The sequence below is a fragment of the Uloborus diversus genome, chromosome 5, assembly GCF_026930045.1.
Source record: "Uloborus diversus isolate 005 chromosome 5, Udiv.v.3.1, whole genome shotgun sequence".
NCBI lineage: Eukaryota > Metazoa > Arthropoda > Arachnida > Araneae > Uloboridae > Uloborus > Uloborus diversus.
The window spans coordinates 104,784,570-105,072,927 of NC_072735.1; the positions used below are offsets into that span (position 1 = coordinate 104,784,570).

Consider the following 288,358-nt stretch of genomic DNA (forward strand, 5'->3'; position numbering starts at 1 on the left):
TTTTCAACATCCCATCGTCAATCAGACAACGGTATCGCAGGGTGTCTTGTTACTTTGTTTACTTCCACAGTTCTCGCTGAATTCACTATGGATAAACATTACAAGCGAATTGGAATGTATGCGATGTCACGCTTTAGTCAATGGCTTTTGTCAAGTAATTCAGCTCGAAATGACTCAACGATTGCGTGTTTTTTGTGCAACATGCAAAAAGGTGAAAATTTCCTCTAAAAATTTGTCAGCATAAAAAAAAGGATTGGTGATTGCTTTGGGCAAAAGTGTTTCGGTCGCATTTCAATTTTAAGGTATTGTGCAGTGATCACCGCAATATTTCTATTAATTGTTTAGATATTTTGAACTTTTTTTTTTCGCTCATTTCTTTTTATGTTGAAGAAATGAAGTTGTTTGTTTAGTTGAATGTTTTAAAACTGAGATGCTGAATAGGCATTTAACAACAGCTGAGTGCTATCACAATTCCTCACTAAAATTTGGATGTAAAAATTTTAGTTGACTGAAAAGAATAGAAATAGATTTACATTTAAAATATTTTTTCAGTTAAATTGAATAGTTTAAGGACAATAAAAAGGAAAAAAATAGGAAAAAAAATCCTGTCATTCACTTTGTTTCAAACGGAAGTAAAAATATTTTTTTGTTACCTGAAATGTCTTTTAAAAGATAGATGCTATGAATCTGCAGCTTATGTTTGATTTTTTGAGTGATGATTTTCTTATACGATGTCACACATGTATCCGTTGTTATCCAAGAAAAAGTTAGTTTTTAAAAGTAGCTATATACAAAGAAATATATATGAATAATTTGATGCTATTTCAATGTGCTTCATATTAGTTTCCAAATATAATTTACTGTTAAAATTCTTTAAAAGAAACTTAAAAAATGGTTGTTCTTCTAGAAACTATTTTTTCTTTTCAGTTTACTCTTACAATATTCTTAAAAAATACTTTACACAATATTAAAAATGACTCCTTATAAAAAAAACTATACATGTTGAGGATATTTTATCTTTTTATGGCTGGTATTTGTTATTTTATGACTTGAGTCTTCTTTTCCGTAATTAGTTAACAAATCGTCAGCTTCTTGCAATTGCTTTGGTTCTTGTGACACATCCTCGTTTGTAGTATCCAGCAGTAACTGAAGAAAATCCTTTCGAGTCTAAAATATATATGTATATAAAAAAGGTTCAGCAAAATGTATGTAAAAGATAACTTTTCATTACAATATTTTTTTCGTGTTTATACTGCACTAAAAAAGGTTCAGATAAAATTTACATTTATGATAATTTAATTTCTGCTGTGACAAAATTGAAGAAAAGACAATAACCCATCTCTATAAAAAAATGTCTTGAATGAACTTGGGGAAATCTGTCAGTCTGGTAGTCTCTAATCTCACATTAAACTTACCAGTAAACTATATAAAATGAACATATATTTTTTTTTAATCGTATTCGAGAAATTATTTGCGAAGACGATGAATGGTATGTGTTGTTGAATTTTCAAAGCTTTCCTTCAGTTTTAAGTTAAAAAATAATAATAATATTAAGTTTATAGAGGGTTTTTGTTTTATTTTATTTTATTTTATTTATTTATTTTTTATTTATTTTTTTTGTACTCGGAAGTTATCAATTAGAAGAACTTGATTCATAGAAATTTTACAAAACGCGTTTTCTTCTCATTATAATACATGGACCAGAATACGCTGACTTCACCTCATTAAAACAAGTAAAAAATACAGTGGTAGTAAAAAGAATTGCATCACCCGCGCCGCAAAGGAGAGGAATATCATCCCGACTGCATTCAACACACATTCAAGCATCCTGTATCCCAGACGATTTTGGGATGTATTTCTGATCAAGGAATTGGTGGGTTTCACTTTATGCAAGGAACAGTAAACACTCAGGTGTATATTGACATTTTGGAGGAGAAATTGCTTCCTACTATCCGGGATCACTTTATTTCAGTTCCAAAAGTCATTTTCCAGGATGATTCTGCTTCGTGCCATAGGCCGGACTGGTAAGTAACAATTTAAAAACCTTTATCCTGCCATTAGACTTAAATTGACATGGGGATAAGTATTTTTTTTTCTCTAAACTCACACGCAGGTTCAGAAATGGAAAAATGAGCATGGGGTCAGCAGCCTGCCTTGGCCCGGAAACAGCCCCGATCTGCGTAAACAATTATCACATTCCTGCTGTTAAATGTTTATTTCATAAGTTTTGCAAAATTTCACATACATTCATCTTTAATCGATCGACCAAAACTTCTCACATAATCCCATTGTTAAGAAAATGAGAGGGTGATGCAATTTTTTTTACCAGCACTGTACTATATTTGTCATTAAAGCTTTAACACGAAAAATGCTGCAAAAAAATATACACTTAAAAAATGAAACTTGGGAACGAAAATTTGAAAAATTTTGCATACGTTTTGAATGGATTCTCTTTTTTTTATTCACAAAAACTTAAGGTATTAAAAATATTTTAAATGATGTTTTATTCATATGGAGGTTGGTTAGAGGCTAGTGTTTTCAACGAATATTACTCATTAAAAAAAATACATTTGTACATATTATTATTTTTGACGGAAAGTAAGCGTTATTCAATGTTTCATTTTCTACCATTTATATTTTAAACGCACTACTGCTTAGCAAGATCATATTAAGAAGGAAATTTAAATCCTTTCAACGTTTAAAACGTGCATCTTATTTGACGGAAACAACTCCAAAGAAGATGCAATGAAATAGTGTTAATGTACTAGTAATACTTTAGTTTTGGTTATTTAGCGGTAAAATGGATGTTTACATTTTAAGTTTTTAATTTTTAAAAACATAAACATAAACAATGCTGAACAAGTTGTTATCTAAACAAAGAATATTATATTAATGCTCAGAATATATTTTCAGCTTTAAATGTTTACCTTGTGTAAAACTTGAAAAACTTTGGAATATTTTTTAAGTAATGAAAAGAAAGGGAGATAACAACTGTGTATATACTTTATTCAGAAGTATAGTAATAAATAAATAACTAAATAAATTTTAAAAAATAAAAATATAATGAATAAATTAAAAAAAAACGTGAATGAAATTTAAATCATTCAGCAATTACTAAAACCCTCTAAAATGAGAAGAAATATTTTTTGATGCAAAGGTTATGAAAAGAAAAATAAACTTTTCATATACGTACTGACGAAGTTTTGTAAAAAACTTCATAAAAAGAGAAACTTTGACAAGTTATCGAAAGTAATTTCATTTAAATTGTTTAAAAAATAATATAATAAGTATATTTATTTTAACTAATGACAATATTTTATAATAATTTTTGAAGAAAAAAATAATATTTAAAAAAAAAATTACGTTACGGGCTTTTAAACTAAGAATATGATTCTTATAATAAAAACTATTTAAGGTTCATTTACTAAGCAAGAACAGAGACAGGCTAAATTAAAGACACATAAGTCCATGAATATTTAGATTTATATGTTTGAATGACTTGTTTAAATAATTTGAATACCGTTTAAATTGTTCTATGATAATGAGTATCATACTAGTGAATAAAATATTAGTATACATTTAAACAAACATATTTATAATTTATATTTCTTTAAACTATTCACGTAAAATTATATTCGATACGAATAAAGTAACGATTGCAGTATGCAAACCATAAAGTGTTAAACTTTATTTGTCAATTATTAAAGTAAAAACATATTTCTAAATTCAAAGATTCAAAAAAAAAAAAGAAAATTAATTTGAATTTTGACGTCTTGAATTCAAATTATGTTTTTCGCAATCACGAGTGTGTGTGTATGTAGGCGTGTGTGTTTGTGTGTGGGGAGTATGTGTGTAGGGGTATGTGTATGTGTGTGTAGGCATGTGTGTTTGTGTTTGTGTGCTGGCATAAGTGTGTAAGTGTGTGGGTAGTTGTGTGTATGAATGTGTGTGTGGGGGGAGTATGTGTATGTGTGTGTAGGCGTATGTGTCTGTGTCATGAATGTGTGGGTAGTTGTGTGTATGTTTTTGTGTGTGTGTATGTGTAGGTGTCTGTATGTATGCGTGTGTTTGTGTGTGTATGTGTTTGTGTATGTGTGTAGGTGTATGTGTGTGTGGTTGTGTATGTATGCGCGTGTGTGTAGGACATGGATGCAACCTGGAGACAGCTTTCGCTATAGGAGCAGCATCGTGAGGAGCCGGTCGACGGTGACAGGGTGCGGAGGGTGGCGGTGGGAAAATAAAATGATAGGACGCCAAAAACAGTCAAATGAAAGCAATAAGCAATCGTGATTGCTCAAAAAAAGAAAGAAAAATATTACGTGACCTGTCTTTTTACGTTCTTCTATTATGTGAAGTATAATGTTTTTGAAGAAATAAATCTCGTCCAAAGGAGCAGAAATTATTCCCAGAAACTTTAGTAATTTCGGAAACATAACTGTAATAGATCACATTGTTTGAAATACTTAGCATCATTGTACGTTTTTTATGTTTCTCATAAAAAGTTTGCATAAAAATTCCGTAATTGTTTGGTTGAGAGTGTTTTGACTTGTTGCTGAGTTTTAAAAGTTAAATTCAAAGTTCGGTAATTTTTTTAAATATTATTTATGTAATTATACTTCTTCCCGCTCCCTTTTTTGGCTTTATAAATATATTATGTTTTTAAAATTGTGTTCTTTAAATTCGGTATTTTAATACTAGATTTTTACTTTTTTGTGTACAATAGTAAAAAAAAATATTCAACAGTTAGGTGCAATTGTTACGTTTATCATCCATGACACCCTTTTCTAAATAAATTAAATATACCACAATGCCGAGAATATAAGGAAGAAACTCATTTAGTTATTTCTACCGTTTAAGACCATGATCAGTATGTTGATCCTTTAGAAATAACCTTTTAGTCTGGATAGCGATAATAATCCATATTTTTTATTTCTGCAGCAGAATACAACATTATCAGAACTTATAACTGGGTTTTATAAAATCAGGTTTCGTAGTAAAAATTTCCCAGAAAACCAGTTAGTGAATTTTTGTCAGTAAAATTTCAAATTTCTTTTTAAGTTTTGTTAAAGCTTATAGAACGTACGGAGAGGGTTTATTTTTATTTTAATTACTTCTAAAATCTGTATCATGCTTAAAACCTGCTTTTAACCCAAAGTTTAATAAAATTCTTACACAAGTATTTTCTTGCTCAAGCATAATGTGGAAATTAAAACAAAGAAAAAATTTCTCTGAATAAGTGAATAAAGGAAGTTTCGGGAAAGAAAAGGATTTTTACAAAAAGTTGGGTACAGAAATGGGCTTTTTTCTGGGAAATAATTTTAGTCATTTAATTTTTTATCAATTTAATTTCCGAATTAAAGCGAAAAATACCTTGTTTTAAATTTTTATCTCATTTTAAGTTTCAGTTAACAATTTTAACATAGCATAAAACTATATTCTAAGCTAGAATACTCTTGTTCCAACCATTTTAAATACATAATTTTAAAGCACCGTTATAAGTACCTCCGTTAAAACACAAACTCGTGGAGAAAAGAACTTAAAGTTTAGCCATAAAGCCGATTATTTTCAACCAGAGCAGAAATAAAGTAGACACGACATATTGCAGACATTGAAAGAGGGTCGAGGGATTAAATCTTGTAAAAAAGATACAAAAGAAAGCCATAAGTCGTAAAAAGGGAAAAAGAAAAAGACGAGAACAAATTAAGAATACAGAAATATATTAGAACTGAAATTAAACAAAAACTTTTTGATGCAAAAGATAAATCATTTTTTGAACATTGATGTAAAATATAGAAAAGGAGATGTAGTGAATTACTGCAAGTGTTCACTGCAAATGCCTGAATAAAATTGTGTTCAATGAAATATTTGCATAAGTTTCTACCATTAAAGATATGTGGATTTTGAGGTTATTATTTGTTTTTAAAATGCGATCCCCATTTTATGTTTTAAAAAATGGTTTTAATGTGCTTGCTATATTACTTTTCTAGTATTATATAAGTGATACAAATATTTTTGCTAGCGATATAACTTATGTCATCATGAGTCTATATAGCAATAACACGTTTCTTGTAAAGATAAAAACGACAACTACTAGAAAACTGGAAATTGGAAGTGTAAAACTCATTAACGAAAAAAAGATACAGTTGTGAGAAGAATTAATTGAGTTTTCAATATTTTTAAATAGTTTGTTTGGTTTTTTTTAGCGAAGTTAACAGTATATAAATTGAACCATAAGCACATTTTATGAAGTTGGAGGAGAGGATTTTAAGTATTTTGCAGTTGTTTAACATTTTCAAAGGCATGAAATTGATGCTTATTGTAAAGGGGCACTAAGGAAGTTATCATCGCAGTCCCTGACATAGAAAACTATAAAAATCACACATAAAATATTTTGCTTCGTGCTAGGCGTTATTCAACTTACCCTTACTTGATCTATATGGCTTTATAGTAAGTTTATTCCGGGACATCTCTACACTTGGGAAAAACTCGACATGCTTAAGAAAATCATTTGAAAACCCATCATTTTTAATCAAAGCAAAAAAAAAAAAAGTATAAATAAATTAATAAAAAACAGTAATTTAAGAAAAAAAAAACAAATATTAAAAGCCTGTCAGATTGGTTGCTCAAATTTTATAAAGCTAGAAGTTCAGATTGACGTAACTACGCGGCGAATCTAAACTTCTATAGGGGTATAAAACTCTTTAATAAAAATCCCATCCAACTTGACAGCCACTTAGAAATTAGATGGGATTTTTATCAATCGTCTCTAGATTCTTGTAGAAGTAGAAGAAACCCAGGGCTATATACTAAAAGGTGGGGTGAGGAGGAAAAAAATCACTTGGAAATCGCCAAAAATAAGCCTTTACTGCAGTAATTAGCATATCGAGATTTCCCGCTGTTAATGGAGCAGTGGACATTTGGTTTTTAGCCTACTTTCCTAGTAAAAGTCAGAAATAGAAGAAAAAAGCATGAAAGAAGGCTTAATGCATCTTAAAAATATCGCGAAAAACAAACAAAAAAAAGTCAAAAGTAAACAAAATAATTAAATAAATATCAAAAAATTAAAAATTGGAAAGTAGGATATTGAGATAGGGGAAAATGTCGGTCTGTCTGTTTGCCGGTTCCCCCCCCCCCCCAAATAACTTTTGAGTAAATAGTCCGATTCAAACAATTTTTTTTTGTTCGAAAGATCTCGCCGATTTCACCTCATTCCTATATTTAACTTTTTTATTTGAACTGTTTTTTGTTCAATTTTGAACAGTTCAAAAAAATTTAACATTAGCGCCTACGAGGAAATTCAAGGCAGTTCCGAACTTAGAGGCGAATTTGCTTCAAACAAACTTTGTAGGAAAAAGCTTTTGATGAAAAACTTGTATATAAAATAGTTTTTTGATTTGAACAATTTTCTGTTCAATTTTGAACAGTTCAAATCCATTGACATTAGCGCCTACGGGGAAACTGAAAATCAATGTAGATTCCGTACTTGAAGACGGATTTACTTCAAACAAATTTCGTTGGAAATAGCTCTTGACTACCAACTCCCGATTCCGACTCCGAGAATTTTCGGGCACCTGACTCTGACTCCGACTCCTGTGCCCGACAACTAGTTGGACTCCGAGTTCTTAGCTTTGGCAAAAATTTATATACGAAGAAAAAATGACTGACTCCGATTCTTGGATATTCGACTCCGACTCCGACTCCTTTATCCCAAAATGAGATTAACTTTGACTCCGACTTCGCAGCTATGGTTTTACCTGTGAAATAATTATGTTTGATATGCCTTGTTTTTATTTTCACTCTAAATTTAGGTACTCAGTTTTCGGCGGATAGTTTTGAAGTAATTTATGTTTCTACATAAAAATATGCGCTGACATTTTTTTTTTTTTTTTGACGATGAAAATTATTTCTTTAAGTCGACATTTTATTGCTTTTATTTATTTTGGTAAGTGTATTAGTTCATTTAAAAAATGGCAGCAGGGGAAAAAGAAACGATTTTTTTAAATATGATGTATTTATTTTAATAAGTTTATTAATTTTAATTATTATTTTTTTCGTTTTGAAAGCTGTTAAAGATTCTTTTTTAACGGAAAAAAGTGTATTAGCTGCTTTGTTTAAAAGGTGCTGCTATTTTATTTGTTCGTTTATTTAATTATTTATTTTTTTACGTATCTAGTTTTTTAGATGAGTGAGCCATATTTTATTCATAGAAATCAGCTTAAAATATTAAAAAAATATGTCTGAAACAATTTGCGATTTTAGCTATTTTTGAGAATATTGATCAGGTACTAGAAAGTAGATATGGGTATACAGAAAAATAGGCTCGTTTAGTCCTAGGCGGAACTTCTTGCTAAGTATACAGTTGTATTTATTGCTTTTATGGTTACTGATCTTTTCTCCTTAAAGTCTCGAAATGTACATAAATAACTCCATTGTTAAACTTAATTTTTACATAAAAAACCTTGCGTGTAACCATGAACCTCCAGCTAAAAACCTTGCTGAATAATTGTCTCGCTATAGAAATAAACGAACTGTTTGTGTAATTGTGGAAATCAATTTTCCTTGAAAAAGCAGTGCTAGTAATGACATCCATGGTAAAAGCCTCAAAAATCCTGGAAAAGAAAACATCTACTAATGTTCGTATAAAACATACTTAAAGCTAAGATATTATATTTTGTTCAATTAGCATACTTATAATGCATATTTTTTGGCAAAAAAGGAATAAACGAAAAAAAAAAATATGTCAGATATAGAATGCCAAAATTTCATTAATCTCATGTTAATTTTTCGTTGTAATAATGACTTATCATTTTAATTTGAACATATAGGTGCCGTTTTAAGTAAAAAATAATATACTAATGTGTTAATAAACGTAGCTCATTTCCCGTATACAGCATCGAGTTTTTAACTTTCTTCTATTTCTTTGCTCTTTCTTCTTACTGCAAAGTGGCTTGGATTCCAAAACATTTCAAAACGCCCATTTTAACAGAAGATACGTGTAAGTAAATTATGTAGCTTTTCTGTGAAGCAAAATTTTTTATTAGTATGCAAACAATGATATTCCCTTCGATTAACGGATACAAATTATGTTTAATAAGTTCTGAAACGATAGGGTTGTTTCCTACCGTCAAAAGTACTACTTTTAGTCACTAAAATCGGTAGAAAAAGCAAAAAAAGTACAGTGCTGGTAAAAAAAAAAAAAATTGCATCCCCCTCGCATTTTCACAACAATGGGATTATGTGAGAAGTTTTGGTCAACCGATTAACGATGAATGTATGTAAAATTCTGCAAAACTTATGAAATAAGCATTTAACAGCAAGAATCCGGTAATTGTTTACGTAGATCGGGGCTGTTCAAGCGTCAAAGGCAAACTGCTGACCCCATGCTCATTTTCCCATATCTGAACCTGCGTGAGTTTAGAGAAAAAAAAAACTTAACCCGATGTCAATTTAAGGCTAAAGGCAGGACAAAGGTTTTTAAATTGTTACTTACCAGTTTTTCCCTGTGACACGGAGCAGAATCATCCTGGAAAATGACGTTTGGAACTGAAGTAAAGTGATACCGGATAGTAGGAAGCAATTTCTCCTCCAAAATGCCAATATACACCTGAGTGTTTACTGTTCCTTGCACAAAGTGAAACCCACCAGCTCCTTGATCAGAAATACATCCCCCATGGATGCTTGACTATGTGTTGAATGCAGTCGGGATGATATTCTTCTCTTTTGCGGCGCGGGATGCAATTTTTTTTGACCACCACTGTAACATGGAGGCAGAAAAAACTATTATTTTCCCAACAGTTTTTTTTTAATTTAATTTTTTAAAATGTCCGATTTTGGAAATAAGGCGTGGTCTTCATGACGGCACACGTGATGTACTTTGGCACGCTACTCAACCACGTTGCCTGGTTATGATAATTTGCGTTGTGCGTTAATGACATCAGTGAATGCCATTTCGTCGCTTCTGATGTCATGTGCTGAAGTGTAAAAAATGAATTTCAATATGCGCTCTGATTAAAATAATTGTTAAAAAATATTAAACTTTGTCAAATCAAGTAAAAAGGGTTAAACCCTATGTTGTTAAGCATGCTCTTTCAGAAAAAAATCCGTTTAAAATTTCTGAAATAACCCCATTAATGTTTCTTATCAATGGATTTTTCTTCAGCTAAAAAATGGATTGAATTGAAAAAAAAATTCATATAATTATAAATTTTTAAAGCAAAAGGGTGAAACAAATGCTCCAGGAGGAAAACAGTTTCAAAGTACTTAACCAAAAGCAAGTAATTTAAAGCAGAATCTAAAAATTTGGATTCTTTACTCTTGTAAAAATGAATTTCCGATGTCCCCGATTGAGTGTCATGGAAGTTTCGTCTGACGATTAGTCAAATTTGGAGACATGATTACAATATTGCAATTTTTAAATGCTTGAAGATCCTTTTTCATAAAATGTACGTCTGTTCACATACCAATATTTTATCATTCGGTAAAATTTTAAGTGTTATTTGGCAATCAGAGAACTTTGGAACAAAATGTTTGATTCGGGGCTTCCCTGGTTTTTCATAAGATTTCGCTTACGACTATTTTCAAAACGAATATATCAGTCTTGACAAATTTCTTAATGATAAGAGTTTGTTTACAGCATTTCTTTAAATCTGCACAAAACGATACAAAACTTCTCTTAAAACTTAATATGAAGCTTAAAAAATAGGAGCAGCGTAAAATATGGGTACTATTTTTTTTTTTTTTTTTAGTTTTTATTACTCTTTTTGATATAACAATTTTTACATCTTCAAATATTTTTCGAATTACATTTTTATTCATGATCAACATTTTTTGAGCCTGCAAAATATATTGCAAAGATACTGCGAAAGCACTTATTTTTGCGAAAATTTATGCATCGTGAAATATTTTCTGCAGGTAGATTTTTCACTTTCCTTTAAAATTCGCAAAATTTTCTGCTCACAAAATCCTCGATATCTTTCTTTTCGCAAAAAATAATTAATTTTGCTATAGGTGTGGATTTGTGACAAAACCGGTAATACGTGCCAATATTGGTGATACGTTATTCGTATCTAGGGTTGCTTGAAGAAAAGTTAGGAAAATAGTCAAGTTGTTTCGAGAAATTTAATGTATAAACAAATCTGTAATCAACATCATATTCATATGTAGCTCAAATGATTTTCATGAATCAAAATCCTCATAAAAATAATAGCGAATTCATTGATCGAGTAACTTCAGCAACATTGAAACTCGCAATATAGCATGATAATCTGATAATATTTTTTGGTAATGTTTGACGCGCAGAGAAATGCTTTATCTTGTCAGGGACGAACTATATCCGGTAACGTAACCGGTTTACTGGTGATACTAATTTCTAAGAGAATAAAGGAACGAAAAAGAGGCCAATAAGTAAAGCTATCTACTGGAGTTTAGGGTTAATCCACTGAAGTTTAGGGTTGAAATTTCAGTTGCTTTATTCAAAACTAGAAGCAATTTTTACGCGTCATACCTTGACGGTCGATTTTTTAGTATGTTACGAATTGTGAAACAATTTTCAAACTTACCTTTAAAAAATAGTTAGTTAGAAAATCATTCCATTTTTTCAAATTCCAGCCCAAAGGGAAGCACTATCACAGTTCAACTCTTTCCCCAATCGTGTGGATTAGATTCCAAAAAAACATTGTTCTTCCACTGGTTAACAAGTGTTCTCTTTCTATGCTATTTGCAGATTTTAAAGCAAAATCCTGTACAAAATTTTCCTTGTGTTTATCCTACATTTTCTAAAACCATCGAATTTTTTTCCTACTTTTTTTCAAACTAGATTCATTTAATGGTTCGTTCCTTTAGTCTATTTATTTCATCCATTTAGGAAAGAAGTAGTAAAACTGAATCTAAGGTGCCATGCCTCGAAACATCACGCATTCTGTCCTGCATATGACATCTCTATGTGTTTTATTTGAAAACATATACTAAACAAATTTTTTGGAACAGTTTTTTTTTTTATTATTGACAAACATATTATAAACGCATGTAGGGTAGTGACGACCTCTTAAGAGAAAATATGGATAGCTTGTCTAATTCAAAAAAAACAAACAATACTTTTTTAACGAACTACAAAGGCAAAGCATAAGAAACAGTTTTCAATCAACAAATTTTCATTGAATGTTTTGTAATCATTTTAATTTTTTTTATTTACTTACACCATTGAAATAGGGTAATGCGACAAACTGTGTTGTAACTGTGCTCAAAATTTGGATATATCATTTAAGAAAGACAAAAATCCGATTCATACATAGTTTTGGGGGATGTTTTCATGCTTTTACATATACGTGTGTGACCACAACATAAGGCTTAATGACACTAATTTCCATATTACTGAGGTAGGAAAATCATTTTTTGTTATAGCTTCCGAATTCTCCGCAAGAGCAACAGAGCTTGAAATTAAAATAAATTATAAGAGTTTTCATGAATTATTGAAATAATTTTTTTTATTATCATATTTATTTTTAAACAATTGAGCAATTTTCAAAGGTAATTGAGCTGGACCACTTTGTCAGGTGGTCTATTTGTGAAAACACCTAACGGTCCAATGATAACAACTGCGTCATTTTAAATATTCTTATAAGTGTGACGAATCATGATGAAACATGAAGTATGGGGAATTATACTTGAAAAGGCTTTCTTTTAAGTCAATGATCACGTTTAATTGATCAGTGATATTCAATGCATGTTATAAAAAATTTCAATTATTAGTAAGATAATGTTAGAAATCTTTTATGATCGATTAACAATATAATGAAATAATTTTAGCTATTTGACGACTCTGCAGTAGACTGTTTTCAGACAACGGAAGGTATCAAAACTGATTCCGCGTCTGCACAAACTCTGGTACGTGAAATATCTTCGCGATCTAGTCATGGGACCGGTTGATTGACCGCAACCTTCCCCTAATGTCAATAATAACACGCCCCAATCGAAGTGAAAAATTTTGTAAAATAGCCAAATTCCTTAATTTTCACAGCAAGTATTAACTATATTTAAAGTTTAAAACAAATGTTAAACAGTAGAAACAGCTGAAGTACAGACTGGATTCGACTGGCTTCGGCAACACTATTATTTTTTTTTTTATAATATAGAAAGAAATTACAATAATGAAGGTTGATTAGCTATTTGGTGATAAAAACTTTAATTATTGCGTAAAATATATGAATGATTATGTGATATCATTTGCAACTATAAAGGCTGTTCACTCTGCAGAAGCAATAAAGTTTGTCAATATTTTAGACAACTAAAAAAAATGGAAGTAATTTCTAATACAAAGTTGAAAATTTTTTGTGTGCAAATTCAGTGGTTTCCTTGAAATCTGGTTTGAGACGCTTGGAGTCATAATTAGTTTCTTTATTTGCTACACCTATCTCTATTTTTTATTCGACAGAAATTGCAGCATCAAAACTGTTTACTCCACTAGTTTTGGTACTGCTTCACAATTGCCCACCAAATTCTAATGCTTTTACTTGGGGAAATCTTTCATTTATTTCGTTTGAAATAAAATATCCTTAAAGGCCATCAAATTATGTAATGGATGGTTCGTTGATGTATACCTTGCCATTATGTATTTTGAAAGTTAAACGTAGTTGTACAAATATCTAAAAATTCCATTTCTTTCGAATCAAATGAATGTAACTGAAAAACAAAAATTATTAATAACTTTTCGCTATTCACCTGGCGTAATCAAAAGCAGTACATAAAAAATCTAATTTTATTTGCTTCATGTCCACTTAAAGTAGTATAATACTAACTAACTGCAGCGGTGATTTGTAGTCGTCTGTTGTCTCTCGTAAAACAATTTGATTCTTGGCGAATTTACTCACTTTTTATGTCTTTACGAATACTGTTTGTAACACATTTATCTTTAATGCAGGCAGTATGTTAAAACGAGTCTACAATTAGTTCATGTTCCACCTCCCACCGTGAAACATATGTACAAACGGGTAATTTAAATCAATGTTTCAGTGTGTGTTTCCATGCTTTGTTTTCTTTGGTTTATTTTATCATGAAATCTTACTTCTGTTTACTTCCTTTTACGAAGTAAAGGAAGTAATGTATTCGCAAAAAAAATTTCACTCAAAAATCGGCCTTAATTTCCATTTTGCTCGCCCCCGTATGAATGTTGAGTTTTTTTTTGTTTTTTTTCAACAAGACCATACTTTGATATATGCCTAAACTTATAGGCACCCGAAATATCCATTTTGACGATCCCGAATTAATTACAACGAGTTTTCTCGTGACGTCCGTATGTACGTATATATATGTGCGTATGTGCGCATGTACGTATGTATATCACATAACTTAAAAACTGTATGTCCTAGAAAGTTGAAATTTGGTACGTACACTCCTAGTGGGGTCTAATTGTGCAAATCTCCTTTTCGTTGCATTAAGATGTTCGAAAGTGAGTCTTTTGCTCCTTTTTTGGGGGAAATCATTCTTAATTTCAATGCAAAATCAAGTGGTGTTATAATTTGGCAAACACATGGCAAAACATCACCAAACTTTTGGTCGCCAAGTTTTTCGTCAACTTGGCGACAAATTTGGCATTATTTTAAAAATTTAAATCTGGTTTTATTTTGGCCACTATTGGTGATATTTAGAGAGTTAACAATTGAATCACGTTAAAATGTTCAACATTGGGAAAATTAATCTGTATAAAACGTTTTTTTAATTCAGTTCGTAACAAACTTTTGATAAAAATATTGATATTGAAAGTGTTTCTTTGCTTACTCCAAGGTACTATTATCATTGTATTGGCGTAAAAGGAAGTTACGTGAATCTTACATCAGCTCGATTCTACTAAATTTGAAGAAAATTAGTTTTTAAAACATTGCCCATCTCTGGAGCACCATTTAAAACTATAAGACTGACCCAAATACTTTCTGGCGCAGTTTTGGAGCAACTGTAAAAAACTAATAGGGAGAGGTCTTACAAAAACTTAAGATGAAAAATAAGGACCACCCAAATAATCATAATATCCTTTTGTCAGTCTGTAAAAATTGGGCCTGTGAAAAGGACTTTTATTTAAATCGTAGTACGTGCCTAGAGCTTTAAGGGAAAACTCAAATTTTCACTTGAAATGAACACTCAATTACGCTTTACTTTTTTTTTGTTATTTTTCCTTTCTCATTTTTCCTTTAAATTATTGTTTTTCGCATACAATCCGCAGATAAATGACATTAATATTTAGATACAGATAATTTTTGATTATTACAGCGTAAGTTAAAGAGATAATGTAAATATGTTTTCCAAATAAATACGGCGTTTCATTTTTCCTTTCTTCAGGTAAGAAATTATCTTCGTACAGTTGCCAATGATAATGGCTTTGAGCAATTAACTCTTCAGTTGCCTTTAGTGTAGATTACGTATTTTTAGGTAATTTCATATCAAAAGTTTTCTTTTGCATTTGAAGAAGTAAACAAAATAGAATGCTACTGCCAGCAGATAAGAATACGTCCTTATAGAGTTGAAATTCCTTTAAAAAAAAACCATTGTTACCGTCTGGGAGTAGATTATTTAAACGATCTGAATTACGAGTGTAAAGTTAAAGCGGGGGAGATGGGGGGGGGGTCATAAAATTGAAACTAAATAAATCACTGTACTGATAAATGTTCTAAATGTTTGAAAAGAAAATAGAGGTAATAATTCTATTGCCAATCAAACGTAATGAACTGTACTAAACCACTTTGGATATCATTATTTTGCAGGGAAATCAATAAGATTGTAATCGATGCAGAAAATGTTACCTGGATATGTAAGGAGAAATATTTGATGTTCACAATGATTGCAAGAAAAGCTGCTCGTAGAAATACAATACGTTACTGGAGCCTTAATGTTTGCAGACAAAGCTGCTGCAATTACTAATCATGTCGATATTCCCATCGTTTATACTCATCATAAAGGCCATATTCATAACCTTCGAAAATGTTACATGAAGTAGAGATTTGACATCAAAATTGAGAAATCAAAACTTATATGCTATTCAAAAATAAAATGTAACAAAATAGGTGTTAATTTCTGATTCAGAATTTCAAATGGAACCATATTTACAAGTAAACCATAATCCCTTCAATGTCATTTATTTGGTGACTAAATACCATAATATACTGGATCACAAACTTAAATTCAATCAACACATGACAAATACGTTACATAAAAAAGTACTTGCAGATTTGTAGAAAAAAAATACCTTTAAATATCCAGTATAACAAATTGAACATTGATAGAACCTTTTATATGATTTTACTTAAATTTCATGTTTGTGTTCTAAGTCAAAAATTAACAATTTTGAGGCACTTTATTATTATTTTTTTAATTTGTAAATATTTAAAATTGCTTTTTTTATTTTTTAAATTTAGATTAAGTAAAGAAACGTGATTGTACTTAAGAAAAAGACAACGATTCCTTTTCTTTTTCGCTGTCACAATTTCCTACCAGTAATGTAACAATCAACCCCAGTCGCAGGGTAAAAATTACATCGATCTTTTCCCAGGAATAATTTGTCCATGTATTTCCAAATAGATTGGTACCTAATGTTATTTTCAAACAAAAATTGAATAATTACTTATTCAAACAAACGAACTTAAATCAATCAGTTTTACAAAACGGCATGGCATTTTTTTTAAATAAATGACAGAACCAGCCCTCCAGTCTACCTTAATTAGAAGGTTTGTTATGGAAGGGTTCTTGAAAAATAAAATCAATATTATATCGAACAATTTTGGAGAACAACATCGCATTTAGTTTTAATAACTACATCTGTTTCTGATTTCAAATTTCAAGTCATCAAATTAAGGGATCGTAACCGTCAAATAATTGAGAGTCCATTGTTCGCGTTACATGGGGTTTTAAAAGAATGTTTGAAGTAAAATTAATATTAGTTGATTTTTCTTCCAACACTGATCCACAACATGGCAGCAGAGTGTTCATCAGGATAATTGTTTTTAAAGAGGCTAAATACACGGAAATATTACATTTTCCTGTGACTGTAGTGTAGTACTTTTCGATGACCATAGTGGCTTGATCGATAAGGCGTCGTACTCGTAACTGGAGGGTCTTGTGTTCAATTCAAGCCGGTCGGAGATCTTTTGTGATCTTAATGGCGACTGGAGAGCTTTAAATATGTCCGTGGTCAAAACGTCTCCCAAGTTTTGATTCCAAATAAATATTTATGGGGGTGCTAGATCAGGAGTTGCTCAGCTCCTGGTCTGGGTTGAAAATTAGAGCTATCTTCAGGATCCCATTCAACCGGCTAAACCACGAATAGTGGTAGATGCGGGGAACAATGGACTGTCGTATAGTGAATGTGCTTTTCATATATTAATGCTCACAAATCTCCCGTTTAGTATATTTCAGTTAATTGAAGCCTTAACAACTGTCTTCTAAATCTTATTGTAAAGGATAGTAATGACATATTGTAAAAATTATACGTTTTCCACATTAATAAATTAATTTCAATATTTTTACCCATGAAGTTCCATCTGTAAAAATATCTGCTTTGATAACTAAATTAATTTCGTTCTTCTAGATTTTCTTCATCTCTGCGTAACATTTTTATCTGATGAAGCGGTATGCTTTTTTTTCTAGTTTGAATTAATTTATTCTTGTTACTGAAAGAAAATTGTAGAGATTTTGATGGCATGTTTTATGGTATTGTTTTATTTTATTATTACTGATTAGTCATATTTATACACTTTAGGTCACTTTCGTTTAAAAATTGGACAACCGCTATCTCCATAATAAATGCATCTGGTTTCTTTTCCAACGATCGAAATTGTAAAGCACTAAAAAAAGTTAACACATACACATTTACAGTTACAGAAACAAATTCCTTCATTTTGAATACAGAAACCACAAGTGCAAGAGAATAAAGAATTGAGTTTTGACTTTCAAATATTATTTTAAAATACATGGAAATCTACAGAAAAATATATTTAATTTCCATGCCAAGCAATACATAATGAAAGACATTTTTGTGTAGGTAGATTTAATCTGTGGCATTCCGTGTTTGCATTGATTAAATAATGTATAATGATCATGGAAAGAAAGATTTAGTATGAATTCGTTCCCATCATTACTGAATTCATTATATTTCATCCATCGTTAGCTTCTTAAAAGAACTAATGGCATTTTCAAGAACACTGCATCTATTAAGATAATTTTTTTACATATACCGAACAATTGTGATGAAAATATTAGTTATTTATAAATAAATTATTTATCTTTAGATGTATAAAATGTTAATATTGTAAAGAAGAAACATATTCGCGTACATTAAAAGGCAATAATGTCGTTAATATTATGCAAAAAGTATATTCAAAAAAAAATGTGAACATTATAAATTCAGAACATAGTTTCTGAATAGTCTTTATTTATTTTAATCCAAAACGGAAAAATGTTTCGGCCATTTATAATTTATTAAATTCTCCGCTACTTAACATACCAAATAAAAAGGCGCATATTTTGATTATGCTTGAAATCTTTACCTCTGCCTTTTTTGGTCCATTATTTAAGATTTTTATGGTACGCATTGAGACATTTTAGGTCATTTTCAGATTTTTTTTTTTTTACTGTAAGTTTTGAGAGGTTAGTTTTAAAACTTTTTTTGCTTTTCTTTTGAGACTTTTTAATACCAAATGAATTTTTCAGTTTATTTGCGCTTCACATTTTACCGGTCTTTAAAAATATCCCTCATAAAAATGTGACGGAACATACTCACAGAGTTAAGCGAAACCTTAAAATAAGCGAGCTTTCCAAACATTGAGAAAAAATGTGCCTGCTCTTAACAGGATAATCTTTGACTTAAAAGTAGAAAAAAATAGTTCGAAAACAAATAAACCGTATGAAAAAGATATTACTGTGTTGAATTTTAACTAATTTTCTTTTATTCTTCATTTCTAAAAAAAAAAGCTATTTAACATGTCTTTAAAATTTAAGGACTAATTTTAGAAGTCGAATGTTTTTTATGATGATTTGTTCAATAATCAGGGAGCAATTTAATAGTTATTTCTTGCTGCTTGTAATGAATTTGATTGTATTTCAAAGGATTATTTTAATTATTTTCTAAAGCAGAAAAAAATATGCTCGTTATCAAAAACATCTGTATATTATTTGCTTAATCTAATGATTTTTATGTTTTTTTTTTTTTTTTGGTAAAAAAAAAGCAATTCTTATCATATAACCATATAATAAAAAATACAGTAAGATTATACAAAGTTACTTAGTTAAAGGTAACTTATTTTGAAAATTCCCAAATAAATGGGTGTTTTTATTTCTGATGGAGCTTCTATTTGTTTTATTTGAGTTTTATGCAGAATTAATGTGATCCCCGATATGGCATCCAGACTCTCATGTGCCACCATTAAGGCGTAGATGTCAATGGCTCAATGAATTTTGACCACACAGTTTTCCACCAGATGGGGCCCCGGGGCTATCTCTTTGATGTGAAACTGCATTAGGGATTTTAACTTTGAGGAGTATGTTTAATACCAAACGAATTCACAAAGAATGTTTTACATGTCGCACAATCATTCGAAATAGACATAGACTCAGAAAAAAAGGCGTCAACACTTTATACAGGGTGACAAGAAATAACTTAGACGCACACAATACACCATAACTTAAATGCCAATAAAACTATTACGACCAAACTTTAATATAAATATGAATACATAATTTCGTGTAATATATTTACAAATTTTTAAAGTGGCTATCTTTTGGATTAATACAGAGCTTTATACGTGTCACAAAATTGTCGACTCTGGGCCGCAACTCACTTACTGATAGTTTATCCGATGCTCTGCATTATCATTTCTTTTGGGATGCCAAAGTTTTATAAGGGTTTATCACACACCTATGTTTCCACCATGGGTCAAACAGAATAATCTATTGGGTCAAACATGGGGAATACGGTGATCTTTCTTGAGCTCCAATGAAGTCCGGAAAAAATGTCTTGCACCAATCTTGATTGCTTTTAGCTCTGTGTACAGGTGTGGAATCCTGTTGAAAGGTCCATCTTTTGTTTCCAATGAACTTTTAAGACAACATCTTCCAAAATGAATTTGCGACATGTTTCTTGACTAATTTTATCCCCTGATCAACAAATACAAGTGATATTTTTCCTCCAGCACATATTACACCCTAAACCATTAGATTGGTGTCGTTGACGCCGTTAGAACAGTGCAAGAAGGTCCTGGAGACAATATTGTGGGGTAAATTTCATAAAACTTAAGGCATCTCTAAAAAAATCCTTATGCAAGGGATGAGATAAACAAGACTGCCACTGAGTTATGGTCCCAAAAATAGTCATTTTAGTAGCTTTTTAAATGAAAAATAATCTGCAAAATAGTCGTCAAACAAGGAAAATAGTTCAAAAAATCAGTAATCCAACGTCATTAAGCACAAAAATTGCAAAACAATTGCAGACACGTGTTTCGGTGTTACAAGGAACACCTTTTTCAATGGAAAGAGGTGTGAGCTTCTGGATGAAAAGTCATCCGAGAAAAGTCATCCGAGTCCACCTTTTCTCGGATGACTTTTCATCCAGAAGCTCACACCTCTTTGCATTGAAAAAGGTGTTCCTTGTAACACCGAAACACGTGCCTGCAATTTTTTGCAATTTTTGTGCTTAATGACGTTGGATTACTGATTTTTTGAATCTTCAGCACAAAGGTATTTATTCGTTAAGGAAAATAGTATTTAAAATAGTCTTCTATTATTTTTTAAATAGTATTAATACTAAATTATGCCACATATACTTTGAGGAATAGACATATCTCAGCTGCATGATATGTGAGCGTGATCTCTCAGACAAACGGAGCTTTCTCCAGTTGCACACAAATGGTGTTCCCTACATGATTTCCTACCAATCTTTTTTCAGTGATAATATTGTAAAAGTTGTGCATTAGAGATATTTATAAAATAATGAGAACATTACAACAAGTAATTACTTTTTTGAACTGTCTCAAAACATAATAGTTCGAAAAAAAAGTAACATTTTTGTTCTTTCAAGTAAGGTGAGTTGGGGGAAGTGCAGTCCTTAAATTGTACAGTTCGAATTTATTAAGGCCTAGACATTACAAGACTTGATACAATTTTTTTAATTTTTATTTCGTATGTTACCTGTTTTAGTGTGTTTCCCGAGACATGAGCCTGTTAAAATCATTGCAAGTAAAAAAGTTGAAAAAAATATTTTAAACTATTGTGCTCTAGGGCCGCACTTTCTCAATAAAAGTGGGACAAGAGCATCACCGGTTTGAATTTTTTTTTCAAACCTTTTGAGAAAATAAGGTGCAAGTGCAATCAATAGAGTATTTTTTCCTGATTAAAAACGATTTTTTTATTTTAATTTTCACCTATTCTTTGGGAAGTTATTAAATTTTTCCTAACGAAACCTGTCAATGTAAAATGAAGAACGTTCAAAAAACAATGGATTATTAAACAAAATTCTGAAGTTTTTATTTTAGATTAAATAAGGAACATGAAATATAACTTTTATTATGCTAATAAACTTAAAAAAACAAAAACAAAACTTGCATATCAAGGAATAATCTTTAAAACTTGAATATCAACGAACTTATAAAATATCAACTTAATAATACAAAAGGTAACTATACAACTGACAAAAGGTAACATGTCTTTGGCGAACTTGAACATATTTTTTTGTATAAGTGCACTTAGTATAGTAATTAACAATTTAATTTGTATTATATTCTGAAAACGTTACTTGGAATATCAATTTTCCTCTACGATCTGAAGAGAGATTTGGAAGGATTGATACAATGTCATCGTCTTGGATCTCGCTAACGTCGTCTCTTGAAAGATAACTAAACACAGTGCTATAATTTCCAGCCGTTTTTAACTTTAAAAATTTAATTTCAGAGTAATTATCATCATTTATATCAGTAATTTGTCCTACAAAATGTTTAGTCATCTTTTTTGTAGAAAATCTCACGAGAACCCAGTCGCCTACCTTTCTCTCCGTTGGATGCCTTCCCCACTGAATGATATCTTCTTGCTGTTTTTGCTCTGTGGCAATCATTTCTTCGACTGTCATTTCATCATGTGAATCTTCCCTTAAACTCATATTTTCATTATCGTCACTTTCTTCCTCCTCAAATAATTTCGGAAGGATTACAAATTAATTACATTGCTTCATTAAATCGTTGCGAACAAATTATATCTGTCATAAAATAACATTGCCAGATTAATGGGAAAGTGCAGCCCCAAAAAAATGCAAAGCAGCACTTGACCCTTTTTTTCAGACCGCACTTTCCCAGTCGTATAATTTTCTGGGCAAGTGCAGCCCTAAAATTAATTGATTTGAAAGTAAAAAATAATAAATCTCAGCTTTAAAAATACGAAAAGTAGACACGAAATAGTTGTACTTACGTTTTGGAAGCACGAAAAAGTGAGAACAACAACAGAAGAAACGATGATTTTTCGAACCATAACAACATGGCACTGTAGTGGGAATGAGAAAAGTTAGGAAACGAGGGAGGGCGTAGAATTACCATTCAAGTAGCGCGATCAAACGCACGCAGTGCAAAGTAATAACGTTTACCAAGCTACCCAGATGGTAGCAGCCTTGAAGATATTCCTGGTTTCTGATTATTAACCTAAGCCGCATTTGCCCCAAGACCGCACTTACCCCAACTGACCTTACTAATTAGCCACTTTTCTGTCTTAAATGAAGTAACTTTTCGTCCCTACTACACTGTATACTCATAAAACAAAGCAAAATTTTTACCAATTTTCACTATATTATATGATGGATAACCCAACATAAAACAAAGCAAAATTTTTACCAATTTTCACTATATTATATGATGGATAACCCAATAGTCTGTTAAGAAACCATCTGCTGTCTACCATATGGCCCCATGGAAAGGAAAGTGACACAGTTCAAAAACACTGCATTGGAGAAAATCAAGGTTTTACGCATTAGTATTTTTAAGTAATTGAGTCTCCAATATTACAATATACGCAAAAGAATTATAATTTGATGTTTACTGGTTACATGAAATACACCGCCAGCTCAGTCATTTCCAGCAAACGGATGGAAATGACTGAGCTGGCGGTGTATTTCATGTATTTCTGCTTTAGCCCTGGCTAATGGGCGGTAATTTACTGAATATACCATGCCTTGCCATCAATTTTCGAGTTAAACCGAACCATTGCTTCGGTCACTCGGCAGGTCTGTGCTTATTCTACATTAGCTACCAGTTTGTTTGGCCCTCTTGGCTTCCATAAGAGGTTTTCCATCTCCAGCTCAGTCACTTTCCTATGCCGGGCTGATGAGTGCTAATAAGCACGAAACTGCAGTCCTCTGCTGGAAATGACTGAGCTGGCGGTGTATTTCATGTATTTCTGCTTTAGCCCTGGCTAATGGGCGGTAATTTACTGAATATACCATGCCTTGCCATCAATTTTCGAGTTAAACCGAACCATTGCTTCGGTCACTCGGCAGGTCTGTGCTTATTCTACATTAGCTACCAGTTTGTTTGGCCCTCTTGGCTTCCATAAAAGGTTTTCCATCTCCAGCTCAGTCACTTTCCTATGCCGGGCTGATGAGTGCTAATAAGCACGAAACTGCAGTCCTCTGCTGGAAATGACTGAGCTGGCGGTGTATTTCATGTATTTCTGCTTTAGCCCTGGCTAATGGGCGGTAATTTACTGAATATACCATGCCTTGCCATCAATTTTCGAGTTGAACCGAACCATTGCTTCGGTCACTCGGCTGGTCTGTGCTTATTCTACATTAGCTACCAGTTTGTTTGGCCCTCTTGGCTTCCATAAGAGGTTTTCCATCTCCAGCTCAGTCACTTTCCTATGCCGGGCTGATGAGTGCTAATAAGCACGAAACTGCAGTCCTCTGCTGGAAATGACTGAGCTGGCGGTGTATTTCATGTATTTCTGCTTTAGCCCTGGCTAATGGGCGGTAATTTACTGAATATACCATGCCTTGCCATCAATTTTCGAGTTGAACCGAACCATTGCTTCGGTCACTCGGCTGGTCTGTGCTTATTCTACATTAGCTACCAGTTTGTTTGGCCCTCTTGGCTTCCATAAGAGGTTTTCCATCTCGAGCTCAGTCACTTTCCTATGCCGGGCTGATGAGTGCTAATAAGCACGAAACTGCAGTCCTCTGCTGGAAATGACTGAGGTGGCGGTGTATTTCATGTATTTCTGCTTTAGCCCTGGCTGATGGGCGGTAATTTCCTGAGTTTACTGGTTAGTTTGTGTTATTTAAATTAGTAATGCATACTTAGAGTTTAAAAGTATATATTCTATTTTATAAAAATTTAATGATGTATCGTTCTTACGTCACCACGCACCAGTTGCGTAAGCTAATTTTGAGTGAATTTTGTGGCAAGGAAAGATCATTTAATTTAAATCATTTTACAATTTTTGCAAATTTTGAGTTGTGTCACTTTCCTTGCCTGTTTGCGATACGTCAATTGCAGTTAAACACTTTTCTGTTTCAAAGTCTTGCTAACACACAATAGCTATTTTTATTTTTAGGTACAACAGACTTTTAAATTAAAAAAAGTATCTAAACACTGTTATTAAATTCACAATCACTTGCGCATATAAAGCACTCAAAAGCTCTTATTTACATATATACACATTAAAGTTTATTTACATTTACAGTAAAATCAAAAAAATGAAAAAAAAAAAAAAACCCTCAACAATATATCGTCGCCTCAGAGCAACATTAAGACATCTAATCCCAGCAATGTAACTAAGATATCCTACTTTTGCTCTGAGGCGACGATATGTTTATTAAATAATACAAGGGCTAAGATAAGCATCCACATAATTGTAATGGTTATTAATACCGCATATGGTTGAAAAAATGCAACAAGTCATCGCCAAAACCTTTCATAGTTAATAAAGTTAAAATGCATTTACAAACGTGAAGCAAATAATAGATTGCATAAGTAAGTGTTAATAATGCTCGCTGCAGTATTTTATATGGCACATAAAGCTTTTAACTCACAAAAAAAATGCTTAACTCAATTAAATTTACTATTACTGTTGAAGATAAAACAATCGTTAGCTTTTATAAAATTAAAATAATATTAATAACGATAAAACGGAGTACTCTATGTTTGTTAAATAACATTGTCCGACTATTGTAGCTGCAGAGAACAACAAGCAGAGCACAGAAAGTTCCATCCAGAACTAACAGAGCCTACTTTCCCGTGTACAACTTCGACTTTCTAGTATCTGATCAAAATTCTCAAAATTAGCTAAAATCGCAAATTATTTATATCATATTAAAAAAAAATATTTTAAGCTGATTTCTCGAAATAAAATATGCCTCGCTCATCTAAAGAATTAGATGCGTGAAAAATAAATAAAGGAACAAATAAAGTAGCAGCACCTTTTAAACAAAACAGCAAATACATTTTATTCCATGAAAAAAATCATTAAAATCTTTCAAAAAGAAAATAATAATAAATTGATAACCTCATTACAATAAATACATCACATCAAAAAAAAAAAATTTTTTTTTTTTTTTGCTTTTCCCCTGTTGCCAAAAAATAATTTAAAAAATAATTTAATGTAATTTAAAAATAAATAAAAACAATAAAATGTTAACTTAAAGAACCAAATTTCATTTTTTGAAAAAAAATCGTCTGAAAAAAAGCATATCTTTAAGTAGAAACATAAAGGACTCTGAATTTTTTTGCCAAAAACTGAATATATAAATTAAAACTTTAGAGTGAAAAAAAAAATAATAATAAAAATAATTATTTCACAGTAAAATCCATGGCTGCGGAGTCGAAGTCAATCTTATTTTGGGACAAAAGTGTCCGATTCGGGAGCCGAATGTATTTAATTCACTCGAAGGTAGAATTGGTCATTTCCCTTAAAGTCCGCAACTCTGCCAAAGTTTGCGGAGTCGTCGTCAGACTTATTTTGAGATCAAGGAGTCGGAGTCGGAGTCGAATTTCCAAGAGTCAGAGTCAGTCATTTTTTTCCGTGTACTTTCGCCAAAGCTACGAAGTCAGATTCGAAGTCGAGGAGTCGGACTAATTGTCGGGCACAGGAGTCGGAGTCGGAGTCAGGTGCTCGAAAATTTTCGGAATCGGAGTCGGGAGTTTGTCGTCAAGAGATATTTCCAACAAAATTTGTTTGAAGTAAATCTGCCTTCAAGGGGGGAATGTACATTGACTTTCAGTTTTTCTAGAGACATTAATATTAAGGGATTTGAACAGTTCAAAAACGGAAAAATAGTTCAAATCCCCTTTTTGAGTTGAACGGAAAATTGTTTAAATCAAAAAGATATTTTATACACAAATTTTTCATTAAAAGCTTTTTCCTATAAAGTTTGTTAGACGCAAATTCACCTCTAAGAACTGTCTTGAATTTCCCCGTAGGGGCTAATGATAAGTTTTTTTGAACTGTTCAAAATTGAACGAAAAATATTTAAAATTAAAAAGTGAAATGTTGGAATGAGGTGTCCTCGCCAAGATCTTTCGAACAAAAAAAAAAAAAGTTCGAATCGGACTATTTACTCAAAAGTTTTTAGGGGAGAAGGACAGACCGACAGTTCGACGGACATTTTTCCCCATCCTCAATACCCTACTTTCCAATTTTTAATGTTTCGATATTTATTTAATTGTGTATTTTATTTTTGACTTTTTTTTTCTTTTTTTGATTTTTACGATATTTTGAAGATGTATTAAGTCTTTCATGCTTTTTTCTTCTTTCTATGACTTTTATGGGAAAGTAGGCTAAAAAAAAGGACTTTTACTTACTCTTGGCAATAAATAAGGCCGAGTTAGCCCATTTGGCGGCTTTTCGCGTAATTTAGAGACCCTGAGTGAGCTCAAAATTAATAAAGTTCGGCCAATGATACTTAAAGCTGGAGCTTTTTTTTACACCCCTCGTATTTTTTTTACATTTTAGTCGCATTAGACAAAATTGTAGCAATTTTTTACAAAATAGACGTTTTGGCTTAATTTAGGTTGAAATAGTCGTCATCTGCAGTTCTTCAAAATAATCACAATAGTCGCTTTTTTCGTCTGCAGTGGCAGACCCAGAACCGAAAATTTTGTAACACGCTTAAAGCTCTGTATTAATCATAAAGGTAGAGACAGTGAAAATTTGTAAATATACTAGACGAAACAATGTATCCATATTTATTTTGAGGTTTGGTCGTAATATTTTCATTAGCATTAAAGTTGTGGTGTATTGTGCGTATCTAAGATATCTCTTGTCACCATGTACATACGCGTAAGTATAGCAAAGTAACTATAATAAACATGATGTTGATAAATAGTAAATTATGAACAACTTGCAACATATCTTTTGAGGCTCAAAAAGATCATTTTTTAACGGAAGAAGTTTGGCTTTGATAAATTACTATCCACGAGTTCCCACTGAGTCATTCCACGTCAACCGACCTAATTTTTCAAATCGTCCCCATTCGACCATCTCCGATTTGGATAAAATTTTATAGAGGAGTAGAGATGCCTTTGAAACTAATCTATGCAAATTATCAGCTTCCTAGATCCAAATTCTGAGGATCTAGGATCCTCCCTCAAACATTTTTACAATAGAATCACGCAGTACGAGCTTTTGAATTATTTTTCTTCAGATTTTATGACAACCTAAAATCCAGGAAAAAATGTTCCCATCGCGCTTTTTCACAAGTTCATGCGCATGCTACACAAAATCTAACGAGCTCAAATTCACAAAAATGCTTGAATATACTGACGGTCAAACATACTTTAAGCGCCTAAAATTTCAGGCTTCCAGTGTAATAAAATTTCCTGTAAACTTGGTGTAAACATGGCAATCTGGCACAAAAAACTAATCCGCCATCTTGGATCACATTTTTCGAAGATCCTAGATCCTCAAGATTTGGATCTAGAAGGCTAAAAATTTGCATAGATTAGTTTCAAAGGCATCTCTACGCCTCTATAAAATTTCATTCAAATCGGAGATGGTCGAGTGGAGAACCGTAGGTCACTTGACATGGAATGACTCCACTCCGTTTTTTTTTTTTTTTTTTTTTGCATTGAATAAAAGATTCTTTTAAACCCAAAAACATGTATCGACAATCAGTTATTAATATGCACTTTTTTAGCGTTGTGCTTCCTGCTATCATATTTTATTTGATCTTTTCAGTAAGAAATAACATTCTATGCAGAACTATAATTTTACAGATGATAATAAACTGTCCCTCAATGATGAATTCCTTATTTTTTAAACATGATATAAATATTGTTTTAAAACTGTTTTAATATTACAGCAAGTGAAGAAATAGAATGTTACTTTTCCTTGCACCTAACGTCTCTTACTCGTATAGGTGCTTTACTTTTAAAGCGTTAAACCAGGGGTCTCCTGCTTTTTTAGTCAAGGGCCACAATGTAAATTTTGAAAATGAGACATGCCAATATTTCAATAATATTTCAGTTTAGCTGGTTTAGTTAGCTTTAGCCCCCGCCCATCCTCCCTTCTGTAGTCAAAATGCATCCAAGATGGGGTTTTTTTTTTAGCTTCCCGTTGGACGAACAAAATCTGCTCGCGCACCATAGGTTGAAGTTCACTGATCTAAGCAATTTTTTTTCTATTTAAACTTTATTTGACCAACATTATTTTTAATTAGTTGCAATTGAATCAATTTTTAATCAAAATCGAGGCAGGATGAATGCATTTAATTTAATAAGTCGTTTTCTAGACGTGTCATTATAAAATAGTTCGTAATGGAGATGACAGGCCTTACGTTAATTAACACTTCGCGTTAACCGAAATAGATATTCTTGCATATTATTGAATAAAACTATCTAATTTCATATTGCAAATACTATAGAAGCTTCAGCTTCAGCTTCTGCAAATTTGGGTATACCCATTTCGTAAATTGTCATTGATAAGTTTAACTTCTTTTTAGATTTTCTTGACATCACCATAGTTGCATTGTTTATTAATTAATTATTTTAACTGACTACTATTATTGGATTTATTTAACACTGTTAGTGCCTTTAAAAGTTAAATAACCTCTGCCGTATGCTGAAATGAGATGGACTTTATATTAAATAGACATCCCGAGTAGAACAAAATACATTTATTTCAGCGTTTAAATACAATACAACGATTTGAAATACAATATTTTGAATGAGGAAAAAGTTACACCGCACAGCTTTGTCCTGCTATAAATTGACGACTAATAAAACTTACCTGATATAATTGACAGGTAAGTTTTTTGTTCCCTTTGCCACCAACACCTAGTCATGTGGAAACTAGCAACTTAAAATGAGATTTATTGGATGTATAAATAAAAAAAGATACATTTTTTATGTGCTTGATCCAAATTTATCAATTTAAAACTTATGATACGTACTGGACCTTCAATTGTGTTCTTTTTAATAATATTGTTAGTTAATCAGAACAACTAATCTCAAACACATTTTACACAGGTCTTGTTTCTTTTTTTATTTTTTCAATGTACTTTTGAACTAATATGTAGTTACACATTAGGATGTCCTCATTACCTTATTAAAATCCCAAAAATTATTTTAAGAAATAAAGCCACATATGAAATAGATGAAGAAGAAAGAATGCGTACATTGTATTCACACTCAGCAACAAGACCTTCAGCGCGTCAGACGCAATTGCTCTAGTTCCCGGTGAATTTCAGAGCCCAAGTCATAACCATATGGACTATCCCCGAAGCTATGTAACGTGTATCTGTGTTTTATACCATGTTTTATATTCAATGTTCATAAGATTTATTATCGATCGATACTTTGAATTCTTCAGTGGATCCCCAGCTTATGTCGGAATTGAGAGAAATGAGTGTGTAGACCTCAAAGGAAGTACATAACCAAGAACAACCTCTAACAGCCACCATCACAGACGTGAATACTGTTGCCAAGCGAAGGATTTGCAACAAGGCAGCAGTCCCCGATCTTCACTGCTCAAGAAACCTCTCTTTCAGGGGCAGATCCAGAAATTTTTGTAAGGGGGGTCAAGTTTCAATGAAAATCGTTAATCATCCTACGTAAAAAAGTAGCAGTTAATCAGGGTTGCCCATCATTCCATGCATGAGAACGTACCGCCTCATATGCTACGGAATACCTCCCCCCATGTCAAAACCCATTCAAATTACCTCCCCTCCCCCAACTTTTCAATGCCACAGCCTGAGCCATGGATCATATTCCCTCAAATTTTCATCAAAAGTCACATTTCTTTCAGCAGATATGCTGGTCATGTTACCGTAAGCTTTGATTATGTGAGATTACATCTATAACTAGTAGGAAAAAGCACACATGACACGCACAACATGTGGTTTGAGGGGGAGGAGAACTGGAAAAAAAGAACCTGGGAAAAAAGTTATGCTCATTAGTAAAATTTGTGCTTTTGAAAATGAACAAAGAAATCAAAATAGCAATACCCCAGTAGACAAATACAGTCAATTCTTTGAATTATGACGCACTAAAAATAACTTCCTTACAGAACCGAGCAAAAAAAATGTTGATATTGATTCCATGTATTATTTTTTCGGATCTAAATAATTGAAGTTTAATAATAATCAAAATGAAATTCTTCTCACAGGGGGGGGGGGGGTCAGCAGACCCTTTGACCCTCCCTTAATCCGCCCTTCTTCTCTTCCACAATAGCTAGGCTACGTACTGGACATTTCAAGGACATGAAGAAATTACCAACTAATATTAAATCCTATCCCATTACTGTCCCCATTCACAAGTAACCCCATATCATGTTTTTAAATTCCCCAGGCTATTATTTGCTCCCTCCTCTAAATTCGATCACTACCAATAGAAATTCTTTACAACCATCAGGCTCCAGTATTAGCAAATCTTGTCATCAAGACTTTAGACAGCATATTTGTTGTTTTGAAGTGCTTATAGATTCCTCAAATGGTAAGCAATGAGATTTTACTTACATTTTTACATAACATTTACCCAAGTAAAGGTAAAAACATGTTTCAATAAGGCCCCAAGGAACAATGCCGTACCTTATAATTTTTAAAGAAAATTTATTTATCTACTTTTTAATGAAAAACTATACTGCGAAACAATTATTTCATACTACATCAAAAAATGCCTTCTTTACTAATAATAAAGCTGTAAGTCTCTCTGTCTGTCTGCATATCTGGATCACTGTGACGCGCATAGCGCCTAGACTGTTTGGCCGATTTTAATAAAATTTGGCACAAGTTAGTTTGCAGCATGGGGGGTGTGCACCTCGAAGCGATTTTTCGAAAATTCAATTTTGTTCTTTTTCTATTCCAATTTCAAGAACATTTTACCGAGCAAATTACCACAACGTGGAATAGTAAATTACCAAATTATCATAACGTGGAACCGTAACATGGGCAAGCAAATGAACATAGATAATTGGAGAGAAATTCATCAGCCATTATTTGTAAATATAAAAAGAACCAAATGGCTTTTTAATCTTCTATTACGGGCAAAGCCGTGCGGGTACCACTAGTTGAATTTAAAGCTTTATGCGTATGCCGTAGCATAATGTACAGACATTTGTAAGCTCTTTTTTCGGTTGTGATTAGCTCAATGATTGAAGACCTATAACATATACACAAGCACGCGTAACCTCGAAATTGCAGCTGAACATTTTAACTAGATTTGATGCCATCTTTTCTAATTTCCAACTTTAACATAATGTCCTTAGGCTGCAACATAAACTGTGAGGCAAGAAATTCCATAGGAACCTGTAACGAAAAGTACAGTTAAGGAATTGACATTTCAGAACTAAATATTCAAGAAAATCGTGTTAATTGCTATTGATTGGTTTTTTTTTATTCATCTTATTGTTTTTCTGAGCAAACCAGATTGGTATTATAGTCATCACTATTGATGCTTCTTTCTTTCTTTTTTTTAAAATCATTTTGTCATTCTACCGAGTCATACGATCAATTGGTTCAGGTGGAGAACTGTCCAGAAGTAAGGAAGTAGTGCTATCTTGGCTTGATTCAAGTTGAATTCGTTTTGTTATTAATAAATAACATGATCCACTGTTTCGTACGGTTATTCACATAGTTGCAGTTATTTTATTAAGAATATAAAAACGTTCTTTTTAGTATTTCTAGTAGTAATAGTCTAATTTATACATTTTTTTATATTATTTTTATTTTAAGTCATCAACATTCTTTTATGAAGTGCAGGGCATTTTTGAATTTTAATTAATAAGTTGTCTCCAAGGTTTAAATCTTCAGGTCAATTAACATTTCATCATTTTGTAAGGGTTTGCAACAGCAAATTTTAAAAGCGGAAAATGTTTCCAGTTTATGTGTGCATTTTTCTGTTTTTATGTGCAGATTGTTTTTTTCTTTTTTGAGGGAGAATATTAATTCTCACTTGTAAAACTGTTTTGCACTCCTGCTTAAAGAGAAACTATATAACTTTCTGACCACGAATTGTATGGGAAGGCAAACATCCGGTTTACAGGCGGAAACGGACGGATCTATTAGTTTTCAGGGATGCCAGATTTTGCTGATGCATGTCAACCTTTGAATTAAGCAGAGTTATATTCAAATTTGTGTAACACGCGCATCAAAATTTTACTTTTATCCCTCACTCAGATATGCATCAGAAAGCGTCTTAACTGGACGCTTTCCAATTCCATACAATCCGTTGTCAAACAGTAGATGCGTTACTTTTTTTTTACGACTGCATCAGCATTCTTCACAACTGTTAAGTTTTATGATACAAACAATACAAAAAATAATATATTTGGCAGTGTAAATATAGAAGATTTAGTTTCATCGCGCAAGCGAGTCATGCATTCCTACTCTGACATAAATGTGCTTTGGGGGAAACGTCCACAAGTGGGAGGCTCCCGCACGAACTATTTCCATGGAGGTGATCTGGCATATTTTAGCTCGTTTCCTACCCTACACTTTTGAACTCTAGCCCCTGTTTTACAACACGGACAGTGTTTTTTTGCTGCAATAATCTTGAAGCTTCATTTAACCGCTTTAAATAAAATACATTGCTACAGGAAAGAATTATATAACTTAAACAAAGAACATTTCGTAATAGAGCTTATTAAAAAACCTAAACACGAATTTCGTATAAACAGCATTCATGATTTTACAACAATAGCTCTGTATTTTTTTAATCGTGTATCCCGTCATTTACTCTTTCCTCCTTGAAAAAAGGGAATGGAGCTTTATTCAATTAAAATCTCATGAAATTATCTTTTAACTAAGAATCTTGAATTCATTTGAAATCAAACCGGTATTTTTGATATGATACTAGTAGATTCCTTACAAAGCGGGACATAGCTTAGAGCCTTTTTTTTTTTTTTTGAAACTGTATGGGTTCTGACATAAGAAAGGAAGGAAGGAATACCTGGAAACTAAATGTTTTTAATTGATACTAGTAGCACAGCTTTAAGAAAACTCTCCCCCCTACAAAATCATAAAACCATCAGTTTTAAGTTAGTGCAACAGTTTTTAAATGTAGCAACTAATCTGGGACCAAACTTTCGAACAAAGTACAGCAACTAATCCTGAACGGAGGAAGTATGGAAATTCTCAGAATGTTTTTGCTCATCTTGAAAGGATCGTTGAGAAAATCTTATACAGAGTGGTCAGAAAATAGCCGTGTATATTCAAAATCATTAGCCAAACGAATCTTCGGTTCGCTTGATATTTATCATGCGTTAATACATGAAGAATGTTATGAAATGTAAAAGTTACTGATCAGGAGATTAAAAAGAAAATTAAAGCAATTATTAAAATAGTAGAAAAATATTAAAACATTTGAAGGGCTACAGGGAAGAACGATCAAAGTCCATTTTTAGTAGAGAAATATTAAAACATTTGAAGGGCTACAGGGAAGAAAGATCAAAGTCCATTTTTCTAAAAACCTCTGGTTAACCAATGAGAACACGTAGATTATTACAGGTAGTATTTAAGAGAAATATTATTCAGGCAAGTATTATCTTAGTGAGTGAGTTTTAACAGGGAAGAACGAGGCTAACTCGGAAAAGATTAAAGTTTCCAAGCTTTAAAACGCACTGAGGAGAATTTGTGCAGTATGGGCTACCATATCATTCTTCTCCGTGACCCTTCATTTAAATATTCAACCAATAATTCTTACACACAGAAAAAACACAGGAAAAACTTTTTACGCATTTTAGTATGGTTTGCGATTGAAGATTTGCGATTGAAGATAACTTATATAGATGGGAGAGGGGTGTTCTCCTGCAGGGGGGTTTGGTTGTTGTTGGTGTGGTAATGCCACATATTCCTATCTTGCATCGGGATGCCGTTATCCACATTTTCCGACGAACGGAGCCCGCACTCTTATTGTTCTCATCCCATTGCCCACGAGGCTCCGCTGTCCCCTCGACCTAATTCGGCTGGGGGTGCGTTTGTCGCGCTCCCTCTTGTTTTTTCCGGTTCCCGGCCCTTCTAGTTGCTTCGCGATCTTTCTGGAAAGTTCGCGGTGCGGATACGACTTCCGGTTTCCGAACTTGCAACGCCGTTTTTGGACCTTGAGCGGCAGTTGGTCATTGGAGTGTGTGCGCGAGGCTGATCTGCGTTCCTCTCTTCCTCGGATACTTCTATGGATTACCATGAAGGCCATTAATATATGTGAGCTCTTTTGATTATGTTTTCTGCATTGGCAAACTGGATCTATATGTAAATGTGCTGTATGAAGGTTCTTTATTATTAAATGTTCACGGCCTATGCGAACCTGGTCTGTTTTACCCCCAATTTAACACCTCCACAGTTGGCTACATTCACGAAGTGGTTTGGCTAGTTTCCTGAATTTTCACATAGCACTTTTGTTCCGGACCACTCTGTATATATCTACAGTTTAAGTTATTTCACTCTTGATTTCATACAGTACAGCAATATACTTACTCTTGTCTGGGCACACCTTTTGAATCGGAAATTACTGAGCAAGAACGCAAGGCAAACTTTGATCTGCATTAGAACAAACCTCATGCCAATACAGTTCCGTGGTCCAAATCCGAATGGCATGTAAATTAATTGGTCTCTTTTAGCTCGCTCTTCTGGAGAAAAGCTACGAAAAAATTTTTAAATTCTAATTATCACTCTTGCAAATTTATTTTCTAAATAACATAACTAAGAGTTTTCTCAGGTTAGTCTGTTAGTAAATTATTGTTTGATAATTAGCTATTTTTGAGTTTTAACATACTCTGATGCACACATACATATGGGAAGCAAAGAAAAATGTGGCATCGATTATTATTATCAGTGTTTTCTTGAATGTGAATGATATGGACTTCTTTTTGTAAACATTTGAAGTATTTTTAGTGCTGTTGCGTTGAAAAAAATTCTTAAATAACTAGAAGCATTAATTGAAACACAATACATGTAGAAAATAATGATCATAAGGGCCATTCCTTGAAAAAAAGCGACCTTCTTGTCCACATGTGAGAACTGAGATGTTTAATTAGGACTGATAACTTTAAATGATAATGAAAAAAAACTTGTTGTGTCAGAAATCACAAACATGTTAGTGACTTCTGAGAAAATTTGTTTTTTGTTAAAAACTTTTTAAAACTACTATTTTTATTGAGATATATTAGCTTTTACGTGCGTGACAAAATGGCTGCTTTTCCGTAAATTCGCCCATATGTTTGAAGTTTAAAAATAGTTATAATATAACGTAAAACATTTAATTATTTTGGAATTTAATTTCTTTAAAATGTAACGTTAAATACTGTGCAATATGCTTAAAAAATATTTTATGGTCCGAAATATTTTTTTGAGCAAAAAATATTTATTATCTTTTTACCGATTCGGGTCGAACTTCTCTGGATCTGGGTAATGATTCGGATCATTGTGGATCGCAAAGACTGGAATAGACACCAGCATGCCTTTTGGAATCTTTATTCCTTTGTATCCTAGATCATAATCTTCATCCGCTACCCTTTCTATTCTATAAAAAATAATAATAAAGAAACAGGGATAAGTAAAAACTTTATTTAAAATATTGCAGTTGCAAAACAAGAAGTGCCCTACAGAACTAAAGGACAATTTACTGTATCTCAAGTACGATTTCCAACTTAAACTAAATCATTTTCTAAAATCAAAAGTAAAATTAAGCTTTTATGCAAAATTAAAAGTTATTCATAGGTGTAAAAGCAAACTGAAATTCATGCTTTCAAACTTTTGAGGTATTCATAGAGTCTTTGAATAAAATATAACTCTTTCCCCAAATACTATTTTACAAAATTGCCGAGTTAAATTTAATTATTTTCAACTGCTTCGAACTTAGGGTTCGTAAGTGCTAAGAAACAACAATATTTTCAAGGAAAACTATGCACAACTTTCTTCGCAGGAGCATTTTCGTGCAGGAGCAACCTGATAAGAAGTAACTGGAAATTCTGTGCCTCCAAAAAAAAAAAAAAAAAAACTTTCTTATTTGGTAACTTTAGCTGACGGTTTGGAGAATTTGGAGATAGTGATGTCATATTTTTAAAGTCTTTTTCTTATAATAATGCCTAATATCAACTCTAATTCGAATGGCGCAGTGCTGTAAAGTCAAAAAAAAAATTGAGGAACTCAGCATTGGGTTTGGTGGAACTTACCGAAAACTCGTCATGGACGCACTATACAAGTAAAGAAAACAAAAGAGTGACTGCGCTGTATCATAGTAATAATAATAATAATTGACTTAGATAACTTGAAATCCGGAAAACTTTTTATCGAAGTGTCTCATTTTAAGTTTTTTTTTTTTACTTTAAACATTAATAAATAAAAATAATGAACCATGCGGTAATTATAATTAACGGTTTGCGTGAAAATATATATATATATATATATATATATATATATATATATATTTATATATATATATATATATATATATATATATATATATATATATATATATATATATATATATATATATATATATATATATATATATATATATATATATATATATATATATATATATATATATATATATATATATATATATATATATATATATATATATATATATATATATATATATATATATATATATATATATATATATATATATATATATGTACATATTAGGACATCCAATTTTTTGAAACTAAAATTTTACTGATGAAATGGTAAATAAAAATTAAAATATCATACCTCACAGCAGGTGGATATAATCGTAAAGTCTCTGAGATCACATTGTCCAAATATTTCATACTTTGAATAGCTTCGTAATTTAGTTTTCCCTGAAATTTAAAAGCAATGAATTAAAAAAAAATCGAAGTACATCTTACGACACGGAGTGATGAATGAAAACTGTAGCATAAAACTACTAAATCAAAATAACTACTAAATTAAAATTATTTCGTTACTATCTTGTTTAAAAAGAAATTAAAAGATTAAAAAAAAAAACTTACACCTTCACATTTTAAAACTTCATCTATTTCAGCAATCAACTTTTCCTGGATGTCTGGATTGAGAGCCAAAAGATAGAATGCAAATGAAAGAGTGGACGCTGTGGCATCGAATCCAGCAACGAAGAAAGCCACACATTGAGCTACAACTTCAATATTTGAAAGTTCTAAAAGGAACACAAAAGATATTTTGAAAAGCATTCATTACACTATCTGGCGAACATTAATAAACAACTATGATGACGATTGCTGCTATAACCATTTGTTGTTAAAGGTGTCATCACTGTAAATATCTCCAATTTTATTCTTTTCTGAATCTAGAAATACTGACTTAACACCTAAAAATATACAAATAAATCCTTGAAAAAAATATTTTATGAAAATGGACATTAAAATTTAATATCTTTAAAGAAATCACTACACTGTATATGACTACATTGTTAATGTTTTACAATAAAAAAAATCATTCAACGTTTTTTAAAGAAATCTTCATTATTTAAATATAGAAATAGAAATTTACTGAACGAGTGTTTTTTCCCGTAAGATTGAGTTTTTAACACTTCTAATATGTTTCGACTTTCTTCCTTTTTCTGCGTAAGTATTAAATTACTTCAAACTTAACATTTCAATAGATTAATTAAATAATTATTGACGGAAAAATGTACTTCATTTTTATTGAAAAAAATACATCCAGCTATTGTTTTTATTGCTGGTTAGAGATATGTTTAGCAAAACTTATAGTGAAAATTTTATACCATATTAGGCCTTTAAATTATTTTTCCCTCTTGTCTTAGGCAGAAAAGCATGATATAAAGAAAGTTACTGTTATACATGCTAATACTGGTTGACATAATTGAGCAGAATGAATGATCTAGAAAAAGTTTCAAACATTAGCTGGTAAATATTAAACTGAAAAGCAACGAAAGAAAGAAATATGTTTTGCCAAATTATTTACAGAGAAAATCAATGTTACATTTTAGGTAGTCTCTCGATTATAATCATCTTAAAAGTGCAGACAAACGATTTTAATGTAAAAAGAAAACATACTCAATGATAATGAGATAATACACAAATAGCGTTTTCAACTGAAATTGTAGTGCAAATAAAACTGAAAAAAAAAAAAAAACAACACTGCAAATTTATATAATTTTTTTCACTGCTATTCCTGATACAAATAGAAAATAATTATTAAATAAAAACGAAAAACCCGACTGCGTAAAAAGTAAAAAAAAAAAAAAAAAAAAAACTAAAAAGAAAAAGATATAAGCCCAGTAGTTTAGAATTTTATCAAGCATTACTAAATAACTACTCCAATAAAGTAGTTTTGTAATCGATACACGCATAAGACAAATCTTAAATTCAAAAGCAGAATCAACAGTCGGGGTCCATTCCTTTTTGACCAGTCAAGGAACCCTGTAAAATTCGAATGGGCCCCGACTGTTGATCTTTCTATTCTGCTTTTTTTTTTGGTCTAATGTGTGTATCGAATGTAAAACTATTTCAATAGTGTAGTTATTCAGTAGTACTTAATAAAATTCAAAGCTACTGGGCTTACATTTTTCTTTTTCTTTTTTTCTTTCTTTCTTTTTTTTGGTTTTTACGCAGTCGGGTTTTTTGTTTCTATTTAATAATATTTTTTTTTTTATTTTACGCTCTTTAGTTAATTTTCATTGACTTAGTTATTATGATCATAAGGCAGCAAATGTCGCATTCTTGTCATTTTATTGAGAAAGTTTATATCGTGAGGATTATTAAGTAACTAGTGGTGGTCTAAACTACTGATTATTAATCCCTCTAGGGAACTTACTCGGCTTAAAGCAACCTATGCTTTACCTGTAGCAAAAATGCACGAACTTAAGTCAACCACAGTTATATTAACAGCCCGGAAAAGTCGTCAGACAAATCTTTCCCCCAGAACTAAAAAAGCCCGTAAAGAGAGTACACGTCGCAAAAGTCAGTCCGCTGAATCACCACAAAAATAAATGCAACATGTTAGAGTTGAAAATCGAATTAGTAGATTTAGTAAACAAAATATTCTGGCAGTGGAAACGCTAGGTACTTGCATTTGTCGCACGCTGTGTAGCACGCAGGTAGCGTGAGACTTGTTCCCGAACCAACAGTATGGTGACTGGTTGCTGATATAGTGAATTTTGATTGCTGTCATGTGTTTAAGGACACTCCCAAGGTAAAGACAAATCGATTGACGTAAGATTTATCAAAAGCCAAGAGGTTTAGCCTGTACAACGCCACATTGGAACATACATACATACATAGACTCATAAATACATTACCTTCCTTTGCGTCGCGTACGCGCAGTCGGGTAAGAATAAACACATTGTTTTAAATAAGGCATAGTTTGTCACAATAATCAGGACTTTACTTTAAGACAAATCAACTATTCCATTTTACAGAAATTAAAAAGAAGTATAGGGTCTGGTGGGGGAAAGTGGTCAATGGGGTAAAGTGGTCATACGTCAAATAAATGGCTATAGCTTGGAAATAAATGTTCGAATGAATGTGAAAATTTTATTTTAGAGTAAGGCAGTTAGAAACTACATTTTGAATACAAAATTTTACAACTGGCAAAATTTTATTCGGTAAAAAAAAATATTTTGCGTGAACATGAAAAATTTTAAAATCTAAACACCTATTTTAACATTCTTGGGAAATTTTGTTTGTTAGAATTAGGAACAGATTGACTGTACAGGAAGCTTCCTACATGTCTCAAGAACTCTTACTCATTAGCAGTTAGCTGAATCTATTTTAGATAATTTTTTAGAACAATTTAAGTAAGATGGGGTAAAGTGGTCATAATATTAGGCTTAACGAATATTGTTCTTCTAATGTCACTTAATCTTAGTATAAGGCAGATACAAATTAAATATTAATTTCACTTAATATGTATTGTTTTTACAGTAAACGGGGTTAAATATACGAGTATATGCATACGCATATACTCGTGTAGACATGTATATAGACGTATTCACATAAATGCACCAATAAATACGTATATGGGTATCTGCAAGTACTTTTAATCTATACAGATATACATTCGACTATACACGTATATACTCACTTATACTCATATATATATATATATATATATATATATATATATATATATATATATATATATATACACACAAATACAATTTTACACAACATTTTAGGACTTAAGAAAGTTTTAAAGCGATTGATGAAATTTGCGGCCTTTAGCTGTAATACATGCGTCGCATTCACAGATCCCTCTCTGTTGCAATAACGAGACTTTTGAAAAACTTTCATCAGCCGCTGCGCCTTTGTTGCGATGCGTGTATTAGAGCTACTACAGACCGTAACTTTCAACAACTGCTCTAAATATTTCTTAAAAACTAAAATGTTAGGTAAAATCATCTTTGTGCAACAAATTTCTGCCTTGCTTTGCATCCATCAGTTTCTGTCTTTGTGTGCATATAGCGCGTCAGTGATTATAACTTTCTTATGATTCTTTGCTTCTTATCCTCCCCTCTCACACCCCTTTGATTTTTGCCCAAGAGCTTAGATTCACTCTGTAGGCCGACATGTATATAAGCGTATATTATCGTGTATACATACATGTACTGGTGTATACATGTAAATGTACGTATATACGTCTATACAGGTATATAATCGTGTTTACACGCATACATGCATATATACTCGTGCTTCCATATTATATATACGCGAGTAGACATGTACAAAGACGCACTGGATGTATCCACGAATTAACTCGTGTATACTCGTATATGTATGTATGTACACTTATATGCGTATATACGTCTACTATACACATATATACTCAAGTATGCACGTATTTTCTCGAGATACAAGTGTATACGTGCATATGATGTTCGTTTATACGCGTATATACTCGTATATACACGTGACACGTACATATACGAGACACGTATATACATGTGACACGTATGTACTCATGTAGACACGTATACACTCCTGTAGGTAATCACGTATACATGCTTATATACTCGTATATACACGTATATACTTGAGTAGGCACGTGCATGCATGTATCTGATGTATACATGTATCTACTCATATAGGAACGTGTTTACTCGTGTATAACACGACACGTATATATTCGTGTATACACGCATGTACTCGTGAATATACTTGTAGCTATAAAAACAACTGAAATATACAAGTATTACGGTTCTTTATAATGGTTTTGCATCTATTTTTAACTATGACCACTTTACCCCATGCTATGACCACTTTCCCCCACCCCATGGGGTAAAGTGGTCATAAAAACATAGGGAAAAGAAAGTTCTATAAAAATACTAAAATCAATATTTTTCTTCCTAAAATTCACTGTACCGTGTTCTTTAATAATGCAATGTAAATTAACAACAAAAAAAGTTGAAGTGTTTAAAGAATTTGTTGCATTTATTATCCACCTAAGTTGAAAACCTACGATTTTATGACCACTTTACCCCACCAGACCCTACTTTATATTTCTTGGTTGTAATAGTAAAATCTCGCATCCGGCAATGAATTGACTCAACTTAAAATTTGGGAAACATGTACTAACTATTGATTATAAATCTATACTTAATGCTCTTTCTTGCCGTAAAACTCGCACCAAACTGGCTTACATAGTTGATGGATGGTGACGAAGAATCGATATAAACAATAGTGGAGTATCATAAAAATTTTATAATTTAGAAAAAATAACTTTAAACATGCTTTATTAATTTAGATAACAAAAACAAAAATTAATTAGAAAACAGCGCTGCATAATTGTTTGCTTGTATTCTAATATTTGAGACAAAATTGCTTAAAACTAGTATTGGGTGAAACCTTGATTTTCGCCAAAAATGTTTTCCTGAGTTGTATCCGTGCCAATTTCCTTGTCGAAATGCAATACTTATGATAAAATTTCTACTCAAAGTCGTGGGAATATGATGTCTCCCTGTTCACACAGATTTGTAAATTTTAGTACATACATTCATCAAATAAAATAATGAAATGAAACATACACACACACACAAGCTAATATTTGTCATGAAAGCTTTCTTAACACGTCTTTTTTTTTTTTTCTTTTTCATTTTGCAACTGCTATAGAATATACAGGGTGTAACAGTACAACGTTTACAGACTTTCAGGACAGATTGAGTACACCTTGACGATAGGAAATCATATGGCAATGTATGTCGGAAACGCTTTCCTGACGCGATAGTGACGACACAAAGTACAAGAAAGACATGGCACAAATAAGAGGAAAAGACATGTTTGATATTTCTAATACAGCAAAAATGCTGGTAAGTTTTTGTCTGGTTCTCACGATAGACGTCGTTCCGTAAACTGAAGTATCAAATGACGGTGCATGCGCACACACTGTTTTTTGTTGCCGTACTCGCTTTTACGTTCGATCATTAATGCGCCGGAGATGTGAGGCATGCATCACAGCTCAGGGTCGTAATTTCGATCACCTACTTTGATGAGGATCGTTGGCTCCTTTATGTTCTTTATTCTTAGTTTTTTGCTCTACTAAAGATAATAAACATGTTTTCTTCTCTTGTTCGTGTCTTGTCGTTTTGGTGATTTGTGTCGTCGCTACCGCGCCAGGAAAGCGTTTCCGACCATGCATTGCTATCTGATTTCCCATCATCTAGACCTACTTTATCTGCCCTAAAAGTCTGTAAACGCTGTATTGTTACATCATGTATACTTAATTCAATTTAATACCACCGTTATTGCACGTTTTGGAATTTTGATTTTATATCTGTATTGCAGTGTTTACATGAAAGCTAGGTTGAATTTCAAAGATCATATCAGCAAATACGCTGTAATATTAAAGCTCATTACTTGTGGATGCAATTAAATTCAAAGTCTAACAAATTAAGTGTAAATCCTCTATAAAATCAAGAATTAAAAATTTGCACTAAGACGGAATTGAACAGGATATGCGATATGATAACAAATTGTAACCAATGATCGTAATTTGAATGCAATTTTAATAGGGTTTTTAGTTTTTCTTTGAAAACGCATAATAGTTCAATAATTTGGCAAGAAACTTTCTTTTTCTTTAACCATTTACATACCTTTTTTGTTTGATGTCTTTAATACATTTTCATTAAACTCGCCTTTTCCATAATTTGCAGTTAAATCATCAGAAGTTTCTTGACTTTCCTGATCTTGTACTTCTTTCGCAGTATCCAGAAGTAATTGAAGGAAATCATTCCGAACCTACATTTTTGATAGGTTACAAAATTAAATTATTTTTGCCTACTATAGCGAATAAAAAAACTTGATTTAAGAGTATAAATTAACATGGAAATTTTTATAAAATATTTCTAAAAATTGTAATAAAATTATAGCTAAAATGATTAGAATCAAAAAGCTGATTAGATTCAACAGTATAAAATATAGTTTATTTTAATATTTTGATTACCTTTCCAGTCCTATTACGTTCTTCTATTATTTGAAGAGTCATATCTCTAAAAAAATGCACTTGGGTCAAACTAAAAGCACTTATACCAAGAAATTGATGAATCTTAGGAAACATAACTGTAAGGGAAGAAAGAAAACATACATTTTAAAGACCCATTTCAAAATAAAATTGGCAAGCATAAGAAATTCGTAAATTCCAGAAAATTTCAAAGCTTGAAATGAGTACTTGCAATGAACCTAATCATTAGTACATTAGAGTTTAAAAAAAATCTATTCCGTGTTGAATTTTTTTATTGAAAGGTTAAAAAGGGTTGGTTTGGGTAAGTGGAACCCTTTTTTTAGAGCTGTTTGTTAAGAGAGACGTATTTAAAAGTTTTAATACAAAAACAATAACCTATTGACTTATTACCTTAGAATTAAATAATAAGCAAAAGCTCATAGTTATTTTCTAAAAAGACACTTTAAATACTTTTAACTATTAATGCTTTTTCTTTTTTTTTAATCAGATAGCTGTCCCAAATTTCAAAAAGAAGTGGTAAGTGTGTAAGTGTTCTCAGGGTCGTGCACAGGGGGGAAAAGGGACACCTGTTGACTCGGACCCGAACGTGAAGGGGGCCAATATTTTTAAATCTAGAGGTGAATTATAGGGGTAAACAATATGGAGGGGGACCCGGGAAAGTCATTTGTGACGCACCCCTAAATTTCTGTGCACGCCCCTGAGATGGCCACCAAGTGGGTATTTCAAAAGTGATAATTTTTTAACGAATCGAGATTCAAACGTGAGCGGGAGAAATGCAAACCTCTTTATATAAAAAATCTCTTTATATAAAACACAAAATATTCATAAATGTCTCTTCTGTAAGTTTAACTCAAAAAGCTGTCGTCAGCAAAGCTCGAAATGCATTTTTTTTCAGATTTTTTAATAACTAGTGATACCAGCACGGCTTTGCCCGTAGTAGAAAATGAAAAAGTTATTTGGTTTGCCTGTATATTTATAAATAACGGATGATGAATTTCTCGCCAATTTGCTATGTTGCCGCCAATTTGCTATGCTTGTCCATGTTACGGTTCCACGTTATGATCATTTGGAAATTTACTCACCCATGTTGTGATAATTTGCTCAGTGAAAAGTTCTTAAAATTGGAATAGAAAAAGAACAAAATCGAATTTTCGAAAAATCGCTTCGAGGTGCACACCCCCATGCTATAAACTAATTCTGTGCCAAATTTTACGAAAATCGACCGAATGGTCTATCTATGCGCGTCACAGAGATCCTGACAGACAGAGCTCATGACAGACAGAGAGACTTTTAGCTTTATTATTAGTAACTAGTGGTACCCGCACGGATTTGCCCGTAATAGAAAAATTAAAAAGTCTTTTGGTTCGCTTGTATATTTACAAATAATGTATGGTGAATTTTCTCGCATATTGGCTTGTACGCATGTTACGTTTCCACGTTATGATAATTTCATATCTCGCCAATTGGCTTGTGCCCATGTTACGGTTCCACGTTACGATAATTTCGTAATTTACTCGTCCATCTTATGATAATTTTGTTCTTAAAATTGGAATATAAAAAAAACACAAAATAAGCAAAAAATAAATAAATAAAGTGGAGCCAGGAAAACTTTTGTTTTTCAAAAAGTTATTTTTTATTAAATTTGTTAAATGTCCGAGTTTGGAAATAAGGCGTGGTTTTATGACGTTACAAGTGATGTACTTTGGCGCGCTACTCCATTGCCGCGCTAATTGTTTACGCTTTGCTGTCAACCGCGTTTCCAAGTTATGATAATTTGCGATATGCGCAAATGGCATAATAGTCCAGTCAATAGATACATTTTACCTTGCAAAAAATGGGGTCAAAGATTTTATTTTTTTAATTTGTACATATTGGTGCCGACATGGAAAAACCAAGTTATCCAACACGAAAGACCCCGGGAGAACTTTTGGGGGCCGAAAAACCACAAAAATTTATGACTTTTTTTGTTTTTTCCAAAATATCTCCGAAATGGTTCAACTTAGAAAAAAGTTTTAAATGTAAAGTTTAAAGAACATAAAATTTCCTACAACTTTTGTATTTACAACTTTTTTGTAGCACAAATAACAAGCTTGCTATAGCTCTTTGAAAATAGACAGTTTTCCTCCACTCCGAAAAAAAAAAGGTTTCACACTGAAAGCAAGGCGTCATAATTATTAGAACTTCAATAGAAACTTTAGTTTCAGAGAGTTTATCGACAGTTAGAGTAGTTTGAGTTTCTTTCTCACCTCCCCCCCCCCCTCGCGCTGGACACAGTAGCAATTCTGGCTGACAGATTAGTTCCCACTAGACTCCAAAAACAAACGATGTATTATGAAACTGAAATACATATATACGCATTCATTTAAAGCTCATACGACGATGCAATAATAATTTTAAAAAAACCTACCCCACTGCTCACGAACTAATTTTTCTGATCTGACAGAGGTAGTCTTCATCAGACTCCAATAATAGATGATATATTGTTATTTGTAACTGGATTACACAATATATACATTCATTTGAGGGATATAATTCGTACATTCTAATCTAATTATTGCAAACAAAGATGCGATTTTTAAATATTAATGTGAAGGAATGAATATTAGGCAGCTAATAAGCAAACAATCAACACAGTCATGCATCCTATGCTCTGATACAATAATAATAATAAACCCTCCCCCACCGCTCACGAACTAATATTTCTAGTCTGACAGAGGTAGTCTTCAGTCAGACTCCAATAACATATGATTTATATTGCAGTTTGTAATTAAATTACATAATCTTCTCATTCATTTAAAGCACATAATTCGTACCATCTATTCTATTACAAGCGAAAATGCAATATTCGAATATAAATGTGAATGAATAAATATTAGGGTGATAATAAGCAAACAATAGACATAAAAATGAATAAATAAAGGTACAATAGTAATACGTAATGAACACTTTGAAAAAATTCTGCAGAAACTGACTTTTTGAGGCATGAAAAACCCAAAAGAATTACCTTACAAAATGAAAATCCAACTGTAGAAGATTAATACATACATCTAAATTACAGAGAGATTCATTCGACCTTAAAGCAAATAGAGAAATAATAACAAAATACGCTGTTTATCTTCTTCGAAGCCGTTTTGAAGGTTCAGGTTCTCCCAGTTCAGAATCTGTAGGGGGTAGAAAAAAGCTTTGGTCCTTTAATTGTTCATCTCCTTGTTGCGGTCAAAAGCTCCTGGAACAAATTATCTTCTTCAGCAGTCTCATCCAAAGATGAAATTTCTGCAACATTTTCACAATTTGTGCCACTGCAGTGTTTGCACGTGCTGGAGCATTTTAAACCTGCCTTGTGACAAGAACAGGCTCCAGTACAATTTTTCTTGCAGGTACAAGGTACAATCTTCAAAAGATTCTGAGTAACTGAATCTCTTTTCGTGTCAACATGCATTAGACCTTGCGTTCTGCGTTCCCAACCCCATTTCTCTGGATCAATTATGTTGCCCAACCAACTTTGAATTTGGTGGTAGAACCGATATGAGTGATAACGTCCAGCATCCCCCCCTCCCCGCACGTTGGAGGTAGCCCTGCAAGATTTATCTTAGCCCTGTATACTAGTTTTATAAAAAGATTAAATTGCAAAGTATCCAAAGATAGGTTCAAATACTTTACGTCACCTGTGTATAATATTTGCAAAATGTTTTCTCCAGCTGCAGCTAAGGAAGGCATCATGATGACAGATTGGGTCCATAAATACTTCAATAGCTTCCTTAATTTCAGGAGGTTTTTTTTTTTTTTTTGACTATTTTGTACAACTTAATTTTGCCTTGGCCAAAGATTGCCGAAGTCGTATCACACTCACTAGACGCATGGATGAAAAGAATATTGCTGGGGTCAAACTTAAAAGATTTAGTGGGGAAAAAACAAATCACAAGCATTCCCTCTTCCAGGTTTTAAAAAGAACAAGTTGCTGAAAGGCTGTCCTAAAGCTGTCATCAGTCCTCTCGCTCACTATAACAACCTTTTCAATTTCTTTTGCCTTTGAAAAAGCAGTAAGTGAGTGAGTCGGCATCATCTTGAGTCTGCCTGACTTCAATGCCACACTCTTCGAAATATGTCTCAAGAAGTAGAATAAGACAATTCTTTTTGTTATAATTTGCCAGAAATCTTTCTTAAGGAATTTAGTTAACATGTTAGGTTCAACCATTACTTCAAGGGAAGAGATTGATTGCTCATTGATATAGCATTTGTGACAGGCAGTGTGAATTGTCACTTCTTTTAAGAACTTCAAAAAACGCTGATGTTCTTCATTTTGCCGTTTTGCGCTGCATCTTTGAAGATTTTCTGTTCCCTTCTCCTTCACAATCTTTATTTCGCATTCATGCAAACTGATTTCGCAAATAATAATGATAATAATAATAAAAAAAAACACCTTGGTCAGGCGTAATCATTTCTAGGAAAAAATTGTAATTCAGAACACACAAATTGATAAAACATACTCTCGCTCAAACCCTGAAGTGACCAACATGAGTAGCTATTGAGTCGATTCATCTCATTTGGAGAAAAAAAAAGGGGGGGGGGGATGGAATGGGGGTGTTTTGTTTAAATTAAAGGGAACAGGGCATTTACCCTCAGCTGTGAAAGACAAATGATTTCCAAGGTCAGACTGCCGGCGTTTCTCCTTTTTTCTCCGTTATCCGATGCGCTTTCACGCACTTCGCTGAAGGGGTTCAGAAAAAGTGTGACTTTCAAGAAGCTGTAACTCGCTTGCTTTTCATGCTACAAAAATGTTGTAATGACAAAAGTTGAAGGAAATTTAATCCTCTTTAACATTTGCATTGGACGTTTTTTTGTAATTTTAACCATTTTTGAGATATTTTGAAAATACTACAAAAAGTCACAAATTTTTGGGGGTTTTCGGCCCCCAAAAGTTCTCCCGAGGTCTTTCGTGTTGGATAACTTGGTTTTTTCATATTGGCACTAGTATACACAAATTTAAAAAATAAAATCTTTGACCCCATTTTTTGTAAGGCAAGCCCGTTTTTTTCTACCTATTGACTGACTATAAGTGAATGGCATTTCATCGCTTTTAATGCCAGGCGCAGAAGCGTAAAAGTTAATTTTCAATCTGCGCACCGATTAAAATAAGTGTTAAAAATATTAATATTTATCAAATTATTTAAAAAGTGGTTAAAACCCATGTTTTAACCATGCTCTTAGAAAAAAAAAATACTTTTAAAATTTTGGAAACGACCCCATTACCGAAATATACCCTTTTATCCATTTATTTTGACATTAACAGACAAAAAGCGAAATTGGAATAAATTATTACGGTATTGTGTGTACATATAAAAACTGTATGTTTCCAGATGTGCAGTAAACATGAGTTAGAGTAGAAAAAAACTGTTGCAAATAGTTAAATTCATACAAGTTTTCGCATATATTCATTTATGAATATGGTCGAATTTTGACCACTGGGCGAACACTAGTAACTTATTTATTTCCATCTATAAAAACCTACGAACCTTGATCACAGAGGTTGCTTCGGGTTGCCATAATGAAATGTCTGACTGACTAGAATTATAATTGCACCACTTATCCAATTGGCAATTTCATTTTTCGGTAAAATATGTGTAGTAAACTATTTCCTTCTGCTTTTTTGAAAGCAAAAAGCCGAAAACCTTTCTTCCAAAAATAATACATACTGAAGTATATGATTTTGAATAACTGCGATAAGATCAACAATTCTTCCAAATCACTATTTACTTTCTACACTGTAAAAAAACTGTAAATTTTGAAGAAGTTATCCGTATTTTTTACAGAAAAAAACTGTTCGTAATAAAATACAGGATTTCTCTGTTTTTTTGAATCTGTAACCGGTTATACTTTGTTTTTCTTCGAATCTTCGAAATTTCGCCCGCGTGTTTGGATTTTCGTTCTCGTGCTCGAGTTTTTGATCTTATATTTATTTAAAGCGAGTAAGTCTTAAATCGTTTGCAACTTCCATTTCATTGCATTCTAATCAATATTTTATTATTATGTTTTTTTGTCATCTGTTACAGAGGCATATTCGGAAATTTACCTTTGTATACATGTATTTCGTAGTAGTATAGTAAATATTGAAATGGATTTATGAAAGTATAGTTTCATTTTTAATCTTCATAAAATAATAAATCAGCTTGAATAAATAATAAAAATACGGAAGATTTCTGTAAAATAAACGGAAGAAAACTGGCGTCCTGGCTGACAGTTTTTTTCTGTAAATTTTACGGATTTTTTTTACAGTGTATAGTAATGATGTCGATTCAATCAAATCTCCCTTAGACATCGAAGTTTCTAAAATAAATTTATAGACGATCTTTTGTGACGTTAAGGGGGGAGAGATTCGGCGGCCCTCCTCCGGTAATTTTCAAATTTGACGTCGTAAAGACGTGATAGTTATACCATCTGAGATAATACAAACTTCAAGAAGAAATGGGTTTCGGGCCTTATCTCCGGCATTTTTTTAAGTTAAAGTTTCAATTTTAGACGACTTTCGATGATAATAGGAAGAAAGGGGTTTTTAATTGATTCTCTCTGAGTTTTGTCGAGGTTGAAATCCTAAAAACGCAATTTTAGATTAGCTTTGAACGTCAGGAACGAAAATAGGTTTCGGAGCTCCTCCAATTCGCTACATATGTATATTTTATTTGTTTTAAAAAGGAATTATGTGGATTCCATCCCCTACATGTGTGAATTAGATGCGTAGTAAGAGGTAAGATAAAATCAATCACCCCTTCTTGAAAAAATTTCTAAGTACTCCTTGCCAATATAACTGCTTCTACATGCAGCTGAGGGCTTTCTTGTCATTCGTTTTCTTCCTTAGTCAGCACAATTTTAAAATAAATAGAAAAAAATCAGAAAAACTAAAGTTTAGGTTTCTGGTAAAAGAAAAAATATCAAGGAGTTGAAGCTTCTAGGAAATACGCTTGATATAAACCGTCTGAAGGATTATCCTGATTAATGATAAAATATATTTTTAACAATCATAAATGTGCACTTAAATTACATCAATAACTTATTTTCTGACTTAAAAATACAAAGGTTTGTTGTTTATTTGCAGATTCTTAATTTGATCCACCGATCCGATATAGAAAAAAAAAAAAAACAGTCAATAAAGGAAAATATATCATTTTGTATTCTTCTCCTTACACCCTGTCAAAAAGATCGTCACAATGTCGCAAGTAAATGCAGTTTTGTAATCCCAAATTAAATAGTGTATTGTAATGTGGCAATTCATAAATCAGTTTGCAACTCTTTGTAATGTTTAACAAGGTAGATATACTTCAATCAAGATTTTAGAACTTTAAACTGTAAACCACGTTGTACCACATTTCGAATAATAATGAAGGTGCATCATCATAGCTTGTTGACCTAAAGCTTCGCTTTTCCATCAGTAAAGTGTGACTCAGAGTTAGATGCTGTTTTTTTTTTTAGCCCCGGGTCCAGTTTGGGCAGTGATCCTACATAAGCGGTCTTCCTCGAAGCTCGTTTAGTTATGAACAAAGTTCTTGCTAACGGTCTAGTTATTTCACTAAGTAAAGGTCACCATTTTTTGGACTCTTTTGTTCGCTTAGAAAGTAACTCGTACGCAAAATGTTATTTAAAAGAGTTCCGAAAAAAAAAAAAAAAGAATCAGACATAGCATACAAACATAAATTACGCTTTCAATTTATCGAATCAAAAAGTTATTGAACTTTACTGTAAGCTATGAATCTCCAGCTGAATACGTTCTTGAATAAATCTCTTCCTGCCGCTACAAACTTGTTTTTTGGATCATTAATCGAGTCAATTTTTGTAGAAAATGCAGAACTCGCAATGACGTCCATCGTGAAAGCTTCAAAATATCTGCAAAAAAACGTAAATTCACTTACTTAATATTACTGTACAGTACAATATGAAATGTGTTTTTTTCTCCTAAAAAATCAACAACACAAAACATTTTTTACAAAAAAATTGAGAAATTCATTCATAAATGTCTCTTCTGTAAGTTTAACTCAAAAAGCTGTCGTCAGTAAAGCTCGAAATGCAATTTTTTTCAGATTTATTAATAACTAGTGGTACCCGCACGGCTTTGCCCGTAGTAGAAAATGAAAAAGCCATTTGGTTTGCCTGTATATTTACAAATAACGGATGATGAATTTCTCGCCAATTTGCTATGCTTGTCCATGTTACGGTTCCACGTTATGATCATTTGGAAATTTACTCGCCCATGTTGTGATAATTTGCTCAGTGAAAAGTTCTTAAAATTGGAATAGAAAAAGAACAAAATCGAATTTTCGAAAAATCGCTTCGAGGTGCACACCCCCAAGCTATAAACTAATTCTGTGCCAAATTTTACGAAAATCGACCAAATGGTCTATTTATGCGCGTCACAGAGATCCTGACAGACAGAGCTCATGACAGACAGAGAGACTTTCAGCTTTATTATTAGTAACTAGTGGTACCCGCACGGATTTGCCCGTAAGAGAAAAATTTCTCCTTTATTTAATGCTCTGAATAAAGTTACTGTTTGAGAGTGAACAAAAATAATGAAGGTTTTTTTTTTCTCCACAAGCATCTATCTGCAACATCAAATTAAGCATGTTTCAACCTTAAGTGAAACATTGATCTATTTTCAAAAGACTAACCTTGTATGGAAGTTAGCATAGAGGTTAAAAATTTATTTCTTGAAAATAAAACTGATAATTAGTAATTAAAATACGAATTGCAAACAAAAATATAGCAACATGAAGTTTTATCCTGCACAGTTTGTGCAACAGGGTTGCCACAGAAGTTCAAGAATGAAATTCCCTGACATTTCCAGGTTTTGCAGTCGATTTTACAAATAATTCCAGGATAATTAATGTCAACTTACGTTATTTAATATCAACACAATATAATTTTTACTGTAAATAAACATACTTTACACTGTAAAAAAATTCCGAAACGTTACTGGTTATTTCCGTGGAACGTTTCGGGAGTTTAGAGGTTTTCACCTGTTTCCCCGCAAAATCAAGTATCTTCGCAAAATCGTTTCCGGAATTGCTTAAAGATGCATGAATGCAGACTTTTAACTGGTGTGAAATTTTCTTTTGCTACCAGTTTAAAGATTGACTGAACGTGTTTATTAAGTGTATCGGCTTCAATTTGATTATGGCTCGTCCAGATCGACTAAACTCACCATGGGAGCAAATAAGTCACTTGATAGCTGCAGGCACGCAATATGCTTGGTTCTTGCGTGTAATTTTCGCGTAGCTTTGGCCATGGTTGCTGTAATGCTTCTGGAGCTTTCTTGGGAAATTAGGAAGGTTAAAATCAAATACATAAAACCTGTTTCATTTTTCTCGAAGTTTCATGACTGGCTTTAACAGGGAGATTTCCCAATATTTCAGAAAGGTTACTGACTTTTATCGGAAAATGTTCCCGGTTTTTGTAAGATATGTTACTGGTTGAAATTGGGCGCATCAGCTGCCCATTATTTTCCAGCAACGTTTCTGAATCGTTTTTACAGTGTATTAACCAAATAATGCTTTAAAACATTATCGACAATTGTTATCAAAATTTGGGTTAAGTTAAGATAAACTTAACATTTAATTACAAATGCTTTGAAAGACCAGATATTTCGAATTAATACTTTTATTTTTATATATCTGCAATTGTGTTGTGAAAAAATTTGTTTCCCTTTCAATGCAAACACTTTATTTTGCTTAAAACTTTCTGTTAGCACTTTTTTTTACGCTTTTTCTTACTAAGCAACTTTTTCCCATTGCAAGATATTTGCTAGGGACTATTCTAGCATAACTGAGCTTAGTGTAAGAAGTCTCATTTGATTTAAGTCTCCTTCCATCCTTGCAGCGTGAATAACAGCATTCTGTCAGTCCATAATGCTACAAGACTTTTCTTTCAAATTTTTGCCCAACATGCCCTCTTTTATACTACACTCTCAACAAATGGAGTGACATCTTTTAAAACAACATTGATGTTTATAAAAAAAGTTCAAAATTAAAACACCAATGTTTTAACAAGATAGATGTTTCCAAAACATCGACATCACCACTATTCTTGTTAACATGTGAAAAAATTTTCAGCATTGTGATAAAGGAATAAAATCGTAACATCTTTCTTTGGCAAGCAAGGATCCATTAAATCATAGTTCATTCTGTTTCAAAAATAAAAATATATGCTAATTATTCTTTGCAATAATGATTCAACTTAAAATGTATATTCTACATAAGAATGTAGAAAATTACTACACTAATTTTCTAAAATGGACTTTAATTTTTATTTAAAAAAAGGTGTTTTTTTTTTTTTTTTTCAAAATCCATAACTTTAAAAGCAAATGAATTACTAAAAATTTGAACACTCTTTTTTTTTTTTACAATTTGGTATTTTTACAAAAAATGTGTTGTTAACTCAATACAGTTAAAGTTACTCTAGGATTAATTAAAATAACTTCCAACCATTGAAATTGAAAATATGAAGGATGCATAAGGACTGAAATCTCAAACATACTAAGCAATTTTCGGCAAAATCACTTTTAATGTTGGCATGTTTCCTAAAGAACAAGTTTTAATCTATAAAAGCTAAAATTTTGAGATTTTAAATTTTTATGATCATTCATTTCATGAAAAAGAAAGAAAAAAACTAGAATGAAGGCTATTAAAATACTAGTAAGACCACACTGCACTTTGCAGAAAATACTAGTAATTTCCAGCTAAGCATGGCTTGATTATAATTTTTTTTCAAAAGAGGTACAATAAACCATACAAATCAGAGCTTCATAATTTTTTTATTCAGCCTTATTACATTTAATACTTAAAAATGAGCTTGAATTTTCTTCCTCTCAACTATAAGGAAAATTCGCTTATCTGGAATGCGACATATACCACATTTACACATTTTTACGCAACAGTTTCACCTATCAGATGCAAAAATTGAGAAGGAATTCCCTGACATTTCCAGAAATTTCAATAATTTGCGACTTTTCCAGACAGTTTCCTGACCATTTTGGGTGATTTTCATTTTCCCTGACAATTCCAGGTTTTCTATATTTTCCGGGTGCGTGGCAACCCTGTGCAAGTGCAAAAATGAATGAGAACTGAGACGTGATAAGAAAGTAAATATTCAGCAGAAATTACACAAAGTGCACTATTTTGTCAATTGCGAAAGAAATCACTTTTATTGTGTTCACATTTTTATAGTAATCTAATGCATTGTTTGCATATATATTAAATGATATTTATTTTCTTCCCCGTGCATAAAAGTATTTTCTCATTTTATGTAATGAAAATCATATAAGCACATGCAAAAAATAAATAAATAAACCCTAAACATTAATATTAAGATTCTTTCTAACATGTAAAAACACTCTTTGACCTGAAATATATATATATATATATATATATATATATATATATATATATATATATATATATATATATATATGCAAAACAAAATCGTTTGTACGATGTGCTTTTAAAATGATGCAGTAAAGAAGAACACGATTAGTCATTTTGAAATAATGACAGCATCTTGGAACATTTTTTTTGCGAGACAGAAGTGTAAGTCCTGTAAAGTGACAGGAAAAAAGCACATATTTTTTTTCTCTTAAAAACGCTGATTCTGTATAAAAATTCGGTAATGCGAATCATGGAGTTCTAGAAATCACATTACTCTGAATCATCAAAATTAGTATTCAGAGCCTCGCGTTATAGGAAACTGTTTCCAGATTAGTCGTAGTGATAATCTATTTATTAAGCATAACTTAATTAAGAAAGGAGACAACGCAATAAAAGAAAAGAAATCAATTGATATAATAAATAAGAAGTTGACTGCTCATTATTATGAAAATCAAACCATATAATAAACAGTCCGTTTCTAATCTAGTTATATTCATAATTATGATAGCATATCAAAATAAGACAATTAAAAGGTATGTTTGAAATAAACTTACGTTTTTAAGTTTATAGGCTCACCGGATTCTGCGTACTTCATAAAATTATTCACACACACTTGGGAGCATTCTTTAAAAATGCTCATCATCTATGACAAGAAAAAGAATGTATAAGCTTAGTTTTAAACTAGTTCAGTAAGTCGTTCTTCAACTGGAAAAATATATATTCTAAATGTGATAGTTCACTAAAATATTCCAATTAGGAACAGCAAAGACCATTTACAGGATATATATATATACTTAAAAGCATTCATTACTATTCATTTCAACATTTACTGAGAGAACTTGAACTTAAAAGGAATGAGAATACATTGATTATAGGAGTTGTGTAATAATACCAAAAATTTAAACGGATTGTACAACTTAATGCTCGAAATACATAGGGTAAAGTCACTAGTATCGGACAAGGATCCAATAACAGACAATCATAAGTTTGAATTTTAATAATAACCCTTTTAAGCGGGTAAAACTGTTGTTGATGAAGTCCACGAATACAGAAAAAGCCATCTAGTGCTATCAGAGTGAATTCCATGAGCGAGTTGGTGTTTACAAGGCGGTGGTGGAACGTTGCGAACAACTAAGACGAGGTCAGCTGGCGTTTCTGGTCATTTTGAATTTAATAAGGCTTAAATTCTAAAAATAAAGAACTTTTGAACATTTTGAAGAGAAAAAATGAATTTCGGTCCATTACTTATCCTTTTCTCATCCTGTCTGTCACTGGGTATGGGTATCATCAGATGAGAGTTTGATCTCCATCTGATTTTTTGTGTCTGGTAGAGGAGAGTCGGACTTTTTTTCGAAATTTAGTATATAAAAATAGAATTAACCAGTTCAGAGGACCCAGAAGTTGCCAAACATTGGATGAGATGTAGTTGCGCAGGAGAAAGACAGTTTAAAAAATAACATGAAAACATAAAAAACTCAGAAAATTTAACTAACATGAGAGCGATGTCTTAAGCGTATCTGTGACTGATACTGTTACCCTAAATAAGTAGAGGGTATTATGGATAAGTCCAGAAACATGGAGCACCTAGGTTTCAGTTGTAGTTGATACTGCTTTTACTTTTAGACATTAATGGATAACACGAAGTACGTTACATTAAGCTACAATATAAAGTGTTTTCTGATTTTTGCGAGTTTCAGCATTTAATTTTCCACACTATTTCAATCCTTTTTAACTACTACACATCTTAATGTACTTAATTTAGTACACATGTAAGTTGAACACCAAAAGCATTATATGTATATATATATATATACAGTGGTGGACAAAATTATAGACTCAATTTTTTTTTCTTTTGTTTCAATTATAACATGACTCAGTTTAAATTATTTTCATTGAAGTGAATATGAATAGTTGAAGAAATAGTTCTAAAATTAGTACATCTTATCAATTAAATTAAAAAATTCATGAAATTAGAAACTTTGCAAATTTAATATTTTATCATTACGTGAAACCTGGATAAAAGTATAAACTCAAAGGTAAAAAATCCAGGATTACGAGAAAGTTTCGTTCGAAAATGTTAATTTGACGCCATAGAATGAATAAATGTTGCCATCAGTGATTTCTAAAAGTTTTATTTTTGGAAATTAATGAGAAACATATAAATGCACCGCTGGACAACATTAAAAACTCATTTTTTTTCCATTTTTTCAATCATAATTTAACTCAGTTATTTTTTTTTTGTTCCAGTTAAGATACATAACTGACTTAATAGTCCTAAACTCAGTATAACTCATAAAATTTATAAAATAAATAATTTAATTAAAACAATTCTTAACTTTAATATATTCATAACACATAAAGCGTGCACAAAAGTATTAACTCAAAAGTAAGAAACTCTGAAGTTTGGTAGAATTTGATTCAAATACTTAATAATTTAATATCCAAAAATGAACCAATGCTGAATTACAAAATTACAAACTTACGATACTGCGTAAACGCAATTATAAGCTGACAAAAAAAAAAAAGAGTTTAATTAAGTTACATTTGCAATTACTTTAGCAAAACAAAGCAGAGATTTATGAAAATGTAATTTTGCTATTAACATGGACAAATTGAAAAAAAAAATCAATATTTGAAATGTTTTAAAAATTAACACTGCATTAAATCTAGCCATCAGTGTAAACTACTAACTTTTAAAAACGATTTTGGCCACCATTTTTCTGAGTTACCTCGAATATACGGCTAGGCATAGATTTCACAAGAGTTTCCAACAGCTGCAGTGTCATATGGTTCCATGCTGAAAGTATTGCCCTTTTTAATTCCTCTGTGGTTTGGTAGTGGTGACCATCATGATAAACTTGGCGAACCATGGTCCCCCAAAGATTTTGAATCGGAATAGGATCCGGACTACGAGCTGGTCATTTGATAACTGATACCCCAGCGCTTGAACCATTCTTTTGTACATTTCGCAGTGTGTACACTCGCGTTATCTTACTAAATTAACCAGTTACCTACAGGAATCAGATGAGCAAAAGGTAAGAGATGATCTTCCAGTATTAATTGGTAATCTTCAGCGTTCTGTCTTCCATTGAGAAACGCCAATCCTGCTTTACCATGCTGAGAGAAACCAGCCCAAACTATTATAGAATCTAAATCAAAGTTTCGGCTAAATATGTGTTGTTCTTTTTTTCTAATGTCATGCCAATAGTATCTTAAGCCATCTGGATCATCCAAGTTGAATTTTTTTCATCGGAGCAAACAACTGAATTCCACATTTTTTCCCAAGACATATGTCGCTGTGCAAATTGAAATCTTTCAGTAATATGCCGAATCTCCAGCTTTGGCTGTGATTCATTTTTCTCCATTTCATATCATCAGCTTCTTGTAGAACTATTCTAACTGTCCTAGAGCTCACCTTGAGTTTTAAAGTCTTCAGGATTTTGCTGGAAGAAGCTCCAGTGTTTGATGCTGTGCGTAAAATATATCTTCAATCTCTCTCAGTTTCGAATGCCTTCCCATCCTTTTTCTTTTTCCATAACTTGGGGGATACTTCAGTACATTTTTTACTGCCCCTTAGGAGCATTTAACTACATTGTCAATTTGGCGCTGGGTTTTACCAGCATCTCTGTAGGCCACAATTTTTCCTACTTGTTGCTCTGTAAGTTTTAAACCTTGAGGCATTTCAAAATTCTAAAAATAAAATTCTACCAAAGTTCAGAATTTCTTACTTTTGAGTCGATACTTTCGTCCAGGTTTCATGTGTTTTTCGCAACTTCAGAGCTCGAATACGCTACCTTGCGATGATTAACAATACTAAAGAAAAAGGTAAAACATTCCGTTACACGTGTTTTCTTTGGAGAAAAGTACAGGCTTCAGAGAGTTTATGGTGTAATGTAATTTCAGAGGAATCGAAAAGAAAATTTCCCACACGCACGATGAAATATTACTGTCATTCATTAAGCTTCAAAACAAGTTATAAGTTACGGCATCTGTTTGTTTAACCTTTTTCATCCGCCATTAGACAGTGGCTGCAGCGCCCCTATTGTTTATTGGAGTTGCGAATTAAGATATTAAAGTTGAGAATTTTTTTAATTAAATTATTTATTTTATGAAGTTTATGAGTTATATTGAATTTAGGACTATTTAGTCAGTTATTTATCTTTACTGGAAAAAAAATTAACCGAGTTAAATTATGACTGAAAAAATGGAGAAAAAAAAATTGAGTTTATAATTTTGTCCAGCGGTGCATTTATATGTTTCTCATTAATTTCCAAAAACAAAACTTTTAGCAATCATTGATGGCAACATTTATTCATTCTATGGCGTTAAATTAACATTTTCGAACGAAACTTTCTCGTAATCCTGGATTTTTTACCTTTGAGTTTATACTTTTGTCCAGGTTTCACGTAATGATAAAATATTAAATTTGCAAAGTTTCTAATTTCATAAATTTCTTAATTTAATTGATACGATGTACTAATTTTAGAACTATTTCTTCAACTATTCATATTCACTTCAATGAAAATGATTTAAACTGAGTCATGTTATAATTGAAACAAAAGAAAAAAAACTTGAGTCTATAATTCTGTCCACCACTGTATATATATATATATATATATATATATATATATATATATATATATATATATATATATATATATATATATATATATATATATATATATATATATATATATATATATATATATATATATATATATATATATATATATATATATATATATATATATATATATATATATATATATATATATATATATATATATATATATATAGAATAGTTTTTCACGAAGGCGTGTCAAGCATCAAGGCACACTAGGTTATCCTTTATATTTGATGTAAGCCCTGTTCTTTCAAGAGTTCTGTTGCGATTGTCCCGTGTACATGCATTTCTACAAGTTTTTCCCACACGTACAATATCTCCTCTAAAAACACATAAGTCAAATAAAACAGGAAAGTTTCATCTACTTCTACACTAAACTACTTCCCATATTAAACGGAGTTCAGAGATCAAACGCATGAAAAGACAAAAAAAAAAAAAAAGAAACCAGAAGTTTCAAACCAACAAAAGAAAACTAGGAAGTCAAAGTTTTTTGGTGGTTTGTATAATTTATTCAATATTCGCCGACGATTTCCTATTACGCTTTACTTGCAACATTTTTTTTACAATAATGTTTTAATAACAATACAATAAGTCGGTTTTTTTCTTATTTTTTTACCAGTGGAAAATCACAACAATTAGTTGTAGTATGTACACTTACTGATTTGGGAATTTTTTATTCGTAAACCAATAATTTTTTTTCTTTTCAGAAATGTAAATAGTGTTCCATAATACTCTCTCGTCGTGATAACATTTCAATGTTCCGTATATTACAGCTTTTGAGAAAATGATAGATATTAACCAGTGACTGCCAATGATTTTAAGTATGTTTTCTGTTATGGATTGTATAGATTTTTAATTTTTAACACGTGCTTAGATTTAAAATAAAAAAGTGTTTTAACTTAAAAAGTATCAGATAAACGAACACCAGATTAACTGTTTTCTAATTTCGCATATATAACAGTGCATATCATGCATTGTATATTACAATTTATAGCATGCAAAGCAATTGCGAAGTTATATCATTTAAAGCATATTCTGCATACATAATCATAACAGTTAAAAATATTTTAGCATATTTGTTAATGGCACAAAGCAATCATCAAAATAAACAGATAAATTTGTAAAAATAATGATAATTAAGACCAAATATAACTTAAAAACGTAAGAAACAACTATTTTATTAAGCGAATCATATTTTACTTTAATTTTTATTGCACACCCAAAAACAAAAGGTGACATGGACTACCAGAAATTAAACACATATCTAAGGATATTAAAGTGTTTTGCCTAAAACCCTCGAATTTGATTAAAATATCTTTTTAATTCTATTAATAAAAATTATCGCACTTTTTTAATTGATTAGAAGATGATATATTTCATTCTTGAAATTAAAGAAAATATTGCCGAAGTTATACACGAATGATACTGTTATCATTCCGTGTAAGTTTTTTAGGATACAATCCTTGCCAATATTACTGCTTCTAAATTGACAAATTTACGATGCACTAATCAATATATTATTATAAAATCACGACCTGAGCTGAAAAAAGCGTACGGACTAAACTAGTTCATCCAAATACAATATTGTGTTCTAACCACTAAATTCTAAATTACACCAAGTTTAATAGCAATAAAAATAATGACGCATAGTTTTGGTCTGCATAATTTTAAATAATGTCTATCGAAATTTTGCCCCTATATTCCACGCACATACCAGGCAAAAAAAAAAACATCATTAATTTTGTACGTATATAGTTCAAAAATTAAATTTTGGAATACAAAGAAAATAGCAATACTGAAACGGACCAGTAAGGAGAAACAAAAGCAACGCATGGCAACAGAAAGTTTTTGTGTATTTATAAGTATATAAGGAAGTATAATACCCTCTTCAATCTTCCTGTGGTGAACGTTGGAGTAATGATTGAACGAATTCGTTTCCAATCTTCGCCTTTTACTATTGACACATTTTTGTCCATAACTGGTTCTCCAGTCTCAAAAGTCTGAAATGAAAAAGAAAAAAATATTTCTTTGTTGAAAAAAAAAAGCATTAAAAACCTGTAAAGTTGACCACCTTTGTAAGTTGACCACCTGTCTATATTGACCGCTTTTGTCAGGAACGGAATTAGTCCTATCTTATATAATGAAGGAAAACCTATGTAACTTGACCACCTCTCTATCTTGACCACCTGTCTATCTTGACCACTAATGAACACCAAGTTTGGTTTGGAGTAGTGTAAAAAACCCTTTGTAAGTTGACCAGTTGGTTTATTTTTTGAAATTTTATTCAGCAAATTATTTTTTTATAGCTTTCCAAGAATATTTTTGATGCCAGACCAGCATTTTACCAACTAAATGAAACAGCAGCATAACTAAATCTCCTTTTGAGTTTAACCACATGGGAAAACTACTAAGAACCCTTTTATTCTCCAAACTTGTTTTTCTTTTGTTGTTAAGCAAAAATTTGTAATTTTTGATTAGCTATAAATTTTTAGGAACTATTAATATAAAATGAGTAACTTTTCATAAACAATAAGACTTTTTTTTTTTGATCAATTTACTGAAATTTTAAATTTGCATGACACATTATACGTCATTCTGGGAAAATAATCTCTAAAAATATTTGAATAATATCTTAAATTATTGTTTCAAAGTAATGCTAAACAATGAAAGTGAGTTGAACAGAAAGAGTAGGTGTCAATTAGTCAAGAAATGAATACATGGTGCAAGAATTACAAAAAAAAAATCATTACCCCCTTTATAAGTTGACCACCTGTCTAAGTTGACCACCAAAGTACTGCACCGCAAGTGGTCATCTTACACAGGTTCACTGTACTAAGAACACAACAGGTTAAAAAAATATTATGGTGAAAACGGTCCTATTCTGATAACAAAAGGGACTTAGTTGTTTACAAGCCTTTTTTTTTATCATTCATTCTTTTCTTTTAATTGGGCGTTTGCAAGCTCAAACATAATTTCCCAAGAATGGTAAACCAGGGCACTTTGGTGCAAACTACAGAAAATTATTTTATAATGAGCATCTGGAGTTTTCAAAAATTTCAACAATATGATTGAAGAGTGTTTTCAAATGTTGCAATGCGTTGCATCATTTTGGAAAAAAAATTCTATACTTAAATCAGTAACATGTAGATTTTGAAATGAAAATTATCGTACCAAAGTTCCCTACAATGAGGCACGACGGTGAGGGTGCACCTCTAATTCTAACATTTCTCCATTGTTAGTATTGAATCCAAAACGCGTTTCTAAAAACATCACGAAAATTCATTTTTGCTGAAACTGCCGCTTACCTGCACAACAACAGTATAATTCTTTAAAATTTGTTTAAGAAATTGTTCATGGTTCACAGCTAACTTTATCATATTTTAGCTAATAATACCATGATTCATTTAAAAAGCGAGGTATTACTTTCAAAAATCATGAACATTAAAAGAAGAAGCTCTTTGTTAATAATAGAGAACTAAACTCATCAGCAGTTTAGTTCCAAGAAGTACCGCACACATGGAAAAAGATTTCATTTACATTTGCCTGGAGTTCCTTTTTATTCCAAGTTATACCACTAAATTCTATATCGTGTTCATGCTGCCATTCCTACAGTGCTGGCCAAATTAATAGACTAAGACTGTTTTAAAAGCAAATTCTTTATTGATTACATAACTATAGACACATTAACGAACAGTGAAATAATTGTCAAATATTTAGTATGCAATCCCTTGTTCTTGATGAGCATTTTAAGTCTTTTTGGCATAATTTCGCAAGGTTTACACCATTTCTTAATTCGTTTCGAAAAAGAGGTAAAAAATTGTTTATACTCCCTATTATATATATACTCACATACACATACTCAATAATTACCTAAAACTAACTTTAAATATAACAGAACACATTAATAAAAAGAACTAGTGAACTGTTTAAGTTGATTGAAGTTATGTTTCTGGTAAGAAGATAAACAAAGAGCATAAACAAAGCAGACAGTGCTGCCACCTGCAAACATTAAATTATGCTAAAATAACGTAATAATCAGTGTTCAGTATGTACTGTACTTTAACAGTAAAATAAATAGTACAAATAGTGTCCAAAAAACAAAAAAAATCTTTAGTCTAATAATTTGGCCAGCACTGTACATCTTCACACTTTATAGCTTAGAATATTTGATTTTATTAATGATTTTACATGAGATTTTTATTTTAAATAGTACTTGTGATATCTTGTTTGATTTATTTTCTCTGCGAAAACTTGCGCGAGAAATATTGTAAAGCAATCCGAAAAATGTGTTCACTGAGAACATATAGGGTGTCCCAAAATGACCGCGTAAACTCTGCACAGCTTGATTCCTCATTGGGAGTACATAAAAACTGCCCCAAAAAGCGTTCCTGTACGACCCATAGTTTACGAGGAAAATACGTAAAACAAATTATGACGCCACTGCAGGCGCAAGAAAAGACATTTTGTTGAACGTATCAACAGCAGTATACGTACATTACGTATAACAACAAATACGCGTACTGACGTTTTAAACATTATCGTCTGGAAAGATATGCAAATACTGTTATTGATATGTCCAATAAAGTGTCTTTTCTTGCACTGGCAGTGACGTCATACTTTGTTTTTCGTATTTTTCTCGTAAACTATGGGTCGTACAGGAACGCTCTTTGGGGCAGTTTTTATGTTCTCCCAACCAGGAATCTAGCTGTGCAGAGTTCATGCGGTCGCTTTGGGACACCATGTATTTTACTACAAGCATAAATATTACTACATATTTCCACAAAGATCTTGTTTTAAGTTATTTTTTTTCATATGTTGCTATTCAATAACAAACCAAAGGGACAGTTTTTTTTTTTTTTTTTTTTTTTTTTTGTTTAAGTGATTTTTGGTTCTTTTATTTTAGCAAAATTAATAGGTAGGGAAAAGGGAAGAAAAAAAACTGCTTGAAAAAAAAAACATAAAAAGATGCTTACTCTTCGACAGGTAAAAGCATGAAAATCCTTCACAAAAATCTTCTTAAGCAACGTTGGATCCGCTATAGAAATAACTGGATATGTACCTTCATAGTGCCTGTAAGAATATAGTTAAAGGGTAATCAACTGCAAATTTTGTGAATAAACTTTTGATTAAGATATTTAAAGTAGAGATCTCACCCGTATACTGCTCCATACTTTTTATACCTTTCTACTTCAATAATATGGAGTGACTGAAAAAAGGGGGAAAAAAAACGGTAAATCACATCAATATTTTTCATTAAAATTCATGAGACATTTCATTATTTCTTACATTTGGAACAGTTATAGTTTTTAGTATTCAGGGGTGAGAATTATATTTAGAATTCTTATGCTAAACAGAAAAAAAAATAACTGCAAATTAACGCATCTGATATACCTTGTAAGAGACTTTTTTTTTATCAAAAAGGTTTTTTTTAAATCAATTTTACTAAAATTATGGAATAGAAAGCACAAAAAAAAAGAAAAAAAAAACTATAGAAAAGAATAGAAATATTTTTTTTTTAAATGTTTTTTTTCTTATATGAAAAATATACTGTTGCTTTAAAGATCCAGAAAAAAAAATAAATTAAAATTTAGTCTTAACACGTTTTCGAAATTGGCGTCTAAGTACCAAGGCTATTGCGAAAGATATTCCAAACCCTATTTGTCTGCACCTTCGTGTAGGGGTGTTCTCTCACCTTAATTTACGCTGCAGTATATTCAAATTTATCAATCTAGATGTTTTGAATAAAGAAACCTTCCAAAGATGGTTTCCTAGGTTATTCTGAATGAGAGCCAAATGAAGAATATATACAGTCTTGATTTGCTGTAAAACTTGCAGTCAAATCACTTTTTAATTGGTCTTGATTAGCCGCCATACTTTCAGTCAAGTCACTTTTCACAGCATTAATTGCTTCCAGAAGTTGTTTTAATTGATCATCCATTGCGCGAGTAATCACCATAAAAATAAAGTCAAAATTCAAAGTCTTTATGAAAAAAACAAGTTTAAAGTCACACTTACAAGGAGGGTTGATTAAGTTTAGGGTCAAAGGTTAGCTTAAAAGAGGTAAGGCACGGCGCCCTCCAAAAAAATCTTACGGGAAACACTCAGCAAAACACCTTTTTCCTTTTAATATTCCCAAACATATTATAAGATTCTGTTTTTAAATTTTCAATGTCGGCAGAGTCGCCGGATTCCCTGTGGTAACTGAATTGCAGTTTAAAAATGGGTCAAGTATATTTCAGTTTTTAAATGTTTCCAAATGAGATCACTGAGTTTCCTATTCTCTCAAACCTGACCAAAGATATTTTTGAGTTTTTTAATAGTTCAAAGACGAAACGTTTTCCTAGAGAGCTCCCGATTCTTCCCTGTTCCATCAATTTTACCAAGGGTAGCCTAAAATTGCATTTCTTAAAATTCCCATTTCGGAAAGATTATGGGAAAAGCCTCCGACATTCTATTGTAAACAAAGATAGACTTAAATATTCTTCAATTTTGGGAAAAAAAGAAGACAAAATTGTGAGGAAACACCTTCTTTTTCCTCTCCTCTAACGTTACCGAAAATGTAAAATTGCGGTTTTTGACATCAACTTTGAAAATCGCTTGGAAGGGAACTATAGAACCCCTTCTCCTGATTCTTTTCTCCTTAGGCCTATATAGATCAACCAATGTCGAAAACTTTCCGGGGGAATTACCTGATTCCTCCCTTTCCTGGTGTCCTTCCGATGTTGTCAGAATAGAAGAATAAAGATGTGCCTTTTCAGACTTATGACTATTAGCAAGTCCCGATTAAGATAGCAGGGGGCCCTAGGCCAAATGGTTTTTCGGGACCACTTTGTAGTTAATCCTCACCAAGTGATAGGAACAGGGGCAGGGGCGGATACAGAAAAGTCTTTTGGAGGGGGCACAGGAAATTTAATAGCATCCCCCCCCCCGCAGCCTTCGATGTTTCCATAACAAAGTTTTAATGACTTTATTTTTGAATATGCGTGTTTTTTATTTTATTTATTGTTATTATTATTTTTTAGGACTCCTTTAGGTCAGTGATTTCACTTCTAAGTACATGAATATTATTCACGAAAAAACTTTGAATGTGGATGGAAAACATATTTAACGTTTCAAGCCATTTAAATACTAAACCCAATATAATGTCACCAGATGCTAGACAATGAGCGGCTTTACTTAGGAACATTGTCATAGTGACACGAGGGCAAGGTTATTAAATAAAACAATATCTCGCTTGATTTTTTTAAAACTAATTTATAACGAAAATCATAACTTCATAACATATAATTTTTACTGAAGAATTCAGAAACTATGTATTTCTTTGTGAATTTCAAAACAGTTGCTGATTTGTTTGAAAGCCATGATACAGTTGAGATAACATATTGATACAGTAGAACCTCGGTTATCCGAGCTTCGATTAACCGATGTTTCTGTTAACCGAGTCGACAATAAAGTCTTTTTTTTTTCTTTTGTCTAAATACGTAAGCTCTAAAAGGACGACGTGTTTTCTTTCTCTGCCTACCGTTCTGCTCAAAAACTCACTTCTCAGAAACATAAGACAGACAGATATTTAGAGCAGATGACAGATACTAACTACACTAAATAGAAATTTTTTTGTTTAAAAAATTGCTGGATCGGGGAGCTATTGCTAGAAATTCGGGAGATTGCAAAGAATGGTAACAAATTTAACAACAAAGATGTACATTTAATAAAATGATAAATTTTCAATTTTAAACTTAATTTATTTTCTGGAAATTTTGTGTTTTCAAAGGCATCTGTTAATATTTGAATTTGCATTGTAAAAAAAAAATCAATTGACTTTTAAAACTTACTACAAGTTACTTTCTGATTTTAGTTTTTTAACTGTAAAACATTATTTTTACATGTTCATTTTTATCCTTTAAAAATATTCTATTGTATTTTATTTAATACATTTTAAAAATTTGAGATCTTGACATGCTTTTGTAGAAAGTTTTCACTTACCGAGATCCCCGACATTCGAGGCACCTGCGGCCCCAGTTAGCACGGATAAATGAGGTTCCGATGTACTACATGCCGTTTCCCTTAAAAATCATGGTTTTTTTTATAGAAACTATCATATGATTTCTTTCATTTTGCATTTTTTATAAGTTGAAAAAGAAATCTGTTATAAAAATCCAAATAGATCCCTGGATCAAAATGACTCTTTTAGGTGCGCCTACACATTAAAAAGAATGCTAATTATTGATTACATCAAAGAAGAATTAGTGGACAAATCGCGATAATACGGTCCCTTGAATTCGAAACCAGTGAGTTACATGTATCCTAAAACTCTGGGCTTCTGACTCCAGTAATACTTCTTTAGCAAACAAAAATGCTTTTATTCCAAATATGCTATGTGTTTTGTGTTCTTTTTAATTAACTACGTTAAAAAAATGGGAAAGAAAGTTCAAGTAAAAAATAATAAATAAAATGGTGAAATTAATTCATCCTTTAAGGGAGGTACGTGCCCCCCCTAAAATCCAATACTGAACAGGGGGCCTTGGGGGGTTATGTTATGCAGTAAATCCTTACAATTTTAACCATTGGCAAAGAGAGTTTTGATCATTTGGGGGCCCTTAAAAGTCGGGGGCCCTATGCCACGGCCTAGTTGGCCTATTCAGCAATCAGGCCCTGACCATTAGTAAGGGAAACCTGGGCAACGTGAATACCTTAAGCTTTTCTTCATTATTGTCGTTTAGTTATAACTTTGGAAAGTGAAACAATTGTTTATAATCAGCCTTCATTTAATGAACTTACGTAATGCAGTAACAGTTTTCCTTAATATTAATTACACTATTAGGTATAAGGCCAGTTTTTAACAATGGCACGAATATCCACTTTGCCCCACACCCCGGGTAAAGTGAATTCGGTGCTAGGGCAAAGCGAACAACAACATTATTTGTCATGAAACTAAACATTAAAAATAAAATAACTATCTGAAATTAAAAGAACATATCCAAAAAAACATTTCTTTGCTTCAATGCTAATTATTGTAATTATTACAAACGAAGAAATTGAGCTTAAAAATGAAATAAAACTCGAAAATTACTGGAACATATTACAAAAACATTATTTTGCTACAATGCTAATTCTTGTAGTTATTACAAACGAAGGAATTGAACTTAAAAATAAAATAAGCATTGAAAATTAAAGGCTCATATTAAAAAAAAATTTCTACAATACTAATTATTGCAGTAATTACTATACAACAAAGTAATTAAGCTAAAAAATGTCAACATCCAAAATTTAGGAGCATATTAAAAAGAAAAAAAATCTGCTACAATACTAATCATTGCAGATATCACAAAGAAAATCATTATCATTACACTCTTTATGACACCACTGAGTACAAATACGACAGTGTTTTCCGTTGACTGATCATCTTCAATGAACATTTCATCACAGAAAATGCACCTTACATCATCAAATTTCTTTGCTTCCTTCCTCTTATCGTTCTCTTATGCATTTCTACGTTTTAAAGCAGATATTTTTGATTCAGTCTTTTTGATAGTGGTCTTTTTAACAGTCTTCTAAAATGCTTTAGTTGAAACATCATCTACTTACTTAGGACACCCCTTTTTGATTTTTCAAGTTTTTGTTTTTGATTGTCCTTTACTGGAGCACTTGTCAGGAGTGTAGATCTCTGTAGCTTTCGTTTATGTGTTGTTATTGGTTTAACATGCTGAGGAATAGGTTATTAAACTGAAAGACTGTTAGAACATACAGGTTTGGGTGAAGCAGTGGGAACATCATTGCGTTGGACTTATTCTGTTGTTTCAGATCCCATGGGAGTATAAAGACAGTGTTCAATGGTAGCATCGGCTTGAAATTTTAAAATTGAAGGACTTCCAGGTTCGGATGAAGAGACTTGTCATGACCGGGCATAGTGAATATGGTATCCACTTTGCTCAATCCGCTTTGCCCTTTAGGAACATTTTTGAGGTTACTAAAAATTACTAAAAAACCAGAGCATCTAAACTCGTCGTCTACGGATAGTTGAAAGCTTAATAACCGAACATCAAATCCTACTCATAAAAAAGAACATGTCACAAATAGTTTTAAAGTTATAAATGAAATACTAACCTCTGTAAATTAGTATTGTTTTCCCCAAAACGTACTTTATCCGGTCACTGGCGTTACGTGACACGAACTCGTCTCGACATGCTTGCCGCACACGGAACAGCAACAGGCGACCTTTGCTATGGCAACGCAGCTGACGGCCAACTAATTATTTGGGAGTTATAGGCAAATTTCGCTTTGCCCGGGGTATCCACTTTAGCCGGGTTTCCCCTATCTATCTTTCAAGGTACATAAAACGTTTCACAATTTTCTGTTTTTTAGAACTTTAAAATTTGTTTCAGAAACTTAAAGGAAACTAAGAACTAGCGGTAGTTTAATGTCTTAGATCGACTCGGAAGAATCGAGATCCAGTACTGTTTGATTTAACTTTTTTCTTTTTTTAATTTACAGAGGTGTGCCAAAATATTATTTGGCGGTGAGCCAAAGTCATCCAGTCCGCCCCTGTATATATATATATATATATATATATATATATATATATATATATATATATATATATATATATATATATATATATATATATATATATATATATATATATTGATACTATATATAAAATATATTATTGGCTTTACGTAGAAATTTCCGAAGTAATATCTATAATTTACCAAAATGGTGCAATGCCAAAATAATTAACCGATCTACTTAGAAACATTTCTTAGAGATTATCAAGTACGTAAGTTTGTAGTGTAGTATATTCAAAAATGTATGAGAAATATTTACTGACAAAAAGACGTTTTTTTGGTCGATGTATCAAAAGCATCGATGTTTTAATTTCTTACATCGATGTTTTACCATCGATGTCGCACCTCTATTAAGCGGAGGGCAGTTTGTATTAACGTTTCATGTCGATCAGACAGAAAACTGGCTTAAACAAACAAATTCTTTGTTTTAAGTGTTAGTGAAAATTTCATTTGATTTTAAGTATTTAGAATCAAATGAAAAGTCCGGTAAAAAAAATATATGTGAAAGTACCTTTCTGAAAGTGTCTAAAACACATCCAAATAGGGGAATTGGTTTCACATAAGGAATGTTTCTTTTCTTCCAGTATTGGTGGTTTCTAGTTGAAAGCCTATAAATAGAATGCACAAAATTAAATATGAAAATTTGTAGAAAATCAATTACACTGCAGAATACGTGTTCAACTTTTGGTTATTTTCCGTCAACACCTGATTTTTGAATCAAGTTGATGTATTTTGTTCAATTCAAATACCAAAAAAATGTATTTTATTGTTTTGCAGTTTTATACATTATAACATCGGTGTTCAACTTTTTTCTACCCGCGGACCAAACTTCTTAATAAAATGATTCTCACGGCGGAGGACACATATAGAATTTCAAAAGGTGTTTAAAATATTGCAATTTTGGGCAATTTTTGCTAATGTTCGAGAACATTAAAAAGTTAGCCTGATGTCCTCTCGGAAAATTTCCAGAATTAAATTTTTAAAATGCAATTTTTGGAGACTTTAAGGTAGTAGATAGGTTTGGGAACTCTCTCAGGAAAATTTCCGACTTCGAAGTCTAAAAATTGCAAATTTAGCCTATGTTTCAGAACGTTGAGAAAATGGGGAATGTTCAGCTGCTCTTGTCCTGGAAAATGTTCGTCACTGAATTTCAAGAAACTCAACTGTAGGTTGCCTATGAACCTAGCTACAATTGAGATTTTTTTTCCTTGCAACAGTGCGGGAACCGTGTAAAAAAGGCAATCATTTCCGTTTTTAAATTAAATATGTTTTTTTTTTGACAAATCGCTTTCATAATACATACTTAAAGAAATAAAGTAAATGTATAATATACGTGTTAGTAAAAGCAGCGCATCAACTCTATTTGGCACTAATGAAATGTTCACTTTTAACAAGAAACTTGAAATGTCGTAAAACAAAAAGTGGGGACTGGAGTTGATTTTTTAGATTGTTAGTCTTGTAAGTAAGACCAGACAACGAATAACGAGGTCCCAAATTCAGATATTTGCAAAAGAAAAGAGCTCTTAGCAACCCGGTAGTCTTAGGTATCATGTATCTCCTTTAAGACCCTTGCAACAATCTAATCTGTGTTTTTATCAACTTCGCATTTTTTCCCTACTCAAGAAATTAGCTACTCATAGACATGGCTTCTGTCGTCAAACTTTAAAAACACAAACATTCTCGAAGAACTAGGAGCGCTAACTTCAGTCGTTCAAACACTCTCTCAAAATGGGTTTTGGGGTGTAGAACATTAAACAATTACGAGAACAGATTGGTTAATTGATCCTATTAGATTTAATGGCATATAAGCCTATACTGTGACAAAAAGTAAATTGAAGAAATAAAGGATAAAATCTTAATTTTCTTTCTTGTTCACAGATAACAATAAGTAGGGGAGACCGGGGCAGGTTTTCCAACTTTTTTTGTTTTATTTTTTAAAATTTTTTATTCAATCATTTTGTTAAATTTTGATTACGCCTTGAATTCTTGTACTTTAGGCTAAGTATTAACATTACTAAAACATAAAAAATAAAAAATCTTCAAAGAAATTAATATATATTTGCTACCAAGTCACGTTGGAAAACCAACCCCGTATCCGGGGCACGTTTTCTAACATATAAAATTGGGTCGGGGCAAGTTTTCCAATTAGTTTAAATGGTTTATAATAAAGGTAAAATAAACATGGAGTGCAACGCAAAATTTATATTCTAATTCATTAGTAAGTACAATGGGTACATTCTTAATAATTTATTACATTAAAATGCATTATAACAGTCAGAGTAATCTTCCATATCACTGTGACAGTTAATGCAAACAAAAGAGTCTTCTTTTTTGACGCACGCTACGTGAGCCCATTTCTTGCAACGAATACACTAGATCCACTTTTCTTTTGGCTTTGAGTTAGAAAAGGTGTCAAAGCAATATAGGCAAACACAATCTTCATCTTCTTCCTCACTTGATACATTGGCATATTTAGTTTTATTTTTCTTAAGCCAGCGAAATGTCTTCTTCTCCCTTCTTTCATCAACAACTTTCCTTTTTCATTTTTTTCAAAATGACCGTGTTGGACTTTTCATTTATTTATTTATTTTTTTTTTTTTGCTACTTGCTCTGTTTAAAGACCGTTTTTGATAGGAGTATCCGTTACAATGGCGGATTTTCGATTTTTCTTCCCCTTGCCTGTGCCTTTCCTCGGGGCAGCCTTTTTAAATGGTCTGATTTCTTCGGGGATGGAAAATACTGATGAGGCAAAGAACCAGCTATCGGCGAGCGAGATGGTTGTGAGTTAGGCTCACCTTGGATGTCCTTAGATGTAGAAGGAACACCTTTTGGTAGCCCTAATTGTGGTTCACATGGTTCATTGAGAATAAATGAAAATGAACTGGCTGGACGAGAGAGATTGTCAGAAGTGTTAGTAGTTGGGCCTATATTGTTTACTTCGTATGGAGCCGATCTGTCTGTGAACAAACAGATGGGGACAAGCCTTCAGTTTCAACTGCAGGAACTCGTGTTCAGCCATTTCAACTGCAGGAACTCGTGCTGACGGTACATCAACTTGTGACATTTGGGTTGTAGAAACTTCGGCTTGATGTACTTCGGCCTGTGGCATTCCGACTTGAGGGCCATCAGCTTGAGGCACTTCAGCTTGTGGTAATTCGGTTTGAGGCACTTCGGCTTGTGGAACTTCGGCCTGAGGCACCTCGACTTGAGGTACTTCAGTTGGAGCCAACTGAACATTAATGAACTTGTGGCGGCAGTTATTAATTGTTCTCGTATTTATTTTTAAGTCTAAAGAAGCTTTCCTAACACTGCATCCATTTCTTATTGCTGCAAGCGCTGCATTTACTTGCGAATGCGTGTAGTTAGTTCCCTCGGTATGACTTCTTACGGTAATTGCGCACCATTTTCAGTCCATCTGACATATCACATTAGAGAATGAAATTCAGTTTCGGATATAACTTGATACTATTAAAAAAATCAGATCATTTAGTAGTTATGCAAAATTTAATTTCAAATATTTATAATTGTGGTTTTATGCAGTAATTATAAACTGTATTGGCTAAAAATAAAAAGTTAAACGGAAAAAAAAAAAAAAAACATGAAAAACATTCATAGAGAGCCCGGGGCACATTTTCCAATTAGAAAATGTGCCCCGTATTGAATTGGAATACGTGCCCCAACGCCATAATTAATGTTTTTTGTAATATTTAACTATGAAAATGAAAACTATTTGCCAAAATAATCACGCCATCAGAACCGTAATGAAATATAGTTTAAAGTTATGTCCTGACAATAAAACAAAAACAGTATTGTACATGTTTTTTTTAATGAAAAGTAAATTCTTGCAAAGTTACTTACCAGAAGAAAAACCACAAAAGTTGTCGTCTCATCAAGTTAAAGCCAGCTGATGAACTGAGGATCACGTGGAAGGCGTGCGCAGTGCTGCAGTTTCACACTGTCCGGTAAGCGTCGCTACCAAGCGAGAAACACTTAAACAATGGCGCGTTGGAATACGTGCCTCTATAGAATATCTGCCCCGGTCTCCCCTAAATCTTAATGCATTATGCTCCTTTGGGGCCTTTTAAAAATCAAAGTTCCTAGAGCACGGCCTAGTTGCCCGTTTCCGTTATTAGACCCTCCCAAAAGCATCAAAATTAAAACGGAGAATTTCTTCTAAAAATGGATTGGTCGTGTTTGTGTTATGATGAGTTTTCAAACACTGACAAAATGTGTTTTGTTTCTTGGCATACCTCGTACTACACCTAATAAGCTCCAGTCATTTGTTCTTAATATTTAACGCAACGATATGAAGTGTCTCATTTCACGTTTGTATGACATTAAACAAAAACTTTAAGAGTATTTTTTTAAAGCAAGAGTCCCGTTCAGGCTCAAGCCTGGACCAATAGGTGTCCCTTCTCTCCTTTGGGAACGTCCTTGGCTGCAATCGGTTATACTCCAAAAAAATATGGTGCAACATTGCATCTAATCGTACTAAAAAAACACCGGGGTTTTTCTTAACTTAAAAATTTTTTAGTATTTTTTGCTTTTAAAGAAATAGTCTGCAGACTGTCTCAAGAAGCTACTACAGTCTGCGCAGCGTCAAACAAATCCTGCTGAGTGAAAAAGCATTGATAAAATCAATTAAAATGATATAAAATGTAGTGGAGAAGGGCGGATGATACATGATATGTGTCAAGGCCTTTTATTATTTTTCTAAGCATTTTAAACATTTTAAACATAACCTTCACATGAAACTTAGAGCTAGATTAAAATGCCAATCCTAATGAAAGAGTTATTGTTCCACTTTTTATTGTTATTTTTAAAAAGATAGGTTGAAGAGCTTTTATAAATATTTCTTAACAAAACTTAAGACACCAATTAATGCACTATTAATTCCATAACGCCAACTAAATATATTTCTTTGGCACACTAATTCCGATGCAGTGCCATGACCACGTTTTATTTTTAAACACAAATTTCAAATCACTGATATGGCCGCATGAAAATTGAAAAAGGGCATCAGGTTCCCCTTGCTACATCTAGAATAAGTTTTGCATAAAATATTTTCTTGATTTATAATTATAAATTTGATCTGTTTTGATATAAGTAAATACATAATTGAACCATATTTTCATGTAGAATAATTAAATTCAAGTTTCGCATTTTTGTCCATATTTTTAAGAAAAAATTACTACCAGGGCTATATTCAAGAGAGCACTTCGTATATCTGCTCGTTTGGCAAAGAGTATAGCGTAAACCCACTGATTTTCAATAATATTAATGTTTTATATTTTCTTTATGTAACGAATTTAATTAAACGTAATAAATAATTAGAAATGCCGCATAGCAATATCTTACAACCTTTTACTTTAATATTTGACTACTTTTTTTTCAATTCAAGTTATAAGTTTATCGTATTGCATGCAAGGACGACCCAAACTTGAATTTTTGAAAGTACGGGAAATTTTCGAAGGGTCGAATGAAACTCCGGATTTTATCGAATGGTAAAGCACACGCACAAATGATAAAAGCAAATAGGAATAGATAACAGTATCTAATAAGAAAAGACGTTAATAAGTTTTAATGTACATTTTTTTAATTGCAACTTCGCAATTTAGTCTGCAAATTTGACTAATTGTCAGACAAAATTTGCCAAATAAGGCACTTTTTGGGAGGGGCGACACTGACTTTATGAACAAATGTGCATCCTTCTTTCATACATTTTCAGGAAAATAAAACGGGAAGTACCCATATCCTAAAGTTTATCCATACAACCTATCATTTACCCTCTGTCCGAGGGCCCACCTAGGCTGTCATGACCCCTTTGGGGGATCATAGCACAGGCTGCGCCATTGAAATTTTTACGGGGGAAAGGGTTTTGGGGGATGTTTTTTTTTTTCATTTTATGGGGATTGCTCTTTCTTTGGGGGTCCCCGTTATATTGAGATACGCCTTTGCCCTTAGGGGGGTTTAGCCAATACTGCCGGATTTTTAACAATGTGTACTTAAAACAGTCACTTTGACGAATACAGTACTGGTTACCTTCGGAAGCAACATAAAAGTAGCTATATTTAGAGGGAATGGAAACACTTTCATCACCGGAATTACACCAGTCAGGATCGAAGAGAGGTCCTGTCAGCCGCTTCAGAATCTAGGGGCCAGGCCTTGTGGCTTGAAATCGGAGTAGTAAATATTTTATAAGTTTTATGGGAGTAGAGGACTCGGCCACAAAACTGACTAGAGGTCCACTTTGACTCTTGTCGTTCCTGACACCACTGCAAGAAATCATGTTCGATTCATAGAATTTCAAGCTTGCTTGTGCTCCAATATCATGATTTTAATAATAATACTTTCATATGAACACGCACGCACACAGGGATATCATAATCGTTTAAAATATTGCTTTAATCAATGAATTATCTTAACATTTTTAGGATTAATGAGTAGTTTAAAAAAAAGGAAATTAGCAGTTATATATTTTTAAAAACAACCCCTTCAAAATTTGCGAACAAAAATTAATGCCATAAAAATAAAATGATTGTTTTACCAGTACAATAAAAATACTGTAGCTGTTCCAACGAGAAGAGCTGTTACAATAGGAGAAAACGTAAACCCTTCCACTTCCATGGTGATCAGAGAAAGAGAACATTAAGGAAGAACGCAACGCGAAGCGTGGCGTAGTTATTCTGAGGACTGTCAATTTAGGGAAATGTGTTTATCATCTGCTGGTAGAAATAAAAAAAAAACAAGGTCATTAATCAAAGTGAGTGACGTCGGGATATTTTTGGCTCGTCGCCAAGCATGTCTCCCTCTCTTTATTGGAGATATTGCTTTTTTTTTCCTGCCAGCGATTAAAAACAGTTGCAAAATTACAATAACAACGAATAGTACTAATTCGAATCCGAACTGTTACTATGCTCCAATTTTAATCCAATTCTAATGCTATACTCCAGGGGTTCTCAAAACTTTTTTGACTCGCGGCACCCTTTGGAGAGTTAGAATTTTCTTAGGGCACCCTAGTCCATCTGTATTATGTAAACTACTAATAAATCGTTATTTTCAGGGGGGTTTTCCACACCTGCGCACAGTTCATGCAGCATATGCAGCACATGATCATATCGTCTTCCCAAATACTCCAGAGTTACATTGTAAGGACAAGTGTTAATAAGGTGAACCATGGTCCTGTTGTACTACAATCTATTTTTCTAGGTTATCCAATATCGGGAAAAAGTGACGGAGCACTATGACATTTTCCTTTTCGAACTTGTCCCCTACATAATTTAGGTTTGAAGAACAGTATGTACATTTTTTATTCTATTTAAAGTTCATAGAACCTTATAGAAACAAAATTTACCGTGAAATAAGCGCAATTGGTTTTGACATCACTCAACAACTTTTGCTACAATGTTGCACTGTTGCCAGGTCGTTAAAGATAGCTTATTGATAACGCTTTATCATCAGTTAGGTTTTTTGATGACAATGAAAGAGGATCTAGTGAGTTTGTAAAAATGTATCAAAAAACGGAGAATTTCCTCACTGTTCAACTGGGCATTATTTGATGCATTCACCTTACATACATATTGATATAACGGACACTTTGCGGTACCCCTCACCTCGTCCTACGGTACCCAATTCCAGAACCCCCGTTATACTCCATTTTTAAAAATTTTCTTTGAAGTAAAAATTAAAACTTTTTTTCTCTCCTCTTGTTATATAAGTCAAGTTTGTTCTAACTCTTAGGCGACAATACTCAGGATCAAGCCTGTAATTTCACATTTTTGTCTGAGGAAAGGGAAGGTTCAAGATAATGTACACAATGCATATAATGCCTTAAAAACATAGAAAAATACGTCATATACAATATATAAAATATCAATTTCACAAAAAGCCAGTCCCTTCTTTGACCCATGTAAATGACGGACCTGCGTCCTGCTTTGAACGGAGGAGGTTAAGCTACAAGTAGCTTGTCCGATTGTTCAAACAAAAAACTAAGGAACGCTGAAATGTCCTGTTCTCTAACTTAACGAAATGCAGCGCTGGGAGTGTTTCAGCCGTAAATCGTTAGGCAGGATTGTTTAAAAAAGCACTTCAAATAAAAAAAAAACTTACTCACACGAACTTTAACATAGTTCTTCAATACATTTTATTTTTTCCCGGCCCTAAAAAACCACTAAAAATTTTTTTTTAGCTTACGAATAATGTGTAGATTAGCATAGATGCAAACTCATGCAAATGAGCGAAAAATACAATAATGCATTGGTTCCTCTTTTGTAAGAGTTCGTTTCTGCTGTCATAAACCCAAACTAAAAAATATATCCCTTAATTTTTAGTTATTTGTTTTTAAAAGGTGTAGTTATTCAAACCTCTAAATGTCCGTTTTTAAAGGGAAAAAAAACAACAACAAATGATCAATACAGGTTTCCATCAGTATTAAATCTCGCAAAAACAGGAACTTTTGCCGCTAAAAGCCAGCAACTTTCCTAAAATTAACCTGGAGTCTTTCTGAAGAATTCAGAAACCTTTCCAATATCAGTCAGTCATGTTTCTGAATTAATTTATAAATCCTTTAGTAATGTTCAAAACAATAACTTGTCATTTTCCTGATTTTCCAGGAGATCTCCGAAAGAATATATAGCGAAAATGATCCAAGCTAAGGCAGAATATCAGGTAAGTACCAATCATCTTATTTGCCTGCCGTTCTACGGAACCAAAGACTTAACACTTTTTCCTCATTTGGAACTCAGTAAGTCTGAACGGGCTGTAGCTGAGCTGAAGGTGATACGATAACTAAAGATGCTCAGTTAATCTTTACAGTGGTTGCTTAAAATGTTTTCACAGCTGTGAGAAGTCTGCACTCATACAACGTTTAGCAATTCAGGAAACGTTATTGCAAAGAAATTTCTTTTTTTTCAGGAAGTTGGTGCAAACACGCGAAATTCCGGAATTCTGCCGAAAAATAATCTGTAACGTTTCGGAATTGTCTTATATCCCTCCCTCGCAAACTTATTTCTTGTTTTTACATTTTTCTTTTTCCTTTTATTACATTCAGCCTGTGTTATTTGCCCGATGCACTCACAAAACCCTTCCCTCCGTCTTGTGATACGCGTACCGCTGATTGTGTAACGCAACTGCTACATTTTGAAGTTTAAAACGTTTACTGACTATACTTAGTGCATGTTCCAAGTATTATGTGAGTTATAAGTTTTATTTGTAAAAAAAACCTATCGCACTAGCCATAATCAAATTATCATTTGTTATCTACAAAACTGTAGTTATCGAAGGAATCGTTTTAAGTTATCTCAAATGTTAATGTTTGTAATCTTAAATATACACTCTCTGAAAATATAAGCTTATCAAAAAGTTTCTAAAAATGATGGCTTGAGACGAGATAAGTTCAAAACCGAGTGTTGATAAAATGCTTTTTTTTTCGTTTTCCCTAGGAGATAATAAAGCTAAAACACGATTAAAAAAATGGTACTCATGAACGTTACAATCTTTATGGTATCTAGAAAAATGAAAAGAATATTACAAATCTGACATAAAAATACATTCAATAAAATTCATACATTCAGTTAAATTTGACAATTTTTAATGATAACTTATTTTCCCTAAAAAACTTGATATTGTTACGTGTTCAGTGTAACTTCGAACTTTCTTTGAATGACGACACAGTTCTTGAGAAAACACTGAAGATTTATTTACAGCTAGCTATGTACAGGAAATGTAGTTACAACTGCTAAATCAATCATCAGCAATTAAGCAAATATCAATTAACACCGTAAACTCAATGATCACACAAGTATCTACATCAAAATACACAAAGCACAGCGTGAAGGCTAATACACACAGAGCTAAATACATGCTCTCCAGCGCACAGCTGATACGATTCACAAGCAAAAACTAACTCTCCCATTCAAATGCCGCACGGCATTTATACTGCTTTGGAAAGTGCGACAAAATGCTACAACTTTCTCAGATTTTCTTTTTATTCCATTCACAAATCTTATCGTTCAGAAATTGAGGGACCATATACTTCATTCGATTGAAAGGGGGTTGTATATTTATTACAAGAAATTATTTACAGGTTACGTTACTAAGACAATTTTAGATGAAAGATAATGGAATAAGCGCAAAGTTTAGTCAGATTACAACAAATTAATAATAAAAATAATTACTATTTACAGAATTTGTAACAAGATATTAGATATAGAATGCCAACATTTTGTAATCCCATGTTAACTTTTCGTTGTAATGATTTAACATTTTAAGTTGAACAAATAGGTGCCACATTAAGTAAAAAATAATATACTCATCTGGTATTACACGTAGCTCATTTCCCGTATACCAGCATCGAGTTACTATTATCCCTTTTTAATGAAGCAACATTTCTCACTGTCGACAACATAAACAGGCGCGTCATTTCTTTATTTTCCAATAGAAGGGGAAGGGGGAGGGATGCAACCGTTATAAAAAAACCGTTATTATTATGTTACGGTTATCCACTTACATGTAAACACATAAAGCCAGGAAGGAAATTGCGCCCCTCTGGCCCCTTGAACGATTGGTTGTTTATACTCCAGAATTTAGGTACAGGGGGTTCCGGGACAAGATAATATGCGGGCAAGATAAAGAGAATCGAATTAGTTTTTTTTTAGGGAATTGATAAAAGCTCTGTAAGTGGGTAGCTAAGAAAGCAAGTGCGAGAGAGACACTTCAAAACAAATCAAAATGTTAATAAAGAGGCCCAGCTGTTGTTTTTAAGTGTTAATTATTTGAAGTTTTTGGGAAATTCATTTTGAATCTGCTTGGATAAAGCCTCGGTAGACTTTAACAGAATTCAATAGACTCAAATTCGATCAATTTTATCAAACAGTAGCACATTCAGAAATTTGTTTTGTCCCAACCAGATGGTAATTTCTCACTACGCAACTGGTGGAGAGAATTCCATCGAATCCAACCTAATCGTGTTGACTGAGCCTGTAAATCCCTTTCGTTTTGTGCACTGTTTTAAATAATGTTTAACATAGCTTAGTTATACAGTGTACGCAAAAGATAGTGAATTTCAATTTAATTTAGTTAAATAATAGTTCGGAAATCTCTGCTACATTAGGAAAGATGGCGAACTCGGCATCTACTGCAGAGAAAATTATATTGCCATGGTAATATTGCAAGTACACATCACTCATCGATTGCAACCATCGGATATTAGGGTAGACCGGGACACATTTACGTAGATTATTTTCAATGATTTTTCTAATTTTTTTTAACTTAGGTAATTTTAGACATGGCGATTTTATGAAGCAGTTAATGGATCCAAAATTGGTATATTCGGTCGTTGTCAGTTTGTGTTTTAAACCGTCAAAAAAATTATTTTTGAATCCATTCGATTGCGTAAACTTGCCCCGGACACGGGGCACGTTTACGCGTAATTATTTTGACACCTAACGTGATGCTGTTAGTGTTTTGAACATAACGTCTTACCATAGTTAAAATAATGCAAATTTGATAGAGACTGAACAGTGTATAAAGTAAAAACTGAATGGGCAAGAAGACATCATTACATGATAATAACCTATGGGATACGAATTTGTAACTCAGTTCAAAAATAAATCGTGATTTTTAAAACTAAATAGCTTGCAAGTACTAAAAAGGTTTGAGACAGTTCGGAGCGAAAAAAAACGTCAGGGCACGTTTAGAAGTAAGACAGCGTAAGAACGTGTGTAAAGGTGCTCCGACGTCAACGTGTAAACTTGCCCCGAAACCAAGTTTGGATTTATTTTTAACGTGAAAAAAATTAATAATACTTCAATTCATAAAAGTACAATTCTCAAAAAAGGATAAAATTCTACTAATTTTTATATATTTGTTTTTTCTTAACTAAGTAATTTTTACTTACAATAAGCTTAAAAACATTCAACACAAAACTAACTCAACTTGGTACAAACCAGATTATTCTTCCTGCATGCTATACCGAAGCTCGACTGATGCTCAAAAGCTTGTGCGAATATGTGCTAGAGAATTGTATCAATCTGTTATGACTGTTGACTCTCCAGTTATAATTTGTTTTGAAAAACGTGCACTGTGTAAACGTGCCCTGGTCTACCATATATTTTTCGAACTGTTGGAAACTTTTTTCCTGTCAAACCCTCGGTAATTCTTTTCTTTTAGATCTAAAAGAAACAATTGTATAAGAACATATTTTGCAACTCCTTAGTATTGCTTTTAGCTATGTTTTATCTCTTACACATAAATTGTAAAAATGCATACTAAATTTTTCCAAAAATATTTGTTTTATTCTATCTTGAACGAAATGATTATCTTGCTCCTTAGTAGGAGCTAAATGACGATTAATTTTATTTTTCGAAAACTGATTCAATGCGTCATAAAGTTTTAAAATCTCTGTTACGTTAATCACACTTTTTATAAATTAAGATTCAACTCAAGAATTTCAATTGACAGCGTAACAGTGAACAATTTTTACGTTCGTGAAAACTGAAAAACTGACTAGGTCGTCATCTTTTTCCGTGTTCCCTACTTCTAACATATTAGGAAAGAGTATTTTTATTGAAATAAGTATTATAAGCGTAGATTCATGATGAAAATTTTTTCTTCCCACTCCCTCAGTTTTTTTTTTCATAAATAAATAAATAATAATAGTAAAAACTGCTTCGTCCTTATTACAATTGTTGTTGCAAAGATGACGTCATTGTAAGTCAGACGAAAGAGCAAATACTGTATTAATATTTTACGCAATTTTTAAATAAGGACTAAAATAGTTTTTGAAATAGCATCGTTTCAATAAATGTTTTATCAAATACGTTTAGGATTTTCATTTTACTTGAGAGTGTTAGTTTGGAAGTATGTTATATCTTTTAAGTCCTATAAAAATCCGCAGTAAAATAGATTTATCTAGATTTCCTTTTTTGAAAGCAGCTAAGAGTTAAATTGTGAAACGGAAATGGAAATGTACATAGATTGAAAACAAATAGTCATAGTTAACAAACTATTATAATCAACTTTTAAAGCAGCGACAAGTAACAAAATTGTGCGCAATTCTGAGCAAATATTCATTGAATAGAAGCTGAATGCATAAAGGATTAAAACTAATTTTAATCCAAACAGCATTGATATTTATATTTAATAAACTTGCAGAAGATTTTTAGGAACAAAAATTATAGCTCTTACCCTTAAGAGTCATCGTATTAACTTTCTCTTTACTTTAATATTTATAATTCAAATAAATGTCTTACTATCCGGCAAAAATATGTCTTAATAAAGTCAAACACCTTTAAAAGCAAGTTTTAGCTTAAATTGTATTTGCACTCATTAATTTTCGCATGCTATCAAAAATAATTATTTGCACAAGATACTCAGTCTGTTATAAAGTTCTGTTTTCATCTTCCATTTAACGTCTTCTACAAAAATTATTTGAGTTGATTTACATGATAAACTGTTGCAGTGGGATCGAAGTTTTATTCAGTTAATTATTTATTTATTTTTGAATAAAATGGAACATTTTACGAGTAAAGGATTTTATTTGGTTATTTTACATAGTTTTATAGTTTGGGGGAGGTAACTGGGGGACCCAGTTGTCTGACTTTTATTGTAAAAATGACGCAAATTTAAGGTAAGTTAGCATCAAAACCCTCCTTGCTTTTGGTGAGTTTCCCCAAAACTTCTTTTTTTGAACCAACTACAAAACTTTACCAGTAAAAACAAAACCTTCCAATTTATTTAATTTTCTTTGCAATCTCTTTTTCCATGATAAAAATATGTAGCTTATTTTTTTCTAAATGCAATAACTTTTGATTATCTCTTTGTATTTTTAAGATGTGAAAGTTTTGAACCCAACCATAGTTAAATTTTATGAATTATAATTTTCATCTTCGTATAATTTCCTGTATGTTTTTAACATTTATCATAATATCATTTTACTATTTGCATGCTGATTATCAGAAATCCAGGAAATCGATTTCGCATCAACAATCTTCTGAGAGGCTAGAGGTGTGTTAAGTTCAAAAGCATGTCCATTTAGAGCACTTAGGGAGGCTTATGGGGTTTTCCCTCCTAAAATATTTCAAAAATCATCAAAACCGATTTTTTTTAAGGGTTTGTTTTAAACTGTCATTTATTTTTCGGCACAAAACCAGAGTATAAAACTCCTATATACCCTGACCGTTTTTTTTTTTTGTTACGTTTTGAGTAACTTTTGAGTTTTAAAAACTTCTGTAAAGCTGTCATTCGCTGTCTTAGCAAATTTATTTATCTTACTTGTTACTTTCTTTTATATCTATTATAGTGAAAAAAGTATTGGATTCGTGCGAATTTTCAAAATTCGAATTTTGACGGATTTGAACGTTTTTGAGTCCATTTCGACCATTTTTGGAAAATGTCTGTGTGAGTGTGTGTCCGTATGTATGTGACCAGTTTTTTGTGACCGCTCCACAGCAAAAACTACCGCATGAAATCGAACGAAGTTTGGTGCACATATGTGCCCCTATGTGCACTTGCGCCCAATTGTTTTTGGCGCAAATTCCTCCAAGGGAGGTGGAGCAATGGGACGTTTCTTGAGTTATGCTTGCCTGCTATTCCCCAGGAAGTAACTGGCAGAATCAAACAAAATTTGGTCCATATGTTGCCCCTAACAGGTACAGGTGCTGATTTACTTTTGGTGTCAATACCTCAAACGGGGGTTGAACTATCGAACGTTTTTGTCGTCAACTGTGACTGCTGTATCTCAAGAAATAAGGAACGGAATCAAACAAAATTTTATCGACAAGTAGCCCTTAGAGGGTATAACAGCTGATTATATTTTGGCGTCAATAGCTGAAAAGGCAGTGGCGCAATCGAACGCTCTTTTTTTTTTCCATTGGGAGTGCCATATCTCAAGAAGTAATGCTACGCTCTGGATGAAATTTGTAATAAATGTGAATCCATATGTAAACAGGTGGTTGTTCAATTTCGGCGACAATCGCTTCATGAGGTTTTTTTTTTTTTTTTTTTTTTTTTTTTTTTTTTTTTTTTTTTTTTTTTTTTTTTGTGAATAAAAATTATTTTATAAATGCAGCAATAAGAAAGATAAACAGAAATAGACTGTCGTCTACGTATTTCCCGTGATTTTAATGCGGTCGTTTCCAAAATTTTGAAAGTATTTTTTTCTGAAATAATATGCTTAAAAACAAAGGATTTGACCATTTTCAAAATAATTTGAAAAAGTTTACTATTTAAAAGAAATATTTAAATCGGTGCGTTTTCATTGTTTACGCTTCTGCCGATGACATCACAAATGATGAAATGCCATTTACTGTTGCCAATCACAGAACGCAATATTTAATTTGAATCTTTACTCACGTGTACTGGCAACGACATGGTCGATAGCAAGCGTAGAGCGCAATATTGAATTTGCTTCTTGATTATCACAACGTGGAAACACGGTAATCAAATGCGCCAAATTACATCATTTGTGACGTCATAAAGATCACGCCCTATTTTCCAACTCGGAAATATAAAAAAAATACAAGCGTTGGGAAAATAAAATTTTTTTTCTCGCTCCATGCTTTTTTTTTTTTTTTTTGCTTATTCTATCAATTTCAGTGGCTAAAAGTAGTACTTTGACAGAAGGAAACAACCCCATCGGAAAATGACCAGAAAATCGCGATGATTTAAACTTTTTAACTGTTGCCATCTTGTGTTTGTTAACGAATAAATGTTTGTAATTATTTTAAGCAAGTCTTTTAAAATAATTTTCAATTTTCATTCTTTGCTTTGCTTTTGAGATAAATCGGGAATTAAGATGGTCGTCAAGTTTTGGCGTGTGTAATTTTTTTCTTAGAAATATTTCGCTCTCGTCAATCATGAAGAGGGATCAGAATAATAAGAAATATATAAAAGGAAGTTTCGTGATGGCTACAACATACTAGTTTTTTCTTGTTTCGTTATTTTTTGTAGCTCATTTTATTTCTAAACTTAGAGATTGTTCCTTGACTAGTTAAATGTCACTTTCAACTTAATTTACCTCATTCTTGCTCTGGTACTTGTTCCAGGGACAATAAATTTTGCTCGGGTGCATGAGTTAAAGTTCCTGATTTGCGAGTTTTGCGAGTGATCTTGCAGCAGCTTTTCGATAAATCCAAGTGGTCTCGAAGAAAAAGTGCATTGTGGAAAAAAAATTGCTATGTTAGCAACTGCTATAGAATAAATTAGGCTTTTAAATTCAGAGAGAGCCAATGTGTAGAGGGCAGCAATCAGCAAGGAGACAGTCACAAAAAGCAAACAGCAACATATCAAAACTTTCCCCGAACTATTATCAGTTTTGCCACAGCGTACAAATTCTATACCGCTATAGTAAAATTTAAAAAATAAATTAAAACTCATCGTCATTACACTATAATGCGCATTAGAAATCACCAGTGATCATCACTTTTTATCAGAGTTCTGTTGTATCTGCATAATTTAAGCATTTAAGTAAATCCTCATATATATCAAAGCCAATGATCGAGTAACACTCCTGATGCCATCAACAAGGAAACTCGCGCCACGGCACGATAATTTGATAATATGCATTGGTAATGTTTGACATGCATGGAAAAGCTTTATTGTTACAAGGCTGAACTGGATCCAGTAACTTAATTGTTTTACTGGTATAACTATCATTTCAGGGAAATAAAGAAACGAAAAAGCGGACACCAATGAACGCTACCTACTGGAGTTCAGGGTTAATCCTCTGGGGTTAGGATTGAAATGTCAACTATCAAAATATCACCAAACAGGTAATTGCTTCGTTCAAATGTAGAAACAATTTTCACCCTTCATATATTGACGGGCTATTTTCCAGTTTAGTAATATTGATCAACAACGTGTTTTAGTGAAATTCTAGCTGTGCGTTGGTGTTTTTTCTAATGTTCTTGCACTTTCTTTTTGTGAAACGCATGTAGTAATCCGGTGACCTTGATTGATTTTATTCTATGAGAATGGTCAACATTCGAAAGTAAGAGTGCAAAATCAAACATCTGTTTTAAACATACTGTTTGACCATGGATTGTATGGAATTGGCAAACATCCAGTTAAGGCGACTCCATCTGAATAAGGGGGAAAATTAAAATTTTATGCACGTATTCCGCCCATTTGAATGAGACTCTGCTTAATTTAGAGGCTAACATACATCTGCAAAATCTGCCATCCCTGAAAACTAATAGATGCTTCCATTTCCGCGTGTAAACCGGATGTTTACCTTTCCATACATTCCGTGGTTAGACAGTACTATCCAGTTCCAGAACATCTTCCAGCCTTGAAGCCTAAGCGTGAGCTTAGGCTTAATTTAAAAATTTAAATTTTATTAATTTATTTAAATTTATTTATTTAAATTTTTATTTATTTAAATTTTTATAAAATTTTTGCTTAATTTATTTTTTTTAAATTATCGATTTCGATAACCCGGTACCTCCATCAAAGTTTCAGATTAGTGTATCCGTAATGGGTTTGAACATTGTTTTTTTTTTTTTCAAAATTCATTTCAAAAAACAGACTTTTGTATATTGAAAATTTTATTACAATGTTTCAAATGAAAAAAAAAATGTACAGACAATTTTAGTATTTAATAATTAATTCTAGTATTTAATAATTAACTATGATTTAATTAATTAACTAGCATACTTTTGAGCAATGATTACCAAGATACCTAATTCCTCTACACATACAAAATTGACATTAAAAGATGCATTATATTCCGCTCTATGTTCGAATCTAATTAAATAATTACACGGGCCATAGTTTTTATGGCATCTAAAGTGCACTTCAAAAACTCATGTTTTTTATACTAACACGTAATCCTTAGGTTTTAATTGTATTTATTTATTTTTTTTATTTATTTTTTTTACTAATCACTTCGATTTTAGAGCCAAAATATCCGACGATTAGCGTACATTTTTTTTTAGCAAGAAACAAAGAGATGAAATGATAATTTAAACTCGAGTTATTGCTTAAAAAATTTACAGAATTTAAAAAAAAAGAATAAAAAAACATTTTGAGAAAAACACGTTTAAAGGTTTAAAAGAACATTTGACATCAGAAAAGACAAATCGAAAGAATTTTGATATTTTTTTATTAGTAGATTTTTTTTTACAATCCTGATGTTCCTTGGTAGCTAAAGATTAATGCATATTTTAGTTGAATAATAAAAAAAAGGGGTTAAATTTTTGTCGGTTTTTATGATTTGAAACCTATACGTATACCCTAATAGTTTTTTTTGTCATGCTTGTTAAAATAACATTTGATTATTTGTTGTTTGAAATCCATTTTTAGAATTTGATGCCTAACAAATTTTATTTTCATCATTACAATTATTATGAAATTTTTTGTCATTAATTTTGAAAAATAAAGCCATTAACTTGCACCAACGTCAACATTTACTCTGGTTATGGCTTTAAATGGATTTATTTATTCGAAAAGGTTTTTTATCTTTGAGTTAATACTTTCGTCCAGGCTTCATATAACAATTAAAAACAATAAGACAAACCGTAGCAACATCTCCAAACGCCATAAAAATAAAAAAATAAAACTTTTTAGTTTTTACCACACGAAGTAAGTATTTTATTTGTACATAAATAGTAAGTTTTTAAAATCTTTACATATTCATATAAGTACAGTGTAAGTTTTTATTTTTATGAAGTTTACACGTGACACTTGAGAATTTATCTTGCTTTGATGCTGTCTTCTCTGAACTCCATTTTAACTTTAATGCTTTTAGGTTGTAAAAGTTGCTGCCCAGGAAAAAATTCCAACGGAACCTGCGAAAAAAAGACATCGCATTAATGAGTGATAGATTATAAATATTTCTTTTCAACTATAATATAAGTTTGCAGATTCATCCAATTTTCTTTATAACTCTTTAAGCCGCTATTCGAGCTATTTTAACTCTAATTCAATACCTTCTAGGACAACAAAAGCTTTTGCTTACGTTATGAACTGCGTTATATGATTAATTACGATAACAATGAAAGGTATCGAGGAAGGTTTTGGGGTTAAGTAGACATGCGGTTTTAGGTTCAAAGCTATAGGGCCAAGTCTAAAGCTCAAATTCATAAATGTATTCAGGTAAAAACTGTTATGAGCTTACAAAATCTTCTCCCTCCCAGAAGAAAATACTTTTTGTACTGGTGTACAGTACTTAATGCTAATATATGATTTCACACAACTTAATACGTTTGATGCCTAACAAATTTTATTTTCATCATTATAATTATTATGAAATTTTTTGTCATTAATTTTGAAGAATAAAGCGATTAACTTGCACTAATTGCGCTAACAACAAACAAAAACAATGATCATTTAACCACACGTAAGAAAAAACTGCTCTGTAACAAAACAGAAAATAAATACACTCTTTATTAATATAGTAAAATATTCCGTATGATCAAGGGATGTTTACGTATGGGAATTAGTTCGAATTCTGGAAGAAAAAAGTGATGCAGAAAAAAGAAAACTTCACAATTTTAAAACAAACTGTGAACTAAAAACATCATAGTATTAAAGGCAGAATTAAACATAAAATCAAAACGGTTATAACTTAGAATAAAAGAATATTTCCAAATAAAAAATGCAGTTCAAAATGTTGCTTTTGATGATGTGTATAAAACCTAAATAAAAAATCGGTATGCCTATAAAATTTTTATTATTTATTTTTAATTACCCAAAGCGGGTAGGTTTTCGAAGAACGAAATTTTTGGATTTTAATCACAACAATTTCGGTTTTATTTCTTAGCAGGGTTCTTGAACTTCAAAATAGAAAGTGGTTTTTGTATTATTTGAAATCCAATAATTATTTGTTATCAAACTTAACAAACATGTGAAAAACCCGCTTTGCCCTACCATTGAGCCCAAAGCGGGTAAACTTATCTAATTGTGGTTTGGTACATTTTCCAATCAAATATGAAGTTATAAACGATTAAAATAGTTGACTAGCTACCTGCCATTATGTAAAAATGTATAAAACAGTTGTCCTTATCCAATTTAAAGTCAGAACATTTTTTTTATAAAACATAAAGAAATAACTGAGTTGTTTAATAGATTAATTAATTGCCATCCTAAAAAATAACTTTTTAAAGTTATACTTATCCAATTGAAAGAGAAAATCTAAGTCAGCACACGAGTCAAGAAATTTTAAATAAATATATGATTAAATCATATACCCGCTTTGCCTAAAGGCTCATTTTTTCCAATAATTATAACCTTAAATTAATAATTAAAAAAAAAACGGAATGACTACTGTAGTTTATAGGTGGATAGTATCAGAATAAGTTAATATTATTGACAATTAAAAAAAAAAATAAGGTGGTCTTCGACTAATCACTAGTTACAAAATTTCCTTTTTTTTTTAATGTGTAATTTTTTTAAATTTTCAGCCTGGTTGCGTCATGCCGCTTCACTGCTGCTTCTCTGGAACTGATAATGATTCGGGAGAGTTCGGGTAAACTGATATACGTATTCATCGCCGCTAACACACCATGGGGGAGTGGCATACGAAGGCCTACCCGCTTTGGTCGACCTACCCGCTTTGGGTCACCCACCCCTATACGTTGAGCTGTTATTCTAAGCATTTCATTTGTTGATCATGACACTATTTCGGAAACTGTTTAGTAAAGTTCAAAATGGCGTAACATGCGGCTGGTTGTGATAAGGTCAAGGAGGCACGTTGTGGCAGTGCCATTACTTGCATCCGTCTGTTATTCATCAGAGATGAAAGCCATGATGACCAAAATGATAGTGAAAATAATAAACATGAAGTTGTTTTTAAATCCCGCACTTCAGCAATAAATTTAGTCAATGATAGTAAGAATGAAGAGCACTCTTCAGAACAGAAATCTCATTGAATTAGATGAGTCTATGGCAGTTGACATTAGCATTGTAACAGCGGTACGTTCTATAGAAAAAAAAATGGCCGCCTAAAGCAGGAAATCGAAAGTGTAAGCACTCCGCTCATAAATGCTTAACACCAGCCATTCTCTAGCAATCGCACCTGAAGAGAAATCTCGAGTAAAACAAAAAGCAAGAGAACGCAAGAAACTAATTCAGGAAGAAAAGGCAGAATTGAAACAGCACGGCAATGCCAAAACGTGCACAAAAAATTATAAAAACGTTATTGAAAAAAATGAAGAAGCAAGATTCGGATAGCTCTGAAGCTGATAAAAAATGATTTTGTCTTGTTTGCTAGGAGAAACACAACGTTTCTAGACCTGTAGAAGACTGCGTGCAAGTCTGGTCTACATTGAAGATAGTCTTATGTCAAATGTAAAAAACCTGTATTTACAGCACATCGGATGTTAAAGGCTATGGATCTACACGTTGTATCGAAATACAGATTAATATGTCCAAAAATCAGTCTTAGTCTGCGTTTTATTTATTTCCTGATGAACACAATATTTTCATGTCTTTAAAAAAAGTTGCCAAGTGTTAATAGTTTAATTGTTTCGTTGTCATTTCGTTTACAGTGTTACTGAAAACTTGAAGGTTTTCTTTTTTGTGTTAAGAGTGTAATAAATGATTTTTGTTTTTCATTCTTAACTTAAAATATCCCATTTAATTGTGTTTCTTACGTAATTTGTACATGATACAACGTATTTTTGCGTGTATTTTATGTGTCACAATGTGCATGTCACTACTTTTCCCACTGCGGGACAAGTTGAGACAAACTTAGAGGCTACGCAAATTCCATTATATGTCATGAAAAACATTAAAAATGTTGATAGTTGATTTATAAATATAGTACAATAAATATTTTATATCAGTTCATATCTTACGGTAATATCAAAAATGAAAATAATGTCTCTACTAGCCCCGGTATCCCCTACTTCAGAAAAAAAAAATCAAACTACCTTTATATCATTGCTCTTAGATAAACGCAAAGTAAAACAGAAAATATCATAGTATTTTCAGGATTGTTTGCACATTACTCATAATATTTTTAGATTTTAATAAAACAACTCTTATGTACTACAGGTTTTATAAACATGATGTATTAGGTTTTGTTTTACCTTAGTTTCAGGGCACTTCTTGATTCTGAAGTAGCTCACAATGAACGCAAGACAAACCTTGACCTCCAGTAGAGCAAACCTCATGCCGACACAATTCCTCGGACCAGATCCGAATGGCATATACACATAAATATCTCTCTTTCCTCGTTCTTTGGGACTAAAACTGAGTGACAAAAAATTGGGTGTAAAAGTATTTTTATCTAAACCATTTGGGAAAAATCAATTTAAAAACACGACAAACTTCCTAATTTTCCGACAAGGCACTAAATTTCTTGGAACAAAATTTTTCAAACCACCCACAAAAGTTAAGGGATGACTATTGCTGAATGTTTAAACAATGCACATTTCTGAGGTCATTAGTTTATTATTCTGAATTGTTAACTCAGTTTATTATCCATAAAAAAAGTAATTTTCCTGCGCGGAAAAAATAATATAAAACAGTATGTCCTCATTCTTTTCATTTATGATTTAAAAAATACAAATAAAAAAATAAATGAATAAAATTAGGCATCTTATTTTATTTGATAGTAGTTCATTCGGGGTAAATGTAAACAAACTGTATTGCTATACTTGTTGTAAATTTTGAAACCTCTCTATTGGTAAGTGAAGACTTGGCAAATAAAAGAATTCATTCTGACAGTTCTGCGTGTATATCAAACATTTGCACATGTGATGTTATTGTTTAAAGACAGTAAAAAAAAGGTTTGTATTGAAGTTATGTATTCTTCCTTTATATTCTCTAGAAGCTCTACAAATGAAAAGTAACAGATTTCAGCTACATTTATTTATCATGTGGACATAAACTAAAACGTATTGTTATAAATTTCACGTTTTTGATGTGGCTTATTTTTGATGCTCAATCACCGTATTTCATTACCACCATTGATAGTCGGAAACAGGAATGCTTGTTATTGTTCCTAGTTTTGGAAGATTGGTTTTTGATATGAATTGCTTGCTTGTAAATATTTTACACAAACGTAACATCTAATTTAATTACTAGTACACTTTTCTTTTTAAATAGTTTCAAATGGAATTAGAAAAAATCAGCATGACGCAAGCATGATCAATAGGTGGAAGATTAAAAACGTATTGCGAATATTACAGCTATCTGCCAGGATCAATCTCGTGGGAAAGGATATTATTTTTTAAATCAATCCCCGTATCTCTGGGGTAAATGGAAACATGCTAACATAAATGCAATCTGTTTTTTTTCTACTTCAGAAAATATGCTCACTAAGCAAAAATGTGTATACCAGTTACTCAGATAATATACTTTTAGATATATTGTGCAAAAATTAATCTCCCAATTTATCCAATAACAGGTGATGGACCTAAATTTGAAACATTGAAATACTCCTTTTTTTTACCTCAAATGACCCTAATGAAATGTGGTTTTAAAACAAATCAACGCAAGCGTCTAGAACATCCATTAATGTTTCCATCGTTGCTTTTTTTAATTTACAAGCATAATTATATGATAAACTGTTTCTGTGTATTATTTTTAATGCGTAAAAAATCTCGCTTGTTTTTAAAAATAAAATTACATTAACAAGGAACATAGTTATCAGCAAAGGTATACATTGGGAACCAACTAAAACAACGCAATAATGTTTCTTTAAGTTTAAACAAGGAAATGTATCTCCATAGCGCAAAAAGAGGAAAGCATAGCCATTGAAAGGTTTTGTAAGTTTTTTGGAAAACAATCCACTTATCGCTTTCAGCGAACTTAGTTAGAAGTGCCGCTGTCACAGACACGGTAGTCGTAGACTTATTTTTATGATTTTAAGTAATTTCGATGATAAACTTTTTGATTATTCCCAGTTTGCTAATTTTTTTTTCCGGAGATTAAAGGAAAGGAGCTATCTTTTTTTCTTGGTGATAATAAAGAGAAAAATTATATCCTTTGTTCATTTTAAACAAATTTATTTCGACCAGGAAAAAAAAACATAAACTGTTGGCAATATATGAAACTGGTAATAGAAAATGTGAAAAAGAGAGGGTCCGCTCTTGCTATTCAGTGATAATACAAGTTAAAGTTTTAAAATGATAGAATTGTTGCAAATATTTATGGAGATTAAAGTAAGACATATTACTAATTATAAACATAAGAAAGAAGAAATGAGTGAAGAGCTAAGCAAATAATATTGCAGTACAAAAAAATGATTCCCTATCAATAAAATAGTTTTTAAAAAGTTTAATACACAAAAAAAATATTAATAGGTAAATAAATAAATAAAAGAAGCAGAATTTACCATACATTTTGATAGTTTTAAGTGAAAAAAAATCCATGAACACAAATCTTATTAGTAGTCAGAAAACTGATATTTTCAATTAAACAATCTAAACTAGTTTAAAATAAAAATTCATTTATTAGTTTTTAAAAATTCAGATTAATAGACACGCTTAGTTGTGACGTCAGGGGTTGCCAGAAACTCGGGGAAGTTTCCAATCATGCCGTTGCTATGCGCGTTGCTAAGGAAGAAACAACATAGGATCTTCGTACGAATAGGGTTAGAGCGATGTTTAATTGATGTTTTCTTGCCAATTAAATGCTTTAAATAATTTTTTTAGTGGTTTCAAGTCACATATAAGCCACCTGTAGACATCATTTGACGAGTATCGATAGTTTTTGCATGTGAATCGGGTTAAAATTCGACAAAACATAGACTTATGTGGAGTACAAGTGTGTTTTCTACAGTTACATTCTTCTTATTGTTATTTCTTTTTCTTTGGGTGGAGGGGAACAGCTCCGCCATTTGAGAGAGTCTAGAAAGACATTGCCCCCCTCCCCCGCTTTCGGAAAATTGCTGTATTTCTATAAATTTCGCGCAATTTTTTGTCTTTCGATGCAATATGCATTGACTGTATATGATTTAACCCCCCCCCCCTTTGCAGAAAAGTTTGAAATGACGGGACGAGGGAGATATATATTTTTTTAATCCTGTTTAAAGCTTTCTAAGAATTTGATTATAATTATTTTCTTCGGGCGAGATTTTTTTTATTTTTTTTTAAATGGTATAAGTAATTTTTTGTTTTGGGGAAGGAGAATTTTTCACTTTTCTCGATTGTGATGCTTGTTTGCATTGAAGTTATTTTTTTTTTCGAATGGGAGGGGGGATGTTAGGTTACATTGTCCTTATTCTATTGCGAGTTTGATTGGGATATTTTAGTTTAAAAGTTTTTCTTCTGCGAGAACACACACGTAATTTAAGTTAAACTCCAATTGAGCTCTATTCCGAATAGGAATAAAATCTAGCTTGAAGAAATTGATAAAATTCCCATTGAACCTAGAAAAAAAATAATATGTATATCCTTGTCCCCCCCCCCCCCAAAGAGCAATTACTTAAAACTACGGGCAGCGAGAAGAAATATCCCCTCCCCCCGAAGAAAAAAAGAATTTAATTGAACTATGCATTGCAAATAGTAGAACAAACTGAAATTTTCAATGTATATTTATGTATATTGATATAAAAAATATGTATAACAAGTACAGTAAAGTAAAAATCCCCCGCCTCAGAATACAAAAAAAAAAAAAGATTAAAATACTCGTGACAATTTGAAGAAAACACGCAATTCTCCCTTTCCCCCAAAGAGCCCGAAGGAATGGAGTTTCATTAAAATATGCATTATTACTGGAACAAATGCAGAAAAATCCTCCCCCTCCAGGTATCGCTGACTAGGCTGACATGGTCTCTCGTCTTCTAAAAAAAAGAATGCATACAATTCAATTAAAACTACTCCTCTTCCTAAAAAAATAATAATAATAATAATTAAATTTCGCTCTAAACTTTAAAAGAAAAATCTCACCCCCCCCCCCTAGTCATGATATTTCAAATTTCCTAGAGGGGTACGTGCAAAAAGGAAATAGTCAATGTACGAGTATGTTGCGTCGAAAAACAGCAAAAATTACGCCAAATTTATTGAAATACAGTTATTTTCCAAAAGGCATGAGGGGGGGCAATACCTCTCCTGACCCTCTCAAATGTCGGACCTGTCCCCCTCCCCCCCCCCCAACGAAAAAGAAATAACAATAAGAAGAGTGTATAACTCTAGAAAACACACTTGTATTCCATATAATTCTATGTTTTGCCGAATTTTAACCCGATTCACATGTAAAAACGATCGATACTCGTCAAATGATGTCTACAGGTGGCTTATATGTAACTTGAAACCACTAAAAAAATTATTTAGACCATTTAATTGCCAAAAAAAACTATCAATTAAACATCGCTCTAACCCTATTCCTACGAAGATCCTATGCTGATTCTCCCTTAGCAACGTGCATAGCAACGGCATGATTGGAAACTTCCCCGTATTTCTGGCAACCACTGACGTCACACTAAACGTGTCTATTATGCATTAAATAAGCAGTTCTGATTAAATTTATTTGAACTTCAGAAAAAATATTTATTTACCGATCAGGATTGAATTTTTCTGGATCTGGAAAATATTTCGGATCTTTATGCAAAGCAACTGATGGAATGGTTACCAGCATACCTTTCGGTATTGTTATTCCCATAGCGCCCAGCTCATAATCTTCATCTGCGGTTCTTTCCAGTCTATTTTACAGAAAACAAACCACAAAAACCTTTTAGAAACTGAAAGTTAAAAACTCTAACATTTGCAGAATGTTTGGATGAAACTTAATTTTAATTCACCACGGCCAAAAGTGCATATTTTAAAGAAAAAGTTTTTTTAACCAAGAATAAAGCACAAATATTTAAAATATTTTTCATTCTTTAGTAAGCTAAGAAAAATTGTAAAATTGAACAACTGATTTGCGAAAACAACTAAAGTAATAGAAATAGCTTTACCTAGTGGCTGGAGGATATAAACGTAGAGTTTCCGAGATGACACAATCAAGATACTTCATACTTTGCAGGGCTTCGTAATTCAATTCTCCCTGGGGAAAATATCGTGAATAAAAACCCAAAATTATAATCCTCTTTTACAATACATCACATTTGAACTATTTCACTCGCTGTTTACGATATGTATGTTTGGTATTTTTGCATATGAGAAGTAATAATACCCGATTGTATTTTATTTTAAAAAAGTTTGAATTAATGCTCTGTTTATAAATACTTATTATAATCATTAAATTATGAATTTATACAGAAGTATGATTTATTTTTTGTCTTTCTAATTGATAATTCCGCGTAAAAGTAAATCATATACAATTTCGCTGTAATTGTGACACTACTGCTGAGAATTTCGTTTCAAAAATTTTACATTGTATTAAGCTTTCTCGATTATCCCTCACAATTGCTCTCTTATATACAAGGCCCGGCTGTTCATTTCCAGGACTGAAGTTACTGCAAGAGAACGAAAAGCTTGAATCTGGCGCAAATAATTGCATGTTGAGGAGCATTTTCTTGCATTTTCTGTGCAGTGCAATCAGTGCCATTCTGAAGTAAGTGGCTCTCGTGGAAAGACGCCTTAGACATAGCTCTTCAATTCCTGTTGTCACCATAATGCGAACTTTTTCAAATGCATCCAGCGTGCTTACGGACCTTGTAGAATCTAAGCCAGCTAGCAGTTGAGCTTTAGTAGTTTCCTTTAAGTAAAAGGTTATTATGCTAAATTAGACTTCAGTGGACAGGTACGGTGGACTCAAAGAACATCTGCACTGCTTCGACACCACCCCATTGAAGCATACGCATATCATCACCTTAGAGAAAGAGTAAGATCTAATCTCAGGAATAGGAGTAAGATACCAGACTGTTTGCTTTATAATGGCTGATGAAAATTAAGTCTGTCGCAATCATAATGAGCACCGAGATGATGTTACAAATTAAAATCTCTGGGTATTCTGTATCCGGGGGTATTCGGTCCCTGGTCTGGATTTAAAAGACTGAGCTGTCTTAAGGGCCTCACCAAAGCAAGGGAGTGTAAAGAAGATACATACATTTTCCCCTACAGTTTATAACAAAGCATGTTTCTGGCTCAGAAATAAAATCGAGGAACGTTCTATATTACCAAACATTTTTTTTTTTCGTCTTATAGGGGTTGCGTTTTAGGCTTTTTATCCTTTAGCAGACCTAGTGCAATCCTCCGATATGGCATCCAGTCTTTCATGTGCCATCATTTAGGTGCAGATGTCAATGGCAGGGATAATTTGGATCCCCAGCTTACACCAGATGGAGGCCCCTAAACTCTCTTTGATGCGAAATTTGCACTAAGAATTTTAATTTTTCCGAGGGAGTTCTAAGCCAAACGAATTCCCAAGGGATATTTTACATGCCGCATAATCATACGATATGGGCGCTGATGATTTTCTGTATCTCGAAAATCCACCGACTGGCCACTGCAGGTCAGAACCTGGGTTTACGGGAGTAGAAGGCCAGCGCCTAACCATCACGTACCAGCCGGCTCCATCACCAAACATGAAAATGTTAATAATGAAAGATGGATCACTATTTATATTCTAGCAACAATGATTGGAATTTTAATATACCTAATATTCCTCTGCCATAAAAGGACATTTGGCCTATTTCACAGCCATTTCTAATGTTGGCGATTTTTGAGCTCCGAGCGTAATTCATTTAGTTTAGCTCACCTTTGAACCAAACTTACAATTACGAAGGTTAAAGTTAACCACGGTCAGTTGATCAAGAAATATAAAACGTAAGTAATAAACTAAACAGCGTTATTTTCGTTAAGGATCTCAGATATTTTATTCCTATGTATTTTAATATTTTTTTCCCGCTTAAATAAAGTAAATTTTCTTTTTATGGGGAGGAGGGGAGGGTCAACAAATGTAAGTAAGCACATGTCATATTTTCCTATAACGCTAGAAAAACCAAGAAGTCGACCCATCAGGGCAAAGCTGCTACTGTACAAACACGAGATGCGGAAATCCACTTATTACTTTGGGCGTACTGTTTCATAGTCGTAGTGAAATAAGTAGTCAATTAGACTGTCCAAAAAGGCAGTTAAGAATAATAAGAAGTATTTCTTTTGGAATAATAACAATTATAAAAAAAACTAATCATCAACCTTTCACTTCAGATTAAAATATTAAATAGTACATATTAGTACAATTAACAGCCTGAGCGAATGTTTCAACAACATGTTGACTGCTAATTTAGTTTTCTATAATTACTGAAAAGTCATCATTAATTATTTTATTGCAGAATAAAAGCTGCAATCAAGAAATCGCTTTTATTTATTTTTCTACTGCCGATATTTAAAAGTAAAAATGGAATGACTAAACTGTAAAAATTAATATGTATTGAATAGCCGTTGCATTATAATCACAGGCTCAACAACGTATTATGCAAACTTTGGTGTCAAAATAGTTTCAACTTGCTTTGCTATGTTCACCACAAGTGTTTGAATGAAGAGCAGAAATAAGTTATAACACATGCCTGAGAAGAAGTATCACATAATCAAAATATGCAACCATGGTGGAGTTTGCTCTTTTAGCTGCATTTCTATGAATGGCCAAATGTGCTCCATCGATTTAAGATCCGGTGGATTAAGTGGATAAGACATTAGTTAAAATTCTTAATTTTGCTGCTCAAGCCTCACAATATGAGTGTTAGCCAAACTTTTGAACCAAACTTGCACTTACGCCAGTTATAATTAACCACGGTCAGTTAATCAGGAAATATAAAACGTAAGTAATAAACTGAACAGCGTTATTTTCGTTAAGGATCTAAGATATTTTATTTCTTATGTGTTTCAGTTCTTTTTTCCGGCTTAAATAAAGTTAATGTTCTTTTTATGGAGAGGAGAGGAGTCAACAAGTGTAAGTAAATACATTTCATCGTTCTCAGGAAAGCAAGACCCATCAGAGCAAAGCTGCTACTGTACAAACAAGAGATGCGAAAGACCACTAATTACCTTGAGCGTACTCTTTCAAATTCGTTGTGAAATAAGCAGTCAATTAGACTATCCAAAAGGCAATTAAGAATAATGAGAAGTATTTCCTTCGGAGTAATAACAATTATATAAAAACTAATCATCAAGCTTTCACTTCATATTAAAATATAAAATAGTACATATTAGTACAATTAACAACCGTGGCGAAATTTTTAACAACGTGTTGACTGCTGATTTAGTTTTCTATTGTTACTGAAAAGTCATCACTAATATTTTAATTGCATGATAAAAACTGCAATCAGTTGCTCAGATAAACGCTATGTAATGGTGCGATTGATCCGGAACTATGTTCAGACACTCCACAGCTTTCATAACCTGCTCTTTCGCAACTAGTGATTGCAATATAGGTATACCGGTATAAAGAATAACGGTATTTCGAGCTATTTTGCAATTTTGAAATACCGGTATTTGCTGAGGTAAAACAGGGGTGCCCATCCCCCCCAAGCTCAATGGCGCAAATTCCCCCCCAAAAACATTTTCTCGCTTTCGAATTGGGTTAAACATAACAGTTTTTGGAGTGTTTAATTTCCAGTCAAATTCACGGGGGGGGGGGGGAGCGCTAACAAATACCATTTGAACTGAAATGTTGATGGATTGTTGACCCGCCTTGCCTTCCCTAATTTTGAAACGTGGACCTTGAGTAAACAAATTTTGGGTACCCATGAATTTTGCTACACCTTTTTTTTTTTCAAACGTATGAATGATTACAGGGACAACTTTCTGGCTTTTGATGAAGTCATTACTAGATGTATACAACCAGAACCGTGAAACGGAAATTTATTGTCAATTAGATAAGGGGTCCGGGGAGTTTCTCCCCCACAAAGTTTTTGAAATTGTAATTTTAAAACCAGTTTTATACGATCTCTGGTGATGTTGAGAAAATAAAAGGTTTGGTGGCCCCTACCCGGTAATTTTTCAATATTGAATCTTTAAAAGCGCAATTGTAAATAGTCTACCGTTGTGTTAAGGAGGCCTTTCCTTTGTTTTCAAAATTGTAGTTCTAAAAACGCAGTTTTAGACTATCTGTGGTAATGTTAAGGAAAGAAGAGATCCTAGGGCTCGTCCCTGAAAAATTTTCAAAATTAAAGTCTTGAAAACGCTATCTATGTTTGGGAGACAAGCAGTTTTCTGAAATTGAAGTTCTAAAATCGCAATTGTAACCACCTTTGTGACGTTAAGAAAAAGAGTTTTCGAATGCTCTCCCGGAATTTTCTCGATATTGAAGCCCTAAAAACCAAATTTTGGAAGACTATTTAATAATGTTGACGAGAGTGGGGAGGAGGGAGAGGGGCGCTCCATTTAAATTTCCGAACTTGTAGCTTTAGAAACACTTTTGATATATCTTGATAATGTTAGTGGAAGGTGGATTTCGGTGCCATTCCCCCGGCAATTTTTTGAAATTGATACTCCAAAAACGCAATTCTAGACTTGTCTTTGATCGTGTTAAGGAAAGAGGGGGGAATCGAGGGCTCTCTCCTATATAAATTTTTCAAAATTGCATGACGAGAAATGCAGTTTTAGATGACTCTTGATAATAAAGAGGATGTCATTCTGGCAAGTCGCATAGTTTGAAAAAGATGGATCACACACACCATGACAGATATTTTTCGGAAATCCTAAAAAATAGATTCAACTATTCTGCACACATCGAAAATCAGAACTCGAGAATTTTAACGAATCAAATATCCTTCTATACATATCAGATATAGATGGATATTATGTTTCGTAAATATGATTTACAAAAAATAATTTAAACAACTTAAGAACAGACTGTTCTACTTCCATCAGCGAAAACCAACATCACTGAAAGTTTTAACAAAAATCATCTAATGATAAATTGAAACCATCAATTTAAAAATGGTTGAGACGATGGGAGTAAAGTGAAATGAGAGAGAGATATATATATTCTTCATAAGCTTAAGCTAGTTAACGAAGAAAATATATTAATTGTCGATTGCAGGAACTTCAAAACTAGTTCTTTACGATTGTCAAGGTGCAAAAGGAATCAATGAAAGACTAGAGCATACTGGTCAGAATTATTACAAACAATAAAACATTTTTGACCTCCCTCCTTCTCATCACTGTCACACGTATTCATTATGCAGAATTGTGCTGCTTCCAGAAAATTTATAAAATATTCAAAAGAAATCAAATCTTTTGATCCAACTTCGAAATGGACACCAACTCCATGTCGTCTGTGATGCTCCTCTCATTGAAAAAGAGACACGGTTATTAAATTTTGGAAAGAGCACCAGGGTTGTCGCTATTTCAAAGAAACTGGGGGGGGGGGACGCTTTTTGTGGCACCTTAATTTTTTCAAACGCATGTTCGAATGTGCAGAGAGAGAGAGAAGATTTGGCTTCTGGTTTAGCAGGGATAGTCATATTACTAGACCTTAGTACTAGTAGTATAAATAATCGTTAGGATAATATTCAATCAGAATTAGAGGATGTCGGAGGGCTACCTTCTTGCATTACTTTGCAATTTGAAGACATAAAAACGCAGTTTTAAACTATATTTTAAGTTTGGGAGGAAGGGGAGAAGAGTTCCAGAGGATAGCATCTCCCGATAATTTTTCCAAATTTAAGTTCCCAACACAATCGTACGTTATATTTAATTATGTTCAGAAGAGGGGTCCAGGGGCTCTCCCTCGGGAATTTTCAAGACTGTTATTTGAAAAACAGTTTTAGACGATCTATGATGATGTTAAGGGAGGAAGAGACTCGAGGTCATCATTCTATAATTTTTCAAAATGCAAACTTGAAGCACGCATTCCCAATTGTGACATTGTGACACGTAAATGGGGGTCCGGGGGCTCTCCCCCGAGAAAAATTTGAAAATTGTAGATCGAAAAATGCAGTTTTAGACAATCTATGGTGATATTAAGGGGATGAGAGATGCCCCTCCCCCATCGAAATTTTTTGAAATTTTGAAGTCTTAAAAACGCGATTGTAGACTTTTTTGTTAAAATTTAGTGCACCGCCAGTTTCTTGAAATCAAAGCTCCGGAAACGTAATTTAAGCCAACCTTCGATGAAAGGGGGGGGGGGGGGAGTTTTGAAGGGGCTCGCGACCAGAAATGTTTCGTAATTGAAGCACTAAAAGCGAGATTTAAGACATTTTTCGATGATGTTGGCGAGAGAGAGAGAGAGGCATTCTCTCGAAAAAAATTTCGATCCGTAGAAACCGCAGTTTTAGAAGATTTTTGTTAACGTTAATGGGTGGAGAGATTCGGAGTCCTCCCCTGGCAAATTTTCAAAATTGAAATTCAATTAAAGTAATCGTAGACGATTTATTAATACTGTTAGAGGGGTAGAAGGTTTTGGAGATCTCTCCCCTGAAAATTTTTCTAAATTGAAGCCTTAACAATGATATTTTTGAGGATCTCCGGTAATATTTGGAGGACGACAGTTTCGGAACAACTCAGGGAGTTTTTTTTTAAATTAAAGTCCAAAAGACGAAATTTATTCGACCTTGAATGAGGATGAATGATTAATTGAGAGGGCATTTCTCGGAGGTTACGTTGGGAGCACTCTCATGGTTTTTCGAAATTGCAGTCCTAAATACTCAGGTGTAGGCCAGCTTTAATGACGTTAGGCTAAAGGATGGGGTTTGAGAACAATTTTTCCGGGATTTTTTCAAAACCTAAATTTTAAAAACTCACTTCCAGGCCAGCTTTGGGGACGTAAAAAGAAGGGTTTGGAGTTCCCCACTCTTCCTTTCAGTTTGGCTACGTCCCTCCTATCTTCATTGTCAATTTTAATTACTGATAAACATATTGTGGTAATATTTTCTTCCAATTTTCCTTTGCCAAACACGATTATTTGCTTGGATTTTCCATAATAAAACTTTCAATCCCCCCCCCCCTAATATTTTTTGTTTTCTTGCAATACAAGCGTTTGCGGCCTTGGAAAAAGGACTTTTAACATTTTGAACGGATGTGGTAATTTTCTGCGATACTTTAGGTCTCTATTCCACTTCATTTTATTTTAAATATGCCACCTGCATCTCTTGATTAAGCTGTGATTTAATTACGATTTTTACATTCAAAAATTTAGAACTTTTGGTGTGAGTATTCATTACAATACATTGAATCTCTCTTTGCATTTAACTGTTTTATTTTTTTTTTCCTCTCTATTTCGCATTTATTTCGGCGACCCATACATTCAGGACAATATTTTTCATTAAAAAAAAACATATAGGAATGTTTCGGCGAACCCTATCCTATGGGCTGTTCTAATGAAGCTGTCCTATTTATTTATGATTTTTTTTTTTTAACTGAAGAACCATAAAGCATAATTTTGTATAGCCAGGGCCGTCGAGAGACAAGGCGTGCACCATGTTAGTTTTGTCGCCTTTCCTCCCTCCCATTATGCTAATTTTACTCTATGCACAATACTTTAATTTGAGCCGAGCCCATAGTTTCCGACTAGGCAGACATACCCACTTTGTTGCCTAGTGAAGAGTGTACTGTACTGAATACTTTTTTTTTTTTTGGTTAATAAAAATGTTTGAAGCGTACACTTCCGCGACTCTTAATAAAGGAGAATCATGGATGTTCCCAAATTGTATTTTAAGATTACATTTTCCATTCAAATTTTACAGAAAAAAAAACTTTTTGTTACTATTATTTTAATTGTTCATTTATAATTATCATTTTAATTTTTTAAAACAGCGAAGAGTTTTCCTTTCTCTTCTTTCGTTTTCATCGCTAAAATGAAATTGGCGGCCCCACTTCTGAAAAACTGGGGTGTGTAGCACCCCCCCCCCGTTTTGGCGACGGCCCTGAAGAGAACGTGGAAAAAGTATTATTAATGCTTCTATTTCTTGTTCAGTAAGTTTAAATATTTTTTCTTTCCAAAATTCAAGAATTTCATGTTCTAAAGAAAAAAATGTTCTGGAAAAAAAAATCCCCCCCAAAAATTTTGATGGCGCAACTTGCGCCATAATCCCCCCTTGTGGGCACCCCTGAGGTAAAATGCCGGTATTCTCAGTATTAGCTGAAAATTATAAATATCTTTCAATTAAAGATGTTTCAATTTAACTTATTAGATATCTATTGTTATTTTAAAGGTACATGCCTTTTTCAATGAGACAGTACCAAAATCAATCTATTGATGTAAAAAATGTGGCTTCAAAAGCAAGAATTAATGGAATATCAGTGGGCGAAAGTTTTATTGTTGTACGTTTATGTGCACCATGTTTTTATTTTTTAAATATCCTTGATTGCTCACTTGCCCTTTTGTAAAAGCTAGTTTTAAATATGAATGTATTTGTGCTATGAATAATATATTCTAACCATTTGTTGAATAAAAAAATATTGCACACACTAGAAAAGAAACACTCGCGATATTAACAGTACCACCGGCCAGCAGGAATTCAGAAACTGTATTTTCAACTACAGAAAGTCAGTACAGTAAAACGAGTTCTAGGCTTACTGACAGTTCAATATATGTAATATGTTTCTCATTATCGCAGGTTTCTTATTATAACATTTGTTCCTTCTCATTTTATATCTGTTCAAAATAAATTTATTTAAATAATTCATTTTTTGCACAAAATTATGAAATAAGGCAAATAAACAATTTTTTTGATCATTTATTAAGATTTTCCAAATACCGGTATTCCGGCATCACGTTTTAAAAATACCGAATACCGGTATTACATATTTGGTCCGGTATTGCAATCCCTATCCGCAACTAAGGGTCCCATCCATAGACACTCATGAGGACTTTTCCCAATACATAACACTGCCAACACCAGTTTGTGCACAACCTGCCGGACATCAGGCTGTTCATGAGGCTGTTCATCAGGCTGTTCACTGCTGTTCATGAGGTGATCAACTGCTCACCAGGAAAAGGGCATACCCTGACACGACCATGGAAGTGGCGAATGAGAAATGGAACTAATTCCAAAGAAGCAAAACTCTCTTCCACATAATTCTTAGTCCAGTCTCGATGTTCCCGGGCCCACTGTGGGCTTAGTCAATAATGTCGGTCAAAATAAACATACGAGTGAATGCGTCATTCCCCCATAGCCAACAATGTCCTCTGAACTGTGTGTTCCGAAACCCCTGTACTTAATACTGCAATGTACTTGGTTATGTAACAGTACTGCAGTGTACTGTTACACAACCAAGTATATTCACTTGGTTGTGACTTGAGCCACTGTCTGGCGTCGATTTTGCTTTTTAAAGTGAGACAGTGTCCGACATTTGTTTTCTTTAGTGACACAGGAATGTCAATTACCTTAGCTCCTGTTGCAGGTTTCACTGTCATTTGTCCGCTTTTTTTAAATACTAACAACGATAGATCGTCGAAAACCTTACAAGTCGTCCAGTTTCGGAGGTACTCGTTCTGAGACATCGAGCCATTACAATCTATCCTCCAACAAATTCGCTTAAATTAGCTACTATCGTCTTTCCTTTCCCTTTAATAACATGCTCGTCTCCTCCTCCAGACGATTTCAGTAAATTGTGAGTGTAGTAATAATGTTTTGAATCTTCAGTGTAGAAATTTATTTCATGCAGTAGGTATACCTAAAACGCTCTGAAAAAAAAAACATTTTATTGCTCATTTTTTTACTAATCAGCGCTTAATTCTAAGATCTAATTTTAACTTACACTGGTAGAACTTAAGGTATCACTGATCTCAGAAAACAACTTGTCTTGGACATCTGGATTGATTGCTAATAGATAAGAAGCGAATGACAATGTAGATGCTGTGGTATCGTATCCAGCAAGGAGGAAAAGAATACTTTGCGCAACCAGCTCAACGCTGGATAATTCTAGGAGAAAGCATAAAAAGAACACAAATTTATCCGTAATTTCAGTACTTTTATAGCTAAAATAATTATTGAAAAAATGAATCAAAATGTGTATATACGTGACTACAAGTGCAAGCCTACACTACTTAACAGCAACACTACTGTGAAAAAGTATTAGCAGAATATTTTTACTTTCTTAATTCAATAGATTCCCAAGCAGTCAGTAAACCCATGTTTAGATTATTAGTCACAAGATGCCTTTATTTTAAAAATCATTTCTAACTGTTGTGTTTTTTCTGATATATACACGAAATATTTCGTTAAAATCTTTATTAATGGTTTTTTCTTCACTGCTCTTGACCATGATCTGGGTGTAATCACGAAGTACTCAACTGAAACCAGAACTCAATAGAACTCAACGTTTACAAGAAAGTTTACTATTTTTGTATTGGAATCATTCAATGTCAAGGGCTCTCGTGGTCCCAATCCGACCATCTCCTCCGAATTATATGAAAATTTACAGAAGGGCAAAGACATTAACGCGTGCAATTTTTCAGCTTTGTACATCCAAGGAGGATCTATAAAGTGCTCCAAAACGGCGGATAATCTTTCTGAAAAAATTGCCATATTAGTACTAAGATTTCAGAAAATTCTGTGACAGTGAAGGCCTGAATTATTTGAGAGCTTAAAGTATACTTTTGGCTTTTAATAAGTTCTATTAATTGTGCGTGTTTTAGAAATAATCTTTTCTCTGACTTATCCTGTTTTTCTCTTCATTTTGATAATAGGCGTAGTTTCATCTAGAGAGGAACATGGCACAAGACACAATCCGCCGTTTGAGAAAAAAAAGTGTCAAGTTTGGCTGTTGGAAACGGATGGCCTATGAATTTCCATTGATTTGCATTCTGATCTCAATATTCAAAATGGAGAAGCGAACCCAGCTACCGTTATATGGGATAAAATCCTCAGATCTATTGTAGTCCCTTACACTATAGCTATTGAATGTGACTTCATGATAATAGACAACAATTCCAAGTCACATTGTGCTAACTTCTAACTTGGTGACTGATTTCCTTTCGTAGGAAATAATGATACAAATGGAAATGCCAACTCGTTCTGCGGACAAGAACATGAACCCAATTGTATTCTTTTTTTTTAACTCTTAAAGGTATGACTTGAATGCAATAAATGGAAAAATCTTCTCCCCTATCCTCCCCTCTGTACCTGAAAGGTCCATCAACTGAATACGACATTGTTTGGAGGAAATTAAAGGGACAGCGCCACTTCTAAGGCTTTTGAAACTTTAAATTTCAACTTCGTATAACCACTTGTTAAAAACGAAAATGGTGTAAAATAACGTTTCTTTTTTTTTTTCATTTCAAAAATTGTTAGTGTTATTACCATCATTACTACCTTTATTTGTATTATTGTTTTAATGGGTCTGAAAAAGGTAAATACAACTCACTTTTGTCACCGAAGGTTTTCAATACTTGCTCATGGTCCTCTTCTTTTCCGTAGTTTTCTGTCAGATCTTCCTTTTCATGAACAGTTTGAGACTTTTCATCCCCAACATCTTTTACTGTATCCATCATTAATTGAAGAAAATCGTTTCTCACCTGTAAATGCATATATATATATATATATATATATATATATATATATATATATATATATATATATATATATATAACATATATATATAGAGAGAGAGAAAGAGAAAGAGAGTTAGCTAAAAGAAAGCACCAATGAACCGTTTGCAAGTTTTAGAAGTAAAAGAAAAAAAAAGAGGGAAATAATCAATGTCTACTGAAAGTCCTCTTTCTTTGGTATTCAGCTTAATATTTACTAATGTGAGACACAACTTCCCTAGATATCTTAGAACTGAAAATTCGGCACGATTTATTTAATTGTAAAATGTTTAAACACTAATACTAGAAATAAAAGTGAGGTTTCTCGAAAAGGCAAACATTAACCTAACACTGATGCATTGAAAGCTATACTCTCGGTTAGAATAATGTATGATGATATAAAGGTAAATGCACTTTATAATTTAAATTTTTTATTCTGCCGTGAGAAGGTAAAGCGCAGTATCTGAAAGTTCTTCGTTTTTTTTTTCTTTTGTTTTTGTTTTTTGTTTTTTTTTTTTCATTTTCGTCTTTATATTGTACTTAAGCTTTAATTGTACAAACTTGTTTGCTTGATCTCCTCTGGAAATAAAGCATGAAAAAAAGTCAAATGCCATCATTTCCCTGATTCCGCGTTTCTTCAAATATCTCAAAAACTCAATCTTACAGATACTTACCTTCCTACAGCAGTAAATTTCGTTAATACTCTATATTTTGTTTCAGTAAAACGAGACTGAGTTAAGGTAAGACTTTTCAGAACGTCACAAATACACACAAGAAAAGTGATGATTTTGGCCTTTGAAACATTACTTTGGATGGCATAAACGTGTTATGATTTACATATAATAGCAAATACAATTGATAATCTCCAAAAATAGTATTTTCCCCTCGTTATAAACATGATTAACTCAAAATGTAAAATAAACCTTATCCCTCTTTTTTTATGCTGATACATAACGATCTACGAAATCGGTAAGTAACAAATATTTTTGTAACAATATTTATGTGTATATATTTTTTTCTTTCATATACGTCGTAGCTTGATTTGAGCACTTAACGGTTGGCTAAAAACAAGCGTTTTACATGCGAGTAAACACTTGTTTTTTTAGGAAACATGCAGCTTCTACACTTCAAGCTTTTTTTTTTTTTTTTTTTGTTAACTTATATTTCTTAATATGCAACTAAGGTGTGAAACCTTCAGAGTCATTCAAAAAATAAATAAAGAAAGAAAGAAAGAAAGAAAATAAAATAAATAAATAAAAATAAATAAATAAATAAATAAAAAAATTTAAAAAAATGAGCACTAGAAGCTTCTTTTTTTTTTTTTTTTCATTTGTTGCATTTAAAATTTGTTTTAAATTTTAATCATTCTTTTAACGCATGAAAAAAAAATTTCAGACTTTTTTGATGACATATAGATAAAAATATTTTAACTTATATTTAAAATCCTAAATATAGTTAAATTTAATCATTTATGTCTGATGTAACAGTTCTAAATTTTTTTATGACTATTAAATCGCGAATAAAAGATCTGGTGTCTATAAAAATGTACATGTCCCGTCACATAATTGTTGATTATTACTCTCATGATGTTGGCAGTTAAAAATGTATCTTTAATTTAAACAAATTGATTTTGTATAATTAAAACATTGTTTTAAAATTTATTTTATTTATTTATTTATTTTTGGATACTAGGAGTTTGCTAACTATTTTGTGTTATAATAATGTTTGCAAAATGTTTTTTTTTTTTAAATAATTAAAAATCATATTTAGTAAATTGCTATGACCGTCATTAAACTCATTTTTCAAAACAAACAAATTTATATAAACACAAGCTAATTAAACTATTGTGTTTTCCAAAAATAATGATACAGAAATAGAATGCAAATATATGACATAATAAGGAAATTTTCGCTTGGTGATGCGTCACAAGCAATGTCCTCCCGTTCGGTATCTGTTAAAGATAAATATATATGTGTGCTGAACTTTCACTATAGTAAATTGCAGTTATACTGCGGGATCTGAATAGGTTACCAAAACTCTTTATTCATTACTAGCAGCGTAGGCCGGCTTTGCACGTCTACCTCGAAAATAAAAGTTTTGTCAAGTGACGCGTGTTTAAAAATCAGGCTCAAACAAAAAAATAAATGATTTTAAGATTTCCAGACAGATCGCGGAAAAAGATCAAAAAAGGAAAATTTTTAAATCCCCTGATTACAAAAAAACCCTAAAAACATAAGCAAGAATATTTTTTGTTCACAGTCGAGAAAAAAAATGGCAACAGATCTTTCTTCTCAATGAATTTATTCACGCTAATTAAAACAGCTCGAGGCGGAGGATAAATTTCTGATTTAAGTTTGATGTTCTATAGCTGAAAAATGCATATAACTTTTCTAATGGTGATTTTACAGCCTTGGTGGGTTTGAAATCCGTAAGACAAATTTTTTCTAAAGATGTATTTGTAAATGTGTAATGAGACTAAAATCAAACCGGCAGGATAAGTATTTCAGGCAGAAAGAGCCATTTAATGCTATTTTCGTGTCCTAAAATTAAATTTGAACGGTTTGGTACTTTTTTTGGCATTTGCCCCCGCCCCCCCCCCCCCCCCTCCATCCTACGTTTCTTTTCGGGTGCACAAATACGTCTCTGCCAAATTTGGTCGAGATTCGGAACTAGATTTGTATAGAGAACATACATACATAAATACTGGGGAGGATACAGACTTACATTTTAGGGAGGGGGGTCACGCTAAATAACGACACCTCCCCTCTCATCAAATGAATTAATTTACTGTTTTGAGCACGAAAAATTTATGAAACGGCTTAGGTGTTAATAAAAAGTAGGACTCGACCGATGCATCGGCCTGGCCGATGCATCGGCGCCGATGGTTCAACAATTTAGCCATCGGCATCGGCATCGGCGGCCGATGCTAACTTGCAGGAAACATCGGCCCATCGGCCTTAAAAAACACCGAAAAGCCGATGGAATTGGCCGATGTTTTTGAAAAAAAAAGGACCTTTGTTGTTTTACTTTTTAATACAAAGTAAAGGAAGTTATTGTTTTTATATAAATTGTTTACTTAAATTTCAGTATGAATTTCTATTTTAGTCACAACTGGAAGAGTTTTTAATACTGCATTCAGGTACCAAACAAGTTAATTGTTGCGTTGTTTCTTGCGGATGTACGTATGTATCTCTTATAAGTCATAACTCAAAAATGGTAAGCTGTAGAAGGCTAAATTTTCGCATGTGGGATGTGCGTACGTTCCAGTTGTGCACTTCCCTTTTTGATTTCGATCGGATGTTCTAAAAATCCTATTTACTCACTTTTTGTGGCTATTAATTACTTATTTCAATGCAAAACTCATATAGCGTCTCAGACTGACGATCATTTGGTGATATATTGCCGAATTGGAGACTATGGAAACAAATATGAGATGGCGAAACCGGTTTTGTTTCATTTTGTTAGATTCCTGTTGAACGGAAGGTAATTTTTAATTTTTCTATATGTGTATTATGAATCACAGTAATGCAGTCTTTTCTGTATCGCTTCGGCGGAGCTACAAGTTTGGGGCCCGTCGAAATACATTTTGGGGCTCTATTTCTCTATCACAGAAGTTGTAAAACATTTATCATAAGCATTGTTGTAACTCTTACGGTTCCAGTATGGTTATGGGGCCTCACGCGCAATTGCAACATTTGCTAAATTTTAAATCCGCCACTGCACGTCAAAACAAACTCGGGTGCAAGTTTTAAAAGGGTATTTCTACTCAATGTTTATGATTATTTTAAACTCTATTTTTTACGACTATTTTTTGTATTTCCGAGAAAACTTGCGAGCCCCTCCTCCAAATCCCAGTTTCTGAAATTAAACTCTAGTTGTTCTTCTGAGTTGCTTAAAACTAACACTATCCACAAAATTAGAGTTTCTTTTCAAGCTTTATCTATTGTTTAGGAAGAAGTCAAAGCATTAATGTAAGAAATTGATTAAAGACGTTTTCAATGGTAGCATAACTCGGAAATCAAAGGGACTTTTGAATTTTTTTCTTCAGAAGTGCTGGAGTAGCTTCAGAAACTCTTCTAGGCGTTGGTAGTAGCGGTTCTGTACTAAAAAAAACGAGGCCGAATTTGGGGCCGAAGTTTAATGTTGTGAGTTACTCCCAAATCAGAGGGTGGCCCCCCTAATCCACACTCGTCGTTTCAAGCATTTCTTGAATATTTAGCAATTATTTATTTTGATCAAGAAATATCATTTTGCGTATTTCTTATACTTGTTTCACCTATATTTCGTAATGCGCTATCTTTTTGGCATCATTAATAGCGATCGATTTTTTTTTCTGTTGTAAGTAACTATTTTTATGTATTTATATAAAATCAATGAATAAGTTATTTTCGTTTTCATCATATTTCTAATAATATGTTACAGAAAAGTTTGAAAGATTTTCTATTATGCAAATTTTTGAATTTCAGAAAATTATTGTTAAATTGAAAAATTTAATTTGAACTTGTTTGTAGTGCTTCATAAGAGACTAGCATTCCCGTACCCGGCATTGTTCGGGTAATGGAATTAGCAGGGGTTAACAGTGCTTGGTGCACCTAGTTTCGAAAATCCCCTATAATAATTACTTATTACCTATAACTTTTTTTAATTTGGGGAGGATCCCGGGGCCCCTGGACTCCTTACATATATGCCCTTGTCCTTAACCGATCTTTAACTGTTATTGACGATCCTTTTAAAGTATTGATTATCTTTGCAAACACAGGCCATCCACATTTTATTGATATACCTATGTTTAAGCAAGAGCTTCTTTGTATACAACATTTTTAGTTTTTTTTTTTCTGGTGCTAAAATTATTTAAGCTGCTTGATGAACAGACTTTGGAGCAAGCTACATAACATTGGCCGTGTGAAAAAAAGTCTTCTCTTAAATCGATCCCTGCTACTTTTAATGTCTGTCCTTGTGATTTATTAATGAGTTATTGCAAAGCAAACTTTAACAGGAAATTGCACTCTTCTAAATTCAAAAGGATAGTCCGCCTGTGATGATGTTCTTAAAAACTTCGTTTCTAGTTTTGAAAAAATGAAAGCAATAGACAGAAACATTATGATTTGACTTGAGAAAAGCCTCGAAGAATCACGTGAGAAAAAAAACAATATCAAATTTATAGTTCACTATCGACCAAAAGTTGAGATGAAGCACTGAATAATGATTTGAATGGAGGAAAGCCTTCGAAAATAAGGGATTTGAATTTCAATGACAGATTTTTAATTTCGCAGAAATTAAGGGGTTTCAATTAATTTCTCCCGAACTAATTGAGATTTCGAAAAATCCTTTCTTAGTGGTTACTTTCGTAATCATGCGGACGTGCCTGCCAAATTTCAAGTCTGAAGCTTCAGCGGTTTCGACTGTGCGTTGATATATATATATATATATATATATATACATATATGTTATCTCAGGACATTGATTTTTATATATTAAGATTAAACAATCAAATTGTTCAATATTACGTGTGCAAACATCAGATCGAGTAGTATATGTATTCAGTTATTAACTTGGTCTAAATATTGAGTTTGTTTATTGTGGCAGCGTTTTAAGAACCTCGCTCTTTTCATGGCTATTTCTTTTTTTCGCAAAATTTATGTCACTGGTTATAGCTTTTATGAAAAATGCAAACTTTTCAGTTCATAAATCTTACTACTATTATATATGCGAAAGTTTGTCTGTATGGATGTATAGATGTATGGATGTATGGATGTATGGATGTTTGTTACTCTTTCACGCAAAAACTACTGAATGGATTTTGATGAAACTTCACAATAATATAGCTTATGCATCAGAATAACACATAGGGTAGTTTTCGTCCCATTATGGGGGGCAAAACCCCCTTAGGGGGGCAATAAAACACAATTTTCGTATAAATTCTCTAATATGGGGATGAAAAAATACTTGCGCATATTAACATTATATGTCCATCGAAATCTCTGATTTTTCTGCTGAAGATGGCACCTGTTCGAAATTTCTAAGTAGAATAAAAAACGAGTTATGAGCATTTTAGTTCCACGTTCGAAGGCTTTCCTTAACTCAATACAATATTTGTTGTATCATCTCAACTCCCTGTCGATAACGACTATTGTTGTATTGTTGACTATCTTTGCTTTTCGTGACTGTTCAAGGCTTTTCTCAAGTCAAATCTTGAAGTAAGATTTTTGCACAAGATTTGCAAATAATACATAGATTTAGCAGATTTTTTTCCATTTTAATGCAACTTTGAGGCAATTAATGTTTTTTTTTTTTATTTATTTGTATTGACTGGGTATTTAATCGATCAGCTGGAATCTAGCCAAACTTTTTTTGTGGAATCATTTCAATAGCTAAGGCATTTGGCATTTTTTTCAACTGTCGCTGTTTTTGAAGCTAAAGACTACGCAATACTGTTTCTCGGTTTTCACCATGTAACCAAATATCGCCATTTCTTTAATATTTCTTTCTTTAAATTTGTTAACACGTAAAATAATTCGCCAACTAATTCGCAAATTCATAAACAGCGCAAAAACTTCCATTACTTTGTCTTTGCACCCAATTTCAAACAATTGCCAAATTTTTGCTGTTTATTGGAAACATTTCGGGTAGCATCATTGTTGACCCTATTTTGGGACGATTTCTATGGTAAGAAGTTACACATTATACAATAATTTAGATTGCCAGTGTAGGCTGGATATTATCTATTTGATGGAGATCGGGATTATAAGGGAACTGTTTCACTTTATTTAAGAATAGTTGACCTCACTCGAATTGGATTTTTTGGGAATTACCCAAACTGACTTCTTTACAACTCCTGAACGTTTTCGTGATTTATTTTTTGTGATTTTTGGCTTTCTTCTCACTTTTGCCAACATTTCATTTATTCCCTTTACCCCTAATTTTCAGTTTTAATCATACCTTTTGATACATTTAAGGGGGCAGGCAATTTGAAATGTCGGCGAAACTAGAGACAAACAATGTTTTGGTAACTATTAGACCTCTGCCTGTAATGACCATTAACTTGAATCAATTGAAAAAAAACTACATCAACGTAAGCGAAGCCGCGGGCAAAAGCTAGTTTTAAATAAGTATAAAAATATAACTATTATGATTTAATATTGTAATTTATCTGTTACCTTTTTTGTTTAATTTGATGACTAAAAAATGTCTACGTGCAATCTTTCCACTTTAATTGCGTAATTTGTCGACAGTTTCATAGTTTTATTCTTATTTATTTATTCACTTTTCGAATAATTAAACAATATAATTTAATGTTTTTTAACTATGTTCAGTGTACCTAAATCCATACATTATTATAATATTACTGAAATCTTAGTTATATGTTCAATTTAAAAAAAAAAACAAATCAGTTGGTTATTAAACAGCCTCTTTGTTTTTCTTCTTCTTTTTCTTTTTATTTTCTTTTTATTTTTTTTAATTTTATAGCTGTTGTTCTTTGTCTTCCATCATACAGCAGTCAAAAAAGGAGAAGTATAACTACACCCTATACAGATTGTACGTAGTACGATCCAAAAATTTGGGGACAAGCTGTATAAAACCTTACCCAGAATAGTTCACATTACCGAAGCACATCCACCTTCAAAAGGTTACCCTTGAACTACTATGTACTTCTGCCAGTGTTCATATAACTTTTGGAAACACTCCTGGAAGCCATTTTTCGCTACGTTCTGTGATGCTGCTTTACCTTCTCCTGACGGAAGAAAGCGGCGTCCATGCAAATGTTTTTTTTTTTTTTGCTGGGAACAGGTACAAGTCGCACGGAGCTAAGTCCGATAAAACATTATGTTATTTGTTTGTCATATCAGAGTATTGACCAATCGAACCGTGCATCCTCAACATGAAAGTCGCCTTCTTCCCCACGATGAAGTTAAAGCAGCAGCGCAAGAGGTTGCGATAAATGTCTTCCAGGAGTCCTTCTAAAAGCTATACGAACGTTGGCAGAAGTGCATAGTCGTTCAAGGTGACTATTTTGTAGATAGATGTACTTCGGTAATTGGAACTATTCAGAGTAAGGTTGCCCTCGTATGAGTTTTCAACTTACGATTTCATAACGTTTTTGAGTGACGCAAGTTTACGCGCATGAAGACGTCACAAGAGAATTTACGGTAATTAACTAAGGAGGCGTTCAAAATGGATATTTCGATCATCTATATATTCTTAGGTACATATGCATGTACAAATGTGCCGAAAAAACTTGTGAAGTTTCAATTGGGTGGTCGTAAAATAGAAATTTAGATCGAAATCTGATTTTTTTTTTTTTGATTACAATTTCTTATTCGTAGAAAGGAAGTAAAGTGAAATAAATCAATGATCCTTTAAATCCCTGACATTGTTATCAATTTATTTCGATGTTTTTTTTTTTTTTTTTTTTTTTTTTTTTTTTTTTTTTTTTTTGCCATCGGCCAACGGCATCGGCCATCGGCCATCGGCAATCGGCCATTTGGAGGAAAACAATCGGCCATCGGCCATCGGCCATCTTTGAACAATCGGCCAACAATCGGCATCGGCCCATCGGCCAAAAAATGCCATCGGTCGAGCCCTAATAAAAAGCACCAAATGAGCCAGGGATAAAGCATAAGGGTCATTCTCCAGAAAACGTAACTTTGATCGCAAATATTTTTCAATTTCGAAACCTTTTGTTTCCTTTTTTTTTCATTCTTACATGAAAGTGGTACCTACTAGAAGTAGCCATAAACGATGGCCCAGCTAAGTTCCAATTGATTTTACTCAAAAATAAATATAATAAAAAAATACCTATCATGAAAATATAAAAAAAAATAAAAAACTTTTAATGTTTAAAAATTGAGGTCGATTTAATTTCAAAGTAGTAATTTTGTTAATTGTGCAAACAATTAGCTATTTTAATGATCAATGAGAACATAATACTGTCGACTCCCGCTACAACGCGATTCGACTTACGCGAAACGGCTATAACGCGAATTTTTTACCAGTAAAGAATTTTAGACCTAACGCGAATTCATCGCCCGCAACACGAAAATTTTCGAAGGGAATCGCGGTGTGTAAGTATTGGCTTTGCTAATATTTTTTTTTTCGTGAATGAACCTTCATCCCTTTAGCATCACTGATAGCGGAAGTTACTAGTAGCGTACTAGTCTGAACATCGCTTATACAAATAACTCTACTTCTCATTTTCCATTTATTTCTTTCATTCTGAGTGTGAAAGTCGATGAAATATAATGACACCTAAGAGCGCAGTTTCATCTAAAGTTTGTGAAGATAGAAAGAAAATGAGAAAGTTTCTGATAATTAAAGCAAAGCTAAAGATTATGTGCTTGATCAAGTATAAAATCCGTCGAAGGTAACACAACAGTTAAGTACGAGTGAATCTTCCATATGTACAATTAAAAGTCAAGAAAAGGAAATCCGTAAAAGTTCACTGAATAGTATGTAAGGAAAATGCAAAAATTATGAAAATGGAAGCTGCTCTTGGATTGTGGATTTAAGACGCCAGGAAGAGGGGTGTTGCCGTTGAAATGGATGATAATGTTATAAAAGAACTAGTGAAGACAATGTATTGTGTATTTAACAATATTATCTAAAACTAACGGTTTGATCAAGCAGCATAAATCATCATCTGCACTTTTTTAAGTTATAAATATCCTTACTGGATCTTCTGTACAGTACAACTATAGTGCATTTGTTTTTCTTACTACATACTGTACGTACCGTACTGGTTTATTCTATGTCTTTCTTTCCCATTGATTATTGAATTTGTGCATCGTAGCAATTATTTATGTTGAATTATGCGATTTTTTAAAAAAATATAAATAAAATTTAGTTTTTTTTTTTTTTAGAAACAGTAATGTAGTTTGGTAGTAACAGTAGAATGGTTTTTAACAGTTTGAGATGTTGTTTACAAGTGTCGTAAATAATTGGGTATGTTTCTAAAAAATTTTACACATACCCTTTTCTACAACGCAAAATTTCGACTTACGCGAGGGGCTTTGGAACGCATCTCTCGCGTAAGTCGGGACTTGACTGTATTAAGCTTTCTTAATTGAAATACGGCTTAATTAGTAGTTTCAAATTTATTTAAAAAATAGTATTTAGTAAATTTGAGGATATACTGGCAATTTTAGATTTTGTTAGAATGCCTATTATTGATGCATTTCCCTTCCATCATTCATTTTCACCTCAGAAATAATGATATTGATAAGGTCTGTGACGGAGATGAAATTCATGGAGGTGAGGAATTTTCCATTAATCTAGGACTAACAGATACAATTTTGAGGGGAAAAGTTTTTTTTTCTTCGTTGCTGCAATCTGCACATATTAAGCATATGAAAACATGTTCACTTCTTTTTTTACATTAATTTACATTCCTGCAATTCTAGTTAAGGGAGGTGAGAAGTCAGAATAACCCCATACTAAGTTTTTAAAGCAAAATCTATCTTCTTGTTTTTTGACAAAAATCTCACAACTTCAACTATGACTGAAAGTAAACAAAGGGGCTCCCTTGTATCATGGAAAATAAAAATTAGTGTCATTACAGCCACGTGTTGATGGGGAATGGCATTTTGTGTTTAGGTAACGGAGATGAGAATTTATTGTGTGACATGACTTCTTGTCCTACTAAAATGAACTAAAACACAATATTAAAAAAATAAATATACTTCATAATACTACTTAAACAATTAGTATTTGAGAAACTTGTGAAAGAAATAATCAATAAATAAGTATATACTTTTAATTAAACAAGTTATTAAGCAATATAAACAGTCACACAAGGTGTGTGACATGCCACGGAGGTGAAAATTCACATGTTGTGAACCAAAAATATACTAAAATAAAAATTATTATTAAAAAAATGTTGGCAGGTTTAAATAAATATATTTTTGATGATATTAAAAATTATTGTAAAATGAATTGTTCCTTAAAGTTTTTACTGTAAAGGTGTGAGAGAGAAAAGTTGCACTTTTTGAAGAATGACCCATAAACATTACAAACTAATTTCACAAGCAATGGAAAGAAGTAGTATTTTAAATATCTAACTTTCAAAAATAATTAATAAATTGAAAGACTACTGAAATCGTTCACATTTTATTTATAAAGCGTTTGAACATAATGACGACGGGTACTATTGTCTACGTTTTAGGGGAAGGGGAGGGGGGAGGTCATGACCTCCATAACCCTCCCCTTGTATTCGCACTGCATACATACATATCATATACATTTACATATATCCTTTGTTTAATGAAAATAGTTGTGAGCATGGAAGAGAACTTGTAGTACTAGAGAACAGAAATAGTATATATAGTTGGGCAAACCTAACCTGGCGTCGTAATGCAGCGATTATAATCAGCATAGCTTTAAAAATGCTGCCAGTTTAGGTATACCCCAAGTATATTGAACCGGTAAGAACGGAAACAAGGACTTCAGACACACGAAGTAAGTCTTTTCACAACTTGGCCAGTGAAACCTCCGACGTACATTACGCATCATATGAGTTTCTGAAAAAAGTTCTTGGTCGCAGAATTGATACATTTTCAAACACAAAACTCAGTTTCGAAAAAGATCTAGAACTGTAAAAAAAGTACCGAAATCTGTGAACGGGTTAGATTTATTTCGCAATATTAATCTACTTCATTCTTAGATATCTATTATTGATAAATTTAGCGTGCAATGACTATAACTTGTGCTTCAGTTTCTCTTAATTGTCTACTAGATCTTTAGGATGCCGTTCGAATAAAGGGTTAATGTAACAATTTCAGACCTTTGTCTTTCGAAAGAAGATGGTTTTATTTTTCAACATCACTGCCTTTTTTTAACGTTGTTAACCTTCTTTATTTAAGGGTGTCGTGAGAGTTTTATTTCAATTAATTGATTTCAGAATTTAACGGACGGGAAATTAAAACCGCCTGCACTAAATATATTCTTAACCCTCTTACTTTGGGGGTTAAGAATATATTTTTACATTCACAGCAAAAACAGCGCATGTGTGGGCAATAAAATGAACATTAGAATCACTCAATTGCAAGGAAATTTGCTGTAAAAGTTTCAAAGTTGAACTACAGAAAATGAAACTTAAGAAAAAAAAAAGGAAAAGAGAAGATTAGGTTGCATTAAAATAAACTGTGATGTCGGAGTATTGAAATGTTCTCCTTGAATACTGATGAGAAATATGCTATTACTATATTTATTCACAATTATCATGTTAGAACCAATATTCTAAAATTGTACCGTAAATCATATTTATAAATAAGATCAGAAAATGTTTCTACTTGCAAAAATGTTTTGTTACAACTAAATTTTTTTTAACTGAATTTCAATATGTTCAAATCTTATTGCAACAAACTGCAAAAAAAAAAAAAAAAGAAATTGGATACTTTTTTATAAGGAAAAGTTATTTGTAAGTAAATGTTGTTATAGTAAATAATATTATTTACTATGTACTACCTTATACTTATTAAAATGTTAATAAATGAATAAATAAATAAAAAGTAATAAACTTGCTGCTAACTAGTCAAGTTCACATTATTAATTAAGGTATATCGATGGCTTTCTAAGAATTAGTCACATAAGTATGCAATGCTAATTGCTCAGTGTCATCAAAACAAAGTACATGTTGAAATAAAAAATGTCACCTTTCCCGTCTTTTTGCGCTCTTCTATGATTTGTTCGATGACATCTGTGAAGAAATAAATGCGTTTTGGAGGAACAATGCTTATTTTGAAAAATCTTTGAATTTTTGGGAACAAAACTGAAATTAAAGAAAACGTTGATTATAGAATATATATATGTGTTATCTGAAGACATTTTGAAAGTCAAAATTTAAAAAACCAATAATCAAGAATTCAAAAGAAAAAAAAAAAAACCATATTTTTTATTTATAAGTATTAATTTCATTTGCTAATATTATATATACGTATTATATCATATCTCATTTTCAGAAATATTCTAAATAATTTTAGTTATTTTTTGGCAGTACGAGCTAAATGTAAACAAATCCCGCTTGGTTACTGTAACTAAATTGTAGTTAAGGATTTTGAGCAAAAGAAAAGCGGCGACTACGGCTATATATGGAGCAAACTTATGCTTTGTTAATGTATCGTTGACATATTACGTGCTAATCCTAATTCAAATATGTATGTAATTGGAAATGATAGAAGTGCCAATACCACTATCGTGACAGCTGGGGGTATAGTAATTATTTAAACTGCGCCAAAGTTCAAATAACGGCATTAGCATTTTTGTCGCAACGATAGTATTATACATAATTTATTATGTATGTACCGAAAAATGGTTTACCTCCAGTTTGGTGGATATTTAAAATTTCCTTTCCCCCTCCCCTTACATATAGCAAAAGGTATTATTGAAAAACAGGTGGGAAGGAAAATTTGTGTCGGCGAAACACGGGGGACACCGAAAAAAATTGTTATTATACAATGTCAACAAATGAACTTTTAATCCATTATTTAGTAAGCAGTTTTTCTGCTCAATTTTTCTAAGGCTGAAAAAAAAAAGTTTTATCCAAACCAAATTTGAATGCATTTTTTAAGTGACTAGTTTAATGGAGCTCTCGAGTGATCTCAGGAGAACCACAGGGTTCCGCGGAACACAATTTAAGAAACACTTCTCTCTCTACCAACAGTTATTTTCAGCTAGCTTAGTTAAAAAGAGTCATTACTGTAGTTATAAAAAGTGTCATTTTTGTGATGTTTAGTCAGTTGTATAGTTGTGTCCAAATTTTTTATTTTGCCACTTACATCACTTTGCTTCTCAATGCCTCAGTTGTTACTTACTCATTTACTGTTTTGTCATTTCGCTCTAGAAGATTTTTATGCATTTAAAATTGTCTGTACAGATGTCAAAGTAGTATATCTTGCCTAATGTAAATGTATTTCCAACTATTGCTTTCTGCTTTTAAACACAAGTAGAGACACACAAATTGACTCTTTAAAAAAAGGACATATCTTTCGCCAACTACCAAATTGCACGACCTTGAGGGTCACGGATTTTGACAAAATTCTAGATATAGGTCAATTTCCACAAGGTATGAGCCCAGGTAAAGCGGTTTGACTGCATAGGCCCTAGTTCGGCTGCAACGGGGGTCCAAAGTTGATAATTTGGACCCAGAAATGCAATGGAGTTTCCTTCAAAATTAACATTTTTATTCCTTTTTCTGCTACTGTACTGCAGTATGCGTTGTTTTCATGCTTGCCTTTGAGTTAATTACGTTGAATAATATTTTTTAATAAGCGGTTCACAAATAAAAATTGGCTACTGCTTTCATTGTCAATAACTTGAATGCCAAAATAGCAGTTAATAGTTACAGGATATTTATCGTTTGCAAATAAAACTAATTATTTTCGTTTTATATTAATCGTCTGCCAATAAAAAGTATTTATCGTTTGCTAATAAAAACATTTACTTTGACTGGATATTTATCGTCTGCTATCAAAGATATTCCACATTGATAAGAAAAAAAATGGGAGAAGAGAAAAAACTCTGATTTATTGCACACGGCACAAAAAAAGCAAAAATACAAGATCGTTTCTGCTTTTCAAATAACTTAGACAATACCCATAAATATATACGTAATACACAATTTAAAAACAAAAGATGCCAAAGGTGTTGGGGTATCGAACATATTGTCGAAGTCTGGAATTCCAATGGAAACGCCATTGCATTTCTGGGGCCAAACTAGCAACTTTGGACCCTCATTGCAGCCAAACTAGGGTCTATGCTGTCAAACTGCTTTACCTGGGCTCATTTCAAGTGAAACGGACCTAATAATTTGTCCAAATCCGTGACACTCAAGGTCGTGCCGCTTGGTCGTAAGCTGCCTCAGATTATTACTTTAATTCATTCATGTAATTTTGTAGTAAGTTGTAGTAGTGTCAATCTTTGAGTTGAACCGCACCATTCCTGCGGTTACTCATCTGGTGTGCTAATTCTACATTAACTACCAGTTCGTTTGGCTTTGTTGGCTCTCTTAAGAGATTTTCCGCCTCCAGCTGAGGTAGTTTCTATTCCTGGCTGATGAGGGCTAAAAAGCACGAAACTGCAGTCCCCGGATGGAATAACTGAGCTGGCGGTGTATTTAAGTCATTCATGTAATGTTTATTTAATTCGTTTTGGAGTACTTTAACGCATTACAAGTTTTCCTTATACTAACCAAAATACATTTTGAATGATAACGTGCAGTTTTGATTTAGGTAACATAGGTAAAGTATATAAACTCAATCTTACAGAAAACCACAAGTCTCCAACTAAGCTGCTGTTTCAATATTGCTCTTGCTGCTGTAACGAATTTGTTATTCGGATCACTGTAAGAGTCCAGTTTTGTAGAAAAGGCAGAACTAGCAATAATATCCATAGTAAAAGCTCCATAAATTCTAGAATAGAGATTAATTCATCACCATAAATTAGTAAAAGGCTAAAAGACAATTTAAGCCATATTGAGATTTCTGGTATTGGAGACAAAATATGGCCTTTGGTTTAGCAATTTTATCATATGCAGGATGCAGGATTTTTTTCAAGAGATGAAAATAACTACAATTTTGAACAAAAAGTGTTTCTAAAAAACAAATAAAAAAGATAACTCACTCACTTTTTCAGATCAACTGATTCGCCTGTTTTTGCGTATTGCATGAAGTTGTCAACACATGTTTTAGAGCAATCTTTAAATATGCCAAGCATCTAGAACAAAATTGAACAAGTAGAAGCATAATGTATATAAACATAACACTGTTTCATGAAAAGAAGACATTTTGGTTAGACTAGTAAATTGTTCGTAAAATACACTTATGTCCGTAAATTTAAGAATAATGAAGGTCAGACAGAGACAGAAGCGAAACAAATTTGACTTATTTGTACAGTCTATTTATTTAAACAAAATGTAAAGAACATAAAAGATGCTATAATATATAGACATATTAATTTAAAAAGACAGTATAACATGATTTTTATAATGATTAATACGGAGTATGTCTCCCGCACGATGCAATGCAGGTTGTACAACGCCTAGTCATGCTGAGTATCAAATTATCAATGTGATCTTGGGGAATATTACACTTACCATCAAGCAATGCTCTCCAAATTTCCGGTAGACATGTGGGAGGGGATTGACGGGCTGCAATTCGTCGGCCAAGCATGTCCCTCACATGCTCTATTGGATTCAAGTCCGGTGGGCATACTGGCCAATTTATACGTGTGATATCCTTCGATTGAAGGCATTCATCTACAATGTTTACACGGTGAGGACGGGCGTTGTCGTCTATAAACAGAAATTCAACACCTATGGCGCCCCGAAACAAACGTACATGTTGTTCCATCCCGATAGATGTGGCCTGCCATCATTACACTCTGAACATGCAGGTCAGTTCTGGAACCAAGAATAATTCCCGCCCAAACGAGCCATCCTACACCACCATAATGGTGTCGTTCAATGGTGTTCTCTTGGTAGTAACGGGTACCTGGTGTTCATCCCATATGAAACTCGGGTGAGAATTATACTGCAAACTAAACCTGGACTCGTCTGAAAGCATCACACAAGATTACTGTTGCGGTGTCCACAATGCATGCTCTATAATCCAGGCTAATCGCAGGCGACAGTGAGTTGCGGTCAGTGAAACATATCTCACAGGCCTTCGAGCATATAGACCAATGTGCCCTAAGCTTCTGTACACGGTCTGCCTTGAAACTGTCTTGCCGGTAGCTGAATAGAGCTGACGAGACAGGTCTGATGCTGTGCTCCGACTGTTTCTTTTGGCAGTAATTTCCAAATACCAGTTCTCATTCGAAGTTGTAACTCAGGGGGTGACCTGTGCCGTAACGTCTACTCACATTACCATCGTCTTGGAATCGTTGCTAAAGCCTGGAGCTGCCACTTTGAGCGATTCCAAGTTCCTCGGATATTTCCAGCTGGGTACATCCACATTCCAGTCGTCCGATAATTCAACCACGTAAAAAATCATCCAAATGCTTCCTTTGTGCCATAACTATGCGGTTAATGCATTGAAAGGCTTTTAAAGCACTTGTGAACAATTTTACTTCTTTGACATCATTCCTTATATACCCCTCTCTTACGCTCTCGTCATTGTGACTAGAGATCCGGTATACGGAGAGATTGGCCAACGGCGCGCCGCTCTAAACAGCTTATCTGCCATGTTTAGTCCAAGTGTCGTAAGCTCGAAATGCTGCGCTGTGTAAATTTCTAGCTTTCCCATGGAATATAGGACATGAAATTTTTAAATTACAGACTTTTTTCTTTCCTCCTCGTATTTTCATTAAACAGAGTAAACTTCAAGTCTGGCAACCTGATGCCAATCGTTTCGTATCGTCATAGCACTTACAAATAATTTTTTTTTTCTAAAAAATTTGTTCATAAAGATAGAAAACGAACAAATGTTTGTGATCTGAACATTTCATTTTATAACATCATGACTAGCTTCTAATTTTTTCGATACAATGTACAGTGACATTTGGGGTAGAAGGTGCATTACGGTCTATTGGGAGTAAGCATCTTTGGACATAAAATGGCCGCCCTTCCGAAGTTGTCCAGTCTCTCCATATTTACGATTTTTAATTGTGACATACTATCCGCGCCACCTGGTGATTTCCTGTTATTTTCATATTCTTCTTCAAGATGTGTGTGATAATTTTACGAGTGAAAATTTTATTTTAGAGCTCAATTTCTGTGTGATTCTGAATTATCCTTCATTTATGGACATGAATGTAGCAACTGATCGTAATTTCACATCTGGTAGTCCTAAACACACACTTCCGATATAAAACAATGGTCAAAATTAGCTGTTTAATTAATGTAATAAAACTTTGATTTAAAAAAAACGCAGCGAAATACCACGAAATTTACGTTTTTATTTATGAACTTTGATCCATGCTGTTGAGATTTGAATTAGAGAATGTTAATGATATTAAAAAAAATAATAATAAATCCTTAATCCGATAAGTGATTTCGGGCCAATTTTCCTTGCATGAATTTATAATTTTAGAGGGACCTTTGATTTTACTTGAAAAATCCAACCCTTATTCTATTGTTTTTTTATTTATTTTTATTTATTTAATAATCATGTCCTTAATGTAAAGAAGGGTTTTAAATTGTTTTTCTTTTTCTTATGGAGAGCTTTGGAGAGAAATGTCCTCATTCTAAACGGAATATTTTGTGACGACTGTTCTTAATCATATCCAGAATTCCTAATTCTGGGTATCATTCAGACATTTTTAGAGTGGGCTGTGCTTACCTATATCCAGAATTCCTAACCAGACCGTTGACGTTACTTAGGAATTGCTGCTGTCCTAAATTGTTGATTTTTTAGGAACTAATGTCGTGATTGTACTGGAATTTTTTGGGAAATGTTCATATGGTAATGATAAACTGTAGAGTCCATTCGTAATATTTTGAGACTGTTGTGAGTATTTGTATTACTATTTTAGCTATATGTCTCATTATTTTTTCAGGATAAAATATTAGACTTGCCTCACGACTAACACGCAAACTATATGTCCGCTGTTTCAGCGTGTTACCTCCATTTTCAAAGTACTTAAGTAGTTATGGATGAAAAAAAAAACATGAAAAGACATGAAAACTAACTCTTTTATGAACATTTATCAATTCTGATGATGATTAAATAGATGATGTTGGAACCGAAGATATCCGGTTCGTACCAGATATCTTTATATTTAAAAGATCCCAATTTTACATTGAAAAAAAAGGGTTTCTCGGAACCCCGAAACACGTGTCTATACTTATTCTGCAGTTTTGTGCTACAAAACATTGGTAATATTTTTCTGCATAGTAAACAGTTAGTTTTTTTATGTTTTAGTTCTGTTTGTTTTCTTTATCCCCACAACTGTATTTAGAAATGAGTTTTTTTATTAAAGCTCTACAGTTGAATTATCTAGTTATTGTTAGTCTGTTAACAATATCTGAGAAAAGTCTAGTTTGTCTGCATACGTAATGACTTTATCAGGCTTTTTGTACGCATTACAATATTGCCAAGATACCTTTTTCACAACTACACAAATAAAGACAAAAAATTATACTAAATACTTATTTAGTAAAACTTTTTTCATGAAAATTTGAGCAATACAATTCTCTGCGTTTTCTAGACTGAAAAAAATAGATGAATTCTTACCCTTTTTAATTTTCCGGTGCTGAAAGTAGGAGTCATGATAGACCGAACCCTTTTCCAATCTTCTCCTTGTAACGCTGACAAATTTTTGTCCAACATAGGTTCCCCTATTTCCATTTTCTGGGTGAAAAAACAAGAGAAGCATTTCATTCCTTTTAAAAAGCGAAATACTTGGTTAGTACTTATCTTGAAAATGTGTCTAAATATATGTTTCCTGCTGAACGACGCATACATTGTCACTCACATCCTCAACTGTCATGGCATTGTAACTGCACTTATGACCCACACGTACTAGCTTTATCTTTACTAATAATAAAGCTGAAAGTCTTTCTGTCTAGATGTCCGGTGGATGTCTGGATGTCTGGATCTCTGTGACCTGTAAGGGTGTGCACCTCGAAGCGATTTTTCTAAAATTCGATGTGGTTCTTTTTCTATTCCAATTTTAAGAACAAAATTATCATAAGATAGACGAGTAAATTACGAAATTATCATAACGTGGAACCGTAACATGGGCACAAGCCAATTAGCGAGATACAAAATTATCATAACGTGGAACCGTAACATGGATGCAAGCCAGTTGGCGAGAAAATTCACCATACATTATTTATAAATATACAGGCGAACCAAAAGACCTTTTAAGTTTTCTGTTACGGGCAAAGTCCTACGTGTACCACTTGTGTATCTATAAATCTATACTATATACTTTTCTCCACTACATTTTTGTCATGAGACATGTAATTGGTGACGGAAATTAATTAATAACCTCTTTTTGGCCAAATGAAATATAAGAGGACGCAAACAATATGCTTCAAGAGCACTTATAAATGTGTTCTCATTTTTAAAACAAATTGTCTCCGTAAGTGTTAGAGTCCGTAAGCCAATATAATCTTTGAAAATCGCGATGAATCCCTTTTTGTGATAATATTTCTTACATCGGAGAGAATATGATTGAAAAATTAAAAGCACGAAAAAAGAAGACACATTATAAAAAGAGAATATTAGTCGGAGTAACGGCATCCCACCTTTTATCATTTTTTAAAATAAATGTGAACACTTATTGTTCATTGATGCCATTTTCTAGAAATAAAACTTTTAAAAACCTATTTTTTTAATCAAATTTAACGCAACGTTAATCTCTATCCTGAATCTTAAAAAATTACAGTCAATCCACTTCAGGCTACTTTCTATTACTGTAAGTCTTCTCATTTCCATTTTTAAGTCACCACTAAGTATGCGCAAGTCGTAGATAGATCTCATCTACCATAACCAACTTATTTTTTATCATGGTCCTGATGTGGACCTCTCCGCATCTACTTTCCTCCCCGCCTCTACTTTCAACATTATTTTGAAGCTTGACCACGGGGAGATGGTGCGTGAATTGGAAGAGAAAACGGGACACCTCATTTTGTAATAGGTAGAATTAGACAGAACGCGATAGCAGTAAAGTCGTGCGTTCTAGCTGATCATACCTGCTACATAATGAAGCGATCCGTTTCCGCTTCTAGTTCACCCTTCATCTCTTTGTGGTCAAGCTATAGTTATGGTTGAATGTTTGTTATTCACAATTACAGCGAATTCAAAAAAGTCATTATAATCGGTAGAATCACCATCCACCTTGTAACGCATGTGAAGCACAAAAAGTGCTGGTGCTCCATCCGGTTGTAAGACAACAGTGTCTTCGACACCATTTTCAATACAATTTCTTCAGTTGACAAACAAATTAAGTAAATAAATAAAATAATGGGAGCATCCACTTCTGGGCGCATACGTGCCTTCAAAACGCATACGTGCCTTTGTGCATGAAAAGAAAACAATAAGAAATAACAACGTACAATTGCACAAAAATTTCAGATTACTGCATACACGTGTTTCGGTTCCTTCATGAGCTCACTTATTTTGCATTGAAAAAGGGGTTTCTTGTCACCGCGAAACGCGTCTGATGTCTTTTCATCCAAAAACTCCTTTATTTTGAATTGTAAAAGAGGTTTCTTATAACCCCGAAACACATGTACGCAGTAATAGGCAAATTATGTGCGATTATACGTAGTTATTTCTTATTTTTAAGACTTAGTTTAATGTACGTAGATGAAACAAAGGTATACCATCTCGTGATGGCGGATCATATTCTAGCACAGTAGTTTAACTAAATTATCGATGGGGTTTCTTTGCTGTGCTACAGCTGTAACTCGAAAAAGTATTTGAAGAAAGGCATAGAGTAGATTTTATGCTTGACGGAATTTTCGTCAGTTTAGATTATTTTTCAACAACAATTCAGATTATTTTGCCTGCATGAACTCAGCTTTAGTTTTTCAAGCAGATCTTTGAATTTTAACAAAAATTTGGTTTTAAATCAATTTTCAATCTTTTTTTCTCATTTTATAATAAAACAAAAATCGGGGAACGGCACGTATCATTGTGTTCTTCTCACTATAGCACACTATTAAAATCAATAAAAAATCTCAAAAAAAAAAAAAGAATATGCTCTATTGCTGGTGATACAGCATCATTTGAAGAAGAAATGTAGCTATAACAACAGTCCCTATTATTTTCCTTTTCACTTAAGAGTATTATAGATAGCAAACTAAAAATAAAAATGAATCGCGATTACGAATCTAAATGCTTTAGCAAATCATCATCGTATATAAAGAATAATGGGCATAAAAAATCATACTCGACGGGTAGAAAATGTGAAAAAATCTTTCAGCAGTATCTTCTTTATCAATGCTGGATCAGCTATAGATAGAACTGGACGAGGGCCTTCATAATGCCTAAATTAGAAAAAATGATTTCGAGAATCGACTTATTTGCAATATATTTATATTAATTGAAATAATATTTGGAATAGGACTTACCCGTAAATCGGTCCATATTTCTTGTATCTTTCAATTTCTGTTTCATGGAATGTCTGTTAAATAGAAAAGCATGCATCTTCAAAATCAATAATTGATTTTAAAAGTAATAAGATGTACTGAATACCAGCATTTTGTTAACCTCTTTTCAATCGAAGACCGTTAAATATTTGTTTAACCCTCTTGCAAGTCCCAGAATTACATGCTAAATGGACGAGATATCTCGTCATAAACTGCAAGGCGGTTAAAAGAAATAAATCCAACCAGTGAGGTTTTATTTTTATTTATTTATTTATTTTTAACTTGAGCAAAACCATACTACGTGTTAAAGAACTGTCACATAAGTTAATTGTAGCATTTTCAAACATAAGTCTTTGATAATTTTTAAATGTAAGGAAAAGTTATTATTAAACACAAGGGAGAAAATTTTCGGGAAAAATCATAGAAAATTATAAACAATAACTATAAAATCAATGTAAAAATATCTATCAATATTTTTTAGGGCAAACATGTAAAATCCCTGCATAAAGATTAACTTTGTCCGCGGACCGCAGTTGGTCAAACTCAAAAAGCATTTGATAATTAAAGAAACCAGAAAAGATCGTTCTAAAAAAAGCGAGTTGCATAAATAATTGAATAAATACTAATAATATTGATAGAATTATTAATTGTTTGTATTACATGAAGTAAGCAAACACCTTCTAATGTTGAAACACATTCAGGATCTCTGTGACGCCCATACCACTTAGACCGTTCGGCCGACTTTCATGAAATTTGGTACAAAATTAGTTTGTAACATGAGGGTGTGCACCTCGAAGCGGTTTTTCAAAAAATCAATTTTGTTCTTTTTCAATTCCAATTTTAAGAAAATTTTACTTATCAAATTATCACAACGTGGACAAGTAAATAACGAAATTATCATAACGTGGAACCGTAACTATGGGCAAGCAAATGAATAAAGCAAATTGACGAGAAATTCATCTTCCATTATTTGTAAATACAGAGGCGAACCGAATGATCTTTTAATTTTCTACTACGGGAAAAGCCGTGTGGACACCACTCGAGTCCCTATATAGAAGCTACGCTTCAGAGTCGCGCAATACGAAGAGCGACTTTACCAAGAAGGGTTGCTTTGTGGTTAAGCGCGTGCAAGATTGGCGCATAATCGCTCACTTCATTCTTCCCGTTCTTTTTTTAAGCTTTTGCAGAGTCAGCACATGGGCAGTTAGATTACTATGCAAAACACCATTCGATGCGTAAATACAGCCCCCCCCCCCCATATTTTTGAAATGGTATAAAAATTTAAAGGCTTTGATGGGGTAGCTATGAATGATTATACTTTCTTAAGCGTTTCTTATACCAAAGTTATATTTGAAAGAATTCATTTTGAATGCTTTTACTTTTCATTTTGTATGCGTACAAATTTAGTGATCTTTTTAAAACTAGTTTTACCAGTATCATTATTTGATATCAAAATTGCACATTCCTTGCAGTATTGTTAAAATATTTTATGTGATTCCTCCATGCATTACGAAGTAACATTCAAAATATTACCCGTTATTAGAATTTTCGTGGATATTTAGCGTAAATAAAAATTACAACTTTGAGAAATGAATTAATCAACTTTAAAGCATTAACGGGGGGCCCACTTGGGGGGGGGGGCATGGTGTAGACTGCGCCATTGAAATTTTTAGGGGAGGTTGTTTTAAGAGAGATTTTTCACTTTCTAAGGGGGAGCTCTTGCTTTGGGGGGGTCTTAACGATTTTTAGGGGGGATGCGTCCTTGCTTTTAGGGAGATGGCCACAACTGGTGTTAATATGGAAAGATAGAAGAAAGAGCGTTTCAGAAAACTTCCAAAACCTGATTGCAATCCTTGACAGCGGAAACTTGGAATTTGTCAGAAAAAAAATTCATACCCTGCACTCTCCCCCAGAGAAAACATGCCTTAAACTAACAATAAAGTCTGAAATTGTCTGTCTGCACTTAAAAAAAATATTTATTTATATTAAAGAATTTTTTTTTAACTAATAGAGGTAACTCTACTTCGAAAAATAAAAGATGTTTTCTTTATTAAAAAAAGGGGGGAAAGAATGCAGAATACAATTTGCAGATATTATTATAGTTATAAACAAATAAGTTTATTAATTTGGTGAACTTAATTGTGTATAGAAAGGAAGAATTACGTTCCTTAACTCTTAGGGAAAGTTAAGTTAGTTTAAAAGTTGAATAAATACCTTTGTGCAGAAAAAGTAAAACTAAGAAAGAACAATGTAATTGAAAAAAAATTGCAGATTATTGCGTACCCGTGTCTCGGGGTTTCAAGGAACGCCTTTTTGAAGGCAAAATAAGTGAACTTGTGGATGAAAAGACATCTGATAAAAGCCCCTTGTCTTTTCATCTTGTGGTTTCTTGAAACCATTTCAAAAGGACTTACTTCATTTCAAATTGCAGGAAACAAAACAAAAAAAAAAAAAAAAAAAAAGAAAGAAAGAAACAAAAAAAGAAAAAAAAAACTGCATTACCTTATAGCAAAACAATCAATTACATTAATTCTAATAAAACTAAAACTCTCACGGAATATAATTCAATATTCTTATAAATATGTGTGAAAATTAAAGTGATTCATGCATGACATTTCTCTAAGTTCAAGCAATTAACTATTTCTTTAAAAACTACAAATTACGCAATGCGTCAATATTTCGATTCAATTATTGACATTAATATAGCAATCACATATCTAAAGCTACAATTCAGAATGTCTAGTCACTTTTACTCAATAGTTATTCATAATCATAAGAAAGGAACAAAACGTAAATTTAAATCCTCTTCGCACGCAGTAAAACCGTGGCGGGCGTTGGTGTCGCCAAATGCATTCAAAAGCTTGCCAAGCTAAGCGAACACAAAAACGAATATAAAAACAAAATTTAAAACAGTAGACTGCGTTTACAGTGGTATAATTAAGTGATAATGACAAATTGAATGCATAAGATATCGTATAGCATCTAAATAAGCAGGTTGTATAAGGATATTGAGCAAAAAATAAATATAAACAGTATGGATGCTTCCCTACCGGAACACAAAAAATAAGATTTAAAAATAAAGAAAGGGATTTTCCCAGAAAAAAAACTGCACATGCATACAGATTAAACATCCATATATTGATAACAAAAAGCAAAAGAGTTGTTCGGTGCCGTATTTCATCGGATTCTGTGTATTTTTGATTGCGGGGGTAAACTCGAGGCTTCGACGAATGAGCGGAGGGTCGCGTATTGCGCGACTCTGAAGCGTAGCTTCTATATATAGACCGGGATCTGAAGGGGGTTGAGCATGCATGGAAAGGCTGACGCAATATTATTTCTGATTATTGTTACAGGCACGATGGTGATTATGAAACCACATGTCGTCGCCCCCCTGGGTGGTCGACAACCCCGGGGGAGGGGGGAAAGCAGGGGGGGAGCCGTTTGCTAAAACACTCATAACTCGGGAACTATTTGAGATAAAACACTGAAAAAAGTGGCAATCGACGCAACAGAACAAGGGCTTTATAAAATCTAAATATGATTATGGACCTATCTTTGTTGGTTTCTGAGTAAAATTCCATTTTTCGCAAACAAGCAAAATTTTTGAATAAAATGCACAAAACAAACTTTTTTGACCAAAATAAATTCCAAATCAAAATTGTTTGATTTTTTTTTTCAAATAAAGTCTAAATATCATTATTCAGTTTGTTAAAATCATTTAAGTACTGTTAACGCGTTGATAAACAAAATGACAGTAGCAAACTCGAACACGATTTGCATTATAGTTCAAGATCTGAAGGGGTATTTTGAGCATGCATGGAAGACCTGACGCAAAATTATTTCTGATTAATGTCACAGGCACTATAGTGAATATGAAACCACATGTCTTCGCCTCCCTGGGTGGTCGACAACCCCGGGGGAGGGGCGAAAGCAGTGGGGGGAGCTGTTTGCTAAAACACTCATAACTCGCGAACTATTTGAAATAAAACACTGAAAAAAGTGGCAAAAGATGCAACAGAACAAGGGCTTGAAAAACCTAAATATGTTTATGGTCTTATCTTTGTTGGTTTTTAATTAAAATTCCTTTTTTAGCAGCCATGCAAAAACTTTGAATAAAACACGAAAAGTTTTTTTTCCAAAGATAAGTTCTTTTTTAAAATTTTTTAACCGTTTAGGGAATCAATAAAACCTGAATTTCATTATTCAGTTTGTTTAAAATTACTTAATTATTATCAAAGCGTTGAAAAGTGAAATAAAAGCAAGCTCAAACAGCATTTAAGGTAATTCACAAAAAAAAAAAAAAAGTTTACGGAATGTACCTTGAAGACTCGACATAAACCAAAGAAAATTTTGTGGCTCTCCTGTTGTGGCGGTTTTATTTCGTAATATTATCAAAACAATGTCTCAGTTAAGTAATTACTTAATTATTTACCCTTTAACGCATTATAGCTGCTTAGTATGGGTCACAATGGCACTTTTAAAAAAATTAAAACATGCAAGTTTTCAAGTACGAAGTAATTACGGAAAGGATAAACTATCAGGATAACCCTTTTTGCAGATTTTACACCTGAGTTATGAAACATAGTGAGCGAGGCTATTGCCACATAAGCAGCATCAAAATTTCAGTGGAACGTTAAAGAAAATGTGAATAGTCTCTTATTCAGAGAAGTCCTGCAATGGCAATGTCTTCAATAGCGACTGCAAAACTGCAAAAGAAAACCAAAGAAACATTTAACCTGGGAAATGTTAGCTCAAAAGTGATGTTAGTACATCTAAAAATCATTCCCATACAATAAGCCCAATGCTAGGTTAGGTTCATCAGAATGGTTCACTGAAGCAAAGCAAGAGGTCCGATTTCGTGAATGTAATTGAAAATGATACTTCTTGCAGCAAAACTCTAGAAGAAGCACCCTATTTTAAGAACAAAGTTCAAGTTATCGATGGAATGAATGACTCTGGTCCATAATGTCCCAAACACTACTTTCAAATGTAGCAAAGATTTTGCAGGTCTCCAAATAAAAAAATATTAAAATTTTCTCTCCAATAGTCAAACTACACGAGTGGACCTTAAACACGATCGGTACATCTCACTGTCGTTTTCATAACTTGAAAATCAGAAGTTCCGGAAAGTACATTACAATAATTTCTTGTCATTTCCATCAGAAATAAATATAATATCAGCTCTTTACCATGCTCCTGCAATTCTTTCCAACATGTGCTAAGAAGTATTGCTCAACTGTACTATTGAATCAATTCCCCTGTACCTTAGCAGTGCCTTTAGATGTAACCAAGTTTGGGTTTCACTTGAATAAAAATAAAACAATAAAGCCCCACACCTTATGATGCAGCCAGTGTTACTAGAGAGTCTAATTCCACCCTGCGCAGACAAAAACTGTAAATAATCTTGTAATTGTTTTATTAATAATTCATCTTGCTGTAAATACTGTGCTTTTAAGACTAAAGCAAAAACCCATAAACTACAAAATACTCGGAAGAGAACGATTCAATAGAACAATTACAAGTCAACAAAAAAGAGTATGATCCAGCTTTCAGAATTTCTGATATATTAATGCTTTATGTATGCATATTGATATTCTACAATTATTTTTTAATACGCATTATTTTTCTAATTTTATTCAATTAGTTTTTTTAGAGCTCTAGTGTATAATTTTATGTGTATATTCGTTTTCAGAAAAACTCAAGCTTCTCATTTTTTATATTTATTTAGTACATATTATTTCTTGTATCATTGTTCTTTGTTGAGTAAATTATAAAAAGCAATATCCGCAAAACAATACCCGCAATATTCTTTTGTGCAAATTGAAAACACAAATTAATAGAAATAAATTAAAATTATATTTGAATTGAAACTACTCTGAGCCTGGTTCCCTAGTTCCTCTCAAATTTAAAGCAGTATATAACAAAATTAAAGCTATAGTTAAATACTTTGCAATTAGAATAAGTTTGTAAACTGAAGAATGAATAGTTCGTCATAAGGATAATAAGGCTATTTTTTTCTCCTTAGCATACTTCCGTTTTATTCAATGTGCTAACTTAGGCAAGTGCTTGCATTTTCTATTTCGCTTTTTAACGCTCATGTTGGTAATAATTAAGTAGTTTTAAACAAACTGAATCATGAAATTTCAGGTTTTATTGATTCCCTAAACGGTTAAATAATTTTTTAAAAGAACTTATCTTTGGAAAAAAAGCTTTTCGTATTTTATTCAAAATTTTTGCATGGCTGCTAAAAAAGGAATTTTAATTAAAAACCAACAAAGTTAAGACCATAAACATATTTAGGTTTTTCAAGCCCTTGTTCTGTTGCATCTTTTGCCACTTTTTTCAGTGTTTTATTTCAAGTAGCTCGAGAGTTATGAGTGTTTTAGCAAACAGCTCCCCCCCCCCACTGCTTTTCCCCCTCCCCCGGAGTTGTCGACCATCCAGGGGGACGAAGACATGTGGTTTCATATTCACTATAGTGCCTGTGACATTAATCAGAAATAATTTTGCGGTCTTTTGAGGTCTTCCATGCATGCTCAAAATACCCCTTCAGATCTTGAACTATAATGCAAATCGTGTTTGAGCTTGCTACTGTCATTTTGTTTTTCAATGCGTTAACAGTACTTAAATGACTTTAACAAACTGAATAATGATATTTTGGACATTATCTGAAAAAAAAAATCAAACAATTTTGATTTGAAATTTATTTTGGTCAAAAAAAGTTTGTTTTGCGCATTTTATTCAAAAATTTTGCTTGTTTGCGAAAAATGGAATTTTACTCAGAAACCAACAAAGATAGGTCCATAATTATATTTAGCTTTTATGAAGCCCTTATTTTGTTGCGTCGATTGCCACTTTTTTCAGTGTTTTATCTCAAATAGTTCGCGAGTTATGAGTGTTTTAGAAAACGGCTCCCCCACTGCTTTCCCCCCTCCCCCGGGGTTGTCGACCACCCAGGGGGGCGACGACATGTGGTTTCATAATCACCATCGTGCCTGTAACAATAATCAGAAATAATATTGCGTCAGCCTTTCCATGCATGCTCAACCCCCTTCAGATCCTGGACTAATAGGAACTCTAGGTACCACTAGTAAACGAAATGAAAGACAGTACTTGACGATACGCAGCTTAAAATATCTAAGTCTTAAAAGTGTCTTTAAAATTGTAGAATGCAAACATCAAACTTGTTTGTGTGTAAAATTACCTAGAGGAGATTAGGGAGGATACGAAGACGCTTCAGGGGTTTTTTAAACTGACCTGTCTGAAATTCCCGCCAGAAAGTTATTGAACTAAAAACAAGAAAATAATATACAAACGAAAAACATTTTAAGAAATAAAAACTTATTTAAAAATAAAGAAGATTTAAGAAATTGTAATTAAATGATTGTAATAATAATAAGAAACATAAACGAAAAAATAAAGAAAAAAACAAATAAAAATATGCAGTTTGGGGAAAATTAAGCAATTGAAATGAACTTTAGTGTGCACTTCAAATTAATATACAAGGATAAATCAGATTCCATAAATTGTACTTCGATAGGAGACAATACATATAATTTTAATAACTATACAATTTAACTGAAAGGAAACTGATCATTACATTAACTCATACTAACATTCTAAAAATTATTTTATCCTTATGCATTTATATCTGTACAAACTGAATAGGAAGTAAAACTATTTTCATTATTTTTACTAAAAATAAACGGTAGTAAGATTTTGACTTAACATGTGAAAATATTCAAGTAGCAATTTCGCTACTAACACGTTGTTTAAAGTAGCCAATAAGTAAATCCGGTACATAAAGAGCAAAAGAACCTTAATACAATTTGTCTTAAAACTTAAAGGAATTAAGTAAAATGTTGTGTGGACCAAAGATATTCACGTAAAGGCATAAGAGCGTGATCTTTGAGTTTTCCAAGCCAGGGCAAATTTTAAAGCTGTCGAAGTTACCCATCTTCTCTCAAAAATTTTTATTGAGTTTTAAAATAACAATATTAAACACACAGAAATGAGTGAATTTTCCGTCCTCAAAAGAGCCCTGATTTGCTCCATCCTAGATCAGGCATTAATAACGGGTCCGTCTCTTGATTCCTTCATTTAAGAGTTTAACAACACAACTTGGGTTGCAATGTACACTGATGTTGTTTTTACCGTTTTTTCCTCAGTTATTTCTCATTAGTAGTACCCGCACGGCTTTGCCCATAGTAGAAAATTAAAAGGTCATTTGATTCGCCTGTATATTTACGAGTAATGGATGATGAATTTTTCGCGAATTTGCTATGTTAAATGACTCGCCCATGTAACGGTTCCACGTTATGATAATTTTGTAATTTACTTGTCCACGTTGTGATAATTCGCTGGGTAAAATGTTCTTAAAATTGGAATAGAAAAAGAACAAACTCGAATGTTCGAAAAATCGCTCCGAGGAGCACACCCACATGCTACAAAATAACTTTGTGCCAAATTTCATGAAAATCGGCCGAACGGTCCGCTTTATTATTAGTAAAGATATTTTAGTTTTTGTGGAGAAAAGTGGAAAGTTGAAATACGGCAAAACTATGGGAGCATTATTTCATAGCAATTTTAGAAATCTGCGGGGAGGGAAAATGAAACTAATTTATGACGCTAGGAAGCCCAATCATACACATCATTGTATTGAACTGCTGAATACTGTGTTTCATTTTTAAATATTTATCGAAGTTTTACAGATTCCTGTAATTTCTTGCTCCAATTTCAGCTGATAAATATGAAAACTTTTGCAAAAATTTAACGCATTTTTTTTTAATACCAATTATGTGCATAGTAACATAGAACGGCAAACGTACCTTGAGAAACGAATCTAATAATGTTCCAAAGATGGGAATTGGCTTTACAAAAGGAATATTTCTTTCTTTCCAGTACTGATGATTTCGCGATGTGTACCTGAAAGTATAAATTCAAAAGTAAAAACACTCCTTAGTATATTTGTTTATAATACGTTCTCAGATTAAATGATTCATTCTTTTACTTAATCTTTCCTAGAATGAAGGTAATTAGGTAGGGTATCTGATTGGACTAGATGTTAAAGTAATTCGTAGTTAACTAAGAGTAAATATATGTTTACAAAATGCATCGAAAGAATCATAAGAAAACGGGGATTTCAAACAAAATTTAAGGCCAAAAAAAAAAAAAAAAAACCTTCATTTCCATTAATCAAATATGTAACAAAACCTCTGTTTTAAGAGTTGAACACACAAACACAAAGAATATTAGACAAGAGACTTTTTTTGGCACTAAAAGCATGCAGTTACTTAAAACTGTTTAAATCCCCGTTTGTGGAGGAAAAAAAAAATCAGATTAGTTATAATCCTTATGTTGCTTTGGACCTTTTTAAAATGAAGAAATTGAAAATTGGTTTTGAAAGTTACTGTATAAAAAAAAAGGAATAATTAACTTTTAAACAAAATTTTCATTTCATTTTTTGGCAATAAATATTTATCTAGTTGAATCCTTCAAATTTGGCCCATTCATAGAGCAAAGTTTAAAAAAAAATGCCTCATCAAATATTTTTTATTTTAAAATTATTAAATATATTTTTTTTACCAAATGAACGAATACAGAGACGAACAAATAAATAAATAAATAAACAATAAACAATTGTCGATTTTTCCCCCGGTGCACAATAAATATACATTAAGGCAGTTCAAAGCATATTAACAAGAAATAATAAACGAACAAACGACTAAATAATTTAACTAATTAATTCTTACTTGAGAAAACCTAATAGGTCAATGAAATAATAAATAAATAAGAAAATTGATGAATGAAGGAGTAAACAAGGAAAAAAATAAATGAAAGAAAGCAGTTGAATTAATTAAGAAATTCATATTTTAGTGATTTAACAGATGCATAAATTAGTAAACGAGATGAAATAATTCACTAGCCCCGCGTTTACTCGACAAATTGTATTTCCCATTCATGATCAAAACGTACCAAAGTTATAACTAAAGAAATACTGCACTGAACATCAGGAGATCTCTATTACTTTTTTTAAAAACTTTCTGTTAAAAACTTTCTCATTCCATAATAACAAAAACTACTCTAGATCAATCGCAAAATATTAAAATATGGACACAAATTTTTGAAAAAAGAAGTCTAATTATGTACTGTTACCGTTAGGGCATTTTATATTTTCACAGGAATCAACTATATGTTTAAGAACATACCTAACATTTAGGGGGTCAAATGCCCTCTTGCTTTGAAAAATCATTGTTTTTACACATAAATGGGAGATGGAAGTGGTTTTTGTTGTTTTCCAACAGAATATGCATTAAGTCTATACCCAGAGACGCCGTGAATCAGAAATTTTGGGAGGGGGGAAATAGTCAATTTACAAAATGAAATTTCAGTTTTACCAAATGATAAATATAGTTGAAAAAAATATCAAAGTTACTATATTGTCTCCAAATTAACGAATCGTCAACAAAAATTGCCCAATCGGAAAATTTTTGGGTGTTCTTAGTGACCCCTTATGACCTTCCGTCGGGGCGCCCCTTTATAAATCCTTTTCCCTTTTCCTCGTGAAAAATTTGAAATGACAGGCCTGTTTCAGAACAAAGTTAAAATATTGCATAGACAGGTGGCTCAGCAAACTATGAAAATATCATAACATTTCATTTTTCTCAGATATCTCTCTGTATCCCCCTGTCATGGATTCCCACCCTCCTAAAAGCAAAGGCGCACACCCTAAATTTTGAAGAAAAAAACCCTTAAGAGCAAGAGCCTCTCCAGAAGAGAGAAAAATACTCTTTATTAACACCCCCAACGCTAAAAATTTCAATTGCCGTAGACTGCGCCATATACCGAAGGGGGAGGGAGGGCGGGTTGGGCACTCCTGCCCCTACATTAACGCAACAACACCAGGTGGGTATTCAGCTTTCCGAAGTAAGCAGAAAAACACTTCTCTCATTAGACTTTTTTTTTTTCCTTTTTAGGTCAAGGGAGGTCACTGGGATCTTCCAAACATATCATCATTCGGCAAAATTTGAAGTTCCATTCGGATTCGGCAAATTGAGAATTTTTGCGATCTCAAAAATTTAAATTTTGGGAACCCCTGTACGCAAAATAATTTTTGATAAGTGTGAACTTCGCCTTTGCATTGTTTAGCTTTTTATTTAGCTGTCTTTGTGTTTCGGCATAAAAAAACAATAAACAATTTAAAAAAATAACAATTATGACTTCTTTTTTCACGTTTTCAGAATAATTTAAAGGTAATGAATAATAACTGGTGTTTAATACTGTGAATAAAATTTTCACATCGGAAAATTACAACCGCAAAAATGAATTCAGACTTACCAGCATAGTAAGAGTATCAAAACAATTCCTACTAGAACAGCCGTTGCGACTGAGTTTAGTATTCCTTCCATGACGCTTGGCGTCCTACTGGGATGAAAGAGGAAGCACGAAAAAAATTAGAGGGAGGGAGAAGGAGGAGTTGCGTCACGGTTTCAAGGTTGGAGTAGAAACATATCAATTGGTTATAAAGTGTGTTTATCTGCCGTTAAAAGAAAAAAAAACTTGTTTCAAGGACATCAGTCGGAAATTACTACCGATTAGGCAAATGTATTCATGTTTTTATGCCATTCACTGTGACACTTTTTATCTGTTTCAAACAAAAAGCTATGCTTAATATCTATCACAATCTGTGGGAAAATGGTTCAACATAACTGATTTACTGTTCATCTGATGTTCTTTAATTTATTTTAATTTATATCATTCAGTGATAAAAATTTTGCTTTTTTTTTAAATCAAGTCAGTCATTTAGGAGAGCCAATTATTCTTCTCCTCCCTGGACCTGGAAAACTAATATCTTTACATGCATGTGGGTGTGGTTTTGCTGTTTTTGGAATGATTTGCATTGAGTTTACCCCCCCCCCCCCTGAAAAAATTCGACATGACGGGGTCTGCTAAGTTGAGTTTGCAAATTAGAGCAATGAAATATTTTCAGAAATTCACTTTTACCAAAACTGTGAGCACCGATTTTAACTGAAGATAACTTATTAGACTATTTCATATATTTATCTAGTTTAAAGTTATGAAATATTAGTAAACCTAGCGAAAACTACAATAACTAGCATGGGCGCCCATATGCAAAATTCTAAGGGGGGGGGGGGGCTCAGAAATTTTCCCAAAGGTATAGCAGAACATTTTCCCCATGGAAAGCGATTTCAGTACAGATTAGAGGTATTAAAATTTGACATTTTTAATAACTTATTCATTGATGGATAGAAAAGATTTTTTTTAACATTTTTGCTAAGAAAAAAGCACTAAAAGCAAGGAAGTTCTCATCTCAAAGGGGGGGGGGGCTTGAGTTCCCCCTTGCCCCCCTATATGGGCGCCCTTGATAACTAGTGCCACGAAGAAAGTCAAATTTCTGAATAGGCAGAATAGGAAGTTGATTATTGGCTCTCAAATTCTCATACTATATAGTTTTTGTATTAATCTCGAAAAAAAAGGATCTGCAGTCAGAAGTGCCCATCCCTTCCACGCCCCCCCCCCCAAAAAAAAACATTCTCGCTTTTGAATCCTGTTAAACATAACAGTTTTTAGGGTGTCTAATTTCCAGCCAAATTCACGGAGAGGGGAATGGGGTAGCGCTAACAAATACCATTTGAACTGAAATATTGTTGATTGCTCCGCTTCACCTTCCCAAAATTTATAACGTGGACCTTGAGTAAACAAGTTTTGGAGACTCCTGAGTTTTGCTGCACCTTTTTTTTTCTCTTCAAACATATGAAAAATTACAGGGGAGTGGATTCAACTTTATGGTTTAGGATGGAGTCATTACTAGATGTACACAATTTGAACCTTGAAACGAAACTATAACATCCACTTAAATAGGGGGTTCAGAGTTTCTGCCCCGGAAAAATTTCAAAATTGAAGTTTAAAAAACACAGTTTTAGACGATCTCTGGTGATGTAGGGGGATAAAAGGTAGGGCGCCATCTTCCCAGTAATTTTTTAATAATAAAACTTCAAAAACGCAATTGCAGATAGTCTACTGTTGTATTAGGGAAAGGGGACCGGTTCGGGGGCTCTCCCCACAATAAGTTTTCAAAATTGTAGTTATAAAAACGTAGTTTTAGACTATCTGTGGTAATGTTAGGGGAAAAGGAGATTCGGGGGCTCGCCCCCTGGAAACTTTTCGCGACTAAAGTCTTAAAAGCGCTATTTTAGAATATCTATGGATGGGGGACAGACAGTTTTCTGAAATTGATCCTCTAAAATTGCAACAGTAACCGACCACTGTGATGTTAAAAAAAAAAAAAGAGTTTTCCGAAGCTCTCCTGGATTTTTTTCGAAACTGAAGCCCCGAAAATCAAATTTAAGACGATCTTTAACAATGTTGAACTTGTAGCTTTGAAAACGCAGTTTTGATAGATATTGATAATGTTAGTGGAATTTAAATTTCGGTGTCATTCCCACGGCAGTTTCTCAAAATTGATACTCCAAACGCGCAATTTTATAATTGTCTTTGATTGTGTTAAGGAGAGAGGGGGAATCAGGGGGGCTCTCTCCAATAAATTTTTCAAAATTGCAGTTCTAGAAACGCAGTTCTTGATGATAAAGAGGATGTTATTCGGGCGTTACAGTGGGGGCGCTCCCCAAAACAGATGGGTCACACACAGATACTCTGAGACAGATATTTTTCGGAAACCCTCAAAAATGGATTCTGCTATTTAGCACACATCGAAATTCAGAATTTGAGAATTTTAACGAATCAAATATCCTTCTATGCATCTGAGATATAGAAGAAAGTAAAAATGGTTTACGAAAACTAATTAAAACACCTTAAGAACAGACTGTTCTGCTTCCACCAGCGAAAACCAACACCACTGAAAGTTTTAATAAAAATCATCTAATGATAAATTGAAACAATCAGTTCAAAAATGGCAGAGAAGATGATAGTAAAGTGAAATGAAAAAAATGCTACATAAACTTAAGATAGTTTATGAAGGAAAATATAGTAATTGTCGATTGGAGGGATTAAAAATATATTATGCGTAAACTTCACAACTAGTTATTGACGATTTTTAAGGTGCAAATGAATCAATGAAAGACTAGAACATAGTTGTTAGAATTATTGCAAACAATATATAAAGGAGAGGGAAAAACTTTTTATTTTAGTCATTTTTGATCTCTCTCCCTGTCATCACTGGCACACGTATTCATCATGCAGAATTGTGCTACTTCCAGAAAATTTATAATAAATTAAAAAGAAAGCAAATGGTCTGATCCAGCTTTGAAACCGACATCAACTCCATCCCGTCTTTGATGTTCCCTTTATTGAAAAGAAGACACTATCATTAAATTTTGAAAAGAGTGCATGAAAAAAGAATTACTTATGCATCTATCTCTTGTTGAATTAGTTTTTAAATATTTTTTCCTTCGAAAAATAAAAAATGTCATGTTCTAAAGAAAAACAAATCTTTTGGGAAAAAAATCCCCCCCCCCCCAATGTTTATGGCGCAATTTGCGCCACAATCCCCTCTTGGGGGTAACCCTGTCTTCAATATGTTTCTATTAAAATACTTATTTTTATTATATTTAAAAAAGATTAATTTTCCAAGAAAAAAACAGCCGACCTATGATTGCAACCAATCAATTTTACGATTTATGTTCATATTTGTAACCATGTAGTGAATAAATAGTGAAAACAAAGAAATACCAATATTTTAAATCACACATGTGTATGTAAAAGAAGCAGTCAAAAACTTTGTACAATGAGTAGTACACATGATTAGTGTTTTTTTTTTTCAGGCTTTTATTCATAGGAAAAAAAGGATCTTTTTTTTGGGGGGAGGGGCGCAAGAAATATGTGAAAGAAATTTTATTAGGTATTCCAGTGTTTTAAAACATTATTTTGAACTTTTCTCTATTTAATAATATTTTAAACTATGTAGGTGTCTGGATTAGTCACATTTAATGCGAGTGATGGAAAAACATTAAAAACCACTCCCATACTTAAGCACATTAAATTGTCTAAGCGACAGGAAAAAAATGTCTCTTCCTGAGCCCCGTATATGGCAGGCCTAGCTGAGTTTTCCAAATCAAGGTAGCATGCAACTTCTTTTGGCGGGAAAAATGCGGATGATTTCAGGTGTGACGACACTGGACTAAATTCGGTCCTGGTCACAAATGCAGAAAACTTTTAGAGATAGGGATGTCACCATTTTGAGCAGAAACAAAGTTTTTACTCTAACAGTATGATTTTAAAAGGTTAAAAATATAATGGGTTAACTTTCAACTAGAGGTTGTAAATATTCTTTTAGGTAAAACCGAAAAACAGTTCAGATAGTTTTTTTAACGTATATTTCGAATAATTTTCCTTCTAATATTTGTTTATTTATTTTTATTTTGCCATTATTTTTATCTCCTTATTTTCACGGTATTTCAATTTCATATCATCTCAGTTAAACAAAACTTTTAGTTTCACCGGGAACATCTAGATCATGACCGCGCATTTATTACGGAAACTTCTTATAGGATTCCTCCCCCCCAGCTACTATTTGTTAATTTTCCTTTCTGGTGAACAAAACTGAGTTTTCTTCACATTTCACCCCTTGTCTGACCCTTTCTCAGTTGGAGTAAGTAGGGGAGTTGTTGTGTGTCAGACAGCGCTGTACTAATGCCGAAAGAATGTATAAGTTATTTCCAGCGTGGGCACTGTTCACTCCAGGGTCCCCCGAACCAACCACTATGTTTGTTTTAACCAGTTGAATGGGACATTGAAGACAGCTTTGATTTTTTGATCCAAACCAGAAGCCGAGCAATCACTGGTTCAGTACCCCCAGAGTTATCGTTTCACTTCGAGTACTTTGTGACCACGAGTATATTTAACGTCTCTCCCCCTCAGTCACCATTAATGAAGACGGTAGAGGTTCGACCGGCTAGGATCGAACCCGGTCACAAGCCTGATGCCTTACCGATCATGCCACCACGGCCCCTCTAGCGTAGACAGTTGAAGTAGCAGCTGAGTATAAATGCAGTAATCCAGCATTTCGTAATATATCAGCGATATTTACTATTTTTTTTTTATATATTTTTAAATTTTTATAAATATATAATTAAATTGAAAAGAATCATTGAATTATCATTACTAGCTCAAAAAAAAAAAAAAAAACATATATCAAACAGTTTTTGCAATGCTCTCACAAAGCGACGTACACTTTTACTAACATACATTTTACTAACACATATTATAGTTATTGCTTATGATTGTCAAATTTACTACTAGTTAAAATGGTTAATATTTTTTTAAGTGATTGTACTCCAGCTGCAGTTCGATTATTCCGAAACGCAAAATTCGTATCAGCAGAAAACATTACATTGTTATAACCATGAGTTTCGTATTATTTCCGTCATTCCTTTACACCTTCCGGTAAATGCACATTACAAATACTACATGCAGCCCACTCGATCTTTAAAAGTCTTCCTTTAAAAGCATAGTAAATGTTGCGCAGGATGAACAAATGACATCCGCCTTAATATAGTAAGCGCATGGAATCGGAAATTTCAGTTACATTCCTCAAGCCAGCAGAAATGCGATTATTCTGTGTTGCCAATCTTTTGGGAATCGAAAAGTGTAATATAATTTATTTCCAAGAGTAATGGATTTTTGAGACTATCAGTCTATTTCGAAATTTCTAGTCCGGAGTTCTGTAACGGGAAACATGGAACAAAATAGAGAATAATATGTATACAAAAATAACAGTTTTTATATTAAAAATAATATTTTATATTTGTTTTAGTTTATTTACACAGTAAGTCACTACATTTGCTTTTTAACAATTGGACACGAATATTCTCAAAAATAGGATTGTAAAAAAAACAGGATTGGAAAGTTTTACTGTTGGCCATTCACTTCCTTGGTTTGACACGAATCTAATTTTCCAAAAATACATTACAATGTATACGATATTAACTGCTACAACAAAAAGGTGAACTGATTCAAATTGAATTTCGGTGGTGAATGAAGGATTTTTAATTTTCCATTACTCTCTGAAGATTTTCAAGTATGTGTGTATTTCAGTTTCACAAATTTATTTCTGACTGATTTTTCCTATTTTGTTGTAAAAGTTCTTCAATTGCACACGACATTTGCATTTTTTCAGTATCATTTGGTGATACCGTTTACTTATTTAATTACTTACTTATAACATTTACTTTTTAATTCTTTTTTTACTCGAACTCCATTTTTTTTCATTTAATATTCTATCACGTAAATAATTTTTCCTTTGTCATTTTGTGTCGTGGAAAGTGCTTTTCTTCGCAAATTGAAATGTTTTCTCTTAGTGTTTTGCATTTGCAAAACGTGTGACCCTTCGGAGTACTGTGTGCCGATTCCTAGAATTTCAAAGGCAGGGGGAACCCGTACCCAAATTCAGTCTTCATTTCCAGGATTTCTCCAACCTAGTCTTTATTTTACATCACTCTTTAACAACCATATTCACCAGTCGAGATTACAACCAGTTAGACTTGCGAACCACCAATTGAAGCCTTCTGATTATTCGAAAAAAAAATTCAACAGATGGTTCGAGTGTCTGACTGAGGTTTAACTTAGTTAATAAATGGTATCCAAATTCGCAGATTGACGTTGATTAGGTACTTTGAGGCACTTTGACATTAAAAAAATGCTAAAAATATCGAAATGTGCTATACTTTTGAATGCATCTTTTTGTTGGTTTTGGGAAGGAAAGTTATTTTAGTCATAAGATAAAAACGTCTCGATTATCAATATTAAAAAGAGAGGTACGAGCATAGCAGTGCCTCATTCGGATAAGCATTAAAAATTACTTCGAGTATTTTTCCAAGCGTGTCTAATGAAAGAAACACGCATGTAAAGTGTTTCTTGGTATGCCATTTATCTTTTTGTTTTACCCTAACTTTCACGGATCTTTTAAAATTCCTCCCCCTTTAAATACAGTTGACTCCCGCTACAACGCGATCCGACTTACGCGAAAGTGCTATTACGCGAATTTTTTACGAGTAACTAATTTTAGAGCTAACGCGAGTTCCTAGTCGACAACAAGAATTTTTTTTTTGGAAGGAAGTATCAGCTTGGTTATTGGTTACTAAATATTGATTTCGTGAAATTTTATGAAATTTCTTTAGCATCACCCAACACCGAAAGTTATCACACCAAACTAGTCTACGCATCGTGTTGTTACAGCATCAAATCACCACTCTCTCTCAGCATCTTTCATTTATTTATTTTTCTCATTCAAATTATTAAAACTGATGAAATATAATGACACAGTGCACTGTTTCATCCAAATTTTAACGATGGGAAGAAAAAGAAAGTTTCTGCCAAAAAAAAAAAAAAGGTGAAAATTCTCGATATGTTTTAACAACTACAAAACGCCGACGGTAGCACGAAAATAAAAATGAGTGAATCTTCCTCATACAATTATAAAGTATGTATATATACGTGCAATTAAAAGTCAAAACAAAAAGATAGCCGTAAAAGTTCAGAACTTAGTTTCTATATTTTAGCTTTGCAGAGTAATTGTTGAAACTGAAAATAGAGAATTTAAATAGAATATTCTCAACGTTTTGTGTTCATGTTTAATTACTAACGCTGTTAAATTATTAATGTTTATGCAAATTAACCTTGTTCTATTTTCCTAATACCTTTACTCTGGTGTGGCAAACAGCGTGTTGTCTAATGTATAAAACTGCCGGTGTTGTGATAGTCAGGGCTTGTTTTTTATTTTTCTTCACACGCGTGTGTAAACGTTAATTATATTTTTAATTTGTTTTTAAAAAATAGTTTTGTTGAAATCTAGCGCTGTCTCTCGACTTTAAATTTAGTAAAATTATGATGAAGTAAGACTTTAGGACATTGAATCAAATGTCCCGTACCTGCAACAAGTTAAATAAGTTTAGATTTAACAGTTGTGTCTAAGCGAAGCAAATATGTGTTACAAAAATGGAAGCTTCTCTTGTACTGTGGATTAAAGAGATCAGGAAGAGAGACTGTTGCATAAATGGAAACGTTATAAAAGAAAAGGCGAAGCAGTCGTATTTAAAAATGTATTTAAAAAGAATAACGACCTGATTATTGTTGTAAGGAAAGGTTGGCTTACCTTTTCTTATCTCTTACCTTTTCTTAGGCAGCGGTGTGATAGTTGAGTTTTCTGAACGCATGAAGAACATTCAATAGACGAGTAGACGAACAACACGCAAAGATTTTATTAGGAACGACTAAAAACTAAATGTACACATACTATAAAATATATTCCATACGCCACAAAAACAGATACACAAACACTATATCAAGAGAACAAAGAACAACCTATTGAAGAGGGAAGAAGGGAATTGTGGGAAGGATAAGTATGACGTCAGAGTGACCTTGGCTTTTCCAGATTGTATCGCTGTGGAGAAATGATTTACCTATTTGAATATATGATTAGAGTACAACATTTCCCCCCTTAATCGTATATTCAAATTACAAAACTTAAACTAAATGTAACTTATTTTTAAAGTCAATAAACTTGGACTTAGGCAAAGGTTTAGTAAAAATATCTGCAATCATACAGTTAGTGTTACAATAGGTTATCTTAATTATTTTATTTTCTTCCATTTCCCTCAAAAAGAAATATTTCACGTTAAGATGCTTTAACCTAGTATTCATTTTCCAATGTTGAATTAAAGAAATTGTTGATTTGTTATTCTCAAACATTTTAACAGGCAATTTTTGAATTAGGCCAAAATCTTTAAGTAGATCTAATATCCATTTCAGTTCTTGAGTAGCAGTGGCTGCAGAAATGAGCTCCGACTCGGTTGAAGATAATGAAACACAAATGTGTCTCTTAGTGGACCAAAATATAGGATTGTCCCCTAAGAAAAATACAGTACCCCTTGTTGATTTTCTAGTGGCAAGGTCAGGTGCGAAATCAGCATCTGTGTAACAGGTAAGAGTTGGTGGGCTGCTAGAGTCAATTTGTAAATAAATGTCCTTCGTTGAGTCCAAATTTTTCACTATAACCTTTTACAACAAGGCGCGCTTCGCAACGTGTTACTGTTCCGTTTTCATTCTTCTTCAGCTTAAATACCCATCGATTTCCAATGGCTTTCTTTCCAGGTGGAAGATCAACCAACTCCCAAGTTTTATTCCGGGACAAGGATTCGATTTCTTCATTTATTGCTTGAAGCCAATTTTCTTTTTCTGCTGGATTCATTTTAACTACATCTTCGAAATTTTCAGGAACATTTTTAAGTTCATCGGCAAGAAATCCTAAGCGATCTGGTGGTTTTCCTTTGGTTTTTCTTTTTGATCGTCTAGGCTTCTCTTCGGGTATTTGCTCTTCTTTAGATGTCATTTCGGATTCATCCACAGATTTATCATCATATTCTTCATCTTCGAGTGAATCTTCGACTGGTGGAGGAGATGAAAGTTCAACGCTATCAGTTACCGAGCAGTCTTCGATAAATTTTCCGCTTCTACTGACAATTATACGATTACCACCGGTGTATATTCTGTATCCTTTAGAACGTTGATCATAACCAACGAAAGTTCCTTCAATTGCTTTCTCATCTAACTTTCTTCTGTTTTCCTTATATACGTACGCATAGGCTGTGCAACCGAATTGTTTCATATGAGCTAAATTAGACCTTCTTCCGCTCCAAAGTTCATATGGCGTCTTCTCGCAAGCTCTAGTTGGAAGTCTGTTCTGAATGCAATTAGCAGCAATAATAGCTTCACCCCAAAATTGAATTGGTAGTTTACACTGGGACAGCAGGCATCTAGTCATCTCTGTAAGACTTCTGTTCTTTCGCTCACTTACTCCGTTTTGAGCCGGTGAAAACGGAACGCTGAGTTGATGTTTGATACCGTTACTAGATAAAAAATCTTCCATTTCACTATTTATGTATTCACCGCCGTTATCAGTTCGGAGAGTTTGTATAGTTCTTCCAAATTTATTTTTTGTCATGCCTACATAGTCCTTTAATTTACAAAGAACTTCGCTCTTTTTAGCAAGTAAATATATGACGGTGTATCTAGTATAATCATCGATAAATGTGACAAAATGATGCTTTCCACCAATACTAGGAGTGGGCATAGAGCAAACGTCACTGTGTATGAGTACCAGTGCTTTACCTGAGCGCGCATCAGAAACTTTTGGATATGGAAGTTGCTGCATTTTATTTTTAATACATTCTGGACAATTGTTACTATGACAACAATTATCCAATTTAATTCCATCAGCAAGATCTTCGCGTACGAGTTGCTTGATTGCGTCGTAACTCCTATGACCTAATTTTGAATGCCATATTCGGATGCAGTTTTTATTTTTACATTCAACTGCAATATTAGCGTTTTCTGAGTGTCTATTTAAAACAATTTTGTATAAACTGTCATTATCGGAATGTGCATGCATAATTATCTCATTATTCTTTTTCACGAAACAATGTTCTTTTTCGAAAAGTACAGAGAATCCTTTGCTTGTTATCTTCTTCACGGATATTAAATTACTTTTTAATTCTGGATCAAAATATACATTGGTCAAACTGATATTTTGCAGACCGTATTCATCATTCAAATCGAGATTTACAGTTCCAATGGCCTTTGACTTCAAAATTCTTCCATCCGCTAAAACTATATCAGCTAAGGATTTGTTATAATTTAATTCCGAAAACAACACCTCATCTGAAAACATATGGGAGCTAGATCCAGAATCCAAATAAAGAATTATTTCATTTGTTTTTTGTTCGGAAAAATGAATCGGATTTGCAATAAAGTTTCCTTCGTTTAACCTTGAGACGTTTTGATCTACAGACGCCGCGGAAAAATCTTCGTGTGGTTTACGAGATTTTGTAGAGTCAGCGATCATGCAATGTCGAGCAGGTTTTCCGCCATGTTTGGTTCCATGAATTTCCGATTTCTTATGATTGGAATCAGCTTTATTTTTGTTTTGCAATTTAAAACATCGATCGCGTGTGTGACCGTACCGCTTGCAAAAGCTACATAATGTATTCGAATTCTTATTATTATAATTTCTTGCATTAATTGCAGTTTTAAAAGCAGTTGAAGCGTTAGGATTTCTATCCGCTTGTTGCTCTATTCTTCGATTATATTCATCTGTTAGTTTCGTTTTTACTATATCCGATGTTATAAGTGCTTCATCTCTTGCTTCTAAAGCAGTGATGAGATTGTTGTAAGATTCGGGAATCGAAACTAATAAAAGAGCTGCTACATGTTGATCTGGGATATTTTCACCGATAGCTTTTAGTCTTTCTACTAAATCTGTCATGTGAGTTATGTGTTTGATCATATCAGCATGTTCAGGCATCTTTATAGAATATAATTTTCTCAACAGATATAGTTTACTGCTTAAATTGGATCGTTCGTGTATCGTTTTAAATTTTTGCCATGTTCCGGCAGTTGTTGTTTCATCTTTTACGTGAATAATTTGTGAGTCGTCTATACATAAATTAATTATAGCTCGCGATTGTTTATCTTTCTTTAAAAATTCAGCATTAGGCGGGGGCGTATCAAGAAGATCATCCAGCCCGTCACGCATTAAGAGCATTTGAATCTTGAATTTCCAAATGGCATAGTTGTCGGAATTCAGTTTCGTTATTTGAGAGGAAATTTGCTTGAGCCATATTTATTTTTTTTCTCTCATTAAACACAGTTCAATAGAAAATTATATATACAGTCCTAACTTTGTTCAGAACTTCAACATATACACTGTTAGAGAATATCAGTCTCATAATCAATGTTGTAAGGAAAGGTTGGCTTACCTTTTCTTATCTCGATAGGCAGCGGTGTGATAGTTGAGTTTTCTGAACGCATGAAGAACAGTCAATAGACGAGTAGACGAACAACACGTAAAGATTTAATTAGGAATGACTAAAAACTAAATGTACACATATTATAAAATATATTCCATACGGCACAAAAACAGATACACAAACACTATATCAAGAGAACAAAGAACAACCTATTGAAGAGGGAAGAAGGGAATTGTGGGAAGGATAAGTATGACGTCAGAGTGACCTAGGCCTTTCCAGATTGTATCGCTGTGCAGAAATGATTTACCTATTTGAATATATGATTAGAGTACAACAATTATGGAGCATAAATCATCACCATCTTTATTTTTTAACTCATGAATATTATTACTGTATCTAATGTGCAATACTATTATATTGCAGCTTTTATTATTACTACATACTGTGCGTGCCGTGCTGTTTTATTTTATGTCTTTCAATCCCATTGATCATTTATTTTGTGCATCTTAAAGTATTTTATGTTGAATAAAATAGCTTTTTTTTAATTTTTAAAAACAGTAATAGTTCAGCTTTTTATGTAAGAAACTGTAATATATAGTTGAGGAACGCTTTAAAGCAGTTTAAGGGGTGTTTAACAGTGTCTAGAAGAACTTGGTATGTTTCTTAAAAAAATTTTATGCGTACATTTTTCTACAACGTAAAATTTCGGAATATTCCAGGATCTGACAGCACTTCTGTAGGTAAGTTTGAGTAGGGAGATTTTTTTTTTTTCAAAAAATTTTCGTTGGTGTCCTGGGAAGTATTTTGGACTCAGGTGTACATCCGCCACCTGGTGCATTTTCCTGCTGTGAAGTCATCAAAGATGGCGGCCGCACGCTTTCATAAATATTCATATCTATGTTAATACTTGATTGATTTGACTGAAAATTCTGTCAGTATGATGAAATTGGAGTTTTTTAAGGTGAATAGCACTGTGTTTTAACTATTGCTATAAAATAATAAATTATTTTATTTTTTATATAAGATCTATTTCGTTACAAATGGTAAGAGAAGACTAAAAATATGTACTAAATACGTCGAAGCACGTTCAAATTTAAAATAAAAAGTATAATAAGTGGAAATATAATATTAAATAAAGTCTAAAAGGTATATTTTAAAAATATTGTTACAATTTGATAATAACCCTTTACTACGCTTGGGGAAAGAGCGACAAGTTACTCAATTTTCTGTACAAGTTCGGGAGAGTTGGTACATTTTAAGCAATTACATGTCCCAACGAAATTGGTTGGAAATGTGTGTAAGGTCTCTTCTGGCACCAAATCATTTTTACTACTGAAAAATTAAATTTATATGAGTTTCAGACAACAGACCACTGGCCGGTATCATGTCGTTGAAAATATGTGGAAAAATAAGATCTCAAGAAGTAACCATTATCATTTCTGCTATTACGCGGCAAATTCTCAATGTTGATTTTCATTGCTTAGCCACAATCTAAGATAAATCTAAAGATCTACAGAATAACGCTCTTTGTACACTAGCACTAATTATTTTTCTGTCGACGTAATACTTTGTCCTATGTAATTCCAATCAGACGTTATACCAAAATTCTCCAAATATTTTATAGATGCATAATGAAGGGTAGCTTTTTTTCTGAGCCAAAATAACTCATGTTATCTGATCATAATAGTGCATGAATGGCTAGAAGCATTGAACATAACTTTTTGCTATTTTTTCCCGTGAATATCATGATCAGCCAAAAGTCACGTGGAATTACTCATTCAAATGCAAAAAGAAGTCCAGTAAAAATAAACTAACACCGTTTTTCCTATATCAGAACTAACAAGAAGGATTTTAGGATACTCACACAGGGATAAATGTTTTAAATGTATATTTTTTACGTTTTCTTCCTTAACTGTCAAACAGTTTTATTCCGCGTGGTTTATTTGCTTTCTACATAGCACTGATATACAGTTGTACAACACTTCACCTTCTTCATCACCATAAAAGTCTTTAAAAATTTGGTTGTTGTTACATAGGGCTTGTATCTATGATGTGGGTGGTATTACATAGTGCATATATTGGCAATGAACACCAGTAAAATAAGTTTGTTTCTTGATGATCCCCAAAAAATTGCTGAGTTGGATATGTATTGGAACAACTTAAGAGATCTTAACGACATCTCTGTCCCTGCACTGTCTCAGATGTTTTAAGAAGAAAAGTGCGATGGCATTTTTTCTGTGATGCTTCCAATACCTTACCAAAAAGCAGAAACTTCTTAGACAAAGATTTTCTTTTCATTTTCCATAACCTTTCGGAAATATTTCAAGCGTCCACTATAAAACAGATTTTTTCGTCAGACATGAACACTGTGTCATTGTCATCTCTGGTGCTAACATAAGAAACGTCTAACCCAGTGGTTCCCAACCTTTTTTGGCCCATCGCCCCTTTCCGAAGTTAAATTACACCTATCGCCCCCCCCCACACGTTCTTCCCTTAAAAACACAAATTAGGTGGCACTGATTTTAGCGAAGATTAATGTTACTGAAAGCCTAATTTTAGTTTGAAGCTTCAAAAAGTGCATAATAAATCAATACTTAGCTTTGAAACTGAATTTTTTATTTTTAACCCCTTCCCCCCCCCAAAAAAAAAGAAAAAACGTAATTTGAAGTGCTTTAATTAACCAACGTCATTTACATACTTAGCAAAAATAAAATACTATGTTTTTCAGTAACATTCTTTTTTTTTTTAAATTGAAATCCAGAAAAAATTAAATTTTAACTGTTAAGATTTGTTTTTTTTTTTACCTTTTTAATGGCTGCCTTGTGCTTGATGGAACTCCGTTAAATCTTTGATGTCTGGCTTTATATTAGTGAGATTTAATCTGAGGTCCACTTTGAGGCAGATGTCCAATCTATTTCTTTACTTCGTGAAAAGTTGCACTATAGAGCTAAATATGTTGAGGGGAATAAGATGAGGAGCTGCTCAACTTTTTTCAAAGTTGTGGGTAAGTACCCATAAGCTTCACCCAAGCAAGTTCGTAACCGTATTGCTTGAAAGTGATTTTTGATTCACAATCAAATTTCAAATCCATAAACTCTGTCTGCAAAGAGTTTTCCAGTTCATCCACATATTCAAAACTAAATGGGTCTAAAACCCAGTCAGGAATTTGTAAGGTGATCAAATCTGCAAACCTTGATTCCATGTTCTTTTTTAACTGATCAAAGTGATCAATAAAAATTAAAAATTTTCTTCAGGAAGTTCATCACCCACGATTAAACTTTTTTTTAGAGTCGGAAAGAGGATAAGTTCTTTACGGCCAATATTTGCCTCGTGGATTTCGAATTTGGCAATGAATGCTGAAATTATGCTTTTGGCCTTGATGAGGCTCATCTTGTTTCCTTGAAGCTTAATGTTGACCTCGTTCATTTTTTCAAAAATATCTGAGATACGCAAGTTCCAATTTGTGCTGTTTCAAATTTTCACTTAAAGCAGGATCATGCAAGTCGAGAAACTCAGCTACAGAGTCGAATAATTCAAAGAAATGGCGCAAACAGTTTCCTTTGGAAAGCCATCTCACAGACGTATGTAAAAGCAAGCGTTCGAATTTTTCATCGCTTTCATGGCAAAGCTCTCGAAACAGGCGATCATTGAGAGAATTAATTTTGATCTTGTTAATACCAGTAATGACTAATTGTAAGATTTCATGTAAAACACCACTCAATTCTTTATAGCCAAGTTTTGACGATGAATAACACAATGGATGGTAATCACTTCTGGCACTTCTTTTTTAAGGTATGCAAAAAACCCAATATGACGACCCGCCATGGCAGGGGCACTATCTGCTGCGCAAGCACTTACATTTGTCAGTGGAATTTCTTTTTCTTCAAAATAATCCTTCACCACTTTAAAAATCGACGATCCCTTTATATCAGTAATCAAAGTTCTGGCGAACAACATTTCCTCAGTTATCTCTTTCAGCTCATTAATAAACTTCACGTAAGCTAATGAAATAGTTCTGTTATCTGTCACAGTTGATTCATCAATCTGTAGTGCAAATTTACTTTGTTTCAGAACATTTATGAGTTTGCACTCAACGTCAGCAGCCATTTCATCTATTTTCCTGGAAACTGTGTTGTTACTCAGGAGGAGAGATTGACTTATCTTTTTACTGGATTCCTCACCAAGCAAAATTTCAACTTTTTTTGGCAGCCGCTAGAATAAGAGATTCACCAATCGTATGAGGCTTACCACATTTTGCTATCAAAAGGACACTTCGTAAGAAGCAAGAAGCCCTTTGTCAAAATCTGTTGCTTTTCTTCTATGTAATTCACCCACCTTTGGCCGTTTATCCGCTTTTGTTTTGAGGTCTTGAAAATAACTTAGAGGCTTATTTACTTTGTCACGATGTACTCTTGACAAATGCTCTTTCATTCGCGAGGGCTTCATCGCTTCATTGCTAGAAAATGTTTTAATCGCACAAAAGACAATGCGGAAACTGCACATTTTGCGATGGGTCACGTGAAAAAACCAAATGTTTAAAACTCTGCTGAATACTGCCGGCACTTCTTTTTTGAATTCATATCGAGCTTCCACACTACGAAACATGCACAATTAAACAGAAATTCACTAAATTAAATCAAACAATAGAAACTACGTAAGGAGGTTTATGCGCTGATTACAAGATTCTGAATGACAACTGATAAGTAAATGCACAAATCCATTCTTACACATATCCATCCACTTTTCAGGCGTTAAATATATGCTTTCGCCAACGGTCAGACAGTGCTTACAAGATTTTTTTTCTTCCTCGTGAAAACGGCAATAAAATAAGAGATATTATTTTTCGCTTGGCAAATTGCAATGAATTATTGAAATGGTACTTTTGATTACTGTCATGTGTTTCGTGACACTCTCAAGGTTAAGACACATCGATTGGCGTAAGAATTACCAAAATTGGCAAAGGCGTTTAGCCTGTAGAACGCCACATAGAAACGGACATACATACATAGACTGATAAACACATTACCCTCCTTTGCGTCGCGCACGCGCAGTCGGGTAAAAATGAAGAGGGATTGTTTTTGAAGAGTTACGTTCCCACGGCTCGATGCAGAATAAGCTCCTACATACAATGCATTAATAAACGGAAAATTGCAATTTTTGGACTTGCGTCCTTCTCGCTCTGAGGTACAGAACTTACTACCCTTTTTATTTGGAGTTATGGCTCCATTACGCGGAAGGTGCGATGTAATTTTGCAAGTTTAATCATTCTCGATAAGCCTAAAGTTTCGATCTTTTGAAAATACCAGACTTCACATCATATCGTCGCTAAAAAGACGAATGGATGGGATTGAGCTGTAAATCATACATGCCTTATTTTCTTGGAGCGACTTTCTTTGATTTGGCGTGCCATATGCTTGGTTCGGAATGACACAACATAGGTATTCTGAAACATATTTCTGAATTCCGTACCGATTTGTTTTAATAAATATAGTTTTTGAAAGGTCAAAAATTTCCCATTACCAGGTATCCGAATACTGGTCGCCCTCCTATCGCCCCCCAGAAATTTATCCCCCTTTGGGGGCGATCGCCCCCAGGTTGGGAATCACTGGTCTAACCCTTTTCACAATGCAGTTTGTTTGTGGTTTTATCATTAAACGATGAACAGTATATAGTTCATACTGAAAAAATTCTTGAATATCATATGAACTAGCTTGAGCTATTTGCATGATGCAGTGAGATTAACTGTTCGACTTCTTTTTAATAATTTTCCCAGTAGCACTTAAGTTTTGTGTTTTGTTGCGATGGAATGATGGATATGAATGGTACTTGAGATTTTTACTGGTGTTGTGCTTTGAGCAGTGTACAATACATGTCTTCACCGGTCTTTAATACGTTTAATACTTTGTTAGTAGATTGCGCAATGTATTAGAAAACATATCAGATGGGTTACCGTTTGGTAGTATAAATATAAATCCTGATGAAACAAACCTATGCATCTAATATGCGGGTTTGCTTCTAAGAAAAATCGTGGCGAATGTTTAAACCTTCGACAAAGTAATAGAATCTGTTAGTTCTCGAAATGTATTTTATCAGACGATACAAAGGGTGTTCCGTTTTAACCTGCAAGACCTTTATTTTCGCAACCGTTAGTCCTAGGTGTATATTTCCAATTGCAAAAATGTTCAAAATCAGATGCAGAGTTAAGGTATTGAAAATTTAAAGCAAAAATAACAATGAGTTACAAATAAAAAATTAACTTTTTATATGGGCCCTAGGTCCCCTAACTAATATTTAGAGAAATAATCTCCATTGAAAACTGTTACTGCCGCAAAAAACGCGATATATATGCAACCAAAACTCAAGGAGATATTCCAGTTTAAAGTTTTAAGGGACCATACGGAGGATGAGTTTAAATCTTATTTATTAAAACGACTTTTCAGAAGAATGACAGGTCGTCAAAGTAAGAAAATCAAGGTGTTTATATTTTTCATTGCTATTCAAAAATAAATATGAATGTTTTACCATGATACGCTAAAACACACGCCAAAACCTAGAACAATTTGAAAAATCACACTGTATACACGCATATAATTGACGGCCTGTAAAAAAATGGTGTAAGTCACAAAATACTGCGTTTCATATCTCGGTGAATATTGGTCGTAAAACTTTTTGTGTTGAAATTATTTTTCAATGGAGATTATTTCCCTAAATATAAGTTAGAGGAACTCGTATAAAAAGTTAAATTTTGTATTTTTTGACTTATTTTAATATCATTTCAAACTTTCAATATCTCAACTCTGCATCTGATTGTGAACATTTTTGCAATTGGAAGTATACATCTAGGACTAACGGTTGCAAAAATAAAGGTATTGCAGGTTAAAATGGAACACCCTGCATATTGTGTTATCCCCCATTCTGCTACAAACTTCTTTTTCTTAGTATGCCCTCACATGCTTATTTTTGTTTCTTTCTCACAATCCACACTCTGCAGCATTCACTACACTTCATATAACTATACTTGGAAGAACAACAACGCACTCTATTGCTATTGTGGGCGTCGCTGAAAAGGGGGCGAATAACAAATGTTTTGGTTGATCAGTTAGTCCCACTAAGTGAAAATGGTAAATAAATATTTTTTACACAAACAACTGCTGGAATACCGTTTTTGAGCAGTACCCATCAGCTGTCAGCTGTTGATGGTTGAACATGGTTGAACACAAAAACACTTTAAAAAAATTTTCAATTTTTTGGGGACATTTCCGTTCGCTTAGCTAAAAAAGAAACTAGCACCAGACAAAGTAGTATAAAAATGTGCAAGTTTCATCACGGTCTTCAGAATCGGTCAAGTATTAACATATATATGAGCATTTATGATGGCGCGCGGCCGCCATCTTTGATGACGTCATAGCAGGAAAATGCACCAGGTGGTAGACGTCCGCTCAAGTCCAAAATTCTTTCTAGGACACATACTAAACATTTTTGATAAAAAATTCTGCCTACATGATTTTTCTACACAAGTGCTGAATATTCATGAGAGCGAGTGGCCGCCATCTTTGATGACGTCATAGCAGAAGAATGGACCAGGTGGCTAATGTCCACCCAAGTTCAAAACACTTTGTAGGACACCTACTAAACATTTTTGAGAAAATATTCTCCCTTCTCAAACTTTCCTACAGAAGTGCTGTCAGATCCAAGACTGCGTTCCGCTGACGGAAATTTCGTGTTTGCGGAAAGTAGGGTACACCATATTTTTAATTCCTAGTCACGTTCCTTAGTTGAAATTTCCCTTATTTTCAAGTAACAATGAGGAAATAAGTGATAAATAGCTTCTAACTCGTTCAGGATGGCAACATTTTCTCCTTAGTACTCTGCACTCCTAACTTTCTTTCCGATAAATACGGTTGAATGAATGTATTAGGGAAAAGTTATTGTACCCTTTTCTATAAATTGCAAAGTAATCATCTATTATATCAATTATTCTAGTAAAGCGAAGGAAAAAACCGAATGCAAAACATATTACACCAATAGCTACCTTTCAGTTAGTTTAAATACAAACCACATTACGAAATCATTATTGATGAACACACGCCACTTGACACAATTTTTATTTTCCGAGGTCAACCGTGCAAAGCCGAGCGACGTATATCTACACAGTCAGATCTTGTTTTAAGTGGAAGTACTGTGACTCATCCAAAATATTTTTTTTTCTTTTTCAAATGAAAACTTACGAACCTGCAGAATAAGCTAGGTTGTGTAAAAGTTCAAAACATTCCAGGAATGAGCACTTGATTGTATTTATTATTTTCTTTTACTCATATATTGTTTTTTTCAGTTTCTGTATTCGTTTTTAGTTTACCGAGGACTTCAGATAACTAAGATTGACAAAAAATAAAAACGAATACGATTAGCCACAGTACAGTAAAATATAAGGCAAAAAAGTAAAATATTTGAACTTGTGAGAAATTTATCAACGAATGAATCCTGCTAAAATGAAAAAAAAAAAGAACCTTATCAGAGTTCACTATTTGGGAGACAACTTAAATCGTTTATCTAATCACAGCCAAATATAGAAATAAAATACAAAAACTATTTGATAACAGTTTCAGAAATGAAACCTGATATAAGCAATAGTTTATCGAAACGATAAATGGCCTTTTCACGAAGTACTACATACCAAAGAAATACTAAAATCATTAAATTATGGAAAGGAGAAACTAATTGAAATAAAATCATGTTCTTGCATCTTTATCTAATCATCGTAGACGTTTTAGAGAAGATTTTTTTACGTCTGTTTTTGCACATAAAATACGCAATTTTTAATAGTTTCTTACCGTTTTCGTAAACAATTTATATTCTTTTCTTTACTACAGCGTTTATTAAATTGTGTTCCGCTGAACCCCAGGGTTTCGCGAAGTTCTCTCAGGGGTTCCGTAATTCTTGCATGTTTTCATTCCATAGCTTTCAAATTTGTCACTTAAAAAATCGACAAAAACGCTTTCCCAAAATTAAAAATAAATAATATCCTAAAGTAGTCTACTGGACATTTAAAATATTACAATTTATGAAAAGGGAAATTAATGCAAATATGTTTGAGCTTTTCAGTTTCTTATCCGGTGAAGATTTTAAAACAAGAATAAACACGCAAATGATTAGTAATTTTCTTGCTCAAATATATGACAAATTAATTTTGTAATACAAGAGCGGTTGTTAGTCCTCTTAAAAGCTTTAAACTTGATTCCAGCTTGCATCGCTTGGAAGTGTTAAAACCGCATTTGTGAATATTTTGCATAAGTCTTTTTATACCATCGAAATAATCATTACTGAATTTGTTCCACACTATTCAGAATGTTATTCTATGTTACTATACTTATGTTTTACTTTTACTGTTACGTACTTCTAGCGCAAGGTTTCTTACTTCTGGGAAATTTTTGTTGTGATCGGAAGGATTATTTTCCTCGAAAGAAAATTATTTGATGATAGATTACGAAAATCGTTTTTATATTCGCAACTACACAACATATAGTTCAGAACAGAATATTTTGAACGATTGTTCATTAAAATAAATATACATTAAAGGATGCTTTTCCATAAGTTTGGTTACGTGGCGACAAAAAGCTTGGTGACATATCGCTAAGTGTACACCAAGTTATAACACCAATTGAGTTTGCATTGAAATTAACTGATTTTCCCCAAAAAGGTGTAAAAGACCCACTTTCGAACATCCGAATGCAACCAAAAGGAAAGGTGCACAACTAAACCCCACTAGGATTCTACATACCAAATTTAAACTTTATACAGCACACCTTTTTTGAGTTATGCAACTTTTGTGCATACGAACGTCACGACAAAACTCGTTGTAATTAACTCGGGGATCGTCAAATGGATATTTCGGGCGTTCATACGTTCTTAGGTATATAGTATGCACGTGTGGTCGGGTCGAAAAAACAACCCAACATTCATTTGGGAGTGAGCAAAAATAGAAATTAAGGCCAATATTTGAGTGAAATTTTTTTCACGAATATATAATTCCTTTACTATGTAAAAGAAAGTAAAAAATAAACAGTCTAATATTTACCAAAACTATTATTTATAGAAAATAAAGACGATATATGGCCAAAAGTTAGCTTTTTTTTGTACTGTATAAGCTTCACTTTTAGCATTCCTGTAATATATAAGCAATGCATTAAAAAAAAGAGGTTTCTGGAATGTAATTTATCGAAAAATGCCGAGTGTCAGGAAATGCATTTAACAATTTCGATATGCCAGTAAAAGCGTCAAAATATCAGTTTTTGTTTGTTAACGGTTAAACTATACATTTCAAAACTGTAATCTGTCTTTTCAGAAATTGGCTTACGATGGATGCTCGATGTTTCTTTTTAAAGTTAGGCATCGCTAAAATGTTATCGGATATCGGCAATGTGTTGAATTCTGAATGACTGCAGAGCTTTAGAGGCAAAAGTGTAGAATTTCTAAGAACTGAAATTGAAAACATAAACCATCTTGTCACTTCTTAAACTCGACATTGAGAATTTATTATATTTCTGAAATGGAAAAATGTGTCACAGTTTCTTATCTATATACTTGTTGACGTTAAAATGTAAATTTTTAAACCCTCATAAATCGAAAATATTTTTTCAAAAAAAAAAAAAACTTATTATGAAAAAAATATTAAAAAAAAAATGTGTGTGCGGGTTTTTTTTCGTTTGCTTGGTAGACTGGTTTAAATATAACATTGTGTGTCTTGTTTAAATACAAAGTTACTGTTTCATCATTACAGCAGATATATTTCTCTAAAGCTCCAAAAAATGTACACTTAAACCTGTTTTGTGCTACTTTTTTGTGAGACTTTTTTTTCTTTGTGCGGTGTGCGAAAATTTTAATAAGAATGGGATTCAATTGACGAAATTATTTATAAAAAGAGTGAGGGGTAGTACCAACGACGACAGGGGCACTACAATGGGAAGTCACTGTGATCTCCGAAATATTTCCTTATTAGGAAATTTTTTTCTGACTATTCAGCAAAGCTATCATCACTTGGTTTACTTTTAATTTCGTTTAAAGAAGCAATTCCTACTTATTTCTTAAGATTTTGGGTTACTTTCTAAGTGAGATTTTTTTATGCGGTCTCTATCCACCGCATAAAAATAAATATATAATAAAAAAAAATCGTGAAGTTTCAAACGATTTTTTAATGCGATTGTTTCTGCCGCACAAAAACAGGTTTGGATGTAATTTTTATATAAAAATTTGAAAAATCTTCGACTTAAATGAATCATAGCTAATTGACTAACAGAAGGAACCAACCTCCCCTTCCCTTCTTTTATTTTTACGAAAATGCTGCACCTTTAAATTTTGATGAATCCCGCAGGTCAGAATAAATATAAAATTTTAATATGCAGTCAAACTTTGCTAACGTGAAATTCACGACACTGATGACTATTTCAAATTAACCAGATTTTTTCTCAACCGATAAATAAGTATTTCTAATACATCGGCACTTCAGGTTAAACGATTTCGCGCTAATGAGGCTCCACTGTATTTAATTTTTACTAAAAAATACAATCACACTCAAATATTATTTTTGCAAAGTTTTCTTAAACCTAAACACTTCCTTTAGAAACGGAGATGATTCTTTTAAGATTTTAGATCACTGGCTAGAGCTTGAATTTTTTGTGGTAGTAAGCTACAAATTATCTCTGTGTTACCGTTCTTGTTACTTCTGGAAACTTGAAACTTCTCAACTGCTTTTTGTAGCAACCAAGGCCTTGACTGTTGGCGATTTTTTTAGCTGAAATAAAATTCATCACAAATTCAACTACAGCTTGGGTTAAAATATTACTTTTAGGCAATATGTGTAAATAGTAGGGTTAAGCAAATATGCCGATTATCAATTAATCGGCTTGCCAATTAATGAGCATAATGCTTATTTTTAATGCTAACAATTTCTTCGTCCGTGTTTCTTTATTTTTTATTACAAATGTGGAAGTAGTTAATAGTTAGTTTCTGAGAGACGAGATTTTTTTTCTCATCTTTCCTTATTTTCTTTAAATGATTTCAAAATTTCATCCAGTTTATTTCAACCAATCTTCTTATTATTGTTAATAAAATAACATAATATTAATTACACGCGAAAGTTTAAAAATATCAGGGGCAGCCTGTGGTCAGCGGGCTAATCTAAGAGCATTTTAATTTAAATTTATTTTTAAATTATTAGTAGTCATTTAATCCAAGACTTTTATTCTGTATAAAAAATTATAAGGATATCTAAAGTCACTATTTTCAAGGAAAAAAGTATTGACACAGGAAAAATGCTGCAACATTGTACTGTCTGACCATCGATTACATGGAAAGGCTAATATCCGGTTTATAGACGGAAATGGACGTATCTATTAATTTATAGGGGTGTTAGTTGGTTTGTTACAGATATGCACTTTTGCCTCTCTATTATATAGTCTTAGTTTTGTAAAAATGAACATTTGCTCTCAGCAACTTTTTTTTAATCTAAAGTATATTTGATCTATATTCTCACGCCAAAAATGAATTGATTTATTTATTCACAACAAAGTTTGAGCTTACCATTTTGCTTTTACGTTCCTGAACGAAATGAAAATATTTTATTTTCTTTTTGTTGTTTCCATGGTAACTATTTTTGTTTTCCCTTATTTTATTTTAGAAAATGCAATAAATGAATAAGGCACTAGTGACATCATAAAACGCGTACATCAAAATCCCATCGTTACGAGTATTTTCCCTTCTCCTCTGCTAGATTCATTCAGATAGAACAGTCTTTACTTGGCGGATTTCCAAATTACGTACAATTCGCGGTCAAACAGTATATATGTGCTTTTTAATCAAAAAAGAAAAGTTAAATTTAAAAAAAACATTGCTTCAACCATCGTTTTGAAAAAAATAATATATATATATATATTCTTTATTCTAATGATATTAGAAAAAAACAACAAATTCTTTAAGGAATCAAAAATTAAAATTTTAAAGAGAAAGCTGTAAAATATGCGCTGTAATCATATGTATGATTACAAGGAACAAAATAACTGAAAAAAAAATCAAATTGTGCCATCAAAACCAGGGATGAGGATATCATTACATAAACTTTCAGTAAATGATCCTAATTTTCTTTAAAGAAAAAAAAATCATTTAGAAGTTGCATCGTTAAAGATTTTTTTTTCATTTCTGTTACACACCTGTCCTTCAAAAGATAAATAGAAATAACATGAATAACATAAAAGCAAAATGTATCTGCAAGGCAGGTGATGTTGAATGAATGGGGCAGGGAGCCTACAGAGGGATAAATATTTGTCGCAATTCAATAATTATTCTTAGTAGAGTCATCTGAATATAAGGTGTGAGCCCTATTCTTTAATATTTCATTTCGTTTTAAGCACTTTCTAAACTGTTTGTTTTGTAATTACGCTGCACACATTTATACTGCATTCTACAGCAGTGTTTGCAGAAAATTTTCTTTATTTTTGTTATACGATATATTCATTATAATTTATGTTGAAAGTAAAAATATTTGGAAAAAAAGTTTCGGCTGATTAATTGGCAAAATTGAGCAGATTATAAATAATCGACAAAACAGCCGATTATGACCGATTAATCGGCACATCCCTACATACTAAAATAAGCTTCCATTTCTTCCCGATTCGTGTGTGTTCTAGTTCTGCTAATACCCTGAGTTTACTCGGCACTTAATATACGCTTGTGCATAAATTAAATTCACTATCACTATCACTTTTGTGTATGTTCACACGTTTGAAAGTAATGTATGTGTGCAGATACATACAGGAAAACCGCACTTCATCAGATACATGTTTTGTCTCAAACTATTATTTTCTTCAAAACATGTCTCATTTTTTACAGTTTATGTACAAAAAGGAAACATCCAAAGTTATTCTTAGTATTCTATGTCCAATTCTTGAGAATTACATGTTGGATATGTTTTTCGCCTTTTTCGGCAATTATTAATTATATTAAGTCCAAGAGTGTTTCTTTCAGAAATAAAATTTTAATAAAATTCAGGGGATTCTGTCGACAAAAGAGCGATGAAATTAAAGAAAACATCATATGAGGCAGAAAAAAGCAAAGGGATGTAAATAACAAAATTAAAAATTTGGAGATAACCAGTACAAATGGTAGGTGAACCTCTCCTCTGTCTTGGGGCAAGATATAGTTCTAGTAGCTCTGGCAGGTGCTGATATACAGCATGATTTAGAAAAAAAATTGAATTAAAGTCTTCCTTGGATTTTATTTTTTAACGCGTTTTACGCAAAACTTGAAAATGTCCACTTACATCAATTTGCTTTTCACTGCCCCATATAGTGGTTAAAGAAAGAGAAAAATTCAAGTATGAAAAAAGTGACGCAAAAAAGAAAGGTATATATATATATATATATATATATATATATATATATATATATATATATATATAACATTAAAAAACGATAGTTTAAAAATTCATAAACTTTTGCGATGAATGATAAAACTGAGTTGTGACTTGTGGAAGCTTCTCAACTTTAGCTTAGTTCTTTGTAAACTTGTAATCCCTTGTCTGAATTATTTTTACAATCAGTTTCATATACGTTTTCAATTTCGATATTCACTGGTTTTGTATATTATTAACCTCAATATTTTTCCTAATTAAAGCAGGATAAAGAGCAGAGTTGCGCAGCATGTAGTCAGACGAAAAACCGTTGCGGTAAGTTCATCATTTATTTTTCCTTCAGTAAATTTCATAAATAAAGGACGTAGCAAAAATATAAGAGTATTTGAGGATACATTATCAATATCAAATATTCACAAGTCGTACCAAAGCATTGATAAAACTTCATTAGTTAATTATTTTAAATAGTAAGGAATTAGACATTACGTTTTTGCTGCAAAAGTTACAATGATTAATGTCAGGGGTCTTTGTTCACGTATTATGAATAATTTATAGCGTCCACAGAGACAAAAACAAATACAATTAAACCGAAATTAATTAGTTTGTTTGAAGCAATACGTGTAGCAAACAAGACACTGACAGATATAAATTTGTGATGTAATAACATTACAAAAGACATTTATCGCTCATTTCATATTTTATTGCCTTTTTCCACTCACTTTCGTTATCTCATTCTCCTGACAATGTTGATGGAAAATTATAAATAAAAATATTTATTTATTTATTTTTTTTTTTTGTAACTTTTTTAACAGTCAATTGCAATAAGAATACATAATAACAACCGAAAGGTAGAATTATCCTTGATAAAATCAAAAAATGTTTCTAACTTGTTATCAATAAAAAAGAGAGCTTTTGGAACCTGAGCTTCATTGTTAAATCTAATTACATTGTTTGCTACGTACAAACATTTTACATTTAAAGCAGCTTTTAAAAAATCTAATTTGAATTCTGAAACTTTGAATTCAAATTATGTTTTTCGCAATCACGAGTTGCGACAAGACCCTACTTATTAGAGTTATTGTTTCAAGAAATGGCTCCCCCCCCCAAGCATGTCCCTCCTCCTGGGTAGTTATGTGTTTATAGTTGTGTGTGTGCAGGCTTAAGTGTGTGTACGTAGGCCTGTGTATGTGTGTAAAGGCGCTCACGCGTTGGAGAGTGTGTATGAGGATGCGTGTGAAGGACATGGACGCCACCACCCAGCAGAAGTGGATTCCGGGGGACAGTGCTCAGGAACAGAGCAGCCGTGCCGCCGCCGCGCCGGTGGGCGGTGGTGCTGCTGGTCCAAGCTGAAAAATAATCCCAACGTCAAGGACTGTCAAATGAGAACAATAAGCAATCGTGATTGCTCAAAAAAAAACAAATAAAATATATTATATATTTTCCTTGATTAAAAATAGTAAAGTAACTAAATTAAGTGGAAGATTTGAAAATTATTCGTTTGCTTTTATTTATTTTATATTCATGTGTAAGTGCATCAAAATATGACATGAAGGAATTTTTGAAGTAACATTCAGAAATCACTATCAATATCCACACGTATATATCATACACAGAGATAATAGTCTGCGGTATAGCAATATTACATATGTAACTATTGAACATCTCCTTTAATTAGATGTCAAAATACCTTGTAGTATACATGTGAACAGGAGTAAGTAAACTCAATAATATGTATTTTCAGAAATGATTATAACATTTGATTTTTAGCAATATAAATATTTAAGTATGAGTGTTTATCTTTTGTAAAATATTTCAAAAACTTGCATTATTTGCATTTTTTGTAATTCTTTTCAAAGTGCTCTCACGTTTTTAAGTTGACTTTCAAATAGCTTCGCTAATTGATAAATATATTTCCCCAGGTAGAAAAAAAGTAATCAACAATTTATCTTCCGAAGAAATTACTACGGCAATGTAATTATAATTTCAAACACCCACTATATTTTTAGCATCTTTTCTCCAAATTTCCCTGGAGTAGTGACAAAAAAGTTTGCAAGTGTTCATAGCAAGTAACAAAATCTCTAAACTACATTATTTACTTATATTTAATTAAAGTTTTAGAACTAGAAACCGTCCAAACCCAACCATCAAATTACTTTAATGTTTTAGAAGATAAGTTGTTTTTATTTATATTAGACAATTTCTTGACTGCTTCAATTAAAAAAAAAGATAAATGAGATTTCATTTTTAAATTAATTAAAATTTGTACATACTATTATTGATTGGCTCACATATTAGTAAACAAGCTGATGTGTGCATCACATGACTCCCTTTTACTCCAATTTAAAGATAATAGTACCTCGGAGAGAGCAAAGAAATACTTTAAATATTTTCACCCCAAATTCGTCGCCAAGTTGGCAACAAAACTTTGCAACCAAAAGCTTGGCCATTTATAGCCAAGTGTTTGCCAGATTATAGCACCGCTTGAGTTTACATTGAAATTAACAATGATTTTACCTCAAAAAGGTGTAAAAGACCACCTTTGGAACATCCGAATGCAACCAAAAGAGAAGGTGCACAACTAGATCCCACTTGGAGTCTATGTACCAAATTTCACATTTCTAGGACATACCGTTCTTGAGTTATGCGAGATACATATGCATATACATACATACACACATGCGCACATACGCACATACATACGTACATACGGACGTCACGAGAAAACTTGTTGTCATTAACTCGGGGATCGTCAAAATGGATTCTTAAGCTGTCTATACGTTCTTAGGCATGTATCCACGTGTGGTCGGGTTGAAAAAAAAAATCAATATTCATTCGGGGGCGAGCAAAATGGAAATTAAGGCCGATTTTTGAGTGAAGATTTTTTTTTGCGAATACAGTACTTCCTTTTTTTGTAAAAGGAAGTAAAAAGGACTAACAGATGTGTTTTTTAAAATTTAATACTAAAAAACTAAAAATCGGCAGTCTTTACGTTTACAAGCACGAGTCCGCTCATGTGGGTCGCTCTGTAGTGTCACACTGGCCAGGCACGCGCAAAGCATCTTTTGTTTCATCGTAGGTAAACCCCTTGACTGGTGTGTGGTGTCGGCTCTGTAGCCGGGACCCGGCCTGCGAAACTAGACGGTAGAGACTGACCCGGAGCAGTATAACGGCCAAGCACTCGCATGCAGTGCCGAGTGACGGGTCAGGAGTTTCTCTAGATTTACACATACGTAACATCGTATGTATTTTGAGAATATGATCCTAGCATTGAACAAATTGTCTTTTGTGAATTTTATTTCACTTATATGACTTTGGACAGCAAAGCACTTCCACCTACCTTCATGTTTGGATCGATAATAAACATTTGAGGAAACACAGCCCTTTTTCATTTTCAAAAACACTGAATATACCTTTTTCCACTTAGGAACCCCACTACTTGAGTCCCCTTGGAGCTAGTTTAGAACTCGATGGAATTCCCTTCCGTGATGAACTCTTGACCAGTGTGACAATAAACTCTGAGATTCCGACACTCGTGAAACAGCTGGTTCTGTCGAATATTTATTAAACTCCGCATTCTTCTTTGCAGATCTTACAGATAGTACAGGGCCTTCGCGATTCATTGGTAACTCAATCGGGAAGGCCCCGGATGGTAGTGGAGGTGATGGGGGAATTTCGGGAAGTGGCGTGTACCTACCTATTCCAACCGGAGCTTTGGAATTAAAATTTAAAAATCCAGTGTGCAGTCCAGATGGAGGATACATACCAGGATATCTAATCAGGATTTTGACTAATAATCGTGCAGCATCTTTTTAATTGGGGTTTGGTTTATGATCAGACTAGTCTGGACATCTTGAGTCTTCTTCACTGACTTTCACCCAAACACACAGTTCACTTCCAGGGAATTCCTTCACATGTAGGAGTTTAAGGCTATGAAAGAGCCGACTCCTTGGCTAGGTCTACTGCTGCGGAGGGTCTGAGTCCTACAGGGGATCACACCTTTTGCGAGATTTCCACCAGTGCAAAAATAGAGTTAAATATAGAAAAATGAAAGCTCCTCTCACTTAGGGTAGGCCGGGGCACGTTTACGCATTGGGTAAGTTTACGCAGTGCCCTTTTTTCAAAACGAGTTATAAATGGAGAGTCAACAGTCATACCAGATTGATGCTACTCCCTAGCAAATATTTTCACGAGTATTTGAGCATCAGTCGAGCTTCAGTTTAGCATGCAGATAGGAAAATCTGTTTTCTACCGAGCCGAGTAAATTTTGTGTTTAACGTTTTGAAGCTTATTGTGAATAAATAATACTTTGTTAAAAACAAATAAATATTTTAAAAATAGCAGAATTTTATCCTTTTTTTTGAGAATTGTATTTATATCGGCAGAAAAATTATTAAATTTTGTTGCAAGTAAAAAAAAAATCCAAACTTACCGACGGGGCACGTTTACGTATTTTCATCGGGGCACATTTACGCAGATTCTTAGTGTGTCTTACCACTCTGTCTTACTTCAAAACGGAAATCGGACGCTTTTTTCGCTCTGCACACTCTCTCAAACCTTTGGTATTTTCAGGTTATTTAGTTTTGAAAACCACGATTAATTTTTAATTAACAGATTTGTATCATATAGCTTACAATCATATAGTGTTGTCTTCATATCTGTTCAGCTTTAACGTTACACAATATTCAGCCTGTAATACATTTTAGTTATTTTAAAGATGGTAAGACATTATGTTCAAAACACTAACAGAACCACGTTAAATGTCAAATTAATGAAAATTCTTATCATTATTTTGACATCAAACGAGACATCCTAGTGGAGATAATCCAAGTATTTCTCCCACTAGGCCTTCCACATCGTCACATATGGACTACTAAAACTGAGACCATTTGAAAAGTAGGACCAAAGCTTAGGAATCAGGAAAGGATTGTGAGCATCCTCTTTTTTTCCCCCTTACTGATACTTCAAATAAACAAGCCCTCAGACAAAAGCAGTTACAAGCTACAAAGAAAAAATCAAAATGGGCAGAGCAAAAAAAAAAGAGAAATTACTTTAAAATTTACAAGTTTCTATTGAAGCAGAAATAGAAGACATCAAAGAAAAAAGTATGAAACCAAAACCTGCGACAGGGAAACAGCGCACTCTGTAAAAAGGAAATAAATGAACGATTCTGTTACGAAGTAGAAAGTTGTGCTTGCATCTATTGTTGGAAAGCACACAACCAATCGGAAAAAGGACAAGACAGGATTCAATAGGTCTTAGATGTTAAAACGCAGTTCCATGACAAGTATGCGAAAAAGAATACTTTATTTTTGTTGGTTAAATGTAACAGTGAAGATGACTAAATAGTTTCTGTTTTTAATTAGCAATTAGCCCTATGATTTTAGTTTAGCCCATAAAATATTCTTTAATTACTTATTTGTAATTTTCTTATTTTTATAGTGTTTTATGAGAAATACAACATTTAAATTTGTTTAAATATCTATATCACTTGGTATCAATTTTATTATGCGTAACCGTGCCCCTCTCAATGCGTAAACTTGCCCCGAAACCGGGGCAAGTTTACGCATCCGACTTGGACTTAAAAAACATTTTTTTTACGGTTAATAACACAAGCTGAGCAACAACTTAATATACAATTTTTGTTTTCATTAACTGCTTTTTAAAACCACAATATCTAAAATTTCCTTAGTTCGAACATAAAAATTAGAAAATGCATCGAAAAAAATCCTCGTAAATGTGTCCCGGTCTACCCTACTCATTTAGGTAGACCGAAAATCAATTTTTTTTTTAAAATTTCGATGATGGGTAGAGCGGAAAAGGTGCCATTGGTGGAGCAAGGTGTACATAAAAAATTTGATTTTTTTTTTTTTTTTTTTTTTTGCACAATTTCTTAATCTGTCGCAATTGGGTCGAAGTTTAAAAAAAATGCTGTTTGTTCCATTTTTTTAGTCAAAATCAGTAAAAAAAGTGTATTTCTATTTTCGATGATGAGTTACGCAAAAAGGTGCCATTGGTGCCACTAAACTCCCATAAAATTTTTGAGGTGTGTGGTATAGTTCTTTCCTTTGCCACAAATGAGTAGAAGTTTTGGCAATTTTCAGTTTTTTCAATGTTTAAAATAAATTTTCTCAAATAGTACAAATTTTGTCTTCGCCATCTTTCTCTGCCATAAATATATTGTTTTATCACATGTGATGCATTTTTAGATGCGTGGTGTGACATAAATTTACTATTTATTGCGTATAAAATTTTGAATGTGTTATTCGAAAACTTGGTGCAGCTGCGTTAAAAATTAAGGTTACACAGTACAGAACTCAAAACAAAGAACTAAAGATGGTGTGGATGTACATAAAATTTCTGCTTGTAAGCTTGTACTTTGAACAGAGAGTTTTTATCTACACTGTTTTAGGTAATAAAAGCTTTTTTCGAGTTGAATTTTTGCATTTTAGCGCTTTTTCTTCTGTTACAGTATTGCTACAATGAAGACATCTTTTCCTTCGTAGCCATCTGCAAATTCCGTGCTATTTTAGTAGTATTTCTATTTACTACACACAACTGGTGTATCACTTCAGGTTTTAAAATTGATTCGGATGCTATGTTTATTTCAGTTTCTTGTGACGAAAGACATTTTGTGATTGAGTTTGGCTGATATTGGTTCAAAACCAAACCGAAACATATCGTCGTATTCAGTTAACCTGAAATTTAGTTTTGGAACCTGAAACCTTAAACACACGAATGTCTTGATCCTTGTTTCTTCTTTTAATTGCTATGTATTTATTTAATTAAAATTCATCATAATGTTTCAATACCTTGGTTTTTGTCAGTTTCCACTGCTGTGGTAGCATTGTTGTGAATTCTTAGGATGGCCGTGTTATTTACTTTTTTAAATCCTTTTTGTGTACCCTGGTGCGAGATATCGTAAGGCATCTTTGGGATTCGAGGTACTTAAGTGCAAGCAAAGAGTTCTGCAGGCAGCTGAGAGACACCTAGACTACGTAATAGGCCCTGGTTGGCTGTCCTGAAACTTTGGAGAGCACAGTCTAGTTGAAACAGTATTTTTCTTTTCTTTTGCCAATGTAGAAATACATGACATAGGTAACCTAGAATGATAGCATAATTAGGTTTTCGTATGCCATCAGCTTGGCTTTGATTGTGCCGTAGAAAGTTCTTAGGTTCAGTACTTTCTTTATCTTATTTATCAGGTGTCAGACCGAGAGTTCGTTCGTATGAAAAATGTACACCAAAAACGTTGCAGTTCTTTATTCATTTTCTTTTTTTTTAACACCTGCAATGGCACCGTTTTTTTTTTTTCTTTTTTTTTCCATGTTCCAGCGAGAGTGCAGTTTCACGCGACTGTTTTTTGTTAAGAGATAATAACTTTGTTCTTATCATCATATATATAATATTTAATTCACTGATTGAGTAACGCTCCTGACGTCACCAACAATAAACTCGCACCACGGCGTGATAATTTAATAACATTTTTTGATAATGTTTGATATGCAGTGAAAGGCTTTATTCTGACGAGGCTGAACTGGATCCGATAACTTAACTGTTATACTCTTAAGACTGAGATTTCGGGGAAATGAAGAAACGAAAAAGTGGTCAACAATGAACGCTATCTACTGGAGTTTAGGGTTAATCCACTGGAGTTAGGTTGAATTTCAACTATCAAAATATCACCAAAAAGGCAATTGCTTCATTAAAACGTGGAAGCAATTTTCACCCATCTTATGTTGACGAGCGATTTTTTCAAGTTTAAAAAGAATTTCCAGTGATTAAGAATGAATTCTGCTTTACTCCTGTTCATTTTGAAAGCAAATCAAACAGTGAGCCGCACTAAGTTTTCTAATAGCATATTTTAAATAAAAAAATTATGTCCAATCAGTAGTTAATTTTTAGTCATCACATGTGATAAAAGTGAATAGTTATGACAGAGAAATATGGTGAAATGTTTTTTTTTTTTACTATTTGAGACGATTTATTGAAAATGTTAAAAAAAATGAAAATTGCTAAAACTTCTACTGATTTGCGGCAGAGAAAATAACTATATGGCACACCTCAAAATCTGTATGGGAGTTTAGGGCCACCAATGGTACCAACTCATCATCGAAAATAGAAACATACTTTTTTATTAATTTTGGCTAAAAACATGAAGAAAACAGCATTTTTTTTGAATTTTTAACCTAACTGAGGCAGAGCAAGAAATTGTGCAAAAAAATTCAAATTTTTTATGCCCACTTTTCTCCATCAACGGCACATTTTCCGCACTACCCATCATCGAATTTTTTTTTTTTAAACAAAATTGATTTTCGGCCCACCCTATACCTTGTGGTATTTTGCGAAATGTCCGGGTGAATCTTTCAGACTCAGACAGAGATCCCGCCCAAATTACCTACTCCAGAGTTTTGAGTGGAAATACGAGAGACCTCAGATTTTGTGAGGATCATAATACTTTTCAAAAATGCCTCTGATGTTCTGTTTGTGAGGCCTCACCAGCTCACATTTTAGTTTGCTTGGGATTTGCAAAGGATTAAATTCTTTGCAACCTACAATTGTTTTTGGACTTTTTGGAGATATTCGGATTCATGGGGACTATCTGGCCCTGCTAGACAATTCCAAGTTATTTAGCTAAAGCAAATTTTCACTTAGATACATTAAATACATCGTTGAACATTTCCGGGGAAAAAATAGTTAAGCCCATAAATATTAACTCGTAATTCATTATTGTCCCATAAAATATCCACGCGTCCCTAAATTACTATATTAGAGCTTCCATTAATGACATTTCCCGACAAATGTAGGCATACTTTCAAAAGGGGATAAGAGCGCTTTCAAAAATCATTCAATGTTTTGTAGGCCAAGCGCACATCATGTTAGATGGTAGTTTGTTAAGAATTAAAAGAGAATCGAAAAAGCCATTTTCTAAATTTTTAAAAAGGTGCTTTTTGCATAAAAATGTTGTTTTGAATTCTCACTCTTAAGTATTGGAATTTTTGAAAAGTTTTAAAATTTGAAATTGTTTTTTCAATGTTGTATGCATTTCAGTGACATAATAAAACGCGGGAGAAAACCAACAAACAAGAAGTTGAGATTGAGTATCTCAATTTAGTTTTAAAAAGGTTTTGTTCATTTAAAAAAAGTGCAAAACTGTTACCTAAACTGTTCTTTAGTTATTTACAAGAAAATAAAATTTCACGAATCAGGCAAATATTTTTGAAACTCTAACGTGGACGTAATGTTATTCTAATTTTCTAAATATTTTTTTTTCTAATTTTAAAAGATTGTAACTGGAGAAAAAATCTTTATGAGTAAATTTAATCCTTAATATGTCTGTTAGTCGCATTTTTTCAAAAAAATCTACGATAGTCATGTGAAAAGCCCTGCCTGAGTTGGTTTAAAAATATATTTTTTGATTTATCCCAGATTTCCATTTAGGAAAAATAAGAAGCTTTGTCCAATGGTTTATTTGTGAACCAATTTCAAGTATTTTGACCTCAAAATAGAAAATAGAACCCAGGAGCTCTGAAATGATTCATGTCAAAAGGAGATTTATAAAGCGGTTAGAAAGCTCACAGTTTAAAAATAGAAAACAAACGGAGCAAAAGTTCAAAATTAATTGCCAAGCCAGGTCAATATAAGTAAAGGAAAATTATATTTCATACAGAAGAAAATCCTGGGTTGAGTCTAAAGAAAAACCAAAAGGAAAGACTTTGTTTGCTTCCAGTAAGCGACACTGGAATAACGACAGTTAAGTACTTGATCATAGCATAATTTGTCGATAAAACCTGCAAGAGAGATCTTATTTATAAACGCATTCATCTTAAAGAAAGAGTAAAAGAAATGCCATAAGATTTTAGATAATTATACCAAGCAATTTAATTTTTTGGGCAAGTGATGTCAATTTAAGATATTCTGCAGCGCAGTTTACGTTTTCCTTTTTTTTCCTTCCAGTTACTTGTTTCTGTCGAATCTTTCATTACCTTTCACAAATAAAGGGTGATTTCATGTTGTGCAAATAAAAATAGGCTATTCAATCATGCAAGTCTAAAAATTTCAAACATTCATCCTCATTCATTGCCAATACAGTGACCGCCGCTTTTTGAATCTTGTTTGTTTTAAATGGTTTTGATTTAATAGAGCAAAAATGTGATTTTTTTTTTAAATGTGGATTTTTACATACCATTTAAAATAACTTAATTCAATGTTTAGTAAAATAAAACAAAGTATCATTAGAAGTATGCTGTTTACTCAAATTATATATTCTTTGTAATTTAAATACGTTTATCTTAAAAGAGTGAAAAATTAATTCAAAATGTATACTTCAAATTATATGCTTCGAAAAATATACCTGCTATTTATTGCTAAAGAAAGGGAGTAATTAATTCAAACACTATGTTTTCAAACTCAAAAATATGCCTAGAGCTGTAAAAAAAAAACTGAAATTGTAAAATGTTGACTTTCAGCGGTGATTCACCGAATTAATTCGAACTTTCGCGCTGTCTTTGTTACGTGAATGATGATATTTACCATCGAATGTCGACATTTACCTGATATCCGAGTTTCACAGTAACATAACACGATTTGTGCTATCTTCAACCTTACACTAAAACTGAGGGATAAATCGAATTAGTCTTTTTTTAATAACAATATTTAAGCTATTAAAAATAGGCCCCTCCTAAAAAAAGCATGCATTAAAAACACATTTATTGTTAAAGTCTCCTTTTGCATACCATAGTCATACGTTTGTGCTCTTATCCAATCAGGAAATTCAAGAATAATATAGATAGAATTATCGACATCCTGCAATTTCTAACCCACATACAATTGTTCACATGCCTAGAATATGTTCGAAAAGGCTATCATGCTTTGAAAATAATCTCTTTTGGAATGTAAAAAGACATTCTGAAAAAAAAAAAAAACTCAAGTGAGTAGGAGGAAAGGGGAAAAAAAGCTTTTACATACAATTTTTCCTCGGATTTTGCAATATAAATTATGCATAATGTACAACTGTTTTCATGAGAAGTAAACCATGCTCAATAAACAAGTTAATTCTTGCAAGAAAAACCCCAAACACATATATCATGCAAAACCTTACTTAAATAATTTATTGATGTAGAGGCTTAAATTTTTTCACGAAGATTTCGTCATAAACTTCTTGATTTATTTGTTTAAGACACCAAGGTATTTTAAATTTATTTCTTGGAGAACAGACTTTGAATCTCGCAGTATTTCATAGAATTAAATATGTCAGTAAATTCAATTTTGAAAATATTCTCGCATCACTGAATTATTGCGTTATATATTTATGTATTTGTTTTGATTTCTTTAGAATCGAAACACATTTTTTTTGTAATTTTAAAGGGATGTTGTAAATTTGGTGCTAAGCAATTGAGAAAAAAGTACAAAAATCTATTTAAAAGCAGATTTTTTTATTAATATTTTTCCTGTCAAATTTGAAATGTTTGACTAGATAGACGAGAGGGAAATTTTCAAAACTAATTGAAAACAAATTTAAATAAGCAGACTATTTATAACAGTATTTCTTAATTTATATGTTGTGTACATGCTCAGCCCGAAACTGCTTGTTAAATAACATTTTGGACGAAACGCAACAACTATCTATATTTTATCCAATTTTCCAGTATGGAGAACGAACGTTTAAAGTAATAACCGCGTCAATCGAACTTTGAATTTATTTGTTTCATTTGTAACCGAACGACCAAACATGTGTGTGCCATGTTTCCAAATATATATATCTATATATATACATGCAGGGGCGGACTGGCTAACTTTGCCCCAGTCGGCAAAATAGTATTTTGGCCCACCTCTGTAAATTAAAAAAGTTGAATTAACCAGTACCGGTTCTCAATTCTTCCGAGTCGAGCAAAGACATTTAACTACCGCTATAGTTCCTATTTCCCTTTAAGTTTCTAAATCAAGTTTTAAAGTTCTAAAGGAAGAAAATTGTGAAATGTAAAATAAAGCTAACACTGACACATTTTTTATGTGCCTTCAAAGGATACTAATGGTATAAGTCTGAAAAGGCACATCTTTATGCTTCTATACTGACAACATAGGAAGGACACGAGGAAAGGGAGGAATCAGGTAAATTCCCCCGGAAATTTTTCGAAATTGGTTGATCTGTATAGGCATACTAGCTTATTACCCGGCGTTGTCAGGGTGCTTCTCAATGCAACATATCATTTAGATAATTAAATGGATGAATTATATCTAAATGACAGTAAAAAAACTGCATTCAGACCACTCTAGGCTCAAATTTTCAAAAGACTAAATAGCACAGAAATTTGAGCATTTGCAGGAAAAATAGCATCAAGTAAAAACGAAAAAGCAATGAGACATGTTATCGGGGTTCTGTCAACGATATTCTTTGGTTCTGCCGTGTCCACTGGCACGTTGTCTGCGGTTGAATCAGACGGGCAGTACATCCAATGTCTTAATGCACAGAGACAAATGATTGTCTTGCATATCTTGTGGGACAACCTTTTGCGTGGTGCTTCGAATACGAAAACCGTTGTGCTGCCTTTGACGGTTTTATATACCTCAAGACATTAAAGCATGCTATAGTACTCTTCACATACGATCACATTTCCCTAGAAAGAGCTGTTAATAAATTCAATGGCTTTTATCAGTCGCAAAAATATGCAAAATATGCCACCGTTACAATATTTTCAGATATGAAATTCATCCTCAATCAAAAGCTAAACAGATAGTCCACTGTACAGAAAATAAGGAATTCGGTCATTGTTATTAATAGTCGTTAACATTTCGTTTTACGGAAAATTGGCGGGGTTTTTACTTTCAAGGTTTCACGTGTTAGGTAGACTCATTTTATAATTTTTTGTAAGTGTTCAGGAATGTAAGCACATTCCGTAGAAAACGTTCACTTAGTATAAATAACTTCACAAAATGTGTCTGTTTGCCCTTTCCGTGGCAATTTAGTAGCATGCCATGGAGTAATATTAGATAAGTGTAAATTGCATAAAAAGACGTACGTCAACTACATTTTATTTCCCATATTTATGTCAAAGTTCTATTTTCGTAGGTAAAAATGACAGTTAGATATTAATATTGGTGTCTTGCAACGATTCAAAATTTGTCTTGATTAAAATTTCATTTCAAATTTTTAAAACCTCACACTTGCCGTAAATGTTGTACATGATAACTCAAACTGATGCAAGTAGTAAGATCACTTATTTAAGTTTCCTGCTCTGAAGTATTCCTTTGAGAATATCGAAATTTTAATTTGCAGAGGCACAGCCGTCATTAGGGGTAGGAATGGTTCCACTGAATAATAGTTACCATAGAAACAGTTACAGTTAGTATTTTAATATACATAAAGCATTAAAAATGGAGTACGTGGACGCGAACTTATGGAACGAACTACATAAAACCCGTCAATTGAACTGCCTTATAGAAAAAGAAATAGGCGTGCACATTTTGGTCACTATCCGCGTCGTTTTTTTTTTTTTTTTATTATTATTATTATTTATTATTTGCAGGCCAAGAAATTGAAAGAAAGAAAAAAACCGTCTTGTTTCTACTTACAACTGTATAATAGACAATTCTTTTGTTTATGTTTTACAAAAGCTTGTTGCACATTCTGTTCCCCATATCCGCAGCTTCAAAACGAAGGAAATGTATTTCCACGTTTAGAAACGTTAATCCAAGTACTAAAAAGTTAAATTATTCGAAATTTTCTAATTCTTAAATTTAACTCAAATCTTGCTCCTAAATACAATTTTTAGCCCCCCTTCCAGCAGCAAAATGAAATACATTTTTGAATGAACCCAATCTTAAGCATGCAACATAAAATTATTTATATGGGAAATAGGTAAATTTCACATGCATTTAAAGTATTTAATCGCCTGCCCTTCTAACTTATTGATCGTGATACAGAACTTAAGTCTCACTGGAGATTTTAATTTCTTGAAGTTTAAAGAATAATGTATTGCGATTAGCGGATGTACGTGAGATACAAATTGTTTCACTGTGAACAGAGTTGCTTCTATAACACTGATACGTATCCATTTTTATCTTACAGCATTTTTTCAATGACGGTTGAATTAATTAGTGGTAGTTACAAACAGTAATATTTTTCGATTGTTTACAGTAAAAGTTATCGAACTGAGAGTCTTGTAACTGGAAATGGAGCTTTGCTCAACTAATTTCACGATGAAGACTAAAACGAAAAACTGTATAATGTGGCGTAATATTTCATCATGCCCATTTCAGTAGCAATCTCTTCGTGTCAAAAGTTGCCTCATACCCGCTAACTGGTTTAAAATTATTGCTAGTCAGCGAAGATGCTCCTTCAGGTGTACTATTGCTTCGAGCGTTAAAGTAATATAAAATTTTAAACGATTAAGAAATTTGTTTACGTAAAAAATGGAGACATTTTATGCATTTTAAAAGTCTAAATGTAAATTAATATTTCTTTACATTTTTCAAACTTTAAACTTTTACCCTTCTAAGACTATGAACTCCGCCGTATTAAATTTTCGTATGGTTTTGAGTCTAAAGGTGCACAGCCCTTTACTCTACCAAAAATTAGCAATCCTAGTATGATAGTTCATGTACATGTAATGAACCCCATGACTATCCCCCTCCCCCTTGAAAGATAATTTCAATCTACGCTACTATGCACAAAAATGATTATTTTGCGATTCATTAGCCATATTAGTATTTTTACCCCTGGTCTCTGATAACCTGGAGCGATTTCTGTGAAACTTAGGTGAACTGAATTAGGTAAATCATGGAATAGTATATATAACATATACATATTGATTTGTTTGAGGATAATACAATACTAAATTATATTTCCGATGCAATGATGTCGTTTTAATATAAATTTAGTATTCTAATTGTAAAACTGTTGAAGATTGTATTTCGATAATACCTATCTCATTTTGTTGTTTTCTGTGCTGTTTATGTATAGAAAATACAGATCAAAATTTCGTTTACTGTTACGGTATTATTACTTGAAAACTTATTAGCGAAATGCGTAAGCAAATTGAAGAAGAAACACCGATGGTGATTTCAATGCATCCCTGAGTCTTTGCAGGGTGCAATTTAAGAACTACTGAAAGACAGCATTTCTTTTTCGTTCGGCTTTCTTGTCAAACATGCTATACGTTTGTCGCTAATCTACATTAACAGCCATTGTTGAGGGTACTTTTTGTGTTGATTGCATTTAAAATATCTCCTGGTGGTTATATGTTGTTAACCATTTTCATTTGCTTTGAACCAAGGTTCACAAATACCGATATAGTTGAACCGAATTACTTAAAGATTCGACGTAAATCAAGCAATAGTATAAAGAAAATTTACAAATTGCAAATTGGTTTGATAAGGATCATAGAACATTAAATAAAATTTCTGTTGCAAGGATAAAATAGATGTGGTTTTAATAAAAGTAGTCTAATGTTAAAACAATCGAAGATTGTACGTCAATATTGAATGCAATAATATTACCTTACTCATGTTTGTATTTTCCTGCTATTAACGGGATAAACACTGATCAAAAATTACACGAAGCCTTACTATTGTGGATTTTATAATTAAGCAATATTTAAAAATTATAATTAAACGGTAGCATTCAAATTAAGTAGCACCATGAGTAGCATCAATGAACCCCTGGGGCCTCGTAGGTCGCAGTTTAAGAAACGATGTACAGCATCATTTATTATATCTACGGCTTTCTCGCCAAACATGCTTCAACGCTCATCGCTAAACAGCATTGACGGCCATCGTTTAGAATACGTTTTGTGTTGATTGCACTTAAAATAGCTCCTGGTGGTTATATGTTGATAACCGTTTTCATTTGCTTTGAACCAAGGTACACAAATTTAACGATTAAAGTCAATCTTTGAAGAAACTTCATCTAGGGCAGTTTTTTACAGGCTTTTCATTTAGACTAAATTCATAACTATACAAAAATTAGTTCGCGCAGAAAAGAGCAATTTTATGACTCAAAATATGAAATAAGACCTCTTTGGGTGGTTTTAAAATTCCAAAAACTCGCCTATATAAATTCCGGAGCAACAATTTACCTTTGTGCCAAATTTGGAAGAAATCCGGCGAAAACTGTGGATTTCTATAAGAAACATACACACATACCCACACACCCACAAACATACATCCATTTTTATATATATAGATAGATAGAAGGAGAAAAGAATCGGGAGAAGGGGTTCTAGAGTTCCCTTCCAAGCGATATTTTCAAAATTGATGTCAAAAAGAGTAATTTTACTATTTGCGGTACCGTTGAAGACAGGAAAAAGAAAGGGCTCCCCCACGATTTTGTTTTCTTAAACTTTTTTTTTTTTTCAAAACTGAAGTCCATTTTTGGCTATCTTTGTTTACAAAAGAATGTCGAGGGCTCTTCCCAAAAATTCTCCAAAATGGGAAGTTTTAGAAATAAAATTTTAGGTTAAAATTAATGGAACAGGGAAGCATCGGGAGCTCTCTACGAAAACGTTTCGATTTTGAACTATTAAAAAACGAAAAACTATCATTGGTCACGCTTGAGAGAGGAGGAGGCTCAGTGATCTCATTTGGAAGCATTTAAAAACTGAAGTATACTCTACCCAATTTTAAACTGCATTTAGTTACTATAGGGAATCCGGCGACTCTCCTTCTTAATTTTTTGACATTGGAATTTTAAAAACATAATCTTATAATGTGTTTGAAAACATTAAAAGGAAAGGGGACAGGTTTCTCGAGTGTTTCCCCACAGAAATTTTTTTACGAAGACGCTGTGCCCTTCCGCTTTTAAGCTAACTTTTGAGCCTTAACTTGATCATCCCTCCTTGCCCCTTAAAAGTTCAGACAAAACTGCCCAAAAGCTTTTTTTTTTTTTTTTCAAAAGGTAAAGATTCACATAAACCTGTCCTTGAAACGTCACATTTTCGTTTCAATAACATATCCACAAGAATCTGATTAGAATATATCTGAATATTTTTTGCGTTATCTTTAAAACTAAACATCAAAAAGCTTTTCAATATTTTAAAAATAATTACTATGGAAAACACTTGAACATTGTATGTACCTAGAAAACCAAAAAGTAAAAGAAGCACCTTTTGTGTTTTACTAAACTTCTCTAAACAGTACCCTTTTATCTGAAAGCGCACTGCCCTTTTTTTGGTATGGGGGGAACACTGGTTCAATCAGGCCATTTTTTCTGAAACTGAAATCAATTTTTGGCTATAGTGCTTTTAAAAAGGTTACGGAGCACTCCCACGAAAATTTCAAAATGTTAAATTTTAGACTATCTTTAGTGATTTTAAGGGAACGGCGAAGGTTCGAAGATTTTGTCTGGCAATTTTTCGATATTTAAATCTGAAAAACACAATTGAGGGCCTTGATGCAAGAACCAGGTAAGTCCATACTTACTCATTTTTGGTAAGACCAACAAATAACATCAGTGTCCGGTAAAAAGGCTAATATCTTTCCCACATTATTTACTAGAAAGCAGAGTTCTGATCTTACATTCGGTTCCCGTTGTAGCACCAATCAAAACTTCTATACTATCGGCCACACGCACAAATGAATTAAAAAAAAAAAGCTTGGACTGAATTGGTTCTTGCATCAAAGTCCTCAATTGTAGACTTAAGGCTAATAGTATCGTTGGTGACTTTTAGACTACAGAGGGACCTCATATCTGAAATACCTTAGGTACCCCGTTAAGCATAAATCTAGCCCTGATTACAACCAAGGACTAATTTATCAAAACGAAACATATCCAGTTTCCAAAAATGTGGTGGTGAGAAAAACGAATTAACGTTAAGAGCAAAATAGTTTTATCAACTTCTCTGGGTACAGAATTGAGCACAAAAGCACAGCAAATCAAAGGGCCAGAGTAAGAAATGTTTTTGTAAAAAAAACAACAAGGAGATATCGCATCTAAATTTTGGATATGTGCCCTTTTGAACGAAAACATGGATGTTGAAAATTCCAATTTCAACAAAACTCTAATATTTCACCTTCTCATATTCTCTTATCGAAGTACGTGAACTTAAAAGTAGTGGATTAAAATTTGAGGATTTTGGACATATGTTCCTTTGAATCTAAAAGTCCTCGTACTACAGATTCTTTCAGAATATGTCCCCTTTTATTCAAAATAAAACGTGCAGAGGACGGATTTGTTACCTTTTGATCAAAAAGCCACACTTAACCCTTAAATAAAATAGGATTTTCCACGTTCGGACTTCTTGAGAGAAAGTGATTGGATAAAGGTTGTCTGAAAGATTTAGAAAATATTATAAAATGAATTTTTCTAAAAATGGGACGTTCGCCAATTAAGTTCGAAAAATCTTCCAATAGATTTCGCTTCAGATTGTAAGGCCGTAAATCAAAGGAAGACAGAAAATTACGTCATAGTTTTTCGAAAAATGTTTCTAATAAACAAAATTACACAACAATATTTTCAATGCCTGCCGCCGGCTGCAACCACCTGTCGCAATCAGAGGAGAGATTATTTTTTGACTTAGAGGCTTACTGTCTGCAGCGCCATCTATGGAAAAAAAATTTGAACTAAAATTTGGAGCTCTGGGGGACGAAACTTACGGCCCACCACATGAATTTTCTCCAAAAATTATTTTTTTTATCAATAACCATTTTCCCGTTTTATTTAAAACAGTCAGTCTTTTTCAGGACACCCTGTTAGTAGAGGCATATCACGTCCCAGGAATGTGTGATTGGTGAGTAATTGATATGCATGAAAAGCTTGGGAAAACAAGTGGGAACACCGCAAGTCTTTGGCTGACCTTGCACACTTTGTGGGATCGAACGTCATCCTACTGGAAAATACCTTTCTATATTGGATGAGTTAAAACTAGAACAATTAGCAGTTTCACGTCATTGGCTTATCTTATTAATGTCGACGTGATAATTTACATCAGCGTCGACTAACTGCCGGTGAATTGCGTCTATTAGTTTCATTTTGATTATACACATAGTAGGCAAGTGTGCAAGTTGCTTTCGGTCATCATCATGCAAACCCTCTTAGATAATGTATAGTCAAAAGATTCCTGTACATTATATAAAATATCGAAAGAATATAATGCCATTAGTTTTTCCTTGACCCATGAATTCTCGCTTTCTCTTCTACTTTTAGATGACTTGATTTTTCAGAATGATTCAAATTCATTAAGATTCTGTTCATTGATAAATCTTGAAGAAACCCCAACTAGAAACATCTACTAGTGCATTTTAACAACGATACAATGGGAAGACCAACTACCTGGATTAAGTTAAAATTTTGGTTCCTCATAGTATCACCAACCTTTGCTTTAGAAAGGAAGTTTTTTTTGGAAACGATATGTACGCATTTGTTCATCTTCGGGAACGTTGAACTTCCTCAGATTCGAAAATCTAGAGTAGCCAAATGTTAATTCTGACACTCTTTCTCTCTGTCATTTTCTTTAACCCTGAGCTATAATCATGAGTAGTATACAATTAATAATATGTGTTTTAATAATATGTGTTTTAATAATATGTGTTTTAATGATATTTAACATGTGTAGCGTACAATTTAGTTGATCAGCAATAATGATTATCATGACTCTAAGAAAATATAAAGCATAATCTGATAATACAGAATAGACGTCTCACCAACTTTTAACTCAAAAACTTTACCCTCATATTTAAACTCTCAGAAGTCATAATATGAGCACTACCAACTAATTATAAAAATCAATAGTTGTTCAACCGATTACAAGTCTTTCCAAAATGGCTACTGTGTGTCTACAATATCCTCTTTCAATATAAGTACCTTAATTCCCGGACAACACGTTGCATAGCTGGCGGATGTTCCTAAATTATGAAATTAGATGCCACTAGACTGAATGAGCCAGAAGCTTATAAGCAGGATGTTTCATATTTTACTCAAATATAGAGACTTAAGTTTGAATCTTAACAATAATAGCTTTTCATTGACATATTAAAGCTAACGGTAAGTATTATGTTACCATTGTCGTGTCGTCTCAGTCTAGTGGGAGGAATTTAAATTTTAGAATGAATGTATTACGCTGATATGTTTGTTCTTTGTTAAAAGGACAGGGAACGTTTGGTTATAAATTTATATGAAGATTAATGCCGTTAGTATGTAAGGTGAAAATACGTCCTGTAGAGCTGCTTCGAGGTTCAAACGTACTTTGTATTTTTCCGTTTAATGAAAGCTATTTATTACAATTAAAGTATAGTCTATCAAAGAAATCGATGAACCAAGAGGAAATAGTCAGAGAAAAAAATTTACACAGGTGGACACATTGATTTAGGAAAGTGATAACAAAGTGAAAGCGAAATTATAGTTTATTACGGAATAAATCTCAAATGGAATGAGGTGTTATTACTCTGTTGGGAAGTTTTCTTTAACTTGAATGCACAAAGCGGTAATGATTAGAAAGGCGGGGGAGGGGAGGGGCAGGATTAAGGCTTAAATGTATCTAACGATCTGCAGTTCCATCTCGTTTCACATTTGCTTTAAGGACGACACTAATTTGATCAATCTCGTAGTCTGTTCAACGCACCATCCAAAGTTATGCCAGACATGGTCAATCTGCGACAAATCTGGAAATCTACAGCAGACCAGACAAATGTGATAATGTGGAAGAGGAAGTCTCCTGATACCCTTGCTGTGCATGACCGAGAAGTATAGTGTTATAAAAAGGATCCTGGCAGCTCTACCATGAATACCAACACTTGGGTGATTCTTCAAAAATCTGACATTTTCCAATCACAATTTAAAAAACAAAATGCTTCAAAATTTCTGAAAAAATTATACTTACTCTTTATTAGAAAATCACGAGAAAAACAAAAGGAACTACTCCCTCCAACTATGCTAAACCACTCAAAACAGGGGTTCGGATTTTCACACACCAGGAGAGTGACAAAATGAATTTCATCGAAGTTTATCATAACTTTAACTATAATAATAAACACATAACTGTAACCTATATCAAAAAGTATGTTCTTTGCATGACAAAAACACAATCTATGTCAAACATCCCTTAACTGACCCTCCCAATTAACGAACATCTCTTCGAGTCCCAGTCCTTTTGCATAGATAGCTTGCTCTTCGAGTCAATCGGTCAAAAAATTATTGTGTTAGGCTCCTGGGACATAATGCTGTTAGGATTTTGGAAAATCACCCACATGTGGGTTATTTCATGTGAAATGAACAAATTAGCTGAAGTTAATATGTCACAGATTTCAATGAAAATTTTTATTTAGGTAAATCATACATATCCATGAGATAATGCAAAGTATGAAAGCTAAACTGGCTGTTGCTTTGTTACTGAAACTAGAAGTTGATGCTTATGCTAAGCATAAATTTTCAAGAGTTCATGGCAGCCAGTTTGTGACTCAATAACTTCTTAATTTATAAACATACATTTAAAACAAAAATATTTCCGCACTCTATGAACAAATATCTATTAGAAAACATGAAAGTAAAATTAATTTTGAATCTGAGATATTAACAAAGATTGAAAACGTGGCAATTTACTTTAAATTTCAAATTAACTCTTCTAGTGCGTTTAATGAAAAATTGCAGCAAAAATAATTCAGATTGAAAAAAGTATTTATAATTAACTGTCATGTATAATTTAGCAATAAATCCTTGATAATGAAATCGTACTTTAAACTAGTATGTTGTGGCCATCACGAAACTTTCTTCTATATTTTTCTTTTTTTGTCTGATCCCTCCCCATGCTTGACGAGGAAGCAATATTCCCAACAAAAAAAAATTACACATGCAAAAACTTGACGACCATCCCAATGTCTGAATTATTGCAAAAGCAAAGCCAAGAGCGAAAATTGAAAGTTATTTTAAAAGCCTTGCTTGATTTAATTACAAATATTTTATTTGTTAACGAACATAAGATGGCAACAGTTAAAAATTTTAAATCATTGAGACAATATTTCAGATCATTTCCATACAATTAAAATCACGAGAAATACGGGGACGACAATCTATTACGATTTGTTTTTCTTATTGTTTCATTAATAAAGCTATTTTTATTCGCAAAAAAAAAAAAAAAAAAATCAACACCTCTTGGAGCGACTGGCGTCAAAATTGAACCAAAGCCTGTTTACATATGGATTCACATATATTCCAAATTTCAACCAGAACGTAGCATTACTTCTTGAGATAGGGCACTCACAATGGAAAAAAAGAACGGGCGATTGCGCTACCCCCTTTTTAGCTGTTGACACCAAAATAAAATCAGCTCTTATACCCACTAAGGGCTACTTGCCGATAAATTTTTCTTTCATTCCGTTCATTATTTCTTGAGATACAGCAGTCACAATTGACGACGAAAAACGTTCTATAGCTCAACCCCCGTTTGAGTTATTGACACCAAAATTAAATCAGCACCTATTCCTGTAAATGGCAACACATGGACCAAATTTTGTTTGATTCCGCCAGTTACTTCCTGAGGAATAGCAAGCACGCGTACCTCAAAAAACGTCCCATTGCTTCACCCCCCTTGGAGGAATTCGCGCCAAAAACCAATGGAAACAAGTTCACATAGGGGCACATATGAGTACCAAATTTCGTTAGGTTTCATGCGGTAGATTTTGCTGTAGAGGGGCCACAAAAAACTGGTCATACACAGAAGTGACACACAAACACACACACACACACACACACACACACACACACACACATGCACACACACACACAGACAGACACACACACAGACAGACATTTTCCAAAAATAGTCGAAATGAACTCAGCACACCTCAAAACGTTCGAATCCGTCAAAATTCGAAATTCGAAAATTTGCACGAATCCAATACTTTCTTCTATATATTAGATATAGAAGAAAGTAAAAATGAACAAGTTCCGAAATTTTCTTTTTTTTTCACCATTTCAGATGCTTGATTGAACATGAGGGAATGCCCTTAGTTTACTCAATTTGTTTTACGTAACATATTGAAGTGTCATTTAGATAATGCTAAATTTTAACTATTCCATTCAGCGTATTTTTGTCTTTGGAATAACTGGAACTAAGGTACACTTTTATTAGTTACAGCTATTTTTTATAAGTTCGGCAAGACTTAACCATTTACTTCGTCAAAATTATCAATTGACCAACGTTTTAAAACACAAGAATTGTATTGTTGTAAATATTTACAATTTTTGTGCTTCATAACGTTGGTTAATTGATTATTTTAATTTTCAGCACAAAGGTATTTATTCGTCATTTGTTTCGTGTTTCATTTTCTCAAACGTGTGTTTATTAAGTACTTGCTGAAATGTTTCCTTACATACTGTGAATTATATTGTATTCCAAGATGCATAATTATATTTAACTGTGCTACGGAAAGTTAAATTTTCCTCACCACATGTGATGTAGGAGAAAATAACCAGAAAGTTTCAATAAAACCTATCATATTAGCGGAACTAATAGAGCATACTGAGTTTAAAGATGAGGACAGAGGACCATCTTCTCTAATTCTCAATAACATTTGAGATTGGACTATGAGTTTGGGGAGCTTTGTTTTATTCATTAATAAGTATATTTGACGAAATACACTCATTTATTTCAACTGCCCTGCTATGTCGTTCGTTACAAAAGGATTCCTTTGGTAACGAAACTCATCTATTTTAGTTACAGCTTTTCTTTCCGGAATAAAAATTGCCACATTTGCCACAATGTATCTAATATTCAATGGAAAGCTGATGGCTTTTCTTTTTAATATCAATGGCGAAAGTGCATAATATGGCATTGATGAACCTTTCTAAACTTTTTTTCTTTACATAAATAAAATTCAAATTAAATTTGAGTTTCGAAAGTATTTGATGGAGTAGTTCGTTAAAGACTCTGTTTTAAGAATACACTGATGGTATTTCTAGAATATAGATTACAAATTTGTAATAAACAATGCAAGACAAACCTGCCAATTACTTGTTGAGTGTTCATTACTAGTCAAGTACCCCACAAAGTTTAAACATGATTTCGGATAAAATGCGATAAAACAGTACGTTGTGCTAATAACATTTGGCTCAATTTTTAAAAAGTGTATGTTTTTATTAATGCGACTTATTAACTACTGCAATGTAAGAAAATGTTTCTTTTTCTACAGTTAAAATATTGAATTTTTCTACAATAATATTTAAAAAAATAGTTAGCAGCTCATTCTTTTGCCTTATATTTATTAAATTATTATTTTGTATTTGAAAAACAAAACTGAATTTCAAAACCTTTTACCATGCATTCCCACATAATAAAATTACGAAAACACTGTAATCTTTGGGTATTTCTTATGGTAAAACGGTTTCAAAGCTGCTGTATATTTATACCTGAAGAACAGGTAAACATTTTTGATACAAATGAAACTTTGCAAATTCGCTTTATTTCATTTTTACAGTGTACTTATTGCAACACATCTGTAATTAGTACAATAACTTTTTATTAATTGAAAAAGAAGGTAAACACCTAATAAGACCAGCAAATTCTGAAATGATCTAGCAAGGATCAAACAATAAACAACGGAGCAATAAATCATGTTTTGTTTTCGGGGGATAAAAATTATTAAGCTGTAAAACACAATTAATACGATCACCAAGTCATCCAGTTAATTACTTATGATTTAATTGTTTTTTTATGAGAACGGAAATAGCATTGGCTTTATTTATTTTTTCTTTTTCGCTCATTTTTATTCAGTAATTGGATTGTATACTTTTAACTTGCGATGCACACATGGACCACCTAATAATCACAGCTTTTAATTACTACATATTTCATGTTATTTTTTCAAAATTTTCCTAATTAAAAGAGGTTTATTCCCTTGTTTTCATTGTTTTTCACTAGCAAGGTCTTTCAATTTTATTTTACACATTTATTTTTTTCAGAGGAAAAAAAAAGTCTTTCATTCACAATATGTATTGTTTTACTGTTTGTGGTATAAAATTATGTAGGGCAAAGGAAAAATTTAGGTTTTTTATCTTTTGTAAAAATGTGATATGCGAAGTATACTTTAAATGGTGTACTATAGTAGCATGTAGTGATGTGCCGGATCATCAAAAAAGTAGATCCGCGGATACGGATCCGAATACGGATCTTTAGTGTCAAGATCCGCGGATACGGATGCGGATACAGATCTCAATTTTTTTTTACCCAGTTCAACTATCCAAGTGTTTAATTTGTTACGGAAGGTATTCCCGTCAGAATAATGGCAGTTTCTTCAAAAAATGTCATCTGCGGCAAAATATAATCAAGACTATGATTTACTCTTTAAGGAAATCTCCGTTAAAATTGAGGGAGAGTTGGAAGGAACGGGTCAACGCTGCATTAATGCTTAAATAAAATGTCATAAATTATTTCTAGCTTGCTCTGTAGATGTAGGATACAGGAGCAAGAGTGCAAAGCTGCTACTGGACAGGCTAGAAATATTTTTCGCATTTTTTTTAGCATAAATGCAGCACTGACCCATTTCACTCAACGTACCCCGACCGACAGAATAACAGAGCCGGGAACACCTTTACAAACAGTAAATACAGAATTTAGTCTCACTTTCTTTTTTTTTTTTTTTTTGAAGAATGCCGAGAAAAACCAAAATGAAGAATAACATTACCACATAGAAACCCCAAATCAATAACAGAAACTAATATTAAACTTAAAAAAAACATGCCACCTCATACTGAGCTGGATTTTGCGGGTTAGAACACACATTGTTAACAAATATAAAACTGACAGTGGATAGAAATTTTAAATCATTGAGCTTTTCTCCTTATCCGACTATGAAATAGCTACCGATCACAAGTAGGCTTTGAATTGCATTTAAAATTTCCTTAATACGATATAGCTTTTACTGTATATAACTTGGAAGTTCCAAACTAATATCACACGCAGAAAACTTCGTTCTTTCAATTAGGGCCAGCATTTTTAACGTACGAGTAAGTTTTTACTACCCTAATTGTGAAAAACGTTAAGTCGGTTTTTCATTAATATTTCCGGTAATTCCAGTCCTGCAAAAACGAGACCAAGCTAAAAACACTTTCGATCAAGTCACCTTTTGAACGAAAAAAGAACTATCAAAATCGGTTTATCTGTTTAGGAGCTACGATGCCACAAATAGACACAGATACACTTTTAAAACTTATTACCCGTTTCTTTTTGGAACGGAGGGTACAAATTGGCTTCTGAAATGATACCTTATAATTTAAATACGGAATAAAACCTAATTTAAACGGAATTCAAGAGTCTTATTCAAAAATTTAAGAATTTTTAGAATAGAAAAGATCCGTTTAAGATCCGTCAAAAAAGAAGCGGATACGGATACCGATACAGATCTTTATTTTCCCTCGGATATCCGCGGATACGGATGCAGGTATCCGGAACATCACTAGTAGCATGCATTTCTCATCAATACAATTTTCAACTGATGCAATAAAGTACGAGCACAATAAATCTTTGGCTCTAAATGTTTCAATATTTTTAAACGTACTACATCTTTGATGGATAAAGTATGACTTCAGCAGTTTTGGGGGAAATACAGTTACTTTTTAACAAAACTATAGTTTAATTTTATGAAATAACAATTATGAATCCTAAAAATAATTTTATGTGACTAATTTCAGCTATCACAACAGCACATCTTTAAATGAGACAGCTAGGAAATTTTAAGGTTTGAGAAATTTCTTTTTTTTTTCTTCAAATGATGGTTTTAGAACTAATCTATTCAGGCTAATGAGATCAATTTATTGTATTTCAACTTAAGGGGAATAATTGCTGCAAGAATCGATTCATCTTTGAACCAGTAACTAATATGTATTTGTATAACTACAAATAATACGTGATTTTAAAAAGAAATATGAAAGTCGTCTCATTAATATCGGCAGCTGCTACTTTTACTGAAATATCAACATACACAAATATCAACATATACAACAAATCACAGGGAATCGAGTTATGATATCAGCGTCTGCAATACACCAAACGGGTACTGCGTCATGAGGCTTGGATTTACTCTGCCATGGCAACCCCAATCAAATTGCTATTGCAATTCTCGTAGAAACTGAAGATCAAAGTTTCGATGAAAAATATACCTACTTGCTTGACAGTTCAAATTTTTTAGAGTAATAGAGAAATTTTCAGCTTTAGGCTTCAAATAACCAACAATTTCTACTAGAAGTAACCTACATTCAAATAAAGCGCTTTTAAAATTAATATTGATGGAATCTTATTTAAATATTACCTGAACAAATGTCAATTAAATTAAAAGATAAAACAAATCCAAAAATATGCAGATATCCTAATGATTTTGTAATAATGGTTTTGAAACTAAATCATTATTTTTTTTTTTCCATTTAGAACAGAAATCAGCCAATTGTTTTCAAACATCATGTTCAGTTACATGAGTCAGTCATTTAAGTTTATATTATAGTTTATTACACTTAATATTTAGTTTTGAATTTATTCAGTTATTTAAGTTTATAACTAAATATTAAATCATAAGCATGCTTTCCATAAAGAACATAAATCAACCAAGTGTTTTTAGGTTTCATCTTCAGTTATTTGATTCAGATTATATTGACTTTATTTGGCTATTTTATCTTCTGTCATTGTACCTAATCCTTGTTCTTTAGAATTATTGCTCCCCTTGAGCAGATAATACAGATACTTCAGGTAATGACATACCTTCTTGAGTTCATAAATGAACGAATGACGTCCATGAAGATTTCAAGCGCTGCATAAGGGTTTGATAAGAATATGTATAAATGTATGTTGTTTTGAACTGCAACCTTTTAAAGCCCGTTGATTGCCGCAGTGAACTGGGAAAAAAATGACTTGAAAATGTGTTCCAGCTGCTACCTTCAACGCGCATACATATAGCGCTTTGTTTATAAGAAATCGCTAGGCAATTAAAATGCAGCAAACCGAGGTCATAACTGGTTAATTCCGGGTACGATGCTAGTCGGTCGAAGATCACCCGTATTTATTGATGATGACTCGGGCACGCTAATTATGTCGTGATCCTAAAGTACTTCGTGTGAATCAATATCTCTGGGAGTGCTGAACCAGGAGTTTTTCTGCTTCTGGTTTGGTTCTGAATCTTGTGATGTTGATAGATGGTGCTTCCATCTATCGAGTGTTATCTCAGCTAATTCGGTCTTCCACCTAAATAGGGCTCGTTAAAACGGAAACCATCCCTCACTGCCTTAAATCGACTAACAAAAGCTACTCGGACCGCCTACCCTGGCCAATGACCAGAGAAGACTGACTGCGGTAGGGAGGTCACACGTTCGAATCCGGGCATAGATGTATTTTATCTCTCCTGTCATTGTCCTTTCTTTTTGTGAATATGTTCTTATAATGTGAATGGTTGCCTATCCTATAAACGGGTCCTTATGGCATGTGTGTACTGTGGAAGTCGGACTTCACACCAAATAACGGTACAGTTGGAAACCTGAAGCAGAGCACCCCAAATTACCAGACTAGCTGGTCAAGACAACAACAGCAATAACAACAACTGTGGCAAAGAATCCGTGTCATAATTGGCCAGCTCGATCTTCTATTAGCCGAAAGGTTAATGGTTCAAGCCCACCCCAGTGAATGATATGTTTTTTGATATTAAAAAAAAGGCAGTCGCGGGACTGGCAGACAAAAGCTATGCTTTTATTGAATAACATAAGCTTATAAGAAGTTGATAATGTTGAATTAATAAATTTAACTGCATTAACTGAAATCTACTCCAATCTGCTGTTTCAACATATATACCTTCTACATAAAAAGCTTATGTTATACATAAAAAAATAATAATTTGAATCATGAAACTTTGAATTCAAATTATGTTTTTCGCAATGGGGTTATTTCCTTCAGTCAAAAGTAGTACTTTTAGTCACTAAAATTGATAGAATAAACAAAAAATAATAAATAAATAACATTTACCCAAAAAATATTAATTTTCTCAACAGTTATTTTTTAATAATATTTTTTAATGTTCGATTTTTCAAACAAGGCGTGGTCTTTATGATGTAACAAATGATGCACTTTACCTCATCTTTCTAGGCGTTTCCACGTTATGATAATCAAGAAGCGAATGAAATATTGCACTCTACGCTTGCCAGCAACCGTATCGTTGCCAATACACATGCGTAAAGATGCGAATTAAATATTTTTCTCCGTGAATGGCAACACTGAATGGCATTTCATCATGTGTGATGTCATCGGCAGAAGCGTAAATAGTGAAAGCGCAAATATTTAAGTATTTTTTTTAAATACTAAACTTAAACAAATTATTTAAAAAATGGTCCGTTCCTATGTTTTTAAGCATGCTCTTTCAGGAAAAAATATTTTAAAAATTTTAGAAACGACCCCATTACGAGTTGCGACTGGACCCTACTCATTGGAATTATTGTTTCTAGAAACGGCTCCTGTCCCCCCAATTCTGCCCTTCCTCTTGGGCGTTTACTTGTGCATAGTTGTGTGTGTGTAGGTTTGTGTGTGTGCGTATACCAGTGTGTATGCACGTAGGAGTTCGTGTATGCACGTGGGAGTGTGTGTATGAGTGTGAAGGCGTGTGTGTGTATGAGCATGCGTGTATTAGGACATGGACGCCATCGATCAAGAGAAGCGGAATCCGGGGGACAGTACTCAGGATCAGAGGAGCCGCGTCCGGTGGTGTTGCAGAGGCCCCTGGTCCATGCTGAAAAATCAGCGTAGCGTCAAGGACGGTCAAAGGAGAACAATAATCAATCGTGATTGCTCAAAAAAAAAAAAAAAAAGCTTCTAAAGCCCTGAATTGTCGTATGAATTAGCAACACGTTTGCCATCTTGGGGGCTGTGGACCTTCTTAAATCTTGATTCATGGTGTCAGTAAAATGTCACAATGGTGAACGTATCGCAACTTTATTCAACGATTTAGGGTGTTAAACCCCGTTACTGCACTTTTATTTTTGAGCATATGCAAAATAAAAACTCTAAATAAAGATTCAGGAGACGATAATGATCAACACTGAAATTTTCCCTGAATGAAATAATTCATTTTCAACAGTAAAAAGAAAGGGCATATGATTATTGCGAAGCAGTGAATAAAATGGCAATGCATAGTTTTCTCATATTTGTAATCTTGCTTTTTCCAATAAACTCATTTTAACTATACCAACGGATAAAAAGTAGGGCTTATCGTTAGGAGAAAATAGCAATAACAATATCCATCTTGACGGAAATAGATACCTAGAACCACTAACGAAATCCACTTACAGTACAAGAAAAAGGGAAAAAATAAGGAAAAGTAAATCAATTATTTCAATTCAGACTATATTGATACTGCAGGTACGTAACTGGTTATTTTAATTCTAATAAGTAGTGTACTCAGGTTTAACTATTTTTGCTATTTTTTAAGTTTTGGGGGATTTCGTTTTAAGTCAGAAGTTTGTGTAACGCATATAGAAGAATAATTTATACATATGAAATAGTGAGAAGCAAAAGGATTAATTTTATTTACAAAAAGTTCAGTAAAATGAGTTCAAAGTTCAAATCCTATGTAAACTTTCATTGAAAACTCTTTATAAACCATGCTGTATTTATTCTAGTTGTCTACAAATTTTAATTTTAATGAAGTATAATCTTTTGCCCTGAATTCTTCGTTCGCTATTTTTGCGACAACTTCAAATGTGAAATGAAATGCTGTTAACAGAAATGAAATGCTGTTAAAGGCATAGATGTAGATTTTTTTTTAATTAAAGGAGATTACCTTCTCTAGTAAGTTGTGTTTATGTTTACATAAAGAGTATTACAAGAATAAAGATTCACATTGTGCTTAAAGTGTAAGTCTTTACAGTGCTTACAAAGAAGCAATATTTGTTCTGTTTAATGCTGTTTCTGATGCCCTTTGTAGCACCGGGTGTTCGTCCACTGTGGCGTTCGATAATGCACTCCGGAATGTGCCGTTCACCCGCATAGCGCCTGATACGAATCCCATTGTAGCCGCAGGCGGCGATGGTTTTACGTGAGAGGGATCATGTATAAAGGAATCCTTGCGCACAGCCCACACTGCAGCAGACGTCTCCGAATTGATGAAGCACACTTTGAAACACCTGTAGCTGTTGACCACTGTGCTGCCAATTGTCTAGAAGAAGCAGTGCGGTCCGTCAGCGCCATACGCACCAGGTGTCTGTCATCGCGAGCTGACGTCACATTTCGGGGTCCACTCCCTGATTTCCGAGCTGTCCGACTCTCTTCCGTCCACTGCTTCCAAACACGCATGATTGTGCTGCTGTTACGCTGCACACGAACGGCTACTTCACGATAAGACAATCCAGCTTCACGAAGGTCGACGATTCTGCCCCATTCAACTCCGAAATTTGCTCAAATTTCGCTTTTTTTTCGTCGAAGAGGCATAGTAAAGATACAGTTAACGTTTACTCTATCATATAACCACCGATAATCATACACGCCTCGCTAAAGCCGTCTATTTGTATTCGGTTCGATCCGCCGTTAAGAGGACGCTGTTCAGTATACGCATGCGCAACCGGTCTGCAATTTTAATCATTTGCATTTCATGCCCTACTTTACATTTCCTGCAATTTTCAGCTCACTCGCGTAAGTTTTTCGTGGAGTTGCAATTTTCATAAACAGGAGTGTACATTTTTTTTTTTTTAATTTCTTCATAACATTGCTAGTTAATTTACGTCCTTAAGTTGGAGAAAGGCACACTCTTCTTAAATGACCAATTTTCATTATTTCTTACAAATAAATTAATTCGTTATCAAGGTAAGGGTAAAAGTCTCTTTCCTGTCCCTTAATTGTCAAAGTAATCCGAAGAACAATAATACTTTGAACATCTATCCCAATTGATTAGAATCCAATAAAGTAAGTCAGAGCATTCTTTGAGAACTTATTGGTCTTTTATGTAGTCAATTTTGTATAAAGATCTTGAAGGGGAGGAGTAGAAGAGAGAAGAAAAAGAAATGTAGTTACTGAAAAGAAACCAATGAATAAATGATGTAAGGATTATCCAGCGAATTTCCGTATTTCATTCAAAATTTAATATTGCTTTTAGTCGTTTATCATCGAAACTGCTTTAAACCTTTCATTATTTGTTTTATATTTTACGAGAAAGAGCTCCCAATAATGACTTGAAAATACGTTAACCCAAACAGTAGGTATACAATGCATAAATTGAAAAAAAAATATTCGGAATAAATGAATACCCTATGTAATTTTGATTTTGATCAGCATATATTTTGTTTAAAAAGCAAAACTCAAAACGGATGCAAACAATAATATGTTATAAAAATTAATGTGCAAAGGAAAGTATCTTTACGGTTTTCTGTTACTCGGTTTTTTTTTTTTTTTTTTTAAATTTAAATACAGGTTTGGTGAAGTAAAATAAAATCTACATAAAACATGTAGTAGTGGACAAACTATTTGTTTCATTACCGTTCTGTTTTTTTTTTTTTTTTTTTAATAAATATTTACATCGTAAAAAATATTCGCTGCATGAGGTTGGGGTTATGAAACCTATGGCGTGTAACCCCTGGCGAACTCTAAAAATGGCGCCGTCCGCCGCACCATTTTAGAGAAATTCAATAAGATCAAAATCATTTGTAGTTCAAAATAAGACTTTTGAAATGTTTGGTCTTGAATCATAGACAGGATACATTTTTCAGTTATCTTAAAAATAAAATAAAATAAATAAAAAGTAAAAAAAAAAAAAAAAACTTGATTTTTTTTTCAGAATTCCTTTAAATTTAAATTTGATGTTAAAAAACACTAGAAAAATATGCATAATAGTTAAAAAAAAAACTACACATTCACACACAATAAAAGGAATAAAAAGAAACTTCAAAAGAATATGCAAATACAAATAAGAACATTGCGATGAGTCCATTATATAAAAGTAATTAAGGTGGGTGCTGGTTAAGTCTTGTCGGCCATCAGGACTTAAGACCATCCGCGAAATCATTCGTTTGCGCGGAGCGGTTGTGCAACACGAGTAATAAAAAGTCGTCCGACTGAATCAAATAATTTTTGTAATATCACTGTTATATATATATATATATATATATATATATATATATATATATATATATATATATATATATATATATATATATATATATATATATATATATATATATATATATATATATATATATATATATATATATATATATATATATATATATATATATGTATGTATGTATGTATTGAGCTACAGTTTTCTGTTTTTAATGCTTCTATCCATCTTTCATACCTGAATAATATTTATGAAGAAAAAAATGTATTTTTGTGAATTTCTTTATACACGATGTGAGCGGCTAATAAGGCCTACCTACTTAGACCGTACTACTTATTACACTCCTTTGTTTTTGTAACAATGTTTGTCAATTTTACATTTTATATTAAATCTTTCTCAATATATAATGGATAGTTAAAAGTTATTACGACCATTTACTAATTGGTTCAGTCTTAAACTAGTATCTCAAGCAGATCTTCTGAAAGGCTTTACCACATGTTTTACGTTTCGCGTTCAGACAGTGAATAAGCCAATGTGCGGTTCGCGCCATTAAAAAATACAGCATTTCAGGAGCTTATGCCTACATAAGATGAGAATATAGTTTCACTTTGCTTTTCAGTAGCACTTTCAACACTTTTTCATGCTTCTGAATTTTAACTTTTACACTCGAATTCAAATCATGTTGACTGCAATACGTGGATTTGTTTGTAACCAGTTTCTAACCAATTTCAAACTCAGATCACGTAATTCTGGGCCTGTCACCCCGTTTCTAAAATATTCTCACCCATCCAAAAAATTTGGCTATTACTCATTTTTTTGTTCGAAACGTCAACGTTCGGTGCTTCTTACTATTCCTCGAAATACATTTTACTGCATAAATTTACTTATGTACGTTATCGTTATACGATGAAGAAGTTATCACAAATTAAGTGTTTTTGCTGTGAAGTTACACTTTTTTTACTCTGATATTTTCATGTATGAAAAATTGTTATTTAATTTATGAAAAGGAGTTTTTTAGCTGAACTACAGAAATTTACTTCCAATCATGAGCGGTGTTTCATCTGTAAAATTATTTTTAGCAAGGAATATTTGAAATGAGGAAATATGAGTATTATGGAATGTGGGTGTAAAATGAAAAAGTGCCAGTTCGGTGAAAGAAAACATGGTATAAAGGAAAACACACTCCAGTACTACCCTTGTGGTTTTGTTTGAAACTAAATTGTTGGTAAGTGATGACTAATAAAAGTGATTGCGTTTCTTGGATCACAATAAACATCTTAATTTTTACTTCATCTTACAAAAAAGGAAGTATTGTATTCGAGAAAAAATTTTCACTCAAAAATCGACCTTAATTTCCATTTTGCTCACCCTCGAATGAATGTTGAGTTTTTGTTTCCGACCCTACCACACGTGCATATATACCTAAAAACGTATAGACGCCCGAAATATCAATTTTGACGTTTCCCGAGTTAATTACAACGAGTTTTCTCGTGACGCCTGTATGTACGTATGTATGTACGCATACGCGTATGTATGTCGCATAATTCAAGAAAGATATGTCCTTGAAAATTGAAATTTTGTACGTAGACTCCTAGTAGGGTTTTGTTGTTCACCTTTTTTTTTTTTTTTTTGGTTGCTTTTCTGTGTTTCTAAAGGGGTCTTTTGCAGCGTTTTAAAGGGAAATCATTGTTAATATCGATGTAAACTCAAGTGGTGTTATAATCTGGCGGACACTTGGCGATGTATCACCAGTCTTTTGGTTGCCAAGTTTTGTCGCCCACTTGGCGACAAATTTGGCGATTTTTTTTTTAAATCTGGTTTTTATTTGGCTACTGTTGGTGATATTTAGATAATTAACTGGTGAATCACATTAAAATTGAAATAATGGGGAAATAACATTCAATTGGTGTAAAAAGAAGTTATTTGATGCACACATCAACTTGTTTTTTTCTTAAATTACTATTTAAAAAAGTATTTTCAATGTAGAATAGCAGAGCATTGGTATTGCTTCAATGCAACAAAATAAGCAAAGTTTTACCATTTACATTCACGGTATTGTCTGATCAAGGTTTGCATTTTTACTTTTCTTGATTTAAAAAAAAAGTTATAATTTTTCCGTTGATAAAAATATGTTTTTATTGCTCTAAATGAAATTTTAATATTTAAAAGAAGGCTTTACACTGATTGTAAAAACTTGGTATTTTTACATTTCTAACGCTTTTTTAAGTAGTTCTGACGCTCAGTATCATATGATGGGGCATCTTTGAACCAAATGTTTTCAAATTGTTTGGTACTACCATTGAACGAATAAATTTCATAAGAAAAAATATAAACGTATGTATTTTCTACCTTTCGACCCTCTGTCCACCTACTTATTATTATTACTATTATTATTATTGCGATGATGAGTCATAAACTTATTTTTTACATAGTTGTTCCGTGTCTTTTGCCTATTCTGTTAGTATAGTACGAGTAAAATGATTTTTACGAAATTGGTCTTCTCTAAGCTGTGCAACCAATTAGAGTTAATTACAAAATATAGCATTAAATATTGTTAGTTTTGTAGAGAATGTAGTGTTTTTTTCTTGTAAAAATTTTCTCTGTTTCAAATTTTTAACTATTTAACAAAGTACCAATCAATAAAGAAAAGTAAAAACAAAATCTAAGTAACGACATTTTTAATTGAAATGCTTGAAATAACTTAGTAACTTTTAGATCTGCTTGCACAATTCATTTCTGACATTGTTTACATATGATGGTAGAATTATGTTTAGAACGCTAATTTTTTTTTTTTAATGGCTATCTGATTAATACATCGAATAATTAAAGTGCTGCTTTTTTAAATTATTACTTAACATGCAGCTTTCGAAAAATAATTATGCTTAAAAAAGTTAAATGCGTACCATACAGCGAAGCGTGACTTTGGAACATTAGCTTTGATACATGTGACATCATTAAGTAATTAGCGTTCTGAATAATTGGCATCTAATGCACTAAGTTAGTTCTCGGTGCCATTTCAAGGGACAAAACATCATTTACCATTACATAGCTAAAGATCTTACTTTTACAAACCTTACAAGAGTCAAATTAAACATCATTTTACAAATTAAAGCAAGTGTAAAATTTACTAGTATGTACGCATAAAAAGTCTTTTTTGAAAAATAACAGAACTGTTACAGCATTAAATATGCATCTTGAAGTTTCTATAAATCTACATAATGATTAACAAAAAATATATTAGAAACATTTTCTATTACTCCTCGTGCAGGCGCTGCTTTTATAAACGTAGAAACAAAAACATTATTTCTTATCGCTATTCAAACTCTGAAGATAACTGTATGGTTAATGTCCAAAAATATGTGCGAAAAATGCTGGTAAGTACTATTTGATTGAAAGCTCTTCTAGCATCATTTTAGTTTCAAACACTTCGCTTTAAAAAATGCTTCAGAAATTGTGGGTCAATAAAAATATTTTTCCTTATTTTTGCACCCAACAGTCCTGCAAATGTTTATTAAAACAGCCTCATTCTTTAGATTAGGATTTAAAAGATTGTTTCATCACGCCATGATTTTAAGTTATGATTTTAATATGAGCTTTATCCCTTATATTGTCATTGTAATTAGTGTATTTATTGTTCGTTCAACACACTCTTAAGTCATGGCAATTAATTTACCTCCGATACTAACGAACGGTTACATCAAACATTCCGTAATGGAGGGTTCCTAATTGTGTGCCTCAAAGAAAGACTAACGCAAGTCACATTATGATAATTTAATAGTAGAGGGGGGAACTTTCTTCAGGCGTATGCAAATGATGGGACGGGTGCTCTTGTACCCTGGTAAAAAATGATTTTTTTTTAAAGAATTGCGTACACATATCTCACTGCGGAATAGGCTTCTACATACAATGCACTAATGAACAGAAAATCGTAATTTTTGGACTTAAGTCCTTCTGGCTCTGAGGTACAGAATTTGCCTTTCAACGAGTAAAATAGATATTGAGATGAAACTAAACGAATGACATGCACACCAGACAGAAATAATTCCACTGATGGCTTTGGGGATGTAGAAATGCAGCATTTTTTCTGGGAGTTCGGTTTATATTCGCCTATAAGAGGTGACTATAAACCGAACATATATATAATATGTGACCGATATAATATGTGACAATGTCGGAGTGAATTGCTTGGGAAAGAAGAAAAAAATCTTAATATCCCTGTGTTTAAAGCAGTTAAATAACTGCAGTCAAAATCGAAGTGGCCCCTGAATTCCCTTTGAATTTTTGAATTGAATTTTCTAATTTTACTATATTATTGTATAGCATTGTAAGCAATGTGAAAAAGGTTTAAATTCAATGTTATTTGTGCATGAACATCTCTGCAGTCGTTGATTTCAGAAAAATAAAGGCAAACTAGAATGGTTCTTTATTAGAACTTTTAAACATAATTTTATACTGAGCGTTTTTTTATTAATTAATGTACATATTTTAAGTAATAGACAAGGATGTATGTCCAGAACTAAACGAGCCTACTTTCCCGTTTACCTACACAGATTTTCTAGCATATGATCAATATTCTCTTAATTAGCTGAAAGTGCAAATAATGTCAAACATACCTTATTAACATTTAAAATTAATTTCTAAAAACATAATTAGGATTTTTCAGCTGATAAAATAGATCTGTAAAAAATCAAAACACAAGAAAATACTGTAATAGCACATTTAGAACATTGTAGCTAACAAATTCTTTCTGAAAAAAAATGTTTCCAAAGAAAGGAAAAAAAAAAGAGTTTCAAATAAAAAGCACATAAAAATAAATACATTTTATTTCAAATAAACCTGTTGGTTCTACAGTCTTTTTGGATACAAATAAAGAGCCTTGGAATTTTATTTCCTCCCGTCACTAAAAATTGGAAGAAAAAAACTTAAGAAAATAAAATAAAAATAACTCTCTTAAATACATTTTTTGTCAAAATCGGTTGCAGTGTTTTCATTTTTGTAAAAAATAAAGAACTTCAAATTTCCTTTTAATTTAAATTATCAAAAATCAAATAAATTAATTAAAATTTTAGAATGAAAATAAAATCAAAACATCTCAACAATCAATACTTCACATTAAAATCCAGAGCTGAAGAGTCGAAGTAAAATTTGTAAAGTCATAGTGGAACTAGTTTTGGGGAAAAGAATCGGAGTCGGCATCGGGAGTAGCAGACTTTAAAGTTCCAGTTTAAGTCGGAGCTGGTCATTTTCCCTTTAAGTCTGTATTTTTGCCAACGGATCGGAGTCAGAGTTGGACTGATTTTGGAGCACTGGAGTCAGAGTCAAAGTTATTTAAAATTATTATGTTAATTGTGGCAGGCTTAAACGAACACAATTCGTAAGTCAAAAATACAAATAAAAGAATATACATATAATACTAAATAAAAAAGTAATAGGTAGTAAATTAAACGATGAAATAAAACAAAACTATTCTAGCATCTCAACAACAGAAGTCGAAATAGAAGGCCCTAAAATTTTAGGAGTCGGAGTCGGGAGTTGGTCATTTTCTCACCAACTCCACAATCCTACTAAAAACATTTGTGCTTGAAATTCATTTTGTTTTGATTTTGTCACATTTATCTCTGACTTGCGTCAATGTTAAATATAGTATTTTGATTTTTAATACTATTTTCTTCCCTATTACTACAATCAAAAAGCTGAGAAAATATTCAAAATCTATTCAAGGCTTCCCAGTTTTCGTGACAAAAATAGTCCTTCGCATTGTCGTTAGAGTTAACATTTTAGAAATTGCTCAACAGTTATCCTTAAAATATCTAAGTGAAAACAAATCGCTCTAGTTAAGTTTCTTTTTAAGAACATTTTCCAACAAAGTTTATTTGAAGCAAATCCGCCTTTAAGTGCGGGATCTATATTGACCTTAAGTTTCCCCGTAGGAGCTAATGTTAAGTTTTTTGAACTGTTCATAAGTGAAAGAAAAATTGTTCAAATCAAAAACATCTTTTTGTTTATACATGTTCTTCATATCAAGTGGTTCTTCCAGTGAAATTAGTCTGAAGTGAAGATGCCTTTTATTTCGGGATTTATATTTGCCTTAACTTCCCCCAAAGGTGCAAATATATATATTTTTTTTCAGCTGTTCAAAATTGAACGAAACATTTTTCAAATCAAAAAGATACTTTCGATCCTCGTTATTCATCTAGCGCTTTGTCCAACGAAGTTTGTTCGACGCAAATTCACCTTGAAGTTCAGGATTTATATTTGACTAAAATTTCCTCGTCGGTCCTAATGTGAAAATTTTTAAATGGTTCAAATTTGAACGAAAAATTGTTCAAATCAAAAAGCGAAATATTGGATTAAGGTCTCCCCTCCGAGATCGTTCGGATTTGTTTGTTCAACGCAAACAAATCACTCAGAAGTTATTGGAGGGGGAGGGGGAAGACGGACAGACACACATTTTGTAAACTCAACCCCTCCTTCAAATTTTAAATTTTTTGATAGTTGTTCAAATATTTATTTATTTTGATTTCTTTTGTTTTGTTTTTAGATGTATTTTTAAGATACATCAAGCTTTCTTTAATGCATTTTTCTTCCATATTTTATTTTTCCGGGCAAGAAGATTAATAAAACAATAAAAAAATATAATTTGTTTTCAAACCCCTTCCCCCCTCTTGCTTTCTCTCTGAATCAGAATAATAAAACGTTGCACTTTTTGTTGGAAAGGTAAGGAACAATATGTGAAAGGATTACTTATGTACGTGTATTGTAACTTTTTAAACGTTAACGTTTTTTTTTACTGGTTTTATTATTTTTTAAATGTTCTAGATTTTCTGGATAATTTTCTCTTAGTTTTACTATACTAATCACTGCAAACTAGAAATGACTTTATGTGCAAATTTGCTTCTAAAATGATTAAAAAAAAGAATTTACAATGTTTTAAAATTTGAATTAAAAACGTTTCACATTGTTAAAAGTTAAACCCAAAATTAGTTAGTTACTTAGGTGCTAAAAAAATTATACTCTGTATCAAATTTATTACTATATAAATTAAGCTCTCATGTTTCAGATATACTAATTGTACTCATTAAGTAGTTTATTCTTTTTTCTTCAAACATTCGTAATTATACTAAGAAAGACTAAGTTTTAGATTATCATTAGCAAAGTAATTAAACATGATAATTACTTAATTTGAACTGTGAAATTGGCGTAATATTCGCTAAATTTCTGTAAACAGCAATTAATATATAATATTTCATTTGCCTAAGGAAAATGAAATAAATTACATTACTCGAAATACTTTGACAAAATATTTAAACTAATTTCTTAATAAAATTCTTATGAGGGAAAAATAAGCATTTAATTTGCATATAACTATTCATATTTAAGGAAAAAATCATTTTCATAGAATATTGAAAGTAAAGAAGAAAGATAAAAGAAAAATCTTCATTATGCTTTGCAATTAAGTTTTCTGGAATTGTGAAAACGATAAAATTGTTTTCTTCATTCATAAAAACATAAAAATACATTTCAACCACCAGTGGAGAATTAAGACGCAGAATAAAAGATTACTTCTTTTGTCCTAAACTATGTTATTCGAGATAATGTTTCTATTGTAATATTTTCCATTTAAATTTTACTTCTTTTTACTCCCACATACATTATTTTTCTTCGACAGTTTTATATTCTTGAATTAATCTTTTCCATATAGGAAATTGAAAAAACATTCTTTTAAATCTTAGTTTCTTACGTCTGTTTAAGAATATTTTTTGAAATGGAAGCATTTAACAATCACATTGGATCAGGTGCAATGTTATTATAAAACTTTGCTCTTGTAAAATTAAACCGAAGTGGCTTAAACCCAGTAGCATTATTTAAAAAGATTTGACTCTTCGCTTGATTTTTAAGTAAGTACATGAACTCTTTACAAGTTTTAGAATAATTTTATAAAGCAAAAAGCTAAAATGAACTTTAGAACTTTAGTATTGCTTCAATGAAATGAAAAAAATGTAAAAACGAAAAACGTAAGCATATTTTAACTACATTAAAACAAAATTTTAAAGATTATTGGTTGGTTGGTTCTATTGGGTTATATTGCGCAAGAGGCATAATAGGCCATACTACACCATAAATATTCTTGAACTAGGCAATATTAAAACAATATCCACCCGATAAAAAAAATATTCGACGCATTAAAAACGAGTTGGTCGAATGAAATGAAATTTGCTTAAGTGAGGGAAATATTGATATACAAAAGTGATTACCAAATGAAAGAAAAACGATCATTTATTACTGGAAAAATCTCAAATGAATGGAGGTTTGAGTACCCTTTTGAGCTACCTCTAGCGTGAATGCACGAGGCGATTCAGTCGGTAGTTAAGGCACTGTAGTTTTGTGAGCTGTCGTTCGTCATCTCGTACAACAGTTACTTTAAAGGCCCCGTCACTAATTCCATAAAACTCACAAGCTGTCCAATTTACCGTCTCAAGTGATGCCAAATAAGCATGATTTGTGACAAATCAGGGTACTGCGGAGGTCAGAGAAGGTGGTAATGTGGAACAGAAAGTCCCCTAACACCCTTGTTGTGTGTGACTGAGCATGATCTTGGTCAAATGTCCTGTTAAAATCCTGTTCACTTCTTTGGAGCCCCGCCGTGAGTGATTTTACATGTGCCTCAACTAACGTAGCGCTGTGCTGTCATGGTACTAAGAGGGGTGACCATTAAGGTGGGTCGATTTTGACTTTTTTTTTAAACCGAAAACGCCTGTGGTGGAAAAAGTTGTGTATTGGCATCAAATGCTCGCATAAAAAACTTTTTGGAAATCAAAATATATTTAGATCCCTCGCTAGCCCCTTAAAGTTTGTCCAAATATGTAAAAATTGACATTTTTTAATTTTTTTAAAAAAAATCTTATGTATAATATTTTTTATCGCCTGTGGTGGGAAAAGTTGTGTATTGACATCTAATGCTCGTATACCTTTTTTTTTGGTAATCAAAATATGTTTAGATCCCTCACCAGTCCCTTGAAATTTCACCAAATATAGAAAAATTGACATTTATTTGTTAGTTTTTAAATTTCTCATGTTTGATTTTTTTAATCACCCGTAGTGAAAATGATTGCCAAGTAAGATTCTTCACTCATAAGTAATAATAATAATAATAATCAAGCTCCGCTCAACCGGTGAAATTCGGAATATTTTCATAATTTTTCAAATCTTGACGTTTTAAAGCAAAAATTTTATCTTAAAAATTTAAGCATTTTTTATACTTTATTTTTCAATAATAACACTATAGAATTCCTTAGGATTAAAACATAGGTATAAAAGATTAAAGTACCAGAAGTCCGTCGTCGCAGTTCCCGAAGTATTTGGGGAAAATGACTAAGAATTCACCTCGGAGTTTTTTGTAATAAAGAAGTTTTACACCTCATACATTGCTTTGTTCTGAAATTTTGGCATTAATTTTTGGGAAGCCAATGTTGTACGTATAAAGCCATCATGGCGTGTTGCTCCACAAACAAATAAAGATGCTTTTGTCACCAACCTAGCTGCTCTTTCTTCCGCTTGTGTATGACATGGTAAATTCCACAACTCACTTTCAATAACGTCACCCGTTTCAGCTACTTTCTCATGTTCCGCATTGGGTATATGTTTGGTGAGAGGAGGGTCTGCAAGGACACAATTTTGCCAATTTATGAATTCTGTATAGTCGTTTGCTTGAAAAGAGGTGAAATGACAAAATCACGAACAGTTTCATGAGTAAAATTTCCTTACTGAGGATCGCGTGCCGTTGATCATGGCTATCAGCAGGTTTTCTGGATGACCAAAAAAAACCATTTCTTTATATAACAGGGTCAACTACTGATTTCAGATCATCGCTTAGATATCTTGAGTAGTGGATAACTTCCCAAAGATGCTGTGTACCGGCTGTGCATGAAGGCTCAGTTTTAATTAAAAACCAAACTTTTGCATACACTTTTATAATGTATTTTACAATAATCCCTATTTCCAGCGATAACTCTTTTGTACCAACATACAAACGAAGTACTCTGTTTGCTGGTGTAAGCCACCTAGCATGAGATAGCTTTCCTGGTGATTTGGTGGACGGTGATGTTGAACAATTTCCTGAACATATTGCTTGACATATTTGATACAAGTATTTTTGGTCAGTGCGAAGTCCGTCTGTATTAACTGTTGACAAATCAAAAGCAATTTTTTTTAAGTTGACAATCGGTAGCTGCTTACATGTGCCAAGAAGCTTTCCTATAGGACCATTATATGTAAAAGGACCTGTAGTGCTTCCGTCAAGATGCCGAAAGATAGCGTGAAGGTAGCTCATTGGCGTGCAATTGACATATGAGCCACTGGAACAGCCTTTTTAAATGTAGCTCAAACAGTCTTATTACACCACCTTTCACACCAGTATTGACTGCTGTTCCATCTGATCCTACTGCAATTAAATCCACAGTAGCTACTCGGGTTGTTTTTAAATAGTCTAATATGCTTGATAACACTTCATTCTCTGTACCAATTCTTCTGCTCTGAGTTTTTCGTTACGATTTCTATTTGGTTCACATATGCTTGGCTAATTGCCAAGAACAGACCGATTTGTCAGACTGGGGGATGGGTGATTTAAATAGTTTCATTATATCACAGAGAAGAACAAAAATAAACATTCGGTGGAATCACACCATCTGTCTCTTTGACAGTTAAAACTAAGCAGAAGGAGCAAAGAAAAAAGGCAAAACGCGCAATTTCAGATTCCCGACCGGGGTGGTATATGTACTATGATATGATAATTATTTTGTTCACAAACAAAGGGTCTTACTATTTACTATTTACACCACAAGTGATTAAATAAAAATACATAAGAAATGAAAAAAAAAGTTTTAAAAAAAGCCAATTTTTACATATTTAGCGAAACTTCAGGGATCTGGTAGAAGGTATAAATATATTTTAATTACCAAAAAAATTTTTTAATGAACATTAGATGTCAATACACAACTTTTCCCACCACAGGCGATTAAAAATATTATACATAAGATTATTTTTAAAAAATTTAAAAAATGTCAATTTTTACATTTTGGCCAAACTTTAAGGGGCTGGCGGGGGATCTAAATATATTTTGATTTCCAAAAAAATTTTTATGCGAGAATTTGATGTCAATACACAACTTTTCCCACCACAGGCGTTTTCGATTTAAAAAAAAAAGTCAAAATCGACCCACCCTAGTGACCATGTTTCGTATATGAAGTAGGTCCCAAAACCTCCCCTCAGCTGAGAGTACGTTGTGACGAATACCAGTGCCCGTAAAGTTTCAATGTGTTTCATATAGAAGCTATTTTTCAACATCTTTTTCTTCTCAAAATGAAAACGTTGTTTTAGGCAACATATCTGTCAAAATACTTTTTAAAAGTATTTTTATCAGGATATAACTTAAGAGATTGACAGAAATTTTGGAATTTTTCAAATAGTATTTGCTGTTTTTATTTCTTGTGTAGGGGGAGATTTTAGTCAACTTCAATTTTGAGCAAAGTTTTCATTGTTAACCCGGGTTCTTTTTTTTTTTTCAGAACCTTTAAAACATGGTTAGTTTTTGCTCAAAGAAAAGAAAAACGATTTATTCAAAATCTGGTAGACAGTTGAGAGCTACAATTAAGTAACCACAAATTTAAAAAATAAAATGAAACAGAATATGTATTCACTTTTGTTAAAAAGGTCTGTTCGAAAAACGACATTAATGCTTTTAGTTAAACAAAATTTAGAAATTTAATAACATGAAACCCAGAGGCTTTGTGGTGGTGCTTCCACTCCTCAGATCCAGGTTTTATTCCCGTATTGAGCACGGTCGACTTTGCCTTGCATCCTTTCAGTGGGTCGATAAAAGGAGTTCCGAGCGGGTATGGAAACTAAACACTGGGGTTCCTCTTTAGACTGATGCCTTGACCAAAACATCTGCATGTCAACTCAAATTCATCGATCACTAAAATTGAGATAGGCAGAGTAGACTTTCTGAGATCAGTTTAATAACATCTAAATCAAATCTTTCTATTTCCCAAAAATCATGAAAAGTATTAATTTTTTGAGGTTTTTTTTTTTTTTCAAAACAGTATGGAAAAATAATTAATAGTGCGTAGCTACCTACGAATTTTCCTGTTTTAGCTACGCATAGGCATAGGCTGTAGAAAAGCCAAACATAGCCATGCTACAAATTTGTATTACTAACTACATCTTTGTATTACACACGTGTGTTACAGGGACATAAATAAAAAAAACATCTACCAAGTAAAATGTATGAACTAGGAGAATAGATATAGTTTTCTATAAACAAAGCCATATCCTACTTCTAAATTTAATTAACTATACTATTTTCTTAATCCCTAGTTTTATTCTTTACACAATGCGTTTAATGAGAAATAAAAAAAAAAGTTTAAAAAAAATCATTTCACCCATCAATAAAGTATGCTCAAAATTTCAGCTCTAAAAAACGTACGTCGTGTAGCTTTATGCTGCTGACATTTACGAGACGATTATTTAAGTCCTTACGGCGATAGTTTTCGTTAGTTGGTAATTTTAAAAGTTAAATATGTTTTAAACGATACGTTTTTAATTTTCACTCTTTAAATATTTATCTGAAACACAGTGTTAATGATATGACTTTGAAAAAAAAAATGCGTTCGGGATTAAACTGGAAGAATGGGATTAAACTTAATTCATTAAAAAAAAATACAGAGATAGTTAACATTCATGATACAATTATTTGCTCAAAATAAAGAAACATAAATATGTTTTGAATGTATCACGGCGTTGATAGATTTATTAATAATTACGTAATTCCGAAGTTATTTTTGCTGTAAAATATGTGTACGTGATGAAATAAATGACTACATCACTTTGTTTGATTTAAGAACACGAAATGCTTCATTTTTTTCCCGTCCAAGAAATAAATCCCTATGACAAGAAAACAACACTTTCTTCACATGCATATTTTATGAGTGTGTCAGCTAATATTAACTTCTGCGTACTTCTTATTTTTATGTTACTTTGAAGAATCTGTTTGAAAAGTAATAGTCAGTAATTTTGTCTTTTCTATTTCAAGGCAAAAATAGCAATTTTAGAAGTAACAAAACGTAACTTTTGTATCTCGAAAAAACTTTGAGTTACGCATTGTAAAAAAATACTTTAAAGCATTGAAATAAGGAGAGTCCCACTATAGTTTAGGAAATGTTTTTGCATTATGAGTTTTTATACCTCCTTTTACAAAAAAGGAAGATTGTATTCGCGAAAAAAAATTCACTCAAAAATCGGCCTAATCTTCCATTTTCTCTCACCCCTGAATGAATGTTGAATTTTTTTTTTCAACCCTACCACACGTGGATTAGAGCCTAAGAACGTATAGACCTCCGAAATATCCATTTTGACGATCCCCGAGTTAATTACAACGAGTTTTCTCGTGACCTCCGTATGTACGTATATATGTATGTGCGTATGTGCGGATGTGCGGATGTATAACTCAAGAACGGTATGTTCTAGAAAGTTGAAACTTGGTACGTAGACTCCTAGTAGGGTCTAGTTGTGCACCTTCTCTTTTGGTTCCATTCGGGTGTTTCTAAAGGGATCTTTTGCACCTTTCTTTGGGGGGGGGGAATCGTTGTTAATTTCGATGCAAACTCAAGTGGTGTTAAAATTTGTCGGACATTTGGCGATATATCGCCAGTCTTTTGGTCGCCAAGTTGTGTCGCCAACTTGGCGAGCAATTTGATGATTTTTTTTTTTAAATCTTGTTTCAATTTGACCACTTTTGGTGATATTTAGAGAGTTTACTATTGAATCACATTAAATTTGCCAGTCATGGGGGAAATAACATTAAATTGGTGTAAAAGGAAGTCATGTGATGGACACATCACCTCGTTTTTTTTTTTAACTCTCTGCCTGAAACATTGCGTTGAAAATCGCAATCCGTGTCCTATTCAGCAGATTTGTTTTTCGAAATCACTTAAACGCATACACACAAGCCTTAGAAACGTTTGGGGAACAAAATAACAGTTCATAATATTTTTTTAAAAATAATTTTGATCATTATAAATGGACAAAACACTAAAACAAATTAAATGAAGTATGAAACATAATATATAGAGTAAATTTTACTGCATCATAATTCAATAAATGTACACATCTTTAAAAAGCTTAGAAACTGCTTCAGCAACTGCGCTGTGGGCGTATGTTTTTTAAATAATAAATATCAGACGTAAGAAGCTCCCAAGATTACATCATTAAAAACGAAAAATGAAGAAAAATGACGTAATGGCTCGAATTACGAAAGTTGTACATACGGTGGGGGAAATGATCAATTAGGTAAAGTGGTCATAAATGAAAGAATGAGGGTAATTTTTTATTTTAGATTTTAACAATTGGGAACTATTATTTTGAGTTCAAAATTTTGCTACTGGCAGTATTTTATTTCGTGAAAAAAATCGTTTCGTATGCACATGAAACATTTTAAAATCTGAAGCTTAAGAGGGAAAGGCGAGGACTTTTGGGAAATTTCTCCCCTCCTTAGGTAATTACAACTGGCAAAAAATTCAGCTTGTCACTAATTTGTTCCGTCATTAGACTATTTTTGGTCTTTATTGACAGGGATGTATTGGACCCGCAGTCAAAAGCCCAAGTATTCCCCGTGTCGGAGTCGGAGTCGTTCATTTTCCCTCCGACTCCGCACCCCCGATTAATTCCCCACTCTTAATTACACTGCGGGTCAAAGTTATTGTGCCATGGCCAATTTGCCTGTAGTGTGAGTCTTAGAGCAGAAATTATAAATGGAGGGAACAAGTCCATTCATTGGCTTAGCAAAAGCTTGAGCAAAGGTCCCAAGCGACGTGACTTAAAAATGAGGAATGGTTGACTCGTTTTTAGTGAAACTAGAGAAATAAATATGATTTCTTCCAATGCTTTGTTTTTACGAACATTTTCTTTTTGAATAAGTTTTTAAATTTCAACACCATTAACTGCATTTCTTTTAATTATCATTATTATTATTATTACTATTATTATCATTTTTTGTTTTGGCACTAAACATTTTACAAGCAGTCAAAAGACAGAAATTAAGATTATTTTTCTTTATTTTTTTCTCTTTTATTATTTTCATTATATTTTTTATTGATTACTTTTTATGGAAATATTTTAATTTCTATATAGTTTTTTTTTTCTTTTCGAACAAAACTATTATCTTCTGCACACATAAAAATTGAATGTTACCCATGTGGGTTGTTTGTAAATATTCACATACGTCATCCCATAATTTGTTAAATTTAACACTGTTGAATATGTACAAAGTGATAGCGTTTTAAATTAAAAAAATAAATAAATAAATAAACATTCTTCGCTTTAAAATCCGTCACGTGACTTGATGTGTTTGTTTCACGAACGAAAGTCTTCACTCACTCCATTTTATCTCTTCTCGATGGTATGACTATTGTGCGGATTCCAGGAAGACGATCCGAAATTACGAAACAAATGGAACGTCGCGTCGCTTCAAATTGACATTTTAATTAATATTTCCACTAATTAAAGTCACAGAAAACCGAAAGTTACGTAAGCATGGTGTCTGAAAAATTAAAAATCTCTCAATACCTAGTTCGGTCGTCAATTCTCTGGCGTTCGGAAGAAGTTTGAGTGCTATATATAGATAGACGAATACAAAGATACACTCCCTTTAAAAAATATATAAGGCAAAAAATGTTTTTTTCGTCTAAATATTGTTATTATCTTAATCTGCTCTTCTTAATTCTACTTTTTTAATGCAATGTAGGCTAATTAAGAAAAATGGTGGAGTTTGATAAGGCTATTGATTTGGAACATTTAACCTACAGCTCTTTAGTGGAGTTTGAATAAAAGAGAAAATTGGAAAGTTTTGTACGTGAAACACCTACCAATACATAATTATTTTTAAATATTTAAGTAATGCATATTTTTATTTATTTATCTTTCAATCTTATTATTTACTTCATTGAAACAGAAAGAAGTACTGTTTAAGTTTTACTTTGAGCTTCAGAGATTGCTCTAATTTTTTTTTAATGGGTCATTTTCCAGAAAACGTAACTTTTGGACGCAAATATTTTTTTCAATTTCGAAACCTTTTGTTTCCTTTTTTCATTTTTACATGAAAATGTTACCTACTAGAAGTAACCATGAACAATGGCCCAGCTAAGTTCCAATTATTTTACTCATAAATAAAAAAAAATTAGAAAACGCCTTGTTTACGGAAATAAAAGAAAAAAGAAAAAAAAAAACTTTTAATATTTAAAAATCGAGGCCAATTTAGTATCAGAGTAGTAATTTTGTTAATTGTGCAAACAATCAACTATTTTAATGATTAGTGGGAGTATAGTATTAAACTCTATTAATTAAAGTACGGCTTAATTAGCAATTTTCAAATGTATGATAAAAAATAGTATTTAGTAAATTTGAGGATATATTGGCAATTTACAGTAAGTCAGAGTAACCGCACTAAGTTTTTAAAGCAAAATCTATCTTCTTGTTTTTCGATAAAAATCTCACAACTTCAACTATGGCTGAAAATAAACAAAGGGACTTTCTTGTATCATGTAAAATAAAATTTGGTGTCATTACTGCCACGCGTTAATGAGGAATGGCATTTTGTGTTTAGGTAACGGAGGTGAGAATTTATTGTGTGACATGACTAATTGTTCTACTAAAACGGACTTAAAGATAATATTAAAAACATAAATATAATTAAACAATTAGTATTTGAGACATTTGTAAAAGGAATAATAAATAAATAAGTGCATACCTTTAATTAAACAACTTATTAAACAAGTCATAAATAGTCACACAAGGTGTGTGACATGCCACGGAGGTGAAAATGCATATGTCGTGAACCAAAAATGTACTAAAATAAAAATTATTATTAAAATATTGTTGGCAGGTTTAAATAGATATATTTTTGATGAAATTAAAGAGCATTGTTAAATGAATTGTTCCTTAAAATGTTTTCGGTAAAAGGAGTGTGACAGAAAAGTTACACTTTTTAAAGAATGACCCTAAAATGAGCCATTGTAGTAAGCAATGTACTGACGTTTTTCTTTGAACGTTCCTATTTTTGCGTCGTAGAAAGAAAGCCGTTTCTTCAATTGCCTGTAATGTAACTTCCTGTTTGTCTGATTGTTTTAATTCAGCTTCAATTTTGTTGCTAAAAATAACTTTTACTTGTCGATTTTTTAGTTAATCTTTTTTTTTTCATCTAATAAAACGCTGCTGCTACATAATTTAAGTTTGCAAATAAAGAAATGAAGAACAGCTGTTTTCATATTATAATTTCAGTTTTATCAGATGAAAACTGGGTTTAGCACACTTTGAGAAACCACTTATCTGATGCGGATCCTCTCATAATACACGTCTAAATGCAATAATAAATACTTATGGTAAAAAATCTCATTAATCAGTCCACGTTTAAAACTTCATTAAGAAAAATCTCCTTGTATTACTTGTTTAACTCTTTTAGTGTTTTAAGATCGTAATTTAATCGGAAGAGAGTTAATTACGTGCAATAAGATCTGATTTTATAATTTCCTAAAGAGTAATGCAGCAAACCTCTACACTTGAACTATTAATATTCCAACTTGATTTTTTGCTTCCTATGCAATAAAGTATACATTTTGGATTTTTTTTTCTTTTTTTTTGCATTTTACGTTACTATTATTGAAAATATTTAAAACTTGTAGTTTTAAGATTTTTTAAACGTTGGTGACTTTTTGACAATCACGAACGCAACTGATATTACAATTGTATTTTAGCCAAAACTACTGGAAACTTTTTTTAAAGATATGAATGTTTCTTTTAAAAAAGTTATTCAATCAGACACTCAACTTTTTTTTCCAATTGAAAGAGTTTTTATGTAACAGCGCGGGATGTGTAGTCTCATTTTTCTGTTGATTGTTTTAGAATGTGTCAAACGACCTAGTTTGTTGTTGGATAATAAAATATGAATGTTAAAACACAAAACCAGGGAACCATGCGCTAGTGTAGTGATGAAAAAAATTTAAATAAGTAACAATTTAAAGATCATAATCAGACATGTTTTTGGACACATAAATTGTTTACCGCCGTGTCCCTGGAACATTTTGAAATAGGAAACAAATATTTGCATGTAAATATTCTTTCTATAAAGAAATCAACTGTAAAGCAAACATCCCACCAACATCTTGCCAGGAAAGCGTACGAATGTTTAATAATAAAAAAAATAAATAAGTACAGTTTGACCACGAACTATATGAGTTTTGGCAATTAGCCAAGTTAAGACAAATCCATCTGAATATATCTAGCGGGGAAGAATGCTAAATAGCGACGGCATTTTGATGCACGCATTTTACAATGTCACTAGCGCCTTATTAATTTAAAGCCTTCTCTGAAATAAAATGAGAGGAAACAAAGAGTTTCTTTTTTCAACAACAAAAACGAGATGATATGTGCCTCACATGACTTCCTTTTACTCCAATTTAATGTCATTTTCCAATTATTGGCAATTTTAATGTGATTCAGTAGTTTACTCTCTAAATATCATCAACAGTAGCCAAATTGAAACCAGATTTTTAAAAAAAATCGCCAATTTACTCTATATATTATGTTTCATACTTCATTTAATTTGTTTTAGTGTTTTGCCCATTTATAATGATCAAAATTATTTTTAAAAAAATATTATGAACTGTTATTTTGTTCCCCAAACGTTTCTAAGGTTTGTGTGTATGCGTTTAAGTGATTTCGAAAAACAAATCTGCTGAATAGGACTCGGATTGCGATTTTCAACGCAATGTTTCAGGCAGAGAGTTAAAAAAAAACGAGGTGATGTGTCCATCACATGACTTCCTTTTACACCAATTTAATGTTATTTCCCCCATGACTGGCAATTTTAATGTGATTCAATAGTAAACTCTCTAAATATCACCAAAAGTGGTCAAATTGAAACAAGATTAAAAAAAAAAAAATCATCAAATTGCTCGCCAAGTTGGCGACAAAATTTGGTGACCAAAAGACTGGCGATATATCGCCAAGTGTCCGCCAAATTGTGACATCACTTGAGTTTACATCGAAATTAACAATGAATGGGACTATGCTATGAACTTGGCTAATGATAACGGTGCAATGCTTCTTTCTCCAGCACACTAAGCATCGTTTACAGCCCCTAGACGTGGCCTTTTTCAAGCCTCTGTCCATATATTTTGATCGAACCTGTGATACGTGGATGCGAGAACATCCAGTGAACATCCATTACCCAATATAAAATAAGAGAACTGTTAGGTGACTCTTATGGAAAAACTTCAAGCGTGGCCAATATTCTGTGAATGGATTCTCTAGATCAGGAGTTTTACCTATTAGAACAACTGTGATTAATGACAAAGACTTTGCAGCAACCGAGTCAGAATTTTGTAGTCCAGATGAGACTACCAATGTAAACATGCAACATGTTCCGTGTCAGCTGTTCAAAATGCACAAGAACAATATGGATAAAATTAATCCAAATTTCGAGTGATCTAGTGGTTAATTCTCATTAAGTTACGATCGTCGGTTCTATTAATGATTTTGTTAAGGTGGCACACATATAACCTTTGCATAAAAAATGAAAGGCAGAAGAAGGAAACATACTTCGGCAAACGTTCTAATGTCGTCGCCACAGAAAAAGGACACAGAACAGAAAAAACCGCGAAAGAAGGAGCAAAAAACCGCACAAAACAACTGGTATTGCAATATTTGCCTTAGAGATAAAGTCCAAACATGATTTAGTACATGAAATGGCATCAGTGGGTTCATTAACACTGCGCTAAGTTAGCCCAAAGCAAAGGAAATTCTATTGCAAATCCAGGAAAAAGACTGTACAGTTCAAATGTAAGTTATTACATCATTTACTGTTACGGTCCAATTTAGGAAGCGCATGGTTTCCTAAATTCCATGCTTTCCTCCTCCAATTTAGGCGCATATATTCCTAAATTGAACTTTTGCAACTTCGTCGAAAATGATTTTTGAAAAAATTACTGTCATATTTAAAGAAAATGTAAGTACCTATGTCGGTTCCTAACTAAATTTGGCTTCAGATGCCCTATTTTTTACTTTTGTTTTGCTTCACGTTTAGCGCCACGGGCCTCTCTTTCTTAGGGGGTCCATTATATGCGGTCTTCCCCAGCATTATTTGTGTGGTTTCCTTTTCAACGCAACGTTTACATTGCACAAATCGCTAAAATGTCAATGATAGTATCACAACTGTTTATAAACTTTTCTCATTCTTTTAAAAGTCGTAATTGCAAATGGAACTATGTTTTTTCTATGTGGCCTATACATATCATTAACGTTTATTATTGTTATGAATATTAACGAAGAAGTCGTCAAAAAAAGCGATCTTGTTTATGCCTCCTGAGTTGGAGATACATAGGCATTTATTTAACATACACATACATAAAGAAATCTAAGCAAATTCTTCCGAGTCAACAAAATCTCTCGCAACATATTATTTTCATGCATATCTTGAAAAATAAAGTATTATGATAAGAAAGAGATTATATTCGTATGGCGCTAAGAATAATATTTGTTCGATGCTTAGATTTTTATTAGAAAGGCAAGGGCATAATATTTTCGTTGAATAATCTCCCTTTTGGAATTTCTAAGAACACTATAACCTATTATTCCGTGAGCACAAGTATTTCAATTATTTATATCCATGTGTGCTTTGTATTTTCTAACCATCTAAAAACAAATTATTTAAAAGTAAATCAAATAGAATAATAGTTAAAATTAAATGTACCTAAGTGTCTAATTTCTGCTTTATAATCATGTATCTATTGATGAATTTAAATCCTTAGGGAAGACTATGGGATATTTGATCCCCACTTTAGTTTTCAGTTTTTTCTCAGCTGCAAATTATCAGTTTTTTCAAAAAAAGTACGTGAAGAAAAATAATTTTTTCTCTCTATCTGACAGTATTTTTTTACTTAAAATTAAACAAATAGCTTTGGTAAAATAATATTTTTTAATAACTTTATAATGGGATCATCTATCCCCACATCAAGGGATACATGATCCCTTCATAAGGGATACTTGATCCCACTGATAAAATACATAAACTTTTCGTTAGATCAGCTTTATTTATGGATTTCAGTTTTCTGCATAATTTTTCTAAAAAGTAACACTAGTTCTATTTTTTTTTTAAGTTAGATTATAATTAAGTGTACCCAAAATAATATTTTATATTCTACTAGGACATTTGACAAAAAAAAATGTACACAACTTCATTGAACTTATGTTTGTTTTCATCAGCAACTTATTCTCCAATACAGTTGTGAACAATATATTTCATAAATAAAACTAACATTTTTTTTTAAGTAGCGTAATGAAACTCAAATTACAGTGAATAAAAAAGGAAAAGGACGGCAAGCACAAGAATCCACTTATTTGCTTCTTGTCTTGAAATAGTTAAATTAAGGGTTTTATCAATTGAATCAATTTTTAAAAAAAGTATGAAAAATAATGAGTATGAAAATAAAAGTATGAAAAGTATCAGCATACTTTTAGAAAAGAACAGAAGGTCTAGCATATATTTTCAAAACCTGAAAAGTCAAATGCGAACAATTCATTTGCTGTAGCTCCTAAAGTTCAGCTCAACCCATCTGGATGTGTGCGACTTAACACATTCATTCTCATTTACTACATTTTTGTCAATTTTTCAGGAAAAATAAATTGATTAAGCATGTTACCTTTTCACTATAGAAAACTTATTTCAAACTCTAAAAATCCAACTTAGCATTCTATCTGCTAATAGGTTTACATAATGGGCAACTAACTTTTTTGATGTAAATCTAACGATGGCAAATTTTTTTTTTTCATTCAAACAAGGATTTGACATCTATTTCAACTTTTTCAAGCTCATTTGGCTGATCAAAACATAACTAATCAGTACAGTTAGTTTATGTTTAGATGTTTGAGGCGTTATGTAGGTTACAAGTGCAAACTGATATTTTTTTTTTGTTTAGCATATTTACTGCATTGATTATATAAGTCTATCACTCATACAATGATAAATTTTATTATGTTTATATGGTTTTGAATGTTTAAAGTTAATGTCAACTAAAGTAAACAGCAGTTATATTGTTTTCGTTGTGTTTATATTGTCACATGGATACTTGATCCCTGGGATCATGTATCCCTCTAAACAAAGGGATCAATTATCCCTAACATGAGATTTTTACAAACATACGTGTTATAATATTAACAATCAGTGGTAATTTACTAAAAATATGTCTCAATTATATAGACAATTATATAGACATATAGACAATGACTGTCTATACTTTAACATACTTCAGTATTTTTTTTAAAAGTTGTATGTATTGGATAATGTAAACTTCAGAATGATTTCTTAGAAAAAAATTTCCTTTGACACATTCAGACAATAATTTCTTGAGCTAAAACAAAAAGGCTAAAAAAAAAAAGAAGTGTTGCCAGATTTTATATACAAGTATAACTTTTTTTAACATAATTCTCAGGTTTCACATCTCTGTTTAATGATTTTGGTACATTTTTGGCTATGGGATCATGTACTTCCAGGGATCAAGTATTCCCAGTCTCCCCTACCCTTTTATGGAAACTTTTTTTATTCGGATTCATATTTTTATTCTGAAGGTATGACATTATTTACTTTACACTAAATTTAGCTCAGTATCAATGTGTTTTGAGACCCATATTTTCACGTTGACAGCAATTATCACTTACATAAGATGACAATTTTACTAATGGATTAAATGATATCCAATAATTATGTTGTTTTGATAATTAAACCAAAAATATTTTTTATTCCTGCCTTTTTGGCTCAGATATTTAAGGAAGTAGTAAAAGTTTGTCTAAGTTCATTTGTGGAAGTAATTATTCACGGTAACGAAAACGAAGAACCCGAAGTTTTAAGATGTCTTTTAGCATTAAAATCAGTTGAATCTATGTTGTTGTTTTTTTTTCTATCTTTCTGTGATTCGATGCTTCGAAGATGGGTAATATCACTCTACAAATTGACTAAGAACTCATCTTGTTAAATGAAAAAAAAATGAAAAATAGCTTAAACCATGAATGCTGTTTGTCTCCTGTGAAAATTTAAAAAATGGATTGAGTTAATTCAGTACAAATCCTATACAAATAATCTCATATGCCAATACATGTATATTGCTGCCATTGTAAATATACTTTAGGAATATTCAGATCATTGAGTAGACTTGATTGAATATTTTTCAGGATCGAACGTGTAAAAAAGTATTTTGCTCAATAAACATTTTTTTTATTTCAGGAAGAAGGCATTTTAGTAAAACTTTAGCTGTACATATAAAAGTTTTTTAGTTAAAACAGGGACCAATATGATTTTTTTTGGAAAATTGTCCTCTAACATGTAGAACTTAGATCTGAATTTTGCTTCGCAGCTCCGGCACGTCATGTAACAATAAATTACTAACATCATTAAATGTAAAACTCATTTAAGACACTGGCTGGTGGCTGCACAACGCATTAGAGTATATGCATCAATGAACCTTGGGATTTTAACAATAAAAGACAACAGCAACAGATTTACCATATCTGTTTCACTGTTTTAATTATTATAAACACATTGGTTTATCACTTCCAAGAACCATGTGCTTCATCATGTAAGGACGAGTTGGAAAGATTGGGATTGTGGGAGGAATGGTATAACTGCATTTTAACACGGAAATAAAATGCCAAAAACCTTTCTCTGCCTTGTCCAGTAGCTGGAAAGTATCAAAATCAAGCTGGAGTCCAAAGCTATTTATCTACTTGACATGCTAGAAATTGTTTTTTCTATTTGTTTTCGGCTTCAATGCAGCGGTTTCATTCCTCTCGCCGTATCATTCTCTCCCCCCCCCCTACTCCGAGAATATAGAAAACGTTTTTTCAGTGCAGAAAAATTTTGTTATCGGGGTTTTTTTTTTTACTTTTTTTTTTTTACACAGCAACATTTTTACAAATCACGAAAAACAAACAAGTTCATGTGTCAGAAAAGTCTTAACAGTAAGTTCTGATGGCATTGCAGTAAGTTTTAGTTGTAGAAAAAGCGAAATTTAATTTCATATACAACATTTAAATTTCGAAATATTTTTTAACTTATAAATCAAGTTAGGTTTAATTTGTCCCGTGCAATCAAATTGCCCTGTTTTTTACATTAGTTGGGATTATGTACTTTTGTTGTTAAAAATGTTTTCAAAAAATAAAGCAATTTATTAGGAGAATCATTGTATAACCAGGGGGCAACTTGTTGTCTATTAGTAACATAACGTACTATATCCTAATAGTTTGTTTAATGTCAAGACAATCATATAACATTTTTTCACCTAAATGCAAAATAAAAATAAATATTTTTTCAAAATTCAGATTTTATTTATTTATGTATTCATTGATTTTGTAATTATCCCTATATTATGCGATTTCGGAGTTTTCGTCGGTGCTAAGTGCCCTATTTTTTACATTACCATTTTTTCCAAAATGGTAATGTAAAAAAATAGGGCACTTCAGTAAAAAGGTAGTTTCATTGTTTATTATCTTCTGAGAAAAAAGAATAAAAAAAGATAAAATTTTATGCTAACAGCCTTTTTCAGCTTTTTACGAACCTTTTGCCTTTTTTTTAATTTTTTTTCAGTCTAAGTTAATTTTAAAAACTTGAAAAATGTTTCTTTCATTTGAGAAAAACACGTGCTTAGAACGGTAAAATAAATTTTTATTGTAGAGATATATTTTCTGTTTCTCTGCTTAGATTGACTTGAACAATTGTTATTTTAATTTTTTTACTTTACTTTTAAACTATGATACAAATAATTGATATTTTTAAATATCCGTAGTAAAAAAATGATGCTCATTCTTTAACTACGGTCTCAGTTAAGATTTTAATTTTGTAAGTAAAGAAAAACAGCTGTAAAAAATGGTACTTTCTTGAAAAGCATTTATCGTAGTATTGTGCATTTAATTCGTAAAATTACTATTAATCCTTTTGTTCATATGAAACTTATTTGAGCTTTTAAAAAGAAAACGTAACATATTTGTAACTAATAATAGAGACTTGCTTAACTGTTTCTTTTGGATTTGCTCGTTTATACTAAAACATCCTGAGTTAAGCAGCAGGAAAGCTTAAGGTATTAGCAAGGCTAGAGCAGAAGGTATGAATAGTGAGGAAGTGAAAGCTTATTTTTTTTACTCAGCTCAAATTAAAAAAAAAATACTTATTTTCTAAACAAAAACAGTTAAATGCAAATATGAATAAAACTTGATTTGTTTACAAAATGATTATTTTATCTAATTTTTCCATAATGGCTTCAAGTCAGTAGGATCAAAAGATAAAGTTTTTTTTGTTATGATTAACTTTGCACTTGTTAAACGTTTTTAACTTGTTTAAAAATGAAACTTTCATTTATTTGACCATTAGGAACAATGTAATATTTTATGGTGACTATTCTGGCTTTATACAATGAGAAAAGGCACTTAAAAAGAATCATTAATTATGAACACAATTTTTCTTACATTTTTACTTTTTAGGAAAGTGATTTCATTGTAACTTACAACTGTCATGGTTTTTTAATACGAAGTTTTGCAAGATTAAAGAACATTATATTAATATTTAAATCATAAGCATAAGAAAAAAATATAAAATTGTGTCAGAACAAAAATGCCACCAGTAAAAAATTTTAATTATGATAAAGCAAAGAAAAAGAACAGTTTTAATGCTCACGAGACCATTACTTAAAAATGCAAATCCTTGCATTTCGTTATTCTATTTCGAAAACGAAATTTATTCGCTATTTTAATTGTTGCCAAGCAACACAATTAAAAGATATTAAACAATGTTAAAAATTGAAAATGAAAGCAAGAGTTTTGTGTCTTACTAATTTGTATGTTAAGTAAAATCAGTGACGGGACAAGCAAAATGAAATTCCAAAAAAATAAATAAATACATAAATGAAAACAAATTAATATTTATCATTAATGTTAGCTTTAGAGGGAAAACCGTTTTCGTGTGTAAATAAGAATTTGACTTAATGAAACGTATAACTACAAGCATAATTCTTGGGATGAATGACTGGACTTTCACTCCTATCTTTGTTTAGTTCTTTAAATATCTTACAAACTTATCTTTTGAACCTTTTGTATGCATAATTATTTCTTCGAGAGCTTGCACATTAACAGTCGATGTTGCTCACGAGTTTAATGTTAATAAACACGAATCATTTTATATAAGAAGTTGGTTTATCCTCAGTTTCTCCGATACTTCAACCCCCCCCCCCCCTTTAATGTATTAAAATATATGATTAAATCTGAAAAACAGGAAGGAAGGTGAAATGTCGGCGAAACTGAGGAGACACCATGATGTTGATTCGCAAAAAACGTACAAAATTAAGTAAAGGGTGTTTTTTTTTTAGAGAACTTTAGGTTCAAATAAAACACAGTTAAATGTTGTTAATTGCCATGAATGCTGCTTTATTCAAAAGATGATTCTTTGCCATTTTTATTTAAATATGATTTCTGGCATATGGCCATCTCGGCTAGCTCGGATAAAGTCCAATTGGAAAGTCCAATTTTCTCACTTTTTGCAGCAATAGAGGCCGTATGTCAGTAATAAGGTGGCGAATGTTCTCTTTCAAGGCGTCAATCGTCTGTGGCTTATCAGTGCAGACCAGAGATTTCACGTAGCCCCACAAAAAGTAGTCCAGCGGTGTTAAATCGCATGATCTTGCAGACCAATTCACGGGTCCATTGTTCGAAATTATTCGTTCACCGAACTTTTCTTTCAATGAATCAATTGTGACACGCGCTGTGTGATATGTTGCACCGCCTCGTTGTCTATTCATCAACCGAACTGAACACAAAACAAGTGACAGCTATCAAATGGCGCACATATCAAATAGTGTTGCCAACTTAAAAATCTACACCTCAATCAAAACCGTGTCTCCGGCAATTCGCCCTCTCCACCGTTTCGCCATCCAAATAATTGACAGGTGAAATCAGGTGAGGCATCATCACACTTCAGTGATTTCTCTACAAAGTAGGTAGGGAAAAGTCGTAGGGATTATTTATTCCTATCACTGAGCTTAAAGAGAGAAAATATTCCTAAAAGTTTTAAGATTTCTTGACCCCTCCCTAGCCCCTTATCTCCTCGTGCGTGTTAATTTGCATATGGATTGAAGATAGGTACACATTAGAAAAATGGCGGTCAATTCGTACGATCTCAGCGCCGAGGGAAACTAGCTTTGTTCCAAGGATATTTATATCGCATCGCTTACAGAAAAAACGAAAAATCATACTGGAAAACCTGCGGTAGCCGTACAGTCCGATTTGTGATGCCATATTCCACATTTTTGGAAGTTATTAAATTAGTAATGTTAAGAGACAGTAATATAGCTCAATTTTCTGGAAAAAACAACAACAAATCAGCTTTAGGGATCACACCACCGAACTTCTAAACTTCTTTTGACCCCCCACATTTTTGGTGCAAATGCCGCCTTGCTTACATCTTCGAACATTTTCAAAAGCCACATTTTTGACACTTAAACGGAGAGTGAAGGGTAGCAGGCAAAAAAATTTTTAGTATAACGAAGGACACACATCCGTTTGATAACCAATTCCATAGTTTGCAAGGTACACTGATCACGCATCAGTTTTAAAGTTTTGGGGAATTTGCTTATGCAGCGTACAGTGCATAAAAAATGACAAAACGTACAACTTCAAATTTAGTATTTTTATTAAATGCTAATGTGTTATATTGAAACCAAGTCTTAAGGTAAAAATTTTATACTAGCTGAAATTTCGACTAAATGGGACATACAAACGAAAACTGACTGCTAGAATATACAGCTCAAAAAAAACTTTATCAACTTTCTTTACTAAGAACAAAACACATTTTATCAGGGGAAAAAATCTGATAAAGTTTGTCTGAGCAACAACGACCAAACAAAAGAAAAAATAAAATAAATGGAATTATTGTATTTATTTCATTGTAAATTGTTTAGTTATAACGTTTTTTATTTATCGTTTGCCAAATTTAGCTTATGTTTAGTCCTAATGTTATTTTCTTACAATGCATTTTGGAAACAAAACAATTTTTGTCTTTTTATTTTTAGAACACCTCATCTCCCGATGATAAAATAAAATATTTAAAACTCAGTGTTATAGGAGGCTTTAGAATTATTATTATACATTTTTTAACAGTATTATACAAAAATGAAATTCTATCTTTTGAAATTCGTGTTATATTGAAACCGTGTAGCATTAAATTAAAATTTTGTCTCGTGTAATATCAAAACCGTGTTGTAGAAGCACCGTGTGATATGAGGGATGCCTCTATACAGATACGCTAGTCTCCGCTCAAGGAGATTAGAGGTCATTCATTAATTATTCAAAGGTGTCGAGGGGGAGGGGGAGTTGGTAAAATTCTACGTACCCTTACTTGGAGGAGGGGAGGGTTTCAAACCCATTCTTACGTAATATTTTCAAAGTCGATATTTTATATCAGAAATCGCGCGGTCAAGTGGTTTGGCAGGGATCATATTTCATTTACTTCTACAAGGTTAAAAACGTATAAGGATGAGATGTTTTTTACTTGTTTTTCAAAGAACTAATAGTGTAAAATATAATAAAAGAATCGCACTGTGTGTTAATTTTAATTAGTATTGCATCATATTCAAAACAAAATTGTCGAAAAAACATTCAGTCACGACTTCTTTTAGTCAATATTTCTTTGCACAAAAATGTTTTTTAAAAAATTTAATAATAGTGAACTTAATAACGTTTCCAGTGATGTACGATTCGTTATTTTATTATTTTGAATAACGAAGTGGAATCTTACGTAAGATGGGGGGGGGGGGTTGTAAATCTTACTTACCCTTACATGGGGGAGGGGGGATGAAAAATTGCCAAAATCATCCTAACGTAGTTATTGAATGGCCCCTTACTTAGACAATAACTTTTAAAACTTATTAAGGGGTCTGCCTGTGTTCGGAGTACTTTTTTTTTCAAAAAAAACAAATATTGGCTAACTGTATATTTTTTTAATCAAAGAGTGAATAAAAGTAAGAAAATAATCAAAGAAATAATTACTGTTTCTTTATTTTTTTAAAAAATGGGAAATTTGAGGGAAAAATAAGCTAATTTTACAGTTTACGCTAAACACTCTATACTCATTTCAAAGCAATGCAGCTACAAATCCTTTCTAATATAAGTTCCTGCACCACTTACCTGTGTTCTGAACTAAAAGTTTTATAACAGCCCCAAAATAAAAAAAATATATGGCAATTTCATTTAAATTCACCGTTTTCCCACTGAAAAATCGTCAATATTTTATAGTTAGATACCTGTAAAATTTTTAAATTCTGACATAGAGCTTAGATTATAGTTCAAAACATAGCTAGCAATATGAAAAACATTATTTGAAAAATACAAGTTAATAGGTAAAAAACTTTTCAAGTTATGAGATGTATCGTAAATGAAAATAACGAAAAAAGTAGTTTTTCAGAAAACGCGTTTAAAAATTTCTTTTGTATAAACATTTATGTTATAGACAATTTTTGAGATCAAAATTCTCTATGTTTGTAGCTTATACATTTTTTGACTATAGTTGTCAATATGATTACTTTTTTTAAGCTTGTCTTTTTTCCTGACCATTTTTACATAGGCTAGTGAGCGACCATTTGAAGTCACTATTTGTTGATAATCAGTTCTCAAGTTTGTGTTTACCATTGCATGCATAATTCCTTAACCTGTACTTTTAAATACTTTCAACTAGTAAAATAAAGGAAATCAGGTGAATAAACAACATTTTCAATTATATCCAGGTAAAATTTAAAGAAATTGGGTAATTCGAAAACAAAATAAGCGCAATTTACAGTATGCGGAAAACGCATTACTTATTTCAATTTACAATTTGTTTAAAAATCCTTTCTAATATATGCTACTCATTTACTTACCTGTTTACAGAATTTTAAGTTTTATGCCAATCTTAAAATTTACAAAGATATTACAGTGTATTGAAATTTATAGATATTTTCTCGAAAAACTTCAATATTTCACGGTTAAATGAAAGTTTTTAAAATATTGCCTTATAGAGCTTAGATTGTGATTCAAAACATGGTTAGTAATATGTAAAACATTATTTTAAATCACAGCAATAAGGAAAAAAAAAATAAAGTTGTGAGATCTGATGTAAATAAAAATTTTTAAAAAGACAGTTTTACAAAAATTGCAATTTGATATTTCATTTTCATAAAAATACATTATATAAACTGTCTTAAATTTTCAGAAAACTTTTCAGGGGTCGATCCAAGTTTTATTTTCTGGGTCCCCATTTTGTTAAAAAACAAAATATTTTTCTAAATTTTCTTTGTTTTTGAAAATGAAGTTATTGTGAATTGCCAGGTTATATATGTGCATGGCAATATGATGCTCATTCACAATAGGAAGTATAAGAAGAGAATTGTTAATGTCCTAGAATCACAAAAACCGTTCTTTGGAGGTCTCCACTTTGTCACACTGGATCACCATGTAGCAAGGGCCAAGGGCGACCCTAAATCTTGAATTTTAGTTCATGATGCAAATTTTTATGAATGAGCCGCTTTTACGTTGTGGAATTTTGTGAAGCTGCCGCTTTTACGTTGTGGAATTTTGTGAAGCTGCCGCTTTTACAATGCAGATTTTTGGGAAGGGGCCGCAAAGCGGACCCAATTCCAGTCGGGGGTCGGCCCTATTTTGGTGAGCGCTGGCCCCTTGTCATTTTGGTCGCCAGGTCTCCCTCTTCTCATAAAACTTGTACATTTATATGTCTCAAGACAACAAGCTGGGCCCCTAATTTCCGACTAGGCTGACATGACCTCTGGGCGAGCAACAAATGTTGTTCGCTAATTTTGTGTCTCTCCCAATTAATAATGTTGAAAAAAGAGCAATTATAATTTTAAAAAATACATGCTGGTATCATTGTGGTACTTTACTCACTGACATTTTTGCTGTTGTATATGATATGGTACTGGAGGCTCTGGAGAAATACAGCGGTTTTTTGCAGAAATTTCAGAGAATTTGAATTCACAGTTTTAAATTTTATCAAGATCTTGGTTGAGATTGTACTGTACTGTAAAGTATTGTTTCTGAATTCAATGAAATCCATCAATTTAAAACAGCAAAACATGCAACAAAAAAAAAAAAAAAAAAAAAAAAATCAAGAAACTTCAATTGTTAATGGAGTTTTTTACAATAACAACAAACAATATCAATAATCCTGATTATTACATTACGAAATCAAATGAAACTAATGTAAAAATTTGTGCATCAAAACACCATAAGTGAAATAACATTGGACAAGAACTATTCTTACCTACCTGTCACAATCCCAAAAAAGGGTAGCCTATAGAACAAAAAAGTCAGCAATAGAGTATGTTAAATTTTAAAGTATACTAGCACTCTCTTTTGCTATCCATTTTGTTATCGATGTTTCCATAACAAAGTTCGATTGATGCAGTAGCGTATTATACAGACTAACTTTATATTCAAAAGAACGATGCAGGAATGACAAAAAAAAAAAAAAAGGCTTGTAAACATTTTTGTTAAAAACTTTCTTTGATTCTTGTGCCAATAATGCATATTCAATAAAATCAGAAAATGAGAACTAAATAGAAGACCTCAGAATACTTAAGACGAATCCGATTGTTTTTTAACATGCTTTTTCTTAAGACTATGGATCGAGCAAATGACAGGTATGGAAGCTTCTACATTTTACGCTACAACATGATCTTCATTCCCTATTCCCACATTCGAGTGACAAACAAGAAGCGCGGCACAATGAAATCTTTCTCACAAACCAAAAATATAGCATGATCAGGATTAAAAAATATATTTTTTAATCTTGAATTTTAACGGCGAACTTTTTCAGTATTTAGCATTGATATTCAAAATGTAAATTCATGGATCACGTGGTTTCCCCTAACTTCGAACCCAAATCGTGAATGGACCTCTTTTTCCCTTAAAATTTTCCCTGCCGTTAAGAAAAATCCCTACGCTTCAGTTACGGTTCATTGATTTGAAATGTTTCCCCTCTCCTGCAGAGCAACACGCCTTCTTCTTTGTGAGCGCTTTGGATAGCGAATATGCGGAGAGGGCGAATTTGGGGTAGAATCTAAAAAAACACCCTTTAAAACTCTATTCTAGAAACATAAGTTTAATGAAAACATCAATAATGTCTACAATAACATGGTCTCGTGTGTGTCAGTATTACCTGCTTGTCGCATAGGAGTGAACATGTTTAGGGATGATGTAAGAAAACCATATTTGGAATAACACCTAAAACCTTATTATACACTCTCGTTCCAAGCAAAAAATAACTTAAATATTTTAAAATACTGTATAATAAAAAATATAACGTATTTTATTCTCCAAGTGTAAGTGGTTGAGTTCAAGGAATGCAAAAGTACAGTTGAACTAAGAAAAATGGCTTTTAAAAGTGTTTTAGTTTCTGATAGCAATTACTTCAAAATAGTCGAAGACATGCATTTCAAACAAATACCATACAGAGATACTAAAATGAATTTGCAGCTGTAATCTTTTTCATCCTTATCTACATCCGGAAAAGAAAATTTAAATATTTTGCAAAATATGGTAGGAAAACGGCCATTAATATTCTGCTTGATTGTTTCAGAAAATCATTAAAGTTTTTTTTACTATAGCAAATGGAATATTTTGAGACTTTTCATGAAAAATGCGGATTTTATCAAATATTTTTACAGCGAATGGTAAGTCTCCATTAATTCTAATTTCTAAGGATAGAATTATTGGTAATATTTCCTTCCACTGTAATAATAAAAGATTAAATTTAAATATGCATTTTTTTTCCGATTAAAATATAGCCAAAATTTATTAAATAATCATAGTATATGTGGCAAGGGGAAGAAAACGTTTAGAAATAGACGAACAACTTTCTGATTAAGACGCGTAATTTTTGTGTTTCAGTATGTTGACAGGTTGCCGCTTCATTTTAATATCAGTTCATGATAATAACAATGTTTTGGAATGTTAGTTTACAGAAATTTGGTAAAATTAAACTCTCATTGTAGTAAAAAAAGAAAACATTATGCAATGTTTATCTTGCAGATGTAGTTACTTGTTTATAGTTTATTTTATTTACTAATGATAAATTTGTAGAAACTTTCTGCATGGGGTTTATAAAAGATTCCCTACTTATGCTTAAATTCAAGAATTTTATATTCATTCAGTATTTTCACCATCGTACCATCCTTTTTTTCCAGAAATCAAATTATTTTCTTCCATTTTTTAATTTATTTATTTATTTATTTATTTTTTTTTATTTTTACAAATGAAACAGTGAGAAGCAAGGGGATGCAAGTGGACAATTAAAATTTCGAGTAAATGCATTTAAATTTCAGATTCTTGGTAGACTCCCGTTGAAGTTTTAAATTATGCAGTACAGCAATACCCAATAGAGCTACTAGCACCATCTCTTGTTCTAAAACAGAGGAGAGATTCTCCTACAATTTGCACTGAGTATCTCCAAATTTTTAATTTTGGCACTTATGTCCCTTTGCTTCTGACTGACATTATCACTGACACAAATGTGACTTTAATGGAAAAGATAGTGTACTACACAGAGCATTTACTCCTTTTTAGAATGATTTTGACGAAGGATTGAAAAAAAAAAATGTTATGGTCGGAAAAAATCTGACTGCAACTTATAATCAAAAATAAAAACTATCGTCTGCTACATTGAAATTTTGTATAGTGTCCACATTGCAACATCAGAAGGCTGAGTTCTTAGCGCTCTCAGCACTCGCCAAAGCATGCGCCAATCTTAAACAAAGTTTCAATTCTAAGGTTTTTTCTAACCTTATCACTTTACAGCAGAGTTCGCTCTATTCCTCATTTTCACAACTAAATTTATTTCACAAATATTATGTGATTTATTAATCCCGTATTATTAAGAACAGTTAAAGAAGAAAATATCAATGAAGAGTTTTAATAACCCATAATAGATAAACGATTCCAACGCAAAAAAAAAAAAAAAAACGGACCTGTGACCCTCTTCCTCAAATCAACTCTAACTTGAATTCTGAAACTTTGAATTCAAATTATGTTTTTCGTAATCACGAGTTGCTACAAGACCCTACTCATTAGAGGGATTGTTTCTAGAAATGGCTCCCCCCCCAATCATGTCCCTCCTCCTGGATGGTTAAGTGTGTATAGTTGTGTGTGTGCAGGCTTACGTGTGTACACGTAGGCCTGTGTATGTGTGTAAAGGCGCGCGCGCGTAGGCGAGGGTGTATGAGCATGCGTGTGTAGGACATGGACGCCACCACCCAGCAGAAGTGGATTCCGGGGGACAGTGCTCAGGACCAGAGCAGCCGTGCCGCCGCCGGTGGGCGGTGGTGCTGCTGGTTCAGGCTGAAAAAGGAACCACAACGTCAAGGACTGTCAAATGAGAACAATAAGCAATCGTGATTGCTCAAAAAAAAAAAACTTTTAAATAAAAAAAACGCCTTCAAAAAGCACCAAGAAACTAAAAAGCAAAACATAATCGATTACACTTACATACTAATTCTACCCAAAACTAGAAATAAAATTTATTTTACAATTGCAGTGCCAAAATCAACTAAACTAAACGCCCAATTATAAAATAAACACTGATTTTAATTACTATAGGATGAATTATTTTAAATACCTAACTAATTATATACGATCTCTTAGTTTTTAATAAGCTTTTGAAGTGGGGGTATCCTATAAACTACAACCTAACGTAACTGGCAAGCCACCAAATTCCAAATTAAACACTAATTTAACCAAACACGAAATTTTTCTTTAAAACTAAACCTACTCAGTCAATTTTCAAGTGCATTTCAAAAATTATTTTTAAAAAAAAGGGGGGGGGGGTGAATATCTAAGTAAGTTAAAAATAGTCTCGTTACGTGCGCAAAGCATGAATAATATTAATGTTTTTGCCGATTTAAAAAGACCAAGAGAAAAAATTAAAAAAAAAATAAAATACGAAAAAAGTCTTAACTAGCCCCGCTCTACCCTGTGCTTAAATTGCTAAAACTCAAAATATTCTTGGACAATTTTCTTTTTTTTTTTTTTAAGTTTATGCGCAGATATCTAAGCTTTACATTTTTTGGGCAATTTAAAAAATATTAATTCAATAAAAAATATAAAATATTTCAAGAAAAATTTCGAAAATTTCTATGGTACTTTTTTAAAACATAATCATTTTTTGCAGTAAACATTTTTTTTTTCAAATTGGCAAAATAAAATTTAAAAGTAAACTGTTTGCAAAAGATATGCTGCAAATTTCATTACTCTATCAATTTTTGACTTATAATAGTTTGAATGCAAAAAAATCGGAAAAAAATGCATCATGGAGAGAATCCCGTTTAAAGTTTTCAGTTAAAAATATAATCAAATAAATGCATGCAACAAAAATAATTATATATTTTGTTTTAATTTAGATAGAAACTAGATTTAAATGTCATTTTAAGCGGAAACAACGGTTTTTTTAAATGATTAAAAAAATGCAAAATTTAATGATTTTTGTGTCTGCGGATCCCTTAAGTTTAAAAGCTTCAGATCAAATTTGGCTATGAGTTTTATAGTTTTCAAAATTTCGGAGAAGGTTTGTTTTCACGCAGGCACCTACAATGGGGCACTAGAAAAAAAATAATCCTGAAAATCGAATGTTTGCCTTTAGGGAGTCGTTTATTTGCATCTCAAGTATTTTATTTTCAGAAAAAATATTTAAAAAAAAATGTTTTTATTTTTATTTTTTTTTATAAGCAGGACGATTATTGATACCTATATTTAACTTCTAGAGATCCTCTTCCTTTAATAGCAGCTTTTTGTTTCAAATAGTTAATGAATTTGTTCATCTTATTTTAAGCCGGTTGTTCCTTATTTGAAGAAGAAACTAGTGTATATAGTACTTGAATATACACAACAGAACGTGTTTCAATAACTTTTTTGAAACAAAAAAGAAAAATAGAACAAAGACAATAGTCCCGAAAAACCCCTGAATAAAATAACGTTAAAAAAATTAAAAAAAAGAATTTGAAGTATTTGTATTTTCTGCCAAATTTGAATTTTGCCATCAAAACTAACAGACAAAGTGATTCTTTGTCTGTCTGAAAGAGATAGTTTTTAAAATAATTTAGTCTATCTTTTCAATTCCTTATCATACTGAATACCATGCAGAAACAACCTCAATGAATCGTGATATTTTAGAGGTAACACCACATTGCATGAAGCAATTGTCAAAAATAAATATTCTATGGTGTGAGAAACTTGCCCAAGTGTGATATTGGGCAGAGTTACGGTAACGTGAACGTGCAGAGTTTTCAAAGTTGTTGGTACCACTGCCATTTCAAACGTTTAATCAAAATGGGAAAGTTTCGGAAAAAAAACAGTTAAATGAGGCTACAAAAAATGATTTATAATGACAATTAAATGTAAAACATTTCTCCAACACCGTTATTTTCCCTCGATTCAGACAAGATACCGCGCTGCATATATATATATATATATTTTTTTTTAAATTAGCAAATATTCTCAATTTGTGTTCTGAAAGCGATTTTTAAGGAAGTTCTTATTACCATACACATAGGGCGAAATTAAATATTCAGTGTTTGAAAATAGCACAAAAAAGTAAAAGAGCTTATATATTTTTTTTTCTCTGTAATGGAAAATGTTTTTTATAAAAAATAATTTAAATACTTGTTAGTTTTAGTTTGGTTTCAAAGTCTATATACAATGACCATATACAATAACCATGTACAATAACCATGTACAATATTTATAACTGCTTAGTAAAGCGTAATTTAATTGACATTTGAACATAATAATTAAATACTTCTGTTGCCATACTAAAATGCTTTAACTTCTTTTGATCCTTGATTCGTCTCTCAGTTGATTAAAGTTGCCTACGCATTGTAGCTACTAATTCTTGTATAATTGAGTTACCAGCTTTAGCTTACTCATTTATCCTCTCAGTGAGTTGCTCACTTCTATAAGTAGATATAGATTATATCGCTGCAATCTAGTTAATTATAGCAATACTTCAAAGTGGAATGTTCAGGGGCATAATATAACGGAACTAGAAATTAAAGATTGATGGAATATTTTTAATAGTGTAGATGCTTTTTGTAAAAGACATAGTAAATAATTAGAAGTTATTTTAAGCATGTAAAATAATTAAAATAAACCTTATATTATAATCTCTAGCATTTTGTTTTTCTAATTCATACCTATTTTGAGAATTTTTCCCTTTTTATCTGATATAAAGGTGTCAATCTCCCTAAAATAAAGAAAATATTTCGCTCTAATATTGAATATTTCCATTCTACAATCACACACTCGTATCTATAATAGGATTTAAGTCGCTAAATACAAACAATCCTCTGGTGAAATTAACCTCTAAATACAATTTTTAACTGGTTACAAGAATTTAAAAAAAAAGCCGTCAAAACCGGTATTGTTTAAAAAGCCAAAAACTCAGTAGTCTATACTTGCTTTACTTTAGCTTTGAAATTAACTTCAGTTTTACTATACGTCACTTAAAGACGAAGATTTTAATTAAGAGCATGTGTAGTTTAAGCTAATAGTGAAATATTAGTATTACATTTCTTAATTGTGGAGATATTTTTGTTATAAGGTGGGTGCCCTAAATGTAGTCATGTTGATCAATAAGGCCAATCCACCACTTTTCAATTTAGGGTAGCAAAATGTTCTAATCGTGACGCCATCGTCATCACAAAGTCTAACTGATGATAAAGCATTATTGACAAACAATTTGTTATCAACAGGCAAAAGTGTAGCTACAACTGTTACAAAAGAGTGTTCTCAAAATAGCCTAATATTTTTTTTTTTTTTTAGTCATTTAATATGCTTTAGTCATGGCTCACTGTAGTTTACTAGTATGAAAAAATCTCAGTTAATCTAGAGTCCCTCAACTATGTATTTCACGAATTCATTTTTTTAAGGTGATTTGACAACCCTAGAAAATAGATTGTAACCCAATAAGTCCTTAATTATCTTTATTAGGACTTCGATGTATTATTAAGACATCAAAGGGTCGGATGGATAAGAAGATCATGTGCTGCGTATGCCGCACATATATGCAAGACTGCAAAGGAGTGAACACCCCCCCCCCCAAAAAAAAAACAGAAAATAACGACTTATTAGTGCTTCGTGTGTGACAATTGATCTTTCTCCTTCCACTAAAGCAAATATGGAATTTTTGACACCTTAATTGCGGAATACTTTGGCCCTAGGTTCCATCTTTAGCCCAAACAAAGAAAAAGATACAACGCTGTCTGCTTACCATCAAGAAGCAGTTTTTAAATTAATGCTGACAGTACACGCTAGAGAGCAGCTCCAAGCACCCAGTGATGTATATCAAGCAACTCGATAGCACTCCACAAGAAACAACACTAGTAATATTTTGTTCCTTTTGCTAATACGTGTCTTTTTATCCTCTCCAACTTTGACATGCATTAGTAGCTCTAGATCTGCTAAAAGTTTTTTAAGTACTTATTCATGAACATTAGTTAAGACTTTCTGTAGGAGTATGAATGTACTTCTCCTTTCCGTTAAGGATTTTATTTAAATTAATGATAGCAACACATCTCCTGCCTTAAATTTACGACATACTCAAAACAGGAAAAACTCAAAAAAGAAAAAAAAAATTAATTTGAATTTTGACCTCTTGAATTCAAATTATGTTTTTCGCAATCACGAGTGTGTGTGTGTATGTAGGCGTGTGTGTGTGTATGTTGGCGTGTGTGTTTTTGTGTGGGGGGGGTATGTGTGTTTGTGTGTAAGGGGGGTATGTGTATGTGTGTTTCGGCATGTGTGTTTGTGTCTGTGTGCAGGTATGAGTGTGTGGGTAGTTGTGTGTATGAGTGTTTGTGTGTGGGGGGGAGGAATGTGCATGTGTGTAGGCATATATGTGTTTATGTCTGTGTGCAGGCATGAGGGTGTGGGTAGTTGTGTGTAGGTGTGTGTGTGTATGTGTAGGTGTCTGTTTGTATGTGTAGGTGTCTGTATGTGTGTGTATGTGTTTGTGTATGTGTGTAGGTGTATGTATGTGTGTGTGTGTTTGTGTGTGTGTTTACGTGCGTGTATGTATGCGTGTAAGTGTAGGATATTGACACAACTTGAAGACGGTGTTCGCTAGAGGAGCTGCATTGTGAGGATCCGGTCGACGGTGATGCTACAGAGGGTGGCGTTGGTGGGGGGCGAGGGGAAATAAAATCATCGGACATCAAAACAGTCAAATGAAAGCAATAAGCAATTGTGATTGCTAAAAAAAATAATTAAATAAATAAATAAAATAAAATAAATTTTTTAACTCTCATCAACGGATTAAGAGAGTGATTGCAGCCTAAATGCATCAAGTCACAAAGACATATTTTTTACGAAGATGATTATGAAGAACTGGAAATTGTACATCTTACAAAGTTTGGGAAATTTGTTGGAAACGTTAGGAAATTTTATTATTGTAGAATGTTTTAGTTGTAGTCTTTGTTCGTTAAAACTGCTGAAAAACGTAATTGAAACTTAGTTTCACAATTAATTACTTCCCCCTTATTTTTATGAGTGATGTGATGAATGTGCAAAATCTGGAGCCAAATGAATCATAAATGAGCGAGATAGTAGGCGATTAACCTTAGATTGACTTTAATTGCCGCCCTTAATTTATATCTTATTTTTATACCTCAGTAGCTGCGTTTCCCGGCTTTGCCCGGTGTACCTTGAAAATAACCATTGTATCAAGTGAAGTATATTCAATAACTAGGCTTAAATGAAAGAAAAAAAGCCATTATGCAAAATTCCCCCTCCAAACAATGACGACGGATATTAAAATAATTTTAAGAAATTAAAATCAAATGAGAAAGATGGATTTAAAAAGCGTTACCATGGAAACACAAAATAAAATAAAATTAAGAATTGAAAATGAGAAAGTTGGAAATAAGCAATGGATTCAAAAAGCGTTACCGTGGAAATGCAAAATAAAATGGTTAAAAACTTCAATAGAGAACAGATTTTTGAACTTCATTTAACTTGCTTGTAACTTTTTTTCTACTAGAGATAGAGGGTTAAACTTTCGACCTTAGGTCGAGTTAGATCTGGAGTAAAAAAGCAGCTCTTTCCAATAATGTCAAAAAAAAAAAAAAAACTGTGGGACAATTCCTTCATTTTTTATGTAATGATTAATGAAGAAAATAGTGTCTAAATTTCAACTAAGCCTAAAAAAAAGTTCGAGCTATAAACGCAAATAATTCCCGCCGTAATTAAGTTAGAGCGTTGAAACAAATTGTGTAGAGCGCAAAAGATTCTACTCTTTCGAACGATATATAATATTAATTTGTGCGCAAGTAATTTTTAACCCCCATTATTAGGAATTTATGTGAAAATTGGGATTAAACTGGAATAAAAAAAGAACTGTTTATCGATTTCTTTCGAACTGGTCTGCAAACCTTTTTAGGACACAAAGGGACAAACTGTAAAAATTTCAGTGAAATGGGCCGGGTAGTTCTCGAGTTTTGCTAGTTCAAACACACAGACGCTTTTTGGAGACTGCATTTTATATTATGTAGAGATAGATTTTTTATATTATGTAGAGATAGATTCTCTACTATAGAAAATTACACTTATATTACTAACGCAGAGCACAGTGAGACTCAAACTTCAAGGCATCTTGACACACTAATATGAGTGAAACAGAAGCAACACGTGTTCAACGTACGACCCGTACAGTTTTTGAGAAAGGCGTTCATTGCATTCAAAAGGCAGCGCAAGAAGAAACATGATGATGTCCGATGCGACGTCAGTATTCCTTTACGTTTGGAAGAATGATGGACGAGCTAGAAGATGGGTGGAGTTTAGAGAGTATTGCACAAGGGCTTAGAATGGACAAATATGTAGTCCTCAGGTCTTTGAAAACCTTTCAAAAGACAAATACAGCTGAAAAGGAGGTTACTGGTGAAAAGTCTAAGAAAGTAACAGCAAGTGATGATAGAAATGCCATTTTTTGTAGGCAAGATAAGATTGGAACCATTCATCGGACAGCATTTTTTAACATCTACCAAGGTGGAATGTAGTTCAATTTTAGGGAGTGGTCATTTATTATAGCTAGGGGGGGGGGGGCGGAAGCTATCTTGAGGGGTCACGAAAAATCAGGTATGATTTAAGGGTGGGTCATGGGGAAAATATGTTGCTTGAGGGGGGGGCCATGAAAATTTAGTTTGAGGGGAGGGGTCATGAAAAAATTTATCCAATTCAAAAGAAAAAAAATTAAGTCCGGGGCATCTTGTCAAGCAGTCAGAACAGTTTGACTCGAAATGTGGAGTCAAAACGGAAGCTATTCTGCCTTGAATACGGTAGATTTGTTTACCTGTGTTATAGTACCAGAGTGGTTTTAGTACCACCACCACTAAAAATTTAACAATAGAAATGTTCCACGCAATGTTTTCCAGTATCTTCAACGTCAAAAACTTCATACAGCCTAAGTTTTTTAAGCAGCTTCACCTGTCATTTACAATTACGTCTGCAGATCGCAAACCTTTCTATGCTATGTCACTTATTAACCGCAAGTGGTTGTTGTGAGCTTCACGAGAGCTGCTTTAGGACAGCAAAAGCTAATAGAGAGAAAGATAACGAAAATGTTGGATAGCAAATATCTCAGCAGGAAAAAGGTAATTAACATTAAAGATTGAAATTTTCTGTAAACCTAGAAAGTCGGAAGTATGGCCCCTAACTGACTTTCGAAATTCTTAATAAATTTCTTCCTAATTGAGTCTAAATACCACAAATGTCCACTACTGACTACTTAATATCAGAATCCGTAATAATTTCTGTGTTGTTATCTGTACATGCTAAAATTAAAACTTAGTTCCATTTCAAAAAGCGATCTCTACAGTTTCACTGATGGCTATCTGCAGTTTTTCCTATTTTGAATTCCATCCGACCAAAAGAATGGAAGATAAAGTTGAAATTTTGAGTGACTAGCCATTTTTCATGCTGCAGTTATTTTGAGAAAGGAACAATTTCCCTATTTTTGCTCTGAAATAACTTGGGGGCCACTAGGGTCCCTCCCTTCTTTCTAGACATAAGGTTCAATATTATCAATTCTATCAGGCCAATTACTAACCAATTAAATATAATCATATTATAAAAATATCCAAAAGTTTCATTACGTTCAGTTGGCTATTTTTTGGTTCATTGAACAACAAACAATGCGAGGGGTCACCACAGGCACCTCTGTCTTTCTAGTGTTAAGCACAGCATTTTTTCAGAATTCAACCTTTAAGTGGAGGTTTAAGCCACCCATTTGAGGGCTTATAAACTTTCAAAGCAGTCCAAAAACTTCATTTAACACAAATATTTATTTTCTCCCAAGAGCATAAGTAATGTTAAAAACATACCTATTTGCATCCTAATAGTAGACTGAAAAAGAGCATCTACCTTGAAAACAAGTTTGATCCAAGTAACTATTCAGCTGGTTGAAAGAAAGTCAATGAAACCTAGTAATTCTATCAATTCCCAAGATATGAGTACACTGTTAAAAAAATTTCCTGAAAATAACGGATAAAGTACCGGCAGCAAAGTTGCCGTAAATATTACGTTTCCGTTAAATTATTTTCCGTGAATTAACAGAAGTTCCATTTCTCATTTCTCCGTTTAGTTCTGTTCTTCCATTTATAAATTTTCCGTGATTTAACGAAAATTCCATTTCTCTTCTTTCCGTTGATCTATTTTTCCGTTTTTAAATTTTTCGTTCATCTATTTTTCCGTTTTTAAATTTTCTGTATCTTCACAGAACTTTCGGTTCTTGATTTTTCGTTGCGCTATTTTTTCGTTTCTCATTTTTACATATTTTACTGAAATTTCACTCTCGTTTTTCTATCCTATGTTTAAAATAATATATATTATAAAAATAGTTAACCATTCAAAAACTATTATTTTTTTAATTTGTATTTATTACTTCAATATATTTTAAGTGAAATTTTTGCTTGATAACTTACCTTTCAAGCATCTATCTTGAAATTTGCACCTTCAGATGAATAAAAATAATCGAAAAGTACCAGCAAGGAAATTAGTGGATTTGAATATAACACCAATTTTTGATGCTGATACTACTCGATATTTCTTCCACATCTCCTCGTACATATTCTGGCATGGCATGGAAAAGCATACATGAAAAATAGAATATTTTTTTTGCAGAATGAGTCAAATAAAATACCATTAAAAACCGGTTGACTTTATCTTGGAATAATATACCTGATGGAGGGTACCGCATACCAATTTACTGTGTTTAAAAACAGAATCATTGACATACACGTGAAGAATTTTTTGCTCCAGATGATGTATACCCCCCCCCCCCCGGTGATTTCCGCGTTAGAGCAAAAACAGTAACTTTATAATAGTTCTATAAATTCTAAATCAGCTATCATCGGAATTCTTTCAAATGCATATTAACAAGAAAAATACATTTGTATATTAATATGTTCAAAGATATTCTACAATACTTACATGTGACCAGCGGTGCTAAGTTTAAGGGTCTCCATTGCGTCTGTACACAAGTAATCCAATAGCCTTTATTTTAAATTGATAACACGAGATTCTAAAACTATTCTCACCGCTAGAACACACAATATGACTAACGAACAGAATTGTTCGAAGTATTGAGCAAAATAATACACCGCAATAATATTCTAATACTGACTCAGTAAAACTCACATCAAATCACCAGGGCGATCAAAACACAGCTGCCTGTCTGAAAATGGCGCAAACATTTTTCCAAACTTACAAAGTCCAAAGGCGTAAAAACAATTTCGACATACGAGTATATTACTTTCCAGGCATGAAATAGCAAGCTATCTATTTTGTCTTCGACATCTGAGTTGTTATTCTAAATAAGCTTTTAATTAAAAAATGTAACAGTGCGATTTAATAAGCACTATCAAAAAGCGATGTTTATCATAACTTGAAGGCTAATCAGGATACTAACAAAGTACAGCACAGCGGCAACCCTAGAAATGGAAAAATTCTGTTTTCGATACTTCTTTTCGTGATATTTCTGTTTTTGGAAGGAAAAAATAAGTTTTGAAGCATTACGGAAATATTCTGTTAAAATCAGTCAGAAAACTACCTGAACTTTCAGGGTTTTTTTTAACAGTGTAGCAATTAATTATCCAAACATCCAATTACTACACAGTGCTAAAAAAGCTGAATATATTTAAGTGAGCAACATAGAAAAATATTTTCATTCTCTTCTTGATTATTTTTCAGGTATGAAGTTCCACGACTCAAAACGTCTTAATATTTTATTATATTGACAACAAAGGGGTCCCCAAAATTAATTTTTACAAAATATCCTAACGTGCTGATCAAAAATATTGGATATATACATAAAAACCAAAATATTCGGATATATATCCAAGTATCGGATATTTTCGAAAATATAATGATCTTTTCGGACCCTGATTAGGGGCCTCCACACTTCCAAATCCGGCCCTGATTTTACACATGTGTACTATTTGTTACGGCATAGTGGTGATTTGAGTCTCAATACATTTTTTATTTCAAGCTTAAACTACATAAAACAGATTAAATAAGATCCCTTCAGCACATTTAGAAAGGCTAGTCTTGTAAGAAACTTCTTTTTCATTTAATTTTATTAATGTGCTTGTTTAACCATGGTTTAAATTGATAAGTGTTAAAACCCAGCCAACCCAGTATTATAGCATCACCTGTAAAAGTAATATTCCCCTAGGGTCATAAGATTCTGGTAGCGCAACTGTTTAAACACCACTTTTACTCATTTTTTGCAAGCAAGCTGTTTCTTATTACCAATTAAATTTAAACTTCATGTAGTAAATAAGGACATATTGCAATTGATTTATCCAGGGCTTTAAATTTTTATCAAAATAGCCAATTTTGTCATTTTATAAATTTAATTTGATAGTTTTGTTTTTAATTACATTAATTATGTGAAATTAATGCATATAGAAGAAACTGTATGCATAAAAGATTTTCTATTCAAAAACTGCTTCTCATATAGTAAATTGTTAATAATATGTTTTTCGCTAGCCTTTTTGTTTCGGAGAAAATTAATTAATCTATTTAATTTAGATCTTAATAAGAAAGAAAAAGATTTTCATACTGTAAACTACAGATCGCAAAATCCTGTGAGAGATAGACATATACCTCTAAAATTTCTTTAAAAAGCAAATCAAGACCGAAAAAGCGAGAAATGAATTCATTCAAGTAAATGCAGAAATATGCAAAGCCTTAAAATGTCATCTAAGAACGAATTACGTGCTGAAATTCGAAAACAATGCAGAGTTCAGTTTGCTCCAAACATGATAAGATCGTTGCAAACTTGCAAATTAAAAGAGAACCTCGATCAGTTACAAAACATCATCAATCGTTCTGAAAAAGAAAAATGGTCGAATAAACAAAGAATTTACCATATTCTCGGATTAAAAGCTATTCTTCAAGTTTTGATGACGGATATGCCCAGTATTGATGGTCTGGCACGGACAAAAACATATTTAAAGTTTGATGATGCATTTAGCATTTTTTTAGGATATAATCCTGAAGCAGTTCATGAGAGTTTAAATTGTGACCATGAAAAACAAAGATTTAAAGAACTTCTATGCCACCCAACGTATGGATTATGCATTTATATTGCCACTAACTTTAATCAAGAACAATTCATTGTATTGAGATCAGACGATACTGACTTATAAGAATTTTTAGAACGATTTTGTACAAAAGAGGTGTCAAAAGCTTCAACGTCAAGGTTAACGAACAGCAATGTAATTTCAATTATGCAATCTTTTGATACAGAGTGGGATAAGAAACTGGCTACTCTTTTAGTTGCAGATAAAAGAACATTAAAAGAGGTAAAAGATTTACAAATTGATGAAAACACCATAGCAATAAAAACAAAAGAAATATTTCATGCTATTTCAAAACGAAGTGAAATAATTGGGGAAGCAAAAAAAAATGTTGAAAATAATTTAAATCGGCGAATCCAAGATCTAGATAAAAACATTGCTGCACAAAAATCTCTGCTTGAAGTCAAAAATAGATTTTGGACACCTGAACAGCTACAAGATATGGAAGAAGATATACTTGTTCTAGAAAAGAGTCAAGCAGAAACGAAAGAAATCCAATGCTGTAAAACGAAGTCTGCGAAAATGAAAAAAAAAAAAAAATAGAATGATTAAAAGAATGCATAAGCAATTAATAAAGAAATATCGCATTGGTCTGAGGAAAAAAGGTGCTGGGAGGAAAAGAATGTTAGATGAAGTTGATGAAAATTTTATCTTGTAATGTATAGAAAGCAAATCCACCCCTCATGGAAGGAGACATGATCCTGTGATGTATTTAAATCACAGGGTGAAAAAAGGAGACCTTCTAAAATTAGCAAATTTTAGTAGAATTAAGAGAGGTTTACCGACAATTAAATCTTCAACTACAGTTTTTAATCGTGCTCGAGCTCAGAACCTGAGAAGTGTACAGGCAAGTTGGCATCTTGGGCTTTGGACTTTTTTGTACTAAAAAACCACCCAAAACCCTAAATAATGATAATAAGTTAACGCATTATCAAAGAGCTTATAAAAGAAATATTATAATTAGTTTATTCAATGACCCAGAGACTGCTAAACTCAACATTCTTGTTAGCGCTGATGAAAGCCTACTTATGTCCTGGAACGAGTACAGGTTTTCACAGCATACGTAGTCAAAGGACATTTCAACCTGTTGATGAAGAAAAACAAAAAAAGTTGACGAAGTATGACTTTCCTGTCTCTATGGTCAATGTTACTCCAGGAACACACCGTTTTATGAGTAAAAAGATTACTTGCATAAATAATGTCGAAGAATTGAAAACCATTGATGAACAGACAGTTGTTTACGTGCGACCAAAATTCTTTGTTGGAAGTACAGGCAGCGTGTGGGCTAGTGAATACATGGATATGCGAAAAGAGTTGCCCCATCTTTTTGAAGTTTTCGATAATACTGATGTGTTACTTTCTGCACCCTTTCGAGGTTTTTGTTATCTTGTAAAAGATAAAATTCGACATTTTCAGTTTATGTTACAGCATTTCAACCTTACTCTAAGTCAGAAAGAAAAAGAATTTACCACAGAAATTATTGAGAATTTTATTCATTACATAAGGATGGCTAATGAACACATCACTTCTAGTGACATTTTATAGAAAGAGAACGAGAAACAAATGATTTTCAATTTACGTAAAAGCATTGATCTTCTGATAGAATACATAGAACGACCTGGATTTGAGATAAAAAATGCCTCTGAAATGTGCGATAGTGTTTTACAGAAAATCTGTGAACTTAAGCTCCCCCAAAATAAGTCCAGGCTTATTGAGTTTACAGATGGAGGACCTGGTGTTGGTGTGGGAAACCATGAAGTTCAGTACCTTATAGCCGAGCGAATTCAAATTTTGAATTTAGATTACTACATTCGTTTACATCTAGCCCCAGGTGATTGTAGTAATGAAGTTGAAAGGGCACAGAATTATGTTGGAGATGCTATTGCGGATGGTGCAACACTCGAGTGGGAAAAACAGAAATTTGATGAAGAAAGTTTAAGCGATCAGACATTGGCTGAAATAGAAGCTAGTGAGTTGAAACGATTAGAATACAATGCCAGAAGTGTTTGCAAAGATGTTGCTAATCGCATAGAAGGTGCTCCTGGCCCTGGAGGATACTTAAAAGGTTTTGTTTCCAAATAAGCATGTGATCAGTTCTTTCACACTGATAATTTTAAGGAAAAAATAAAAGATCTCTCATATTTTAAGGCATTAAAATCTTTTATGGATTTGCATTTCAGGAAAGGAGAGAAATTTTTAGAATTTGTTAAAGAGTCCTGCCTAACAAAATTGGGTTATACTTGTGACTATTGTTTAAAATATCCTTTTGTTGGGCCAAAACTAAGCAGTATACCTGCTCCTGTGCCAGACACATCAAAATTGCCCAGTTTTAAGCATATGGATGTCAGAGTCACACCAACATCTATTAGTGATAAAGTCCGAAGTGTGGATGATTTCCAACCAAGAATACAGTTGAAGAAAGCTTTTGCTTTAGGTCAAGTTGAAGACCAAAATTTTGTGGAAGCTTTTTCAACAAAATTTATTGTTGAAAAACAATTTGTTACCGCCTACCTTGAAAGACTCAAGCATTCTGATTTCCTCCAAAAAAAGAGACATGCTTCAAATGTGCAGCAAAAGGAGGAAGAGAGTAAAAAAGATTATGGAGAGTTTTGTTGGGTGGAACTGTATGAAAATCGCGAGTTAAGACAGCTCCGTGTCGATATTTTAAATATGTACCTGCATCATCATGGTTTAATTAACTCAATGAAACTTTCAAAAGCCCAAAAAATAAAAGTTATAGAGAATCATATAGCTTCCAGTTTGTTTCCCAACGTGCCATTTAAAAATAAAAAAGATACAGAATTCTCAGACTCTGATAATGATGAGTGTTCTGCAGAAAGTGACAATGATGAGGTGTTAAAAGTCATTAATGACTCTCTCTCTGATGATGACAACAGTGATGGAAGTTTACAAGATTACGGGAAAGAGATCCAAACCCATACTAGAAGTGGGCGATTAGCAGGGACTTGGAAAACATTTAAATTTATATAGTTTAGCATAAGTTAACATATATTTCAGTTATTTTGTATATATGGTTTTTAGTAACCATTGGCGCAGAGATTCCTCTTCCCTTTCTTTAAAGTATGTCATGCTTTTTAAAAATCAGAAGTTATGATTCATCTGTTCATTGCATCTAAAAAATTGCATTACTTTATTTCTTAGGCTGTTTTTATTATGCATAACTTTCTGCAAATGTTTAACTCATAATTGTTAATGTTTCTCATATTATTTCGGACTAAAAATTGTATTTAATAAAATTATCATTCATGTCGATTTTAAAATAATCCAAATCTTATTTCAGGATTATTAAAATTGTTTAATGGTGACAATTTGAAATGTTTAATGGTAGACAGCTGAATAGTTTGCAAAAAGCATAGATTTTAGACGTTTATTAAGAAATTTAACTATATTTTATGTACTATTTCATCTATATATAATTTGAAATATAGATGAAAAGTTCAAGTGTTGAAGGTTTTGTTAAAACTAATGTCATATTGAAATGAAAAAAAAAAAAAAAAAAACAAACTAATAACTATAATAGCACCTTAACTTCTGATAATTGAGTTAGTCTTCCCAAAGAAAGTTGCGAGACACTATATAGTGTATTTAGCACCTATGCATTTTATCTTAGTTTGTTGCTTTAAATTTTTGTTTTGTATCCGTTGGATGAAATAGCTCTTAGCTATTTCTTTATATGTACACAGATTTTTTTTTTTTTTTTTGTACTGATTTGTATAATGGGAAATAAAATTGATTACTAGTTTTCCGAACACTGATTTATAAGCTGAAAAAATACATATGCTGCTGTATGCTGATTAAAAAATAAATCTTATAATATAAATGTTGGTAGAGGGGGGGGGGGTCATGAAAATATTTAAAATTTCATAGAGGGGTCATAAAAATAAAACAGAATCTTGAAGAGGGGTCACGTAATTTATTCAGTAAATAGATGCTCAGCTTCCGGCACCCCCCTGGCCATAATAAATGACCACTCCCTTAGATAGTGATCACCTGTCGGAGATCCTTACTGCGATGAAATTTTCCTCCCACACGTGCGTCTGCTTCGAAAGGGGCATTCATTGATCCAGTGCATTGTTTTGTGGATAACAATGAACGTTCAAGCACGATCTCTGTTACTAAGGCGTTCTTAGAAGGTAAGGGACACTCGTAGCAATGGGTTATATTGCAAACTCCCCGGATTTAAATCTTATCAAACTTGTGTGGAATGCTTTGGGGAGACGCCTACCAGAAAACCGTGTCATTTAGATCACACCAGACAATTGAAACATGATTCCTCAAAGAGTGGTAGCTTCTTAAGTATTGTGAACACGCGTCTATAACATTTCTAAATTAGTAAAGCAATGACGCTTTCTATTTTAACTCTAATTATATAACCCTTGTTATCGATGTTGTGCAAGAGCAAGATATAGTAGTAAGAAAAAAATTGGATTTAATAATATGGAACGAAATATGTTTTAGTTAATATTGCTAGTTGTCAAATAGTGTATACCAGAATTTGATCACTTTAAGTATTATTGACTTCGTTGTTATGCAACTACTATAGATACGTATTTTTCAGGATTTTTTTTTTCTGCATGAAAGTGTTTTCGTCTCACTTGTTTTTTATGTTTAAGAGTCTTAATACTTATTTTGGATGCTTTAATGCATTCGTACCATAAAAATGTGTATAAATAGGAGATAAAGATTCAGCGTTCATTTTTCCTTTTTTAGTGCCAGTGTTTAAACTTTTCGAAGCGGCCTATTTTTTGAAAACGTAGCTGCAAAATAATGATTTACGTTCGGTAAATGATTCTGAAACGTTAACCACGCTAACCTTTTAACACTTGTTGTTAACAACTCAAAAAATATCTATAAGTAGTCTCTTCAAACAAAAGTATTTAGCAACACATTTTGTATAAGATTTTTAAATGACTTCAAAAATGTAATATTTTATATTTGTTTTTATGTAAGGACTCTTGAAACATATTTTAAAAACAAATTCTTTGAAACTTTAGTTTTAACAATTTAACAATTGTATCAAAAATCCCCCTCCCCCTAAAGAAAAAGGAGTTAACTGTAACCTCAAAGTTAAACATCGGTTTTATTTTATATTTTAAGAATATCATAAGGTTGTGAAGAAAAAAGTTTCTAGAAGGCAGTGTCACAAAGATATTACCTGATTGAAAGTAAAATAGTTTATAACTTAAAATGCAGATTATAATTAAGTTGCAAAGTTGGCTGATTCACTTTCCATTCTGTTTTGGATAACAAAATAATGTCCTTCTGATCTCGCGCCGCTGCTCTCATTTTGGGTGAGAGTTTTTGAAATTAAATACGGAAGTAAAAGCCAGCTGCCGCTAATTCATTTCACCTTTCACGGAGCTTCGTTAAAACTCTCTTGGGTACTAACCATGAATAATTTCCTACAGTTGGATAGCTCATAGTGTAGATGTGAAGCTTCTGAAGCGTCAGAGTTTGCTTATACATATTATATAGGAGATTTTTGGAAGCTAAAAATGACTGAAAATGAGTCATACAAGGTAAGAAGTTAGCTTTTTTTCCCTCGTTGCAATGTTGTGGAAAATATTTTTTGACACATAGCTGAAACAATGCACCATCTACAGTTTATTCTTTATGATTAAATTATTAATATTTCCCCTTATTTGCAAATTTAATTTAAAAAAACAACTAATTTTAGGTGTTCTTCATGCGTAATTGTTAGTAAATATTTTTTCTGCAACAATTTTAATGAATCGTATGCTTTTAGGATTTAGGAAGGAACATTCAAAAAAATTCAGTGGGTTTAAGAACAACTTACTTTTAAAATTCTAATACGCAGAATTGAAGCCTTAAGATATATTATTTATTTAGGAGCTGTTGATAAAAAAATAGTATCTAGATTTTTTTTTATAGTATTGCATGTTGAAAATTGGATATTACATTATAAAATCAAGTACTAAAATAATCCTAAAACAAAAAGTTGTTGTTTAGAAATATCTAGTTGAAAAAAATTAAACATTAAAAGGACAGATAGGTTTAATGACAAGGAATGTTTCTCTTAAATATTATTTTCGATATGATTAAGAATAACACACAGCAGATTTTTCCCCCCTTTTTTTTATTCAAACGTAAGTTTATGAAAAGTTCGTTTCAGAAAAATCTTAAAAAGTAGGAAATGCGTTAATTCCTTTCTGTAATATTTTTAAAAGATGAAATTGAACAAAAATAGTTTAGTTATTATGATATACAAACGGGTGTTTACAGCATGACGCTCTAACTAATGCATACCAACATAGTTAAGCTCAACAGAAACGTTTTTATCTATGCTTTAATTTTTTTAAGTAGCCCTTTGTTTTGATGTCAGTTGAAATTGTCCAAAATATGACACACTTCTTAACGTAATTTTCATTATTTGGGAAACTAAAATTAATAACCCATACGTGTTGAAAACCATTATATTGCATTACTATTTAGGATACAACTAACGGAACATGGTTAAATTTAATCCAGTATTGACGAAATATACAGTAGAACTCGAAAAGTTTCTAAGTTAAATTAATTGGAAGTTTTCCATTACTGCGAAGCAAAATAAACTCTCACGTTGGTGAATGCAAAAGTTTTTTTACTTTAAAACTTTAAATTTTTCTTAAAGTTTACTTTATACTTAAAGGTTATTTTGCTCAACTATGCATTTATTACTCGACCATTCCACTGGAGCTTCTTCTACGTTCCACAAATAAGTGTAGACGTATAAAAATTTGATTATAGTAAGCTCCATCATAACTATTGTCTATTTCGAAAGTAAATTCAAGCAGAGTAATAGCATGCATCTTACTTTTAGAAATGTATTCCTCAACGAATGTTATTTCCTATTTTGTGAATTTACTGTTCAGTTGCAGCATTTATGGTTGATATGAAATTTCTGAAGCAACACCCGCGGCCATTTGCAGCGAGTTTTGAAGAATCTAATAAATAATACATTCGTAATAAATACTTTTCCAACTGTATGAAATAGTCTTATCTCAATAAAATGTGACTTCTAGTTTTCCTTCTATCAAAGCTTATTTTTTCAAGAAAGAGAGAGCTTTTTCTAAAATTATTTACACAAAATACGGATTACGTCTTTTATCAGAAATAACTCTTTATTTTGAGTAATATTGACGAAAAATGTTTAACCTAATAACATCCCAACTAGCAAAATTTCTTGCATCAACCTTGACAGATCTTGATATTATATGATGGCATCAATATTGACGTGTTTCATACTACATAAAGGTTGCATAAAGATTAAAAAGCGATATTGCAATAACAACACGTATGCAACATTGCATTCATCTTAAAATTCCAATATTGATATTACCTTACAATATCAGCATTGCATACATGTTGACGCCGTCAAGATGGTATTGATTCCATGCTGTCGCCGTCAAGATAATTAGTACACAATAGAACAGGTGGACCTTCGTTGATTGTACTTGCGCATGCGCACAGTTCTTTATACCCAGCGATCCTTGTATTGCTGGCATGTTATCTAACTCCTGCGACCTTCCATACAGTCGGTCCAGGAGCTCCTCGTTGCACGTGGCGTTACATTCTTTAGGCTTCGCTAAGTTGGTTGCTTAGTTATTAGTGTGGAATAGTATTGTTTTAAGAATAACTTATGAATGACTTATAACTGCATTTGTTTATTAATATAGTTCTAGAAGAGCCATATCGGTGACGATGCGTGATCAATGATACAAATGGCCGAAAAAAATGTTTTTTGTCCCTAGACTTCGAAACAAAGGACATGCATCACAGATTTCGTATTATCACTTCAATCTCACGAGTAAGATTAATTTTATTAAACGATTAATTATGTTATTCTTTACGATAAATTCATATGTTTTGTCCAGGGGATATTTTCAATGCTGACATCCATTTGGATATGTACTTTATTGTATTTATTTATTCATTGCTATCTTCACTCTTTAATGTGCTATTAAAATTTCCGCAATTATTCCTGACTAGGCATTTTATGTCTTTATAATACAATTATAAGGCTGAATAAAAAAATAAGTCAAGTATTACGCAAAACGAAGAAATTTTCATTTTCTAAACTAATTTGCGAGTACTATTGATATCTTTATATGAATTTTCGATCAGGTGTCAGCTTTAAGAAAATATTTTCATATCTAGAAAACTAATCAGTCTTGAAGAATAACAAAAATAATTAAAGAATGAAATTTAATTCTCGAGTTCGAAGTGAAAATAATACAAATAAATAAATAGATAAAACACCTTGAAAACGTACTGATTTCATACTCTCATGTCATGACATCTTGATATTATCCTGTCATATCAATACGTATGCAGGATTACAAAAGCAAGATCATCTTGCATAGACCTTGATTTCATGCTGTCATGACAACATATTGATATTGTTCTGTCATATCAATACGTATGCAAGATTACAAAAGCAAGATCATCTTGCCTAGATCTTGATTTTATGCTGTCATGGCAACATCTTGATATTATCCTGTCATATCAATACGTATGCAGGATTACAAAAGCAATCTACCTTGATATTTTCCTGATATTATGCTGCATACACCTTGTCAGCCAATATTGTGGCAACCTGCTGACAGCATAAATTTAGTAACATTACAAAACTGAGGCAGCATCAATGTAAAATGATTTTTCTTGCATGTCAACCTTTATGCAATACGGAGGCAAGATATTTTGCTTAGTGGGATGTGACTGAAATTCCCGTCTTTCAAAGCAGTTCTTTTGAGCGTTATTTTTTGTCTTTTACACCCATACACAAGCACACAGAAACAGCTTTATATAATATATGTTATATGTATACCATTTCTCAAAGAAGGTTTCTTTGTGAGTGTCCATTACTTCCTTAATATTTCATGAAATTTTCTCTGCTACTCATTATTTGAAAGACATTTTCCACTCGTCAGACAAAACAAACTTCTATTTTTTAGGTGGTTTTTGAATTAGTGGACTTTAAAAAACTTAACTTTTTTCTGATTTCGTTTGGTTAAATTGTAATCTTCGGCTTCCATTGTGAAAAAGCATGCATGTGATGCCATCTAGTGGTAAAAGTAAAAACGGTAAAAGTAATCTCAAGGTCAATTACTTTATATACTTGTAATCGAAAGATTATTTTAAAATTTTTAGTTCATTTTGCTACTAAAGTGTGTTTTTTTAGTTTTTTAAATCATTATTTTTACTTTCTTTTTCCTTAAAGAAGTGCTAAAAATGTGCAATACTTTTTCCTTGCGCTGATTTGCTTTCTGTGTGCATTTTTTGGTGTTTGTGTCTGGTTCATAAAATAAAACTAACTCTGACGAAACAAATATTCATTCTGTTCTCTATACCTAATTTGCATCGATGTTGCATCTCCTCCAAGTTTCATACTTTAATCAAAAACTAGGAGTCGTATGCTGTACCGCCAAGAAGATTCAAGATTACGGTAATGATAATATTTAACCAATCCGTTATCCCAAATGTAAAAAGAGATGGTACTTGGTCAAAACTAATGTTCTTTGCATCATACAACTTTTCGAAACAGAGAATCAGGAAAATACTCGCTCACTTCTGTTGTATTTCAAAAGTAGTATTCGAGGAAATTATCATATTGTGGCACACTTGGAGCGTTTTCAAAGCATCTTTCCAAACTAAGCAAAACAAGCTAATATTTGGTAGCGTTCGACGAACCTCACCGGTCGACCGGCGAGTAACCGGTTACTAACCGCATTCTATCATCTATCGGTTACCGCACCGGTTACCATTTATAGCTGTTGATTGGCTGATCGAAGCACGTGATCATTAGCTGTCATTTGATCGGTTAACCGGTAGCTACCGGTTGAGCTCGCCGAACGCATGCATAGTGTATCAAATGTTGCCAAAAACAATGTTTCTGAGATTAAAATAGTAGCACCTTTTAAACGATGCATCTAATACATTTATTTCCATAAAAATGTATTTTAATCGCTTTCAAACAGAAAAAAAAGAATTAAAATAAAAAGCTCATCAAAAAAAATTCGCAACTCCAATGAACTATGGGGAGCGATGCAGCCCTTGTCTAATGGCGGATGAAAAAGGTAAAACAAACGCATGCCGTAGCTTTGAAAATTCTCATAAGCCAAGTAAATTTTGTTCGTATGCATGATATTTTCGCTTTATTCTTTTTAAACTAATTTTTAAAGTCTTGTCGATATTCTGGCCCACGTAGAAAGAAATGAGAATTCAAAAAGCATTACTAAACGTCAAAAATTAATGCAAATTACGTAGTTCGTAGTTCTAAGCAGCCATTTCCGCGATGTTGAATTCGATATTTATCAATTCTTGATAAAACTAAATAATAATTGTGGCATGACAAGAATAACAATTAATGCTAGATAATTTAATTATATGACATTACAAATTACTATCAAAAGAAGATGATACTTTTTTGCATTGCTTGGCTAGCGCTAATTTTTTTGCTTTTGTAGCTGAGTTATTTTTCTCAAATTGCCGAATCGGTTAATTTTAAACTTTTCTGTTTCGTATGTTTCTAATTTCTGAGTTATGATTTAATTATTTCACGCTGTGCAAATCATCAACAAAATTCTGAAGGATATATGGTGGTAGTTTTCTTTTCAATTTCCACCAATTCTACCATAATTTCTTTTTACTTATCGAATTCTTTAATTTTTCTACCATTTTATTCCACTCATCATAAAAAATAAAACTATTTTAACTGACATGCGAAATCTCGCGAAGGGTTCTTTGTTCGCACAATGCTAAAACTATAACCCTAAACAAATTTGGCGAAACCTTTCAGCTGAGAATGTAAGCAATAAAGTTAATTCTTTCTCGGTTAAACATTTTTCATTTCGTTCTACGATAATATATTCAAGGAAATATTTTGTTTACTGTCCATTCCAACTAAATTCTACTGTAAAATATGATTAGTTAAATTCATTTAAAATTAGAAAAAACGAAAACCCATATTCTTACAAATTCAGATAAAACAATAAAATGTTTCACCTGGTATATCGTTATCCAAGTTTGTTAATCCAGAGTTTCATTGTGTTTACGCTTTCACCATTTAACAATCAACTCGCTTTTTTGAAGGAAATAATTAAAACTAACATTATTTTGAGAAGCTGGAGAATACTATTAATAGACGAAACAATTTCTGTAACTGAAAGCAATCTAAGACACATCGAATGCGTTAAGAAATACTCATAATAAACTGACTATGTTTACCAACAGACACACGTGGAACACATTGTTTTACCTTTTCCTTTAATTTTCTAAATCACCGCAATGTAGCGTATTCGACTGTTGCGAATTTTTCTTCGTGTTTGTGGGAAGCTTTCTTTTCTATGCTTCTGAAATTACATTACAGCACAATCTATCTGAAACCTGTAATTTACCCCGAAGAAAACACGTGGAATGGAATGTTTACCTTTTTTGGTGGTATTACTAATTACCACAAGGTAGCGTATTTGAGCTCTGGAGTTACAAATTACTTCTAATAAAAAAAAATCGTCTGTTCATTCGGATAAAAATAAAGCGTACCGGATTTATTTGTCAAAACCTGTTGCCAAAATTAAGGAAAAAGTAATAATATCCACTTTAGAAAATAAATAAATATTAATAAAATGTCTACTTGAAAAAAAAAATCGTCTGCTCATCTCATTCCGTTAAAACATAAAGAACCTGAATTTCCAATGAAGCTTAGACGGTAATGTTGAGGTTTTCTGAACTGTTCAAATTGAACAAAAAAATTACTTCAACCAAAAAGATATTTTCTATGCACACGTTCTTTGGCAAGAGCTTTTCCCCACAAAAATCAATTTTTCGCCTTTAAGTTCAAAATTTATATTTGCCTTAAATCTGTACCTCAGAGCCAGACTGAAGTCCAAAAAATGCGAATTTCTGTTTATTAGTGCATTGTATCCAGAAGCCTATTCTGCATTGAGCCATATGTACGTAATTCTCTTTATTTTATTTTATTTTATTTTTTACTAGAGTTAAATGAGTCCTATCAGGACTGCGCCTGAAAAAAGCTTTTCCTCTCTCTCCTGTCAAATTTTTATAATGTGGTTATGTTTAATTTTTTTGAACTGTTTAAATTTGAAAAAAAAAAACTGTTCAAATGAAAAATAAATAACTATGGAAATGAGGTGCTCTCGCCAAGATCTTTAGAGCAAAAACTAGTTTGTTTGTATCGGACTATGCACTTAAAAGTAATTAGGAAGACCGACAGACATTTTTCCGTTGACTACTGTAAGTCTCTCTGAAATGTTAACTTTATATGACGTACCCGAAATTGTAAATATTTTTAGAGTTTTAAGACCGCATTTCGATGTTATCACGGCTTAATTCAGAGCTCACCAGTGGATATGCCTGCACAGCTAGTTCAACCACCGTCCCATCCCTTATTTTAAACATTAAGATTAATTGTCGTCAATAATTTCTCAATCATGGCTTTAAATTTCAAATTAGAGTAATATTATTCTAGATGATATTCTTGATCTCATAAATCCTTCTTGCGGATCGCAGCTAAATACAGCTGCTGATGTATCAGTCACTTAGTTTCCCACAGCACTTTACTGCTGGTAAATGACAGATATATCTTAAAATATAAATTCCCTAACTAACATCCAGGATCAGTTTCTATCAGAAGCAGTAGCTGCAGCTGGAGGGGTAGTAAATGTAACTGAATTCTAATCACTTAATACCATATAGTTGTCTTTAATAAAATGTATTGCAAGAGTCTTGACGTATAGCTATCCTCAAAAATGATGAATGAAATTTTGCAATTAACAATCGAAAACTAATATTAAAAAAGATTATTTTGTAGTTGAATTCCAAAAAGGTTTCAGATCGTTGTTCAACCATGTAAAATAATAAATGAAACATGGATAATATTCAAAAACAATTTATTTTACATGCATTTAACATTGGTTACATACATTTGACATGGGGAAGTAAAATCATTTATTGTACATATCAACATGTAAACTCCTCAGGGGTATAGAGTTCGATACATTTTTTACAGAGCAAGATGACATGACAAGTGTGGTTGTGCGAAATGAGCTGTGGTCGCTGTGATTCTTCAGTCGACCAGCAGTTCTATGGGGCTTGTGTGTGCAGCAGCAGCAAAAGACTAACTGCTTCAAATCCGTCTGAAAAAGAAATAGTTTAAGTTGGACCACCAAAAAAAAAAGAAAAAAATTAAATTACAGCTTCTGAAATTGACCCTCCTTACATTCCACCATTGTCTATACAGGAACCCGATAAATTTCTTACAGAAACTACGTAGTACTTTAGAAAAACCGCATGATTTAAAGTAATATTTATTTGATGTAGCTAAATGAGTAGAAGTAAAGTCTTAAATAAAGTTGCTAAAAGGTGATTATTGACATTTTGTTTTGTTTTACTGAATTCTACAGTTAAATTTATTATTTAGATAGCTCTTAGGGACATTTTTTGAGGGGTTATTTTTTACGTCACTAAGGTCAGCATTCGTCCCGTTCGCACAACTCTATTTTCAAAGAGACAATCCCGTTGTTTGTGCACATATAGCTCAAATTTTCCATTTCTATACGCAAGAGAATGGGAAACAGGGAATGTTTTAAACCGAAAGTTATTGGGTGAAAATTTTTAAGCACGTTCATAAACAAAAAAGCAATATTGCCAATAACAGAGCTCCCAAAATAAAATTACGCACACAAAAACTTCATGACCGTCATTAGTACCGGAATTTCGAAATATCCTATAGCCCATGTCCAAATAGTTCGAGAACCAATGAGGGCCAGACCTACGTCATAGTAATGGTCCAAAATATTTTTGCGTAAGCACACTACGGCATATAAGAACGGTTCACTGTTATTTGAGCTGAATCGCAATGGGTTTTAAAGGAAATAAGTAGCAAAAATGCGCAAGTTTACTGCAAAAACTAAACATCATGGATTCACTCCATATCACGTGACCCAATGGCCCCATCTAAGCATCTCCGATTTGGGAGACGTTTTAGAGAGAGACAGGCATGCCTTTGAAGCTTACCTATGCCAGTTTTTTGCTTTCTAGACACAAATCATGGGGATCTAGTATACCTCAAAAATATTTTTAAAAGTGGGCACCAAAATAGCCTCCAATGGGGATCAACCTAAGCAAGACAATTTGTATCACTAAGCTGATCCGCCTGGAGTACTTTTTTTAAAAAAAACTAATACTATTAATTCCAGATCTTTAAGATATCAGACGTGCCACCTGAAAACTTTTAAAGGCTAGTCTCAACGACATGCCAGCACCTCTATAAAATTTCGTTCAAATCAGAGATGGTCGGGTGAAGACGACTTGACATGGAATGACTCAATGGTGTTTAGTTTTTAACACACCTATTGCTACTTGTTTCCTGTCAAAGACAGCCCACTCAGCCTAAATAATAGTGAACCTTTCTTACCAGCTGTGATGAGCTTACGCGGGAAAGTTTCGTGCCTTTATGCTATGACGTAAGTCTGGCGCTTATGGGTTCTTGCTGTACAAGAGAAAAAATTAAAACATTGCTAAAATTGATTACAAACTATTTATTTATTAACAAACAGAAATTGGCAACAGATAAAAAATTAAATCATTGAGATTTTTTGAGGCATTTTGCGCCAAAATAAAATCAGCATCTGTTTCTGCGTAAGTTCACATTTATTCAAAATTTCATCTAAAACGTATTATTACTCTTTTAGATAGAGTGCTCGCATTGAACAGAAATGAACGATCGATTGCACCACCCTCTTTTGAACTATTCACGTCAAAATAAAATCATCTCTTGTGCCCTCTAAGATTCTAAAGGATACCTGTAGATAAATTTTTGTTTGATTCCGTTCATTTTTTCTTGAGATGTAGCAATCACAAGAAATGACAAAAAACATTCGATTGCTCACCCCACGTTTGAAGTATTAACCCCACTAACAAACACTCTACATATTTTTACTTCTTCAATTTTCATTTCACCTTCATAAAACTCAAAATGATTATTTAATATGACTTAACAACACATGCTGGCTGTTCATTCCTTCATTGGCCATTTTTCTTCTAAGAATATACCATTTAATAAATACTTACAATGTACTCACTTTTTCGTAATTTCTAAATCCTATTGTGCCAAGTTCTTCGTTAGACACAAGAGAATGATGTAACCCTTCAAATTCAAATTAATTAACTACAAACTTGTTTTGTACAACGAATTTGTATCCCCCCCCCCCCAAAAAAAAAACTTTGTTTTTGCCACCTAACTTTAGTTGATCATAATTTAAAAACTACATACTGCATATACTTTAGCTTTTGGAAATTTTTATCGCAGTAATGTATTCAATTATATCTTTTGCAAAGTTTTAAAGGCATTGATTTAATCTTTTTTTTCTAGAGCCTTATGAAAAATTTTAAAACGTGGTAGTGAGAAAACCAAGGGAAAAAATGAATTTCAATAAAAAGTAGTGCATTTGAGTTGAACAAATTTCTTCTAGTTTTATCAATAAGTCGTCAATTCAAAACAAATGCGGACATAGAAAGGACTGTATTGGGACTGTCTAAAACTCTGAAAGTCTCAATATTGACTTTTTTCAAAAATTAGGGTATTCAACTACCTTTACACATGAGTTCGCTGTTATATCTTTTGCAACTATTCATGGGGACGAAGCAGAAAACATGTTTTTGGTACGCTTTTCTAAAGAAACAAGCTGTAATCAGTTGCTACAACTGTATTATTTTCTTAAAGTGAAACACTATATGAGGCAGTGGAGGCAAATGGAAGTAAATATCAAAATTAAAGATTTTTAAATAGCCAGCAAAAAAATGGTAGAAGACCCTTTCCTCTCTCCCGGGAAACGATATGGAACTAGTATCCCTTTTAGGTGCTTCTATACCACAGGATTTAGAAAAAAAAATCAATGAAAGCCTACCTAGAATCTGAACTCCAAACGTGTTTTTCTCTAAACTTTAAAAAGTCTACTTAAATCCCTTTGCCTCTCACTGCCACATATATTTGTCTAAAAATAAACAGAAAACATATCTGTTCAAGAAGAATTATAAGCTGTTGGATTCATAAGCAAAGAGATAGGGAAACACATTAATGGGGAAAAATACAATTGCTCAAACTTCGACACGAGCATCAACGCTAATGATTTTTAATAAGTAATAAAAATGTTTTCTAGTCTCTCTATTTAGTGTACTGGACTATATATTTTTCTGAAATATTTATATTTATAGAATTCAGTTCTACTGCTTTGAAGGCATCATATCACTCTTGTAACTACATGTACATAAGCAATGAATAAACTGATTAAACTTATAATTACCCTAAAGTTCTCACTCATAAAACAATATATGATGGGATTTACAAAACTGTTCGCCATTGAAATCCAGTGGCAGGAAAAGAATGCCGCTGTAAAATGTTGAAACTGTGCATCTGTGACAGGCATGATGGACAGTCGATCAAAATAGATAAGCAAGTTGAACACATGAATGGGTAGCCAGCAAACTGCGAAGAGAATAACAACAGTTGCCATCATTTTCACCACCTAAGGAAAACAATTTTTTCGGTTAATTATTTGTTTCTTTTTGATTTAATCATGTTTCAAATTATCTACGAGGAATAAATTCTTTGTCGTACATGGTGAGCCTAAATTCTTGAGCAAAACTTTGAAAAGTGTTATAGGGGATGATAGGAATGAAGAATCAGGTAGGAACAGGGTAGCAAACGCAATGCTCATGCACAACAAAGCCAGAAACTGATTGATGCAAAATAGGTCACGAATTTATTATACAAGGACGATTTTGTACGACATTTTAGCCTTTAAGAAAGGTTTCGATCAGTTGTTAAAAGTTTCGGCCTGTAGTAGCCCTAACACGAGGCGCAACAAAGACGAAGCGTTCATTGAAAGTTTGTCAGAATGGCTCTTTATTGCTACAGTAAGCGCTTTGTCTTCGAGACGCATGTATTACAGCTGAAGGCCGCAAATTTCAAAAAATACTTTAAACCTTTCTTAAAAACTAAAATATTGTGTAAACTTGTCTTTGTTTAATATATTTGGGACCTGTTTTGCCTCTATTAGTTTCGGGATTTGTGTACATGTAGTGCGTCAGCATTATGTTTGCGACCCCACGTTTTTTGCTTTTCTTACTTTTTATCCTCCCTCCTAACACCCTTTAAGTTTTGATCAAGTGTTTAGACTCACTCTGTATACAAGGGTTGGAACTTTAATAATAAAGACTATTTTATTATATCTAATACAAAATTGATTCATTGCCACCGAGTTTTACAATCCTTCAATGCAGTCACTACAGCGTTCTTTTATCTCTCTTGTGAACATATGTTGTCCTCTGTTTTAGAAATTTGTATGTTGTGTTATTAGAAATTCATACTCTTTGTGAGGCATTGGCACCCCACTTCCCCACAGTTGTGGGACACGAGAACAACAAAAACAACGTATTTAAAGGTTTCTATTAAGAAAAATTTTCTTTCGAGAGTTCCGGAGCTCAACCATTTTCCTTACGACATCAAAGGCGACTTTGAATTGTGTTTTTAGGGGAAGGACCCCGTACCTCCTCCCACAAATATCAAGTAATTTTGACGCAATCGTCGAAAATTGCTGCGAGAAAGTTTTTTAACGCAGTGCCTTTCCTTAATAACGTTTCCAAAACAGTCTTACATTCCATAATATTCCACTACGCTTTAAGGCCGGCAATAACGAAAAAATTTCCGGAGGAGAGACCTAACCCTTCCCTCCCCGTAGTATTGATGAAGATCATCTAAACTTGCGATTCTTGAACAACAGTTCTGAAAATTTTGGGGGGAGACTAGTCGGTTCATAAATTATACAGATTTATGTGCTTGTATTATAGAAAGGCAACCATTTAAAACAATAGCTTGATCCACTCTCGATATCTATTATGCACGAATATACATTTGAAATAAATTAAGAAGCCCCCAAAATGCATACATAAATTTCCCCCTTCAGTTTTTTTTTTTTTTTTTTTGGACTACATAACGGCACTGTTAAGAATCACAATAAAATATATACACGAGCTCTTCTGAAGTTTCAAGTTCTATGTCTTTTTGAGGGGTCCACTCCGGCTCTGATTTAACCGTAATTAAAGTTAATGATAACCGTTTCTACAATTAAACAAAAAGAAAAAGTTACGTGTTTAAATTCGAACTTTTAACACATAAATCAGAAAATTTTTCAACACTCAAACAACTGAAGCTATGACCACGTAGTTAATTCACGCAAAAAATAATACAAAAAATGGTTTTAGGTATGATAAATATTATCTGTTTAAAATAACTGCAAAAAGAAACGTTCCTACTTTCCTGCATACCAGCATCGACTTTCTAGTATCTAATCGATAATTTCTAAATTAGCTGAGACTGCAAAATACGTCAAACATACCTTTTTAACATTCTAAATTTTTCTAGAAACAGAATATGCCTTGTTCATCCAAAGAAATAGATACGTAAAAACTATATAAACGAACAAAAAGGGTATTACCACCTTTTAAACAAAGCAGCTAATATATTTTTTCATTAAAAAAAAATCTTTAAACGCTGTCAAAATGAAGAAAAAAGAATTCAAAAAAATCAAAAAGTTAAAATGTATTCCTAAAGAAATAAATTTTCTTCATCATCAAAAAAAAAAAAGAAAAAGAAAAAAGAAAAGAAAGAAAAAAAGAAAGAAAAAGAAGAAGACAAAAAAAATCGTCTGACCAACTTTTCAAGTTATGACATAAGGAGCTGCGAATGTCGTTTCATTCGCCGTTACCAAAAACAAAATGCATAATCAAACAATAATTATTTCACAGTAAAACTAAGGCTGCGGAGTGGAGTCGGATTCGATCTGATTTCGGGATAAAGGACTTAGAGTCGGGAGCCGAAGATTTTAAATTCAAAGACTTGGAGTCGGTCCTCTTCCCTCGAAGTCCGTATTTTAGTAAATATTTGCGGAGTCCGATCAGGACTTCTTTTGCGAAAATTGAGTCAGAGCCAGTCATTTTCACTCCGTGTCCAAACTCCTTGTTTTTGACAAAGTTAAGAAGTCACGATCGCTGTTTAGACTTATTTTGCGATACAGAAGTCGGAATCGGAATTGACCATCCTGAAATTCTAGGCATCGGAGTCAAGAGTTAGTTATCAGGAGCTATTTTCAATAAAGTTCTTTTGAAGGAAACCTGCCTTTAAGTTTGGATTCTATATTGGCTTTTGGTTTCCCCGTATGTGCTAACGTTAAGGGTTTTGAACTTTGAACAATTAAGAGTTGAAAAAAAATGTTCAAATCAAACAGATGTTTTTTATACATGTTCTGCTTCAAGAGTTTTTTCCAACAAAGTTTGTTTGAAGCTACTCCGCCGCTAAGTGGGGGATTTATATTTGCTTTAAATTTCTCCCTAGGCACTTATGTTAGGTTTCTTTGAACTGTTCAAAACTGAACGAAAAATGCTTAGATAAAAAAGTGAAATATGGGAGTGAGGTGTCGACACCAAGATCATTTGAACAAAGAAAGTTTTTTCGAGTCGAACAAATCACTCAATAGTTATTAGGAGTACACATTGACAGACCGACAGACACATTTTCCCCATGGCAACACCAGTCTTTCCAATTGTTAATTTTTCGGTATTCATTTTTTTTTATTTAACTACTTTATGTACGTATTTATTCATTTTCTGTTTTTTAGCGATATTTTTAAGATGTTTTAAGCATTCTTTAATGCTGCTTCATCTTTCTTTGACTTTTACCAGAAAAGTAGGCTAAAAAGAAAACTTGCTAGAAGTTTGTCGTCGCAGGAAGTTAATAAATAGGAACCGAATATTTTCATAAGTTAAGTTTGCCGCTTAAACTTAATTAATTGTTAACCCAAGTGTTCTTTTAGTTCTCTGTTAATAAGGAGTAAAATTTTACAATAGGCATTTTTGAAAGTGAAAATGGGAATTTTGCCATAAAAAAACACTGCTCTTGGAAAGCGTTTAAGTGTGGAACATGAAATATCCTACGCAAATGAGTCTGATTTTGGTAATACATCTCATCAGAAATTTTATTAATGAAACCATGCAGAAACTAAACATTTAACAGTTATTGAGTTCAAAAAAGGTTTTTTTTTTTGCTTCGATACTCTGATACATCTATAAGTCCCTCCCCCCCCCCCCCTCTCTTTTTTTTCGATTAAGATCTTGTATTCTGGGACAATCCGAACCAAGTAATTGCGTAAAATATTTCTCTTAAATGATTTAGGTTTTCGATAAGTATTGAATTTTTCAAATGTATATTGCAAAAGATTTTATGAACATAAAGAGAAATATAATACTTACCAATATAAAAAGGGTTTTATGTCTCAAAATAAAATGCATGTAATGTCTCAAAAAGCAAATAATCTAAAATGGTTCTTTTGTTGCTTCTACGAGATAGCACAAGGTTTAAATTTAAGAAACAAGTATTGTGTTCTCAATAAAATGATTTCATCTGTGGAATAAAGTTTCTTGCTCTGACATTTCTGTAGATTCAACATTCAAGCTCATTTCGTTTACCAATAAGTTGCTGTGTTCACAAAGTAACGATGTCTCTAAAGTCTATTGAAAAATCTTGTCATGTTACGAGATTGTTACTTGAAAGTTGATAGTTTAATTTATTGAATTGCTCGAAGTTTACCTAAAAGTTTTGAAGTTGATTAGTATTTAAGCTTTTCTTTTCAGACGCGGAAGTTTTCACTTGTCTTCTGAGAAATAACAAAAAAAATATTTCTTTACACTTTTAACATAGTTAATGCTGCGACATCCAAGCAACAGGGGCAATTCGATAGGACGTTACTCAAAGAATTCCTTACATGGCAAATCGTGTCTGAAGATTCGACAAAATTATCATCAACCGGCAAAATTTGCAGTTATATTCGGCAAAATTATTATCATTCGGAGAAACTTGAAGTTACATTCGGCAAAATCATCCTAATTTGGCCAAATTTGGAGTTATATACGGAAAAAGTACCTTAATTTGGCGAATTTCAGAATTCTTCCCAAAAATTTCTTTTGAAGTACCCCTGCCATGCAACTGTATTAAAGTTCATTAAAACAGTTTAAAGTACCAAAATTCTAAGGAGTGATAATAATTACTGATACATAATCTCATGTCTGAAACTGCATATAGCTCACCAATAAAAATATTAGCACATATTAAAAATGTGAAAAACTGCATTAATAATTGATTTACCATGTGCGCCAAAGGCTGTATATCTTTTTTTTAAACTTACGTAGCATGAATCATTAACCGCATTTAATTCAGCAATGTGCCTTCTTGGAACACTGAACAATGTTCATCATTACTGATGATAGTTACAGGAAGACTTTTCCTGTAACTATCATCAGTAATGTTTACCATAGTTAAACAGTTTAACTTCGTCAAATGGGAGTGCGTTAGAGGTTCTGTTTTTTGCAGATTTAGTGTGATTAAGTAATATGGCATCCAGTCTTCCATATGCCCCCAATAAGGTGAAGCCGTCAATGGCACAGAAAATTTTGACTCCGAGTTTCTCATCTTTATTTCAAAACTGCACTAGGGATATAATATTGCGAGGATACTCAAAGCCATATGAATATCTAAGGGATCTTTTGCATACGGCATATTCATACGACATGGAAACTGACAACTTCCTGCATCTATAAAATCAACCGACTGTCCACTTGGTCTGTGGGTCAGATCCCGTGACAAAAAGCGTATGCGGCTAAAACCTTTCACCACGCAACCCACCCACATTTACATAGAATAAAACTATTCAGACGCCGGATGAGAACTCGGGAAACTTGCTTGTTTTCTAAAAAGGTTTTCAAACACCTAAAATGTTTTGATTTCCCTGTAATAAGACTTCTTTGAATGGAAAAATTTTTAATAATTACCTTTATTTTTGCCATTAATTGTTGGTGATCCCGAGAAGCGTCTGCATTTCCTGGAGAGGTGTGTCGCCACATTTTCCACCCAATGCTACTGTATGTAAAAGTCAGCACCAACATGGGTAATATGAAAGTGATTATGAAAACTGAAGCCGTATAAACCTGTAAGCATTTCAAAATCGTATGAATTGTAATAGAACAAGATTTTAAAAGAGTAATTTTTCAACACAGTGTTATACATGACGGCAAATGAATGATATGTTCTGATTAAGTTTCTCAAGCAATCAAAAAACATCAACACCAAAGCAAATCATCTACATTTGTCTACCTCAGTGTTTCTCAACCTTTTTTGACCAGCGAACCGGCAACAAATTTTGAAAAATTTCGGGGAGCTGTGATGCTTTTCTTCTTCTTGTCTTTTTTTTTTTTTTTTTTTTTTAAACTTACTTCTGCGGACCTTTGAAAACATACGATTTTTTATGTTTTTTAACGATAATGTGAGGTTTCGTCAAATTTTTCTTTTTCTTTTGAAAAAAAAAAGGTTCAAGGACCATTAAATACTTGTGAAAAAACAATGCAAACCACTAAAGGTTTTTCTTTTTTTTACAAAATAATAATAATATTGAAAATAAATGAATTAATAAATCTTTACTAATATTAAAGCTGAAAATCTGTGTCTCTGGATATCCAGATGTCTAGATGTCTGTTACGTGCATAGCGCCTAGACCTTTCGACCGATTTTCATGAAATTTGGCATAGAATTATTTCGTGGCATAGGGGTGAGCCCCTTGAAGCGATTTTTCGAAAATTCGATTTTGTTTTATTTTTCTATTCCATATTTAAGAACATTTTACCGAGCAAATTAACATAACGTGGACGACTAAATTACCAAATTATCATAACGTGGTACCGTAACATTGGCGAGCAAATGAACATATCAAATTGGTTTGAAATTCATTGTCCATTATTTGTAAATATATAGGTAAACCAAATGACCTTTTAATTTTCTATTACGGACAAAGCCGTGCGGCTGCAGCTAGTAAAAAACTTTACTTGATATTAAAGAACTGTTACAAAAAAACATTTAAATGCAAAGGCAATCTAAGCAGTGATTGTAATAATTATGCAGAAGCAATAAAAGTTGCTGAAAAATCATAGAAAAGTACGAAAATTAATTTAAAAAAAATCACATAAAAGATGTCATATATCGTAAAGCTATCACTATTATTATGTTTTCGTTTCCTTTTTTTTATTTTTTAGTAAGGAAATATTTTTGCCGTGAACGAGGGAAAAATCTCTGATGACCGGTCAAAATTTTCTGCGAACCGGTATCGGTCCGCCGGTCTACCGGTTGAAAATCATTGGTCTAAAGTTGTAGTATTTTTTCAGTACTTGTAAATTTTATTAAAAATAAGGTGTTTAGTACCAAAATCAGTTCAATTTAATTTTTAAAAAGGTGAAGCCGCCTGGATTCAGGGGGAAAACTAAATTTTCCAGCAGTGGACTGTATATTGAGAATGTTGACTGCATTGATGAGTCGTGGTTAAAACAACAACAATTAAATTTATTTACAATTAGAGTATGAGCATAATATTAAAGTAAGACTAGGATACGCATGTATCCTTACAAGGGATTGGGAGCGAGAGCCCTATGGCTGCATCCGCTAGCTACAACGTTGGAAGTGCCTCTCCGAGGGGTGGTTTCCCACGCTCCTCTCACAATGGGGGCTTTAGGGTTGCTTGGCAAAGCCAAGACCCCAAGCGTTGCTCCTTATCGCTCGGGGACCCGCGCTGAGGCGTTAACATGCCGCCCGGCGTTGCAATGTATTACATTCAACAATTGAAAAACATAGATTTTAAATAAACTTACATAAAAATTGAACAAATCTCTTACCAAAGTTGAATAATTATGAAAACAGTAACACATGTTAAATACGATAGCATAATGAGTAGCATAATGAGCTATACAATTGAAATTAAAAAAAAAAAAAAACTACTAACACAAATATTTCATCCGAATCTATTTTCATTTAAATTTAATAGCTGCGGCTCAATAATTGAATTAATTGGCCGTCCAATAAGGAAATGACCTGGTGTCAAAATTTCTAAATCATCAGTTGCTGATGACAAAGGAGTCAGTGGTCGAGAATTCAAAATTGCTTCTACCTGATTAGTTACAGTTATAAATTCTTCATATGTCAATCTCGCATTGCCAATAGATCTCTTTAAGTTGTACTTGAAGGACTTTATACCTGCTTCCCAAATTCCCCCGAAATGAGGATTTCTTGGAGGGATAAATTTCCACTCAATATTTTCGGAAGATAAATAGTTGCTTAAATATTCATCTGGTTTGCATACGAGATTGTAAAGACGCTTTAGTTCGGCGTGGGCCCCCACAAAGTTTTTTGCATTGTCACTGTACAGAACTGAGCATTTACCTCTTCTGGCAAAAAATCGTTTTAGAGAAGCTATAAATGATTCTGTCGTTAAATCCGAAACTACTTCAAAGTGAAGCGCTTTAGTCGATAAGCAAACAAAAATAGCGACATAAATCTTGTTTAAAACCCCCTTTCTCAGACCCTTATATTTTACGTAAAATGGGCCGCAGAAATCTACTCCAGTATGTTGGAAAGGAAAACTGGGGTTTAATCGCGTTTCAGGCAGAGATCCTATGAGTTGTTCCGTTAAAGAGGGATTTGCCTTATAACAAGTGATACAACTATGCACAATTTTTCGGCACTGATTCCTACCATTCAGGGGCCAAAATCTTTCTCTTTCAAAATATAATAAGGACTGTGGTCCAACATGTAAATTTTTTACGTGAAAATGCTTTATAATAATTTGAGTTAGCTTGTGCTTAGCAGGGAGTATCGCAGGATGCTTTTGAGAATAACAGAGGTTCGAATTACTTAAACGACCCCCTACTCTAAGGACGTTATTTTTATCTAAGAAGGGGTTTAGAGATCTTAATTTACTATTACCTGATACGAAATTTCCCCTTGATAAGTTCGTAATTTCCGTTTCGAATTCTGTCCTTTGAACAGCCTGAATAAGAAATGTTTCCGCCTTCATTAACTCTTGCGTCTTGATTGGGCCAGATATCCTTTGATCTGGGTACCTGCAGTTTTGAATAAATCTAAACATAAAACTTAGAGTTCTCACAAGTTTTGTAAAGTTATTAGAGATTCCTAGAATGTCATTAAGAAATGAATTGTTATCGATCGTAACAGTCAATGAAATGTTCGATAGTTCATTAGGAGTATGTCTCTCAGCTTCAATCTTGTTCCCCGAGTGTCTCCTAAACTCTTGAGAGTATTCTGCAACATCAGCTGGGGTGCAGATCTTAACAGTTGACAGTAGGATAGCTTTACGACATGAAAGTAAACAAGTGTCTGTTCTTCCCCCGCTCGAGTGAGGGGTTTTCAACACCTGTATTGCTTGAGGCAAATTGTGGAGAAGAAATTGCGCTTCGTTCGCCATGGGGGTTGAGGATGAATGCATGGGAATTTCCGGTCAAGCTGTCCTTGTGTAGTAAAGAGTGGTGCCTTTGTGAGCACTGTCGGCAGCTGTTCTTAGATTTGCAATCTTGTACTCGGTGAGATAATCCAAAACAATTTAAGCACAAATTGTTCTTCCGCACTAGGTACTGTTTGACATTTAGACGCTTGAATTCTTCACAATTATGCAGATTATGTGAAGCACTGCACAATTTACAACTGTTCAACATCCATGGCTTATTTACACTGCTTATGGATGTTTTTTGAGTTAATCTGGGTTCTATTTGTGAAGTGTATTGAATTTGAGAGTTCTCCAAAAAATGATGCCTCTTTTCTAAGAGTTGAACAAAATTGCTCCATTTTGGGAGGTCTGTAGAGGTTAAGGACATCTCAAATTGCTTTCGTGATTCTGCATCCACCTTTTGAAGAAATATGTTGAGGAGTAAAACTTCTGTAAAATCATTACATTGCAGATCCATTTGCCGAAGTGCACGCAGATGCTTATGAATCTTGTCCACAAGATTTCTCAGCTCATCTGCAGACTCATGAGTAATTTTCTGGATGTTTAACAGCTCTTGTATATGACTGTTCACAATTAGTCTCTTATTTTCGAACCTCTCAGTCAAGGCCTTCCACAGGGACTGGTAGGTATCATCTATAATTTCTATTTCTTTGGCGCGGCCGATAAGTGAAGATTTCAGGTAATACAGTTTTTGTGAATCTGAGAGAGAAGAGTTACTATTGATGATGGAGTTAAATTGTTCTTTGAAGAGGAACCATTCTTCATATTTACCGTTAAATTTTGGAAGTGATATTTCGGGAAGCCGGATACTGATTGTTGAGTTAGGTGGTGCATCATTAAAGGAGCGGGAAATATTGTTGTTCAGCTGCTTGAACTTGCGCTTGAGGGCGACTTCTATTTTTTCTAATTCTTCTTCGAGATCAATGAAAATCTTTTCATTTTCGTCCAATTCCTCATCCTTCAGCACTGAATAGTAATCCAATTTCAGCTGCTCGAATTTGGTTTTTAGAGCTTGCACATGTTCAAGTTTGCACTCGATTTCCGTCGAGTCCATTGCGTCGATATCACTTCCTATAAATGATAGCAATCGCGTGACTTGTCCTTTGAGACCTCCTCGTCTTCGGTTCAAAATGTTGAGGTCCGTCATCGTGTTACGTAGAAAGTCTGCTAAGAAATCAAATGCGCTGATTCTCCTCCGGTGAGACTTGACCAAAAATGAAGCCGCCTGGATTCAGGGGGAAAAACTAAATTTTCCAGCAGTGGACTGTATATTGAGAATGTTGACTGCATTGATGAGTCGTGGTTAAAACAACAACAATTAAATTTATTTACAATTAGAGTATGAGCATAATATTAAAGTAAGACTAGGATACGCATGTATCCTTACAAGGGATTGGGAGCGAGAGCCCTATGGCTGCATCCGCTAGCTACAACGTTGGAAGTGCCTCTCCGAGGGGTGGTTTCCCACGCTCCTCTCACAATGGGGGCTTTAGGGTTGCTTGGCAAAGCCAAGACCCCAAGCGTTGCTCCTTATCGCTCGGGGACCCGCGCAGAAGCGTTAACAAAAGGTACTGGAATGAAAAAGAAAAGAAAAATATTTTTCACGCTCGTCCCAATTTTTCCAAATGAAACTACGTTTGTGTGAATAACATTAGGTTTTAGACTTCAATTTTGATTTCTTTTTTAAATTAGTGGTATTGCTTAATTTACTGCGCAGAAAAAATAATTTCAAAAATTTCTGACTCTATACTTTATTCTTATTTTTATGTAAAATGACAGACTAAATCCAAATATGACCACCGTTTTCCACCGGCAAATGCATAATCTTTTTTATTATTATTATTGTTGGCTCCACTCTAACATATTTAAGCAATAAAAAAAACCTGCCTTTTCTTTTTCAGGGGCGGGTTTTGAAATCTCTTCACTTATTTTTCGTCGTAAAACCTAAGTCTTGGACTCACTACTATGAGCCCCCTGTCCAGAAAAAAAATTCAGGTTGTAAAAATTTTTATTAAAAAACAAATATTGGTAGCTTGGCACGCTGCATACAAAGTCGCATTACAGATCGTCAGTAAACACCTTTCCTGAATTATTCAATTTTAACCCACAGATATAATTTAGATTTAATATGAATTTAATTTTGTTTATTACAGTTTGGCATGAAGTTTTATTTATATATTTGTGCATGTACCCTACCCATTGTTTTTCAATGAATCAAAAAGTGATACACAACGGAACCCGTGCAGCCCCAAAAATATAAATTTATTATACTAGGGGATCTGCCCCCTCCTCGCTAACGCTCACCAACCCCCAAAGATTGCTTCGCAATCGTAATTGATTCGCAAAGATTTAAATCGTGAATTTAAAAGAAACAGATTAAAAACGCATTATGAACTCACTTTGGATCAAAAAGCACCCCTTCCCCGGAATTCAAAATAACTTGTACCATCTTGCAGAGCCGTAAGAGCTAGGGGCAGCTGAGCATTGAAAAACTGAAGTTTTGTATGCTTGAAAAGTCGCATTCATATTCGTGGTCTCTAGTAATATATTTTTCTCTTTAGCTCGGGGCTTGAATTCAGTTGCGCCTAAGATTTTCCGTTAAAATCGAAACCCTTAAAGTTTGCAAATAAGAAAGAAGAAACATGCGAATCGAAAAGACGTAACTATGGCAACGCCAAATAAAACATCAATAATTTTAATGGAGACAACATTATTCGAACTTTTTTTAACAGCTAGTAACTTTTTTTCCTTTGGAAATCGAAACGACCATAGGTCGAGTTAGATCGGGAGTAAAAAATGCCGCTTTTTCCAATGGTGTAAAAAAGAAAACTGTGGGATTATTCCTTCGTTTTTTATTGATAGATTTAATGAAAAAGTAGTGCCTAAATTTGAGCTAAGCCAAAAAAAGTTCGGGCTAAAAATGCAAATAACTTCCGTCGCACTGGAGTTAGAGCACTGAAACAAATTGCGTAGAACGCGGGAAATTCTACCCTTTTCAACGGTATATAATATTAATATGTGCAAGTAATTTTTCACCCCTTTAATAGGCAATAGTAGGCAATTTACGCGAAATTTGAGCTTAAAAAATTAATTACAAAAAAAAACTAATTCGAATTTTAAAAAATAAACCCCAGGTGAATAACATCGTGGCTCGAAGTAATTTTGTACAAAATTTCAAGGCTGTAGGTGCTATGAGGACTCCTGGACGCACGTCCGCCACAGACTTCCTTTTAGAGTTTCTTTGAAACCTTACTTTTATTTACTACTAGTGGTACCCGCACGGCTTTGCCCGTAATAGAAAATTAAAAGGTCTTTTGGTTCGCCTGTATATTTACAAATGGTGAATTTTCTCGCCACGTCGCTTGTGCCCATGTTATGGTTCCACGTTATGATAACTTCGTAATTTACTCGTCCAACCTATGATAATTTTGTTCTTAAAATCAAAATTAAAAAAAAAAACATCGAATTTTCAAAATATCGCTTCAAGGTGCACACCCCATGCTACATGCTAACTTAGTGCGAAATTTCATGAAAATCGGCCGAACGGTCTAGGCGCTATGCGCGTCACAGAAATCCTGACAGACAGAGATCCGGACAGAGAGAGATCCTGACAGACAAAAAGAGATCCGGACAGATAGACTTTCAGCTTTATTATTAGTAAACATGAAGAGAAAAGAGATACAATAATGCTATTTTATAAGCAAACATAATTTAAGTTTTAATCAAAATTACGTATTGCAATGTAAGTTGAATAACACTGAAAAGTTCTATACTCAAGATCTGCGATTCAACTCTGACTATGCAAAATGCGACACTTCCAATATTTTTTTTAAATGTTTCCATCAACGTGAAAAATGTTTCGGGCATGATGCTTATAGAAGTGAGCTCTATACTCTGGTTTTAAACCTAAAAATAAGTGAAAAAAATTCAGACAATCCCCTAGAAAAAAACGAACTTTTTTTTTTAACGACAAGAAGGTTCGTTCACTTCTGGATGCCCTTCTTGTATGTAGCAGTACATGTGAAATGAACTTGTGACTTGAAAAAAAAAATAGATGACTGGTGGACATTGCATGTAAATGACCAATACATATCTAGCTTAGAACTGATTTAAATGTACTACTGTTTTTTTCGGAAATTAATTTGGAATTTTTGAAGAAAATATAGAAGCATTTACTTTACACTGTTGTGCAAAACGAGGAGGTTAAGGACGAGAGGGTTTTTTCAATATAACTTTGTACAAAAGCTTTCCAAATCAACACATTTAATACCGTAAGATCCCCAATAAGTAAGGACATGTGTAATGTAAGCAACACTTACTAAAAGAGAAATCAGAGGGATAAAAGGAAGCTTTATTGAAAAAGTAGCATGGAGCGCAATGCGACTGAAGGCCGAAACATCTCTGTGATGGGTGTCTAGCAAGAAACATCCGGTCTTTAGTAGGGGATATGATCTCCCCCGACTGCTAGGCAGGTTTCACAGCGTCTGCCCATACTGAGAATGAGGGTGTCAATGAGTTGTTGAGGTATTGCTGTCCATTCGTCTTGCAGCGCCAATCGAAGCTCCCGAATCGTTACTGGTGGTAAGGTACGAGCTGCTAAGCGTCTGCCTAGAAAATCTCATACATGCTCGATGGGATTGAGATCCGGAGATCGTGCAGGCCAATCCATACGTTCAATATCCTCACTCTCTAAGAGCTATTCAGCAGCTACTGTGCGATGACATGGTGCATTGTCGTCCATGAAAAGGAACTGCGGACAAATAGCGCCTCTAAAAAGACGCACATATGGAAGAAGAATCTCGTTACAATAACGGGTCCCGTTGACAGAACCTGCGTCGAAGATGTGAAGGTCTGTACGATTACCAAGCATGAGGTCTCCCCAAACGAGAAAACCGCGATCTCCATACCTGTCCCTTTTAATGAAGTTCGAGGGATGATTGCGGCTTCCCCGCTCTCTCCAGATGAGTATGCGATGAGAATCGCTACTCAGACTGAATCTGCTCTCATCTGTAAAGAGTACTCGTCCCTATTCATTGTCTCTCCAATTCCGGTGTTCCCGGCACCACAGAGAACGCCTTCTCCAATGGCCAGGCGTTAGAGGTACACACCGTATAGGGCGTCGTGCAAACAGACCACGACCGTGCAATCTTCTGGCCACGGTAAAACGCGATATCGGTCGTCCAGTCGCCTGTGTCGTGTGTCTAGCGATTTCTCCCTCTGTCTGCCGCCTGTTTCTTCTGGCCTGTAAGACAATATACCGGTCATCTGCGGGTGTGGTTCCTCGTGGACGACCACTACTGAACCCCCGGATAGCTGTTCCTGTAGTTTGAAATTGTCTCCAAACGTGAAACGATGCTGTGAGCAATTCCGAACTCTGCAGCCACACTTGTCACACTGCGTCCTTCCTCCAACTTCCCAATGATTCGACCTCGGGTAAAAGCATCCAGATGTCGTCTAACAGATTGATTATTCGCCATTTCTCGCTGAGGCAGCAACTCGGTGTGATTTTAACTGCTATACGGGGTGCAATGTCTTTGCCAGAAATACTGATCTTACACCGACAACATGCTTTATACTACTCAGACACTCCCCCATTACGTCTGCCTGCATATCTGCGCATGTGCTACCATACATCACCTTACCTTATCTCCTGATTGGTCTTTCTGTCCGCTCTGCCTCTTCGTTCAGCTGATATGCTATTTTTTCGACTTCGTCCTTAATTTTTGCACACCAGTGTAAAACATCTTCTATAAACAAGCTGATAGTCAAAAACACGATTTATTTTTTTTCTTGACATACAATAATATTCAATATAATGATTAATGGATCACACTCGGACATTTAACGCATTCTCAGGGCATAAAATATTTCATTTTATTCTCTAGCCCTATAAATATAGCACTTTTTTTTTACTCTAGATGGGGTATAACTGTTATGTGTAACAGTTTTGCTTTTTACTTCATTGAACTCTATTTGAGTACTTCAAATTCCGTGCATGAAATTTTTCATGTTTTCATTCATCTTTCGATTTAAAAATGTATAATGTCCTCAGTCGCAAAAGATTTTTATTTCACAGTAAAGAATTTTGCTGATATGCAGAAAAGAAATTGTTTATTGTTCTAGCTTTGTTTTATATTTCTTACGAAAAGAGCACTTCTAATATTGAACTGCGAGAATATTTTATTCGATGGAATAACTTTTATGCAGAGTCTACAATAGCAAAAGCTACGCTGTTTTAAAATGAAAAGATTTAGAACCTAATATGGTAGTAGAAAAAAAATCATGCTGAGTATTTACAGAAAACAAAACTAAATACTTCTAACGTTATGGGAGATGTAACTTCGAGAAAATATTTTCATTAGTTTTGACGTTAGTAGTTCTACTTATGAAGATAAATTATTAAACTTCGTGCTAAATATTATTTTATGGAGCACAATGTATACAAATTCTTTGATTTCTATGTAGGAGAAAGAAGAAAACATGTAAAAAAAATTTTCATAACTTTATTTTTGAAAAAAAATATTGTCAATTTCTCAACTTCAATTTTTAACTTAATGAAAGTATATTGCGTATTTTTGTTTCCTGTTAGCATTATATAACACTTAAGTGTAGATGAACAACTTAGTAAGAAAAAAACTCAAAAATAATGATAATAGATAAATAAATATTTAATAGAAATATTAATAAGTTACAATAAATTTACAATTTGATTACAGAAAAATAATAGTTATAAATATTAACACATTTTTCAACCTGTATTGTGTGGTACATTAATATTAATATTACGGATTGGACATAGGAACTGTTCACATTTGCTCCTAGATGCTGAGCTCACAAGTGTCCCAGCCTCTAACTTAGAACTGACTAAAAAAAGATAATTTAGAACCGAAAAAAAAAGATAATTCTTTGTTTAATAAAAAACAAACAAACATTGTCTTAAATTTACTGTAATGATCATAAATAATGCTTTGCAATCCTTAAGTTTAGCTTAATAGTTAATTTATAATACGTTTTCACGAGAAAAAGACTAATAAAATCACATACAAGACCTGCTAAAAGAAAGAAGTTGCCACCACAGAAACATAAAATGGATCATTGCTCTAAAATATTAGCCAAGAGGTAGGACTGGTGCTGTCATTACTTGATATTTTCTAAAGATTTTTTGCTTGTCGCTATCCTAATAAAACATACCATGCTCACATGCGCCCCTTTTTCCCTATTTCAAGTTTATGATTTTCAGAGAAAAAACATTCAATGTCCGACGTTGAGTTTAAGTGCTTCTGAATATTATGCAAGTATTAATATAAATCTTTAATAAATCTTTATAGACCAATGAACAAGAAAAAATAATTAAAAAATTAATTAATTTTTTGACATCTTGAATTCAAATTCTGTTTTTCGCAATCACGAGTGTGTGTATGTAGGCGTGTGTGTTTGTGTGTGGGGAGTATGTGTGTGTGTGTACGGGTTATGTGTATGTGTGTAGACATGTGTGTTTGTGTCTGGGGGGGGGGTATGTGTATGTGTGTAGGCATATGTGTTTGTGTCTGTATGCAGGAATGAATGTGTGGGTAATTGTGTATATGTGTGTGTATGTTTTTGTGTGTGTATGTGTGGGTGTCTGTATGTATGTATTTGTATGTGTGTTTGTGTAGGTGCGTGTAGGTGTATGTGTGTGTATGTGTTTGTGTGTGTGTGTAGTTGTGTATGTATGCGCGTGTGTGTAGGACGTGGATACCTGGAGACGGCTTTCGCTAGAGGTGCAGCATCGTGAGAGCCCGTCGACCGTGATGGTGCGGAGGGTGGCGGTGGGAAAAATCAAAAGAACGCCAGATACAGTCAAGTGAGAACAATAAGCAATCGTGATTGCTCAAAAAAGATGAGTTTCTTCATTCCCATCCCAGTGTTGCGTTGCGGCATTAAAACACTGATTATGAACACTTTCATAATCTTATTTAAATGACAAAAAGCAGTAACTTTAGTACTTGTTAATAAAGTTTCTTTGATGAAACTTTTATTTAGTCCGTTACATTTCTTTTTTGTGATTTTGTGTATTTCTACACAAACCAGAACGTTTCAAGTGTAATGTTCACTAACCAAGATAATATCACTCAGATTAATAACATCAATTGGTTTCTCGTAGATCTCATAAAAAAAGCAGAATTGTATTAAATTTCATAGAAACTCTTTTACGTCTTCGTCCTTAGATTTTTTATTTTCCGTGTTATTAAAAAATATGAAAAAATGCGGGCGCTGAATAAGGCCGTATAGATCAATAATTCAAACAACCCCCTTTTTCTATGTACATACCAAAAAAAAAAAAAAACTAGATCGTAATTTTATCGTCATCAGAAATCATAACTGATTATAAAGCGGTATCATTAAGCAGTTTATAATCAACAAGCAAAAGTGTAGCAACAGCTATTATACAAAAGCGTTAACAAATTTTGTTTATTCATGATTCACTGTAGTTTACTAGTATGAAGAACGCTTTTAATTGTTCCTGAGCACCTAGCTAATGTTGTTGACGAACGAACGCAAAAAGAAAAATGTCGCTGTGTACTGTCCCTGTTATTTGATATAATATATATATTATATATATATATATATATATATATATATATATATATATATATATATATATATATATATATATATATATATTATATATATATATATATATATATATATATATATATATATATATATATATATATATATATATATATATATATATATATTAAGCAGTTACAGCATGCAAAGAATTTACAAATCAGAAAGTAGTAAAGCCACCTCTGGAAGCTATACAAGCCGAAACACGGCGTGGCATCGAATCAATTAAGTCACTTATGACCCCTTGCGGAAGATCATGCCATAATCTTCGCAACTGCGTCGTTATTTCCCCTGTATCCCGGGATGGCCGCAGTTGCCTTCCCAGCACGTCCTCAGACATGCTCTATTGGCGAAAGGTCTGGTGACCTGGCATGCCATGGGAGTACATCATATCCCTGAAGACAATGTTGAGAGAGTCGCGCAGTATGTGGACGGACATTGTCCTGCTGATAAATGGCACCTAGGCGACTTGATAGCATGAGCAGAACAATCGGCGATAAATGCTGTCCACGTATCTGAGAACTGTCAAAAAGCCTTAGAGAACAACTAGAGGTGATCGTGTGTCCCAAGAAATCGTTCCCCACACTGTCACACCTTGTGAAATGGCTGTATGCTGCTCAACAACGAATGCCGGATCGGAGCGCTGGCTGGTGCGCTTCCACACACGTGTATGGTGATCATCAGCAATGAGACTGAATCGGGATTCATCGCCGAAGATCACACGCCTCCCGTTTGCTACACTCTAAGCTGCCCGAGGTCGGCAAAAATCCATTCGACACTGCCTGTAATGTGGGGTCAGTGGCAAGCGTCTTAATGGACGTCGGCTCCTTAAGCCAACTTCGACCAGTCAAATCCTAATGGTTTTCCTTGATACCACCGGATGCCTGGATGGAGGTAAGTGGCGTTGAATCGTTGTTAGCGTCGTTGTCGGTGCCGACGTGGCCGCTCTTCTGATTGCGCGATCCTCGCGTTCGTTTGTGTTCCAGAGACGCTCTGACCCTCCGCGACGGTAGACTCTCCCTTCCGTGATCCACTGTTGCCAACACCGAGCAACTACTATATCACTCCGACCGAGGTAGCGGCCGATAATCCTGTTTGACCAACCTGCTTCTCTGAGGCTTATTGTAGGATCCCTATCAGCTGTCTGTACTGCCGCCGGTTACGTCTTAGAGGTATCTTAAGTTACAATACAGTCTGTGCAACTCACATGCTCATAGCGCGCTTAGACTTGTTTCATTGGCGCTGAAATTTTAATCATTTGCATATTGGTTACCAAACTGCATTTGTGCCGAGTTTCATGGTTGTGCCTTTAATTCTTCTAGGTGCATATATTTTTTTGCGACAGAGTGTATATATATATATATATATATATATATATATATATATATATATATATATATATATATATATATATATATATATATATATATATATATATATACACTCTGTTTTGCCTTGAAATATCGTTTGTAGTTCTCACTATTTAAAATTTAAAATTACAATTTTATATGAAAACTCAAGTAATAGTTTCTGTATTAAGACTAGTAGTGGACAAAATCTAGTGAAAAAAAAGAAAAAATAATAATTAAAAAAATAAATAAGAGCTACGTCACCTTTCCATCCAGTTCCTCCCATACTTCCGTGCAGTCATAAAACTCGTATCCTCTTACAGTGAATTTCTCTGCTTTTCCATGGATAAATTGAAAACTGGAAAGTCCAATAGCAGATCCCCATATCACCGTCATGATTACTGGACCACGGGACTTAGTCCATCTCAAGCTCAAGGGGTACATTATGGCATAATATCTGCAAGAAAACACATTGCTTCAAATATATACATAAATAAATAAATAAATATATATATATATATATATATATATATATATATATATATATATATATATATATATATATATATATATATATATATATATATATATATATATATATATACACTAAAAAATTGCCCGTCAAGGTATGACGGGTGAAAAGTGCTTTTACTCGTCTACATTTGAACGAAGCCATTGCCTGTGCGGTGATGTTTTGATAGTTGAAATTGTAACCCTAACTCCAATGAATTAACCTAAACTCCAGTAGGTAGCGTTCATTGTTGACCATTTTTTTCCGTTTCTCCATTCCCCTGAAATGATACTTTCCCCAGTAAAACAGTTAAGTTACCGGATCGAGTTCAGCCTTGTCACAATAAAGCTTTTCCCTGCATGTTAAACGTTATCAAAACATATTATCAAATTATCATGCCGTGGCGCGAGTTTCATCGTTGAAACCTGCGATTTACTTGATCATTGACTATTTATTATGTATATGAGTATGGTGTGAGATAATCGGTTTGCAGTTTCATATAATCTATTTTATTAACATTTTTTTATTATTATTATTCAGTGGCAAAATAAAAAAAAAAATATCTCCAGCCACCTTTCTTTAAAATGCGCCTCTAATTTTAAAAACAATATGTACTAAAGGGGTATTTTTCCCATTATCATATTTTTTAAAGGATCTTAAGTCGTAGACAACAGCTGCACACAATGCTGTATCATAAAATTGATTTTGAAGGAACAAAGGATGCATTATATTTATATTTCGTGTTTGAACCTTTTTTTGCTGCAAAGATTACTGAGAAGAGAAAAATTCAGAATCTGTTTTTTATTTATTTATTTATTTATTTGTCTCACCAGAAAAAAGGTAAAAACTTCCTGGGTAGAAAGAATGATACTAAATATTTCAAGCATTTGGCCTCACATTTAAAAGAAAATTTTAAAAATAATTAGTATGAAACAACATGCTTTTTAGTGCTTCAGAATTTACAGTAAAAAAATATATGTACTAATACAATTTTTATAGCAATATAATATGTAGTTTTCTCCGTTGCCTTATCGGCTGTGCATATAGTGCTGTGAACTTGGATTTTTTTAAAAGTAAAATTTCATATATTTTTTTCTTTATTCCCGTATAAAATAGTGATTTTAATACCTTTGTTAGCATACTGTTCTCCCTATTTTTTTCCCCACACTTTGAAGTGAACCAACTGTGCCCAATTTGGGTCAGGTTAATACACAAATGAATAAGCTGTTATGATAGCGTAATGTACAACACATTGACACTTTAAGAGTTTTTTTTTTTTTTAAATTTAAGAAAAAGATTTTCCCCAAGTGCTTGAAGTTTTAGTTCGAGTTAAATTATTAACGTAATGCTAATTTACAAACATAAGTATGGCTACCATCTCGTAAAGCCGTGCGTAGGGGTGGGTGGCCCAAAAGCGGGCAGATAAACGAAGAACGCTCCTAAGTTTCAGTGCTTGGATTTTTATCGCAACAATTTATGTTTTAATTCCTAGCAATGTTCTTGAACTTCAAAATAAAAAGTGATTTTTGCATTATTTCCAACCCAATATTTATTTATTATCAAACATGACATACACTTGAAAAACCCTGCTTTGCTCTACCAGAGGCCTAAAGCGGGTAAGCTTAATTTTCTGTGATTTGGTACATTTACCAATCAAATATGAAGTTACAGTGAATAAGTCAATTGACTAGCTAACTGGCATTATAAAAATAAATCAAATAAAGTTATGCTTATCCAATATTTAAACACATTTGTCTATAAAATATAAAGAAATAACTGATTAAATTAATAGATTAACTAATTACCATCCTAAAAAATAACTTTTTAAAACTATACATTTCCTATTGAAATAGAAAATCTGAGTCAGCACATGTGTCAAGAAATTATAAATAAATATATGATTACATCTTATACGCACTTTGCACAATGGCATGTTTTTCATTTCAATAATTATGACCATAAATTTAAAAAAAAAAAACGAAATGACCATCGTAGTTTGTAGATGGATGATTTCAGAATAACGTAATATTATTGATATTTTAAAAAAAACTTGTCCTTGACTAATTACAAGTAACATACCTTCAGTTTTTTATACATGTATCATTTTTCTTATTTTGAGCCTGGTTATGCCATACCGCTTCACTGTTGCTTCGCTGTGACTGATTGAACCTCGGGGGTGTTAGGGTAAACACGACATACGCATACATCGCTGCTTGCACACAATGCGGCGGCATACGAATGCCTATCCGCTTTGGGCCACCCTCCCGTATTTCAAGCAAAAATTCCTTAATTGATTTTTTTCGATACCTTCTAAGGATTTCTAGAAAAAAGAAAGCACACATAAAAACGTAGGAGTTAAATTATTAGTCAGTATTAACTTGTGATGGTATCAGCTTCACCCAAGAAACACCATTATGTAAAACCCAGAAGCAGTAAACACAACTTCGAATTTTAGCAAATTCTCATAGGCATAATCTTGCCATCTATTCAGGAAAAACATTATTTTCTTAATTAATATGATGTAATCCCTTAATCTCCGTGTACAACAGTTGAAAAACATCAGAAATATTCACATTTGTGCCCAAAAAATTAAGTGTTGTGAATAAATCGCAAACTAAAAAAGCAAAAACAGAAACATGTTCTCCCGAATTTTGAATCAGCAGATGTCAGATGTTTCTTCATATGGCAGCCAGTTCTGGGTACATAAGCACTCAAAAATTAAAGACATGGTACAAACTTAATCCTTTATCAGTTGTACCCGGTCGTCCTAAAGATATACTTAAGCTTTTTTAAACAAAGATGTTTTTTTTAATCTTTTTTAGCAATATTTATTACAATCGCTCTTTTGTCTTACAGAATGGCATCTCTTACTCCTCAAATGGTGCAATCGTAAGTATTACGAAGTATTCACACTTCTAGCTTCATTTTTCTTAACTGAGCACTTAAGGAGTCCAAGCATGTTGACTCACTATTAGCACCATATCTAATAGATTTACCAGAAAATTGGGTAATATTTCTGGCGACTTTCTGAGAAGTTGTAAATTGAACACAACTAAGGCCACACTTTCTCCGAAAACGTAAAAGCCATAGACTTTTCATGCGAAACATTGTCCTTTCAAAGCAATGAAATCGGTTTTCGAACAGTTTTAATAAAACTAGAGCTATAGTCAATAAAAATCTATTTTAGTGCATAACTTAGAACTTAACGATGTTAACTTTAGCAAAGACAATATTTTCTCACACTAAAGTTCAACATTCGATTAGAAAAATTGGAATTTCGTGTTTTAGAGTCGATAATGTTATGAAAAACGTTTTTGCTCCTAAATTGAACAACATTTTGTGAAACAAAATTCTTTATTTTTTGTATTTTGTGTAAACAACTGCTGTTTGTTCTAATCGAGTTTTTTAGTTTCCCTTTATTGTTTGCTTTTGAAAGTACTTTTTTTTTCTATAAAAAGTAGTTCTTTATTTAGTTATTTATTTTTTAGTATTAAAATATGAACACATGTTATATTTGAACCCGTTTTTACAAAAAAGTTCATTATCCTTCGTTCTTTGATCCCGGTTATATTATTCATTCTAGTGTGTATAATTAGTTCAATTTACCACATCAGTCAACCACAAAAGGTGTGATTAACGGAAGTAGCAAATGGAGTCAATTACCTGTAATGGAAAAGTGGGGAAGATAATAGAAGCACAAATGGCAAGAATCTATTTTGAGGTAAGAGCTTAATTTGTAGTTCAAATGATATAATTCAATTTCTCTCATTTTTTTGACAAATGCATTATAAAAACTTGAGTCTAACTATATCGCACGGCGTAAAGGTCGTATTTATCTTATTAAAGCTACCTTTAGATTTTTCGCTTTGAATTTCTTTTTTGCAAATGCTTCTGTTAAAAATTAAGTATTTTCAAAGTAAGTTCATTATGAAATATGAAGTTACTTTGAACTCTCTTTTGACTCTAGAATTTATTAAGTATACATTTGTTATTGCTTCATTTTATTTTACATTTACAATGTAGAAAAATAGAGGAGAGAATAAAATATGAAAAGTTTCAGTTTGAATTACTACGTAATTAAAGCTCAATTTTTCGCAATGAATTGAGACTATTTTGTGTTATGAGATTTACATCATTTAAAACACTTTTGGAGTGATATTGCAGGAAATTCGCATCTTTATTTACAGCAATTTTAACAGAAGTTTACACAATTTTATGCTAACAGAAAAAGAGAAAGTGAACAAAAAAAAAAAAAAAAAAACTGTCACATTTTTGGGATGTTATGTTTGAATCTCCAGTCATTGAATAAAATGTTGGTTGATGTTTTATTAAAAAATATTTTTTTTTTTTCTTTTTAAAGGGAACGAGTACGTTTCGGGGATAAATGCAGCTGTATTAGACTAAAAAAAAGAAGTTTTTCTGTGCGACGTTTTGTACCATGCTTGTTAGTTAATCGATGACAAATTTAATAGAGTTAATCTCAGGATGTGATAACTGGGCTGTCTGGTATATTGCCTGAAGTGCTGCCTTACCCTGGCTTAGAGGCTGTAACTTACTGCTAACTGATGAAGGTTATTCTTGTTAAATGCCAACTTACAAAAAATAACATTGTCGAATTCATAGCACTGACATTTATAGATTTATCCTCATTTGCCTTTTCAACATAATTTCACTTCAATCACCTTTCAGAACGTACGCCCATTTTAAAAATTACAACTTCATAGAAATTCGGCACCTGTTTTTTTCAACCTTTTTCCCACCTCGTTTGACGTGGAAAGTTGCCAACGGCAAAAAGGGTGAAACCAAACAACTCAGCACAGCAGAAAGAAGTGATGCCCTTAGTTTTTTTGAGATGCTAACAAGCTTCTGAAATGTAGGTTTTAATTTAAATTATTAGGTTTATGCAAAGCTTATTTTTACACAGAACAAATTAGGAAATAAAATGTAAAATAATTGTCTGCATTTAATGTTTAACATACAAGGAACAAACTGGAACCTTTGTTAACTAATGGAGGGATTCGCTCTTGCTAAGAAATTAGATGTGTACCTCTCCATCAATTTGGTGGCAAAACAGTACTATATGAATACCGTTAAGTTATCGTATTTGTTGTCCCAACTCTGACCAACTAAATATATTTAAAAATGCAAAAACAAAAAGTAGTTCATTTGCAAACAGGACAAAACAATTCAAAATGAGCCATATAAAAGGAAGTGAAATGGATTTCCAAGGATTTTAGATGATATACTATAAATCTTATGTACCTCGTAATACACATCTTTACAAAGCATAATATGCTTGATGCTTCTGTTTTGTTCGACGTCTGTGAATCTTAAGTCATCTTGAGTAAGATCAACTTAACTAAAAATGAAGCAGTTTGCTCTTTCCTGGCACAGTTAAAGTCCTGGATTTTTTTAAACGCTTTAAAAAGCTGATTTTTAATCTAATGCTAGGCTATTTAGTAGCGGAACAAAAGCATGTGGCAACCGTGTCAGACTGATGGTGGAAATATTTCGCGACTCTGTTTGGTTTAAATTAAGAGGAAAGAGGTAAAATTGGGAAGAAAACATGCGACGTATACACCCTTTTAGCCTTATTACACTACAATTACAGTTAGGGTAAATTACTTTACATAATCCTTTAAGGCAATTTTATTTTTCAATTAATGTACATTCCTCACAAATTTGCATACAAGAATTTTTAAATGAACTGTGCTAAATAG

At 32.7% G+C, this 288,358-nt stretch overlaps 3 protein-coding genes across 3 annotated transcripts in view; all 3 read right to left on the reverse strand.

Annotated features, from left to right (window-relative positions):
* Positions 1-5,196, reverse strand: part of LOC129223062 (cytochrome P450 3A9-like) — a 20,379-nt gene extending 15,183 nt beyond the window's left edge. The window contains exons 1-2 of the mRNA XM_054857627.1: positions 5,173-5,196; positions 1,079-1,167 (exon numbers count right to left, since the gene is read on the reverse strand). Of these exons, the coding sequence (XP_054713602.1) occupies positions 1,079-1,167; positions 5,173-5,196 (113 nt within the window). The remainder of the gene's footprint in view (positions 1-1,078; positions 1,168-5,172) is intronic.
* Positions 5,197-29,107: 23,911 nt separating this feature from the next.
* On the reverse strand, positions 29,108-142,223 carry LOC129223063 (uncharacterized). Its single transcript, XM_054857628.1, has 29 exons — positions 142,133-142,223; positions 139,624-139,720; positions 130,778-130,830; positions 130,597-130,693; positions 127,929-128,045; positions 124,382-124,470; positions 124,021-124,166; positions 121,413-121,528; positions 108,603-108,753; positions 106,995-107,158; positions 97,301-97,389; positions 96,902-97,045; positions 92,487-92,649; positions 89,157-89,243; positions 79,988-79,991; positions 77,006-77,027; positions 70,970-71,066; positions 65,047-65,099; positions 64,867-64,963; positions 61,777-61,893; positions 55,824-55,912; positions 51,591-51,736; positions 43,844-43,959; positions 43,494-43,638; positions 37,417-37,580; positions 37,157-37,245; positions 35,817-35,960; positions 34,916-35,078; positions 29,108-31,750 (listed from the first exon to the last, which is right to left on the reverse strand). The coding sequence occupies exons 1-29, from the start codon at positions 142,201-142,203 to the stop codon at positions 31,655-31,657; spliced, it is 3,126 nt and encodes a 1,041-aa protein (XP_054713603.1). The 5' UTR covers positions 142,204-142,223; the 3' UTR covers positions 29,108-31,654.
* A 117,459-nt stretch (positions 142,224-259,682) lies between these two features.
* The window catches only part of LOC129222235 (neuropeptide Y receptor type 5-like), a 115,496-nt gene continuing 86,820 nt past the window's right edge, over positions 259,683-288,358 (reverse strand). Inside the window, exons 2-5 of the mRNA XM_054856715.1 lie at positions 282,392-282,584; positions 268,654-268,809; positions 263,076-263,297; positions 259,683-259,907 (exon numbers count right to left, since the gene is read on the reverse strand). Coding sequence (XP_054712690.1) covers positions 259,716-259,907; positions 263,076-263,297; positions 268,654-268,809; positions 282,392-282,584 — 763 coding nt within the window. The 3' untranslated portion in view covers positions 259,683-259,715. The remainder of the gene's footprint in view (positions 259,908-263,075; positions 263,298-268,653; positions 268,810-282,391; positions 282,585-288,358) is intronic.

What these genes read in the sequence shown, in the direction of transcription:
- LOC129223063 (XM_054857628.1), bottom strand. Translation starts at nt 142,203, where the DNA reads ATGGAAGGAATACTAAACTCAGTCGCAACGGCTGTTCTAGTAGGAATT. An exon ending in TATTAGATTCGTTTCTCAAG is followed by an intron (nt 130,831 to 139,623) that starts GTACGTTTGCCG and finishes TCTATTTAACAG; the next exon opens with ACATTCCATGAAACAGAAAT. An exon ending in ATGCTTTTACCTGTCGAAGA is followed by an intron (nt 61,894 to 64,866) that starts GTAAGCATCTTT and finishes TTTTCATTTCAG; the next exon opens with ACTTTTGAGACTGGAGAACC.